Genomic DNA, 288,358 nt, shown 5'->3' with positions numbered 1-288,358 from the left:
GAACCTGGACTGGCGACTCATTCCATATATGATATTATACGTATTTCAATGCCATTCTCCCAAATCATCCCACCCTCTCCCTCTCCCACAGAGTCCATAAGACTGTTCTATGCATCAGTGTATCTTTTGCTGTCTCGTATACAGGGTTATTGTTATCATCTTTCTAAATTCCATATATATGCGTTAGTATACTGTATTGGTGTTTTTCTTTCTGGCTTACTTTACTCTGTATAATAGGCTCCAGTTTCATCCACCTCATTAGAACTGATTCAAATGTATTCTTTTTAATGGCTGAGTAATACTCCATTGTGTATATGTACCACAGCTTTCTTATCCATTCATCTGTTGATGGACATCTAGGTTGCTTCCATGTCCTGGCTATTATAAACAGTGCTGGGATGAACATTGGGGTACATGTGTCTCTTTCAATTCTGGTTTCCTCAGTGTGTATGCCCAGCAGTGGGATTGCTGGATCATAAGGCAGTTCTATTTCCAGTTTTTTAAGGAATCTCCACACTGTTCTCCATAGTGGCTGTACTAGTTTGCATTCCCACCAACAGTGTAAGAGGGTTCTCTTTTCTCCACACCCTCTCCAGCATTTATTGCTTGTAGACTGGGGGAACTTTTACATAAGGCCAATGCCTGGTCTCAGTCCCAAAGATTCTGATTCTGTATGTGTGGGGTGAGGGCTGAACACCAATATTGTTTTCAAAGTTTTTACTGGAATTAAAATTTACTTGCATGTTCAACCCCTACTTTGGTCATATCTGGTCCCTATCGTTCTTCTGTTGTTGTGTTTTTGTTTATTGGCTATGTCTTGTTGTTGTTGTTGTGCTGTCGTTTTTCATTGTTCTGTTTTGTTTGTTATGTCTTTTTTTTGCAAATTAATGCTCTGATAATGTCTTTATTTTTTACCCTGTTTCTCTAACTTTTAATTGGCTATCAGGACTCAAAGCTACCATCACTTTCTTCAGGAAGTTTCCCATGGTCTTTCCTGGCAGAATTGTGAGTCCTTCCCTGTATTTTCATAGCACCTTTTATAATTCTCAGTGATTAGTGTCCAGCTGACTTAGTTTGGATCTTGGGAAGAATACCAAGACTGAGCTATTCCACCCAGACTGATCTGATGGGGGAGGAGAAATTGGGTGCTGATATCAGAAGGGGGACTAGACACTGAGTCTCAAAACAGCAAATATTCTTGTCAATATTGTATAAATTTTATCGTTCCTGAAAGCATTTAAAGTGGCTGTCTTTCTATTATACCTGAGTTTCTTAAGAGCAAATACTACCTGATATTAATCTTTTAATACTTAGCTCCAAGTTAAATTCCTGTGTCAGTGTTTAAGAGAATGGTTCCTCAGTTTTACAGATATGGGCTTATTCTAAAGTCTGTTCTGAATAGCATTTGTCCTTTCTTTCTTTTTTAAGGGAAAACAATCAGAGAACATTTATTATACTGAAGGGTGTACATCTACTATTGCATTTGGCCTTTCTAAAGTGCTTTTACTTTATTTTATCAGGCCCCCTAAGCTTTTGCACAATGGCTTTTCAAACTATCATCCTCCAGAAAACATTTTTGAGAATCTCTGAATTAGCTGCTTTCCATTTGGCCTCCTGAGAAAGGGATGCTGGAACGTAAGGGTCAATGAGGGAGGGAGACAAGCCGTGTGGCTGGGATCCAAACCCACCAGCCCCAGTGGACAGATGCCCTCTATCCCTGCCAGAATGCAGATGGGTAACAATGAGGAAAGGAGGAACTCCCGGACTCCAGGTGAGAGGAGCCCAACTCATGTTTGAATTGATTGGGTTGACAGACTCCCATGCAGGTAGAAAATGCTGCTTTACTTCTGCCCTATCTGCTGAACTTTCTCTCAGGATCTCTTTTATCTTATATTTAAAAATTGAAGGGAGAAAAAGAGCTGACAGTCAAAGAAGTTTACATTTAAGTGCTAGTTTATAAGCAGTTTTCCGGAGTCTTAGGTCATTTCAAAGTTGCTATTTAATGGGTCTTACAGCGACTCCCCAGAGACAGGAAGCATTCCATCAAGCTCACCCCTCCTTTAGGGGCAGACTTGGGTTTGGTTTTATGAACAGTAATTATTTTTTCATAAGGTGCACTTTGCTTCCACACAGGATGGCATGATTCATAAAATAAAGTGTTTATGCTTTAATTCTTTCCAGGAATAAACCCTATTTCCTGCAACTATGAGTCCTACCAGAAACAAGCTGGTCCTCTTACAACTGTTGTGATCTTGTGTAGCCACATTAAGTGCCTCCGAATGCTCTAGAATGGGAGAATAAAGCAAAGAAGGAGAAGGAGAGCAGAGATGGCAGGGTAGCACCTGTTGGGGTTTCCCAAAGAGGATGTCTCCAGCACCCAGATATCCACTAGGGCTCTGGGGAGGCAAACAGAGCTGCCAGCCGAACTTTTTACTGGATTGATCATCCCTATAGCAGTTTGCTCTGATGATCAAATCCTTCTCAGCGCTGAAAGATGAAGGGCCTACCTCAGAGCAACTCTTTTGTCCCCCACCCATCTCCCTCATAGGTTTTAACTTATTTGGATAACTGGATAACTTAATTAATTCACTAGAAATAATGCTTCCCTGATGGTTCAGATGGTAAAGAATCTGTCTGTAATGCGGGAGACCTGGGTTCGATCCCTGGGTTGGGAAAATCCCCTGGAGGAGGGCATGGCAATCCCTATGGACAGAGAAGCCTGGCGGGCTACAGTCCATGGGGTTGCAAAGAGTTGGACACGACTGAGCAACTAAGCACATGGTAGCAATAATGAGTGCTGCAGTGACCTTCCTGACACTCAACCATTCCCCTTCTCTCCTCTGTAGTAGCAGAATCTTTGTTTCCTTTGGAGTAAGGGGTACAGGTGACAAGAACCTGCTTATCTACATCTCTCCCATCTGGAACCTCACAGCTGGCTTACAGGAAAGAGTCCAAACTCTTTGGCATGGGATACATCTAGGCAGTATAATCAGAGTGATATTTTGGGACTAATAATTTGGCAGCAGAAAGTAAAAGCAAGGAGTAAATTAGTTGCCAATTAGAACAGTTTGGCAGGATATGGGCCACACCCAGGAAGACATTGTGCCAGAACAATTATTTAGAGAGGATTTTGGCCAAAGAATATAGTACACTGAAAGCCTTTTAGGAGCCAAGCCTTGTGCTAAGTGCTTTACATATGTTATCTCATTTGTGACAAAAGTAATTCCCTAAGAGCACCCATGCTTTTCTGCTGTGGCACTTTTCACAGCCAGTAACTATATAGTTGGGATTCTGTGGCAGCTCAGACAATAAAGAATCTGCCTGCAATAGTTAGTTGTTTGACGTTTGGATCTACTCTCTAAGTTTCCAACTATGTGCCTGGCAGGTAGTAGATGCTTGAAAAGTTTGTTGAATGAACACATGACTCTGTCTTAGTTAAAACTTGTGGAATGTAGATTTGTGAGAAGAAACCTCATGGAAATTGTAGGAAGCCCTGAATAATTAGTGTTCAGGAAGGGGCTATGCAGGGCAGTTCTGGGGACAGCTCAACATTCACTTGAGAATTGGCCATTAGTATTACAGCTGCTAATCCTTCTTCAGTATGGCTCTCAGATTAAATTCTTGAGGGATAGATTCTGATTAGCCCAGTTTGGGTCAGGTGTCCATCAATGACCCAATCAGTTATGACCAAAAGGGCAGAGTCACACAGTGGGAACTGTCTGCAGGGTGTGCCTTACAGAGATTTGTGTTGGATGTTTCCTTCAGGCTTGAGTTACAGTACTGTTGGGCTATGAGTTCAACATTAATGAATCAAAGTATATATTAAATAAGGTGTCTTTGAACAGAAATACACATAAAATGAGGTTATGCACTGACTGATTGACAAAAACGTTGTGACTAGCAGGGAACATTTATGTCCTCTAGGAACAATGGTTCAACATTTGCTAACTCAGTGTCTGTGGCAAGTGTATAGAATATAACTACTGCAACAAATGGAGTCAACTGTAGTTGGAAATGTATATTTCTACCAGCAATGTGTAAGAGTTTCCAATGAGCTACATTCTTGAAAATATTTATTAAATTTTAAATGTTTTTTAAACAGATGAAAAAATTTTGCCCGTCTGGTAGTGTGTAGTAATACATATGGTGATATTTTTTTCCAGTCCGTGACTTGCCTCTTCATATTTTTAAAAAATTAAAGTATAGTTGATGTACAACATCATGTTAGTTTCAGCTGTATGGCAAAGTGATTCAGTTTTACTTAGTTTTACTCAGTTTTATATATATATATATACATTCTTTTTCGGATTCTTTTCCCTTGTAAGCTATTACAAAATATTGAATATAGTTCCCTGTGCTATGCAGTAGTGTATTCATTAATCCTCAATTCCCAATACCTGTTCATTTTTATCAACTACGTATGTGATTCTCTTTCTCCTCTTCCCCTCCCCCTCCTTCTTTTTTAAGAAGGTCTTGGTTCTCCTACGTCCTTTGCATTTTCATATATGTTTTAGAACACACTTGTCAATTTCCACTAAAAATTCTTATGGAATCATAATTGCCATTGTATTGAATCTATAGTTCAATTTGGAGAAAATTGTCATCTTAACAATTTTGATACCTCATTTTTAAACAATGAAAGAACCCTGTGGAGTTTGGTGTGAGTGACAACAATAAAAAATAAACATTTCAGTCACTGTGATGTTTTTCCACTGAAAACTAGCTCACATCTATTCTCTTCCTCAGGTAGGAAATGTTCCTATGGTAAATGTCCAAACAATATAGAGCCTCTCTTTACCCTCCTATTTGTTCTGAAAAGAACTTCCTTTTTCTTCACTGAGTACATTGTTTACCCAATCAGAAAAACAAAAGAGAAAAGACAAACAGGAAAATAATTAAAAGAACAATTGCTGCAGTTTTGGTATGAATATTATGGGTTAAGATTGAGAAAGTAATTTTTCTCTTAAATAGGTATTTTAGATTTGTCTTACTCATTTAGTAATATCAGCTTCCTCTAATATTCCCTGGCATTCTGAAGGAAGTTTTAAATAAACATTATTTCTTTTATAAACAAATGTCTTCTCTTATGAGGCTGCTATAAAACAGAATACAGAGGGTATAACAGAGGCTATGCATGAATCACTTGCCATAGGTTTCTATACTTCGAAATAAAGATGCATATAAGTCACAAGTTCATCTTAAAGATAGTAAGTTCAGCAAATCTGGAAAACTCAGCAGTGGCCACAGGACTGGAAAAGGTCAGTTTTCATTCCAATCCCAAAGAAAGGCAATGCCAAAGAATGCTCAAACTACCACACAATTGCACTCATCTCACACGCTAGTAAAGTAATGCTCAAAATTCTCCAAGCCAGGCTTCAGCAATATGTGAACTGTGAACTTCCTGATGTTCAAGCTGGTTTTAGAAAAGGCAGAGAAACCAGAGATCAAATTGCCAACATCTGCTGGATCATGGAAAAAGCAAGAGAGTTCCAGAATAGCATCTATTTCTGCTTTATTGACTATGCCAAAGACTTTGACTGTGTGGATCACAATAAACTGTGGAAAATTCTGAAAGAGATGGGAATACCATACCACCTGACCTGCCTCTTGAGAAATTGTATGCAGGTCAGGAAGCAACAGTTAGAACTGGACATGGAACAACAGACTGGTTCCAAATAGGAAAAGGAGTACGCCAAGGCTGTATATTGTCACCCTGCTTATTTAACTTATATGCAGAGTACATCATGAGAAACGCTGGACTGGAAGAAACACAAGCTGGAATCAAGATTGCCGGGAGAAATATCAATAACCTCAGATATGCAGATGACACCACCCTTATGGCAGAAAGTGAAGAGGAACTCAAAAGCCTCTTGATGAAAGTGAAAGTGGAGAGTGAAAAAGTTGGCTTAAAGCTCAACATTCAGAAAACGAAGATCATGGCATCTGGTCCCATCACTTCATGGGAAATAAATGGGGAAACAGTGGAAACAGTGTCAGACTTTATTTTTGGGGGCTCCAAAATCACTGCAGATGGTGATTGCAGCCATGAAATTAAAAAACGCTTACTCCTTGGAAGGAAAGTTATGACCAACCTAATTAGCACATTGGAAAGCAGAGACATTACTTTGCCAACAAAGGTCTCTCTAGTCAAGGCTATGGTTTTTCCTGTGGTCATGTATGGATGTGAGAGTTGGACTGTGAAGAAGGCTGAGCGCCGAAGAATTGGTGCTTTTGAACCGTGGTGTTGGAGAAGACTCTTGAGAGTCCCTTGGACTGCAAGGAGATCCAACCAGTCCATTCTGAAGGAGATGAGCCCTGGGATTTCTTTGGAAGGAATGATGCTAAAGCTGAAACTCCAGTACTTTGGCCACCTCATGGGAAGAGTTGACTCATTGGAAAAGACTCTGATGCTGGGAGGGATTGGGGGCAGGAGGAGAAGGGGACGACAGAGGATGAGATGGCTGGATGGCATCACTGACTTGATGGACCTGAGTCTGAGTGAACTCCGGGAGTTGGTGATGGACAGGGAGGTCTGGCGTGCTGGGATTCATGGGGTCGTAAAGAGTTGGACACGACTGAGCGACTGAACTGAACTGAACTGAACTGAACTGAAGTTCTGATTACCTACTAGAATTATACTGATCTATAGTCTTAGAAGTTTTTTGTTTTGTTTTGTTTTAAATCTGACCTGGTCAGGAGCCAGTCACAGATCTCTGATAAGTTGACAATGAGCATCTTCCATTTTGAGGTTCCTCTCTCTCCATGCCTCTGGACACTTTATAAAGAGATGGGGCTTTGGACTCACAGTAGCAGTAGTGCTTTAAGTTGTTTTTATAACTAATTAACCAGGGAGTAAATGAAATCCTGCTACGCCAGGTGACAAGGGGCAGGAAAAGCATGTACAGGATATGGTTTCTGCTGTTATAATTCTACAACATACTTGGGCAGACAGAACCCAGATGCCCATAACATTCCATGGAGTATCATAGCGCATACGTATTACAGACCCTTAGGGGAGAATTTACATTTTAAAGCATGACAATCTCAATACACACCCAGTAAGAGCACAATACACTAGAAACGGGAGTCTCTCACTCTTTCTTTGGTGATTGCATTAGCCATTTTCTTTTCGGCTCTTATCTGAAAGTATGTGTTTATGTATTTATTTGCTCTCTTACATTTTTGTCTGTCTACTCTCATGTAAGTTTCATGAGGAGCTCAGGTTCAATATCAGGAGAAAAGCTTATAAATGATAGTTACAAATTGTGGAATCCATGATTTATAAAAGGGATGTTCTCTGTGTTACTGGAGTCAGAGGGATCTTCCCAGAAGAGGTGACATTCACCCTGTGTGAGAAGTCCCAAGGGTGCATTTGCAAGAGTGGGTTGATGCGTCAAAAGGAGTACATATTTAACATTTTGTTAGATATTGCTAAATTGCCACCTTTAGTTTTGATGAGTGAGCAGGCGTTTATCTGGCATATAAAGGTGTAACAAAGGGGTGATATTCCTGGCACAGGGAGGAGCAGGAATAAAGACACAGCATGTGCAAGTGATCATGCAGTTTGGTGGGGTATGTGGTAGGGAGTGGGCAGACTAAAATAATTTAGGGCCAGGTCAAGAATTGGGTGAGCTGAGGCATCAGGGCAAATCTCTCAGAAGTAATCTGAGAGAAGTAATAGGATAAATCTCTCAGAAGTAATAGGATAGAAGGCAAAGGTGAGTAGGGGCATGAATCCGTTTCTGTGGATGGTATCTTTACTGCTGCCTCCCTCTCTCCCTGCCTGCTTTCTTGGTTTTCCGAGTGCCTGCCTTGCCCTCCTGCCCTCACACATTTATTGAACACCAGTTGCATGCCAGGCACTACTGTAGGCACTGCAGAGAGCAAGACAAAGTCCTGCTCTCATAGTATCTGCCTTCTAGTGGGGGAGACATAGAATCAACAAGAGAATGAAGGAAGGGAGGAAGAGAGGTAGGGAGGAAGAGAGGAAGGGAGGAAAGGAATCTGGGAGGCAGGAGTGCTGTGAGGGAAATCATGAAAAGAAGGGTAGTGTGGGGTGACAAAGAGGTGGCCCTGGCGACCTGGAAGGTGGATGCTGCTCACTCACTTCCTGCCCAAGTCCCACCCCCGCCCTGTCTGTCCCAGAAGTCACTGCTCACCCAGGGCACTGGAATTTCCCTCCTCTCTGAACTTGACTTCTGATTTCATGGTATCTATTTCTCATGCTTCTTGTTTTCATTTCCCATCTCCCCTCTTTGACTGTAAGCTCCTTGAGGGCAGGGCTGAGTTGTTTTTACATGTTTGGATCTTACGCTAGAGTCCAGTGCCTTGAAGCACAGAAACTTGATTTAAAAAAAAACAAAAAACAAAATCTCCATTGTTGAAAAACTTAGCAAGTTTACATTTTCTGTTTTTTCTTTTTCTCTTGTTTCTGAGGTTGCTTGCATGATACATGGTCACCACTCCTGAAGAATACTTTTGCTCCTGCTGAGTCGTCCTGCCTGCACCTTCCATCCTTGCAGGAACAGCCACGTTGTCCGGCTGGCGATAAATGAAGGGCCTCCCTGGTTGGGCTCCTCAGCTCATAATGAGGATTCCCAGCAGGCCTGGATGGATCCGAAGTAATGTGAGCCTGCTGTCCCACCAATGTCTTTAATAATAAATGACAAAGAAGGCAGAGGGTGTGACATATTCATTTCTTTATTATGAAATGTCCCTGTAAATTTTCAGTGCCCACATTTAAAGTAAAAAAGAAAGCAAATTGAGCTTTGGGGCCTCTGGTTGTATATCATGAAACAGTTTCCGCTTGGAGTGAGAAAATGACTTTTGGGGGTCAGAGAATTTTCTAGAGATTATGGAGGCACCTCATTTGGGGGTTTAATTGCAGACTTTCAGTAAGGGTGATATTAGATTATTCATGACCAGTTGATTTAAATGGGGAATGAATTATGATGAGAAATATGAGTTATAGCCCCCCTGAAGACCTTTGGCTTAAAACTCAACACTCAGAAAACTAAGATCAGGGCATCTGGTCCCATCACTTCAAGGCATATAGATGGGGAAACAGTGGAAACAGTGAGAGACTTTATCTTTTTGGGCTCCAAAATCACTGCAGATAGTGACTGCAGCCATAAAATTAAAAAGACACTTGCTCCTTGAAGAAAAGTTATAACCAACCTAGACAGCATATTAAAAAGAAGAGACATTACTTTGCCAACAAAGGTCTGTCTAGTGAAAGCTATGGTTTTTCCAGTAGTCATATATGGATGGAGAGTTGGACTATAAAGAAAGCTGAGCACTGAAAAATGGATGCTTTTAAACTGTGGTATTGGAGAAAACTCTTGAGAGTCCCTTGGACTGCAAGATCCAACCAGTCCATCCTAAAGGAGATCAGTCCTGGGTGTTCATTGGAAGGACTGATGCTGAAGCTGAAACTCCAATACTTTGGTCATCTGATGCGAAGAACTGACTCATTTGAAAAGACCCTGATGCTGGGAAAGGTTGAAGGCGGGAGGAGAAGGGGATGACAGAGGATGAGATGGTTGGATGGCATCACCAGCTCAATGGACATGAGTTTGAGTAAATTCCAAGAGTTGGTGATGGACAGGGAGGCCTGGCGTGCTGCAGTCCATGGGGGCTCAAAGAGTCGGACATGACTGAGTGACTGAAGTGAACTGACTGAAGACCTTCAGAAAATTGTAACTATCTGTCTTTGTAGGAGAAGTTACCTTTTTCCAGCTTGTCAGTACAGGCTTTGTGGTAACAGATTCTAGAAACATGGTGTCAGAACTGGAAAGAGCACCAGTGATCCAGTCTCTTCCCCTTGTAGATGTGAAAGTGAGATCAGAGCCATAAAAGGACTTACTGAAGATTCCTCGGCCAGGCAGTGGTTAATGCTTATGGATTAGGTCTTGTGACCTGTTCGCATTTTCCTCTATTATGGAGATGTGATGACAAAGAGCTTGGTGGACTGTCAAGTCTTAAGTGAGCTACTGGCTCCCCATCATCTCCATGGGCTGTCTCTGACTTCCCTAGGCCTTAGCTTACTCGGTGACATTAGTTGATGTCCAGGTTCTCTTCTGTATTTAAAATTTAATTCCTTCATGGCTCTGTGTTGTGCTTAATCACGAAATCGTGTCCAACTCTTTGTGACCCCATGGACTGTAGCCCATCAGGCTCCTCTGTCCATGGGATTCTCCAGGCAAGAATACTGGAGTGGGTAGCCATTCCCTCCTCCAGGGGATCGTCCCAACCCAGGGAGAGATAGAGGTTGAAAGAACCTTGGAATTCATCAAGAGACTCTTAAGTTTTGCCTCCACTGACTCCTTCTTCAGTCTCATCTCTCACCACCTTGTGCCCATCCCATTCCCTGACCTACCAGTTCAACTCCCCAGGTGCCCAGCATCCCACCTCTCAGAGCATCTGTCTGATATGCCCTTGGCTATCCTTGCCCTGTTAGGGCCTACTTCTTCTTTAAGGCTCTGTTTGATCATTACCTTCTCAGGAAGACTTTCTTTTTTTTTCAATAATTTTATTTATTTATTGGCTGTACGGGGCATTCATTGCTGTGTGAGCTTTTCTCCAGTTGTGGTGAGCAGGGGCTACTTTCTATTTGTGGTACTCAGGCTTCTTTTTGAGGTGGCCTCTCTTGTTGCTGAGCGCTGTAGGGCAAGCTGGCTTCAGTAGTTGTGGTTCCTGAGCTCTAGAGCCTGAGCTCAGGAGTTGTGGTACACAGGCTTAGTTGCTCTGTGCCATGTGGGATCTTCCACAGTCCAGGGATCAAACCCTTGTCTCCTGCACTGGCAGGTGGATTCTTTACCACTGAGCCACCAGGGAAGCCCCAGGAAGGCTTTCTTGATGTCCTCTTGTAGGCTTCCCCAGCACCCAGTGCCTCTTGCTACCACAGCGTTTATCACAACACTGCATGAAAACTGTCTACTTAGATTTCTCTCTCTTTATACACTGCTAACTCCTCAGCTCTGAATACCAGTACCTGTACTGTGTCTGGAAACGTAGGAGAGGCTCAGTAAATGTTTGTTTAATAATATGTATTGATAGATTGCTGATGGGCTTTCTCTAAAATAACAACAGTTCGACACTTAGGTCCACGCCTTGTCTTTGAAGACTTTGACTTCTGGGCATTGGCTGGTGGGAGTAGCCAATTGGTGGCTTGGATGGAGTAATGACGGTGTTAAGATTTATCCCTTGGTGCCACTTTGCTAATGGAGGAGCTCAAGGTGAATGACTTCTGAGCCTTCATCACAGGACAGCATGGAGCTTAGTCATTTAGCATCTGGCCAAACCGTGTTTCAAGGAGGGCACTCCAGAAAGATACATTGCAGACCCCATAAAAAGCATAGCCTCTCCCAGGTTTACAAGGTCTAGTGTACACTGGCAGCCTCTTTAGAGTTCTGGGGAGATGGGTGTGAGGCTTCTCGCTGCAGCTGGAAGATGGAAAGAGGTCAGCCATTCTTTGAAATTCTCAGAAGTTTTTCTCTCTGAGTTTGCTGAGTGGTTTCTAATGTGTGTGAACGCAGGCTCTTGCTAATTGCTGCTGATTGCTGGGAAACTGCTGGTAATAGCAAGTGACTGTCCTGGCAGCAGCCAAGGCCTATCCCGAGATAGCTGGTGTGGGGATAGAATGGTTTAGGCAGTGCTGGGGTGCCTGCACCCAGGAGCTGAGGACACCCAGGCAGCGGGGAGCCAGAGGGAAAAGCTCTTTGGGAGCCCAAGGCCACCAAAATGTGGGAACAGAGGGCATGATTCCAGCAGGAATTGGAACTGTGCTGTGTTAAATTTTACGTTAAATGATGAGTGGAAGTTGGTCACTAAGCTTGAGGAAAGTTGCTTCTCAATACCTCAGAATGTCAGGATTCTCAAAGGAGTCCAGGATAAAATAAGAGAAGTAATGCCAAAAGGAAACATGGAAATTTAAGATTTTGATAACATAATCAAGATTAATGGAGAGTATGCCCATGACATGGAACAGAAAGGTAGTCCAGACTATCGAGATCATCTAGTCACTGATGGCCCTCTCCCCTCTCTCCAGCAGAGTTATGAGGGGGCTTTTCCCAGCCACTCACTTTCCCTTCTTCTCCAGGGCTGGGGTGGAGATGGGGAGAGAGGCACATGCATTTCTGGAGCTCACCAAATGCCTTGTAGTAGGCTTTAGGGACATAACATGAAACGAGATGGAGTTTAAAGTGTTTTAAACTTTAAATCCTAACCTTTAGTCCTTCCTGATTTTTCTTTATTCATCTGAAAATTTAATCTAGCTAGTGATCCTGCCTAGTTTGAGCAAACTCTGGGAGATAGCAAAGGATAGGGAAGCCTGGCATGCGGCAGTGCATGGTGTTGCAAAGAGTTGTTCATGACTGAGAGACTAAACAACAAAAGTGACCCTGCCTGGATGCCTTTTCCTTTTCTTTGGTTGGGATGGGGTGTGTGTGTGTGTGTGTGTGTGTGTGTGTGTCCCTGAGGCAGGTGCATGATGTTCCACTAGGAAGGTCAGGGTCCTTTCTGGGTAACTGGGGGTCAAAAGCAGACATGAAGGGACAGAAGGCTTGGCTCAGGGGGCCTTTAGATCAAGAGGGCCTCTGGGGCCTGGTTGAACTAGTTACTCTTTGCTGGAGTGAAGTCCCATCCAAGACAAGCATACTTGATCAGTGATTGCATCAGTTGGGATTGTAGCAGGAATAGGTGAAATGGTTAGTTGGAGAGAGTTTAATGAGTGGATTTTTTCCAGAGACATGGATAGGACCAAGGAAATCAGTGAAGGATGAAGCGCCCAGAGAACAGCAACAGTGGAGAGTGCCTTCTGATGACAATTGGCAGTCGCACAGAGCTGCCACCTGAGGACAATGTACCAGCTGAAGACTGAACATCTGACCACCGTGGTACATCTGTCTCTTCTCACTGGAACATCTACAGGCATTATTAAACCCACTTGACAGATGAGGCATGTTAAGGCCTTTACCCAATACCACACCTCCAGTAAGTGGGGAGACAGACTTGAATGCAGATCTGTCTGAATCTAAATGTCATGTCCTTGTAACCATTATATCTCTCATTCAAGGGCGTAGGAGGTGAAGGCAGGGGTGGCATCATCCTTACCTGTCCCTTTTATTATGAAAGCAAAAACTACTGTGTCGCCCCCAGCAGACTTCTGCTTGTTTCTTACCGGCCAGAACTGTGTTTCATGATCCACTGCACGGCCCCTGTACAGGCCTGCCACCCACTCCTCCAGCTGCAAAGCAGCATCTGGCTTTTCCATCCTGTGTACTGGGAAGTGAAAAGGGAATAGGAGTGAGAATGGTTCTTAGATCTACCAACGAGTGACTGACTCCTTGTTTCCACAAGTTTTTTTTTTTTTTTTTTTTGTGACACAGTATTTCTTTAGATAATCTGACACATTCCACCTGGTTTGGGTCCATCATTGCAAGACTCTTCACTTTCTGGGCATGTAAGGTGACAGCATCTTTCTGGTCTATTGTGTATTGCTTTGTCCTTTCTCTGCAGAGCTCCGAGTGAGGCAAGATGGGGAAAAATGAGAACTAGAGCTCAGCTGTAAGAGTTGTGTGTGCCAGGAGGGAGGTAAGAAAACTGGTCCTGGGTGATGAGTACCACAGAGCAGGAGGTGAACAAAACCCAGAGGTCCCAGAGAGTGGGCCAGTGGTTTCCCTGGGGAATGTGAAGGGAGCTGCTAATAAGCCCCAGCATCCCAGGAGCCAAGTCTCCCTAGTATCCAGGGTTCCTCCCAGCTTGCATCTGCCCCCAAGGATCTCATGTACCACTGTCAGGGATCTGGCTGAGGTCTCAACAGCCTATGTTTACCACTGTCCTGTGGGGAACAGGATACTGTTCCCAATCAGTTCCTATCTTGCTTCTTTGAAACTCAGAATCATTGTGACATGAGCCTTTGGGTGGGGACTTTGAAATCTCGTTTTCTCTAAAGAAGTAGTTTTCAAAAACATTTGACCTTGACCACAGTAAGAAATACATTTCACATTAAAATGCAGTTTATATATGTTAATATGCACACATATGTGGAACTGAGATAGGTTTCCATGAAATTTACCCTTACCACATTTGATGAGCTCTAGTGTGGCCCATTCCATTTCACTTAAAATATGTTAATCACAACACAGTAAACTGTTGTATATCCCACGAATGGGTCCTGACCCATAGTAGGAAAAAGTAGTCTTGAAGGATTCAGGCTTGAGTTTTGTTCTTTGGCTGTCAGGGCCTTGTGCCACCTTGGGAGCAAACCTGCCCTCCCTGAGCCGATGAAACCCATTTCCTGACAACAACTGAATGCTTTAATTTCCTCCTCACAGATGGACCAGAAATGAACTGGCATTTCTTGGGGAATCCAAAGACTTACGATGTAAATAACTTGCATGTATTTCTTCATGTAGTTTTCATCCTATCCATTTGATATTTGAATTCTCCTTTCACAAATGAAATTAAAGAAATTGAATGATTCATCAGTGGTCACGAAGGTAATAACTGGGAAAACGGGCACTTCAACCTGAGACTGCAGCTTCGAGACCAAGTACCTTTCTTCTGTATCAATCAGATTCCTATCCCCAGGGCTCTCCTATATAGCAACTCTGGAGCTTGAATTCCTTTTCCATTTTCCCTCCTGAATCCCAAACCCTCTCTTTGCTATATATATTCCGCTGGAATAATTTGAAAGTAAAGATTTTATGTAGCAAACAATGTCCTCTATGTATGTGGCAATCATCCTTAGCCTCATGAGTATATATAACCTTGTCTTATTCTCATGAGTATTTCTCAGTAACATTTTGATGGGTGCAAGAGCTGACATGGCAGAAGCAGTTGTCTGTTGTGTTGTCTCCAATGACACATGACAATCTTCCTCCTTAATTAGGAACAGGATGTATGCATGATTTATATCTGCAAGCTATGACTCTCCAAGAGGTGAAGTCTCAGTTGTTAGTATTTGAAATATCCTCTATAAACTCTAAAGTTAGTACAACAGAATGTGAATGGCATAATGGCAGATACATCAGCTTTTGCCTGACATAATAAAAAAAATAAAAGTTCTTATTACCCTATAACCTGTTTATGTATGAAATAAATGTGCCAATATATGGCATCTAGAGATATCTAGAATCATAGAATTTGAAAGTTTTAATGATCTCTGTTGAAGTTTGAGGTCAGTGTCTTTGTGCTTGAAGGATATTTTCTAATGGATTGGGGGTGGTAGTGCTAAAAGGAACATGAATCATGCATGAATAAGGAAGAAAATCTCCTAGAATTCTTTTGAGGGAATGGAAGCTTGATTACTTAAAAAATATAATAATTATAAAACAAATGCACATTTATTATAGACAATTTTGAAACAAAAAAAGGTATATGGTAGCAAATAATATGCTTTTAATACCCAGAGTTAACTGTTAAAATTTTAGATATATTTCATTTTAGTCTTTTTAATACCTCTCAAATAAACACAAGGGTTCATATGTTTACACAATTAGGATCAAGTTCATCATACTGAAATGTAGTTCCATATCTCTGCTTTTCTTTAAAAAAATTATATTAATGAAGAACTTTCCCCAATGCTGCTATATATTCTCTGGAAATATATATTTTAAAATCTATTCCTTTCCTGGACATTATGGGGTGTTTTAGGATATTAGAAATATACAGTCAACTACTGCTTTGTTTTTACCTGCAAAATTGTAAAATTTCTACGTGTAGGAAAAGCAGTGCAAGAAGTTAGAAAACATTGAGAATATAAACAGTTCTTGTAAAAACAGTTTTAACATTACCATTGCCTGCTTGCAATCATTTTGCTTATGAAGGCTCATTTTTTTTTCTTGCTTTGTTTCTTGATAGCACAGGTATTTGTTTATTCTGCATATATTTGGCCTTATACCACACACTTCTTCCAAACTCCTCCTTTCTGTCCCTGATTGCAGTGCTGCCCCTGTCCCTTTGATGATTGATGTTAGCTTTTGGTGCTGATCAATTAAATCACTCGTGTCAACTTCAGAAAGAACGCCTTTTATTAATGACATTCTTTGACTAATAGATTTTTCTTTAAATGTCATGTTTCCATGTTAAGACATTTCATTAAGACCTAAAGTGTTTCAGTAGGTTGCAATAAAGTTTATTTCAAAAAGAAAGGAATTTGAAAGGAAAAAAGCCCAGTTTTTTTCCCTACATGACCATTTGCCTCATGGCTCAACAAAGCAAACGTCACCAGAAGTTGACCTGAATTTGGTGTTGGGTGGGCAGTGATACTCCTGGTCTGAACCCTAGGACGGCCTGTGGTGGCTGCCCTTTAATTGTTCACCATGACTGGAGCTTTTTTGATCATTTTGTTTATACTCAATATTCCTCATAGAGCTCTAATTTCCTCTCTGTGTTATGTTGCTACTAAACTGATCATTAAAGTGATTTTCCACAAGGCACAAAAACAGAGATCTCCCACGTTACCTGGGAAGTTGTTACAATTGCTGGTCGTGGGCCTTAATTCTGGAGATTCTGACTCAGCAAGTCTAGGATGGGGTCCACGACTGGAGAACCACCCTCCCGCGAGGGGGCTGCGGAGCTTTATCAACTCTTCCCTCTATTCTGCTAGAATAGAAGTTAAAACAACAAAGTCTGAAAACAGCTTTTCAAAAAAATGCTGTGCTTATTCATGCTAATATAAGCTTCAGAAAAGTAATGACTTTCAGAAGCTTACAAGAGGTGACTGTATAACACCGGGTAGTTAACAGCTGCTTCACTTCTGGAAAAACTGTGAGATGTTCTGTCCACTATTTCTGCCTTCCTTCTGTCCTTACTTTGTCCACAATGTCTCAGCAATTGAATCAGCATTCTCTTATGATGTGTTGGGTGATGCCAGTGGATGTTTTCATGAAAAATGAGAAAGGGGGCATAAATACTTAATTAGTTTTACAAGAGCATAAAAATAGTAATGTGCTTCACAATTTTTGGTGTGGAGGGATCATCCTACACTGATATATAAATATGCTATTCCTTCTAAGTGGGTTGTTAGGATAAGTAACGTAAGTTATTTAAAACAATGTGTGCATTATGTTTTTATGTTTCAGATAATTCAGTCTAGACATATAAGTGTGTGTGTATGAATTGTTTGGAATTCATTCCAGTTTGGGCAGTTAACCTAGGCTCCATGCTTGTTTCTAGAATGGTTTGTTGATATACAATGAAACAACACATTTTACAGACAGCCCCTCAACCCTTCCAGCCATCTTGGATCAAAATGGACTAGACATTTTGTTAATGTTACAAATGAGTTCTCCTTGGTGAAATTAATAGTTTGCTATTTTGTACAATGGTTTTAGAATTTTTTGTTGAAATTACTGGTCTTTAAGATACATGGATTGATCAAAATATTTGAGAGAAACTCTCCAATTCTGCATGAAAGGGTACAAGAAACTAGAAAGCCTACCTCCCTCACGTGTGGAGTTGGTGCCTGAGACTTGAATACAATATGTTCTTATGTTCCCACAGTTTAGAAAATTCTGGTTATTTGAGGTTGACTGAGAGGTTAACTGAATTTTGCCTTTAGGTTTTTTTTTTTTTTTGGTTTGGTTTGGTATTAGTTGCTCAGTCATGTCCAAACCTTTGCGACCCCAGGGACTGTAGCTGGCCAGGCTCCTCTGCCAATGGAATTCTCTAGGCAAGAATACCAGACTGGGTTGCCATTGCCTTCTCCAGGGTATCTTCCCAACCCAGGGATCAAACCTGGGTCTTCCCCACTGCAGACAGATTTATGTTTTTTTTTTTTTAATTTTTTTAATGCAAGATGTGGTCAGAGCATTTAAGACAGAGGCTGGACTTCATCTAGCTAAGACAACAGATTGCTTTTGTGCCAAGTGCCAATAAATGCCTGTACTAGTTGTAAAATTTAATCTGAAAACTGCTTTATATATAAGCTGACACAAAATTCAAGCATTTATTAATAATCTGATACAAATGTACTTTCATATAACACTTATAATATCAAGATTTAAATGGAAAATCTTTTGAATTATTAAAAGAACCATTCCACATTACAAAAAAAATTTTTTATTTGCCTTAAATTGAAGCTCAATTTTCTGATGAGAGGAATCAGAATAAATACATGTTCAACTTAAATTTTATGATAGCTATTATATATTAAGAGAATTTCAGAAAGACGTCTACTTCTGCTTCATTGACTATGCTAAAGCCTTTGACTGTGTGGATCAAAACAAACTGTGGAAAATTCTTCAAGTGATGGGAATACCAGACCCCCTTACCTGCCTCCTGAAAAATCTGTATGCAGGTCAAGAAGCAACAGTTAGAACCGGACATGGAATAATGGACTAGATCCAAATTGGGAAAGGAGTATTGTCACCCTCGGAGAAGGCAATGGCACCCCACTCCAGTACTCTTGCCTGGAAAATCCATGGACAGAGGAGCCTGGTAGGCTGCAGTCCATGGGGTCGCTGAGAGTCGGACATGACTGAGCAACTCCACTTTTACTTTTCTCTTTCATGCACTGGAGAAGGCAATGGCAACCCACTCCAGTGTTCTTGCCTGGAGAATCCCAGGGACGGTGGAGCCTGGTGGGCTGCCGTCTATGGGGTCACACAGAGTTGGACACAACTGAAGCGACTTAGCAGCAGCATTAGCATTGTCACCCTGCTTATTAACTTATATGCAGAATACATCATGTGAAATGCTGGGCTGGATGAAGCACAAGCTGGAATTAAGATTGCAGGGAGTAATATCAATAACCTCAGATATGCAGATGATACGACCCTTATGGCAGAAAGTGAAGAGGAACTAAACAGCCTCTTGATGAAAGTGAAAGAGGAGAGTGAAAAAGCTGGCTTAAAACTCAACATTCAAAAAACGAAGATCATGGCATCTGGTCCCATCACTTCATGGCAAATAGATGGGGAAACAATGGAAACAGTGACAGATTTTATTTTCTTGGGCTCCAAAATCACTGCAGATGGTGACTGCAGCCATGAAATTAAAAGACGCTTACTCCTTGGAAGAAAAGCTATGACCAACCTAGACAGCATATTGGAAAGCAGAGACATTACTTGGCCAACAAAGGTCCATCTAGTCAAAGCTATGGTTTTTCTAGTAGTCATGTATGGATGTGAGAGTTGGACCATAAACAAAGCTGAGCACCGAAGAACTGATGCTTTTGAATTGTGGTGTTGGAGGAGACTCTTGAGAGTTGCTTGGACTGCAAGGAGATCCAACCAGTCCATCCTAAAGGAAGTCAGTCCTTAATATTCACTGGAAGGACTGATGCTGAAGCTGAAGCTCCAATACTTTGGCCACCTGATACGAAGAACTGACTCATTAGAACAGACCCTGATGCTGGGAAATATTAAAGGCAGAAGGAGAAGGGGATGACAGAGGACGAGATGGTTGGATAGCATCATATCAATGGATATGAGTTTGAGCAAGCTCTGGGAGTTGGTATGGACAAGGAAGCCTGGAATACTACAGTCCATGGGGTTACAAAGAGCTGGACACAATTGAGCAACTGAACTGAAATGATTGATTATATATTTATCTGATAATAAATGTATTCATCTGACAATATAATGGCTAGCTGATGCTTTGTCTTCTCAAAATGCTTGTGCTGATAGTCTTCCTATTATTTTAAATTCTTCACTAAATAGCTATGGAAAAAACACTTTCACTTCTGAGAAGAAAGAGTAGACATACTTTTCCTCATTTCATCTGCTTAGTACAATCCCATATCCTGGCCAATATATATAAAGCAAACACAATATTTTGAAAGATGAAAAAAAGAAGGCAGACAGCTAGGAACCTCAGAGCCCAGTGAGCAACATAATGGTCAATTTCCTGGGTTTTCTTTTTGTCTCATATATCCCAGACTTGGAACTTAATGAACTGGTAAGCCAGAACCACCACCAAGTTCAGACAAAAAAAAGCCCCAGCATAAATCTGCTCTCTCTAGCCAAATGATCAGGAAAGGGGAAACTTAGAAAGACAGAAAATGTGTAGACAATAACTGCTTCACGCCAGCTAAACACCGCAGAAAACCCATGAGTCACCTTCACCTACTCAAGAAAAAATTCCTACCCTCTCCTCACTGCAGCAAGGAAGTCCCTTGCCTGGAGTGGGTCGGAGGAGACCGAGTGGAGAGTTGGGACTTCCGTCACTGCCCAGTGGCAATGAGACCACCTGCCTGCCCCTCCATAGTGTCAGTAGAAATATAGGTTTTCTATATATAATACAATACCCAGAGAAGTCACCAAAAAAGCTGTACATAGAGATACATTCAAAAATAATACAGATTTATTATAACCTACACGAAGATAGGGAAAAGAAAACAGAAATGAAAAACTGAGAGAACAAACAGAAAACAAAATATAAAATGGCAGGCTTAAGTCATAACATTAATAATTATATTAAATGTAAAGGGTTTAAATATATCAATTATCGGATTGACATTGGCCAAGTTTATTAAAAAAAAACATGACTCAACCATATGCTATTGATAAGAAACTCACTTCAAATATAACACTATAGAAAGATTGAAGGTAAAAAGATATATTACATAAACATTACTCAAAATAAGTCAGGAGTGGCTATATTAATATCATATAAAGTAGGCTTTAGAGCAAAGAAAATGTCAGGAAAAGATATTATATAATGATGAGAGGTCAGTACCTCAAGAAGAGAGAGTAATCCTAAAGATGCATGCATCAAACGATAGAGCTGCAAAATATATGAAGCAAAAACTGATAGAACCAAAAGGAGAAATGGACAAATCCACCATGATGGTTGGAGAGCTTCAATATTCCTCTATTAACACTGATAGAACAACTAAACAGAAAATTAGCAAGGATATAGAACTCAACAACACTATCAGCCAACAAAATTTAATTGACATTTGTAGAAAGCTTCACCCACCCACAGCAGTGTACATAGTCTTTTCAAGTGTTCATGGAACATATACCAAAATAAAACACATCTTAGGCCATAAAACTTTAAGAGAATAGATGTCATATAGTATGTACTCTCTGGACACATTGGAATTAATCTAGAAATCGCTAACAGAAGGATCACAGCAAAATCTCCATGTACCTGGAAACTAGACAATACATTTCTAGGTAATCTGTGGGTATTGATTGTATGGAGGTAAAAAGAAACTGAACGGGATGAAAATGAATCTTCACTATATCAAAATCTGTGGGACTTAGCTAAAGCACTACTGAAAAGAAAATTTATAGCATTAAAATGCTTTCATTAGAAAAGAGGAAAAATCTCAAATCACTACTTTAAGAACTTAGAAAAAGAACAAAATAAGTGGGAAACAAGCATAAGGGAGGAAATAATAAAGACCAGATATCAATGAAATTAAAAACAAAAGTAGAGAAAATCAGTGGAACAAAAATTGGTTCATCATTTTTTTAATTAAAAATAATTTATTTTATATTGGATTATCATTGATTAATAATATTCTGTTAGTTTCAGGTTACAGCAGAGTGATTCAGTTACACATATACAAGTATCTATTCTTTTTCAAATTCCCACAACCTAAATATTCCCATTTAGGTTATTACAGAATATCAGTTCTTTCAAAAGACCAATAAAATGGACAAATATCCAGCAAGATAAACAAAGAAAAAAAAACAAAGAAAATGAAAAATAGCAGGTATGAAACAGGGAATATCACTAAGCACTTTGTGGCTATCAAAAGGGTAATAAGGGAACATTATGACATAAATCGGAGAAGGCAATGGCACCCCACTCCAGTACTCTTACCTGGAAAATCCCATGGACGGAGGAGTCTGGTGGGCTGCAGTCCATGGGGTCGCTAGGAGTCGGACACGACTGAGCAACTTCACTTTCACTTTTCACTTTCATGCATTGGAGAAGGAAATGGCAACCCACTCCAGTGTTCTTGCCTGGAGAATCCCAGGGACTGGGGAGCCTGGTAGGCTGCCGTCTGTGGGGTCGCACAGAGTCAGACACGACTGAATCAACTTAGCAGCAGCAGCATGACATAAATATGACAATTGAAATGAAATGGACCAATTCCTTGAAAAACACAAGCTACTACAACTCACCCAATATGAAATAGACAACTTGAATATTCCTATAACTATTAAGGAATTTTAAATTAATAATTTAAACCCTCCCCAAATTAATCTCCAGGCCCAGAAGTTTTCACTGGAGAATACTAAAAAGTGTTTAAAGAAGAACTAACACCAATCCTATACAATCTCTTCAAAACAGAAAAAAGGAAGCATTTCCAGTCCATTTTATGAAGCCAATATTATCTCGATTCTAAAAACCAGATAAAGACAGTACAAAAAAGAAAAAGAAAATTATAGACCAATATCCACATAAATAGAGACATAAAAGTTTTTGCAAAATATTGGCAAATAGAATTTGGCATTCTCAGTGGTAGAGAATCTGTCTGCCAATGAAGGAGAGATGGGTTCAATCCCTAGGTCAGAAAGATCCCCTGGAGAAGGAAATGGCAACCCACTCCTGTATTCTTGCCTGGGAAATCCCATGGACAGAGAAGCCTGGCAGGCTACAGTCCATGGGGTTGCAAAGAGTCGACATCACTTAGTGACTAAACAACAACAAAAATCATGTTCATGGTTTGAAAGACTGAGCATAGTAAAGATGTCAATTCTCTCTGACTGAAATGTTTAATGCCATTCTTAATAAAATACTAGCAAAAATTTTATGGATATAAAGATTACCCCAAAATTTGTAAGGAAAGGCAAGATGAACATCATTATAACTGTGAAATTTTGACAGTTTTAAAAATTGCTGTTCAGTTCAGTTGCTCAGTTGTGTCCGACTCTTTGCAACCCCATGGCTTGTAGCACACCAGGTTTCCTGTCCATCACCAACTCATGGAGCTTGCTCAAACTCATGTCCATTGAGTCGATGATGCCATCCAACCGTCTCATTCTCTGTCATCCCCTTCTCCTGCCTTCAATCTTTCCCAGCATCAGTTGTTACTATTTTTTCCTAGGACATTGATTTTGAACCTATTTGGGACCCTACTGAGGTTTCCCATGGCTTTCCCTGAATAATGTGGAAAAGTTGATTCTTACTTTCCCATCTGGGCGTCCTGTGCTCTGGCTATGAAGCCAAAGGGAGTGAGCTGTCTAACACGAAAGCACCTGTAATATGAAGTATTTCTGGAAACTCCACTGAGTTCTCAGCCCCAGATCCAGTAAAGAGAACTGGAGTGAACCTCATTGCTCCGTGTGATTTAGACAAGTGGAGTGTGGTCCAAAGAGAACTACTGTTCCTCTGGGGTGTGTTAGAGAGTCTGGGACCAGAAGGTCTGTTAGGTTCTGCCTGGTTGGCTGACCTTCAAATCCAGCAGTGGTTCCAGAGTTTCTTTGTCTATTATAGTGGATACGGAGTGACTTCTCCTTCATGGAACTGACAGTGTCACCTTCATGGGACAAACATCCTTGGGATTTAACCAGATGTTGGTCCAAACCAAGCCCATAGCATCCAAAGTCCAACATGACACTGTCCTGCCCACTAACAGTGCATGTCTAGCAGGAGAAGGATAGTGATTTTGAGGCAAGGGAAGGTATTTAGTACGTGCTTTCCACGTGATTGCTTTCCAACCCTGGGGCTTTGGGCTGTTGCTAATTTGTCTGAATGTCCTCACCTCTTAAGCTACAGGAGTAAGAAGTACTATGTGCTGGGCTGGAAAGGTCAACCTTGCCAGAAAGAGATTCTATCCTTGTTATCATCTTGGTTTCATTAATCTCTGCTGTTTCTTTTTCTCTGCAGTTTTTGTTCACTGGGTATTTGGTTTATTAATTCTTTTATTTACTGACATTTGGGAGGTAGAGACAAAAGAGGAAAAGATTTTATACTTTGAATTCCCATTGTTTGAGGTCCATCATGTGATCGCCCCACCCCCCACCTTTGGATTGGAACTCTTAGGATAAGACTAAATTTTAACTTTTTCTTTAGTGGATTATCCTTGATATTTTGTTTTATCATTATTCAAATCCACCATAAGTTTGTATGTATCAGATTGTTTTGTATTACAGGATTCTTCAGGGACAAGTGGAGTTTATACAGCCAATTTTGTTCAGTGTTTACAATGCACACATAAGATAGTCTGTCATTTTCGATGATAAAACTCCTTAGGATATGGGGTGGCATAGCTGTTCAGAACAAAAAGTTATAGTCAGTGGAAAATTAAACTTCATTTTTGAGTCAATAAAACATCAATGACAAAACCACTAGCAACAACTATTTATAAACTTATAAACTACAGTCCCTTGTAGGATTTCATATTTAAACAACAGTGAAAAGAAAAACAGAAATGAGAACCTGCCCCTCCTGAGAGTACTTTTTTCTCTCTACATTCCCTGGCCGGAAGCCTCAATTTTTCCATTGTAAGTTTTCAGAAGAGCATCGTTTTGCATTTCCTGGACCATCTATCACACAGTGACTCACAGGGCTGGGGTGTGCAGGGCAGGCACATCAGCCTGCTCTAACTGAGAACAGGGTGACATGATGTCGTAGAGTCAGCTCCACGGAATGCGTCATCCACACAGTATCACCAGGCAGCTCTTGCCTTGATCCTGAATCTCAGAAGATGCTGCAAAACGCTGGAGGGAAAAATCTGTCTTATTGTCTACCGCAGGCATAAATAAAAATCAATTTGATCCTTTGGAGCTACCTCTGCTCCCAAAGGATCCCAATGTTCTCAGCTCCTACCTCTGGAGTATTAGTCACACATCTCTGAAACGTCGTCTCCTCTGTACTAGAAAAGGCAGGCCCCTTAAAGGCAGCTCTCTCTACAACAGGTTTTATTTTGAGTGGGATATTAAATAGTGCTTCTAATTAAAATGACAGGGAAAACTGGAGGGAAGGAAAATGTAATTTTCCACACTGGAATTTTAAAATTTTTTATTTATTTTTGGTTGCACTGGGTCTTCGTTGCTGCTCGAAGGCTTTCTCTAGCTGTACAAGCAGGGGCTATTCTTTGTTGCAGCATGCAGGCTTCTCATTGTGGTGGCTTCTCATTGTGGTGGCTTCTCTCGTTGTAGAGCACCGGCTCTAGGAGCACTGGCTCAGTAGTTGTGGTGCATGGGCGTAGTTGCCCTGTGGCATGTGGGATCTTCCCTGACCAGGGGTCAAACCTGTGTCCCTTGCATTGGCAGAATTCTGAAGCAGTGGACCACCAAGGAAGTCCTCATGTTGAATTTGACCAAGACATAGTGGTTAATAGTCCTCCTTTTTCAAGGACTATATGATTTAAGGGGAAGAGAACCCTCTTCATTGCAGAAGACACAGTGTCATTCACAGGGACTTGGATTGAATGAAAGGATGCAAGGAAACAAAACAGTTGGAGGAAGGGTTGAAGGTACTTAATAACTAGGAGATAAAGTCAACCAGTAGGTTTAAGTGGATGAGAAAGCTATCAGGTCATCATCTGTACGAAAATCTGTGTCTGATGTTTTAGAAATGTTTGTTAGAATTGAACTGGCCGTCAAATGACAAGGTACAATTTCCTCCTGTGTTAGTGGCCAATCTCTTGAAGATGGAGAATGCTTAAAAGACCATCCACTCTGTCTTCTGCATTCACGTTGAATTGTTTAAAAGCATCTCAGAAAGAGTGGAAGCTACCCTACTGTATGGCTAAACTCAAGAATCCTATTTCCATAAAGGTTTTTTCCTGTCTCCCCCCACCCCCCACCCAATTCTGATTCTCTGACAGAGTGTATGATTCTAAACGAGAGAGCACTGGAAACCTGCCAGAACTTCACCTATTTAAAGGATTTTTAGTATCATTATTTCATATTTATTCTGAAGAATCAACACAGCCCTTCTTGGAGGAGATAGCAGAAAGCTGAAGAGCTGACAGCATAGAAAATGGTCACTTAAATCTTTGAGCTGTGTAGCCCACAAACTTGCTAGAAAACAATGACGTTGTAAAGCAACTTTGAATTGGGCTTCCAGGTGGTGCCTGTTAGAAGGGCCTAAGAGCAAGGCATCATGGGCAAGTGGGCGCCATGATGGGCTCGCTGTCGGCTGGGAGGGTGCAAAGTGCCTGCTGCTGTTTTCCTTCTAGTCCCGGAACCAGCTGTCTGGCCCACAGGTAGGCTTCTTGGGAGTGGTTCGGGTCTGTTGTCATCATTCCATTTTGGGTTTACAGGGGTGGTGTTCCACAGGTTGTTGCTTCCTTTGCACTCTGTCTGGGATCCACGGAAGTTGCCCTAGATGGATGGTGGCGTCAGCTTCATTCACTTCTGTGTGCAAACCATTGTGTTAAAGATGACAGGACACGTTAATTTGACCAATTCTTAAATAATTAAAATAGTGAATTTGTTTGTCTAAATAACATATAGTCATAGCAAGTTAAAAACCAAATACCACAATATAATTTTTGGTAACCTTGAACTGACTTCAGTTTCTGCCTAGGCTAACCCCGTTTCTAAGAAAAGATAGTATCTTAAAAGCATTCATTCAACAAATATGTTTCCTACCCTTTGGTAGGAAGTACTGTGCTAGGCATTGGATTTGCAATAATAAATAAAGTTGCTTCCTTTCCACAGAGAGGTGGTAAGTGTGCAGGAATGCAATCTTCTAATGGGTTAAAAACCTCTCCTGGAATTATAGTTTTTTTAGGATATTAAAGGGGCCTGAGGTCTGACTCTAAGTTCCTGAGAGTTTCAAATCTGGAAATATCAAAATTAAAAATGCACCGGGGGAAGGCAGCCTTTCAGTGTACAGCTTCTAGTTCTCAGTAGACAAGTGCTGTTTGATCCTTTGTTTCCCTGTGGTAAAGGAGAAAGGCAGCCTGACTCTGCCACCACCGCCCCACGCCCCGCCCCGCCCCGCAGAGGGCTTCCAGCAACGTCTAAGTCACTGCAGGTTTTCCTCATCTTCCATCAGATGAACAGCTTCTAACTCACTTCAGCCTTCCCTCATCTTCCCTTAGATGCACAGGTTGGTTTCATATGGTAATTGTCTTACCTGCGTCTTTTGATTCCCTGGGATCTTTATAGTGCGGCGTTTGAGATGGTTTACTTATATCTTCAACTACATATTTATAACAAAATAAGGTCTTTAAAAGTTGTAATGTTCATTAAATTTGGAAAACAGAGGTATGTAGAAAGAAAAAGAAACTGTAATCCGACCACCTAAATGTATCCACCATTTACATTTTGGTGAACTGTCTCCTAGCCTCTATTTTTCTTTGCATTGTGTTATTTTAAAATGTGAAATCATGACATATATTATGCACACCTTTATTCTCTTTGCCTTTTGATTTAGCATTGTATTCTAAGCATTTTCCTTAATACAACATTCCTTCAAGGATTCCTTCAGAATCCTTGTTTAATTATGTCCTAATAGTCCACTGAGTGGAGTTGTTTTATTTTGCTATGTTGTCTCCTGCATAGACTTCTAGCTTTTCATGATTATAAACAATGCTAATAATAAAATGAATATTGCTATGTAGATTATTTTAATCTAAAACTGAGAAGATATTAGTTTAAATCTAAATTAACTTGTCAAAAGCTCTTGAATAGGACATAAAACCGAGCTTTTCAAGCACCCACTGTGAGGCCCTGTCTAGTCTCCCTGCTTTCCTGTTTGAGGAGGGGAGTCTTGCTGCTCCTGTTAGTTTCCTCCTTCTCCCATCAACAATGGCATTTTCCCCATCCAGCCTTGCCTGAATGGACCCCTCATCTGTAGGGTTTACGAATAACTAGAGTGTCTTGCGGAGAAGGCAATGGCAGCCCACTCCAGTACTCTCGCCTGGAGAATCCCAGGGACGGGGGAGCCTGGTGGGCTGCCGTCTATGGAGTTGCATGGAGTTGGACACGACTGAAGCGACTTAGCAGCAGCAGCAGAATGTCTTGCTGGAAATGGTTCAGTCAGGCCACATGTTGCTGCTTCTGAGTCAAGCACAGACTTTGGCAACCACCTGATAAATTTGCTTCAAGCTTTCTAGAAACAATTTAGGCCAGAAAGATGTCATTTGGTTGGAGTCAGACATGTTATATTTGCTGACAACTCTACATTTTTCAGGAAAAGGGACCAGGCCCTCTCCTTAGCAGACATATTGAGGAGTGGAGTGGGAGGAGAGTGGGTGTGGATGTTCCAAGAGATGTGGCTTGGAAGTGAGGGCAGGCCTAGTAATGGCTCATCTGAAGTCAGCTCACAGTGTGGCCACCAGCATAGGTTTAGACATGCTCATGTGCTTGGTTGGATATCTGGGTGAGGATGCAAATTGAAAAGGGAAGGTCATGCAAAGTATTGTTTCCACTTTGGTTGGTATTTCCTAAGATGGACAGTTGGAACATTAATGATTTTATGGGTCAGTTACATGCTTTTGAGCTATACAGTGGCACATAATTCATATGATATAGTGACATGGAAAGTAAGATGTACATGATCTAGAGAATTTTGCCATTTGATTTTGATATGTAAGTTTTGACCTTGAGAGTTTAGCAGCTACCAAGACCAGTGAGCAAGAGGAGACATCACTGCCATCTCATCCTCCTGTGAGCATCCAGGGCTTCTTTGTACCACAGGCTGGGCAGGGCAGGGCAAGAACAGTGTGTGCGTGTGTGTATGTGGGTGTGACTCTGCAGACCTGTGTTCACCTGTCACTGGAGCTGCCCTGGAGGTACCTGAATTTGGTCAAGGGTGAGGGCATATTGCTTGGCCCTGTGTAAACTGTAATATTATCAGTCAGGGCCACCTGGGAGAAATGTCTTCTCTGAACCACCTGCGTGATTCCTCTCACCCAAGAAGCAGTGGGCAGCAATTGGGGACCAGAGTGGCTGATTCTCAAATGCCAACCCATTCCAACCCACCACGTTTTCAGGAATGATGCTAAGGCCCTGGGAAAGCACGCGCAATTACACCCTGCCTGCTAAGATGGGCAGGTGCCCTGCCCGCCTCCGCTGACTCCCTGCCCCAACCTCCCTCCCTCCACCCCTGCCTGCACCTCTGCTGTAGGCAGGGGATCCACTCCCTGCTGACCTGCTTTCTGGTTCTGTAGGAAGAAGCTCTCCCTTTCCTAATCATTTTCCGCATGCACAACTGTCAAGTTACATAGGGACCAAGAAATAAAAGGGGTTTGAAGAGAGGCGCAGGCAGCTACATGTGTGTATAATTGCAACTTTCTTTGCAGTACATCTCCCCAGAAGGGTTTACTTGTTTAAACCACACAGAGGTCATGAGAGCCTTACAGGAGGAGACTGGGTCACTCCCAACAGCACCCCCATCATCATTCCTGAGGCATCTTCCTATCCTGGCTCTGTACCGTGGGATAGATGGATGATATTGTTCTGTCTTGCCGCTGATCGAATAGAAAGGATTCGGGGGGTTAGTCACAGTGCAAAGTAAGTTCTTGTCTTAGATGCCAAAAGCTGTAATGTCCACTCAGTTCGATTTTAGTGGGGAACTGAGGCACTCCTCCTCCTAAAGCTGACTCTTCTATTTTAGCTGCTTACATGAGCCAAACGCAGCAGGATTGACTCAAGTCCCCTCTTTGTTTAGCATGTCTACTCTCAACCGTACAGTTACCCTCAACTTGACAGTTTAGTTTTTGCCAGGCCATGCCTGAATTTACCCTGAAATGCTTCTGTGAAACCCTGAAGGTATTGCTGGATGGAATCAGACCATGGACTGAAGAGGGCCCATGTTAGGAGGGGGAGAACTTGATTTAAAGAAGGAGGTGGAGATGGGTGGATGACTGTGATGTCAAAGAGGACATGGTTTTTTGTTTGTGCTTTTTGGGTTTACAAGGGAGGAGGAGTGGTGTCTAGAAGCAGCAGCGGGGAATGCTCATGAAGAATTCCCATGGTGTGTGGGAAGCCAGTGAATGAGCAACCTCCCTGAGATGCCTTCAGAGAAGGTAATATCTGTTCACTCAGTGGGTACGTGTCAAGCATGTCTAGGTGCTGGGAACACGAGGTAGTATGTGCCTCATGACCAAGGGCAAGAAGAGTGAAGCTGTGCTGAGATCAGCACCATCCCAGCCAGCACTCAACCAAGTCAGGGAGGGCCGGTCAGGTGGAGGAGAGCTCCGTGGGGTCTGAGTGTCCAGCCATCCATTTATAGTGGACAGGGGTCCAGGGCAGGAGGGGAGAGCGTTGGAGAGAGGGAGCAGAGAGGGTCAGGTGAGGGGACCCAGGAAGCCCCTCCCTTGTCTCTATTTTCTCTTGTCTACAGACACTTCCTGCTCCCTTTCTCTACACTGGCTTTCTCTACTTCTCAGTCCACTTAGCAGAAAATGCCTGTATTCACAGCCCTTGGGTCTTTGTATCTCCTCTGTTCCAGGGGTCAGCCCAGACTGAAACTGGACACTCTTAGCCCTGACTCCAAATTTCCAGCTTTGGCCCAGACTAGGTCACCATAGCCAGGAGGGTGGGTCACAGAGTACAAGCATGTCCAGTATGCCTAGCCTGGCAAGGGGACCTGCTGAGAATTAGGTGAACAGCCTGCAAGATGTCTTCCCCTGGCCACTTTCCAAGGGCCTAAGGGTTGGGGAGGGTGTTGGGTGTGAGTCTTCCTGTCTGGAGTTTGTGTGGGAGCAAAAGCTGAATTTTGCTCCCTGGCTCCCTGGCACATCACTGCTACTGCCTGAAGCCTCCTTCAGATGACCCCAGAGGCAGAAAAGTGCCAAAATATCCTCAGCCTGATCAGATGAACCTTCACAGTAAAGAGACAGCTTTACATCCCTGCTCTAGTACTGAAAGGAGTCTATGTTGGTTTTACTTCTCCTGAGCAGCTCAGCGTTAATTGGCAACATGTTTTTATTCATAAAGAATATGGAGTATATCTTTGATCCATATGACAAATTTAAATCTGAAATGATAAAGTAACACTATTGATCTGATCTCCTCCTCTCCCCAGCACCACCTCTCACCGCAGCAGCTAAGCCTTATAGCTGCACAGTTCTCTTCTTGCAGCATAGGAGTCCCCTTTGTTTTTAGACACGCCCTTTGGTCCTCCAGAGGCAATCCATCAGAGCTGGTGCAGCTGCTGGTGTCCCTGGGTTGCTAGGCCTGCATCACTCTCCTCATTCCCTGGTGTTGACAGCAAGACCAGCCCTGTTACTGATGATGGCAGCTATGGCCTTTGATGTCTGATGAATGGAGCTTGGTCCCAGGTTTATGGATTATATTTTTAATGGGATACAGTCAAAACTCAAAGAACCCTTAGGTCCTTGGCTTGACACACCCTGCTTGGACAGACCTTGTCAACAAGACAAGAGGAATCTGTTCTTAGAGAAGATGGAAGAGGCCTCCCAGGGGCAGAGAAAATAAATCAAGCTTAATACCTTGTAGTCATTTACTCCATTCATTTGTAAGTTCAGGTTTTCAACATGATATCATTGACTTAATGCAAAGTAGTCATCCATCAAATCCCACCCTCAGGGAGCTTTCCATCCACTTGTGAGCCAGCTTCAGTGGGGATTAGAGGCATTAGGAAAGAACTTAGCATATGTACTGACTTGCACCTCTGGGGAGATGAGATATCTCCGGAGAGGCTGGTGAGTAAGCAGAGATGCAAAGATGAACAGGAGACAAGAGAGCAAGGTGTCTGAGAGGCTCTCTGGAAGCTGGAAGCACAGGAGTGGGGGTGGCCTGGGCCTGGAACAGGAGCCGTGCTGTACCGAGCATGATGCCCAGACTTCCTCCCAAAGGGAATGGGAACCGAGGGAACACTCTAAACAGTGGAGAGGGCTGAAGGCTCTTCTCCTCCCTGAGTACTTCCAGTTCCTCCTGCAGGGTCAGCATTAAATAGCACAAGTCCACCTTTGTAAATATTCCCAGAACAGTCTCATTTTATCCATGTGAAGGATTTAGAAGTGAATTAAAATGAAGAAAATACACGTGTTTGATCTTATCTCCAGGCACAGCCAAGGTCCTATCTTAGCTTCCTCTTTTTATTTACTCAGTTCCTGCAAACCCCTGGGACTCAAGACCTGGACTCCAGTCTAGCAGGGCCTCTGGCCTTGGCACAGTGAATGACTTTGAAAGAAGTCTCTGCTCGCCTGGTGAAAGCTGGGTTCCTTGCCTGGGAAGCATGCAGGACCCTGTATCATTCCTGCACAGTCTGTAGGAAGTGTGGGGCAGGAACCCAAGGCATCTCTGTCACGTTGAGGCTGTACGTGGATCCTCACGGGGCCCAATCTGCTGGAGGTTTACTGGGGTACAGGGAGGTTATTTTCATCTCTCTGGAGCTGCTTCATTCTGTGCTTCCACTCAGGTGGCCTCCTTGCGTCATCCCACTGTTTGCATCAGCGGGAAGGCAGCAGGGGGTGGGGGGAATGATTGAGGAAGATTCCAGTTATGTCAGTAAGATGAGTGTATGTGCTCTATGCTAGAAGTGAAAGAGTACAAAGTTAAGGTTCACTCAGTTCACGGTTTTATTTCTAACTTTGATTATCTGAAGACCAGAGGATATTGAAGGTAACTGAGTCAGGAATATGGGTGCCAGAAATGAGATGAGCCAACTGGGGCTGGAATGCCGGATCTGCCATCATTTGAGCATTTGGCAGATAAAGCCTCAGTTTCTTCTCCAATAACGTGGACAAGGTGCCTATTCAGAAGGTGGCTGTGAAAGCCTTGCTTTTCCAGCTTTATTGAGATATAATTGACATATCACACTGTATAAGTTTAAGATGTACAATGTGATGATTTATGCAGTTATATACTGTAAAATGATTACCACAATGAGACTGATTAACCTATCCATCACCTCACATAGTTACAATATATTTGTGTGAGGTGAGAACACTTCAAATTTTCTCTTAGCAGCTTTCAAGTAGATAATACAGTATTATTAACTGTATTCACCATACTATATATTAGATACCTAGAGCTTATTCATCTTATAACAGGAAGTTTGTGTCCTTGGACTACCATATCCTTAATTCCTCCAACCTCCAGCACCTGGCAATGACCATTCTAATCTCTGTTTCTGTGAGTTTGGCTTTTTTTTTTTTTTTTTAAAAAGATCCCACATATCAGTGATACTATTTGGTATTTATCTTTCTTTCTTTGACTCATTTCACTTAACATGATGGCCTCAAAGTCCATCCATGTTGTCACAAATGGCAGGATTTCCTTCTTTTTATGGCTGAATAATATTCCATTGTATATGTGTGTGTGTGCAGAGATGTGTATATGTGTGGGTGTATCTTCTTTATCCGTTCATCTGTTGATGGACACCTAGGTTATTTCCATATCTTACCATTTTGAATAATGCTGCAGTGAGTATGGTGGGGGAGCAAATATCCCTTCAAGATTGTGATTTTATTTCCTTATGATCTATACCCAGAAGTAGGATTGCTAGATAATATGATAGCTCTATTTTTAATTTTTTGAGGAAACTCCATCCTGTTTTCCAAAGTGGCTGCACTAATTTATGTTCCCACCAGCAGTGCACAAGGGTTTCCTTTCTTCCACATCCTTATCACACTTGTTATCTCTTGTCATTTTGATAATAGCCATTTTAATACATGTGAGTTGGTATCTCACTGTGATTTTGATTTGTATCTCCCTGGTGATTAATGATGTTAAACATCTTTTCATGTACCTGTTAGCCCTTTGCATGGTATCTTTGGGAAAAAGGGATATTCAAGTCCATGGTCATTCTTAATAAGATTTGTTTTTGCTATTGGGTTGTATTAGTTCCTTATATATTTTGAATATTGACTCCTATGTGATACATGGTTTTCAGATACTTTCTCCATTTTGTATGTTGTGTCTTCATTTTGTCAATTATTTCTTTTACTGTGCAGAAGCATTTTAGTTTGATCCAGTCTCACTTGTTTGTTTTTGAGTTTGTTGCTTGTGCTTTTGGTATCACATCCCCCAAATTGTTGCCACAACAGATGTCAAGGAACTTTTCCCATATATTTTATTCTAGGAGTTTTTTAATTTCAGACATTTAAGTCTTTAATTCATTTCAAGTGAGTTTTTGAGAGTGGTGTAAGATAGGGGTCTAGTTTCATTTTTTTTTACATGTGACTGTACAATTTTCCCAACACCATTTATTGAAAAGACTGTCCTTTCCCTATTCAGTGTTCTTGGTTCCCTTGTCAAACATTAGTTGGCAATATATGTGTGGACTTATTTCTGGGCTCTTAATTCTGTTCCATTGGTCTATATATCTGCTTTTATGACAGTAATATGCTATTTTGATTACTGTAGCTTTGTACTATAGTTTGAAATCAGGAAGTGAAATGTCTCAGCTTTGTTAGTCTTTCTCAAGGTTGCTTTGGTTATTCTGGATGTTTTGTGTTTCCATATGAATTTTAGGATTGTTTTTTCTATTTCTGTAAATCATGCCATTGAAATTTTCATAGGGATTGCATTGTATCTCTAGATGACTTTGGGTAGTATGGACATTTTAACAGTATTCTTCTGATCCACCAACATGGGATATCTTTCCGTTTGTTGTCTTCTTCAATTTCTTTCATCAATATCATTGTTTTCAGTGCATACATATTTAATTCTCCAGGTTACATTTATTCCCAAGTATTTTATTGTTTTTGATACTATTGTAAATGGGATTGTTTATTTCTTGTTCAGATATTTAGTGTTAATATATAGAAACACAACTAATTTTCATGTGTTACTTTTGTATCCTGGAGTGTTACTGAATTCGTTTATTAGTTTTAACAGTTGTCTTGTAGAGTCTTCGGGTTTTCTATATATACAATTATGTCATCTTCAGAGATAATTTTAGTTCTTTTCCTATGTGCATGCCTTTTCTTTTTCTTGCCTAAGTGCTCCAGCTAAGACTACCCTGAAGGCTTGATGGTACTTAGCAGGTGCTCAATCAGATCAGATCAGATCAGTCGCTCAGTTGTGTCCGACTCTTTGTGACCCCATGAATCGCAGCACGCCAGGCCTCCCTGTCCATCACCAACTCCCAGAGTTCACTCAGACTCACGTCCATCGAGTCAGTGATGCCATCCAGCCATCTCATCCTCTGTCGTCCCCTTCTCCTCCTGCCCCCAATCCCTCCCAGCATCAGGGTCTTTTCCAATGAGTCAACTCTTCACATGAGGTAGCCAAAGTACTGGAGTTTCAGCTTTAGCATCATTCCTTCCAAAGAAATCCCAAGGCTCATCTCCTTCAGAATGGACTGGTTGGATCTCCTTGCAGTTCAAGGGACTCTCAAGAGTCTTCTTCAACACCACACTTCAAAAGCATCAATTCTTCCGCGCTCAGCCTTCTTCACAGTCCAACTCTCACATCCATACATGACCACTGGAAAAACCATAGCCTTGACTAGACGGACCTTTGTTGGCAAAGTAATGTCTCTGCTTTTGAATATGCTATCTAGGTTGGTCATAACTTTCCTTCCAAGGAGTAAGCGTCTTTTAATTTCATGGCTGCAGTCACCATCTGTAGTGATTTTGGAGCCCAGAAAAATAAAGTCTGACACTGTTTCCACTGTTTCCCCATCTATTTCCCATGAAGTGGTGGGACCAGATGCCATGATCTTTGTTTTCTGAATGTTGAGCTTTAAGCCAACTTTTTCACTCTCCACTTTCACATTCATTAAGAGGCTTTTGAGTTCCTCTTCACTTTCTGCCATAAGGGTGGTGTCATCTGCATATCTGAGGTTATTGATATTTCTCCCGGCAATCTTGATTCCAGCTTGTGTTTCTTCCAGTCCAGCGTTTCTCATGATGTACTCTGCATATAAGTTAAATAAACAGGGTGACAATATACAGCCTTGACGAACTCCTTTTCCTATTTGGAACCAGTCTGTTGTTCCATGTCCAGTTCTAACTGTTGCTTCCTGACCTGCATACAGATTTCTCAAGAGGCAGATCAGGTGGTCTGGTATTCCCATCTCTTTCAGGTGCTCAATAAATGACCACAATTATTATTAATGAAATGATACATAATGGAAAACTAGCCTTTTATTACCAAAATGACCAGTGGAAGAAAGCAAAGGCCATAAGGATGGAGAACTCATACCCTCATGAACATTAAAGAATCTCTGCAGAATGGGAGAAGGGGAGATTCTTCCTCAATGGACACCTTTTCACCTTGCTGCATTGTTCCTCTGCACCTGATTATGCACGTTGCTTTCACTGTGAAGGACCTGAGCACATCAGAAGGAAGTGTATGAAACAAATTGGCATTATGCTGCCCAAGCTCATCAGAAACAAAAGAGTGAATCCACCCCAGCTTTCACTAACTGGGCTCCCTTGCGTGAGCAGCTGCATAGAGACAACAGCCCTGTTTCACAGTTCTTTCAGTTGGGGATAAAAAGGTCAATACAGGCGTGCCAGCTACTGAAGGACAGTCGTGGCTTACTTCCAAAGGAACTTTCAACATTATTATCATAGCTCAGGTGGAAGTTGCGGAGAAGGCAGTGGCACCCCACTCCAGTACTCTTGCCTGGAAAATCCCATGGATGGAGGAGCCTGGTAGGCTGCAGTCCATGGGGTCACTATGAGTCAGACACGACTGAACGACTTTACTTTCACTTTTCATTTTCATGGATTGGAGAAGGAAATGGCAACCCACTCCAGTGTTCTTGCCTGGAGAATCCCAGGGACGGGGGAGCCTGGTGGGCTGCCATCTCTGGGGTCACACAGAGTCGGACATGACTGAAGTGACTTAGTAGCAGGTGGAAGTTGAAGTAAAATGTTAGTCGCTCAGTCATGTCCGACTCTTTGCAACTCCGTGGACTGCAGCCCACCAGGCTCCTCTATCTGGATCTTCTGACCCAGGGATCAACCCCGGGTCTCCTGCATTGCAGGCAGATTAGTTAGTGGTGGTATTTTGAAACTTGCTTTGAGAAGGCTAGGTGCTACAGACAGAAGCAAAGGGCCTGCCACCAAGAAATGCTCCTGACTGCTCCAGCCATAACAGGAGTGTCGGGTGGCAGCTCCAAGTGGCCTTTGACATGCAGGAAGTGCGAACGTGGAGAAGCAGTGACAGCGACAGCCTTGCGACTTCCCATCCACATGCTGGAGAAGTGAGGCTGCTGTCCACCTCAGGGATCTTTGTCTAGAAGAAGAGGTTCACAGGGCTTAGAGGAAGGTCACTGAGGAAAACAACCAGAAAAAAATCTTCCTTCATTTTGGCAACTGTTCATGCACTTAGCTTGAAAGATGACATCCAGGGCAAAGGTTTGGAGCCCTGAAGTTTCACCCCGTGGGCCCCCGTCTTTGCTGAAGTTTCCAGCTGTTGGGACCAGGCTGGTGTGAGAGACAAATGGACTACGTCTGCCAGCTCACTTAGTTGTCCTTGAGGCTAGAGTCTGGGCAGAGGTCACTCAAGCCTGCTGACCATGTGTTCCCTTGTAATCCTGCGGTGAAGGCAGGCAGTGGGGCCAGAGGCACAGCTGGCAGAATCCATCACCATCTGCCTTCATTCATCAACAAACGTCTGATGCCTACCATGTGCCCAGCACTGGGCTGAGTAGGATCTGGAGCTCTGGAGATGAAAGTCCTGATTCCTTGATCCACGTGGACAAGTGGACTTGATGATACAGTGTGACGAGGACTTGACAGGACACCAGAGAAGCAGAGGGGAAAGGGCACCCAGCCCAGCTGAGCCAGGAGGAGGGAATCAATTTGCTCCAAAAGATACATGGAAGTCCTAACCTCAGAATGTGGTCTTATTTGGACTAGAGTATTTACGGAGATAATCAGGTTAAAATGAGGTCATTAGGGTGAGGTGGGCCCTAACCCAATATGTGTCCTTATTAAAAGGGGAAGATTTAGACACAAAGGCACACACTCATACAAGGATAATGCCATGAGAAGACTGGAATTACGCTGCCACGAGCCACATAAACCTGGAGAGAGTCTTGGAAGGGGTCCTCCTATCTCATCTCCAGAGGGGACATAGCCCTGCAGACACCTTACTTCAGACTTCACCTCCACGATGTGAGACAGTGAATTTCCATTCTCAGCCAACCAGCTTGTAGCACATTGTTGTGGCAGGAACTGGGAAACTAATACAAGGACTGAGGGGTTATACAGGTGGAGAAGAGGGGAAGGGAGCCCCCAGCCCAGGAGAGGAGGTAGGGACACCAGGCCATGTTTGTTGCTACAGTCGGAGGTGCACAAGAACAGGCAGGGTGGGGCTGTTGGGGGAGGACTGCCCTGACCAAGATGTATCTCAGTTTCAGTCCCACTGTTCTGCTGGCTAATGCTGTGTGATGTCAAGAAAGTTTCTTAACCTTTCTGAGCCTCCTTTCTGGTCCTCAGTTTCTGCATCATAAAATGGGGCTAATAATGCTTTCCTTATGAGGACTGAACGATCTATGGAAACTCATAGAATATACTCCAAGAGTAAAGCTGTTAACATTACCACCGCCAAGTTGAACGTGTTGATTGACAGTAGGCAAATGTTTATGGAAAGCACCCTATGTGAATATCTATGCTGCCTTACTTATCCCCACCACAACCCTGGAAGGAAGGCATTATTACTCTTGTTTTAAGGTAAGGAACTATAGACTTAGAGAATTTAAGGAATTTGCCTAGGATACCCAGCCCCCATCTAGTTGCCTTTAAGAGTTTTTTTTTTTTTTTTTAAGTGTTTTAAGGAGAACTATAGTAATAGTTCCTTTGGTATCTCTGATTTTTTTGAAGAGATCCCTAGGAACTAAAAAGCCTCTTGATGAAAGTGAAAGTGGAGAGTGAAAAAGTTGGCTTAAAGCTCAACATTCAGAAAACAAAGATCATGGCATCCGGTCCCACCACTTCATGGGAAATAGATGGGGAAACAGTGGAAACAGTGTCAGACTTTATTTTTCTGGGCTCCAAAATCACTACAGATGGTGACTGCAGCCATGAAATTAAAAGACGCTTACTCCTTGGAAGGAGAGTTATGACCAACCTAGATAGCATATTCAAAAGCAGAGACATTACTTTGCCAACAAAGGTCCATCTAGTCAAGGCTATGGTTTTTCCAGTGGTCATGTATGGATGTGAGAGTTGGACTGTGAAGAAGGCTGAGCGCAGAAGAATTGATGCTTTTGAAGTGTGGTGTTGGAGAAGACTCTTGAGAGTCCCTTGGACTGCAAGGAGATCCAACCAGTCCATTCTGAAGGAGATGAGCCCTGGGATTTCTTTCGAAGGAATGATGCTAAAGCTGAAACTCCAGTACTTTGGCCACCTCATGCAAAGAGTTGATTCATTGGAAAAGACCCTGATGCTGGGAGGGATTGGGGGCAGGAGGAGAAGGGGACGACAGAGGATGAGATGGCTGGATGGCATCACTGACTCGATGGACGTGAGTCTGAGTGAACTCTGGGAGTTGGTGATGGACAGGGAGGCCTGGCGTGCTGCGATTCATGGGGTCGCAAAGAGTCAGACACGACTGAGTATCTGATCTGATCTGATAGTAATAGTAACTGTAAAAGTAATAGATACCCCATACTGGATAGCTTTTTGTGTTAGGCATTGGCCCACTCCAGTATTCTTGCCTGGAAAATTTCATGGACAGAGGAGCCTGGTGGGCTACAGTCCATGGAGTTGCAAAGAGTTGGACACGACTGAGCATTTTACATGAATGATCTGGCATTCTTTAAAACAGTCAACAAGAGAGGTATTCTAATTATGTTTATTCTATCAGTGAGGATGCTAAAGCTTAGAGAGTTCCTTTAGCAAGGTAAGGATCCAGAATTCCCCAGACAAGGACAGGAAACTGTTTATTGTTTGATATACAAGTGGGCATTGAATGGCTGCCATCTCCCAGTGCTGTGTGAGACCCTGAGGATTCCATGATGTACAGACAGGGTTGCTGCCATCCTGAGCCCAGGAATCTTGCAAGAGAGGCAGTCACACACACCAGAATGCAACTTGGATCTTGGTCTATTGTCTCTAACTAGGATTCTTTCTCCTACATGAGACTGAGGAGGAGCTACAGGTTACCTCCCAGCCTGCTAGGCCAGTCTTAGGCCGTTCTTATTTTTGTAAAAGCCAGATGGAATTTCATCAGTGCAATGGCCTCGTTTTCTGGACTGGAGTTGTTTATTTTTGTTTTAGCTATAGAACTGTGCCTTGAAACAGAATCTTACGTAGGAGCCCAACTTTGAAACAGAACAAAGCTGGCACTTTCTGGTTGAAGGTGGGGGGTGGGTATTCCTTCTCATCTCTGATGCTGCTGGGGCATGGGGGGTGCCTGTCCAGACTGAGGGGAGCCTGCTTTGAAGGTGCTACTGAAGATCATACATGAGGCTTAGGAGTGGAGAACAAGCATTCAGGCATTTTCATTCAAGGAAGTGATCCAATTTGGGGAAATTTTTGTTCTTTTGATTGATTCTCTCTCCCTTGGGTTTCATCTCTTTTACATTATTAATGAAGGAGTCTTTGGGCCTAGAAAAAGAAAACAACAGTCTCAAAGGCCCTTGCTGAATCACCTAACTTCGGAGAAAACAAAACAGAACTTTAGGTCCCACCCTGATGCTCCAGGCCAGTTGTATCTATCTGGGACTTATCATCCCCTGCCCAGAAACCTTCCACTCCCTACACCTGCCCAGAAGACTTATCATCCCCTTCACAACTACAAATGCAATCTCAACTAAAGAATACCCAAAACATCCTGCCTGATTAACATTTCTCTTATCGCTTCCACAAACCTCCCTATAAATATGGACCCTCCCTGATCCCTCTCAGCCTGGTCCTTAGGCTGACTGTCGCCCCTCCTTGCCTGAATAAAGGTAACCTACTTCCGTTGAGGTCATTTCTCCTTTTCTGCCTTGGCTGGAACTATACCTTACAATTATTGCTTACTAGCATCTTTACCTGGAGAAGGCAATGGAACCCCAATCCAGTACTCTTGCCTGGAAAATCCCATGGATGGAGGAGCCTGGTAGGCTGCAGTCCATGGGGTCGCTACGAGTCGGACACGACTGAGCGAATTCACTTTCCCTTTTCACTTTCATGCATTGGAGAAGGAAATGGCAACCCACTGCAGTGTTCTTGCCTGGAGAATCCCAGGGACGGAGGAGCCAGGTGGGCTGCTGTCTATGGGGTTGCACAGAGTCGGACATGACTGAAGTGACTTAGCAGCAGCAGCAGCATCTTTACATGAAGGTTGACAGGGAAGGTCAATATTGTTAGTTAACAGCTGAAAAAAGGCTTATTTGGGAGGAGGCTGGAAATGGGAATAAGACATGGGGATTTTCCATTGACTGGGTTTATCTGAGCTCTGCCAGTGCATTGACCACAGAGAACCTGGGGCTGTTGCAAAGTTGAGGGCATTTTTTCCCCCATTCAGTCATTTGCTGTTGTTGTATTTTTTCCCCCTGTTTTTAATTTTAAATCCCCTCACCCTAAGATGTGGGGCTTCCCAGGTGGCTCAGCAGTAAAGAATCCACCTGCCAATGAAGGAGATGTGGGTTTGATCCCTGGGTTGAGAAGATCCCCTGGAGAAGGAAATGGCGGCCCACTCCAATATTCTTGCCTGGGATACAGGAGCTGGCAAGCTGTAGTCCACGGAGTCGCAGAGTCGGACACGACTTAGTGACTAAACAACAACACCCTAAGGTGCAGCCAACTGGAAATCACAAAGGTAATGGAGAAAGAATTTATTCTTTGCCTTATTCTGTAGACATGAGCCGTTGTCCATGTGGTTATGTGTATATAGGCACATAAGTATAGATACACACAAATACAGGCATGTGTATGTGCATGCATAGGAGACAAAAAGCTTTTCCCTCTGTGCTCTTAGGTTCAGTGTTTGGAGGCCTGTGAATTAAACTGACAAAAGATAAATAAGCAAGAGAAAAAACAGCTTTTTATTCATGTGAGTATATAGGTAGGAGTACACAGAAAATTGTGACTCAAGGGGCTAGTTAGAATTTGGGGTAAATAGAATTTATTTACCATCTTAATTGGGTAAGGTAAGAGGGAGAAGGGCACTTATAGAAACATAAATGACTTCTTAATAGGAAAGGGCAGGGAGCAGAGGGCATTAAAAAAAAAAAAAAACATTTTGGGAAAGATAAATGGACCCTTAGGAGGATAGGAGATATGAGAGGGTTGTTCTGTTTTTGTTTTTGATGATGAATCTATTTGGTTGTGGTGGTAAGAGTCAGTCTTCCTTGGTTACCTCTGGAGAGAGTATTTATAGATTCTTTTGAGTTCTTTCAGGAAGCTCTGCTTTTAGGCAGATCAAAGGGTTCAGGAATTCAAGTGCCTTCAGATAAAAATGATTTTTATGCCACAGTGGTCTGTTCTGGGCCCTTTCATGGACTATATGCCCCCATGCTTCATGCTCATGTCCTGTTAGGTGTAGAGATGACAGGAGAGGGCAGCTGCGAACAATAGTGTTATTTCTAGGTTTCTTGAGTGGGGATTTAGGCCCCCTCTGAGCAATGGTCATCCATTTCTGCAGTGTGGGATTCATGTGTTTCCAGGGGCCTGGGAGAGCTGGCAAGTCCACACTTCTCACATTTGTGTGTATCACCTTCTGTTCATCCCATGAAGACTTTTTCATTACTTGCCAGATGTTGGGTTCTAGCAGCTGGGAATATAAAGATGAAAAAAATTTTTTTTCACTTTTAAGGAGCTCATAGCCTACTGGGGAGATAGTTATGAAGCTCATAATTAAATATTGTGGATAAATACTAGGATAAAGAAAGACCTGTGATGCTTTTAGGAGTAAGGGAGAGAAGTCTCAACCCAGCCCAGGATGGGGAGGGCAGTGAGAGATGGCTTCACAGGGGAGGTAGCTTCTCAACAGAGTTTGGAAGGCTGGGAGGGCAATCCCCAGAGCTCCAGGGACACTGCAGGCAGAGGGAATGTGTGCACTGGCATAGGGGGCACACAACCCCGTGGTGTGTTTGGGGATTGTTGGTGATGCCATGATTAGAGTGTAGGCTGGGTACCGGGGTTAGATGTTAAGGGGAATGCAGATGATGAACCTGGAAGGCTCTCTAGGGCAGGCTGGGAAGTGCCCCAGAGCACCTAATGAGACAGTGGAGAGTAGGTGGGAGGCAGGGGTACTGTGGACAGGGAGCCCAACAGCAGAAGTGGAATTAGAGTCATGAGAACAGATTAAGATGAACAGGCATACCTGCAGAGGCACTTTCACTATCCACCTGACTGGGCCAAGGGGAGGCTGAAAGCTCAAGGGCCAGCAGTGGCAGGTTGGAGGAAGCTGATGTGCCCTGGAGTATCTTCTTCCATAATTGTGACAGTTCATGTGTAGCCAGGAAGGAATTATATGTGCGTATTTCCCAGTGGCTACTGCTAAGCCAAAGGGAAAAGGACATTTGCATTTTTTAAAGAATCGATTGAGATTCTAAAGCCACCCTGGAAGGTTAAGAGTAAAAATGCACAGCTTGAAAGACTTGGCTTTTTGGCATCAAGAGTGCTGACCAGATTGACTCTAACCGAGACACAGTTTTTAATTAAGTGTTTATAATGAGACATTTATAGCCACTCAAGAGGCCGTTTTAGTCCTTTGGGAAGAAGAGTTGATGGAGGAGACGTCTGTGATTCTAGTAGAAATTAATATATAAACAGACCTCAATGTGCGTTTGGAAAGAAGCAAATAGGAGGGAAGCACTTTGTGAGGTGAAACTCGTCACACAAATTAAAACTGAATACAGTGGGGGAAACTTAGGAAAAATGCATAGATGAGTGTTTTTCACTCCAAAGCATTTGCTACTGGAAAACCAGCATTAATACTGATGAGGAAATTAGACAACACTCTGAAGTTAATTAATTTATATTGATTTTGATTTAACAGGCATCATGTTAAGTCAATACCAGATGTTTCCTTAAAGCAATACAACTGGATGTGAACTGCACTGAAATAGATGAATTCTTATTTCATATGGAATCGTTAAGCTCAATCAGTGGCTTGATACTGAGTCCATATGACAGACCAGGCCAGCAAGACAGGGATTTGGCTAAAACTAGACTCAGTGATGGACTTCCCTGGTAGCTCAGCTGGTAAAGAATCTGCCTGCAATGAAGGAGACCCTGGTACTATTCCTGGGTCAGAAAGATCCCCTGGAGAAGGGATAGGCTACCCACTCCAGTATTCTTGCCTGGAGAATTCCATGGACAGAGGAGCCTGGCAGGCTACAGTCCATGGAGTCACAAAGAGTTGGACACAACTGAGTAGCTCAGCACAGCACAGACTCAGTGATGTTTTTAGTAGCAGGGATGAACTATTATATGGTAGCTGAATTTCCTCTTCCTTGCTTCCTGTCTGTATGAACACTCCATGACTGCTGGGACTTCTAGTTGTGTCTCTCTGAGAGGAGGACTTGGTGTCTAATACTTGTGCCTTCTTTTGTATTGGGCATTTATATCTAACTGTTTAGGAATCCATGGAGTAATTTAGTGTTGACTCCATTCTTTCCAACTAAAGTTTGTTTGTCTTTATGGAGACTGGACTAACATTCCTACAATAGGAATTTTACTTCATAATTTTAGAGTTTCTACTAACACTATAAAACTGAGCTCACATATTTATGTTGCCCTCCATGATTTCCCTGGGCTTCCCTGGTGGTTTAGATGGTAAAGAATCTGCCTGCAATGCAAGAGACCTAGGTTCAATCCCTGGGTCAGGAAGATCCTCTGGAGAAGGGAGAGGCTACCCACTCCAGTATTCTGGCCTGGAGAATCCCATGGACAGAGGAGCCTGGTGGTCTGCAATCCATGGGGTTGCAAAGAGATACACACACACACACGCAACATAATTTCCCAAAACGTAGAGTCTTCCTTTCTCTAAGTCCCCTCATAGTTCTTCACATATCCCTGATATACAACAGTAACTGTATTGCCTTGTAATTATTTATCTGTCTCTCTCATTAGCCTGTGTTCTTGAGGGGCTGGGCCTTCCTCATCTTTGCATTCCCAGAACTGTACTTAGTACCCCCATATGCCCTTTGATGAATATATGAAGAGATGAAAGTCAAAGCTTAACAGGCAAAAATATTCCCACCTTTCCATTTGTGTTGTAAATGTGTTCCTTCGCTTTCTGATGATCCCCGTGTGAGTGTGTGCAGGCCCACCTCTACCCTTGAAGTTATTTCCTAAATTTCTTGGAAGAAAGGGATCTCTGTAGAAAAGAGTGACCGTTTCTTATAGGTGGGGACAAGGGAATAGGCCCAAATTTGCTATCTCACTGAAATAGAAGAAGTATTTATTCAAAATTCAGTTTGCTGCTCTTTTCATTGTTATAGAGTGTCATGTGATATTTATGTTTACTTTAAAATGAACTGCACTGAAGAATATCCTCTAGAGTTAGGACACACGTTGCATTTGGAGTCCAAGTGACCAGGTAGCTTATAAAGGTAGAACTCCACTGATGAATCTATGTCTTGTTTTTTCTTGTGTTTACTACCAAGATAGCAATGATCTGAGGAAGGTGCTGGGTGAATTATTCAGGCAGTTTAACATGAGAATACTTTTCCTGCTCAAATGGTGTCTTTTTACTTTTGTCTCTATCCCTTGAAGAATTGAGAATGTTATTTTCTTAAAGATTTCAGATGCAAAAACTTTGTTTTCTAGCTTAAACTCTCTCTACTTCCTCAGAAGGAGAGCTTGGTCTTTCCTTATGGAAATTTTATATTAAGTCATTTCTTTTCCCAGATTTAAAGAACAGATGAGAGAAAGAGTTTAGGAAAGTCAAATTAGCCATATTTTTTCCCAGCTAGAACAATTGGGTAATTTGCATCCTGTGTTTCCTTATAGCATTCATTGACTATGTAGCAGTACTGGTAAGATAAAGAACTAAACTCTACATTATTTGAAATATCAAAGGAAGTAACCACACTCATGGCAGACAAATTTGGTTACTAATGCAAAATGTAATTATTTATTACACTGGTAGCATGCCTGTAACATTGTTAAGTACACATTAAAAATAAAGCACAAAAAAAAACCAGATATAAATAGATCACAATAGTGTCATATTGTTTAATAATCCTATATCTTGCCGTTCCACCTTCTCATTATAATTTGTGATTTTTCTTTTTTCACCTCTACCTAGATGGCATATTCTTTGAGAGAGCAACTTACTTTTCTAATTGGAGGATAATTGCTTTACAATGTTATGTTGATTTCTGCCATACATCAACATGAATCAGCCATAGGTATACATATGTCCTCTCTCTTGAACCTCCCTCCCATCCCCTACACCATCCCACCCCTCTAGATTGTGACAGAGCACCAGGGTGAGCTCCCTGTGTCATACAGAAAATTCCCACTGGCTATTTACTTTACATGTGGTAATGTGTATGTTTCAATGCTGTTCTCTCCACTCATGCCACCCTATCCTTCCCCTGTTGTGTCTGCAAGTCTTTTCTCTATGTCTGCGTCTCTATTGCTGCCCTGCAAATAGGATCATTAGTGCTATTTTTCTAGATTCTATAAATGTGTTAATATATGATATTTTTCTATTTTTGACTTCACTGTGTATAGCAGGCTCTAGGTTCATCCACCTCACTGAACTGACTCAGATTTATTCCTTTTGATGGTTGAGTAATATTTCATTGTACATATGTACCATAACTTCTTTATCTGCTCATCTGTTGATGGATATCTAGGTTGCTTCCATGTCCTAGCTGTTGTAAATAGTGCTGCAATGAACATTGGGGTACATGTGTCTTTTAGAATTGTGGTTTTCTCAAGGTATATGCCCAGTAGTGGGATTGCTGGGTCATATGGTAGTTTTATCTTTTTTTTTTTTTTCTTTAAAGAGATCTCCACACTGTTCTCCATAGTGGCTGTGTCACTTTGCATTCCCACCAACAGTGCAAGATGGTTGCCTTTCTCCACATCCTCTCCAGCATTTATTATTTGTATATTTATTGATGATGACCATTCTGACCAGTGTGATGTGATACCTCATTGTAGATTTGATTTGCAGATCTCTAATAATAAGTGATGTTGAGCATTTTTTCATGTGTTTATTAGCCATCTGTATGTCTTCTTTGGAGAAATGTCTGTTTAGGTCTTTTGCCCATTTTTCAGTTGAGTTGTTTTTCTTATATTGAACTGCATGAGCTGCTTGTATATTTGGAGATTAATCCTTAGTCAATTGCTTCATTTGCAAATATCTTCTCCCATTCTGAGGATTGTCTTTTTCATCTTGTTTATGGTTTCCTTTGCTCTGCAAAACCTTACAAGTTTTAACTAGGTCCCATTTGTTTACTTTTGTTTTTATCCATCACTCTAGGAGGCAGGTCATAGAGGATCGCTGTGATGTATGTCAAAGTGTTCTGCCTTTGTTTTCCTCTAAGAGTTTTATAGTTTCTGGTCTTACATTTAGATCTTTGATCCATTTTGAGTTTATTTTCATGTTTGGTGTTAGGAAGTGTTCTAATTTCATTCTTTTACATGTAGCTGTCTAGTTTTCCCAGCACCGCTTATCGAAGAGACTGTCTTTTCTCCATTGTATATTCTTGCCTCCTTTGTCAAAGATAAGGAGTCCATAGTTGCGTGGATTTGTCTCTGGTCCTTCTCTTTTGTGCCATTGGTCTATATTTCTGTCTTTGTGCCAGTAACATACAGCCTTGGTGTCTGAAGTCAGGAAGGTTGATTCCTCCAGGTCCATTTTTCTTTCTTAAGATTGCTTTGGCTATTTGGGTTTTTGTGTGTTTCTATACAAATTATGAAATCTTTTGTTCTAGTTCTGTGAAAAATGTCATTGGTAACTTAATAGTAATTGCACTGAATATTGCTTTTGGTAGTATAGCCATTTTCATAATGTTGATTCTTCCAATGCAAGAACATAGTATTTCCAACCCAAGAGCCATCTGTCTATCTCATCTTTGCTTTCTTTCATCTTATAGTTTTCTGTATACAGGTCTTTTGTCTCCCTAGGTTGCTTTCATTTTGCTAATTTTTATATTTTATCTTTCACTTAATTCATAATGCAATCATATTAGCTCAAATAAATAAATGTTCTTTATTATTTATTAAAAATGAGAAGCTAGTATGTGGCATAGCATTTATTATAAAGTGAAAGTGTTAGTTGGTCAGTAATGTCTGATTTTATGCGACCCCTTTAATTGTAGCCCGACAGGCTCCCTTGTCCATGGGATTGTCCAGGCAAGAATACTGGAGTGGGTTGCAATTTCCTTCTCCAGGGGATCTTCCTGACTCAGGGATCAAACCTGGGTCTCCTCATTGCAGGCAGATTCTTTACCATCTAAACCACCAGGGGTTGCTTTTTTTTTTTTTTTTTTTTACTATAAGCTCTTCTCTAATTAATATTTAGTGACTTTTATTGAAGTTGTTGTTTAGTGACTGTCATGTCCAACTCTTTGAAACCCTGTGGAGTGTAGCACACCAGGCTCCTCTGTCCCCTGTTATCTCCTGGAGTTTGTTCAAATTTATATCTATTGAGTCAGTGATTCTATCTAACCATCTCATCCTCTGAAGCCCCTTTCTCCTCTTGCCTTCAATTTTTCTCAGCATCAGGGTCTTTTCCAATGAGTTGGCTCTTCATACATATCAGGTGGCCAGGTGGCTTCAGCAGCAGTCCTTCCAATGAATATTCAGGGTTGATTTCCTTTAGGGTTGATCTCCTTGCAGTCCACAGGATTCTTGAGAGTCTTCTCCAGCACCACAATTCGAAAGCATCAGTTCTTCAGCACTCAGTCTTCTTTATGGTCCAACTTTCACATCTGTACATGACTACTAGAAAAACAATAGCTTTGACTACATGTACGTTTGTTGGCAAAGTGATATCTCTGCTTTTTAATATGCTATCCAGATTTGTCATAGCTCTCCTTCCAAGGAGCAAGCATCTTTTAATTCCATGACTGCAGTCACTGTCCATAGTGATTTTGGACGTTAAGAAACTAAAATCTGTCACTGCTTCTATTTTTCCTCTTCTATTTGCCATGAAGTGATGGGACCAGATGCCGTGATCTTAGTTTTTGAATGTTGAATTTCAAGCCAAATTTTTCACTCTCCTCTTCTTTCACCTTCATCAAGAGACTCGTTAGTTCCTCTTCACTTTCTGCCATTAGAGTGGTATCATCTGCATTTCTGAGGTTGTTGATATTTCTCCCAGCAGTCTTGATTCCAGCTTGAGATTCATCCAGCCTGGCATTTCACATTATATACTCTGCATATAAGTTAAATAAGCAGGATGACAGTATACAGCCTTTACATACTCCTTTCCCAATTTGGAACCAGTTGTTGTTCCATGTCTGGTTCTAACTACTGCTTCTTGACCTGCATACAGGTTTCTTAGGAGATAGGTAAAGTGGTCTGGTATTCCCATCTTTTTAAGAATTCTCCACTGTTTGTTGTAATCCATGCATTCAAAGGCTTTAGCATAGTCAATGAAGCAGAAGTAGATATTTTTCTGGAGTTCCCTTGTTTTTTCTATGATGCAGTGAATGTTGGCAATTTGATCTCCGTTTCCTCTGCCTTTTCTAAGTCTAACTAGAACATCTGGAAGTTCTCAGTTCACGTACTGTTGAAGCCTATCTTGAAGGATTTTGAGCATTACCTTCCTAGCATGTGAAATGAGTGCAGTCGTGTGGTAGTTTGAACATTCTTTGGTATTGCACTTCTTTGGGATTGGAATGAAAACTGACCTTTTCCAGTCCTGTGGCCACTGATGAGTTTTCCCAATTTGCTGGCATATTGAGTGCAGCACTTTAACAGCATCATCTTTTAGGGTTTGAAATAGCTCAACTGGAATTCCATCACCTCCACTAGCTTTGTTTGTAGTGATGCTTCCTAAGGCCCACCTGACTTCACACTCAAGGATGTCTGGCTCTAGGTGGGTGACCACACCATCGTGGTTATCTGGGTCATTAAGATCATTCTTATATAGTTCTACTGTGTATTCTTGCCACCTCTTCTTAATATCTTCGCTTCTATTAGGTCCTTCCTGTTTCTGTCCTTTATTGTGCCCATCCTTGCATAAGATGTTACCTTGATATCTCCACTTTTCTTGAAGGGATGTCTAGTCTTATTCTATTGTTTTCCTCTATTTCTTTGCATTGTTCATTTAAGAAGGCCTTCTTATCTCTCCTTGCTAGTCTCTGGAACTCTGAATTCAGTTGGCAATATCTTTTCCTTTCTCCCTTGCCTTTTGCTTCTGTCTTTTTCTAAGCTATTTGTAAAGCCTCCTCAGACAAACATTTTGCCTTCTTGCATTTCTTTTTCTTGGTTATTGCCTCCATTGTATGGTTTTGATCACTGTCTCCATACAATGTTATGAACCTCTGTATTGTGTGATACAAACTACCATTTAAGACAGTTCTTGTATAAAGATTACTTTGTATTTCTCAAATTAAGGTAGTTTATATTCTTATAAAAGTGATTACTGTGAAATAAAAACTTGGATAAGATTTAAACATTAATTCCTTGTTTGCCCCCATAAATCACACTTTCATCACATTCTTTCTGACTTGAGAATTTACAATCAGGGTAGAACTCAATTTTGAAGGGTGTAAAGCTTACATAGTTTTGATATTTCTCATTAAGTAAAAGAATACAAAATCTAAAAACACAAAATTAGGTACAGAATTAGTTATACCAAGAGATCACAGCTAAGTACAGATTTTATAAGAGCTGTTGAGAACAAATATCACAGAATCAATTGCCTGACACATTGACACAGAAATTTCCCCCTTCATTCGTGGCTGTAAATTCTTCACCATCTCTTCTGTGATGACAGTTTTACAGTATTTTCTATAGGGAGAATTGAAAGACAATTCACTCTTCTCTTTATAATGGTTGGTTATAACATGTCATTATTACTGATAGTTTAGAAAAGTTTTTTAAGCTTCACAGTTGAGTGCCATATCATGTAGATTTTTAGAACTGTTGACAAACCTGGGGAGCCTTTATCAGTTTTCTTTCTACGAGCTGTCAGATGTGCTTGCTCTTTGCAGTACATCTTTCTGCTCTGCACCATAAATGTAGGGGTTTCACATCCTGTTTTAAGGAAGCTGGACATGAGTGAGATGGGGGAACTATTTAGACCATGGACGTGGTATTGATGATTGTGAATACAGCACTACCATTTACTGGGTATTCTCAACTCTTGGTCATTAAATGTTCAGGTAGAGATTAGGCTACTCAAGGGCTCCCAAGTCAGGTTTTAAAAATTTAAATAAAAATTTAATCTTAGAATAGCTTGATTTACAGTTTCAAGCCCCTTTCCACATGTGTTGTCTCATTTAGTTCTCTTAATTTTGTGGGATGGGCATTTTGAGATTTAAAGGGATATGAGGATCTTACCTAAAGTGACAGAACACGACTGTTACGGGCTCCACACTAAAGACAAAACATCTGTGCAAACAGCTTTTATACATTACTAGGGGGCAGTAGCAATAGTTATAAGATCATTGTGTAATTATCTTAAAATCCCTTTTCTTTTTTATCAGTCCATTATATTTGGGTCAAATTCTCTTTATGAGTTGAGCAAGTTTTCTTGGTGATTCATTTCTCTGTCAGGACTTTAAAGTGTTTACTAAAGTCATCGCAGGACAGTTAACCCCAGTTTTCCTAGAAAGACTGTCTTTGGACACAGCATGGCACTGAGGGGCTATGTTGACCTCTTAAAAATCGGTTCCAGTAAGTGACCACTAAAGATAAGGTGGTACCTTTGCAACTGACTATGAAGTTGATCATCTATAACTTTCTCTTGATAGATCTACCATAACTAGTTAGTGAAGGCAAATCAGTTAAAAAAGAGGGAAGTAGATTATTAGAGTGAATCATCACATACAGAGAATGGCGAATGTCTGTTCTGTTACCTAAACTGGTGTTAAATGCTGATGTAATAAACAGTGAGAGTGAAGAAAAGTTGCTGCTAAGTCACTTCAGTCATGTCCGACTCTGTGCGACCCCTCGAACTGCAGCCCAGCAGGCTCCTTTGTCCATGGGATTCTCCAGGCAAATATACTGGCTGCTGCTGCTAAGTCACTTCAGTCATGTCCGACTCTGTGCGACCCCAGAGATGGCAGCCCACCAGGCTCCCCCATCCCTGGGATTCTCCAGGCAAGAACACTGGAGTGGGTTGCCATTTCCTTCTCCAATGCATGAAAGTGAAAAGTGAAAGTGAAGTCGCTCAGTCGTGTCCGACTCTTAGTAACCCCATGGACTGCAGCCTACCAGGCTCCTCCGTCCCTGGGATTTTCCAGGCAAGAGTTAGCAGAACCATTTGTTCCAGCTTTAAAAAAAGCATCATAAAAAAATCACTGTATTAAGATATCTTTGCCATCAGCAATACAACACATTGGAATGAGCAAAGGCTTTGGGTTAATATAGAACTTGATTCAGATGCTCACTTATTGCAGCTCACCATTGCAACTCAATGCAGTCATTGCAACAATGCAAGAGTGACAGATTTTATTTTCTTGGGCTCCAAAATCACTGCAGACGGTGACTGAAGCCATGAAATTAAAATATCCTTGCTCCTTGAAAGAAAAACTATGACCAACCTAGACAGCATATTAAAAAGCAGAGACATTACTTTGCTGACAAAGGTTTGTCTAGTCAAAGCTATGGTTTTTCCAGTAGTCACGTATGGATGTGAGAGTTGGACCATAAAGAAAGCTGAGCACTGAAGAATTGATGCTTTTGAACTGTGGTGCTGGAGAAGACTCTTGAGAGTCCCTTGGACTGCAGGGATATTCAACCAGTCCATCCTAAAGGAAATCAGTTCTGAATATTCATTGGAAAGACTGATGCTAACGCCCCAATACTTGTGGCCACCTGATGTGAAGAACTGACTCACTGGAAAAGACCCTGATGCTGGGAAAGATTGAAGGCAGGAGCAGTGGGGGATGACAGAGGATGAGATGGTTGGATGGCATCACGGACTCAATGGACATGAGTTTGAGCAAGTTCTGGGAGTTGGTGATGGACAGGGAAGCCTGGCGTGCATCCATGGGGTCACAAAGAGTCGGACACGACTGAGCAACTGAACTGAACTGATTGCAGCTCACTTATGATATTGGGTGAAGTATTACAACTGTTAGAAACCTTTGTGTCTCATCAGTGAAGTAGCCAATCGTTGCAAATGTTTAGAATTGAGGGTTGTTATTGTGGAGAATGTGTGCAAATTGCCTGGTACATCACATTCATGTGACAAAATTTGCTGTTATAATTCACATAAAGTTGGAAGACTTCTTTCTTTCTTGTCTGAAAGCAATCTATTGCTTTTTCTGATAAAATAAGAGGTCTGTTGAGCAAGAAGGCAAGGATATAACAAAAGCTGTGTGGAGCAGGTTTTTGCCTAAAACAGTGTGATGGTTAATTTCATATATCAACTCAGCTAGGCCACAGTAACTGGATACTTTGTCAAACACCAGTCAGGCTGTCGCTATGAGAGTATTTTTTTTAGATGAGCTTTTCATTCAGATCACATGGACCACATCCTTGTCTAACTCAGTGAAACTATGAGCCATGCCATGTAGGGCCACCCAAGACGGACGGATCATGGTAGAGAGTTCTGACGAAATGTTGTCCACTGGAGAAGGGAATGGCAAGCCACTTCTGTATTCTTGCCTTGAGAACCCCGTGAACAGTATAAAAAGGCAAAAAGATAGGACACTGAAAGATGAACTCTCCAGGTCAGTAGGTGCCCAGTATGCTTCTGGAGATCAGTGGAGAAATAACTCCAGAAAGAATGAAGAGATGGAGCCAAGGCAAAAACAACACCCAGTTGTGGATGTGACTGGTGACGGAAGTAAATTCCGATGCTGTAAAGAACAATGTTGCATAGGAACCTGAAATGTTAGGTCCAAGAATCAAGGCAAATTGAAATAGGAGATGGCAAGATTGAACATCAACGTTTTAGGAATCAATGAACTAAAATGGACTGGAATGGGTGAATTTAACTCAGATGACCATTATATCTACTACTATGGGCAAGAATCCCTTAGAAGAAATGAAGCAGCCCTGATAGTCAGCAAAACAGTCCAAAATACAGTACTTGGATGCAGTCTCAAAAACAACAGAATGGTCTGTTTGTTTCCAAGGCAAACCATTCAATATCACAGTAATCCAAGTCTATGCCCCAGCCAGTAATGCTGAAGAAGCTGTTGAACAGTTCTATGAAGACCTATAAGACCTTCTAGAACTAATAGCCAAAAAAGATGTCCTTTTCATTATAGGGGACTGGAATGCAAAAGTAGGAAGTCAAGAGATAACTGAAGTAACAGGCAAATTTGGCCTTGGAGTAAAAAACGAAGCAGGGCAAAGGCTGACAGAGCTTTGTCAAGAGAACGCTTTGGTCATAGCAAACACCCTGTTTCAGAAATAGAAGACTCTACACATGGACATCACCAGATGGTCAATACCGAAATCAGATGGATTACATCTTTGTAGCCAAAGATGGAGAAGCTCTATATAGTCAGCAAAAATAAGACTGGAAGCTGACTGTGGCACAGACCATGAACTCTTATTGCAAAATTCAGACTTAAATTGAAGAAAGTAGGGAAAACCACTAGACCGTTCAGGTATGACCTAAACCAAATCCGTTGTGATTATAGAGTAGAGGTGACAAATAGATTCAAGGGATTAGATCTGATAGAGTACCTGAAGAATTATGGACAGAGGTTTGTGACATTGTACAGGAGGCAGTGGTCAAGACCATCCCCAAGAAAAAGAAATACAAAAAGGCAAAATGGTTGTCTGAGGAGGCCTTACAAATGGCTAAGAAAAGAGGAGAAGCAAACAGCAAGGAGGAAAGGAAAGATCTACTTATTTGAATGCAGAGTTCCAAAGAATACCAAGGATAGATAGAAGGCCTTCCTCAGTGATCAGTGCAAAGAAATAGAGGAAAACAATAGAATGAGAAAGACGAGAGATCTCTTCAAGAAAATTAGAGATACCAAGGGAACATTTCATGCAAAGATGGGCACAGTAAAGGACAGAAATGGTATGGACCTAACAGAAGCAGAAGATTTTAAGAAGAAGTGGCAAGAATACACAGAAGGACCATACAAAAAAGATCTTCATGACCCAGATAATCATGAGGGTGTGATCACTCACCTAGAGCCAGACATCCTGGAATGCAAAGTCAAGTGGACCTTAGGAAGCATCACTATGAACAAAGCTAGTGGAGGTGATGGAATTCCAGTTGAGCTATTTCAAATCCTAAAAGATGATGCTGTGAAAGTGCTGCACTCAATATGCCAGCAAATTTGGAAAACTCAGCAGTGGCCATAGGCCTGGAAAAGGTCAGTTTTCATTCCAATCCCAAAGAAAGGCGATGCCAAAGAATGTTCAAATTGCCACACAATTGCACTCATCTCACACACTAGCAAAGTAATGCTCAAAATTGTCCAAGCCAGGCTTTAACAGTACATGAATCGTGAACTTCAGATGTGCAAGCTGGTTTTAGAAAAGGCAGAGGAACCAGAGATCAAATTGCTAACATCTGTTGGATCCAAAAAAGCAAGAGAGTTCCAGAAAAACATCTACATCTGTTTTATTGACTATGCCAAAACCTTTGGCTATATGGATCACAACAAACTGTGGAAAAGTCTTTAAGGAGATGGGAATACCAGACCACCTGACCTGCCTGAGAAACCTGTATGCAGGTCAGGAAGCAACAGTTAGAACTGGACATGGAACAACAGACTGGTTCCAAATCAGGAAAGGAGTATGTCAAGGCTGTATATTGTCACCTTGCTTATTTACTTATATGCAGAGTACATCATGTGAAATGCCAGGCTGGATGAACACAAGCTGGAATCAAGATTGCCAGGAATAATATCAATAACCTCAGATATGCAGATGATACCACCCTTATGGCAGAAAGCAAAGAACTATAGAGCCTCCTGATGAAAGTGAAAGAGCAGAGTGAAAAAATTGACTTAAAACTCAACATTCAGAAAACTCAGATCATGGCATCTGGTCCCATCACTTCATGGCAAATAGATGGGGAAACAGTGGAAACAGTGAGAGACTTTATTTTGGGGGGCTCCAAAATCACTGCAGATGGTGACTGCAGCCACGAAATTAAAAGTGCTTGCTCCTTGGAAGAAAATCTATGACCTACCTAGACAGCATATTAAAAAGCAGAGATATTTCTTTGCCAACAAAGGTCCATCTAGTCAAAGCTATGGTTTTTCCAGTAGTCATGTATGGATGTGAGAGTTGGACTGTGAAGAAAGCTGAGCACCAAAGAATTGATACTTTTGAACTGTGGTGTTGGAGAAGACTCTTGAGAGTCCCTTGGACTGCAAGGAGATTTAACCAGTCCATCCTGAAGGAAATCAGTCCTGAATATGCATTGGAAGGACTGATGGTGAAGCTCCTGTACTTTTATCTAATACTTGACGTAAAGAACTGACTCACTGGAAAAGACCCTGATGCTGGGAAAGATTGAAGGCGTGAGGAGTAGGGGACGACAGAGGATACAGTGGTTGGATGGCATCACCGACTCAATGGACGAGTTTGAGCAAGTTACCTGAATTGCTGATGGACAGGGAAACCTGGCATGCTGCAGTCCATGGAGTCTCAAAGAGTCAGACACAACTGAGCAACTGAACTGACTGACTTTCATTCAGATTGGTAGACTTTGTAAAGCAGATTACCCTATAATGTGGGTGGGCCTCATCAGCTCAGTCGAAAGCCTTCAGAGAAAAGGACTGAGGTCCCCAGAGGATGCAGAAATTCTGTGTTCAGAGTGATGCTGGTCAAGCTGCAATGTCAGCTCTTCCCTGGGTCTAGAGTATACCAACCTCCACTGTAGATTTGGTACTTAATTGGCTTCCAAAATTGCATTAAGCAATTCCTTAAAATAAATCTTTATTTTTCTCATTCTTTTTCATTTATTGTCTCTACCCCTACCCCTGGTCTCTCTCTATCTTATATTGGTTCTGTTTGTCTCTAGAATCCTAACTAATATGCTCAGATGAAATATTGACTTGATTTGTAGTAGTAACCTTATGGGTGACAAGTTCAAGTGGAGCCCTGCCTCTCTCTGGCTTATTTCTCTTCTCCTTTTAGCTTCCTTTTGATTTTCAGGTGACAGACACCTATACAGCTTTGCTCAGTAATTGTTTTCTATGTTATAGATGATCAAAAAAGTCAGCAAATAACAAGTGTTGGGTAATTTATAACCGTTTACAGTGTGTATTTGTACACATCATTTAGTACATACACCAGCTCCGTGGAATAATTAAAAGCATCCCTGTCTTAGAGATAAAACAATAACAGTGAAAACAATACTGAGTGTTTATCAAGTTCTTCTGGACTAAGCATGTCACAGAAATAATCTCATGTACACCTCACAGCAAAAAAAAACTACCCCTAATTTACAGATGAGCACCCTGGCTAGAACTTGAACTCTCATCAACTGATTCAGAAGGAGCCTTTTTACTCCCATGGAAAGATGAGAACATTCCTTATCCCCAGACAGACAAGACACCCTCAGAGCCCATTTGTGGCATAGGTCTCTGTGCTACTGCCATATTTCTGGAACTTAGTTAAGTCTGGTATTCAATTAGGACAGAGATCAAATGACTCAAGGCAGCGAAATCAGCCCCTTGCGTCTCTAGAGCTAAAGATTCTCATTTACAGCTATTAATATTGAAAGGGATGAGACATATCTTTATATCAGTCATCAATTTTCCCTTGTCTTCATGGTGCAATGTCAGGATGATTCTGGGAACAAGTTCATGGCACCTTAGGAAGTAAGAGGAAGCAGAGGATTACAGGACTTAGGTGCTGTTGGGGCACTTCGCTTCTTACCCTTCTCCCTTTTTGGATAGATGAGGAAGCTGAGTGAAGTCACTTGCTCAGGGTGCAAGTGAGCAGCTATGATTTGATGTGCATGCAAAATCACCTGAAATCTTGTTAAAGTGCAGGTTCTCATTCTGTTAAACTGGGATGGGCCTGATGCTTCTGATCCAGGGGCTGTGCCATGAGTCAGAAAGGAGAGGGAAGCATTATGACAGAGAGGAGAAGTGGAAGGAAGGAATGGGGTCTTACCAGGTCCCATAAATAGGTGGCGGTGAGACAGGTTGGTCTCTACAGTGTTCGTTATTACTCAGATGCTCTTTCATAGCCACTGCTTTATGGACAATGACATGATTTCACATGGTACCATAGGGGTTAAGAATTTTAGCAGGCTAGAACAGTGGACTAGTTCTTAATATGCTTAAAGTTAAGGGGAATAAATACAGTCCAAAAAACACATGCCAATACAGGATAGGGGAGATACAATTTAATAGCTGCCTGTGTGGAAAAAACCTAGAGGCTTTAGTTGCTTATAAGTCTGTTGACTTAATAACGTGGTGTGTGCTTTCATCAACAGGAGTATGGTCTGCGGGGAAAGGGAGGTGATGGGTTCCTGCCACATTGCATGCATGGTAACACGTCTAGAGGATTGCTCAGCTTAGTGGACATCACATCGAGAGGGGTATGAGAATCCTGAGTGCATCTGAGTGAGCATGTCTGGTGAAGCATCTGTGGACGATGCAGTTGAGGAATAGTTGAAGAATCGGGGTTTGTAACCTGGATATTAAAATAATGTAAGGCCTGACTCAAGTAATATTTCAGTGGTCATCGTGTGTGTGCTAATATCTGGCTTGTCCTGTGTGAACCACAATCAGTAAAAGTTGAAACTAGAGACAGATTCTTCATATTCTAAGGCACTTGTGACTGAGTAAGGGAACACAGCTTGAAGTTGAATTCCAAGTAAATCACTTACCACTCTGCCTCAGGCTCCCTAGAAATATGGGAACAAAATCTTCCTCCCTGGTGGTAATGAATCAGTGATAATGACTTATAACACAATGAGATAACATGTGAAAAACCATGGCCACGTATGGCAAAGAGTGCTGACTCAATCACTTTTAAAAAATGAACTACCTCAGGAAGTAGTGAGTTCTCTGTTGCTGGAGGTATGCAAACCAAGGACAATGAGCCTCTTGGCAATTTGGGATGAGAACATTGCACAGAGGTTTGCTGCGGACAGGAGATTGATGTACAATGAACATGATTTATAGGACCCTTCCAATTTTAAGAGTCCATGCAGGTTGGCATCACTTTTCCTGGTTATAAAAATGCAGGTGGAAAAATTGCTTTATTCAGTTGTAATATTGATATTAAATACTATTCACCTCACAACCCAAGATAGGGAGGCAGAAATGGACTTTATTTTGAGCATTTCATTTCCTACTCCCAAACTGAATCATTTTCTTTTGAGTTCTAAAATGGTACTGTTTCATTTTATGAGGCTATCTAGGGCATACATACCATACAGAAGAGTTTCCTATGTAGTATGATTTGAGGAGAGCAAGTTCAGTTCAGTTCAGTCGCTCAGTCGTGTCTGACTCTTTGCAACCCCATGAATCACAGCACGCCAGGCCTCCCTGTCCATCACCAACTCCCGGAGTTCACTCAGACTCACATCCACTGAGTCGGTGATGCCATCCAGCCATCTCATCCTCTGTCGTCCCCTTCTCCTCCTGCCCCCAATCCTTCCCAGCATTAGGGTCTTTTCCAATGAGTCAACTCTTTGCATGAGGTGGCCGAAGTATTGGAGTTTCAGCTTTAGCATCATTCCTTCCAAAGAAATCCCAGGGTTGATCTCCTTCAGAATGGACTGGTTGGATCTCCTTGCAGTTCAAGGGACTCTCAAGAGTCTTCTCCAACACCACACTTCAAAAGCATCAATTCTTTGGCGCTCAGCCTTCTTCACAGTCCAACTCTCACATCCATACATGGCCACTGGAAAAACCACAGCCTTGACTAGACCTTTGTTGGCAAAGCAATGTCTCTGCTTTTGAATATGCTATCTAGGTTGGTCATAACTTTCCTTCCAAGGAGTAAGCGTCTTTTAATTTCATGGCTGCAGTCATCACCATCTGCAGTGATTTTGGAGCCCAAGAAAATAAAGTCTCTCACTGTTTCCCCATCTATTTGCCATGAAATGATGGGACCAGATGCCATGATCTTTGTTTTCTGAATGTTGAGCTTTAAGCCAACTTTTTCACTCTCCACTTTCACTTTCATCAAGAGGCTTTTGAGTTCCTCTTCACTTTCTGCCATAAGGGTGGTGTCATTTGCATATCTGAGGTTATTGATATTTCTCCCGGCAATCTTAATTCCAGCTTGTGCTTCTTCCAGCCCAGCGTTTCTCATGATGTACTCTGCATATAAGTTAAATAAGCAGGGTGACAATATACAGCTTGACATACTCCTTTTCCTATTTGGAACCAGTCTGTTGTTCCATGTCCAGTTCTAACTGTTGCTTCCTGACCTGCATATAGGTTTCTCAAGAGGCAGGTCAGGTGGTCTGGTATGCCCATCTCTTTCAGAATTTTCCACAGTTTATTGTGATCCACACAGTCAAAGGCTTTGGCATAGTCAATAAAGCAGAAATAGATGTTTTTCTGGAACTCTCTTGCTTTTTCCATGATCCAGCAGATGTTGGCCATTTGATCTCTGGTTCCTCCGCCTTTTCTAAAACCAACTTGAACATCTGGAAGTCCACGGTTCACGTATTGCTGAAGCCTGGCTTGGAGAATTTTGAGCATTACTTTACTAGCGTGTGAGATGAGTGCAGTTGTGCGGTAGTTTGAGCATTCTTTGGCATTGCCTTTCTTTGGGATTGGAATGAAAACTGACCTTTTCCAGGCCTGTGGCCACTGCTGAGTTTTCCAAATGTGCTGGCACATTGAGTGCAGCACTTTCACAGCATCATCTTTCAGGATTTGAAATAGATCACCTGGAATTCCATCACCTCCACTAGCTTTGTTGGTAGTGATGCTTTCTAAGGCCCACTTGACTTCACAGTCCAGGATGTCTGGCTCTAGGTGAGTAATTACACCATCGTGATTATCTGGGTCATGAAGATCTTTTTTGTACAGTTCTTCTGTGTATTCCTGCCACCTCTTCTTAATATCTTCTGTTTCTGTTAGGTCCATACCATTTCTGTCCTTTACTGTGCCCATCTTTGCATGAAATGTTCCCTTGGTATCTCTAATTTTCTTGAAGAGATCTCTAGCCTTTCCCATTCTGTTGTTTTCCTGTTTCTTTGCATTGATCGCTGAGGAAGGCTTTCTTATCTCTTCTGCAAAGGGAGATTCAATTACAGCAAATTATTTTTCCATCGGTCCTGCTATTATGCTGTGTGTTGTATATAGTAACTAAGTTGTGTCTGACTCTTTGTGGCCCCATAGACTGTAGCCCACCAGTATCCTCTGTCCAAGGGATTTCCCAGGCAAGAATACTGGAGTGGGTTGCCATTTCCTTCTCCAGGGGATCTTCCACACCCAGGGATCAATCCTGCATTGCAAGTGGATTCTTTACCACTGAGCCACCAGGGAAGCCCATATTGGTCCTGCTGTGTATCTTAAAATTATTCTGTCATTCCTTTGTGCAGAGCTATCAAAAGGTGAATGTTATTTAAGGCTTAATGCCTTAAGCCATTATCAGTCATTAACATCATGGTCAGACACAGTTTGTTCCTTAGTGTGTTACTGTGCACTTGTGAAAGTGAACTGTTCAGTCGTGCTGGAGAAAGCCGTGTCACCTGGCAGCCCCAGCTGCTTGCTCGCTCGAACCCCCACCGTATTAGCAGCAGGCCAAGAAATGTGGGCCACACCCAGCCACTGGCCGATCAGAGTGAGGGTAGTAATGCAGGTCTGTCCTTGAGAGATGGCAGGTCCTCTCCAACCAGGACTCCCCAGTCAGCCCAGCTGACCTTACCCAGTCCCAGATTTTACCTGCCCAGTCCCCTCCCTTCCCCTCTCATTCTCAAGTACAGACCTGCTCTGTGGTCTAAGGCCCTTCCTGCCTTCTGCTTCTCCCCTTCACCTTCACAGGCATTTCTCTCTACAGTTCTCCTGCATATCCAGCCTTAGAGGACCCAAACCAGCGCAAGTGATAAACCAGAGCAGTCTGAGAAAGTGGGGTGTCAGATGGGGTTGTGAAATAGGCTTGAAGTCAGAGAGGGCTGAGAAATATCCTGAAACTCACAAACATTCTGAGTGATGTTTAGGGCATGGGTGATCCCCGGCACAGGGTGGGGCCCAAGCGCTAACCTTCAGCAGTTTAGGTGACTTGGGCAAACCCCCAGTGAGGGAGACCCCCTTGTGGAAGCAGTGGCTCAGCATTTGAAAATTAGGGGCGAAACAGAGTTGTCTGTAGAGGCAGTGGAGTCAACTGGTTACTATTTATTTGTTCCAGTGCCCTGCTGAGAAGGCCGTGGGAACCCTTCTGTGAGAAACCAGGGCCTCTGACGAGCAGTTAAAGGCTAACCTGAGAGCCAGAGGCTGTCCTTGAAAGCTTACAAAGAGACCTGGCTGAGCAGCATCTTTAGAGAGAATTGCAGAGTTCAGAGATTTTGAATGCTCTGCTGAGCCAGGTCTGTCAGACCAAGGTCAGGCAGGGCCCTGGTTGAGGAAACCTGGACCCAGAAACACGGCAGGAAGATGTCTGGGTGGATGTCTCTGAAGACTTCCCTGAATCCACCAAGTCTCCCTAGTACAAGCCAGCACTTGCCCAGTGCTGGGAGATGCTATGGGTCTCATCTCCACAAGAAACAGGAGCTGCCCCCCTTACCCCTACTTGGCTGCCAGGTATAATGAGCTGTCTTCTTCTTCCCGCCTCGCTTCTTGCTTGAAGTCTTCCTGACTTGGTCCAGGTCACACGCACATGCTCTTTTGCTTCAATGCCATTAGAACTTGCATGTCTGCTCTCACCGGGCTCTGGCATTTTGCCTTGTGTTCTGCTCTGGGCGCGTAACTTACCTCACTTGAGGAGAAATGTAAGGCAGTCGAGGTGGTGGATAGAGCATGAGATGAGGGACCAGGATGACTGGGGTCCATTATTCACTAGCTATGTGAGCAAACGACTTCGTTCTTCTAAGCCCCATTTCCCTTACCTGTAAAATGGAAATGTACAATTTACCTCATATATTATGAATAGTTAGAGGTGAATATGCAGAGCACCTGATACATAGGAAAAAATATTTTGTCATGTATTATCTTTTTTTCCTCTTGGTGTCTGTCAGAGAATCTAGCAGGAAGGACACAAAATTTTCTTCATAAATATTTGACATAAAATTGAATTGTGTTTTTGTGATCATCTTTTAAGATAAAGGCTGTGATGAAACTGGTGCTTCTTGTACTTTCCTGGGTGTGTGCATCCCTTGGAAAATCTGATTTGATGGATCTGAAGAGTGAATTTTAACATGTCCTCAGGGCATACTGATATTCATACCACTTGGGAAAATTGCTGTAATCTCAGAGGATGCTGTAAACCCTTAACTATTATGTCAGGGTATCTGTTTCATAAAAATAAAGGACTTATTACACTATCCTCTTAATAATTGATTCATATTGCTGTGCAACTGATTTGGGCCAAGTGACCAGCATTGACAGGTGGGTGTATGTGGAGAAGTAACAGCACCATTTAGCTACCATTGGGGCAGAGCCATCAGCTGCATGAGTGGGTGCTCAGTTTCCAAGTGGGCTCCAGATATATTTTCTTAATTGAATAAAATCCAAGATTTCAATTCATTTCAAAGCTGCATAATGTGGTAATTAGAAGCCTAGTTACTTCTAATGCCCTGAAGAGAGACTCAGGATTGTCTCAGAAGTCCTGCGGCCTGAGCAGATAATTACAAGCACTTCTTGGTGATAATTGCAAACCTGAGAGCTCCACGGAGAGAATGCCTGTGAAACCCAGGGCTTCGAAAAGCTAGAGCCCTGCTCTAACTCAGGCATTGTTATCAATAAAGAGATTTTTGCCTTTTATGAAGCTGAAATTGTCAAAAAGAGGTTCTTTCACATGTCATTTGTTTCATTCATCAGTCCACAATGAAATGGTTTTAATGAGGCATGGGCTGGGCTGAGACAGAGATGAAAATAGAGCAAAGGCCAACGGGGAAGAGAAAAGAACATTCTTCCATTGTGGAAGTCTTGAAGGAGATTTCCTAATGGGAGGATTTGCAGTTTTAATAGCACACTTGAAATTTAAACTCAATCTATTTCCAGGCAACAAAGGAAGTATCTTTAGAGATAATCAATATATCTTTTTAAAAAATTAATTTATTTATTTTAATTGTAGGCAAATTACTTTACAATATTGTAGTGGGTTTTGCCATACGTTGACATGAATCAGCCATGGGTGTGCCTGTGTTCCCCATCCTGAACCCCCCTCCCACTTCCTTCCCCATCCCATCCCTCAGGGTCATCCAGGTACACTGGCCCTGAGCACCCTGTCTCGTGGATTGAACCTGGACTGATGATCTATTTCACGTATGGTAATATACATGTTTCAATGCTATTCTCTCAAATCATCCCACCCTCACCTTCTCCCACAGAGTCCAAAAGTCTCTTCTTTACATCTGTGTCTCTTTTGCTGTCTCGCGTATAGGGTCCTCATTACCATCCTTCTAAATTCCATATATATGCATTAATATACTGTATTGTGTTTTCCTTTCTGACTTACTTCACTCTGTATAACAGGATCCAGTTTCATCCACCCCATTAGAACTGATTCAAATGCATTCTTTTTAATAGCTGAATAATATTCCATTGTGTATATGTACCACAGCTTTCTTATCCATTTGTCTGCCAATGGACATCTAGGTTGCTCCCATCTTCTAGCTATTGTAAATGGCATTTGGATAGATTCAAAACTAGTGGGAGAAGGTGAGGGTGGGATGATTTGAGAGAATAGCATTAAAACATGTATATTACCATATGTGAAATAGATCGTCAGTCCAGGTCAGTCCATGAGACAGGGTGCTCAGAGCCTTAGGAAGCATCACTATGAACAAAGCTAGTGGAGGTGAGGGAATTCCAGGTGATCTATTTCAAATCCTGAAAGATGATGCTGTGAAAGTGCTGCACTCAATGTGCCAGCACATTTGGAAAACTCAGCAGTGGCCACAGGACTGGAAAAGGTCAGTTTTCATTCCAATCCCAAAGAAAGGCAATGCCAAAGAATGCTCAAACTACCGCACAATTGCACTCATCTCACACGCTAGTAAAGTAATGCTCAAAATTCTCCAAGCCAGGCTTCAGCAATACGTGAACCGTGGACTTCCAGATGTTCAAGCTGGTTTTAGAAAAGGCGGAGGAACCAGAGATCAAATGGCCAACATCTGCTGGATCATGGAAAAAGCAAGAGAGTTCCAGAAAAACATCTATTTCTGCTTTATTGACTATGCCAAAGCCTTTGACTGTGTGGATCACAATAAACTGTGGAAAATTCTGAAAGAGATGGGCATACCAGACCACCTGACCTGCCTCTTGAGAAACCTATATGCAGATCAGGAAGCAACAGTTAGAACTGGACATGGAACAACAGACTGGTTCCAAATAGGAAAAGGAGTACGTCAAGGCTGTATATTGTCACCCTGCTTATTTAACTTATATGCAGAGTACATCATGAGAAACGCTGGGCTGGAAGAAGCACAAGCTGGAATTAAGATTGCCGGGAGAAATATCAATAACTTCAGATATGCAGATGACACCATGCTTATGGCAGAAAGTGAAGAGGAACGCAAAAGCCTCTTGATGAAAGTGAAAGTGGAGAGTGAAAAAGTTGGCTTAAAGCTCAACATTCAGAAAACGAAGATCATGGAATCTGGTCCCATCACTTCATGGCAAATAGATGGGGAAACAGTGGCTGACTTTATTTTCTTGGGCTCCAAAATCACTGCAGATGGTGATTGCAGCCATGAAATTAAAAGATGCTTACTCCTTAGAAGGAAAGTTATGACCAAGCTAGACAGCATATTGAAAAGCAGAGACATTACTTTGCCAACAAAGGTCCATCTAGTCAAGGCTATGGTTTTTCCAGTGGTCATGTATGGATGTGAGAGTTGGACTGTGAAGAAAGCTGAGCACCGAAGAATTGATGCTTTTGAACTGTGGTGTTGGAGAAGACTCTTGAGAGTCTCTGGGACTGCAAGGAGATCCAACCATTCTATCCTAAAGGAGGTCAGTCCTGGGTGTTCATTGGAAGGACTGATGTTGAAAGTACTCCAGTACTTTGGCCACCTGATGCGAAGAGCTGAGTCATTGGAAAAGACCCTGATGCTGGGAAAGATTGAGGGCAGGAGAAGGGGACGACAGAGGATGAGATGGTTGGATGGCTTCATTGACTCAATGGACATGGGTTTGGGTGGACTCTGGGAGTTGGTGATGTTCAGGGAGGCCTGGCGTGCTGCAGTTCATGGGGTCGTAAAGAGTTGGACACGACTGAGCCACTGAACTAAACTGAGAAAACTAGTTGACAGTAACACCTGGAATATTTCCCAGGGTGTAACCCAAGCAAAGTAAGTCCAGAAAAGCAAGTGGTGCTTTATCTGCTCACATCTCAAAGTTAAGTCCAGAAATCCAAGGGATTGGTTTTCGAACCTTCTTGGAATAGGAGCTGAAAGAGAAGCCCACAGAACAGGGATGTACGTATGTGAGTTGCACATATTACATCATAGCAGACACTATTTGACATCACTCTTTACCAAAAATCTGCCTTCATTTCAGTCTTAAAGTAATCTATATTGTCTCCAATTGACATTATATTATACTTCCTGAGGAAACATAGGGCCTCTCGCAACCACTGAATAAATGTTGGAGTACAAACCCCCCCAGAACTGTTCACTGTCTTACTTTATAGAAAGTAATTTGAAATATTGATGATATTGATGTCACACTCTTCAGATAATTGTACATGTGAGATTTGTTATTAATGTGGTGTCTTGTTCATGGTGAGAAAAATCACACAAATGTGAATGGAGGTGGTCTGCAAGTTGAGCTATTACATCAGGGGCCTCAGGCGGGGAGCAAGTTCTAGGATGTGTCACATTTCCAGAGTGGTATGTGTGGTTAAGACTCTCAGGTGTTGAGATCACCTAACCACCTACCCAGACTGCCATATATCATGGTGTGTTCATGAAATAAAAGAATTAGATTTTTCTGTGTGTGTGTGTTTTAAAGATTTGAAAATAAGGGTAACCCAGTGTTGCTGATAGAAGGAAAGAGAAAGTTGAGGTTGAAGACAGTTCTAGTTCTTAACTAGAAAACAGAAGTTTGGGGTAAATCAAGCAGTGAAATGTGAAATTCAGCAGTGACCCGGTTCTATGAATATAAGCAATTCACCATATATTTTCCACAAAAAGAAGAAAAAAGTACTTTGTGAAACAGTTTCAGCTGGTGTCTCAGCTAGTACAAAAATTGCTCATCAAGTGAGAGATAAAATTTTAGTGGAAATTGAAAAGACAATTTGTGGTATAATGATATGCACAAGAAGTCTGTGTCTGTAGAGAAAAGTGATTTGGGTGAAATCTAGAAGTTTCCATAATTAAGATCTTGGGGACTTGAGAAAAACTAAATAGTTATTTTTCAAATGGATTAGGTATCTGAAGAATTTTGACATCCTTCTATCTATCTAGTATATCATGCATGTATCCATCCAGTCATTCTTTTTTAAAGAAAAAAAAAGTGCTGTGTGTCAGGCATTGTGCTAGGAGGACGGTTATAGACTTTAAGGGATGTATAATCCTAAAGGCAGAGGTCTAAGACATCACCATGGAAGAACACTTACAGTGGATTAGGGGCCCATCTGGTACAGGATTAGAGAGACGTAACCCTTATGGTTCACCTTTTCTTACTCATTTTCCACTCACCCTACTTTTCTACATCAAGCAGTTTGACTGGGGGGCAAGTCCATTCAATCTTACCAGTCCCTTGACTTTTTTTTTTTATTCCCAAGTGGTTTTGAAAGAATCCTTGATTAATTGGCCCTACAAAGTATACCTCATAGAGAGTCTTGCCAACACAATATACAATACCTATACAGGAATGAAAGCAGGTCTCCCCTTTGTTTTCCATGACTTCCCATGGTTTATGGTGACTTGAGAACAAGTATTAAGGGCACTTCCTTGTTGCTGAGTGTGCTTCCACAGGGGGAGAACCACCCCAGGTGCTGACGGCCACGGTGATTTCTGGAGGAGGACCCAGCCTAGGAGCTGGCTCTGGCTTTCTCTCGTTCACGGTCTCAGTGGTTTCACATTATCCTGCTCTTCTGTTTCCTTTTCTGCATGAACACAATAATAGCAAACCCATTGTGTCTTGTTTGTTAAAGGGCCTTTCCTGTATTAACCCATTTTTTGGTAACAACTCCCCTAGGAGGAAGATGCTATTATTATCATCTCCATTTTACAAATGAGGGAAGTGGGTCCAGGGAGATTGGGTAATTGTTCTAAATTGCCTGTATCCCAGATTCAAACCCACAAGGTCTGGCTCTGAAGATGCTAACCATCCTACCTCTGACACCATATCCCTCATCTGTCATGTCCTTGCTTGCTGTTGTCTGTGATAGGAGACTCAGAGGTCTTCCTCCTAGTGGATTTCTATTGACTGTCCTCCTCTATCTCGTTCAATTAATTCATACACAGAAAGGGCAAAAATCAGTAAGCATTTTAGAGAACATCTAGTGGGAACTGGGAAAATTCTAAAGCCATTTCCAAGTGTGATCTGGTTGTGGTACTGGATTTATGTTGGGTGGACACAATAAAAGTAATTAAGTTAATAAAAGGTCCTCAAAAGCAGACACTAAGTGTTCTTTCAGAAATATGACTCCCTCACTCTGCAACCTGTAGGGAATGAGTTGAATTGCGTCTCGTGAGCAGAAGCAAAGAATGCTTTGACTTTTAGGGACTCAGTCTCCCCATTCCTCACAGACAGATAGTGGGAGGATGTGATGGAGGGTCTGTGGAAATCCTGGACTTGTGCCAGACCCCTTCTCCCCTGACCAAACATCCCCAAATGCCTTTCACTCTCTCCCTTTAAAGCAGTAATATATCAGAAATAAAAATCAAAGTTCTTATCTTAGTTCACAAAATGGATGAGCCAACACTGTGTAACCTTGGCCTTTTCTTTTCTCTGTGAAACATTTTTTGAAACTATTTTAAGTTGCTGAAGAAACATTCCACTCGATGCAAAGGTTAAAACAGTCATGACTGGACTGAGGGGACAAAATCCAGTAAATTGAGCTCAGGTTCCAGGGCCTTCGTTGTACCTATTTCTGCCAGGTTCCCGAACCAGGGCAGCATCCTCACCCTTCAAGTGGCTGGATGACAGTCAGGGCAGATGACAGTCAGGGCCACCCATGACAGGCATCCTCCCAGGTCTGGACATTGTCTCTCTGCCCATCTACCCAGGTGACCACTGTGAGGGAGTGTGGGGGCCAGGCTGCCCTGAGCATCGGGAGAGTAGAAGGCCTTGCCCCTGAATGTATTATTTCTGTCTGTCCCTCCTTTCCCCTTTCCTCTGGAACCTCAAAGGGCTCATTTGATTGCAGGGGGTAGGGGAGAATGCAGTCCCAAAGGAGATTCATCTAGATGGGCTTGTGAGCATTTCTGTCCCAGCTGTGCTGGGTCTGATCTAATCACATGCCCAAGGCCACTGAGAGTATACGATGCACAGCTCAGATCTGTAGAACCAGGTCACAGCTGAATCTCATATTCCCAAGCTTGCTTTCCCCCAGACTTCTGTCTTCTAGTGAAGAACTTTAACTTCCTTTGATCTCAGGGTTCTTTCTATCAGTCAGAAAAATCCATTGTTTCCTTTTTCTTATTTGCTTTCTTTTCTCTCATTTTCCTAATTACAACAATTTCTTTTGAAGTAATTCAGCTTTGGGCTGATCTTAAAAAAAAAAAAAGATCTATTTGCATGTCTGTATCTTCCATTAGACTGTGCTTTCCCTAGCTAACATAGCGACACATTGCGGAACCCAAGAAATATCCATTAAGTAAGCAAATGAACATTCAAGTCACTGTGCCCTGGAAGCCAGCTAGGTCACGCCCATTTCTCCAGTGACTGTAGTAACTGGATTCTTGGTGCCGTCTCCCTAAGTGTCCCAAGTCTCTACAGTATGGACTTAGGGCATGTTGCCTGTGCCCTCAGTTGTCAAAATGGCTCTAATGACAGGACTACTTCACTGAACTGTTGGAGGATTAAATGAGATAATCTGTGGAATTTTACAGCATTGCCCAGCTTACAGTACCTGTTGTTTCTAACTGAGTGCCCCTGCTTCCTGTGGGAAGCAGGGGACGGGCACTCTGCTGCTTAGCACACTTGGAGAGCAGAAATGACTGGTCTGTCCTTTGTGCAGAGTATACTGAGGCCTCGGGTTGCCGTATCTGAAACCCCAATGGCTCCTGCTCCACTGACTATTAGCATGTGACAAAATACTCCAAACTTCAAAGCATAAAATGACAACCGCTTATTTATGGCTGCATTTGCTATGGGGGAGAAATTCAGAGTGCAGTGGGATGGCGTATCTGTTCTATGAGCCTGGGGCCCCAGCCAAAGACTTGATCGGCTGGTGGACAGCATCACCAAAGGCTTTGCCACTCACATGTTTGGCACCCTAGCTGTGTGTGTGTGTTTCTGAGGGCTGCTGTAACAAGGTGCTACAAATGGGGCGGCTCAAAACAACAGAAATGTAATCTCTCACATCTCTGGAGTCTAGAAATCTGAAATCAAGGTGTTGACAGGGCCGTGTTCCCTCCAAAGCCTCCAGGGGTGGAGCCTTCTTTGTATTTTCCAGCTTCTGGAAGCTGCCAGGTGTTTGCTGGCCTGTGGCAGCATAGTGCCAGTCTCAGCCTCTGTCTTCACACGGCCATCTTCCTTGTGTGTTCGTCTTTGCATGGTGTTCTCATCTCTGATGAGGACATGCTAAGGGCCCTCCTACTCTGATATGAAAGTGGAAGAGTCACTCAGTCATATCCACTCTTTGCGACCCCTGTAGCCCACCAGGCTCTTCTGTCCATGGGATTTCTCAGGCAAGAATACTGCAGTGGGTTGCCATTCTCTTCTTCAGGGGATCTTCCTGATCCAGGGATTGAACCTGGGTCTCCTGCATCACAGGCCGATTCTTTACCATCTGAGCCACTCTAATATGACCTCATCCTAACTCATTACATCTGCAATGACTCTTTTTTTTTCAAATAAGGTCACATTCTGAGGTATATTTGAGGTTAGATTTCAACATATCTTTTGGGGAGACATAATTAAACCCCAGAGCAACTGGGATGACTCAAAGCCTGGGCTCACTGGCACTGTTGACTAAAGCACCTACTATGTGGACCCTCCACTTGGCTCAGGCGTCTCATGGCATGGTGGCTAGATTTTGAAAGTGGACATTCCAAGAGAACCAGGTGGGGACCACATGGCCACTTATGACCCAGCCCTGAGGTTACATAGCATCATTTGTGTTGTGCTCAGTTGTCAAACCAGTCACAGTCCACCCAGACTGTACCTCTTGCTGGGATGATGGCAAAGAATTTGGGGGTGGGGGGTGTTTTGCCCCACCCCCTCCAGCACACACATAGCCTGGGAGTAGTTTTTCTGAACTTGCTCGTTTTGATTTCCATTTTACATTACAGAGCACAGGGTCTCCTTTGAGGAGAAAGAAACACTAATTTCCCCTACATCCCCATAAAACATTGTTACTGTTGTTTTGAAGATGGGCCACTAGGCTGAACTAGTGGAGCTATATATGTCTTAATTTAAAAATCACTGAAGAATTTTAAAGAAGAAAAAAACCAGGCTGGGGAAAAGGATCTTTGAAAAAAATTTTTTATATGAGCTGAAAATAGACAACATGACTGAGGTGATTACAAGCTGTTGTCAGGAGGAGGAAGAGGCTGTCAGGGGAGAATGCCAGGATCCCACAGAAACCAAGACCATGGCGTAAGTTGAGTTGTTGCTGCTTGATTTTCGAGAACAAACTGCCAAAATATTATGGAGAGATGATGTGACTGTCAAACCATCCTATTTTTTTTTTTCCTAATGGATTCCTAAATACACACAGCAAATACTTTCTTACTGAGATTTCTAGAATGGAGCCTGGAAAAATGTATAAATACATGACCACCTACTGTGCTGCCAGACATTACTAAAAAATATGACTTGCTATGTGTGTTTACCATAAAAAAGGAACAAGATGTTTAGAGAAGTACTATTTGAAATAGCCTCCAACTTGTTGTTCATTGTTGAGTCACTCAGTCATGTCCAACTCTTTGTGACCCCATGGACTGCAACACACCAACCTTTCCTGTCCTTCACCATCTCCCGGAGTTGGCTCAAACTCATGTGCATTGAGTCGGTGATGCTATCCAACCATCATTTTCTCTGTCGCCCCCTTCTCCTCCAACTGAAAACCACCAAAATGCCCAGCAGCAGAATGGATCCAGGGTGGTGTATTCACAGTGGGTGCTCTTCTGTATAGTGGTGAGAATAGTGGCTGCTGTGCACAGCAGTGCAGATGCGGCTCCCGAACAGAGGTGAGAGAACTGACACAGATATAAAAAAAGAACATACTGTGTGATTTCAGCTGTATAAAGTACACACCCAGCAAAACTAACCTATGCCAGGAATTGACAGGAAGGATGAGGGGGAGAGCTTCTGGTGATGATTTTTATTTCTTGATCTGGGGGCTGATTCCGTGGTGGTTCAGTTGTGAGGTTCTGGGCTTCTCATATGTGCACTTTTCTGGATGTATATTTTGCTGCAGTAAAAAAAAATTAAAAATGAAGCACTTAACACAAATAGTTACCAGGCTATGACAGAAGAATATTATTTTTTTTTTATTTAAAATTTCTATTTTATTGTGAAAAGAAATATAAGATCTACCCTTGATAAATTTTTAAGTATACAATGCAGTATTTTTCATTGAGGTATAGTTAAAGTATTTTAGTTTCAGGAGTACATCATAGTGGTTCAGTATTTTTACTGAATATAATTCAGCAATATAATTTTTCAGATTATTTTCCATTAAAAGTTATTACAAGATAATGGCTGTATTTCCCTGTGCTGTATAATATATCCTTACTACTTATCTATTTTGTACATAGTAGTTTGTATCTCCTGGCCCCATACCCCTCTCTTGTCCCTCCCTTCTTCTCTCTCCCCACTGGTAACCACTAGTTTGTTTTCTGTATCCATCAGTCTGTTTCTCTTTTTTTGCTGTATGCATTCATTTGCTTTGTTTTTTAGATCTGTATATAAGTGATATCATATAGTGTTTGTCTTTCTGTGTCTGACTGACTTCACTCAGCATAGTATTTTGTAGGCCCACCCACATTGCTGCAAATGGCAATATTTTATTCTTTTTATGGCTGAGTAATATTCCCTTTGTGTGTGTGTATTTGTATATATACCACATCTTCTTTATTTATTTGTCTGTTGATGGACACTTAGATTGCTTCCATAAGTTGGCTATGGTAAATACTGCTGCTGTGAGCATTGGGATTGGATGTATCTTTTCAAATTAATGTTTTTGTTTTTTCTGGATATATACCCGGGAGGGAAATTGCTAGATCATATGTTGTAATATTGTAGTATTAGTATAGTTGTAGTATTCGTTTTTTAAGGCTCCTCTCCTACTGTTTTCCACAGTGGGAGCACCAATTTACATTCCCATCAATAGTGTACAAGTGTTCCCTTTTATCCACATCCCCATGAGTATTTGTTATTTGTAGATTTTTTGATGATACCTCTTCTGACAGGTGTAAGGTAATAACTCACTGTTTTGTTTTACATTTTTCTAATAATTAGTGATGTTGAGCATCTTTTCATGTGCCAGTTAGCCATATATATGTCTTCTTTGAGAAAATGTCTATTCAGGTCTTCTGTATGGCAACCCACTCCAGTACTCTTGCCTGGAAAATCCCATGGGCGCAGAAGCCTGGTGGGCTGCAGTCCATGGGGTCGCACACAGTCAGACACGACTGAAGTGACTTAGCAGCAGCAGCAGCCCATTTTTTGGTAAGATTGTTTTTTTGATTTTGAATTGTATGAGCTGTTTGAGTATTTTAGATATTAACCCCTCATTAGTTGCATCATTTTCAGACATTTTCTCCCATTCCGTAGGTTTCCTTTTTCTACCCTCTGTCTTCCCCCGCTGTCCACACATCTGTTCTCTGTGTCTGTGTCTGTATTCCTGCCCTGCAAATAGGTTCATTTTCCAAGATTCCGTATATATGTGATAATATATGACACTTGTTTTCCTCTTTCTGACTTACTTCACTCTGTAAAACAGGCTCTAGGTTCATCTACCTCAGTTCAACTGACTCAAATTCATTCCTTTTTATGGCTGACTAGTATTTCATTATATATATGTACCACGACTTCCTTATCCATTTGTTTGTTGATGGACATCTAGGTTGCTTCCATGTCCTGGCTACTGTAAATAGCACTGCAGTGAATATTGGGGTACATAAGTCTGGTGACATGTTTTAACTCATCAGTATATTTTTATTAACAGTAAAACAGGTACTGTCACTTAAATATCCAAAAATGTTGTTTGACTCTGGTTCTCATGTAAAGGGACAATCAAGGAATATAGGGTCCTTTGGAGACTGGAAATCACTTACCTGGCCCTTTGAAGAGATCCAAGACTGCAGAAAGTGAAGAGGAACTAAAAAGCCTCTTGATGAAAGTGAAAGAAGAGAGTGAAAAAGTTGGCTTAAAGCTCAACATTCAGAAAACGAAGATCATGGCATCTGGTCCCATCACTTCATGGCAAATAGATGGGGAAACAGTGGAACAGTGTCAGACTTTATTTTTTGGGGCTCCAAAATCACTGCAGATGGTGATTGCGCCATGAAACTAAAAGACGCTTAACTCCTTGGAAGGAAAGTTATGATCAACCTAGATAGCATATTGAAAAGCAGAGACATTACTTTGCCAACAAAGGTCCGTCTAGTCAAGGCTATGGTTTTTCCTGTGGTCATGTATGGATGTGAGAGTTGGACTGTGAAGAAAGCTGAGCACCAAAGAATTGATGCTTTTGAACTGTGGTGTTGGAGAAGACTCTTGAGAGTCCCTTGGACTGCAAGAAGATCCAACCAGTCCATTCTGAAGGAGATCAGCCCTGGGATTTCTTTGGAAGGAATGATGCTAAGGCTGAAACTCCAGTACTTTGGCCACCTCATGTGACGAGTTGACTCATTGGAAAAGACTCTGATGCTGGGAGGGATTGGGGGCAGGAGGAGAAGGGGACGACAGAGGATGAGATGGCTGGATGGCATCACCGACTCGATGAACGTGAGTCTGAGTGAACTCTGGGAGTTGGTGATGGACAGGGAGGCCTGGCATGCTGCGATTCATGGGGTCGCAAAGAGTTGGACACGACTGAGTGACTGAACTGAACTGAAGACCGCAGAACAAGGGACCCATTGCTAGGGAGGAAAGGGAGTTAAGGAGGATGCCAAAAACGCCCAGATGAAATACAGGCTTTGCTGAAGGCCCCATTTACTTCCTTGCCCTTCAGATCCAGGGCTCTCTCTGACCAGATCCCAGGTTTCATTCCCCCTTCTTTACTTCATTTCCATTACTGTGTCCTGTGTCTCCAGGATGTTCACATGGAATTCTGTGAAAACTGTCTTTTGTGTGTCTTTCTTGCTTTACGTCCTCTTCTGGGACTGACGGCCACCTGTCCAGGGTTCTTGGTCTTTTCACGACAAACGACCCTCAGCAGGTTTCTCTGAGGCCTGTTTACTTACAGGCTTCCGAGTCTTTGCGGGGATGCAGACCAGACTCTCCTGCTCTGCAACACACCAGTCATACTGATACATTGGAATGCTCTTGGTACCTGGTGTGTTTCCCATGTGGTGGCAGGGAAGAACAGGGTTCTTTGGTTATTTTGTGAACCTGGAGCCAGCGCCCTTGGAGAAGATTCTGTCACTTGTGCTGATTCAAAAAGAGAGTTGCCTAACGAAGGGGGAAAACAGTTATGGACTAAGGCTTGAGCTGGGCAGTTCCAAGATGCAGCCTTAGAAAATGTCCCCCAAGGGCACCGTGTGTACATCACCAGTCAGGAAAGTTTCCTCTTCCCCTGTCTTGGTGAGGTGAGCAGCACATTCGATTTCAGCTGCTGGGGCCTCTGCTCTACTCCATTCCTCAGCTGTGTTTGCTCCTCTGCTCTCAGAGCATTTGCACTTGGTATAAACTGTGAGGCACGGTCTGAGCAGACATACTGGTTACTAATAAGGAAACTGGCACTGACAGCTTTTTAGTCTCTGATGAGAGAAAAGAGATGTCTTCACATCAGAACAGTTTAACTCTCAGTGTAGCATATCCATTGGTTGAAATTTAAAGAGAAAGAGAGAAATTTAATTGTCAGGCTGCGGTGCACAGTGTCAGAGTTACTTAGAGGATGAGAAGTAGGTCTTTTCAACAGCTTAAAGGCCACAGTGCTCATCTTTTTTTTTTTTTTTTTTTTTATGGGAAGCCCAGACAGAATTCAGAAACCCCAGCCTGTAACTCATAGTTCCATCAAATACTCAACAGAGAAACAAGAAGTATTTGATTGTAATATTAGCATGGACTGTTCCCTACAAGTCATTTGATTCTGTTAGCTCAGCTTATTCCTGTCAGGATAATAGATAATATCAGATATATTTAGAATTAGAAGGGTCCAGAGAGAAAACCCAGGCCTATGTTCTCATTTTTAAAAAATTTTTTAAATTTTAAATTAAAAACAAACCAACATAGTCCTAAAGAAATTAAGCAGCTTGTCTGAAGCATTCCGTCAGTGACGGAGCTGAGACTGTAGTTCACTCCTTTAGCCCCCAGCCTGCAAGGACCCTGTTCACTGAACCACTCTGCAGCCCCACTTCCTATAGAAACCTTTCAAAGTCTGAATGGCTTCTTGCCAGAGAGGTACATGTCTCTAGGATAAGCTCCATCTGGGAAACAATCAGAAAAGCAATGAATCAAATCCCTTTTGCCCCAGGCCTTCCTTTCTTCACAAACATGTGACTGTTATTTTCAGCCTCTACTGTGGGACTGAGATCAAACACCAAGGACCTCTAAGGGGTAGTGTGCTGAGCCTTTCCTGGTTTAAGGGTCCCTTGTGGGATATTGGGAGAAGGCAATGGCACCCCACTCCAGTACTCTTGCCTGGAAAATCCCAGGGACAGAGGAGCCTGGTAGGCAGCAGTCCATGGGGTCACTAAGTCAGACACAACTGAGCAGCTTCACTTTCAGTTTTCACTTTCATGCATTGGAGAAGGAAATGGCAACCCACTCCAGTGTTCTTGCCTGGAGAATCCCAGGGACGGGGCAGCCTGGTGGGCTGTCGTCTATGGGGTTGCACAGAGTCGGATATGACTGAAGCGACTTAGCAGCAGCAGCAGCAGCAGTGGGATATTAGCAAGATCTGTTGATGGGAGCTGTTATGATTTGAACCCAGGCATTCAGTTCCTTGTGGGACTCCCAATGCCATCCCAAATCTGGATCATGGTTCCCAAATACCCAGAAGAGTAAAAATGTATCCCTTAAGTCCTTCTGATGTTGGAAGACCTTGTACAGGGGCAGAGCTTCCCGAGGCTTTCTCCTAGGGTTTAAATGTCTAGAACATTTTGGGTGTTAGGAGACTAGTGTTCACGTAGATAAACTGCCTTCCCCATGGCAGGATTTATTCTTGGAACACATTCATAGTGAGTCCCAGAGAAAATTCTGCTATCTTATGTTCTTGCCAGGCAAGGTTTGCAGCAATAGTGGTGGAGATGAAGGAAGTCACGGGCAACACTGTGCCACACTCAACATTGCAGATCACAGCACAATTAAATGAACCGACAGTTCCGAGTTTCTGAGCCTGTCTCCTTGACTAGTGCAACTGTCAGAACTAGTGGGGCCATCCCCAGGCATCCTAGGGATGCTTTAGAAAGATGTGAGATTTCAGACACTGGGCTCTTCCCTTTGCTTAGCCACATTCCCATTGTCTGTCTCCTGTTGGTATTCAACAAGTATTTCTTACACACTTGTTGAAGACTCTTGAAACAAGACTGATGAGTAAGCGTTTATTAAAATGGAAACAGTGGGAGACTTTATTTTCTTGGGCTCCAAAACTCACTGCAGATGGTGACTGCAGCCATGAAATTAAGACACTTGCTTCTTGGAAGAAAAGTTATGACCAACCTAGACAGCATACTAAAAAGCAGAGACATTACTTTGCCAACAAAGGTTCATCTAGGCAAAGCTATGGTTTTTCCAGTAGTCATGTATGGATGTGAGAGTTGGACCATAAAGAAAGCTGAGCATGGAAGAATTGATGCCTTTGAACTGCGGTGCTGTAGAAAACTCTTGAGAATCCCTTGGACTGCAAGAAGATTCAACCAGTCAATCCTGAAGGAAATCAGTCCTGAATATTCTTTGGAAGGACTGATGTTGAAGCTCCAGTACTTGTGGCCACCTGATGTGAAGAAATGACTCATTGGAAAAGACCCTGATGCTGGGAAGGATTGAAGGCAGGAGGAGAAGGGGCCGACAGAGGATGAGATGTTAGATGGCATCACTGACTCAATGGACGTGAATTTGAGCAAGTTCTGAGAGTTGGTGATGGACAGGGAAACCTGGCTAGCTGTAGTCCATGGGATCATAAATAGTCAGACACGACTGAGCGACTGAACTGAACTGAAACCCCTCCTCTGTGTCAAGCACTTGTGCGTACACTGTCTCAGCTGCACTCAAAATACTGTTTTGTGTTAGGTTCTCTTATACATCCTGAAACTGTGGTCTAGAGAGCTTAGGTGAAATATAGAGACATACTCTGGAGTTGGAATGCTAGAGCTCAATTCCTGACTCTCCTGTTCAATACCTGCCTGATTCACCAAGATTATTAACACTCCAGGGCTTCACTTTTCTTATCAGAATAGTGGTAATTATAGGACTCATCTAAAGGTTTCTACAAAAACAAAAATAGTATTTATATAAAGTGCTTAATATAGTATCTGGCTTATAAAAGACATTCAATAAATTTATTTTATTACTTATCACTATCAGTAAAAAAAAAAAAAAAAAAAGACACAGAGCTGCATTTCAGTTCTCGGGCTTCTGATTTGGGTTCTGGGTAGTTTCTACTATATCTACCCATTCCAGTAATGTGCCCTCAGCCACTGAAATTATTGACAGGAAAAATGTGTGGTTATTTTCCTCAAAAGAACTCATCCAAGTCAAAATGTTTGGTTCAGTCAGTATTCTAATTTAACTATACTGAGCATGTAAATGATAGTGACTTGATATAATGGGTGATAACTGTAGTGCCACGGATAGTTTACCTTGAAGTGTATCTATCACACTTCTTGTTAATAACAGATTTATTTCATTGTTTGGTCCAAATTGATTTTGAAAGTATCTTTTTTATTTCCTGGGCTCATTTCAATTTAAAGGAAGTCATCTAGATAGCATATCAGAGTCAGCCTGGGACCACTGAGGGTCATAACCCTTCGGACCCAAATGCAGGCAACAGCAAGAAAGCACAACAGCAGTGGCAGAAACTGCCAGTGGGAAAAGGAGAAAGCACACGCCAGCCACCCTGCAGAAGCAATTAAGCTCCTTACGAGTTACCCAGTCCCAAATCTGGGAACCAGCACAGCTAAGAGGATAAGCTTTGGAATCTGAGAAAGCTGGTTCAAAACCAGGCTCTGCCTGTCATGTGCAAGCTGTATATTGGGAAATGAGTGAAACCTAAGCTACATCTCAGTTTCCTTCTCTGAAAAATGGTGTGTGTGTGTGGTGGGGGGGTGGATACAATGGAGTGTAATACCTCCTTCATTGGATCATTGGGAGGCATAAATGCCCCTTAGCACAAAGTGGGGCATGTGGAAAGTGTACTGTGAGTGCCAGCTATTGTTACTAAATATGATGCATGATGATAAGCAAATAACATAGCTTTATGCTGTTTCACTCAGTAAAGTAAATTTTTTTCAGGCAAGTGAAGGACTTCCCTGGATTAAATATCTGACAAGAGCTTAGATAGGTTGACCTTTATAATAGTTCATTCCATGCCTGAGGGTCTCAATTTTATAAGTCCTTTTGGGGAGCTGAGTGAGTACTAATTCTAAGCAAGATGCAAGGTCATATTATTTTCAATTAGGTGGAATATTAATGAATAGATAAATAAAGTATAACCGAGAAAGAAACCCATAGATTGAACACTTGCACTCATCTTCAGTCCTGTGCAAATCCTCATAGTAAAACCCTTAAAATACATGAACCTATATATAAGAACAAGAGAAAGGGAAAGGTGATGAGAGATGGGGAAAAAATGGCAATTAAAAAGCAAATAGAAGGGCAGTAACATGCTTAGTGGATTAGGAACAGTTGAAAACCTCATGTCTATGGAGGGGAGAAGCCAACAAGAAGGAAGAGAAAAGGAAGCAAATTTTGAAATGGAATTTTGGGAAGGCTTAGAACAGGAAACCCCTTGAACCACTGAAAGCAGGAGCATTGAGCAGGGGTGAAAACAGTAGGCTTGCTTCAGATTTTTTCAAAAGGAGAACTGGTACCCAAGGTCTCCCCCTTGCCACTCGGCCAGGCAGCTACCCGAGTTCCACCTCTCTCCCAGCTTCTCCACAATCACATCTGCTAAAAATTTTTTTGATCTTGCAACAGCCTTAAGTTCACTTTACCCCAGAGAATAGATATAGAACCTTCTCTTCATTCTCCAGTGCTTATTAACACAAAACGAGGTAGTGGCATTCAACAAATGTTCCTACAGAGAAAGAAAAATCTAAAATAAGATAGTATCGGTCTTCCTAGATTCTACTGTCATGGCCCTGTGAGCACGGAAGACAGTCCCCTGCTGTTTCTCCAGCTCCTCTGGCCCTAGCCTCCTGCCACTGGAACAAGACCTGTTCTTCCCCATGCTTGAAAGGATCTCCTTTATATCTTGTCTTCCTGTAGTCAAAGTAAGGGAAAACATGTTGACAGCGGAATGAGAGTTGCTTAGTTGTGTCCGACTCTTTGCGACCCCATGGACTACAAAGTCCATGGAATTCTCCAGGCCAGAATACTGGAGTGGGTGGCCTTTCCCTTCTCCAGGGGATCTTCCCAACCCAGGCCTCGAACCCAGGTCTCCCGCATTGCAGATGAATTCTTTACCAGCTGAGCCACAAGGGAAGCCCAATAGATGCTGTCATAGTCAACAATATCACTGATGCATCTCTGCCTAATCTGAAGATAGCTTTTGTCATTGTTAGAATAATGAACATCCTCCACGGGAAGTTATCTGCGATTGAAATACTCCTGCTGTTCAGGGCTTCTGCAAGACCAGTGAGTAGGTGCTTCTCTCTAAGCAGGACTAAAGACTCACCAGAATGAATCAAGAACAAATGGAAGAGGATCTACCTCCAAGAATATATTCTAAATTCTACCCAAAAAGCAGGTGGGGCTAACAACTCTTTAAGAGATGATGTTTTTTTCAGCTCCAGATATATCAAGATTGAGACACATTTCCAAGCACCAAGAGACTGCTGGGCTCTCTCTCTGAAATATCCTTTGGTTTCGCATTACATTTCCTTTCTGATTTCCCTCAGTACTATTTGCTGCTCCCTTACAGGTGTTCTCATATGTTTACACAGACAGCAGTGTGCAGTGTGATTTATTGCCCTGTCACGGCTTGCTGTTATTACTTGTTACTGGGATTGTCTATCCTGGTAAGCTGTGAGCTACTTGAGGGCAAAGAGTATTTTATTCATCTTTACATTCCTAGTACATAGTAGGTGCTTGATAAATGTTGCTGCTGAATTGAATTGGCTGCAGTGAAAAAACAAGTTCCTCCTCAGTCAGCATTTGTTTTCCAGGATCCTTTCCAATACACTTCCAACTCAAACACGTGATTTAAGAGATAGGCAGAAAGCGAACTGAACTGAATGTTTTGCAAAAACACCTTGTCTTTAAAGGTGGGGAAAAAAAATCAGCCACCTTCCCAAGATAGCTATTCTGTCCCACATCTTGAAGCAGTGAAATGACGAGTGCTGTGATCAGAGAGGGCTCTCAGGAAATACATAAAAACTCAACGCTAGTAATGAAGGCACAAGCTAGGAGGGAAGTGATGAAGGATATCATTATAATCCTGATATTTTTAGAAGTTCTCTGGTGACAGGTCAGATTTGTGAGATTCGGAAAATGGTAAAAATAATCGTGTTATTCCACAAAGGAGGCTCTATATGTATCAGGGTGGTTTTTGAGCACTGTTGGACAGTGTTAAGAAAATATTTTCAAGTGTTCGTGAAATGATAGTCTTAGGGTTCTTTATAAAAGATTTATCTTGGAGGGGGGTGTTGAGGGATTTTAGAGATGTTGGCACAATTAAAAAGACAGCAGTGGATAAAGGTTTCTATTTTTAAAATTTTTAAGAGAAAGGTCCACATGGTAGAATTTCATGAGATGCACAGAAAACAGTGAAAGTTGCTTCTAAAGTTATTAAGTGGAGAGTCCTCCTGGCCCTGCCACCAAGGTGACCATGCCACTTACATTTTAAGGCACCTCCTTTTTTCCTTATATTGAGACTGCAGCATTCTGGAGATTCCTTTTGCAGTTTCCATTTGCAGCTCTTCCTGAGTTGTCCCATAAACATATACCTACAGGGGCTCAGGTCTCCAGCTTTCAGTAGAAATTACCCTTTGTTTGTTTGGAATGTTTGGCTGCTTTAAATACTCAGCCATCTGACTCTCTAATTGTTTAGGATTAGTCATAAGTTAAGTAGGACAGAGAAAATGTTATAAATAGATTTATTGCATATCCATTCAAGAAATTTAGGCTAAGTTTACATATCCCAACCACTGAAAGACAGAGCCTATGTGTTTATTTTAAACATGTTATTTTTGTTTGGAGTATATGAGTCTAATGTGACCATTCTTTAAGACTTATAATGTAAGTGGTTCTTTTCCTCATACTTATCTCCCTGCCTCCTTGTTTCTTGTTTTAAATCTTGAATTCGAGCCTTTGAATGTATTCCCTTTATGAATTTTTTATTTATTTATTTTTGGACAAATTCATTTTATCATAAACTAATTAGGGAAAAAAAAATTTTAAGGCATTGAATATACACAATCACATGTTAGATGATAGATACATAGATATGTAAACAAATTCTGAAGACTATCCAATTTTAAAATAAAAAAGATCCAACTAATTTTAATATTTTTCTCATTACTGTATTCCCTTCTCAAGATTCACCTTCTTCGGGACTATAGAAAGTGTTACCATAATATTGGTATCTCCTAAGGTCTGTTCTCCAAATTTTACATTTTGTTTCTTTAAAAGAAATATGAACCAGTGCTAGCTTGCTTTTAAATTATCTTTCACATGAGTATTTTCTTCTTGTTTTGTATCACATCTTTGAAAAAAAATTATCACTATTTAACTTCCTCATCAATTTACTTGGTACCTAAGTGTATCTTTTCCTGTGTTTTATCCATATACTGAAGGAGTAGACCTATTTTCTATTGATGGAGTAATGTATCCAATGCTTATAACAATATGAATTTTTTAAATGTTTCTAAAAACTAAAAATGTAAGTCCACATGTCAAGGTAGCTTTATACACTTGTTTCCTTGGACTGAAGAGGTGATCACTATCAACACCAAGTATGTTTTGCTAAATAATGTAATTTTGGTAAATTTTTGGTAAATCAGGTCTCACTATAGCCCAAGAAAACCCGAGTACAAAACTGAGATAATATTAAAATATAATATTAAGAAATATGTAGCGGCCAAAAGAAAAATATTCTAATATTACTGCAGTAAGCACAGTTGACAGTTGGACTTTTAAGGGGCTAAGGTCTTTCCTCATGAGCCCCAGGACAGCTCTGGCACCGTGCGAGGACAGCCTTTAGGTGTTGCTGCTTTGGGAGGATTTGAGGAGTTCTGAGTTACTTGCTTCAAAGTGACGAGCACATCAGTATACCTGCCACGGAGCCCACATGTTCTCCATCTGTCAAGCACTTAGACGTAGGCACTGAAGGCCTCCTGGAGAATGCAGACATGCTATTGGGAGGGAAAGTACAGGAGTACATAGCATCTGGTATTATTAGTTATCCAGTTCACTGGCCCATCTCCTAAGTGAAGCTCAGAGACAAAGGGGAAGGGAAGGGGCAACTTGTTTTGGCCCAAGGGGGTGGACCCTGTGAAGCCCATCTCTGGGAAGCCAGGATTGGGAGAGGAGAAAGGAGCAAAGGGAAGAGGAGGGATCAGAGGGACCATAATGAGTTTACAAAGTTGCTGTGAGGTTGCAGTTTCCAATTTGGCAGAGCCACTTAGATTGTCAAATTCTCAGTGGAAATTTACACCAGCTCTCTCCAGTTTCCCGTGGTGTTTCTGTAGGTCAAGGACTCTGTTGCTGTTAACCTGAAATGTACCCTCTTTAGAAGTTCGGCAGCCTTGTGGCACTGAGCAGGAGTCTGAGACAGGTAACGTGAGTGGCTCAGCACTCCCTGGGAAGACAGGTACTGGGAAGTTCTCTCTGGCAAGCATGAGAAGCATCCCAGCCAGCATCTTCCTGGGGTCCTCCCCTCCCGAGAGCCACTTGTCCTGGAAGCAGTCTCCTCACTGCAACATCAGAAGGAAGTGCAGGAATACCTCATCATGACTGGGACTTGCAAAAGATGTCAGGAAAATGCTGCAGTTGGGGGTCCAAAGGATCATAGCCTGTGCCCTGTGAATGCAGTATACTACGTTGGTGCCAGTCACTCAAGAAAGTGTTGGTTGCTCAGTTGTCTGACTGTTCGCAACCCCATGGACTGTAGGCCTTCAGGCTCCTCTGTCTGTGGAATTCTCCAGGCAAGAATACTGGCGTGGATTGCCATTCCCTTCTCCAGGGGATGTTCTCGACCCAGGGATTGAATCCATGTCTCCTGCATTGCGGGAAGATTACTGTCTGAGCCAGTCACTTAGGATGGATGTTTCCAGGTCCTTTAATGAGCCCTTGAAGCCTTAGTGAAGTGTGCTCATGGATCACCTATGTTCATGAGCCCAAATAGAGAAGGAGCTTCCCCCATCAGATTCCCGAAGGAGCTAACTGCAGGGCAGTGCATTTATATAAACATCTCACTGGGGGATTGGCTCTTGGACAGAGAATTTTTCTTAGTCTTCTCTTTCTGCACAAGAAGTATAATACAGTGGGAAAGACAAGAATTTTGAGTAATGAGGCCATGTATCCAACAGCAGTCTACCAATTTAAAGCTCATGCCATTCAGGACAATTAATTTTGTCTCATTGCATCTCATCTCTAAAATGCAGATGGTTTTAATAATTGCTTCCTAGAGCTGTTGAGAAGATAAAGTCAGGAGTGGAAAATTTGACCTTTATCAAAACAGCGTTTATGAGATTCCCAGTGGCGTGGACTGGCTCCTGATCAGGTAGTCAGCCTTTCTGAAGGGAAAAATCCCAGGGCTCTTCCTGAGTGGACTAAGCTTTGAGAGCTTGTTCCCTTGGATTTTAGATATGAAAAGAACCTTAGAAATCATCTTGTTCAGTCATCAAAACATTTAAAATTTACTTTTTATCAATGAAATGCCTGCCTTTAGTTTTAAAATAAAATATTTATAATGAAAAACAAATTTCCTGCCCCTACAGCACCTCTGATCCATTCTCTAAAAAGTATTGTCTTGATGAATTCAATTCTAGACATTATCTTGCATCTGCTGCTCTGATGTATGAGTATTTAGTTCATTATACCTACCATGTCCTTCCCCATCCTCCCAATATAGTCTTATTACTTCTTTGTTTTAGTTTCTTCATGGGATAACTTTGTAACTTCAAAAATATACTCCTTCATTTCCAAGTTTATCATAAGGCCATAATCCTTGACTTTACACTTGGAAAGATGAGGCCACTGGCACCTGCCCCTCCCCCTTCACTGCTTTGAGCTTCCCAGTTTCTATCATTTGAATTTTTATGTCTGTGTTACTAAAGTCGATGACATTTCCATTCTGTTTTATGATCATAATTGTCTCATGCCTTATTTATAGGTTGTTTATAAAAGCTTAAAATCAATAAATTCTTCACCTAAGTGTGGTTAAGTAACAGTGATTGACTATAGAGCCAGGAGGAAAACCGTGATCGCGTCACCTTTCTTATACGGCATTTTGTTTTTCCAGGAGTTTCTCCCTTTTCTCCAGGAACCCTCTATTCTCTCCTGAGCCACACTGATTGATTTCTAGATTTGTGCTCATGTTTGTTATTCTGAGACTTGTCTTTGCTTTTCTGGATCGAATCTCCTGTTTCCTGGATCCCAGGACTTCTGTTTTTGTTTGTTTTAATGTACTTAATAGGCTAAAGTCAACCCTCAGATAATTTCCTCAAAACTGCTCCTAGATATGGGAGGTCTCAGACAAGTCATTTTGGGGGGACCTCTTTCTGCATAAATAATCGAATTTTTAAAGTTTTACAAAGACCACGTGGAGTACAGTGTTTTGTTGGATGTAATTTAGAATGTTAGGTAGAGGTGAGATATTTACATATTTGATGTTCAGTCAGTGTATGCTCAGGTTCTTCTTTGTCTCTGTATTCTTTATTGCCAAATGCACTATTCCTAGCTACCTTCCACTATAAGCAAAAACTAGCAAGACTTATTATTCACAGTGCCAAGCTCTCGAGAACCTATTTGCATTGAAACAATATAGATCTGTATTTGTGCATTAATATAACACCATTTATTGAATGCTGGTTATAGCATTACTTATAATGCTGTAATCATTACTTATGAGTGGCGTCCATCATGCCACTCATGAATATTGCTGTATTTTATTGATGACCACAAGTTTCAAGTCTTACCCAGAGTATGCAGGAAAATGTGAATAATAATTTGTTTCCTGGTTATGCTGAATTTACCACTTGGAATTTTATAACATAAATATAGAACAATATGTCTTCCAACTCTTCTCTTGAATTCCTTCTGCAGTAGTCACTGCATTCCTAGAAAGTGATTATTTTAATGTTAACTGCACCCTGCCTTCTATTCTCTGCCATCAAAGGAGAGGACTATAGGAGAAATGAGGAGTGGCCTCACTGGGTAGAGGAATGTTTGTCCCTCATCTGGAAGGCTTCAGCTGACTGGAAGAACATGACGTCCTCACATCAGTGGAGGCAGGAGAGAACATCACTGGGGTCACACCGAATAAAGAATGCCTGTTGTCACTCTCGGTTGCCTTTGGGTGCTAAATTCAGAGGCAGAACCGCAAAACAAAGCCAGGCAAGTGCTGAGACATGGGACCCCCATGCAGCTCAGGCTGAAGGTCCTTGGTCCTGACCCTCTAGCTTGTCCTGTGTGTGATGTTGGAGAGTCACTTAAAATCATCGTCAGTGCCATTCTCACATGGCCCAATCTGACGTGGTTCTGTGAAAGAAACAGAACACCAGGTAGCAGGCTCAATCCACTTGCCAGGATGCCCTCCTGGAACCAAGGTCCGCCCAGAGCCTCAAGAAACCCCACGGCATGAGTCCTTAGGGCATCTTGGTGAACTCATGTGCAGGGCAGATGGTCGGAGAGCACAGGGGGTGGGGATCAAAAGGAACTGGGGCCCACGTGGACCCTGGTCCAAGCTAGGATGCCCCACCAAGGGGCTCTGCTGGCTCTCGGCGACCCCAGGCACTAGAGGAGGCCGTAGGAAATTTCAAAGAAGATACCCTGGAGGCCAGAACCCATGCAGAACCAGGTCTGAGCTTGGTTTGTCCTGTGCAGCACTGCTACATCCCAGACCCTGGAGGGGACTTAGAGCTTCAGAGAGGGCGCTCTCAAGGACCAGGGCTCTCCAGGCGGTACTGCTTGCAGGTGTGAAATGTAGTGTTTTCAGTTTATGCGTTTCTAGAAATGGCTTTTTGCTCCCTCATCCTTATTTGTTGGATTGAATATGACATTCAAGGTTGACATCCATTTCCACACAGAATTCTGAAGGCCTTTGCTCTACTGTCTTCAGATCCATTGTAGCCGACGATGAGGTCTCCTGCTGGTCGGACTTGTATTTTAGAGGTACCTTTAAAATTTCTCTTTCCTTCTGAATCATCTGATTATCTTCTCTTTATTACTGATGTACTAGGCTCTCGTAACACTGGGTCTAGAGGCATCTGTGTATGCACGTACATGACTTAGGGACCTCCTTGCCTTGGGTGCTTGATTGGCATTTTAACTTGTATCCTGATGTCCTTTGACTCTTGGAAAAGCCTCTGTGATATTTCTTTGATTTCTTCCTCTTGGTTTTCTCTTTGTGTCAGTCTGTAGATTAGATGTGAGGCCTCATGGATTCATCCTCTATATATCTTTCCTTTTCTCTCTCTCTCTTTTTTTTTTTTTAAATCTCTTTGTTCTGCTATCTGGTCGTTTATTAGACTTCATGATCTATTTGAATTACAGAGTCATATTTTTATTTTATAATAGCTCGTCTTTGTTAGCTGTTTGTATTTTGTTGACACAATGACATTTTTACTCTTTTTAGTAATATTAAGAGAACTTTTAAAAGTTAAATTGTGTTTCCAAACTATGTCTGTTCCTTTCAGAGTTGTGTGTTCTGCTTGTTTGTCTTGGTCTCTCTCTCTCGTGTTGTAGAGTTTCCTCAGAAGCTCAGTGCTCTTTGGCTGCTCCATCATGTATAAGAACCAGTCGATAAGCTGACCCTGAGCTCTGTATGTGGCAGGGAGGAGCAGGTAAAAGGAAAGGAGGTAGTGCTTGCAGGCTGGCAGTTCCTCTTCATGTCATCTGAGGAAGTAGGCAACAGTCCTAGGGACCTGTAGTTGGCAGATTGAAGGTCTTTTCCCTATGGGCATTCCATTTCTTTGGAAAAGAATTCTCATTACTTGTATATTGGGTATATTAGTTTGCTAGGGCTGCCATAACAAAATACCACAGACCATGAGGCTTAAACAACAGACATCTACTTTCTGACAGTTTAGGAGGCTGGAAATTCCAGATCAGAGTGTGGGCAGGTTTGGTTTCTCCGTTTCTCTCTCCTTGGCTAGCACATGACCATCTTCTCACAGCATCCTCTCATGGCTTTTCCTCTATGCGTGTGTATCCCTGCTGTCCCTTGTTCTTCTATAAGGGCAATAGTCCTATTGGATTAGGGCCCGCCCTAATGGTCTCACCTTAAGTTTTGCCTCTTTTAGGGTCCTATCTCTAAATACAGTCACATACTAGATTAGAACTTCAGCATATGAACTTTGGAAGGACACAGTGCAGTCCATAGATGGATGTCTGTCAGTCTGCCAGTAAGGCGAGCATTTGGAAGTCTGATGTTAACTCTTGAGTCTAGAGTAGAGTCTCTTAACTTTGGAAGTTTTGACATTGGGGCTTCACCATTTTTTGTGTGATACCTGTATAGGACATCAAAGGGTGTTCATCATCTACCCACTAGATGCCAGTGATGACAATCAAAAATGTCTTTAAACATTGACAGATGTCCCCTGAGTGTAAACCAAGATCCCCCCGTAGCTGAGAATCAGTCTGTGGATTTCTCCAACCTTTATTAGCAACTGATGTTCCAGAACCCCAGGTTTAATAGACAGATGGGTGTATGTCTTTCTTTCTTTGCTCTAGCCTGTGGCTTCCTCTACTTGTTTGATTAGTCACCACTCCAACCTCTTTTCTCCATCCCCTGGAAGTTTGTTGATGTCCTGTCTCCACAATGGGTTTTCATGTTAAAGTGTCTAGTATTTTTCCTTCTTTAATATTTTAGGAACTGTTAGGACAGAATGTAGATGTGCATGGAGGATCAGTGTATTATATTTAAGTAAAGACTCTCCACCACACCTCCCAGATTATAAATGAGAAAATCAAGACTCTGAGGGAAGAACTAATTTGCAGACAGCTGCATCTAATAATTGTAAAAAGACAGGATTGGAATCCTGTTCACTCCCAGTCCAGTGTAATTTCCATTAACTCAACTCTGTTGTTTCAGCATACTTTATTAGTAAACATACTACCATTCTTCTCAGAGAGCTCTTTCTTTAAAGGAATAGGTCCTCAACAAATCATTTGATTTTTTAAAAATAATAAATGGTAGTAACAGCAAAAGTGTTGGGAGGAACCCTTTACTCCAGACTTTTGAATTTCTCTTAAGAGAAATTAAACTCCAGTATCAGTAAATAAGTGTTTAAAACTGGAAGGGTTGATAGTAGGTGGCTGTTATGCTCCATCCTCTGTTAAATGATTACAGATAAAACATCCGTGTCACTCATTCATTCATTCTGTTAGTTATTTCCCGAAACTCTCTGGCTGAGAATAAGCCCTGTGGGTGTGTGTGTGTGATTCGAGTGCCTTGCTTGTGTCTGTGTGTTGTGAGGGGTGTGATGTCTGTGCATTTCCATGTGGTGCATGTATGTGTGCACTTGCATTGGGCACACTAAATCTGGGTTTGTTCAGAAAGGAAGAAGCAGAATTGTATGGGACTAGTCTAGGGAGAGCACATGCTCATTCGGTGACGTGGGTTTTCATCCCCTGCATCCATAAAACTGTCTGAGGTCTCTTCTAACACCTTGACAGGTGGTGATTTGACCCCCGTCCCCCATCACCCCAGTGGGGCTGACAGTCCTGGCAGCCTGCTGCCTGCAGGGCTTCTGCTGCCCGTCAAAGTCAGCTCTGATGAGGCTTTCAAAACACCCACAGGTGTCAGGTGCGTGTGAGCTGCATGGCTGGGCCCAGACCCTCTAATCCCGCTCCCAGGAGGGGCTGAGAACTCGGCCCCATGGAACCATGACCTTGACCAGCTAAAGACAGTGAACCCTGGGCTGTGGAGCAGAAAGACTGCTGAGGACTGTGAGTCTTCAGGGGTCCAAGGAAGAGACAGATGATTGGAGACCGATCTGCAGGGGAGAGTGCAGCCTGGGAGGACAGCGGGCAGAGTTCAGTCATTCTTTTGTCACTGTGTGGGCTAAGTTGCTTCATTTTTTTCAAACATAACTTCTGTCATAGAAGGGACTCCTCCATACCCTTTCTCAGTATCCTGCTAGGGCCCAGCAGATAGTGGCTGAATCCTGGTTGATTGATGGGAGGGTTATGTTTTGTTTCAGTAGTGCTTGCTTGGGGATTTCATCCATTCGTGTATTTAACACATATTTATCAAGTGGCTATTTTGTGTCAAGCATTGTTTTCACTTTAGGTTATTATGACAGTGAACAAAACTGTGTTCGCCACAGTGTCTCTTGTGGAGAGACAACAATAAACCCAATAATTACGGTAGATGGAATGTGAGTGCTCAGGAGGACAGGCAGAAAGGGAATTTCAAGTGTGTGAGGAGAGCAGGTGAAAAGTTTAGACAGATAGGGTGGTTAGAGAAGGCCTGCGTGAGGATCCAGGCAGACACCAGAAAGATTCTGCGCACTATGAGATGAGGGCACCTTCTGTTGGGATCACTTAGTAGTAGACTCAGCACATCACTTACAAAGCGGGTATTTTGGTTTGTCTGGTTTTGGCACAACATCTTTCTTCACCTCTCAGAGAAGTTCATGTTCTTTGGCTTCTCTCTCGGCCAGTCCCCTCACTCCCCACTTCTCCCCCACTCCAGTTCTATGTCGAGAGCCACCTCCCATCTCCTCAGATGCTTTGAGTCACCAGCATGGGCGCTCACCTTTCTGCAAGCTTGCTTTAGGGCCAAGTAGTTAAACAGCCATCCTGAACATTGCATCTACTTCTTCCTACCACTTTATCCTCTTTTCTCTTTTACTGCAAAATGTTTTGGAAAACTGGTCCTGATTTACTGTCTTGATTTCTGCTTCTCAACCCATGCTAGATGGCTTTCCTGTAAACACTAGCTTACCCTTGGGAGGATTTCTGTGCAAATTATAATTCTGATTGCTTAGCCTCAAACCACCTCTGTAGATGCTGCTTTGGGAACCTCGGGCCAGGAGTCGGCCAACTCTTTCTTCTCTGTAATCTGAGTCTTGCTGAGAGGGAACAGTAGAGGGAGACCAGCAGATAGGGGGACAGGAAGGGCTTGCTCTTCCCTGCTGCTTGCTGTTTTAGTTAGTACCTCCACAGCAGCAACCCCACAGGCCAGACGTGGCAGTTGGGTCCAGTGTCCTGCTTCTGCCAGCACCCCAGAGCCCCCTCTTGACTTCGTCCTCAGAGGTCCCAGCTCCTGCTCTTCTGGGTCCACCCTCCAGGTTCTAAGGCACCAGCCAAATGGGACCCTTCCCCTGAGTCCAGCTCCCTGAGATCCCTCTGAACTGCAGAGGGGGCAGCACCCAGCTCTGGGGGCGCCGCTTCTCCAAGACTCGGGATCCCAGTGACTCCCATATTTGCCCTTGGTTCCCTGGTGCTCAGGGAGGTCATTGCTCCTGTAGTTAACAGTCTCTGTGTTTTCTCCATGTTCCCTTTCGCCTTTTCAGCTCTAACTCCTGTTAACCTGATTCTTTATATTACATTTTCTCTGTTGAAATACTAGTGTGGTTTCTCTTCTGCTAACTAGACCCTGACTGACACAGCCACCAAAAGGCTGTCAAACCGATTGGATTTCTCTCAGTCCTTACACCGTGGCACTCCTGTGCAGCGTTTTGCTTTTCTGACTTCCTCTCCTTCGAGAGCTCAGCTCTACCCCTCATCTGGCCTCGTGGTACCTTTTTTTTCTGGATGCTCCTTCTTGCTCTTGAACTAGCTCTTGTCAGCCTCCCCTGTGATCTCCAGCTGCCCCTTATCCTGGTTTTCTCGGGTGCCTCGTCTCGTCCTGCTCCCCCTGGGCCGTTCCAAGCCACAGTTTCTACCTCTTACTGAAGATTCCAGTTCTCCAGCCTTGCCCATTCTCCCCGTAGGCTCATATCCCACATGCATATTCCTACCTGAACATCCCCTGGCTCTTCAATATCAATATTTCCCAAGTTAATCTTGCCATCCTCTCATCCCAGACTATCCTGCTGAGTTTACCATCTGCCTCATCGCCCAGAACAAAATGATGAGATTCATTTGGACTTCCCCCTCTGTCCCACACCCCGCCTTTTCTCACATTTAATGTCTCTCCAGGCCACGGCTTCCACCTCGAGCCCCTGTCATAGTTGACAGTGAGAACAAATCCTACGCACTTCCTGTTTCAGAGCCATGCTGAGGACTTTGCATACAACTCAATTAATCCTCACAGTATAACTCTATGAGGTGAGTTCTACTAGTAGCCCCATTTCACAGATGAAGAAACTGAGGCATGAAAAGTTACATGACCTACCCAGTGACACAACTAGGAAGTCATAGGGCTGGGATTTGAATTGGAGAAGACTTTCTGACAGGCTGTCTGACAGCTTCTGAGGCGCTGTGGACAGATCCAAGCTTGCCAGCATTGATTATAGGATTTCTCACTGGTGTCTTCTCCAGCGCTGGGCCTAGCACACAGCAGGCACCCAAAGCATTCATTATCATAATCATTTTACATGATATCCATCAGGTCCAGGTAGCCTGAATGTATTCTCTGAAATACACATCTTTCCTTGTCATCTCCCTGTTAAAATCTCACCGACTCGCCATTAGCCCAGGATCTCATGTCCAGTTGAGAGTCCTTTGGAGCTCGCCCTTATCGACTGGCCTCTCTCACGTTGCCTTGGGGCTCTTTCCTCTCTGCACACTTTCGCTCAGTACAGGAAACCACTTGTCATTCCTGGAATACTGAATCATCCTTCCAGCTCTGCTTCTTTTCTCTGAGGCTGTCTTGTCTGCAGTGACCATCCTTCCTCTGCTTGTTGGCCATTCCTGTTCTTCCTTCCAGTCTCATTTCAGGTATTGCCTGCTCTGGGGAGCTCTTCTTGAACCCTCCCTGCCCCCTCCCCCCATCAGAGTGGACTCCCTTCTTCGTATGCACAGAGCACTCACCGTACATGTCATTGTTACTAACATGTCTTCCTTGGTGGGCAGTGAATATCTCAAGGGCAGCAGGGGTTTTCACTGTTCATTCTTATCTCTAGCACCAACCACAGGGGTGGGACATAGTAGACGCTCAGGAAATATTCTAGGGACTAGTGAGAACTGTTCTCAGTCCTCTCTGGCCAGTTGAGTTCAGTGGTTAGAAACCTGAATGGGGGCCTCACTCGGAGCACACGTGTATCAGCTGCAGGACACAACCCCAGGGTAGTCACAGAGTAAGAAGTCTGCGTTAGGCTGAAGTTGGCAGGGTGGTCTTGACTGCCCAGCAGACCCCAGGATAATATTGGAAAACTCTGACCAAGAAGTGTGACCTGCTCTTGGCTCTGAGAATCCTACCACATGGTGGGGAAAGAAGAAGCAAGACTCGCAGCAAAGGCAGCGTGCTAATCAGCTGCCGTGTCTTGTCTCATGTTGTGAGAAAAAAGAATCATGCAAATGTTGTATAATTGTTTGTCTTCATTATGGGAGCTTGTTCCTTACTTCATTATGCACAGAATTTGCAAGTTGATTTCTGCCTTCCTCCCACTTCAAAAAGCTGATTTGAAATTTCAGTAAAGGTACATATCAATTAGCAGGATGATATAGCAAATATTAATTTAGAAATTGATGTGAAGCATAAACATCAACCTGTAACTTCCATTACAGAATGAGAAACTACACAAATGTTTTCAAGGCCCACAGACATGGAGAGGTTGGAACCTATTTTGAGGACCTGGGTAAGCACATTTTTTAGTGTGTGCATGGGTGCTCAGTCATATCTGACTCTTTGTGACCCCATGGACTGTAGCCTGCCAGGCTTCTGTATCTATGGGATTTCCCAGGTGAGAATACCGGAGTGGGTTGCCATTTATTAGTAGATTGTCTGAATTGCTCTGGGGATGGCAGCAAAGGATGGACAAAAGGGAATATTTGGCATAGTTTATAAAGAAGAGGTGTGAGGATTAAAATTAAGGAGAAAAACCAAAGCAAACAGCAGAATGACTGTGTGTAATGCCTTGGGTAAGTTTCCAAGGCTGTTCGCACTGAGCTTAGGCATTTTGGGGAGTGTTCTCGTTTGTGTGATATGTACCTTAACAGTGTGATATTCCTCAGTCACATCTGGCGCTTAGTGCTGAGGAAGGAGACAGCTAAGGAACAGGGCGTAAATATGGTGCTTCAGAAGCATGTGTCGACACCCCACCCCTTCCCAGAGCTCCTGGGCATCCTAAGCGAGAGGAATGGGATAGAGAGGAGGAGCTCTTCAGGATCCCAGGATCCCTCCACATATCAGCTGGGGGACATCAGCCAAGTTACCAAGTTCTGAGGTTCTGCTTCTGCATCTATGGAATGTGGTAATAACATCTCCTTCCCCGTAGGGTTCCAGTGAGGATTAGAGATGAAGAGGGCAATGCTTCTAGAAGTGTAAACAAGAGAAACCATGGTTAGGGATGGAGGTCCCTGTGGCACTGTGCTGTCAGGAGCCACCCCCCGGGATTAGACAGGGAAGTAGGACAGGAGGGAAACAGCAACCCTAGAGAGAAACCCAGACAACCCAGCTTCAGGGGTTTGCTGAAGAGCCTCCTCATTCCTTATCTCCACAGAAAAAGCCCTATGAAAAGTTCAAGTGCCCAGGGAGATGGCTTTTAAGAAAGCACTGAAAGATCCAAATAGATTTGTGCATTTTCTAAATTTAGACCAGTGGAGAGACATACTGTTTGTGTTTGAAAGGTGTAAACATTAAGAAAAGGTAAAAGGCAACTGAAAGGCTTCTCAAGTATCTGTGGAACAGGCTGGTCTGACGCTGGCCATGCCTGTGCTGGTGCCACTCCCATCCTCTCTCCCATCTGGGAAAAGGGGGAACCCTCCAGGGCTTGATCAGGGAGAGAGGTAAGATGAAGAAAAGATTTTTAAATGTATTATGAGTGACTATTTGCTGTTGCCTGATCTTAGAGCAGAGACTACAAATGGAATGATAGTAAGGTTCCCCAGAAGCAATTAGGGTGTAGAGAGAAGAGAAAGTGAATGAATCCTCCGTCATTGTGCCTTGTTATCCAGATCTCATCTGGAGACCCTGACAGGTCCATAGCCACTTGTGGGGTAATGGAGGCTCCCACCAGGAAGAGAGGGACTTACTGATCTTGGAATGGAAAAGAGAAGTATATATGTCCTTGTATTTTTATATTAGTTATCGATGTTAATGGTTGTTTTTAACCCCTTTTTAAGATGCAGAGTCCCCCTGTGAGTGCGCCTACTTTCAGTTAAATCAGTAAATGATTAGGTTAAGAATAGTAGTTTCAACACGGAAATAATCCTTAAGAGTCCTCAGCCAAGGAATATTGCTATTCCTAAGTAAAAAATGTACCTTTGTTTGAAAAGACTGAGAGGAAGCTGAAATGCATATTGCAAAGTGAAAGAAAGGGTTTCTTTTTGAAAGGGTTTCAGTTTGAAAAGGGTACATGTTGTATGATTCCAGCTTTATGTTGTTCTGGAATAGGCAAAACTATAGGGACAGGGGATTTTTAGGACAGTGAAATGATTCTGTGTGATGTAGTCCTGTGGACATGTGCCATTGTGCATTGGTCAAAATTCACAGAATGTATGATACAAAGTGAGCCCAAAGTAGACTGTGGACTTCAGTTACAAATAGTGTATCAATATTGGTTCATCAGTTGTAACATATGTTCCACATAGGACTTGTGAACACAGAGGAGGAGGAGAGGGTGGGTAAACTCCGGGAGTTGGTGATGGACAGGGAGGCCTGGTGTGCTGTGGTCCATGGGGTCACAAAGTCAGACACAACTGAGCAACTGAACTGAACAGGAGGAGAGTTGAGGGGAGAAAGAGTATATGGGAATTCCTTGTACTTTCTGCTCAATTTTTCTATAAACCTGAAACTGCTCTTAGGAAATGAAGTCTATTAATGAAAAATTTTTTTAGATCAGCTGGACATCAAAAAGCCTCCAGTATTAGAAGAAGAAAAACTTGGTGATTACACTTATTTTATTTTGTTAATAGATCTGTGTCAAGCCTAATAAATACCGGACATAGTTCTAGGTCCTGAGGAGCTGAGACTGGATGGAAGCACCTTCTTCAACTGAAATAGCAGCCAGGTCATTAGCCTAGCAACAGATGTGCAGTGTTCATTGAATGCTTCTTATATTCTATCTCATTTCATTCCACAACCCTAAGAGGAGAAAATAGAGAAACTGGCATTTTAGAATGATTTGACAGATACGTTTGGAAATTTTAAATACAGGTCCAAGATCACCCAGCTTGGAAGTAATAGAGTAAAAGCTGTATTGAGGTAATGTGACAGCTACCATGCTCAGAAATCTAGTGTATCTCCTTAGGAAGGGAGAGTCAGGTGAATGCTTTATTCTATTTGCAAGGCTTATTTCTTAGTGAAATCTTCATATAAAGACACTAGAATGAATAACTTTATAAAAAGGAATCAGATATAGTATTCTGCCTCAAAAGTCTGCATAACTTTTTATAAAAGAAATCTATCAGATTATATAATTTACTTCTCTTTGAAAATTAAAAAAAAATTCCTTCATTGCAATTATTGTTGTTGCTGGGAAGATAAAAGTACATTAGCACAAGGCAGAACTTCACAGCTATTAAGAATTAAAGTACAAAGAAAACAAGTTGGAAAATGAAATGGAGCTCAAGTATGTATCTATATTTAACTTTATATGAATAGGAACATTAAACTTCACTGCAGCTTGAGGCTGTTAAATCTTTTCCATTATCCTGAGAATGCTGTTGTTCAGATCATTTCCAAATTTTATGCAAAAGAGAACAGTGAATGTGGCAAATCAGACAGATCCTTTCTTTCCCACACATAGGTTTCATACAACCCTCCTTTCAAGGGCTCGTTGACTTAGAGTTATGAGACCACCCTGAACTGAGGTAGCCTTTCTCTCTTTTTTAAAATGTTTATTTTAAACATTGTGACGGGTCTGTGATGGGTCTCAGTTGCAGCACACGGGATTTTCATTGCAGCATTTGGGATCTTAAGTTGCAGTGTGTGAGATCTCGTTCCCTGACCAGGGTTTGAACCTAGGCCCCCTGCATTGGGATCGTGGCATCTTAGCCACTGGACCACTGGGGAAGTCTCAGCCTTTCTCTTAGGTAGGATATACATAGTCAGTCTCTGAGAACCAACACACACCCTGTGTGAGCAGTGTACTAGAAGTTATAAAGAAGTGGGAAGTGAGCTCACAACAAGCTGCAAGACAGATTAACAAGCACACACACACACACGAAAAATTAACTGTAGATTTCATATTGAAAGCTAACATCACGTTTCCCACAGATGGTTGACAAAAGCCTTGGGAGAGGAATAGAGCCTGTAGCAGGGTTCACAAAGGGTCTGAAACCAGAGCCAGTAACATCTTTGAGATCCACAGCTCCTGAGTACTGGCTGCCTGTCTCTGTCTACCCCTGCAGCTCTTGTTGCCTACTGCCCCTTGAGTAATCAAATTTCCTTTTGGAAGAAACTTGACATCTCCAACTGCAATTTGTCTAGGAAACTTCTGCCTTTTCACACCTGAAGAAGGTCGTCCTTTGCAAGGTGGGCTCACAGATTTCCCTGGGCTAAATTACTGTAGAGACCAACTCCTTCCCCTGACCAGGAAGTGTGCGAACAGTCTGTTTCATGAGTAGCAAGGGAGGGCTCAGCAGCTCCTTTCTATAAAGTGACCCCTCCCCTGGCAGGTGATCCTCAGAAATACTGGAAATAGACTTGTGTCCATACCCTGAAACACTCTCTTCAAGGGTGAAATGTGTCATTTGAAATTATCCCCCTGGAAGAAGTAAAATATTAGCAGCTTTAATCATGGAAATTTAAAGAATTTCTTTCTTTAAAGAAAGAAAGTGTAGCTGAACTCATAAAATGTCTTCGCTTATTGCATCTCCCAACTTGTCTCACAATGAATGAACATGCTCTGTGGTCAAATACACCTGGCAGAGGCTGAAGACTTGGGGATTTACACTTCAGAATAAAAATTTTTTTAAACACTAGAAAATTTTGCAGTAAAAAATGTGTTTAACTTTTATTTAACCTGTAAATAGGGGCTTCCTGGTGGTCCAGTGGCTAAAGAGTCCAAGCTCCCAATGCAGGGGCCCGGGTTCCATCCCTGGTCAGTTCCCACAGGACAGAACTAAGATTTCACATGCCACAGCTAAAATCCCAGTGACACAACTAAGACCGGGCACAGCCAAGTCAATGAAAACAAATGTTAAAAAAACCCACAAAACTTTAAACAGCCCCTCATTTTTCTCCCATTGTAACACTGGTAACATTCCTAGGAGGGTTCTTTGGCAAAAATTTCCTTAGAGTCAAGAAATGTTCATGAATATAAATACCTAATTAGGATGCTGAGTTGATGGATTTCTTTCTTATGACCAACTATTGTAAGATGATTAGTTCCTGCAAATTGCCCTTCATGACAGAAAGTTCACACACATCCTCTCACTGCCCTCCATCCATTATCGGAAGCCTAAAACAGAGAATCTGATGTATTACGATGTAAATAGAAAGGTCAGTCATGTCTATCAAGACAAGGGCTTGTTAGAGAAGCAGAAACCTGTCTCCTTTCCAGTGCTCTGAGTCATCTCCCCAGGGTCAGTTAATACCTAACTTCTGGAAAAATAAAGGGACAGGCAACAAACATTGGGAATGGTAACATTCCGTTTTCTGAGGGGAGGAGGTAAGGCACCCAGGGACAATTTCTGGCTGCTGAGAGATCTGTTGACTTATGGGAAAATGAAAGGAAGCCTTACCATCACCAGCCTTGGGACGGGAGTGTGGTTGCCCGTGGTTAGTATCCTGGGCTCCTGGAACGATCCACAGGAGACCCTGCCACTGTCCTGTACAGCTCCCGCCACCACTGGCGTGTGAGGCTCACTCTGTAGGGGCCCAGTGGTAATGACCCAAAGACCATAACTCATTTGCCCACTTCCTTGCCCCTCCAGCTTACTCTCCACACTGCATTTCGAGAGGTCTTCTGAAATGCACTCATGTTTACCAACACCCCCCCCTCCCCGCCCAGACACTGCCCTGAGACTTCATTTAAGTGGTAGCATAAACCCCAGATGAAGAGAACAGGGTAAAGACTGTAAGCAGGTGGGAGGGATTAATGATCTTCTGAAATGAGGAGAGCAGGAAAGATGAAGTGGTGTCTGAAGAAGCATGGAAGAGGAAGTGGCTGCAAAAGGTCGGCTGAGGAAGGGGAGCCGAGGATATGGAGTGGTTGCTGAGGAAACAGGGGTGGGAAGATTTCTCTGGCCAGTTAACTTTTAAGTTTCTAAGAGGAGGAGGAAGAATTGTTGTTAGGCAGAAATTCACAATTAGGAACAGAGTCTTAATCCAATTACATAAAATGTATGCACTCAGAGAAAAGTCTCAAAGAAAACAAAATATTAATGGAGACTATATATTCTGGAATGTGAGGGATTTTGTATTCTACTTTACACTTTTCCAGTTTTTTAAGTCTTCTGTAAGGAGGATGAATGGCTTTGATCATCAGAAGAGATTAATAAAGGTTACAGTTACTGGTGAAGCAGTTAGATACTTGTGCTGTTTGAGGTCCTTTCCCTAGTGCTACCTATGGAAGGTACAATGACCAAACTACCTATCCACCTATTGGCATTTTTAAAGGCTGTCATTGGAGATGGTAGATTCATTTCAGCAAATGTTTCAGTTAACAAATCTGGAGACTGTCTTCATTTGCTATGAACTTTGCTAATAGAAGCATGTGTTGGGATCTCCTCAAAGTCAGGGAGATGCAGATGGCAGAAATATGCCCAGCAGGTATCTATTATTCCTAATATTTCATTACTCATTGAACTGCTGTGCCATGCCTTTTAAAATTTAACTATACCCTTCCAATATGTTCTTATTGAAAAATATGGTTGTAAGGATGAAGTAATCCCTATTTCGTGCCCATGTTTCTTGGCTTGTTTTTAGGCTCTGAAAGCATTTAAATTCGTTCTCCAGTGACTCCTTTGAAGAATTTATTCCTGCATGTAACATTAAATTTGTCAGTGGTAATTTTTACAGACTTGGCTATTTAGTTTTCTGTATATGTAAGTCCTCTTGCAGTATGTTATTTCTGCAATCACACATTTGTGTCATTAATTTGAGAACTACATAAGCTCTATACTTTCTCAAAAGATCTCTTTTTTCCAAGGTAAACTAAGGTGGAAAAATCAATGCATCTTAAGTTGGCAGTGTATTTGAAAACCTCATGTTACAGTGATGAGATTCAGCTAACGGTACACTGCAGCGCGTGCACAGAGGTTGGGGCCCGGGCATCAACATGCTCAGGGCATCTTTGTGCTGTCTTGCCTTAGGTGATTTATTAATATACGGAAAGTCTGAGAAAAGGTAACTCAGGATTAGTGTGTGAACATATTGCTTCACTTAGATTCATCTTCTCATTTTAATTTATTCTTGCGTCTCTACTGGAAAAGGAAGTTCAAAGGGTATTGTGATATTATGGAGATAATACAGGTGGGTAGTCAAGGGAATGGAGTTCTGATTCTGACTTTTATCACAAGCTGAGTGACTTCACGTAAGTCACTTAACCTTTCTGGCTCTTGTTAAAACCAAATGATTTCTTCCAGTCATTTCTGATGTGAATGCTCAGTGATTTGGTGAGATCTAACTTTTGGTTAAATTGTGGTGAGTAGGGATTACTCTGTACAACTCCTCCACTGAGATCTAGGCCTTCTATTCCTCACCCCTAGTGAGAGCCACTGTTCCCAACCAACTATCTGCTCAAGGAAAATCTCACAGCAAGGATTCAACAGTGTTGAGGGAGCTATACTAAAACAGCATCCTCCATATGGCCAAAGAGGAGAGAGATCTCAAAAGGTTTGGGGCCAGTCAAAGCCTGGAATAAGCTGGGTCTTCAATGGGGCTTCCCTGGTGGCTCTGATGGTAAAGAATCCACCTGCAGTGCAGGAGACATGGGTTCAATCCCTGGGTTGGGAAGATCCCCTGGAGAAGGAAATGGTAATCTACTCCGGTATTCTTACCTGGGAAATCCCCTGGCGGGCTTCAGTCCATGGGGTCACAAAGAACCAAACGTAACTGAGCAGCCAACACTTTCACTCTCTCTGGAGGAACCTCCCAGGTCTTCCCAGCTAAACCTGTTGTCTTTCCCTTTCCTAGTTCTACTTCTGTATTCGTTTACCTCAACTTCCCCTTCCAAACCTATTTTCACCTCCAGATTGATACCCAAGCTGAAATATGTCAGTGGGGACAGAGAATGATTATTTTCTTACCAACATAAAACACAGTTTTCTTCTAAAAGCTCAACTAGTTTTTATGATTATGATCTTCTGTAACAACTCACATCTTCCCCTGAAGACATATTTCTTTCTCTGTTCTCTTATGTCAAAAGTCCATTCGGTAGTACAGTGATCCAACTATGCACTGACTTCTCTGGAAACAGCCAGAATTTTTATTTTTACCTTCCTTTTATTTCTTGGAGCAATTGTGAATTAGTATAGACTCAAAAATGGGAGTTGAAATATGCATTGTATCATTTGTCAGGTTAGCTACAAAGGAATAAGCAGAGGTAACCAGAAATGAGGAACAGGAAATTTCTGATAAACAACTTTGATGGTTATCTAGAAGCTGAATTGAATCATAGACACTAGAGTTTGGAATTGCATTTTGAATTGCAGAATATATTGGGCTTCCCAGGTGGTTCAGTGGTAAAGAACCTGCCTGCCAATGCAAGAGATATAAGGGATGCAGATTCAATCCCTGGGTTGGGACGATCACCCGGAGAAGGAAATGGCAACCCCCTCCAGTATTCTTACCCGGAAAATCCCATGGACAGAGGAACCTGGCAGGCTACAGTCCACAAGGTTACCAAAGAGTCAGACACAACTTAGCAACTAAACAACAAACAAAATTTGCACAATTACAGGTTAACAACCTCCCACCTATATGATATCAGTTTATTTTGAAATATTAGTGTGGTTTTATAGGCATTCAATTCTGTGTTAGTGCCAGAGAGCATTTATGTATTTATCAGGTTCCCATGCAGCATATTTGAATTTAGAAAAAGAAATAATTAAAACAACAACCTGGGTACTCCTGATATGGGCACTGTCATGGATGTTAATAGTATTTGGAAGTAAAATGAATGAGGTTATCATTTTTACAGGCTCAACATTCATCAGTGAAAACATGTAACTGATAAATTCAGCCCTATAATCAAGCAGTTTAAGTCTTTCCCAGTATAGAATGGGAAGTTAGAATGGATGCTTCTGTCATTGGGCTTGCATTAAGGAGACTAGATAAAGATTGTTTACCTCAGTTACCTCTTACTGGCCCTTTCTCTAATTTAGGAACAGAAAAGTCCACAGTTAATTTCAGATTCTGAAGAAGAGAACAAGGAGGAACAGTGAGATTCTGGGAAACCTTAAAATCTTTGCTGCACCCCTCGCTGATTCTGGTTTGTGCCTCTTCCTCATGGGAGTAGCTCTTGCATCATTTAAAAAACTTGAGCAGTGTTTCAAGAGACTTCTTGATCTTACCTCTGCAGACTCATAATTTCTTTATCTGTTCTTGGGAGGATAAAGCATCTAGAGCTTTAAAAGCTGGATGTCCCTGCAATCCCATCTCCTTGTTCTTCATTCTTTTCCAGGCAGAAAGTTAATGGGACATTTTGTCTCTAGCAGAGGGATATTTTCAGATGCTGAGGAGTTGCCTGACACAGCAGGTCAGAGGAGTTAGGTGGGAGAATGGAAGGAAATGTCCAGAGTTACCCCCTATCACAGGACTGTGTGTTGATAGACTTCCCTTCCCCTTCTCTCCCCTCCCATTCACTCTCTTTTCTGACCTTCCCTTTGGCCTTTCCTAGTAAGAGGCCAGTATGTTTTCACACTTGGGAAATCTCATTCAAGAATTTTTGTCAATGGACAAGTCATAAGAAGCCCTTCCATTTTAGGGCTCGTTGACGTCATCAAGGAGGCGATAAATATCTGTTGATATAATTGGATGTGAGATTCAGTGTTGAGATAGCAAAAATTCTGCCCCTCGTTCCCGGGCAGGGCCCTATGATTTATGCAGGAGCAGAGGCAGCGCGCAATCCAGCTGTCAAGAGAGCGTCAGCTTATTAGGCAAATGCTGCGTGGTTTCTGAAGAGGGTCGACACTATAAAATCCCCTTCCAGGCTCTGGTGTGGAGAAACTCAGAGCCCACGTCCGTGGAGAGACAGAAGAGGAAGAGAAGAGGAAAAGAACAGAGTGGGAAGAGAAAGGAGAAGGGAAGAGAACCGCTGAAAAAAAAGCCCCAGAGACTTTCTCTGCAGAGAAGCGCTGCGCCCCGCTCACCTGCAGAAGCACCTCGGAAGGTAGGGAGCGCCTAGACAGAACTGCGCCTCCAACTTTGCACTGCCTGAGCTGCCAGGGTGTGCGCAGCGCTGCCGGCTGTTCCTAGGCGTGTGTGTATATGTGTGTGTGTGTTTGTGTGTGAACGCGCGCGCGCGAGCACGCGTTTGTGCGCGCCCGTGCCACAAGATTCCAATAGATAGTAGCTGAGATGCTACTAAAAGCAAACTTAGACGGCTGCTCAGCGTTACCTGAACTGGCCGTTAATCCTCGCTGTGTAAACGAGCCCCCATCCATCCCGACCACCACCGAGAGAACCGAGGGCAGGGATGGGAAAAGAGGAAGGAGAGGCAGCAGTTCTGTTTGGAGGAAAAGCTGAAACATCCGGAAAGGGTGGTGGTGGGGTCGCGGGGAGGGGGGAATGTTTAGAGTCCTTGAGACCACGAATTTGCAGGTCTTCTTTAGAGCCCGGGGAATTGATCTGGGGGAATCGTTAGACAGGGGACTCGGGGACCCTCCCTAAGTGAGTCTTGTAAGGAGAGTCGCTCCAGCCTGGAGCGGGACTGAGCCTTGTTGCTGCGCCCTGCCCTTCCAAGCTGCTCCCCTTGGTCTCACTCCATCTCTGGAAGTCCTAATTCGGGCGCTTCAGCACTACGGACAGCGCCCCACCCGCGCCGGGAGCTGGGTCTGTGGGTGTCGTCCTGCGGGAAGACTCCCAGTGGAGCTCAACTCTGATAACTCTCTCTTTTTTTCTCTCTCATTCCGCCCCCTGCCCACCTCTGTACCGCAATTAGCGCCCGCTAAAATGCGACTGCGGCTGCTCGTGTCCGTGGGCGTCCTGCTGGTGGCTCTGCTGCCCTCCCCGCCATGCAGGGCCCTCCTCAGCCGGGGGCCCATCCCGGGTGCCCGGCAGGCATCACAGCACCCCCAGCCCCTGAGTTTCTTCCAGCCGCCGCCGCAGCCCCAGGAACCCCAGGCTCTGCCCACCCTACTCCGTGTTGGGGAGGAATACTTCCTCCGCCTGGGTAACCTCGATGAGACCCGGGCTGCTCCGCTCTCTCCCGCCGCCTCGCCTCTCGCCAGCAGAAGCAGCAGTCGCCTTTCTCCGGACAAGGTGGCCGCCAACTTTTTCCGAGCGCTGCTGCAGCCCCGGCGCCCATTCGACAGCCCAGCGGGTCCCGCGGAACGCGGCACGGAGAACGCCCTCGGCAGCCGCCAGGAGGCGCCGGCCGCCAGGAAGAGGCGATCCCAGGAACCTCCCATCTCCCTGGATCTCACCTTCCACCTCCTCCGAGAAGTCTTGGAAATGACCAAGGCCGATCAGTTAGCACAGCAAGCTCATAACAACAGGAAACTGTTGGACATTGCTGGGAAATGAAACGGTGCGTTTGGCTAAAAAGATTCTGTATTTAGCACAAAAGTGAATTTAAAAATCTAAAAATTGAAAAATAAAAATACAATATTCTATACCATAGCATTGCTCTGATACCATGTTTATTTTTATATAGATTGAGATGTAGAGGATGTACAGCAAGAGCGCCCAGACTCCTTAATTAGCATGCACACAGTGTATTCACATGCAGTAACAGCGACAATATGTAATTTGCGTCCTATACTTCTAGTTTCTACTTCCAGGTGTCTTAAACAGTGTTTTATAGAGAGTATAGACCCAGGGGAAAATGTTTTGAAGTAGTAGACATAAGTCACCATACTGATTTTACTGTGTTTTGAGCCAAAAAGAATATCATTCTCTAGGTGGGTGAGACAAAAATATGTAAGCTCTTTGAACCAACTTTTCCTTGTAAACGTTTCAGTAATAAAACATATTTCCAATCCTTGATCAATTTGGCTCTGTAAGGGAATGCTGAATATTTATATTTCTAATAAAAGCTGCAAAGGTAATCACGACTTTATTTTTCCTCTCCAATGCTCACAGGGGAAAACGGAGCTCCTTACTTCCTCCAAATTGACATCAACACAAGAATAAACAAAACTGGCATTTTTATTTTCTGCTAAAACCATAAACATATGTCAATGGCTCACACAAATCCTGCAACTACCTTGGACTCATCTCTGCACCTCAGATTACCCCTCTGAGATTGAGTTCAAGAATTTAGTAAGTTTGCAGTTCTGAGGCTTGGTAATTCTATAAATGAAATATTGATTCATAACAGAAATAACATTCAACCCTGATTAACTATAGAAAGTATTAGTCACTCATGACGGAGAAGGCAATGGCACCCCACTCCAGTACTCTTGCCTGGAAAATCCCATGGATGGAGGAGCCTGGTAGGCTGTAGTCCATGGGGTCGCTAAGAGTCGGACACGACTGAGCGACTTCCCTTTCACTTTTCACTTTCATGCATTGGAGAAGGAAATGGCAACCCACTCCAGTGTTCTTGCCTGGAGAATCCCAGGGACAGGGGAGCCTGGTGGGCTTCTGTCTATGGGGTCGCACAGAGTCAGACACGACTGAAGCGACTTAGCAGTAGCAGTAGCAGCAGTCACTCATGAAAGTGTTAGTCGCTCAGTTGTGTCCGACTCTTTGCAATCCCATGGATGGTAGCCTGCTAGGCTCCTCTGTCCACAGACTTCTCCAGGCAAGAATACTGGAGTGGGTTGCCATTCCCTTCTCCAGGGGTTCTTCCCAACCCAGGGATCAAACTCGGGTCTCCTGAGTTGCAGGCAGATTCTTTACCACAGGGAAACCCCCTGATTTGTCATAAGATGTGACATAATTGGGGAGGACAGGAAAGGAAGAAAGGAAAAAGAGGTTAATGGTTGTGGCAAGGCTTCCCTCCAGTTAAAGGGCCAAAATGCTGTGTTGTTTTTTCTTTACTTTACCAAACTATTATTTTGGTACCATTATTTTTTTTCTATTTTCCATTGCTGTCTTCTAATAGAAACAATAACCTCTCCACTTAAAACAACTAAATGTAGTTGCTACAAAGTGCCCCTTGGGAACATTTTTCTTATAAAGCACATTTTGACTTTCATAACTTTACAAACACCTCATTTATGTCTATGCCAACACTAATCTCTTTAATTCTTAGGAATATAAACTATCTCTATGCACTTCTAAAATCAAACAGTACCCCTAATACAGTTTATAATGCACTTGCCTTTGGTAGTTTAATTATAACTTTAAAATTTCAATTGAGTGTTTAATATTTCAAAATCAATTTGGATGTATGAAGATGCTTATTCCCTTGAGACCCTTTAGATTCACTTGACTAATGGATTAATACAATGATATGAACACAATAAATCACTGTAAGACTAAGTTGTTAAAAACAGCATTTATTTAAGAGTTCATACAGAGTGAAGTTAAAACTTAACTTTACAAAACTTATGTTTTGAATGAGGTGTTATGGGGGGACAACACATGATTTAAATACATATATATGTACATGTGTAATGTGTATTGTGTGTGTGTGTATATATATATTTAAATACATGCAGTTGCTCTATAGTTCAGATTGGTGCCTCAGTGGATACATGAGACAGTAGACAGTTCCTGTTGAAAAGTCTTTTTCAGGTAAAGTATGTGATATCTGCATATTTGAAACTAAGATTAGAAAAATGTCACAAGAAATGTCCTTGGCCTTTGCCTTCTGGACTAGGAAAGTGTCACCAGAGACAAAGAACATTTCTGGATATCCATCCAGCGACATCTGTTGTGGAAAAGAGAAAAGCTTTGTGAAGCATCTCATATCTTTGGTCAATGATTTACCTTTTGTCCATATATTGATAAATCGGTCACTTCTGAATTAACACTGAATTTCACTGACCACCTGCACTGTTAAAGAGGAAAGAGAGTAAGAGCTACTATGACATCAGAACAACAGCCAGTGCCTATTAGAGACGAGTGTAGTGCCCACTTTTTTCAACACTTGCCACTTGTTACTGATGTACACACACACATACCACACCTACACACCCTTCATAACATTTCCCACACAATAAAAAATTTGCGTAAGATCAAGTTCCTTTTTTCCCCAGTGCTTTTCTGCAACTTTCTTCTCAGAGCATTGTTCTCCCTCAATGTGTTAGCTAAGTCATCTGGAATTAAAGGGTATTTTTGGTAGAAATGCCATTCAGAGGTCCCTTTATATGATTCTAGTTTCATCTGGGTCCCTGCTGCCTGTGAATATCTCAGCCAGGCAGGCAGAGGCGCAGCAGTTGGAATGAGTGTCATTCGCTGAGGGAGTTCAACCAGGAAAAGGAGAAGACATGGCGAGCTGGCTCAGAATCAGCTCCATTCCCGCTCCCTGAGGCAGCAGCCTGTCTCTGGAGGGGAGGGTTCTCAAATCCAGCCTGCAACAGAAGAGAACCTTCGTCAGAGGCAAAAGAGGCCAGTCCTTTCCAAGTTGGTCCAGTCCCTCTTCTACCGAGGAGAAAAGGTAATAATAATTATATAGGACATAATTATTATTAGGGATGGAGAGCAAGCTCAGGTTATCTTGGCTGTGGCCAAGAGCCATGAAAGGATTTCACACGCAGGGATAAAAGTATGCATGCAGTGGAGGAAAGTTCTAGGGAAAGAGTATAGGCTATTCTACTTTTTTTTAAGTCGACCTGTATATCATTTACTGAGATGAAAATCACATTAAAACTAACAGGAGTTTGGATTTAGAAAAGTCTAAGATAAAATCCTAAATGACTTTGCTACATCACATGACATAATCTCTCCACTGCTAAATTAAGAATTTCTAAAAGCATGTGAAAAATATATAAGCAAATTTTGCAAAACTGTAGGTTTTGAGAAAGGATTCATTTCTCTAGGCAATAAAATCTAGTAACATAAACATTTCTAGTGAGGTATCTTTTATAGATACCAGACAAATCATAGGTTATGATTTTGAATCTAATCTCAAAAGTGAAATGTATTTATGATGCTTTGAGTTTAAAAAATAAAAGTTTAGTAGAATCAGGGACACTCATAAAGAAGTCTTGCTGAAATGCAATGTGTTGTAAAAACACAAACTCCTTACGTGGAAGGTATGACACACACAGTTCTTCCTAGGAGAAACACCGAACATAGACTAACATATTCTGATGACGTCACTGGTAAAGTTATCCTGTGAGATTAGAAGGCTGCTGATACCAAAGCAATGAAGTAGGCACATGCATTCAACCCAGACGCCCAGGGTGATTTTTTGAAGCTGCTATATGATTGGATAACAACCGGCACAGGCAAAGCAGGACTTCAGTGAGTGTGTAGTTTTGTTGCCACTCAAAACAGTTTCAAGTGAAAAATGAGCACTTGTCCTACACTTTACCCGATTTCGCCCTAAGTATGTATTTGGGGGTAATGTTTCAAGTTCAGTAAAATTATCCCAAGTCCTTATGGCCTTAGGATTACCCTTCCCCCTGCCATGTTACTCCCTGATAAAAAGTTAAGAGGGGCCATGAAATCATATTAGCCATGGAATCATATTATTTTTATTAGAATAAAACTGAAGCAGGTAGTTTTCTGTAAAGGAATAGCTGAGACATCAAGTGTGACTGGGCTTCTTTTTAAAAAGGCTGTTATTAGATTCTGTTGGTAACAGGCTAGCTACCTGAATGTCCTTGAAGTTAAGGTGGAATAAACATCATCTTGACAGAGGTCCATCTAGTCAAAGCTATGGTTTTTCCAGTAGTCATATATGGATGTCAGAGTTGGACTATAAAGAACGCTGAGCACCGAAGAATTGCTGCTTTTGAACTGTGGACTGCAAGGAGATCCAACCAGTCAATCCTAAAGGAAATCAGTCCTGAATATTCACTGGAAGGACTGATACAGAAGCTGAAACTCCAATACTTTGGCCACCTGATGTGAAGAACTGACTCATTGGAGAAGACCCTGATGCTGGGAAAGATTGAGGGCAGGAGGAGGAGGGGACAACAGAGGATGAGATGGTTGGATGGCATCGCTGATGCGATGGACATGAGTTTGAGTAAACTCCAGGAGTTGGTGATGGACAGGGAGGCCCGGTGTGCTGCAGTCCATGGGGTCGAAAAGAGTCAGACACAACTGAGCCACTGAACTGACAGAGCCTGTTTATGCACACCAAACTCTTCTCGTCCCCATCAGAGTCACCTTACTCTCATGAATCCTAACAAAAAACCCAAGTGATCTGAGCACATCATTGATATGTAAAGAAAGCACTTTTCCTAGCCATTTTGTATGCGCAAACAGTGAATTCTACATAGATGAACAGACCATCAGGCTTCACTGTGTAGCCTCTTTTTTTGAAGACAACTTCTAATCTAGAGGAAACTTCTGTGACAGTTTTCCTGAAATATCTAAAGGGTGAAACTAGTTCCGTAAGGTATAGTCTGTGTGGGATAGAATCTTTGTGACACTGCTGGAGGTGTGCAAGCTATTTCAATGGCTTTTGGAATTTGTATTTCTGTGCTTTTTTATATTCAAGATTAAAATCTGTGTGTTAGTCGTGTCCAACTCTGCAATCCCATGGACTTTAGTCCACCAGGCTCCTCTGTCCATGGAATTTCCCAGGCAAGAATACTGGAGTGGGTTGCCATGTCCTTCTCCAGGGGATCTTCCTGACCCATGGATTGAACCAGGCAGGTTCACACCTGATCTGAACTCAGGTCTCCTGCATTGCAGGCAGATTCTTTACCATTTGAGCTACCCGGGAAGCCCAATGGAAAACCTATCTTCCATTTAAAATGTTTTGGCAGTTAATAGCCTACAGCCTTCAAAACTTAGTATCAAATAGTTTGGGTTTTCTGCTTTAACACCCTCACATTTCAGTCAGTTATTAGATTTTTCCTTCTAACAATATGGACAAATGCTATCTTTCAGAGAAGAAAGGCTGGTGCCAGAGTGGGGGCCAAGAGCAGAGATTATTCTGAGTATCTGTAGGTGACTACACTGTCTCCTTGGTCTTATTTATGTGAACTTGAGGATCCCTAACCATCTCAGCAAGGAAGTTTTATGCAAAGAGGCTGAGTCTGGTTTCGAATCCCAGAATAACAATTCATTAGCAGTATGACTCAGGCAAGACACTTAACCTCTCTGAGCCTTTTTTCTTCTCTTCTGTAAAACAGAGATGACACCCTATAACCTGCCTGCAAATGCAGGAGACATAAGAGACATGGGTTCAATCCCTGGGTCAGGAAATCCCCTAGAGGAGGGCATGGCAACCCACTCCAGTATTCTTGCTTGGAGAATCTCTATGGACAGAGGAGCCTGGCAGGCCACGGTCCATACATCACAAAGAGTTGGACATGACTGAAGTGACTTAGCACTCATGCACCCTATCCCACAAGGCTGTCATAAGGACTGAATAAATAATGTACCTAAAGCACTTGCCGGAGAAGGCAATGGCACCCCACTCCAGTACTCTTGCCTGGAAAATCCCATGGACGGAGGAGCCTGGTAGGCTGCAGTCCATGGGGTCGCTAAGAGTTGGACTCGATAAGAGCGACTTCACTTTCACTTTTCACTTTCATGCATTGGAGAAGGAAATGGCAACGCACTCCAGTGTTCTTGCCTGGAGAATCCCAGGGACGGGCGAGCCTGGTGGGCTGCCGTCTACAGGGTCACACAGAGTCGGACACGACTGAAGTGACTTAGCAGCAGCACTTGTATGTGACTTACTTATATTAAGTGCTTCATAAATGTCCATTTCCTTCCTTCCTTCCTTTCTTCTTTTTCATATTAGTGAAGAGGCTCCTCTGCCAGGCAGAATCACCTGGGGACTATTTGTGAGGAATGATATACAACAGCCAGGACCCTCAGTAAAGAAAGACAGTTGTATTGGGGATGTTCATCTTTTCAGAACTGGACATCATGTATGTTTCAATTCTTTTAGCATGTTGTAATCATGACTATCCATCACCCAGTCCAGTGTATCTCCATGTGGCCCGACTTTAAATATGCCTCTCTCATAAAGGAAGAATGAGTTAAAATTTTAGAAATCTTTCTATAAGCACAGTCTATTCAATCAGAGGTTCTTCCCGGGTGACGCCAGTGGTAAAAGAACCTGTGTGCCAATGCAGGAGATGGAAGAGACACAGGTTTGATCCCTGTGTTGGGAAGATCTCCTGGAGGAGGGCACCGCAACCCACTCCAATATTCTTGCCTGGAAAATCCCATGGACAGAAGGGCCTGGCAGGCTACAGTCCATGGAGTCACAGAGAGTTGGACATGACTGAGCACACATGCACGCATTCAATCATAAGCAGACATTTTCCCTACAGCCTTCCCCAAGAGAACTTTATATATGCATTCTTTTCAATAGTTTTCCAAATGCTGGCTCTCCTTCATCACAGGAAGTGCTATTTCTTAGGAATACTGATGTCCCATGAATCTGAACAAAGGACAGAGAATGATAAGCACTGATCTTCTCTACCTGCTTTTGAGTTTGTCCGAGTTGGAGTTTGGTCCAAGGGGCATGACCAAGGGAAGAAAGGATTGTTCATCCCGTATTATTTCTAAATTTCACACATTTTCCTCAGGTAACAAATGAACAAACCTACAACCATCATTTAACACTGCTCTGTCAGCACAGGGCTTCAGATAAGTTAAGAAGTGTGAGTTTTAGTAATAAAATAAAACCAGGAGATAGAATAGGGAGGCAGACTTTGCCATCTCAACTGTGAGACCAGTTCAGTCAAGATCCATAGAAGACCAGCAGAAGGGGGTGACACACCTTTGCTCAAAGGAAAGACTATTTTTGTCAGATGAACTTGACCAGAAATTCTGGGTATTCATGAAGCAGACTCAGTCAGAAACATAAAACCTTTTATTTGCCTTTGATTTCGTTGCTGCTGCTACCAAATGTCCTTTAAAAGGGAATGAATGCAATGTCAGATTATGGTACTAGAGTGTCTTTTCCCTGCACAGAAGGGGAGGGTCATGAGAGGCGCTTTTACTCAGGGCTGAGTGATGTGTGGGCAGCATCCTTCTCATGTTATCATCTAGCGCCATTTCTTGCTGATGGAGATTGAGGAGCATGCATTCTGCCAGAGGCTTGTGGCCAATCTGTTCCCGAGTGCAGAACAGTTCCAGGCTCTGGCCAGTGTTGGCTTGGCCTGAACTGTGCATGGTACTTTGACAAAGACTTTAATTAGTTGCAGACATCAAGAATCAGGTGCAAGAACATGGAGAAAAAGAATCTCTTGTCACTGTTGGTGGGAATGTAAAATGGTATAACAGAGCATCGCAGTTCCTCAAAATTTGAACATGGAATTGCTATACAATCCAGCAATTCCATGTTTGGGTATATACCCCAAAGATCTGAAGGCAAGAACTCACACAGATATTTGTACACTTATGTTTACAGTGGCACTATCAGAACATCTAAGAGGAAGCAACTTGAGTGTCCATCAATGGGTAAATAAACAAAATGTGGCATATACACAGAATGGGATAGTGTTGTTCTTGTTCAGTCTCTCAGTCATGTCTGACTCTTTGCAACCCCACAGACTGCAGCATGCCAGGCTTCCCTGTCCTTCATCATCTTCCGGAGCTTGCTCAAACTCATGTCCATTGAGTCGGTGATGCTATCCAACCATCTCATCCTCTGTCACCTCCTTCTCCTCCTGCCCTCAATCCTTCCCAGAATCAGGGTCTTTTCCAATGAGTTGGTTCTTTGCATCAGGTGACCAAAGTATTGGCGCTTCAGCATCAGGCCTTCCAATGAATATTCAGGGTTGATTTCCTTTAGGATTGACTGTTTTGATCTCCTTGCAGTCCAAGGGACTCTCAAGAGTCTTCTCCAACACTACTCAATCTTAAAGGAAATTCTGACACCTGCTGCAACAGGGGTGAACCTTGAGGATGTTATGCTAAGTGAAATAAGCAAGTCACTAAAAGATACAGTACCATCCCACTATCTAGAGTCAACAAATTCATACAAACAGAAAGTAGAATGGTGCTTGCCAAGGGCTGCACCAATGGAAAGAGGTTGTTTAATGAGTGTAGAGTTTCAGTTGCAAGTGAAAAAGTTCTGGAGATTGGTTGCCTAATAGTGGGAGTTTACTTAGTGATACTGGGCTTCCCAGGTGGTTCAGTGGTAAAGAATCTGTCTGCCAATGCAGGAGATGCAGATTCGATGCCTGGGTTGGGAAGATCCCCAGGAGAAGCCAATGGCAATCCATCCAGTATTCTTGCCTGAGAAATCCCATGGACAGAGGAGCCTGGTGAGCTACAGTCCATGGGGTCACAGAAAAGACAGACACGACTTAGTGACTGAGCATGAGTGCCTTTACCTACAGGCAGCTTGGCCCACTTGATTGAACAAAACCAGACAGATGCTTTCCTGATATTTACGCTGGCATAAGTCAGGGTAGCCATGTTAATAAGAGGAATTACTTTTTGCTGGCCTAAAACAAAAGAGTGAGCTGTGCCAGGTCACGTAACGAGCGACCAGTGCCCTCAGGCTGCCTCTCAGCTTCCCAGGGCCTCTGTAAGGTACCAGCCTCGGCCCTTCTCCAAATGGCCAGCTTCTGTAGCACCCACGATTCTGATCCGTTACCTTGTACCTGTCCCGGGTTCCATTCCCTCAGGCATATCCAAGTGATACTAACTGATCAGATGAACTGAATTGCAACCAAGAGATTAATGGATGCTGACAGCTTCAGGCCCAGTCCTGCCATTTACCACTTTACCTAGAAATTGTCCTGCCTAACCCTGCGGGCTGGCTGCTGTATGTATGTCAGTCACATGCCTGGCTAGGAAGGGGAGGGGGGCTGGCAGTGAGGAAACTGTGTCCAGACCCCACCCTTGGACCACCCCCTCCACTCAGCCGCTTTGAATGGCAATCACAGATTCTACCTGACGAAAGGGTCTGGTTACCACTGCATGTTAAAAGCCAGTCTTTCTGGGCCAATCCAAAGGAAGCTTTGGCCTTCTACAGTGAAAGCCACTTGCCTTAAAACAATGAGGGTGGGAAGGGTAAGGCTTGACTGGAGGCTGCTGGGTGGGTGACCACTAGGGTCTGTCCTGCACCTGCTGGGCTGAGTCAGAGAGTCAGTGCCAGATGCTGGAAACAGGTGTAAGGGGGAATGCTGAGGGCAGGGTCAGAATGTTTATTCAGAAAGACTAAACCCAAGCACTGGCTGCTCCCTACTCAGCATTCCTGAACCTCGGGCCTCAGATAGCTTAAGCATCATGGATTCCAGGACAGCCAAGAGCCTGGGCCAGTCATCAAGGCCTGGGCAGTGCTTGGGGCCTGGTCTCTGACTCACAGCCAAGAGCCTGAGCCCCAGAAACTCAGTTGGGCAGGTCTATCCTGGGCATTTCCATCACAGGGATACAGTCTGTACTGCTCAGTGGCAGAGCAACTGAGGTATGTCAGGACTGCAGCACAGAGTTGTGAAAATACAGCACATTCTCAGTGGATGCTTGAGGAAGGGTGAAGAAGACACCCTCCCCTCCAACACAAGGAGCCGTGGAAAGAAAACATTCACTAAAGGGCATTTTCCCCCGTAGGAGAATTTACAGCTGTGAGCACTGAGGGATGGAAGGGAGGGATGGAGCTGATCTGGGGGCTTCACCGCCTGTAGCTGCCTCCCTCTTGCTCAGTTAGGGAAGATCAGAAACCAGGCCTACGAAACAAGAAGAAATTAAATTCACTCCTTTTTCTTAACCTGGAAGAAGACATCTGGTGTACTGACTTTGTAGGGCCTCTAGGAATAGAAGGAGTTGGGCTGGGGAGCAGGAAGGAGAAGTGAAAATGTCGATGTCACAGTTTTGCAGACATTATCAGCAGCCTTCTTCTCAGGCATGGACCTGCCATTATGTGTCCAGCAGAGTGTGGGTGCATGTTCTCAGCCTTTCTGAAAGGAGAGCTTTATTACAAAGGATGCTAATTAGATTATCAATTCCTCACTGATAGGACTTCTTTGCCTTGTGTGAGGGAAACAATAGGTTTTCCTCAAGAGCAGAGCCATGGGAGGTCGATGGTATTGTTATGCCCAGTTCATGGAGGAGAAAACAGGATGGTTGAGGAACTGGCTCAGAGTAACTCTAAAGTGCTGAGATCAGAACCCCAAAGGGAAAAGAGGCAGCCAGAGCTGCTGAGCATGTGAGACAGGCTGACTCCACCCCCACAAGTCAGAGACAGGGTGGGGGGTGGGGTCAGCAAATGAAGGACTGGTGTTTTCTCGCAGGGGGTGGAAGCCTAGAACTGACCTCTCTGTGCCAGTGTGTCACCAGGGGTGAGTCAATGCAGAGAACCCTCGGTCACACTGTTATATCTTCAATCATATCAACCCTGATAAAGTGGGGATTCACCCACTTTCCCTAGATGTGGGTGTGACCTCCATTCTATCGCAGGCACACACTCCGTGGTGGTGGACAAGGGGTCACTGGGCACCAGGCTCCCAGCTGCTCCATAATTTGGAATAAGTCACTCATCCTCTGTGATCCTCTACTTAAAAATGAGGAAGTTTTATAATAACTAAATCACTTTGCTGTACAGCAGACATTAACACCACTGTAAATCACTTCAATAAAACTAATTTTATGAAAAAATAACAATAACAATATCAAATTTTAAAAATGAGGAAGTTAAAAAATTCCTTCTGTGCGGGGTTGTCGTGAGGTTTAAATGAGAGAATCTCTGTGAAAGACCTTGCACAGGATGGAGCAAGGTGCACCTTAGTTACAGCCTTTGCCACACAGCACTGGTTTTTCAGATGAACAGTGGTGGATTTGTTCTTTGCTTTGTGAGTTCTAGTGGGGAAAAGGCATTTCATGGAAATCACTGAGATGCATAAATAAAGGGAGAAAAATCCACAGGGTGTACAGCACTAGTAAGGGCCTTAGGTTAAATCAGAATGACAAACATTAAAAAAACTGCAGAAGTAAAACTCAAGTAGCTTTGTCATGACAACTCCCGCAGAAAGCTCTCCCCGGTGCCTATGTTACTGTTTTCATGGAATTGTAGGACTGCAGGCACATGTTGCCAGGGGAAGTGAATTCATTACACTGCTGCTGCTGCTGCTAAGTCGCTTCAGTCGTGTCCGACTCTGTGCAACCCTATAGACGGCAGCCCACCAGGCTCCCCTGTCCCTGGGATTCTCCAGGCAAGAACACTGGAGTGGGTTGCCATTTCCTTCTCCAATGCATGAAAGTGAAGAGTGAAATTGAAGTCGCTCAGTCGTGTCCGACTCGTAGCGACCCCATGGACTGCAGCCCACCAGGCTCCTCCATCCACGGGATTTTCCAGGCAAGAGTACTGGAGTGGGGTGCTATTGCCTTCTTCATTCATTACACTGCTCACACATAATTTACATTACATTTCCCTCTTTAAAACAGATACATCCATTTCAGCTTCCTATTAAAGTGACTTTTAGGAAGGAAGCTATTTGATCTTGAGAAATATAGCCTACAGTTTTATTACAGATTTTTTCTTTTCTCTTCTAGTGTTAGTGGCTCAGTCATGTCTCACTCTTTGCGACCCCATGGACTGTAGCCCACCAGACTACTGTGTTCATGAGATCCTCCAGGCAAGAATACTGGAGTCAGTAGCCATTCCCTTCTCCAGGAGATCTTCCCGACTCAAGGACTGATCCCAGGTCTCCCGCATTGGAGACAGATTCTTTACTGTCTAAGTCACCAGGGAAGCCCCTTCTAGAAAAGCCCCCAAACTGACACTTACTAGGATATCACTTTCCCAGCAGGGGGAAAAAAAAAGAGAAAACTGCAGTTGCAGGATACAAATGAAAAAGCAATAATAAATAGTCTCATTAAAAACTTACTTCTTTAAATAAAATCCTTCCTCTCTCCAAAATTTTTTCTATGTAAAAATGCTTGCATTTCATTATCAGAACTTCTTATAATTTCCAGGACTATTAAGTCCTGGATAATATTATGCAGTAAATGTAGGCCTGAGTGCTGATCATTTTTTCCTCTATTTGTACCAAGTGAAATTCCAGCATAGTCAGGGTGCCTGGCTTAAAAGTAATTTGATTCATAAGCTTGAATCTCCTAATTTGTATAACACAAGCAGTGCTCTCAGTAGAGATTTCTGTTTGAAAATAATTTGACACCCTGAATCCCTCAATTAAATTTAGAGAACATAGTTAAATTTTCATTCATTTCAGTTTGTTTTGGAAAATTAAATAGATCATTTCAAAGAACATAGGACCTGTAGTGAAACTCATGGGAAATCATATTCTTGGTCTACTGGTTTATTTTTTTTAAACATTCTCTGATACCTTGTGAAATTAATCTCACGAAGGATAGAAGCTTTTGCCTCAGGCATCGCTCACCACCGAGTCCCTAGTGGCAGGTGGACTTGATATTTACCCTTAAAATTGGACTGAATGATTTGGTCTCAAAGGTTATTTGCATGAAAATTATTTTATCTTTTTGCATGTGATATGTTGTGGGGACCCAGGGCTCCACATACCTGCTTTTCTTTGGAACACTGGCTACTGTTCATCCCAGTTTAAGAAAATATGGATATTTTCAAGGAGATTAAATCTTAGGTAGGGAAATTTGATAAGATCTCAGGTCTGGGGACACATGTATTGGTTTTTGAGAGTCTAGGAAATAAACCCTGGGCTTCAAGAAGAGAAGAGAATCTTGGCTAGTACCATGTATCTTTCTTTCCCCCCTTCCTTTCTTCCTTCTTTACTTTCTTTCTTTCTTCTTTCCTTCCTTCTTCTAAGAAATGTTTTTTATTTTTCCCTGGAGGAGCACCTTTATAATCTCAAAGGACAACATTTATGGAACGTGGGCTGGGAACTAAGATGGCCACGGGCTGGTTTTCCTTGGAGACACTTCCTGCACTGGACTTGCCCTCCACACACTGCTTCTGCTGTTTTAGGGTAGAGAATCCAAAGGTGTGGGTCACCCACATTGTCCCCGATGCTCTGTCTCTGAAATCATGATATATTCTATTGGAAGCATCTGGCAATCCTCAGGACAGGAGGAAGGACCATCTGCACCTTCTTGTCAGTCTTTGGGTGGGGAACCTTGTCAGCCAAGAGGATAAGCCCAGGGTTGGAAGGCCCTGGCCCAAGCTGGGGGGGCCTCTGCAGTCCTGTGGAAACTGGTGTAGACAGCACAAGGAGTGAACTGGGACAGAAGCATGTCATTAAAATGTACAGACATCTTAGCTCATAAAGCAATTTACATCTACACTAAAAATAGGGCCCCAAAGACCTTAATCATCAGATTGTAAAGTTGAGCCTAGTCACTTAAAAGCAGCAGGCGCCTCGGCTGTCAAGACCTTGCTCTGCTAGGCCTTGTTGGTGGCTGTGGGAGGAAGGGGAGACAGGTGTGCTGGATTTAGGCGGTGAGTCTTCCCGTGGCCAGCTGTTTGGAACAGGTGAAGCTTTGTCCTCCTCCAGGCTACCCCCATCTGCCCTCTAACTTTTCTACCCTACCTTAAAGAACAGTATATGTGAACCCATTCAAGCAGGCAGACACAGAGAGTTATTTTTTTAACACTTTCCTTGGGATAAACTCTTCGAGAAAATATAACAATGCTAATTTAGGTACCTAAACAGAGTTTCAAAACACATAAGGCAAAACTGATAGAACTGCAAAGATAAATAGACAAATCCACAATTATAGTCAGATCTCTCAAAATTCCTCTTTTAGCAGTTGATAACAGAGAAGGCAATGGCACTCCACTCCAGTACTCTTGCCTGGAAAATCCCATGGACGGAGGAGCCTGGTAGGCTGCAGTCCATGGGGTTGCTACGAGTCGGACACGACTGAGTGACTTCACTTTCACTTTTTCCTTTCATGCATTGGAGAAGGAAATGGCAACCCACTCCAGTGTTCTTGCCTGGAGAATCCCAGGGACGGGGGAGCCTGGTGGGCTTCTGTCTATGGGGCTGCACAGAGTCGGACACGACTGAAGCAACTCAGCAGCAGCAGCAATTGATAAAACAAGTACACAGGAAATCAATGAGGATATAATGAACCTGAACAACACTCACTGACCTGATGGACATTCATAGAACATTCCACCAGCAACAACAGAAAATACCCGGTTTTCAACTGCACATGGAACATTCACCAAGTTAGCTTAGTACATTTTAAAGATCTGGAAGCATATAGACAATATTCTCTCTCCACAATGAAATCAAACCAAAAATCAAACAGAAAGAAATCTGGAAAATCGTAATTACGGCTGATTCATGTCGTATGGCAGAAACAAGGCAACACTGTAAAGCAATTATCCTCCAATTAAAAAAGAAATCTGGAAAACCTCCATACAATGGAATACTACTCGGGAATATAAAGAAATGAGCTACTGATACATGTAACCAAATGGATGACTCAAGAATGATATGCCAAGTGAGAAAACCAGTCACAAAAGCCTATATATTGGATGTTTTCACCTATATGATCTTCTAGAACTGGTGAAACTATAACGACCAGCAAAATAGCAGCTGGGATGCCAGAAGGAGATTACCCGCAAAGGTACATGAGGATAGAGATACTCTATAGCTTCACTGTGGCCTGTAGCCACATAATGCTACATACCTGTCAAAACCTACTGAACCTTACAATCAAAATAGGTAAATTTTTAAAAATCACACTATTTTTCATCTCTTCATTCATCTAATCTTCTATGACTACATTTACTGTGTACATTCTAAGTCCTTTGTTCTACTGGGCAATGAGGTCTAAGCACCAGTAGGTAGACTTCAGACCTGGATTTTATGGGGTTTATGGAATCTGAAAGGGTAATCACAGCTGTGTAAACATTCAGCCAAATTGGTGTCCAGGAGATGTGGAGATAGTCTGGGAATTAGGGATTTGTGTAATAGCTTCAAGGCAAGAAATACATTTGGGGAAATGCAGTGGGCTATGTGAATCTATTATTACAGTTGCCAGAATGATTTGTCAGGCCTAAATTCATAACCCTCCCAATGAAAACATCCTGAAACAATTTACAAGATTCTTAGTACCAGATTTTTCGCTCTCTAATGTTGTGCAAATAGATGAATCCTTTCATCAAGTAGTTGTTTCATTTTCTTCATGAGAAAACTGAGGCTCAAAGAAATTAAGTGCCCAGAGTTGCGACTGAACTGAAGTTCTTCCTCTTGATTTCACAGATCTTTCCTGAGCCCCAGGCCATAGCACAGTTTCTACCCAACTTGCTCTTCTATTTTCAGACTTGAGGAATGCGCGGTGGAAAGTGGATATTCTAATCTTGCAACTACAAATAGCTATGATATGGTAAAAGCTTTCAGGGTCCCTGACAACTACAGCTTCGTGCTCTGGTGAAATATGTGAGCTGTGGTTCTTTACAGAGGCAGAAATGGCAGAGATTTTAATGTCAAAAACCCCATCTTCACAGCGGCTGGCTCTCTGAATGCATGTGTATGTGTGTGGTGGCAGCGGGGCTGGGGTCCTCTGACCTTGAGGCAGCTGCCAGGGTCCAGCTCAAGTGTCAGCCAGAGCAGCTGCCAAGTTAATCTACCAAGCAGGGAGACATTTCTCTGGACATCCCTGTTCCCATCAAGTGGTTTGGACAAATTTCTCCAACCACAGTCACTAAGCCTCACTGGGAAGGGCGAAGGGGAATGTGGAGGGGCTTTCATTGCTGCTGCTCCTGCTTCTGGGAAAATCTAATTGCCACACATTCCCGATATAAAACCCAGTTGTCCTGGTGGGTGTGGGGGTGGAACCTGTGCTAACCCTCAGGTGTAGTTAGCATATAAGCAGTGTAGGAAGAGGAGGACAATGGAGGAAGCAGAGAGGACCAGGAAATCTCCCTGGAGATGAGGCTCACAGAAGCTGCTTTTCAAGCGCAGCCGCCTGATCACAGTGCACTCCCCACTTATTATTGCCCTGTCTTCTGAGGTTGACTGGGGCATGGTGCAGTTTCTTAAAAAAATATTTAAAAATTAACACAGGAAGTAGATCAGATATAACTGCCACCAAACTCTTTGTGTTGACTGAGTGTACAACAGGCAGGGTCTAAAAGGGTGGGAACTTTAAGGGTTGATTTTGCAGCTGAAGACCAGCTAATGTATAGGACCTTTGCACAGTGTGACACAGCCCTGAATTCAAACCTTGCTGAGCAGTTAGTTTTCTTGGAGAACCAAGGTGGAGAAGGCAACAGTGTGCCTCTGATCTAACAAAGAGCAGAATCCCGGGTCACCACCAATGCAGAGAGCCAGCGTCTGGTTTTTGCCATCACCAGTTTCTAACACATAATCTTCCCATGTCATTAGGTGAAGAGAGAATGTACATGCTACGGCATCAGAAATCACAGACAGCAAGAACAGGGTAGTTTTCACTGTGTGAATGGCCCCGAGGCAAGCATCAGGAAACATCTTCCTTCTTAAATGGATTATGGTTCTGCTGATGGGGCTCAAGTGAGTTTACAGATTAGCAAGTGAGCCTGAGATGCTTCTGTCATTCTAAGGCCACCTCATTTCCCAGGATGGGTTAAGAGAGGTAAGACCACCAGTGAATCAAGGAGAACCTGCGTGTCACATCCTAAATGTTCACGGAAAGACTAACCAAGTGTGAAATTCTACAAGCTAACCTTGCATTGCATGCCTGGTCACTCAGTCATATCTGACTCTTTGTGACCCCATGGACTGTAGCCTGCCAGGCTCCTCTGTCCAAGCAATTTTCCAGGCAAGAATACTGGAGCGCGTTGCCATTTCCTACTCCAGGGGAACTTCCCAACCCAGGGATCGAACCTGGGTCTCCTGCATTGCAGGCAGATTCTTTACCCTCTGAGCCACCAAGGAAGCCTCGTTTATCCCACAATATAATTAAATAAGAGCTGTAACCACCTTATATAGAGCCTGTTTAAATATACCAATTTATATACCTTTATCTAAATTCCGCCAACTTCTATATCTTTAAGTTTAGTTTCAATAAGGAAATTGCATTAGACAAATATCTAGTGAGTTGAGTTCTGAGGCAGTGAAGGTGAATCAGGCCTGCAAAACCTTCAGAGGGATGGGGAATCTGATGCTGTGGTGAGGTCTCTATTAATCTGTCCATACCTCCTTTCAGGCAGGGATCAAAGAGTGGTCCTCCATCATAAACAGGTGTCCTTCTCTAAGTGAAAGGCTCTTTCTCAAACACCAAGAACTACCCAAGGTTCTTGGCAGTAGTGAAAGTCAATTCACCATACCCTCCACCCACAACCCCACCCCCCTGCCTCACCCTCACGACAGGCATGTGAATGACAGCATCCATGACAGGGGCTCCAATGGACAGCAGACAAGAAGCATGACTTCCCCCGCAGCCTCAGAGAAGCGTTACAAGGACATATGGCAACAAAATCCCAAACCTGAACTCTCAGAATATAAACTTAACTCTTCAGACAATTATTCAGATCCACAATTATTCAGGACATCCCAATTATGCACGGACTATTCTCTCCCTCCTCATTTGCCCCACTGAGCCCATCGCTGATAACTTCCTCCCCCTGTTGTTCATCACAAATGACAGGAGGAGGAGTTATGCCCTTGAGCTGACCAAGACACTCAGAACATTCTAGAATACACAGGTTATGGCTGACTATTAGACACTGGGGTAGGTGCCACTCACACCCAGTTATAGACATAGCAGGGACCCATGGGGAGCCTACTGCCATTGCTGAGTAGACAGCTAATGAGGCAGAAAGGAGCTATGAGGGGAACTTCCAAGAGAGTCAGTGTCAACCCGGAAAAGTCAGCGAGCCAGAAATAGCTGAGCCCTTTCGGCTCTAGTCACCCTGGATCACTTCTGAGCCACAGGCACAGGGAGCTGGGTCTCAGGTCCAGCAGCGTCATTTACTCAAAACTATGTGGGGTTTAAATCTTTAAATATGATTCATGAAGCTGATAATATTCAAAAGGTTATGAAAGGAGTAAGATGATTAGTCCCTAAACCCCTTAACAGTCATCAAGAAAAGGCTTGACTATGAGACAACATACCAAAAATAATATACTGTTGGCTTTATGACTTTTCTTTGGTTCTAATTTGTTATAGCCAGTAGATTGAACATTGGCCCTCTGGCTCCTTATTCATTCAGATCTCACTTGGCCAAAATGCCCCCTTTGTGACTGCGCCTGGGCTCCCCTCTCTTAGGAGAGACACTGTGGACTCTGAGGGTGCAGAGAGAACCAGAAGTCACCTGGTCCACCTGCCCACCAAAGCAGTTACCTGCCCACCTGGGCACCTCTCTGGTGAGGCAGATGATAGGCTGCTACTGAACTGATGGAAACCTGCATAGTCCTGTATGAGGCCTTAGCTGGTCATCCATCTAAGAGCAGACTACTCATAGCATTCTGGACACCTTTGGAAAATGGCCTCCTCAAATGGCTATTCTGCCTGGAGAATCCCATGGACAGAGGAGCCTGGTGGGCTACAGTCCATGGGGTCGCAAAGAGTCGGACAGGACTGAGTGACTAACACTTTCAGTGGCTATTATGGAGGGTCCACTCCCACTGGATTACTGAATAATTGCCCAATGAGTCTCGTTCTGAGTCAGGATCCCCTTCCATGCAGGATTAGATGACGGAGTGATTCTCTTCAGGAAGGGGCTGTGAGGCCACGAGTAGTGCTTGGAAACTTGGGTCTTTTTAGATTGGCAGAGCCTCAGAATTGGGGGAGAAATTCATCTCTGGGCCTACAGAAGAGAAACATTATTGAAGAGCTACATGAGATGTTAGTCAAGGGAAAAGAAAAGATTTCCTACCCATTAAAGTAAAAATCAAGCATTGAATCTGACGCCAGATGTAGTGAAGTATAAGAAAAGCCAAAAGTGCTAGGCAGATTCCTAACTCCTGTGAGAAAACAAGAAGAAAGCTTCACTGATATTATCACAAATAATATTTTCATCTTCATTCAGATGGATTTTTCATTTTCATTTCGATTGTGCTCCTATCTTGGGTTATTGTATTACTGTCTTTCTGCCTGACTCAATGTCCACTAAGTATGTAAGGAATCCCATAAACTTTCTAGAAATAAACTTTCCATCCGTCTTTTAGAAAACTTTCTACTCCACTTTTTTACAACCTAAAATAACCTTCAAAGATTTCCTCACACAAACATATCTTTTTTGTCATTTTTCATTCATGAAAATAAATACATGGCACGAAAGCAGTCCATCTTTGAATTTTCCAAAAATCATTTCCATTTATTACCTCATGGAAATCGAGGTTCACTTGAGCAGATAGTTAAAACAGTAAGAATTTTATGATTTTTGAAAAAATGCTGTTTGTTGTTGAAATCACCTGATAACCCAGGAGCACGGAACTCGAGCATATTTTTTCCGCCAGCCCCTGTCTGGGCAACACCCACACGTCATTTAAGAATACTCATGGGTATGGAGTAACCATGAACATTCTTCTTTGTGAAGAAATTGTAGAAGATTTCTTCTATGGAATCTTTGAGCCATGCAAACATCTAGCCCAGTGTTAGGAAGAACTTCAAACTTGTATTTTGATAAGAAAAAAAAAAAAAAAGTATTAAATGACCCCTTAAAAAATTCCAAAGGAGGGAAGTCTGTGCTTTTCTGCTCCCAGCAGCACATGCGTAGGAAGCACTGGTTTAATAAAGCCAACACTATCTTTGTCCAGCCTTCACCAGCACGCTCCCAAAACCAAAACCCAAGAATCAGAGGTTATTTTCCAGAGCCGACATAGAACTTGACTCAAACGTGCCTGCTAGGTGTTGGGAACGACACAGAAGCAAGTGATTAGTCTTTGGAAGCTCAGAGAGGACGCAGAAAAGGCCCAACAAGGGCCAGTGGCCAGTGCAGAGGAGGACCAGGGATGCCAGGCAGTCACTGCAGACAAGCAGCTTTCACCTGCATGCCTAGGGGCCAGGCCCGCTTGCACTCCCGCCCCTGGGCAACCAGGTGTGAAGTCTCCACGCATGGGCAGAGTAAAGTCAAATTGGTGTCTCTTTCACTTCATGTCAGGCTTAGAAAAACAAGCCAACTTGGGACAGATGAGTCGTTCCCCTTATCCCCCAGGCCCCAGGTTCTGTCCGCCCCTTCAGAAGCCCTTCCTCCTTGCTGTCATCCCAGCAGGACCAGGCGGCGCAGGGCGCATTCAGACCCCAGAGCATTCATTGACACTAACCTGAGAAGTAGCTGCAGGTGAGCTAGCATCCTTACCACTCACTGCTGCCCTCTCCCTGGCTGCGGCTTCCGCCCCTTCAGCCTTCCGCGCATGAACATCCTTGGAACCTGAAGGCCCTACGCGCGCGAGACTTCCGCTCCCTGGGGCGGAAGGTGGGTTGGCGGTGGATTTCCGGGTCTGGCCTTTATACCAACTAGGGTAAAGCAAGGGCTCCGCAGTGTCCGTTGCTGCTGGGACTGGAGTTTCAGACTCTGTGGTCTGCTGGGAGCCAGTGGGCACCACCTCCCCCTTCACAGGATGGATAAATTCAAAAGCAAAAAAAGAGAAAAGCAGTGGATTTTAGTTCCCTTCAGGTTTGCAAAGTAATAGCTCTCTGTGTGTGGGCCCGATCTAGTGCGTGTTTCAGCTCAGCCCACCCTCCACAAGGGCTCAGGCCAAGGAATGCAGCCAGCATTCTTGTCTCAGCGTCTATTTGTGCCCCCTCGTCTTTCCTGGGCTTGTCTCACTAGACTGTGGCCTTGGTCAGGTAGATAGCAGAAGCCTAAAACAAAGTTTGCTTATAAAGTAGCAGATAATGGAAGAAAGGGCAAACTATTGGCCAGAATTAATTTTGTATATTATACGTGGGTCCCCCAAAACCTCTTTTCTCAACCCCCAAATTGAAATCTAATTGATCAAACCCAACTGTCATTTAATTATCATACCCATTTCGATTTCAGTGCAATTGGTACACCCAGAATTTCAAGATTCCAGGAATTATAGTCTTTTAGCTTAGTTTCCTATGGAGACAGAGCATAAGATATAATTCCATCTCTTGAGTTCCCTCTTTGCAGTTTTGTTTCTATTGATAATTCCAATCCACATTGAAACCAGGACTTTTTTTTTTTTTGATAAGTCTTCATTGCCCACAAACTCAAGGGGTTGGGACTGTCAAAGGTGTCGTGAAGTCAATACAGACGCTTGAGAACCAAACAGTGACATCTTAGAAAACATAAAGTCAGCCACAGGACAACCACAGACAGTGTCTGGGATGAGCTAATTTCCTAAGAAATTTTTAAAAACAATTCTATCAACACATTATCTCATCAAATAACAGAGACATAGGAAACCTCAGCTTCCTTTATTTGCCCATTGACCAAAAGCTATAGTTCTGTTTCAGGGTAAGCAACAGGGACATAAACTAGCATGGTTTATCTATTTAGTTTCATATTACCTACAGAAAATCCAAAATTCTGAAAATATAACCATTTTTATCTCTCAGCCTATACCCTGTATCTATACTAAGTCAATGCCATGCTCTCAGCTCTCTATGAATTCACATGTTAACACACACATACACAATTGCCATAGATTGCCTCAGATTTGAGGGTGGGAAAATTATGTGAAACTGAGTCTTGCCAACCGGTTATAACCACAAAGACCCTGCTGAGTGCCCTAGAAGACTTTCTCCCTGACACTGTGACGGCCCTAAAATCTCGTGTCCTCCATATACAAACGCCTGGCGTGGCGTTTCCTTTACTTGAGGTAGAATAAATGGTTTGAGCTGCTCAGCAAGGAGGCACACCTGCGTGTCCTGCAAGAGGGAACTCATAACTGAGTTACCTGTGTCACCGGGGCTTCCATAGCAGGTAGCAGGGCTGGAGGGGGGTCCGGAGAGGGAACTGGGGGTGCCTCAGGGGCAGCCTGGAGCTCCAAGGTCGGTGGAGAGGGCTCCAAGCCTTTCTCTGGACTTTGATCTCCCCCTGATGACTCAGTCTGGACGTCTTCCGCCTCTTCCACTTCTACTCCCTCTTCTTCACCTTCTCCTTCTCCCTCTTCTCCCTCTTCTTCTTCGTCTTCATCCTCTGATAAGGTAATGCGTTTTCATATTGTTATAATTACCATTGCGGCCATGAAAAACATGACTGGCCAATATTTGTAGCTCAGATTAAGGTCAGGGCTACGGAAATCCTCTCCATCAGACACTCGACAACAGCAGGGGGCTTGCACTTCCAGTTAAATGTGGACATGATGCTGTGCAAGTGGTCCCAGTCATCACCACCCTGCTTGCTCCCCTCCCCAGTACAAAGTGTGGTCCTCTCAACCACCGTGCACCATCCGCCTCACCCCCAGAGCCTGTTCCCATATCCATCATGCTCTGTCACATCTGCCAGTTCCTGGAGGGCTGGGACTGTCACTTACTTTTTTCTGTCAAATTAAATGGAAAAGCAAATCTCTTCCTTATGTCAGAAGACACACAAAACCCTGGTCCTATTTAATTTCTCACCTCCTTTGTTCAGTGAAGGATGATTTTTGCCACAGTTAATGCCATGACTCTTTGAAACCCACTGATCTGATTTTTTTTTTGGGGGGGGGGTGCTGTCTTCAATGTGGTTTATTTAAAATTAATTTTTATTGGAGTATAGCTGCTTTATAATGTTGTATTAATTTCTGCTGTACAGCAAAGTGAATCAGCCATAAGTATACATCTATCCCCTCTTGTTTGGATTTCCTTCCCATTTAGGTCACCACAGAGTGCTGAGTTGAGCTCCCTGCATACAGTAGGTTCTCAGCTACCTATCTTATACATAGTATCAATACTATAACCCACTGATTTTAATATTTCCTCAGGCAATATTAATGATAGACAATATTAAGTAATTTTTAAAGAACATCCATCCTGAAGATTTACTTCTAAAGTTATGTCTGTGGACACTGATATAAATCCATGGCATTACAGTGGTCTAGCCAAGGAGCCCTATCATCTAACTGAGCTTCTCTTTTCAACTATCTCATCTGGATCAGTTTCCAAGAATGGGATTTCTGGGCCAGATGAGAGGGATGTGTTTATAACTCATTGAGTACATCTGATCACATAGCCTCAGTTTTATTTCCAGGTGTGACTTACTCTATGACTCACTCTATGACTCACTCACTTTTCTTGTCCTCTAATATTTAAGTGAAAGTGCTAATGGTACAGTATCTAAATCCAAGTGTCTTCCATGTTTTATTTTTATCTCATCCTTAACCGTACAGCTGATGACACTTTACATCATTATCATAATGGCTAACACATTGTGTACGGTTGAAGTTGAGATATTAGCATCACCATCAATTATTAAATATTTGATGAACCAGAGTTAATGCTCTATAACTGAATGATAACAAGCACTGTGATGGGCAAAGCTAAATAAACAACATCCACAAACTGTTTGATTCTGTCAAGAAATAGAGCTTCATGTTGGATTATGATCCTTGTGAAGTTGTCAACATCCATTATGGAGATGATCCTGAATCCCCCTTTCCTCCCACCAAAACCTTCTTCCACGGTCACACACCTGCAGTTTTGGGCAAATGGTCACAAGAATAACAAACCTCTGTAAAAATCAATTTCACGTATTATTTTTTCTTCTCTATTGAGGTTGACTGTGAAGTGGTTCATGTTCTCATAATCATGTTCTATTTTCTCCATCTGAAATGCCTTTGATGCTTCAGAAATTCTGCAAAAAGACAAGTTCCCACTTTCTGTTACTGTGTAAAGTTTGATGGCATTGGGTAAAAATGAAAGATATACTTTTTTTCAAAAAATGAAAATTACTTACTTTTGTAACAGGGTTTTGGCATTCTGTGGAAGCAAACAAAAGACAAGCCTACTTAAATTGTTTTCATTAAAGATGTGTTGAAATTGAATTCTTTCCTTTGCTGTCTCTTAAACATCTCATAGCTTAGTTTTTAAATGCTGTAAATAACTACCGTTTTCTATACCAGATCCCTCTTATATTTAAGCAACTCCATGGTTCCTTAAATATATGCTTATGAAATAGTTTAAACAGATGGAGAGATAAACACATATATTTTAGTTGAGAAGATAGATCTAAGTGAGATGTACAGAAAATATTGAAAATTCAATGACAGTCCTTCAGCACCCACCGTCTTGGTTTGTTTCCTCTGGGGCCAGAGATACTTACCTGCAGAAACACTGCCATTTCTGGCTCATCCATGAACTGTATCCCTGATTCAACCAACTTTGACACATTCTCCAAATGGTCAGAATACTTTTTGATGAGAGCACGGACATGTTCCAACTTCTCCTCTTGAGTTCGGGTGATGACTTGGGTCATTTCATTCTTCCTCTCCTCCAAGATGCCATACAGGTAATCAAACTTCTCACAGAGTTCCTGTTTCTGTTTTCTGCAGCATTCCTGTTGGGTTAGCTAATGTTAGTGTTCAAAGAGTGTCTGGAGAAATTACATGGGCATTTCAGGAGAAAAGAAACTTTACTTATGTAGGATACTTTTTTTCTTTCCCCTCAGGCTATCCTTTCGGTATACATACCTACTGTGTTCACGTGTTGAAAATCCCATTTTTATTATACTTGCTGCTTAAGACTCTCCCCAGTCAATCAAATTGGCCAAGTGGATGGATGATTTTGTTTTCCTTTTGATGAGTCATACAGCTTGCAGGATCTGAGTTCCCTGAGCAGGAACTGGACCCCGGGTAGGGCAGTGAAAATGCTGAATCCTAACCACTAGACTGCCAGGAAACCCCCTGGATTATTTTTCAATCTTGTGTTTTGTAAGTGGAGAATTTCATAGACATGGTTTTAAATGTGGACAGGACTGAGTTTAAGTGTTGTAGTGGTGGTGGTTTATATAATAGTTTTATATCTTGCTTTGGAATGAGTTTAAGTATGGTAGTGGTGGTGGATTAGTTGCTCAGTCGTGTCCAACTCTTTGTGACCCCATGGAGTGTAGTCCACCAGGCTTCTCTGTCCATGGGATTCTCCAGGTAAGAAGATTGGCGTGGATTGCCATGCTCTTCTCTGGGGGATCTTCCCAGCCCAGAGATCAAATCCGTGTCTCCTGCATTATAGGCAGATTCTTTACCACTAAGCCACCTGAAAATCCCAGTCAGGTGGGATTCTCTTAGTCAAATAAGTGACTAAGTATTCTCTTAGCCAGATAAAAATTAGATAGCTTATGTCAGCCATCTAACATTGAGTGGTTTAAATGGAACAACTACTTTATTCCTATATCATATTATTTCTGTTAATATCCTGCTCTTTAAAAAATATTAAATAATTTTATTTATTTATTTTTGGCTGTGCTGGGTCGTCGTTGGCGAGCAGGCTTTTCTGTAGTTGTGGCAAGCAGGGGCCACTCTCTGGTTGCCGTGCATGGGTTTCTCATCGTGGTGGCTTCTCTACTTGTGGTCCGGGGCTCTAGGTGCACGGGCTCAGTAGCTGTGGCTCATGGACTTAGTTGCTCCACAGCATGGGGAATCTTCCTGGACCAGGGATCAACCCGTGTCTCCTGCATTGACAAGTGGATTCTTTACCACTGAGACACTGGGGAAGCCCTTTAGTCTGCTTTTAAAAAATGATTTGTGTTATATTGACCCTTAATAAAATTGCTGTCATTTTAACAGCAACTATCATTTGCTTGTACTTTACAGTATCCAAAACGCTACCCCATGCACAGCGTGTACTTTTTTATTATTATATGACTATATATGGTGTAAAGCACTCATAATATTGCCTAGCATACAATAGGCACTGTGTCAATGTTTGTGAAATTTAGATTCCATTTTCTTTAATTTGAGTCATTCAGTTGTAGAATTTTGAAGCTATGTGGACGATCAGAAGTGAGTGCATGTGTGCTAAGTCGCTTCAGTTGTGTCCAACCCTATGGACTGCAGGCTGCCAGGCTCCTCTGTCCATGGGGTTCTCCAGGCAAGGATACTGGAGGGAGTTGCCATGCCCTCCCCTCCAGGGGAATCTTCCTGACCGAGGGACCAAACCCACATCTCATGTCTACCTGCATTAGCAGGTGGGTTCTTTACCACTAGCGCCACCTGGGAAGCCCGGACTCTCAGAAGTAACCTGCTCCAAACCAATCATTTCACTCATGTGGAAACTGAAACCTAGCTGAGTTAAGTCACTTTCTCAAGTCATTTGCCATTTAGCATTGATGCCTCACATATAGCCAAGGTTTCTGAGCTCTTGGGTCTTTGCTACTCCAACCAAATAGCTGTGATTTGCTTTAATTTGAAAAAAATGTATGTGAACCACTTATGAACTAAATATATGCCTCTTCACAAAGCTACCGTGCTGAAAGCTGAAGGTAGGCTTTTACAGGCAAGAAACCTCAAATTGTTTCAGAAGCACATTCATTATAATTCTTTTAACAAGATTCCCTAAGTGCTTACTGGGTATCAAGCGTTGTAAGATCAAAACACTTGTCATACTTTCCCAGCGTTCAGGTGGATGGGAGGGAAATTATTGTGCTTTCTACTTTCTAAGAGGAAAACCTCACTTGTTTTTTTTTTTTTTTCTTTTTCCTCTTGCTGAATGTGCCTTTATATAATTCTATGTAAAATATGTAAGAATTAGACAACTCTGTTTCTGAAATGGGAAAAACACATGCTTATTTTTTGGAATTATGAAAATGGTACTTACAAAGTTTTAGAAATTCACTTAAGATGTTCAGGTTAACCTAATGTCATATTCAAATGAGAAACAGAAACACTCCATGAAGTTGAAATTCTATTTTTCACACATACTCTGAGGTAGAAGAAACACATGAGATATTAGCATGGTCAACCGTCCATCTTTCTGGGCTATGAGACTTTCAAAGTGCCGTGAAAGTCAGTGAACACCAAACACTTCAGTTTATCAACTTGCCCCCTGAGGCAATTAGGGAACAGGTGTATATGCTATGGGGAAAAAAAAAAAAAAAAAAAACACTCTCAGAGGCCACCTTGCTACTGATAGTGATTGCTCTGATGTCACATCCACTGTGCCTTTGTAAATGTGGACCTGGAACGCTTTCAGCGGAGTCTTTCTAGCAACCTAAAAATGGAATGCAGAACATGTGAACCTCTGCATTATCAAAATGCTGGCAGACAGCACACTGTAAAGGACAGCTGTCACATGCAAAAGCATGACTGCAACCGTGTTTCTCTCTTCTGCACACGAAATAAAGGTCCCCACCTCAAAGATTTCTCCTTGTTTTTGTCATAGCTTTTCATTTATTTGAGGAAAAAGACGTGTATCTTTAAGCCCAGTTCCAGGCTGAGTACCTCCCCCATTTTTCTGTGTACTAACTGAATCAAGACGTATACTTTCCAAACTTTCAAGATTACTTTTACAAATATTTTGGACTTCCCTGGTGGCTCAGATGGTGAAGAATCTGCCTGCAATGTGGGGCACCCAGGCTCAATCCCTGGGTCAGGAAGATGCCCTAGAGAAAGGAAGGGCTACCCACTCCAGTATTCCTGCCTGAAGAATGCTATTGACAGAGGAGCCTGGCGGAGGAGTCCATGGGGTTGCATAAAGTGACACAACTGGGCAACTGACACTTTCACTTTTTCAAATATGATGCCTGTGGTTCCTAAGAGTATAGTGTAGTGTGGTGTGGTGTGTGTGTGCATGCACGCCCACACATATGTGTTTCTGCATGAGTGTGTTTAACAATTGAAGTAACTTCCATCATAAATACACTAGGTGTTGGCCTTCAAGCATTTTCTGATGCAAAGCCTCTGACTGCAGCTTGACCTTCCTCCTGGTTCTGCCAGAGACAGTAACATTTATATTTATTTATATAGAAGAACAAATTAAAGATATTTGTAATACCTTAATGAAAGTAAAAATTCATCCCAGGACTTCCTTGGTGGTCCAGTGGTTAAGACTCTGTGCTTCCACTGCTTTTTGCACAGGTTTGATCCCTGGTCTGGGAACTAAGATCTCACATGCAATGTGGGGCAGCCACAAAAAAAAAAAAAAAAAAAAAATCCATCCCGTCTTTAGAGAGAAGTCAGTATGGGTAAAATATACCAAAAAGGGGTGAGGATATAAAGGGAATACTATTTTGCTCACATGGAAATGATAAAATGATAGGTAGACTATTTCTAACCAATGCCATAACATCTAGATGAAAAGAAAAAAAAATCAAGTCATTTGGTTTCTTCTTTAGAAGCAAGTAGGTAACCTACAAATTTTATCTTAAAAACATTGTTTAGATGTTGCCTTTATAGACATATTAAAATTGACAGGCTCTAATTTTTAGCCATTCTTATATTTTAGTGCAAATAAAAAATAAGATGTGTGACTGCAAGGGGGTGCTTTTTCATGGAAAAAAAAATCAACAATAGATGATCATATACTAAAGAGTAAGTAGATAGCCTGTCAATCAAAGCAGAATTATTAGGTTTTATCATTAACTTTTCATTCAGTCAGTCAGTTCAGTTCAGCTGCTCCGTTGTGTCTGACTCTTTGTAACCCCATAGACTGCAGCATGCCAGGCCTCCCTGTCCATCACCAACTCCCGGAGTTTACTCAAACTCATGTCCATTGAGTTGGTGATGCCATCCAACCATCTCATCCTCTGTCGTCCCCTTCTCCTCCCACCTTCAATCCTTCCCAGCATCCGGGTCTTTTCCAGTGAGTCAGTTCTTCGCATCAGCTGGCCAAAGTATTGGATTTTCAGCTTTAGCATCAGTCCTTCCAATGAATATTCAGGACTGATTTCCTTTAGAATGGACTTTGCAGTCCAAGGGACTCTCAAGAGTATTCTCCAACACCACAGTTCAAAAGCATCCATTCTTCAGCACCCAGCTCTCTTTATAGTCCAACTCTCACATCCATACATGACTACTGGAAAATTTACTGAAGATTTACTGAGCCCAGCCCTGCCCATCAGAACAAGACCCAGTTTCCCCCTCAGTCAGTTTCTCCCACCTGGAAGCTTCCATAAGCCTCTTATCCATATTCATCAGAGGGCAGACAGACGGAAACCACAATCACAGAAAACTAACCAATCTGATCACATGAACTACAGCCTTATTGAACACAATGAAACTATGAGCCAAGCCGTGTGCCTTGAGGGTCCCGTGAACAGTATGAAAAGGCAAAAAGATAGGACACTGAAAGATGAACTCCCCAGATTGGTAGGTGCCCAGTATGCTACTGGAGAACAGTGGAGAAATAACTCCAGAAAGAATGAAGAGACAGAGCCAAATCAAAAACAACACCCAGTTGTGGATGTGACTGGTGATGGAAGTAAACTCTGATGCTGTAAAGAGCAATATTGCATAGGAACCTGGAATGCTAGGTCCATGAATCAAGGCAAATTGGAAGTGGTCAAACAGGAGATGGCAAGAGTGAATGTCGACATTCTAGGAATCAGCGAACTAAAATGGACTGGAATGGGTGAATTTAACTCAGATGACCATTATATCTACTACTGTGGGCAAGAATCCCTTAGAAGCATTGGAGTAGCCATCATAGTCAACAAGAGTCAGAAATGCAGTACTTGGATGTAGTCTCAAAAATGACAGAATGATCTCTGTTCATTTCCAAGGCAAACCATTCAATATCACAGTAATCCAAGTCTATGCCCCAACCAGTAATACTGAAGAAGCTGAAGTTGAAAGGTTCTACGAAGACCTACAAGACCTTCTAGAACTCACACCCAATAAAGATGTCCTTTTCATCATAGGGGACTGGAATGCAAATGTAGGAAGTCAAGAGATACCTGGAGTAACAGGCAAATTTGGCCTTGGAATACAGAATGAAGCAGGGCAAAGGCTAATAGAGTTTTGCCGTGAGAACACACTGGTCATAGCAAACACCCTTTTCCAACGACACAAGAGAAGATGCTACACATGGACATCACCTGATGGTCAAACACTGAAATCAGATTGATTATATTCTTTGTAGCCAAAAATGGAGAAGCTCTGTACACTCAGCAAAAACAAGACTGGGAGCTGACTGTGGCTCAGATCATGAACCCCTTATTGCCAAATTCAGACTTAAGTCGAAGAAAGTAGGGAAAACCACTAGACCATTCAAGTATGACCTAAATCAAATCCCTTACAATTATACAGTGGAAGTGAGAAATAGATTAAAGGGATTAGATCTGATAGAGTGCCTAAAGAACTATGGATGGAGGTTTGTGACATTGTACAGGAGGTAGGGATCAAGACCATCCCCAAGAAAAGAAAATGCAAAAAGGCAAAATAGCTGTCTGAAGGGGCCTTATAATTTTTCCATTGGCTCACCTTTTCCCCTGGCATTTATTCCTCTCTGAAAACAATCTTATTTGTTTGTCTTACTGTCTAAACTCCTCCTCTGGAATAAACCCTTCTTGAGAGCAGGAACATTTTTTCTGTTTATCTCATCACTATTTCAACGCATTGTGTGTCAGAATATGGTATACAATGTACACGTGAGGAACATGGTCTGAACAACTGGATGAATGAAATATGACTTGTATTTAGGAGTCCTCAGCCCTCACAAGTTTCTATTAATACCGTGTTCTCTTCCACAGGCATGTATTTAAGTGGATGCTCAAAATCTCTTCTTCATTCAACACTCAAAAGAAAATAGCAAAAAATAGCTAGGAAAAAAAATAGCTAGGCAATTACAGGGACAACATTTAACTCAGGACAGGTTTGCTTTTTTAATTTGTACAATAAGAGATGGGCTTAGATGATTGCTAAGGTCCCTTCTGACTCTGCAGTTCCAAAGGCTCTACAACTTTAGGTAAATGTGGAGATATTTGGAGTCTTCAGACTGTGAAGTGCCTCTTTATACATAGAACACTTTTTTCCACATGGGGCAAGTTTCAGAATGATCATCAACACCACTGAAATGTGAATTATACATTCTAGCCCAGTGACGTCAGTCCCAGCTTGGGACTGTGCCATGGCCATGACAGAAAAGCCTAAGACCATTGTGTCTACTGCTCTTGCCATGTAAGGCGCATGACTCTGTGACCAAAATAGAGCTGAAGATAAGCTCTGAGCCCTCCACTTGTCACTGAGCAACTGTGACTCAACCCAGCCCATTCATATCTCCACCACATTCCTCAACTTTCTAGACACCTTTGTTCAAAACAGCGGCTCTGGGTCTGGAAGGGTCCACCTAGCCTCATTTGACATACAGTACCTCCAAATTACCTTCATTAAGCCAAACAGGATTTCATTCCTTCTCCCCTCGACACCTGCCCCAAATCAGACAGTAGGTTAATCATGCTCAAGAAAAACTATATTAAAGTAGGATGATTCTCCTGAAGAATTCAAGGCCAACCCCTCATGGGTAAAGCCCAGTTCTGGTCATGAGCACATGAGAAGCCCCATAAATGCAGACTATAGGATGATAACCCTGGTCTCTGAAAGGCTTCCCTAGAAAAGGGGCAGACAAATTAGAAAACCACGACCCCTCGAGGGACATAAACTGGTGTTCAGCCTCTCCCCCACCAGCTCAGCACCTCTGTGAAGTATTAGCAGAAGAACTCTGTTCAATGGCCAGGGGTCTCAGGACACCACATGGTGTTGCCACCCACTTCATGTCGGAAGAATAATTATGCTATAACTTAAGGTGTTCCTGGCATTAGAGGTTTTCTGGGCTAGGCCAGATCATTTAGAAGATCTTTGAGAAACCCTCCAAAGGCTGAGGGTCAGGTGTACCAGCCCTGACTTGAGCCCCTCAAGTCACTGAAACCACAAGACCAGCTCAAGCCCAGCCAAGCAGCTGTTTGACTCACTCTAGTCTGCTGTGGAGAGTTGGCACCTTTCCTGGAAGGGGCCCAGCCTCCCTCTGTCGCCAATATTTCAAGTTATCACAAAGCCGCAAAGCATAGAGCTAATATCTACTTCCATTCATTTTCAGTTTTTCCCACTGCAGGGAGTTGCTTCACCCTGCCATGGTAATTGGTCAAGATCTTGAAGCCTTATTTGAACACCATTTAAAAGATGCTCAAATGATTATTAGCATGATTAGGTGAAGTGTGCTCTTTCCAAGCAGAGTGTGAGAACAATACAAGGTAACACTTTGGGAGCCCCCAGCATGTGCCTCTTATCCCACTTAGTGATCACAGCAACACTGTAAAGAGTTTATTAACCCTCCTGTACCAATGAGGCAGGTGAAGGACTGGAAGCAGAAGTAACTGCCCAAGGTTATATCATTAAGTGGCACAGTTAAAATTCAAACCTCTGAAATATGTTCTTCAAGTATCTGTTAGGCTGCTTTAAAAATTCTGGCCTGCTTATTAAAATGATTGTTATTATATTCATTACTTCATATTTGTAACTGCATGGACATTGTCTCAAAGCTGTTCAGGTAAAACCACTGTTTTGTAGGGACTTCTCTGGCAGTCCAGTGGATAAGACTTTGTACTTCCAATGAAGTGGACATGGGTTCAGTCCCTGGTCAGGAAACTAAGATCCCACATGCTTGTGTGGTGCGGCCAAAAAAAGAAAAAAAAAATCACTGTTTTGGAAATATAATGGATTTGTTGTCATTGTAAAATCATTGGAGGATTTTATTAAAGGTGGTAGTTTTCAGATACCGGAAAAGCTCAAGATCAAATATTTTTAGCTGTTTCCCCTAGATGGGCATCCACATAGAACAAGATTATTTCTAGCCTGGCTGCCTGAGGAGGGCTAGTGCAAATAGTCTGCTCTCTTGGTTTTCTGGTGACCCTTCCAGTAGTCATGTATGGATGTGACAGTTGGACCATAAAGAAGGCCAAGTGCCGAAGAATTGATGCTTTTGAATTGTGGTTCTGGAGAAGACTCTTGAGAGTCCCTTGGACAGCAAGGAGATCAAACCAGTCAATCCTAAATGAAATCAACTCTGAATATTCATTGGAAGGACTGATGCTGCAGCTGAAGCTCCAATACTATGGCCACCTGATCCAAAGAGCTTACTTATTAAAAAAGACCCTGATGCTGGGAAAGATTGAGGTTAAGAGGAGAAGGGCATGACAGAGGACAAGATGGTTGGATGGCATCATCAAATCAATGGACATGAGTTTCAGCAAACTCTGGTATATGGTGAAGGACAGGGAAGCCTGGTGTGTCCATGGGGTCGAAAAGAGTCAGACACAACTGAACATCAAAGAACAACAGGATAGATGCCTTTTGTAAAGACAAGGGGGAAGGAACATTTTCCAGGAATAAGGACTGAAAACCAAGCACATGTTTCTGGAAGCAGAGAGCTCCTGAGGCAGTACAATTCTCCACCCCCCACCAGCAGCCCCCTCCCCTGTCCCAGTCCGTCCCAGAAGAGCTCCAGATCTGGAGAGGTAAATACAGCTTTAGATCATGCTGGCTTGTCTAGAACAGCCCAGAAGGCCCTCCAACAACCTGCCATCACGAGCTCTGAGAATGTCTCAGAGCCAGGAGGACTAAAAAGACCATAGTTCCTCCATCTACCTTCAGCCCACAGCAAAAAGGGAACGCCACTCCCCACAATGAAGTTCAGACTGCCCTTCATGACTGCGATCCATCTGAAAGCCACTCCTGTGTCCACTCAAGCTCACATCAGTGGCACACGTGATTTGTAAAGCAAGAATCCCAAGTGGGTCTGACTGTAAGCTCAGCATCTCAGGGGCTGGTCCTAGGCCGGGTGCTTGCCCAGCCTAACCCTGCAAGACATTACAAGATTAGGGACAAAATTAGACATCACAAGGAACCTGCTCAAAGGGCAGGTGTCGTGGCCCCACAGGGAGAGGGCGTGTAATTAGGGAAGGATGGTGCCCACCCCCTCCAGGAGGAAAACCTGCCGTCAAGTCTCTCCCTGCCCTCAGTGTCCTCTGACGCTGTCTGAATAGAGCGAAGACCTTTGAACTTGCTCAAGGGCAGTGTGTCACCCAGGGCTTTTCTTGTTTTTGTTTTCCAGCCTCAACATCCAGACAGAAAGCCCATTCCCCTGATGGAGGTCTCTGATGAAGGTCTGAGTAGAGATGGGTATAGAGATGAACTCACTGCCCACAAGCAACACACTCCTGTTTATAGACTCAAGACTCAGGGTGGTACCATACTAAGTGCTGATTCATGGCCTAATGATAAAGTCATATTTGGCCTTTTCTGGGAATAAGGAAAAAGGGAAAAAAAAAAGTTTGTCCATTTTAGAATCTCTGAGCTCTTCAACAAGAGGAAACTTTCCTTCTATAAACCAGTTCCAAATCCATCATGAGTCTTTTCAGGAATATGAGTATGGAGAAGAGAGGATCCTGATTTCAGTGATGTGTAAATCTAAAATGAGATGATGTCCTGGAGTTATCTAGGAATAGGCCTTTATCTTTTGATAGAATTCACCTTTCAAGCAATAAAATGGTCAGATTAGGGTATTTATCAGGCGCTCTCTATATGCCAGGCACTGTGATAAGCACTATGCTTATGCTTATTTAACTTTTCATGGTTAAACTCTATAAAATGGATACTTTGTTCTGTTTTCCCAGGAGAAAACTGAAGGAATGAATGTACATGTGAATGGATCTTAAAGCATAATGTTTAGTTTTAAAAAAATTAAGCAGAATGAGAAGTACAAAAAATACCATTTATAAAATTAAAAGACATGCATACAGCAATACACATTTTGTAAGAATACAGGTGAATGGAACACTGGGCTTCACTGGTGGCTCAGCAGTAAAGAATCTGTCTGCCAATGCAGGAGATGCAGGTTCAGTACCTGGGTCAGGAAGATTCCCTGGAGCAGGAAATGGCAACCCACTCTAGCATTCTTGCCTGGGAAATCCCATGGACAGAGAAGCCCAGTGGGCTACAGTCAATGGGGTTGCAAACACTGGATACGACTTAGAGACTGAACAACACCACCATGCAGCTCAAATCTGCACGCGACTTTTCTTAAGTACCAAACAGCATTTCTTAAGACCATTTGGATCCCCACAAAAAATTTTTGCTTTAACAATACTCATTGTCATTACCTGGAAATTGACTTTTTATTTTAAATTTGGCCATGCCATGTGGCAGGTGAAATTTTAGTTCTTGGACAGGGATTGAACTCAGAACCCCTGCATTGGAAGTTCAGAGTCTTAACCACTGGACTACCAGGGAAGCCCCCAAATTGATATTTCTGTAGCTAACCCTTTAAAATGGGGTTTCCCAAGAAACACAACATGTAACCACCACATTGATGAATGTGGTAAAATCTGCTTTGTTGCCTCATGGGGTATCTTCTCTTCCTGTGCCAGGAGGTGAATATTTTAGAGACACATCAGGAAGGAGGTTGGGCTGCCCAGGTGGCTTTAGTGATAAAGAACCCACCTGCAATGCAGGAGACATGAGACATGGGATCAATCCATGGGTCAGGAAGATCCCATGGAAGAGAGCAAAGCAACCACTGCCTAGAAAATCCCATGGACAAAGGAGCCTGGTGAGCTATCGTCATAGGGTTGCAAAGAGTTGAACATGACTGAAGCAACTTAGCATGCACGCATGCAGAAGGGAGGTCATTCTATACCTCCCTTCTGAAAGACTGAAATGTTGGAGCAGGGATTTCTAGGATTGTGTCTGCTGCTGCTGCTGCTAAGTCGCATCAGTCGTGTCCGACTCTGTGGGGAACCACAAAACCCCAGGAGCTTAGGCGTGGCTTACCCTCCCTTGAAGCCACTTGACTCACCTCAATCGTCTTACAGGTGCTCTCCAGCTGGCTGATCACCCCCTGGACCCGATCGTTGCTTCCCACTAGGACAGCAATGCCATCACTGAGCTCGGACTATTGGAGAGAAAAGAGGGATTCAAGATTTTAGGGGCTTTCTAGTCCTCCACTGATTATGGGTTCATCTTAGTACTATTCTCATGAGTTCTCAATCTAGGGTCCACGGAACCCCCTAATGAGGAACAGTGAGGCTGAGAGGTCTGAGAACCTCCTAATCTTATAAATAAAATCCTGGAAGGATGGGTGTAGAAATGCATTTGTCTGGGAAGAAGCTTCACAGTTTTCCTCAAATTCTTAATGAAGACGGTGACCCTGCCAAAAAACATTAAGAACACTGAATTATAGGCCATAGACAGCGAATAGCACATTCAAGCTAAATAATTCTAAGAACTGTTTATAAATTGAATGGAGACCGATATGTGACATCAGGGGTCCAACATGAATTATTTGGACCTTTAATTATTTGAATTATAGTGCAGCTCAGAATCAGTTTTCAGATTTACATATTTATTTTTGGCTATGCTGGGTCTTTGTTGCTGCATGCAGGCTTCCTCGAGTTGCCACGAGTGCAGGCTACTCTTTGTTGTGGTGCACAGGCTTCTCATTGCAGTGGCTTTTCTTGCTGCAGAGCATGAGAAGTAGTTGTGGCACATGGGCTTAGTAGCTCCACAGCATGTGGGATCTTCTCCAACCAGGGATCGAACCCATGTTCCCTGCACTGGCAGGTGGATTCTTAACCACTGGACCACCAGGAAGCCTTCAGGATTAGTTTTACTAGGGAAATATTTCATTATTCACCAAATACCTGTGATGCACCCTTCTCTGTGCTAGATGCAAACAAATACTCATATACTAAACTCAGTCATTACAGATTTGAAACTAACATTGCACTGTTTCTAGGGGAAAACATTTTTTTAGCTTAAAATTCCTCTCAGGCTCTTTTGACCTGAAGCGATTCCACTATTCATACTTAGGGAATGATGGGACTCAGGAATCCTACATGCTTGGTCCAACTCTGCCTGTAGCTTCTCTGTGATGTTGGGCAAACCATGTAATCAGTTTGGACCCTACTTGTCTCACACATAATGTGAGAAGACTGGACCGGAACAGTGGTTGTAAAACATTTTAAAGCTGCAGAACCCTTTTTCCAAATGGGAGCTAATATATAATCCCAATGGATCAAATAATGCTGCTCTGGCCAAACAGGAGCAGAACGGAAGTCCTGTCAGCCTGCCTCCGTCCATCCCTTGTGGTCTCAGGGCTCTGAGGGGAATGGTGTGACCCAGGTACCATTCAATTCTAATAGGCTGTGACTTTGGGGAGGAGCAGGTAAAAGGAAAAGGCGTGTAAGTCATAAGTGGATAGAACAATATAATTGTATAGCTATTTTGCTAAATCCTGCTTCTTTAGCAGTTAGTACTCACTGGTTGTCACCCAACTGGTGTCACCCAAAGGTTTGACTTCCAAATTTGATTCCCGTTCTATATTTGGTCAGTAAAACACTAACTGTGTAATCTGTGATTCTTAGAGGAAGAAGCTGAGATATGGAGCTGCTCAAATCCTAGATGCTAAGACTCAGCCACAGCTCGCTGAGCCCACAACCCCTCATTCACTTGCATCAAATGGGTAAGTTCCTACCTGCCTGTGTGCTGTAGGCTGGCAGGTTAGAGATAAGCTGGGACACCCCATATTTGCTCATAATGAGGGCGTGATGCTGAGGCCCTGGAGTAGGGGGTGCAAGGGTGGCATGTGTCAGACCCAAAGGAGGCCTTCTGGGCTGACCTAGGGGGTCAGTTTAACCCAGGCATGAGGACTAGCCTAAGGAAACATTTAACAAAATGCCAGTCATTGTAACTCCACCATCTAGGAATGAGGGAGAAGAGGCCTTGAGGAGGGCCAAAGGAATCTTTGGTTGATGAACAAAGAAAAATATTCTGAGACTGGAGTAAGAAGTTATCCTTTTATTTCCTATGGGCTAAACCTCAGTGTTTGAGCAGCTTGAGCTGGGACTGGGCCCCATAATAGTATTCATCTTAAACCTGTAATGGTGGAAAAATAGCAACCTTTCCCCTCCACACCCCTTCCTGACCTCCTGCACCCTTCCCTCTCTCACCTTCCCCTCCGTTCTCCGGGGCATGCAGCAGTCCTTCCGGCTCTGCCAACACCCCCCTCTCCCCCGCAGCCTCGGGGCCCTATGGTCCTGCCTGTGGGCCTCTCTCCTTCAATCGCACTTGGAAGGCGCTTTGGAGGAGGGACAGGAGGGCGTGTTACCTTCTGCCTCTGGAACACGTGAGTGAGGGGAGCCACCTGGCAGTCCTTGTGCGCCCCGAAGACCTTGCACAGAGAGCAGGTGGGCACTTCGCAGTTGAGACAGTAGATGTTGATGCGCTCGTCTTCATGCTCCTCACACATGGGCTGGTCGGACTTCTTTTCTGGTCTGGGAGGAGGTAAGGTGGATGAATCAGCTCAGGTTGCAGCATAGCTGAGCGTGGTTGGCTGAACTTCCCTCCCCACCCCCAATGCCCATACCCCCAGCAACCCTACACCAGCGACTACCAGGGCCCCTCTCACGTGCTCAGAACCCTCCAAATTCCCTATGGGTTTAGCAGCAGCGTCCTGACTAATTAACCAACTTAACCAGCCTTGGGGTGAGGACATGGAAACTCGGACTTGTAGCTTTTGCCAGTTTCTGTGGTGTGAGGGCTTCCCCATGGCTGATTTCAAGATTTAAAAACCAGCTAGTGCAACTCCTGCAAGTTGAGCACTGGATTCTTTTTTTTTTTTTTTTGACTGGCGACTCGTTTCATATATATTATACATGTTTCAATGACATTCTCCCAAATCATCCCACCCTCTCCCTCTCCCACAGAGTCCAAAAGACTGTTCTATACATCAGTGTCTCTTTTGCTGTCTCATATACAGGGTTATTGTTACCATCTTTCTAAATTCCATATGTATGCGTTAGTATACTGTATTGGTTTTCTTTGTGGCTTACTTCACTCTGTATAATAGGCTCCAGTTTCATCCACCTCATTAGAACTGATTCAGATGTATTCTTTTTAATGGCTGAGTACTGGATTCTTAGGCGCCGCTTCAGCACCAAATTCACGAGTCTCTCAAAAGACATTTTACAAATCCAGGTAAAGAGGAGGCAGCTGAAAACGAAATCTTAAGTGTGTACTAGCTCTGAGGCCCATCTCCCCACCCTTGTGGCCTCTGGCCCCTGCAGAAGAAATGAGAGGTCTAGGTTGGGGAAGCCCAGATCTCTGATCATTCACCTCCGTGCTGGTTGGAAGTAGTTGTATGTAAGAGGGGAAAGGTCAGCGAGTGCTTTGTTAATTTGTTTGGGTCCCCTCCTACCATTAGCCCAAAAAATTAAATTTATTTAACTTCCTGAGGACTCAGCAGTGGTTAAGAGTAGGTAGTCTGTTCTTAGTGGATGTGAACAATTATACTGGATACTTGAGGCAAAAAGGAAAATGTAAAATGCTGTTCTGGGATGTGGTGGTAAACTGGAAGTGCAAATTTCACAGATAATTCCCAACTTTCAGTTTTCCCAATAGGTCAGCACCAACCAAAACTTTTCAGAGCTGCCAAGGTAATAATGGGGCATTGGATTTGTATGTACTAGTGAGAAAATGACCAAGCTATGAAGAGGCAGAGAAGGGTAGTGACAAGCCATTGGTGCTTAAGGATAAACTGTTGGCTGCAGAATCACCTGGAGGAGCCCAGGTTCATACAGCCGTATGCTCTCCTGACCATCAGGGAGGCTTAGGTGTTACATCAAATCAAAATTGCATCATCTATGGTGTTTTAGCGGAGAAGGCGATGGCACCCTACTCCAATACTCTTGCCTGGAAAATCCCATGGTTGGAGGAGCCTGGTAGGCTGCAGTCCGTGGGGTCGCTAAGAGTTGGATACGACTGAGTGACTTCACTTTCACTTTTCACTTTCATGCATTGGAGAAGGAAATGGCAACCCACTCCAGTATTCTTGCCTGGAGAATCCCAGGGACAGAGGAGCCTAGTGGGCTGCTGTCTATGGGGTCACACAGAGTCAGACACGACTGAAGCGACTTAGCAGCAGCAGCAGCAGCATGGTGTTTTAGGCTCCCTCTGGAGACCATGGTGGGGAGTCCAGCCTACTGGAAGTAGAGGTGTAGCCTACTTATACAAAATCTGGAATTTGGATATGACCTATCCAAAGCCTGAGGCTGTTAATAGTTTTCACAAGTGTTTGAAAAATTTAAATACAAGTTCACAAGCTTTCCTCATTTTCCCTAACACATGATTATTTAGAAGCATCTCAGATTTGGGACAGAATTTTTATCTTATTGAAGTATATTTGATTTACAATATTGTTTTAGTTTCAGGTATGTACAGCAGAGTGATTCAGTTTTATATGCATTTTTTCCAGATTATTTTCCATTATAGGTTATTACAAGATGCTGAATATATTCCCTGTGGTTTTCAGTAAATGTTTGTTGCTGATCTATTTTTTGTATCACAGTTTGTATCTGTTCATCTCATACTCCTGATTTATTCCTCCCCCTTTCCCTTCCCCTCTGGTAACCATTAGTTTGTTTTCTATGTCTGGTGTGAATCTCCTTCTGGTTTGTAAAGGTGTGGTTTATATGTAGATTCATTTATATTATTTTTTTAGATACCACATATGTGATAACATAAAATGTCTTGCTCTGTCTGACTTACTTCACTAAGTACAGTATTTTCTATGTTCATCCATGTTGCTGCAGATGGCAATATTTCATTCTTTTTTATGACTTGAGTACTGTCCCATTATGGGGCTTCCCAGGTGGCTCAGTGGTAAAGAGTTTGCCTGCAATGCAGGAGACGTGTAGGTTAATCCCTTGGTTGGGAAGATACCCTGGAGAAGAGAATGACAACCCATTCCAATATTCTTGTCTGGGAAATCCTATGGACAGAGGAGACTGGCAGGCTATAGTCTATGGGGTCACAAAAGAGTCGGATATGACTTAAGCGACTGAGCACGTATGCGCTATCCCATTATATATATTATTGTCTGTTTCCTCCAATGGGATGTGAGCTCCAAGAAGGCAGAGGTCATGGGTTGTCTTCTTTTGCTGGGTTCCCAGTGCCCAAAACAGTGCCTTGCATAGAGTGGGTGCTCAGTAAATATTTGCTGGATGTATGAGTGAGAGGTGGAAGGGAATTTGCCAGTATTCCCCATGCTCTAAAGTAAAACGGCTCCTCTAGAGAAGGCATGTGAACAATGGGGAGAGCTTGGTCACTTGACTCTCCTTACTGACCAAGGAAGAGACCAGACAACATCTTGAAGACTCCATTTCTAAATAACAAAGGTGGGACTTCCCTTGTGGTTCAGTGGCTAAGACTCTGTGCTCCCAATGTAAGGAGCCCAAGTTCAATCCCTGGTCAGGGAACTAGATCCCACGTGCCTCAACTAAGAGCCTCCATGCTGCAACTAAAGATCCTGAGTGCCACAACTCACACTTGGTGCAGCCAAATAAATAAATATCTTAAGACTAGATGACAAAGGCCTCCAGGGGTTAGCTAGAGACTAGGAGTGGTGATTTGGTCTTTGCATCATCAAAGGCCTCACCACCTCTAAAACCTTCCCTTCTGTGTCTCTCCACCTCAGAATAAATGTCAGCGAGAGTCTGGAGCACATTTCCTGGGAGATGGTACTGCTGATGCCCTTCCCCTGAGACATTCCCCAAAAGTGGCCTTTGTCCCATGTGCTGTTCCGAAGTCAGCAGCTGTGATCACAGATAATGTTGTAGAGCTCAGACATTTGCAGTGTGTGCAATATTGTGGAAACAGCCACAGCCTCTTTATGTAGTTGTTGATTGAGATGACTTTTTCATTATGCAATACAGACCAAGGACTGCCTACAATATTCCTTATTAGGCTTTTCTTGTTCAGAGTGGCTACACAGCCTGAGGGGCATCCCCCACTTACACCTGGGTGTGGAAGGAAAACATTCAGACACCTCACAACACGTGACAGACTTGGGACCAACATGGCGCATAGAATAAAGATATAAAGGCAACTTCATGAGGTGAGCGTGGCCAAGCACTTAGCTGTGGTTTGGGACTCAGAGCCAAATGCCGGCTGTGGGCCCCCTACTGTTCCATACAAACTGGTCTCTGAGAGTCTGTAGCCTTCTCCCTCTGCTCTCTGGGACTTCTGGGACCATCCTGGAGTTTCCTGAAGGATATGCATCTGGTGCTGACATTTCAGGCATCACCTTTGGAGTCAAACTGATCTCAAAGCTTAATTAATCCCAGTTCAGTTTCACCATGTGGTGGCTTTGGGGCCTTAGGCAAGTTCCTTCAGCTCTTTCAGGCTCAGCCTTTCCTCATATCTGAAAATTGGACTAAGGATCTTCTAATTAAATATGCCAGGATAACATAGGCATTTACTTATTTACATTTCCTGCTGAAATCCCACTACAATGAGAGTAAGGGAATAAAAAGGTAGAAATCAATAAGGACAAAAAAAATGAGCAAGGTGACAGCAAAGAAGAAATGGCAGGCAAGTGCTGGAAATTGTGAACATCTGACAAAGAGAAGTCACCTGCTTGAACTGCATCTTAGTTCTGCCGATAGCCTTCTTCTCATTTTTTTAATTTTTTTTAAATTTTTTTTTTATTTTTTGCCAATAGCCTTCTTGAGAGAAGCAAGCAGGAAGCAACCTGCCTCAGTTTTACAGGTTTCCCTGTAAAGGCCCTGGGACTGCAGAGTCCTGGTACCCAGAAGGTGAGAGTGTGGGGAGGGCTGAAAGGGGGACTTTTTGCACACTTTAGGGGATTACTTGAGGATGTGCTCCACAAAAACAATAGAGTAAACCAATAAAGGAGATGACAAAGGATCCAGGAAACAAGGGATTCATCCCAGGGGAAAGTAAAAGTATCATAGAAAGTGAAGCCCAACCACGAAAGGGTTTAGCCCTCGTTGTCTTCAGTGAAGTCAGTAAGTAATGTCTAAAACTGAAAAATCCAGGGAGAGGAGCTACTAGCAGTGGACACAGGGCTCTAGGTGATAAACAGCAGAAGAAAAACGGAAAGAATTAAACATGGCTGACTCTGGGAGGTGAGGCTTAGCAGCCAAGAGACCGTAGGGCCAGGAATGCTGCTTTCTTCAGAGGCTTTGTAGTGCTACTGGAATGTTTAAAATTATGCATATGCACAGAAATTGCTTTGAGTTGTCCTTGTTGTTGTTTAGTCGCTAAGTCGTGTCCAACTCTTTTGTAATCCCATGGACTGTAGCCCACCAAGCTTCTCTGTCCACGGGATTCTCCAGGCAAGAATACTGGAGTGGGTTGTCATTTCCTTCTCCAGGGGATCTTCCCGACCCAGAGATCAACCTATGTCTCCTGTGTAGGAGGCATCTCTGGCATTGCAGGCAGATTCTTTACCATTAAGCCACCAGGATAAAATATTTAAAAATTTTAATAAGGTGATAATAATAATCACTACAACCTTAGGAAGCATCACTATGAACAAAGCTAGAGGAGGTGATAGAATTCCAGCTGAGCTATTTCACATCCTAAAAGATGATGCTGTTAAAGTGCTGCAGTCAATGTGCCAGCAAATTTAGAAAACTCAGCAGTGGCCTCAGGACTGGAAAAGATCACTTTTCATTCCAATCCCAAAGAAAGACAGTGCCAAAGAATATTCCAATGTCAATAAATGTTCAAACTACTGCACAATTGCACTTAATTCACATCCTAGCAAAGTAATGCTCAAAATTCTCCAAGCTAGGCTTCAACAGTATGGGAACCGTGAACTCCCAGATGTTCAAGCTGGATTTAGAAAAGGCAGAGGAATGATAGATCAAATTGCCAACATTTGTAGAATCATCAAAAAAGCAAGAGAATTCCAGAAAAACATCTACTTCTGCTTTATTAACTGTGCTAAAGCCTTTGACTATGTGGATCACAACAAACTGGAAAACTCTTCAAGAGATGGAAATACCAGACCACCTCACCTGCTTTCTGTGAAACCTGTACGCAGATCAACAAGCAACAATTAGAACCAGACATGGAACAATGGACTGGTTCAAAATTGAGAAAGGAGTACATCAAGGCTGTATATTGTCACCCTGCTTATTTAACTTATACTCAGAGTACATAATGTGAAATGCTGGGCTGGAAGAAGCACAAGCTGGAATCAAGATTGCTGGGAGAAATATCAATAACCTCAGATATGCAGATGACACTACCTTTATGGCAGAAAGTGAAGGGGAACTAAACAGCCTCTTGATGAAAGAGGAGAGTAAAAAAGTTAGCTTAAAACTCAACATTCAAAAAACTGAGATCATGGCATCTGGTCCCATCACTTCATGGCAAATGATGGGGAAACAGTGAGAGACTTTATTTTCTTGGGCTCCAAAATCACTACAGATGGTGATGACTACAGCCATGAAATTAAAAGACGCTTGCTCCTTGGAAGAAAAGTTATGACCAACCTAGACAGCATATTAAAAAGCAGAGACATTATTTTGCCAACAAAGGTCTATATAGCCAAAGCTATGATTTTTGCAGTAGTCATGTATGGATATGAGAGTTGGACCATAAAGAATGCTGAGTGCTGAAGAATGGATGCTTTTGAACTGTGGTGTTTGAGAAGACTCTTGAGAATCTCTTGGATAGCAAGGAGATCCAACCAGTCAATCCTAAAGGAAAGCAGTCCTGAATATTCATCAGAAGGAGTGATGCTACCGCTGAAGCTCCAATATTTCAGCCACCTGATGCGAAGAGCCGACTCATTAGAAAAGACCCTGATGCTGGGAAAGATGGAAAGCAGGGGGAGAAGGGGACAACAGATGATGAGATGGTTGGATGGCATCACTGCCTTAATGGACATGAGTTTGAGCAAACTCTGGGAGATGGTGAAGGACAGGGAAGCCTGGTGTGCAGCAGTCCATGGGGTCACAAAGAGTTGGACAGGACTGAGCCACTGAACAACAACAATAATAATCACAACCTCACAAGACTGTAAAAATTAAAGAATTATACATGATTCATGTGTATAGCACCCTGAACAGTGGCTGATACATATTCAACACATATTAGTTTGGCTTATTGTATTTTAAAGTTAATTATCGTATTCATTGGCTTCTCTGGTGGCTCAGATGGTAAAGAATCTGCCTCCAATGCAGGAGACCTGGTTTGATCCCTGGGTTGAGAAGATCCCCCAGAAAACGAAATGGCAACCCACTCCAGTATTCTTGCCTGGGAAATCCCATGGACAGAGGAGCCTGGCAGGCTACAGTCCACAAGGTCACAAAGACCCAGACAGGACTGAGCCACTAACACTTTCACTTTCATCATGTTTATTATTAATGTTGGTGAAATTAGTTCTTTCTCGCATCACCTCACCTCCACCCCGAACTGTGGCTAGTTTAGCACCCGGCAGAAGGCTCGATAAGAAAGCCAGGTTGGGAATTCCCTGATGGTCCAGCATTGAAGACTCCATGCTTCACCGCAGGGGGCATGAGTTCGATCCCTGGTCAGGGAACTAAGATCCCACATGCTGCATTTCACGGAGGGCCTCCCATCCCCAGAAAAGAAGGCCAGGCTTTGTCGAGATCTACAATTTCTAGCCATTCTGTGGGAGGTCAGAGTTGACCAGCACCTGCCCTTTCTGCCTCCACCCCAATGTGGGCCAGGGTTTATCTCACTGTGTATATCCAAGTGATTTCAGAGTCTTCTCTTGTACCCTGAGGCTTAGGGTTCTGGGCTGGTAAAGCTGCCAGCCCTCAGGAAACAACTGTGTTTGTATCCAAACATGTGCCCAAGCCCTGAGCACAATTGGTGGTTCTGCTACCAATTAAAAGTGCCCCAAAAGCAAGTCTGAGGTTCAAGAAGAATTTGATAATCACAAAAACTAGTCTACTCAGCTCTGAGCTTCGATGTTGGAAATTTGGTTCCTTGTTTTTATACGGTTTGCTCACCTGTACATTATTTGTTGGCAGATGTGCTTCACTGACTTTAAAGTTAAAACCAGCCTATGTCTCGTTTTACTCATGCTACAAATGCTAACATCTCCTCTTCTCTGGATTACGTAACAGTTATGGTTATTATTCCACATCATTCAAGCTCTCACTGTGGCAAATAGCAAAACAGAAAACTGTTGCAATAAGTAGAATGTGTAGGAAGATCTATGGTGTTGCTTGTTCATCTGGCACTTCAGGAGCAACTATTCTGTGCAAGGCACTGTCTCGGACACTGAATCAGATGGTATATAAACAGCCATAATAATCAGCTGGTTATTAATTGGCCAATTCACTTCTTTAAGAGACAGTGTACCTTTTTTAAGAGACAGGTACACCGTCTCTTAAAAAAAAAGTAGATAGATGTGTGTATCTTAAAGTAATGAAATAAAAGGAGATCAGATCTTAATTATAACAGTGGTGCTTTCCTTCTCAAGAGATTTTGGAAGCCAGGGAAATTGCTGACTCAGTCTGTCATTGGCAACTCTTCCTCCCAGTGCCATCTATACCGTGGCGCTATCTAATTTAGTTTTGAATCTTAAGCAGAAATGAATAACCATAGCGATTATAATAATTATATGTTCTATTTATGGAACAGCTTTCCTTCTAAGAGCCCCAGGCTCTTTGAGCCTGGCAGATGTTCCATGAATCTGTGTCTCCTACTAGGAAGCACAGTGAGGTCATTTCTAGATGGTCCCAGTATCGCTATCAAGCGTTGTGGACCAGACTAACTTGTGTACAGTTGAAAAAGGGCCCTTCACACCAGGCCTTCTAGGAATGGACTCCCGCAGTGTTGTCTCTAGGAAAGGAATTCTATAGCCAGTGTGATTCGATGAGTAAAAATGCCCTTTTCAAAAAAAATAAAATGACTGATGCAGATGCTGCATGTCAATAAGCAGGTACCTGCCAAGCATATACAATAAGAACAATCTAGAGAATAGGGAAACATAACCTGAGCTCCATTTTTTTTTTCCTCCCGTGTCTCTAAATTCTTAAGTTGCTAAAGCCCAGAATTCTGCCTTGCTTTGCTACTTCCCAGAGTCAATACCATGACTAACTCTGTTAGAGGGTTTTGTTTTTATTATTATCCTCTAGGTAGTTCAAAATGAGACTGTCTGAACTAATAACGGCTGACTTTGGAAGATGCCATTTCTGTTTCATTTTCTGTAGAGTTTTGTACTCTAGTTTGTTGGCTGTGTAGACTCTGGAGCTGTAAAGGACCTGTGACATGCAGAAACATGTACAAGGGACAGTAGTACAAGGTGTACTCCCCTGGTGGCTCAGATGGTAAAGAATCTACCTACAGTGCAAGAGACCTGGGTTCGATCCCTGGATCAGGAAGATTCCCTGGTGAAGGGAATGGCAACCCACTCCAGCACTCTTGCCTGGAGAATGCCATGGACAGAGGAGCCTGGTGGGCTACAGCCCATGGAGTCACAAAGACTCGGACACGACTGAGCAACTAACACACAGTACAAGGCTGGGGTGGGGGCAGTATTATGCCTCTTTCAATAATACCGTCTGAACTAGATTAGTGTTAATGAGTTACTTCAGTCTTAAATCGATACAAAGGCAGGGGCATCAGTTTCCTCCTCTCCTCCCAAGAGGAACTCTCACTCCCACTGGGAAAGACTGACTTGGAAAAACATTTCCCCATAAACCAATTAGCTCATGATTGGTGAATAAGCATTCAGTATCTGCTGCTGCTGCTGCTAAGTCGCTTCAGTCGTGTCCGACTCTGTGCGACCCCATAGACGGCAGCCCACCAGGCTCCCCCATCCCTGGGATTCTCCAGGCAAGAACACTGGAGTGGGTTGCCATTTCCTCCTTCTGTAGAGTGACCCACTAAAACAAACAATAAAAACAAGCGTCGAGCGTGTCTGACACACGATGAACCATACCTGGTGGACTCCTGCTTGTAGATGTCGATGATGTTTTCCACCAGCAGGTTCCTCTGAAGCCCATAGATCCCGTGTCTGTCCAAAACCACTTCGTGTCTACAGGATGGGCAGCGGAACCGGCCCCCGGAGGCCACAGTGGTGCCTCCTCTTGTGGGCAGGTATGGGTTAGAGGCCTGTTCTTGCCAAGCAAGAAAAGAGGGATTGAGTAGTGCCGTAGGTAGCTTTCCTCAGGTTTTCTCTCCCTCTCTGTCACTACAAACAATATCAACTCTCTTGCTAAAGATCACCCCACAGGGCTTTATGAGCAAGTGGTTGGCAAGTGGCCACCAGTGCGGTGGACCATTTTCAGCATAAGTTGCTTTTCCACCCAGCATTTTCATAACCAAAAGTTCCAGCTAGAAACTCCAGTAATTCATTTACTGCCCAAGATTTTGAAACAGAATCCATTTTTTAAAACAAATATGATTCTTAGTATTGAAATAAAATTAGATTTGAGAGCAGAAGGCTGACACCAAAGCACAAAGCAAATCACTTTAAAAACTTTTTTTTTTTTTAAACAAATGCAACGTTATAAAGCTTTCTAAAGAAATTCACCTCAAAGTGAAGCACTGGGTTTGGAGAAGAGGGAAACCTTTTCTACCATCTGCATTCCCAACAAACCTACCTGGAAAATGTCACTGGCACATTTCCTACACAGGTTGTGCTGGCAAGGGAGGATGACCACAGGCTTGGTGAACATCTCTAAGCAAATGGGACAAATGAGTTGCTTCTCCAAGTTATCCATGGTCTGCTGCTCTTTGGAAAAAGACTTGTAATTCAAAGATGCGCTCATCTCCTGGCCGTCCCTGTGTGCTCTGCCAGGGAAAGGCTGCTCCGAACAGCTTCTGCAAGTGATACCTGGAAATAATTCCAAGGATTGGGTGATCAAGTGTCCTTTGCGTTTCTTTCGGCGGAGGACATTGTTTCAGACCCAGATTCACAGTGGCCCTCGAGCTGTTTTTAGCAGCCGTGGGTCACGTGATAGCAGACTGACTTGTCCATATAAGCCAGTGACAGCAGGATAGATTCTGACAGGTGACAGAGAACAGGGGCCAGCATTCCCTCCCCAGGGAGTGAAGGGAGTGGGTGGGAGGGAGTGTTACAAACCCCATTTAGACGGGGTTATAAGAAGAGGTGAAGCCGACAGTTGTCAACAACAAATGCAAATGCCCTCTGTGAGCGCTCAGGAAGGACTTGGTGATGGGCTTCCAGGACTGGGGAGAATGTAGTCCAGGAGTCTCACTGTGAAACCAGTGCCCTTTCTGCAGTGAGACTTTAGGAAGCAAGTCACCAAAAGTAGCATGATCACACTGTCTTCGGTGAAAGCAAACAGAACAGGCCTTGAATATCATTATCCTGGCTTCACAAGGGTAAGCGACTAAAAAGACTTGCTTAGTGGTAAATATTTCATTTTTGTTAGGGTTGTGAAATGGGAAAAGTTCCAACTTAAAAGCTGATTTCAAATCTTTTCACCATATAACTATTCACAAAATTCTAAAAGATCTAAACACCAGTTGATGATTCAATTTTTTTGTTGTTGTTTTAAGTTGTATAATAAAGCTTTAGGGACTTCCCTGGCAGCTATTGGTTAAGACTTCAACTTCCAATGCAGTGGGTGTGGGTTCGATCCCTGGTCAGGGAGCTAAGATCCTACAGGCCTCATGGCCAGCAAACCAAAACGTAAAACAGAAGCAATATAGTAAAAAATTCAGTAAAGACTAAAAATGGTCCCCATCCAAAAAAAAAATCTTTAGAGAAACCCAAAAAACAAAAACACCTAGTATGCTCCTTTCTCTCCCCTTTTCCTATTCCTCTTTAATCACATACCCATCACCCATACACATGCCCCAAAACACAAAGAAACTGACAGTCTTTAAAAATGTAAATTTAGTTTGCTCCCAGAACCAGTAACGAGGTAGTAAGTGGCACATGGGGTAGCAGACTCATTATTTTATTTTATTTTCCATATAATGGGGGATAGATACCAGCACCATTTTCAATGGAAGTGAAGATAGAGTCCTGCTTCCATACCTGGGTTTTGTCTGGTCTGAAGTACCTACACCCTTTTGCACTGGTCTTATTTGCCAAGTTGATTTTTTTTTTAATGATAGTTTCCCTGGTCATTTCTGATCATTCTTGGTTTGCTCTTAACTCATCAATATCAGTTCTGATATTTGCCAGGATTTTGTTAAACAACAGTTTCTCCTATGTGGTTTATTTGAATATTTAAAATCAGATCAAAAATGAAATAAGAAATACATGTCTATTTTTTTATGTAATGAATTTGCTGCTTTATTTCTGTTTGATTTTAAAAATCACATACAATGAATACATTTGTTAACACAGCCCCAGTGTGCACTTAATTACCAGTAAGGAGTAGGTTGTTGTGACTGGTTCTGTGTGCCCTTAGTGCTGTGTGCACCAAAAGCTTATTGAGAATCTAATAAGCTCTATTAGCTAGTAATAAGTTATATGGATTCACAAATGCTTCAGGGATCTTTGGAGAATTTTGTTACTCCTTTTAATTTCTATTCAGCAACTATAGTGAAGAAGGAGATTGGTGACATATTTTTAACTGAGCTAATTCAGTTCACCTAGCCTAGGCAGTTAACTGCGTTTATTATTACATGGGCTGTGGTGTTCTGAGCATAACATAAGAGCTGTTTTCTAAGAAAGATGAAGTTTATACTGTAAAAGTCCTTGCAACTCTAGGAAAAGCACTTTAACAATATACACTCTAGCCAAGCCTATCTCTTTAAGAGGAATTCATTCTTTTGAAAAATATTCGTTGAGTGTTTATCATGTGTCTTGAAAGACAAACAAGATACCAGTCATTGTCTTCAAGGAGCTCAGTTTAACAACTAATAGAGATAAGATGAATATATACAGAACCACAGTACAAAACAAAATGTGACAAAGAAGTACAGAATTTCAGGGGAGTCAGGAGGGTTTCATGGGTGGGGTGGATCCACTGAGGCACCAGGACACCAGTGGGTGTGTCACTCTCCATGGGGCGTAGGTGGGGCTTCCAAGCAAAGGCACAGCCAGGGGAGCCGGGACTGTTCAGAGCCTGCGATGCTTTGGGCTGGAGTGCAAACATGCTGCCAGCGCACTGGCAGCTCATGAATAGTGAGCTGGAGAGTTTTTAACACGTAATAAATTAGGCACCAGGAAGTCATTGAGAGCGCCTCACAGGGACGGTTCCCCAAGAGAGCTATGCTTTGGTTAGGTTCATCTCACAGTAGTAGCTGGAGTATCTCATGCAGCCAGGTCAGCATGAAGGTAACCCTGCTAAAGACCAGACAGAACATTGTTGCCAGTAGCCTAGGTGAGAGGTCACGACACCGGCACCAGGCAACGGACTGCAGTGGGGAAGAGGAAATGGACTTTGGTGGCTGCAAGAGTAGAATCCATGGGGGTGACTCAGACGCCGGAGCCAGAGCCACCATGAGGATTCGGAAAGAGGCTGCACAGTGAGTCAGGAGGGCCAGCGCCCACGTCCACCTGGCCTGGTGATCCTAGAAAAGTGATCTCACCCTGGCTGGATTTCAGTTGTTTTATCTTTTTCATAACCCAACTTAGCATCGTGTGTAGGAAAAAACACTCTGAAACTGCATGGACTTTGAGAATCCCCAGTTGCATTCTCTGATGGAGAGTTGAGCTCCATTCCCTGCTTTCACTCTCCACCTTCTTGCTCTCTGCCTTTCGTCCTAGAACGGCCCCTGAAAGCTACAGAGGAAAACTAGCAAGAGGCCTGCAGGAATAGGAGCTAAGTTGATGGATAAGAACTGCCTTCCCCTCCTCATCGTCTTTTCTCCACGCCTGGTCCTCCCCACTTAGAGACCAGCCATGCATGGTGTAGGCATGTAAGCAGCGCATGGGACACTCTGCTCCAGGGAGGAGCCAGAAAGTTTCAGTGTCCTCCCATATCATTCAGAGTCTGACAGATGGGGAAAATTCTGGAACTGAATCAGAATTGAAGTCAGCTTCAGGACTCTGGGACTTAGAGTGGGCCCGGGCCTCCACAGAGAGGTGAGAACCAGCTTAATCTCCTGATGGTATCCTGGGCTGTAGAGAGATGGTGCATGGCTTCACCCCTCTCCTACCCCTACCCCATTCCACCACCCACCTACACACACTAGCATAGGGGGTTCAAACCAGTCAGGGGTAATGACACAGGAAGTTGCCATAGTTTGAAGCGCCAATGACCCCCATTCTTAAGTCCTGCCACATTGCAGCAAGGGTTAGACACATTGAGAAGCTGAAGCAGAACCACTATGGGCTCTCAGCTCCTCCAGAAGTTTCCCAAATCCCCCAAATAAATCAAAGGAAGTAAGATGAGTCCCTAAAAACCTGAGTTTACACCCAGCAGTGCACTTGGCACTGAGGGGTGATGACTGAAAGGGAAGACTCTTGACTGCTAGCTACCAGGCCAGATGAACTCAGACTTCAGAATCCAGTCAAATGCAGATCTCAGTGTGTTCTTCATCTTAGGAAGGGAGAAAATAAGATTAAAAAATCTCTTAGTGCTACACCATCCCAACAAATAAAGTATTTGCAGGATACCAATTGCTCCAAAACTTTGGCCACCTGATGCAAAGAGCTGACTCATTGGAAAAGACTCTGACGCTGGGAAAGACTGAGGGCAGGAGGAAAAGGGGACGATGGAGGATGAGATGGTTGGATGGCATCACTGACTCAATGGACATGAGTTTGAGCAAAACTCATGACTCAGCAAAGTGAGTCAACTCTGGGAAATGGTGAAAGACAGGGAAACCTGCACCCTGCAGTCCATGGGGTCGCAGAGAATTTTTAATCTTTTTTTTTTTTTTTTAATGTATTTTTGACTGCAGTGGGTCTTTGTGGTGCACAGGCTCTTCATTGCTGCATGTGGGCTTTCTCTAGTGGCAGAGGCTACCCTCTAGTTGAGTGCATGGGCTTCTCTTGTTGTGGCTCATGGGCTTCATGGCCCCAGGGCATGTGGGATCTTAGTTCCCAAACCAGGGATCAAACCCATGTCCATGTTAGTTTAAACTTATGTTCAAATAACCACATGGGGCTGGAGGTTGTCATACTGGACACCAGCCCTAGAACATGGGATACTAAAATCTCTGGGGAAAATTGAAACGTATATGAAGACTTCTCTGGCAGGAACCGAGTCTCCCTTTTTTGGTGGATTTTGTACTTTCTGGTTAGGGTGATATGAAATTCCTCTAACTAGAATAGTTAGAAAAACAATATCAACTCTTTTTGTTTTTGCATTTTTTTTATTGGGATATAATAGTTTTACAATGTTGTATTACTTTCTGCTATACAAGGAAGTGAGTCAGCTCTGTGTATACATATGTCCCCTCCCTCTTGGGACTCCTTCCCGATGCCTACCTCTGTAGGTCATCACAGAGCACGGAGCTGAGCTCCCTGTGCTCTGTAACAGGTTCTCTCTAGCTATCTGTTTTACACATGGTAGTGTATATATGTCAATCTTAATCTCCCAATTTGTCCCACCCTCCCCTTCTGTGTCAGTGGAATGTTAGTTAATACAACCTCTATGAAAAACAGTATGGAGGTTTCTTAAAAAAACTAAAATAGAACTACCATATGACCCAGCAATCCCACTACTGGGCATATACCCTGAGGAAATCATAATGCAAAAAGACACATGTACCCCACTGTTCATTGCAACATCAACTCTTGATTCCAACTTGCAAAATAAGACAGAGCACTCTGGTGTTCTGTGTTAGGTGTTAGTTACCAGAGATTCGGTATCAGGAATGCTACCCTTCCCGAGGATTCCAGAATGCCTTCAGCATTTTATTTACCCTTTCATTTCATTCATTCATGAAATGAATTCAGTTCATTCATTTCATGTGTTCTTTTTGTCTCTTTAACATAGATGATTGCAAGTACTTGAAAATGATCTAGGCTTAGCTCAAGGAACTTATTCATCAAACAAAACAGATGGAAGGTGGAGCTACAGGGAAGTAAAAAACAGATGTAGTTTGAAGCAAAGCAGTGAGGTGGGGTGCAGCCCCAGTGGAAAAGAAAACAAGAGCAACTAGATGGCTGATCTTGCTTCCAGCTCCTCCTCTAAGGTAAAGGAAGAAGAATTTTTCCTTCTTTTACCCACTGGAAATAAGAAAGTTGGTGGCTGACTAAATCATTAAAACGGGGAGAGAAACACCAGACAGGGTAGATATGGAGGCAGAGAGTAGGGGATTGCTAAAGAAAAGTTTCATTAAATTGGAACACTAGGTCATAAGTGGACTGAGACTTTCAGGTCCAAGTACAGCACCAGGTAAGTCTCCTGAAAATCACTTTAATCCCATGCCAGAACAAAGGCCAATGCTTAATATTTTGCAAACCAAAAAACTAAGATTGTTAACTCTTCCCTGCAGTATTGAGCTATCCATTCATCCATCTATCTATCCATCCATCCATTCCTCTCTCTCTCTTCTTACACTAAGGACTCAACTCATTACATCTAAAAAATAGTTAACATTTTCTTTCTGTCTATATTGTCAACCTTTTCAATTTAGCTGTTTTTCTGGCAATAGGCAGCTTGGATATGTCATTTAAAATTTTTTAATGAAAAGAAATATTTTATAAAATCTAAAATGAAAAAAAATTAACTCACTTGAAAAGTACTTAACAGAAGTTAACACTATGGCATTTCTTTCATTGACAGTTTGCAAACTTTTGGCTGAAAGTGTTTTTTTCTTCTTGATAATTACTCCTTTTCCAAATCTGTTGTTTATGATTTTACTTCATCATAAATATCTCTGAGGAGATGTTAGAAAACTAACATATTGTACTTTCCTCTGAACATTTCTTGGCATACTTCACCTCCCAGAAATAAACAGTAACAGTCCCAACAAGTAACAAATACTTTAGCCTGAGGCCTTCCCAGTGGCCACATCTGAAAACCTCACCTTGGCTCCAAGATCACGGACAGTTGGCTCCGCTCTCAGTGCACACAGTCTCGTCTTACCTCCCCTGTACCCTAGCCTGCCAGTTGGTTTCTCTGAATTCACTCTTGCCTTCTGCAGTTTGTTTCTCATGTGTCATTCTCTATTTAAATCCCATTAATGATCATATTCTTGCCTGGAGAATCCCAGGGACGGGGGAGCCTGGTGGGCTGCTGTCTATGGGGTCGCACAGAGTCGGACACGACTGAAGCGACTTAGCAGCAATGATCATATTACCTCTAGGATAAAGACATTAATCCTCACTGTGATCCCTAAGGCCTGATATGATTTGGCCCCTACCTACATTTCTGACCTGTCAGTAGAAATAAGATTCAAGTGGCACTTCACTGGTGGTCCAGTGGTTAAGACTTCAAGACTTTCACAGTGGGTGTGGGTTCAATCCCTGATTGGGTAACCAAGATTCTACATGCCGTGTGGCCGAAAAAGAAAAAAAGAAAGATTTGAGTGATAAATATGAACCATTTATATGATTTTAAATTTTAGTAGCCACATTAAAAAACACAAACCAATGAAATTAATTTTATTAATATATTTTATTTAAACCCAAACCATATAAACTATTATCATTTTTACTTATAATCAGTATTTTAAATAATTAATTACCTGTGAATAGAGATAGTTTTACTTCTTCCCTTCCAATCTGGAGGATTTTGTTTCATTTTTCTTGCTATATTGCACTGGCTAGAGACCTCAGAATAGACTTCCTTGTTTTTTTTCCTGGTCTTAAGAGGAAAGCATTCATATTACTGTTATTTTTAATGTGTTTTTTAATGATGCCCTTTACCAGGTTAGAGAAGTTCTCTTCTCCCTCCCTTCCAAGTTTGCTGACAGTTTGAAAAATCAGGACTGGATGTTGAATTTTGTCAAATGCTTTTTCTACATCTACTGAAATGACCATGTAGTTTTTCTTCTTTAGTATTATGATGAGTTACATTGAATTTTGAATGTTGAACTAGTTTTGTATTCTTGGAAAAAACCCACTTGGTTATGATGTATCTTCCCTTTTATATATTGTTGGATTTAATTGGCTAAAATGTTGAAAAAATTTGCATCTATATTCATGTAGGATATTGGTCTGTAGTTTTCTTGTAATATCTTTGCCTGGTTTGGGGATAGATAATGCTGGCTTCATGGAATAAGTTAGACAAACACCCCCTCTTCTTCAGTTTTCTGGAAGTCTGTGTATCATTAGTATTTCTTCCTTAAATGCCTGATAGAATCACTGCTAAAGGCATCTGGGCCTGGTGTTTTCTTTATGAGAGAAGTAAATGAGTTAACACATGTGAAGTAATTAGAACTGTGCTTGGCTTGTAGGAGGTGCTCAATAAATGCTAGCTCTTATTTTTGTTTAATTCATCATATTTTCAATTAAAATAATAAATGTTTAGTATAGAACTTAGAAAATATTTTTAAATTTTAAGGAAGAAAAAGTCATAGTAATCCTACTAGTCAAAGATCTCTAGTGTTAACATTTTAGTGCATTCTTTAGTGCTTTCTGCAGATAATTTATGCTTGTTTATATTGCTCTGTACATTCTTTATTCACTTAACATTCGATTATTAACATTTCCTAAGTCAATTCCTAAGCCATAAAATTAAAAGACGCTTACTCCTTGGAAGAAAAGCTATGACCAACCTAGACAGCATATTAAAAAGCAGAGACTTTACTTTGCCAATAAAGGTCCATCTAGTCAAGGCTATGGTTTTTCCAGTAGTCATGTATGGATGTAAGAGTTGGACTAGAAAGAAAGCTGAGCACCAAAGAATTGATGCTTTTGAACTGTGGTGTTGGAGAAGACTCTTGAGAGCCCCTTGGACTACAAGGAGATCAATCCGTCGGTCCTAAGGGAGATCAGTCCTGGGTGTTCATTGGAAGAACTGATGCTGGAGCTGAAGCTCCAATACTTTGGTCACCTGATGTGCAGATCTGACTCACTGGAAAAGATCCTGATGCTGGGAAAGATTGAAGGCAGGAGGAAAAGGGGATGACAGAGAATGAGATGGTTGGATGGCATCGCCGACTCAATGGACATGAGTTTGAGTAAGCTCCAGGAGTTGGTGATGGACAGGGAAACCTAGCATGCTGCAGTCCACGGGGTCACAAAGAGTCAGACATGACTGAGCAACTGAACTGAAAGTCAATAGACATTCTTAATAAATATAATTTCAAAGGCTGTACTATTACATGGTCATAACTCATTTAACCATAATTAACCATAATTTTGTATTTTTAGAATTGTTTACTTTTCCTGCACCAGAGATCAAGCATTTCTTTACTTCACTTCCATATATATTTAGATAAACACACATAGAAACCTTCAGAATATCCCCTCCAGTCCTTCCCTCTATGGTGTGCAGATAACATACACTGATAACAGTTCATGTTCATTGTGTGATTACTACGTGCCAGGCACTGCAGTAAGGACTTTATAAGTTATATCTTAATTAAGAGTAGTTCCATTATTATTATCCCTGTTTTACCAATGAGGAAACTCAAGCACCAGGATGTCAAGCAACTTGCCCAAGGTCACCCAGCGAGGGATTGACAAAGACAAGAAAGTCTGTCCTGTTTCACAGCCCATGTGATTAACCACTCAGCAGTAGTGCCTCTCAGCTTATACTTTCAGACTTTTTATATGACTTCCATCCTACACCTGATTTGCTGATCCTAAGACTTTGAGTTCTCACCCCGCTCACTTGCCCCAAATGTGTGTTCTCCACCTGGCTTTGCGGTGCATTCCTTCCTATTCCTTATTACCCATTTCTTGCTCTTGTAGTTATTTACAGTTTCACTGCCAGCTCCTCTAGTCAGCCAGCCAAAACCCCTATCATCCCATCCAGAAATTGGGACATATATCTGATAAAAGGATTCTTTTTCCTACTTTGTAAATTTGTTTTCACAAAAATAATGATAGAGTTTAAGTCAATCATTATACATCCAACTAAGAGACTTTATTGAAAACAATTTAAAATGGAGGCTGCCCTAGAAAATGAAAGATATGCCAATAAAAAATGGCAGGTTGTACCCACTGATAACAAAAATATACAGGTTGTCTAGAATCCTAAAATGGACATAAATAAAAGCATTTTCATTTCTTAATTGTTAACCCTCACAAAAGGTATTATTTCTGCCTTTGTCTAGAAGGTTTATATTTTGTGTTGACAACCGGCAGTATGGTTTGCGCAGCTTTTTCATGGCTATCGTATGGGAAATTATGATGAAAAGACTTTATTACCAGGAAAGGCTTTGTGTGTGTTCTGCTAAATTTCTGAATCTTTCAGTGACTGTGTGTATCTGTGTTTGTTTTTGTCACATCTTTGTTTAACCAAACAGGCTACACTCTAGGGCAGCCCAGTTGAGTCCTTCCTGGTGGTGGTCTCTAGTTAATTCTCCAAAGTTACTTCCCAGGTGGGAAATGACGTTAGAATCCTCAAACAAGAAGCCTCTGGGTCCAGGGATTTTCCCACTTCCTTATCTGTCCTCAGGTACCCCTTCCTTTATTGTATCTGTCTTGGATCTGCCAAGAGCCAGGCATCCCACTATATGCAGTTGAGATGGACAAGAACAGTCCTCTCCTCCCAGGCTCAACATTAAGTTTAAAGTAGCCAGCGTCCTTTTCCAAGTTCTGGGTTTTGTTTTGTTTTGTTTTTCTGTTTGTTTCTCTGTCGGTTCCCCCTAACGATGGGCAGTTTAGGCTCATATGGGTCCCTTTAAGTGCAGCCATCGATCCGGCAGACGTGACTGCAGTCTGTCGACAATTTTGGAAAGAAAAAGAACCAATTTCGTGGGTCTAAAACTTTTAAAATTTTAAATATACCCCTGCAAGCACCCGTTAGCCCTTGCCTGGGAAGTTTTAGTAGCGGTAACCTCAAGAGCTCGCCTAGCTTCTCACTTGCCCTACGGCTAACTTTCAGCTCTACTTAGATTCGAATGAGAATCTAAAGAAAAACTACCACCCGGAGACCAAGAGAAAAACTGGAGGATGCGGGCATCGATCCCGCTACCTCTCGCATGCTAAGCGAGCGCTCTACCATTTGAGCTAATCCCCCACCGCTGGCCACGGCTGGTTATCTCTTCCTCTAGAGAGAGATCAGAGCTTTTACAAGAGAAGATAAATATTCGTGACCACATTTTTGACCTTTCTTCATAGTTTAAGGCCAAAGCAACAAAATTAAGACCCTCTCCTTCGAGCCGGAATCGAACCAGCGACCTAAGGATGGCCGGCGACATACGTCTACAGTCCTCCGCTCTACCAGCTGAGCTATCGAAGGGAGCGGAAGAACACCCTCTCAACTTATCCTGGTAACTTTGACTCGGGTTTCTACGCTTCGTGTACTTTCGTTTCCTGGGCACAGGATCCCCCTTGCCGATCTCCCACCTCCTCACGGCCGCCGCCATGAGCACTCGCATCGCCGACCTCGCCTGTGCTCTGAAGCCAAGGTTGGGGGGCTGTCCCCGGGGACGCGGCGTGGCTGTTTTGTGACTCAGGGGTTCGGAAACGCCACAGACGCTTTAGAAACGAGCAGAAAACCTTGACCCGGCAGCCGCCCCGCGAAGAGTTGACTCTGCTCCTCTGGGAACTTGGACTTCATGTCCCTGATTCTGGGATTCGCAAAAGATTTCACACCCAGGAGGCTGCCATAGACCAAAGCTGCCGCGAAAGAGCTCTCACCTGTTTTCTGGAACGTAATGGATTATCAGGGAAACCCCTGCGTGGAAAGGATGATAAATCATAGGAGGCTCGACAAAAGTACATTTGTCTCCTTCGAGCCGGAGTCGAACCAGCGACCTAAGGATGTCTTTCGGCTAGAGTATCAACTACAGTCCTCCGCTCTACCAACTGAGCTATCGAAGGGACAGCCGAGATGTGGACCCCGCCCGCTGAGATTCAATACAGAAAAACCGGAGCGCGTTTGCCTAAGAGATCACACTGAGCATGCGCAATGGAGAGAGCCAGACAAGAAGGCGGTCGTTGGCGGAGCTTTGTTTTACGCAAGCGCACAAAGACCGGCCGGCTATGGCTCTCTGGACGCCGTCTGACTCCTAACTTGGGGAAAAACTCCCAACTCGTGTGTTAAAACTGAGACACCCCCCTTCCTCTTCATCCCCTGCGTGCCTGCTGCCCTTTTTCTTTACTCCCTTTTCTTAGGGTAGTTACTGTCGGGTGTGGCTTCACTATTATGTAACCTTCATGTCCCCTGAGCCCCTCCCCAAGTGAGGGGCAGTGGTGCAGGGTGGCCCCAGATTCCTATGTTGAAAACCTTATGCCCAGTTGATGGTATTAGGAGGTGGAGCTTATGGGAGGTGATTAAGTCGTGAGGGCTGAGCCCTTATGAATAGAATTAGTGTCCTTATAAAAGAGGCCACAGAGACATGCCTCTCTTCCAGTCATGAGAGGATACAATGAGAAAGGTTGGCTACATACGATTACGTCCTTCCTTCGTAGGGTCCCAGTGAAAGATAATAAAGATATGCAAGAAGAAAAACTCACACATGGAAAACAAAGCAGGTGCAATGAGCAAACTTCAGGTTTTAAATAATTTCTGGGATTGTGGAAAGCAAATGAGTCTGAATGGATGCATGTCCCAAGATGGAGAAAAATCACAGTTCAGAATATACACAATCTAGAAGCTTGCAGAAACAGAACCATTCTCCCCACGGGTCTCCCCAAGAGGTTTCAGGCACAGAGGCAGGTGCTCAAAGTTCAGAGGCCCACAAATCCCAGGTTGACAATGATGCAGCAAGTCAATAAAGCAATCAGACAACTTAGGAAAAACGAAAGAGGTCAGGGGGGTTCTAGGAAGATGATCTTTGATGAAGGAATGGATTATTTCACAGTAAGAACTTGCAGATACGATAAAGGCATGTCACTTTTCTCAAAAAGAAAACCAAAACTAATTAGAAATTTCTAAAAAACAAAACATGTACATAGAGCTTTATAAAGAACTCACCATCTAAATATATGGGAAACTGAAATCTGGGATGATTTTGAGAAACTAATGACCTGTGTTGTGGGCTAACTTGTGTCTCCCCTTCTTATATTGAACCTCTGGCTTTCAAAATGTGGCTTTATTTGAAGATAGGCCCTTTAAAGAGATAATTAAAATGATGTTGTTAGGGTGGGCCCTCATCGAATATGACTAATGTCCTTATAAGGATTTAGGAAGAGAGAGAAACACCAGACATAGACAATCATGTGAACACATGACAAGAAGCAAGCATCTGCAAGCCCAGGAGAGAGGCCTCTGAAGAAATCAAACCTGCTGACTTCTTGATCTTGATCTTCTAGCCACCACAACTGAGAAAATAAACTGTTGTTCAAGCCAGCCAGCCTGTGATATTTTGTTATGGGAGCCCCAGCGAACCGATACAGAGATAGTGAGGAAAGAGAAACATGCTTTCTTTCCTGTACTGTTTGGTATTGTTTTGTTTGACCACATCCAAATACGTGTGGTGCAGTCAGTCCCATGAGCTCAGTTCAGTCCCTAAGTCATGTCTGACTCTGCATCCCCCAGGGACTGCAGCACCCCAGGCTTCCCTGTCCTTCAGCATTTCCCAGAGTTTGCTCAAATTCATGTCCATTGAGTCGATGATGCCATTCAACCATCTCATCCTCTATCAGCCCCTTCCCATAGTTGTCATCTAGGACAGCATTTAATGAAAATTACTTTTAAATGAAGGAACTGGTGCCCAAAGCTGTGAAATAACTTACCTTCAGTAACAAAGTTGAACAATGGCAGATAAGATCTCAGCTTTCCAGAGTCACCAGCCAGGACTCCTTCCTTGGCACTACTTGTCACCAGATGGACACTTGAATTAGAGTGACTGGATGCTGGACTGCTCCCTGGGAGGAGGGAGGTTGAAAGGCAGTTTCTGACGTCAGGCAAGAACAAATGACGACCAGGAAGTTCTGGGAGTAACAAAGTGTTCCATTTACTAAAGGGAGCGCTCTTCTTATCTCTCAAACACAATGATCAAGTTTCTAAAATTTGTTAACAGTGATGCTCCATGAAAATCATGCCAAGGTATCCTGAGATCTGAAAAGCCCTTGTTCAACTTGGAAAAATACCTTACACATATCCGCTTGAAAGTACTTTCACATTCTTCCTTTTTAATTAAGGAAACCGTTCTACAGATCACAAGGCCCTACAAAGAAAGGTTAAATAATTTCCTCAGGATGACCCTCCAGACTCGGGAAGCAGAGTTGAATTTGGGTTTACTGAGTCCTCATCCATGGCTTCCTGTAAATATTTACTGTCTCCAAGAAGGTTGTTTGTGAGAAACCACAGAGGTGCTATTTCCAAGGTCAGAAAGGGAACTGTTCCAGGGGAGCTACAGTTGATTCTTGTTATTCATGGTAGTTAGGGTCTATGAAGACACCACAAACACTGATTTAGTAAATACTGAACCATTGCTCCTGGGGAAATATAGGGCTAAGTTCCTGTGAGCCTCTGTTCACAACATTTTCATCATTAAGTGATCGATACACAACCTTGTTTTATTCATGCTTCTGTTAAGACACCTTATTTAATACGCAACCTTGTTTTATTTATGCTTCTGTTAAGATACCTGCATATTTTTGATGCAGTAACATTGAACTCATGCCCAATAGCACTATTACTCATACCTGGAAGAAGCTTATCTAACATACATATTTTCTCTATAAGGCACAATATAACCTCTTGTGCTTAGAAACAGTAGACAGCTCTGTGCTTTTAAGAATTTTAAACAATGAGATTCAAATAGAAAGCACACACCAAAAAAAGTGATACTTGTTTACAGTAAGAGGGCTGAAACAAAAAGAATGTTATCTTGTTATTCTCTGCTGGGAGCATGTACCCTGGGCAGCTGGGATCTTTTGCTGTTCTGTGTGTCTCTGCAAGTGACCACGAAAGCACTGTGAGTACTGATATGGGGGGTTATAAATGAATAATAGGGAAAGGAATACATCAAGGCTGTATATTGTCACACTGCTTATGTAACTTATATGCAGAGTACATCATGAGAAACACTGGGCTGGATGAAGCACAAGCTGGAATCAAGATTGCTGGGAGAAACATCAGTAACCTCAGATATGCAGATGACACCACCCTTATGGCAGAAAGCGAAGAAGAACTAAAGAGCCTCTTGATGAAAGTGAGAGAGGAGAGTGAAAAAGTTGGCTTAAAGCTCAACATGCAGAAAACTAAGATCATGGCATCTGGTCCCATCACTTCATGGCAAATAGATGGGTAAACAGTGGAAACAGTGTCAGACTTTATTTTTTTGTGCTCCAAAATTACTGCAGATGGTGATGACTGCAGCCGTGAAATTAAAAGACGCTTGCTCCTTGAAAGAAAAGTTATGACCAACCTAGACAGCATATTAAAAAACAGAGACATTACTTTGCCAACAAAGGTCTGTATAGTCAAAGCTATGGTTTATCCAGTAGTCATGTATGGATGTGAGAGTTGGACTATAAAGAAAGCTGATAACTGAAGAATTGATGCTTTTGAACTGTGATGTTGGAGAAGACTCTTGAGAGTCCCTTGGACTGCAAGGAGATCCAACCAGTCCATCCTAAAGGAAATCAGTCCTGAATATTCATTGGAAGGACTGATGCTGAAACTCAAATACATTGGCCACCTGATGGGAAGTACTGACTCATTGGAAAAGATCCTGATGCTGAAAAAGATTGAAGGCAGGAGGAGAAGGGGACGACAGAGGATGAGATGGTTGGATGGCATCACTAACTTGATGGACATGAGTTTGAATAAACTCTGGGAGTTGGCAATGGACAGGGAGGCCTGGTGTGCTGCAGTCCATGGGGTCGAAAAGAGTCAGACATGACTGAGCGGCTGAACTGAACTGCAAACCTGGAATCTGTGATAATGAGAATTGATTGTATTATTAAGCCACACTAAACCCTGAATTATATGCCAGATCACTACGTCTAAAGATCTTAATGAGACTAGTCCACAGCTCCCCACCTCCATTAAGGTGGTTAACAGGAGCCACTTGTACTACAGGGAGATGGCAAGACCAACCCAGCCACATCCCAAGGCTCCACAAGCCTCTGCAAACTCGTTTAGTCTTTCACGCTCAGGGAGAGGAGGGCTCTCATCTTGTTCACACAGTGTCTTTCCCAAAGGCATGATTTGAAGGGTGGGAGTCTGGGAGGATGTTGCAGGGAGATTTCCTTTAGAGATTCATATTCCTTTAACAAACATTTATTTAATCTCTACTGCTGCTGCTGCTAAGCCACTTCAGTCGTGTCCGACTCTGTGCGACCCCAGAGACGGCAGTCCACCAGGCTCCCCCGTCCCTGGGATTCTCCAGGCAAGAACACTGGAGTGGGTTGCCATTTCCTTCTCCAATGCATGAAAGTGAAAAGTGAAAGAGAAGTCGCTCAGTCGTGTCCGACTCTTAGCGACCCCATAGACTGCAGCCCACCAGGCTCTTCCATCTATGGGATTTTCCAGGCAAGAGTACTGGAGTGGGGTGCCATTGCCTTCTCCGTTAGTCTCTACTATGTGTTAGGTATTGTATTGCTCTAGTGCTGGAGATGCAGCAGTAAACAAAACAGGCACAAATCCCTGCTCTGATGGAGCACACATTCTGAAGGCAGACAGACAGTATATTGATTATATATAACATGTAGAGTAGGTTCAGCAGTTGTGAGTACCAGAGGGAAAAAACAAAGCACAGGTTGATCCAGTGTGTGGAGCATAAAATGGAAAATTGGCATAGGGCAAAAAGTAAAACAAATTATTACAGAATATATATACTCACACAAGACACACACATATTTATTTTAAATGGTTGCAGGTAAAGTTCCTTTAGAAAAAGTCAGTTTGCTAAGTTGTATGTCCTTTGTACTACGGAGAAATAATAAAGGATTGCTAATTCTTAGGAATTTGAGGATTTTGAGGCTTTGAGGATTTACTTGAGGAAGTCACTGGAATTTCAGTAAGGCTATTCACTAGTCCAGTGGTCCCCACCCTTTTTAGCACCAGGGACTGGTTTCATGGAAGACGATTTTTCCATGGTCTGGGGCGGGAGGTGGGTGTTTCAGGATGATTCAAGTGCATTTCATTTATTGTGTACATTATTTCTATTATTGTTGCATCAGCTTTACCTCAGATCATCAGGCATTAGATCCCAGAGGTTGGGGACCCCTGTTCTGTAGGAATCTTCTTGAACAGCAAAGGGCAGTTGAAGAGAAAGGTAGATAATAAAAGAAGTGACAGGAGAGAATGTTCTTTTGAAAACAAAAGGACTCTGGGAAGGAGGTGGATAGGGAGGTATAGAGGGTTTGTTTTGAAGGACAAATGTAGTAGTAAATAATGTAGTGTGGCATTAAGATCATGGACTCAATGACCAGCCTGCTGTACCCCTCACTAACTGGGTGATCTTGGCCAAGGTACTTAACCTGTTTTAGTTTCTTTGTCTGAAAAATGGGGAGTGATAATGCTGATTGTACTTGTCCCATAGGTTGTTGAGAGCATTAAGTTACTATATAAATATAAAATATATAAAGCTAATATAGGACAGTGTCAGGTACTGAGGACAATGTTGTTGTTGTTCAGTTGCTAAGTCATATCTGCCTCTTGAGACTCCATGAACTGTAGCCCATGAGGCTCCTCTGCCCATGGGATTTCCCAGGCAAGAACACTGGAGGGATTTGCCATTTCCTTCTCTACAGGATCTTCCCAGCCCAGGGACTGAAGCCACGTCTCCTGCATCAGCAGGCAGGTTCTTTACCACTGAGCCACCAGGGAGCACAATGACTACTGGTTATTATTGTTAATTTATAATTTTAATTTATGAAAGAACGAACCATCTTTCTTCAAACACACCTGTGATCCTAAAAGCCAACACAGTCCACCTCCTTTCAAATCCGTTAGTTTGGGGGATGGGATGGGTTAAGAAGAAGTAAGCAATGAAACTAAGAAAAGCAGGAGATAAGCAGGGAAGTGAATCATTTTTATTTTCTATTAAGACTTTATCCTCTTATTCAGAATAACATGTACCTTTCAGATTTTGGTATCTAAAAATTAAATTTCCTAGTTTGCTGTGTATCGAGTTAGAAAATAAATTCCTTGCTAAATACATTAAAGAAATTTTGAAGGCACTTTACAGAAAATTATTAGCCATTAATAATAAGTTAATCAATATATGGGCTTCCCTGATGGCTCAGATGGTAAAGAATCTTCCTGCAGTGCAGGAGACCCAGGTTTGATCCCTGGGTTGGGAAGATCCCGTGGAGAAGGAAATGGCAACCCACTTCAGTATTCTTGCCTGGAGATCTCCGAGGACAGAGGAGCCTGGTGGGCCACAATCCATGAGGTCACAAAGAGTTGGAAAGGACTGAGTAACTAGCACTTAATACACAGGCAGTAATTTTCATTGCTTAACGGCTTTCATTTGTTGCTTTTATAAAGCTTCCTAGGTTAGCTTTAAAATATTGTTTTTTTGTGATTATAATTCTGAAAATATCAGTTTAGTAAATGGTTAATGTATATACATGCCCAAATAGATCATTCTAAAGATAATTAAGAAAATGTTGAAATCTCGTTCCCAGAGTGAATATTTGTACTAAAAATTTCCCCCAACAATTCTTCACCAGAAAAGAAAGTATATTATAGATGAAACCTTGAGATTCATCAATCTGGACAGCATCTCAGGAATGGAGAAATTTGGGTACCAGAGCAGATTACTCAGAAGTAAAAAGAAAAAACCCTCATAGGTAAGATCCATCTTCCTGGACCTGGGAACAAGGATGTGCCTGGGGGCTTTCAGGCATGGGAAAAATTGATAGGTTTTTCAGCGATTAGAAAGCTCAGTTGGCAGCCTAGAAATGAGCAGAATGTGTTAACAACTGTCCGGTAACTGCTTATTTGATTCTAGGAATTCAGTTTTGCTTGAGGACAGCCCTGGAATAGCATCAAAATTCCAGAAAGTTGTACCACACTTACCCCTTCATCTGGCACTGAGCATGTTTAGGTCTCCTTTTGGAGAAAGGCTTTTCTCAGAAATGGTCTATGTTATGAGAATTGATCAGTTAGTCAACAAGTATTTAGTAGCCTCTTCATATTTTAGTGCGGTGCAGAATACAGATGTAAAGGCTCACTCTAAGATGTAGTTCTGAAATCACTGCTAATGTGAACCACCTACAATGTGGAAATAACTTTATTTTACAGAAGCTTGTTTTTCATGACTTAATCTAAATTTCTGGCCCTTTGTGGTCTAGAACTGCTCAGGAATAATATGAAGATGACTATTACTTAGGTTCTCAGGAGGGCTTCAGGGCAGAAGAAGAGGAATTTTGGAGAGGAGGACCTGTGATTGTCAAATAAAGGTCTTTTTTTGCTTTGAGGACTGTTGCCCTGGAAGCGGACATTTGCCTTCTCACCCATGAGAAGGGGTGGCAGGCTGCTGAAATTTAAAAAAATAAATAAATTCTAAAATTGGGTCAGAGGTTTGAGTGCCAAACAGAGAAATCCCATGGACAGAAGGGCTTCCTTTGTGGTTCATCTGGTAAAGAATCTGCCTGCAATGCAATCCCTGGGTTGGGAAGATCCCCTGGAGAAGGGAAAGGCTACCTCCTCCAGTATTCTGACCTGGAGAATTCCATGGACTGTATGACATCCATGGGGGTCACAAAGAGTCGAACATGACTGAGCGACTTTCACTTCACTTCACTTCGCTTCATGGACAGAGAAGCCTGGCGGGCTACAGTCCATGGGGGTCACAAGAGTCGGACACGACTCTGCCACTGAACAACAACAAATTCAAGACAGCAAAAAAGTAAATAGTTGATTCATGAAACCCTCTACTCTTATAGCCTGGAGGCCAGGATTAGGTAGTGAGCCACTGAAGTGGGCAGTTCATTCAACCCTTCATGAACTGGGATCATTGTTGAGCATCACAGTCAGCAAGTCCCTTCTTTCCTTGATGCTTGTCTGCTAAGATGTTTGTGGATTCATAATAATAGCAGGCAATTCCAGATGGCAACTCCACAAGATGCTTATGTGGCCCCTCCTCAGATGGAGAGTTGGTCCTTGTTCCTGTGTAGCTAAGGGGCATTCTGTAGAACTCATTCCCTCACTCACAGACATCCATGTGCTTACACTTGCCATGCAGCACTGTAACTAAAACTAGCCCTATGTAGGAAACCTTGGCCGGAACACCTCCAGGAATTTAATTCCACATCTGATTGGGATTCTAATTCATGACCTATTTTCATCAAAACCACTCTTGTACTGGCTCTGTGGGAAAGCTGGGGGTGGAAGTAGAAAGTTTTCTGTGAGAAAGAAAAGTGAGGTCGAGGGGAGAAAGAGAAGATGAGTTTTGTGACTTGTAGGTTACTATTCAACAGCAGGACTGCTGTTTTGCTTAGAGACCTCAGGAAGGAAAAGTAGTGGCTCCAAGTACTCAGAGGTGGGGCTGTTCATCTCATTGTTCCCTTCAAATGGAAAGTTACTCATGTGTTGAGTACAGTTCTGAGCACCTGCTGGTCACTGGGCTATTAGTATTGGGTATTTTCATGGGTCTTGTTGGGAGAGAGTTTATATACAGAAGTCTCATCACATTTGTCTCTGTGTATCAACATATACAAACTCATATAAAACCATCTTAAACTTGTTAAGTACTTAACTTTTTGGAGTTCTTTCAGCTATTTTACTTGGTCCTGCAACAGTTTGGAAGGTAAACAGAGAAGATATGAAAACAGAGTCATAGAGAGATTAGCCATATCATTCTTATCTCACTTGGTCACAGGGCTAGTTTGTGAGTGCTTAGTTAGAACCAGGTTCTTAAATTTCAAACCGGGGCCCTTTGTACTTAATTATGCTGATTAAAAAAAAATTCCAGTAACACACGAGTTAGATTTTTAATTATGTCAGAACTGTCAGAGCTATAATACCAATTCTCACTTACAATGTATATTTAACTTTAATTAACTGTAATGGGGGGGGGGGTAGAATAAGAAACAAAGAAAAAAGGCAATGGCATTTCATGCAATATTATGTAAAAACATAAGATCTTGAAAAATCTAACCTTACATTAAGAACTAGGGAAGACCTGGAAAAAATAAACACTTGCTGCTTACTGTTTTAGAAATAGCATATGGCTTCTACCACCTTATGAATGTAAGAATCAAGTAAATGCAGAGATGACCTGTGAGCATAGATGTTCAACACGGGCAGTATTTCTGATCACTGTCATGGCTGAAAATGGGATAAGTGATATGCCTTTAAATTTAAATTATAGAATTTAGAATTCTGTCCTTTACCTCATGTGTTTCTTTGTCTTAGTGTGGCTAATCTAAGCCTGTTAGACAAAAAATAGTTTAACTTACAATTGTCAGACACATTGTTGGGGGCTGTTTTGTGCCCAGAATGATTTTTTTGGGATCATTTATAACATTTCACAGGGCTGAAGTTCTGTTTTTATTTTTATGCCCATCTAAAAGTACACAGAAAACTTCTTTCTTCCTGGTTTGTTAGTTTTCAGTAAGTGATAATTTGTAATCTTTCAAAACTATACTTTAATATGATTTGTCTTTACCTAATAATTTCTTCCTGCCTCTTGAAATATTTCTGTGGCCATATTGTATATGACAGGAAAAAAATCTCTACACACACAAGAAATTCCTCCTAAATTCTCATGTATGTTTTGCTGATGATATTTAAAGGCAGATGTTAATACTGCATTTAGTTAAATAGATGAAAAGTGGCTTTGGTTTCAGAATACAACTGTAGTCTTGAGGACTGAGGTCTGGCTCACATAAAGGGAAGGCTTAAAAAGCCTGTCCAATGCCACTGTCTTACCTCAGGCAAGGAGCATAAAACAACTCTTCAGGCCTTTATTCATCAAAATGGAATGTGTTTCCATTAGGAATTCTACTCAAAGAGTGACTCTGCATACTGAGAAAATTATGTAGCAGTCATCTTTCCTTAACCTAAAGATAAAATACAAATGTGGAAAAGTTCACAGCATTTCATGTCCCCTCCCCTCCCCCAGCAAGACCACCTGGAGACATGGCTGAACCAAGAGGAGGTACTGTGGACCCCCAGTGGGCTCAATATTAAGAGTCTGTACAATAACTTCGAGGTTCTTCTCTGATTAGCTGTGTTTTCTCATTTGCATTTGTGGGCTGGAGAACAACTGGAAAGTCCATATCTAAAAATAAACAAAGAAAACCAATAAGCACCCTCGTAGCATGTTATGTTTCCTTTAACGGGGGCAAGTGGTAGATATTTTTGTTGAAGTGATGATTGGCAAGCCAATTCAATTCCTAAAATATTGAGGATCCTACCTTTTAAAGGCCTTCAAAAGGGAGGATTTATAGTCTTTATTCTTCACTTAAGTTCTTTCAGTTATAAAATTTTAAAACCAAAGCACTAAAGGCAACTTTCACCCCAAGGCAATTTTCTAAAACCAATAAACTTAAGCTTTAGTTACCATTTTGTGGGTATGAGGACAGGGCTACCACCCGTGTCATATAGACTACCTGTTAAGTCTGCATGAAAAGTACCTCCTAGAGTTGTGCAGTGGACAATTGCAAATATGGCCCTGGTTGGTAGAGAGGTCAAAACCCAGAGCTTGCTTAGGTGAGGAGTCTAATAGAAGTTGTCCACAAAAGTAAAAGTGAAGTGTTACTTGCTCAGTTGTGTCTGACTCTGCGACCTCATGGACTGTAGCTCACCAGGCTTCTCTGTCCATGGGAATTTCCAGGCAAGAATACAGGAGTGGGTTGCCATTTCCTACTCCAGGGGATCTTTCCAACCCAGGGATAAAATCTAGGTCTCTTGCATTGGCAAGTGGATTCTTTACTTTCTGGGCCAACAGAGAAGCCACAAGTCCACAAAAAGCTAGTACCCTGGATGATTATGTGGTGTCTAAAGCACCATACTCCTAAATCTACAAGGAAATGTGCTGGTCTTGAGTTTTTGTGAAGCAGGGAAGAGCCTTTTTAAAAATGTTTCTTGGCAAGTCAATGAGCAGACAATTTGGCAGGCCAAATTTATAATACCTATGTGTTCCAAGAAACTTCAGGCTGAAAATTTAGTTTAAAATGGTCCAGTGCAAAAGCACTGAGCAGAAGTGGATGACCCCAACCTTCAACCCAAGCCTTAAAGAATACCCCACAAATTGCAAGAAATAAACTCATAGTTAAAACAGGTAGGAGAGATAAGGAGAAAGAGAAGGAGAGAGACTGAGAGAAGGGGGTGAGAGTGAGTGGAAGTTAGAAACAGTGAAGACTGGGTAAGAGCCAGTAGAAACAACAAAAGGCTTAATCAGACCCCGAAAGGCTTCAAATCCTGCACTGACACTTCAAACTCATACAGTGTTATATGTCAAGTAAACATCTCAATAAGATTGAGATTTAAAAAGGAAAATGATCAAACACGATTTAAGATAAGAGTTACCTCTGAAGAGGGAACAGCAAGCAAAGAACTTAAAGGTAATGGCAATAATCAGGTCGTAATATTTGCTTGTATATGCTGGATAAGTAGAAACAATAACAGATAAAATAAGTGAATTACCCCCCAAATCTCTACCAGTAACTAACAGAGTTGGGGCTTGAAATGGAACTGTGTAATTCAAAGCCCTTTCCTGTCTTAGCCACTAACAGTGTACTGTTCTTGAGGTAGCTGGCATAAAGGCTGATGATCAACTTTCCTGTTTCCCCACACTTGTGAATATTGATGCTTTGTGGTATCCTCTGCTCCTTGCCTCATGAGTGAATTTGCAGGAAACAAAGAACCTTCTCCTTTTCTGAAGAAAGGGTGTTTAGCTTCTTTCTGTAGTCAACTCTTGGTATACCCCTCTCCTCTACTACAGATATTTTTTAATTGAAGTGAGATTCACATAACATAAAACTAACCATTTTAATGTGAACAAGTTAGTACATTCATAATATACTAAATATATAATTCACTGCTTCTATCTAGTTGCAAAACAGTTCCCCAAAGGAAACCCAGTACATATTAGGCAGTTGTTACCTGTTCCTCCTCCCCTCCTCTCCCCCACCCCCCAACCCAGGCCCTGGCAACCACCAATATGCTTTCTGCCTCCATGAGTTTACCAGTCTGGATATTTCATGTAGATGGGGTTATACTGTATTTGTCCTTTTGCGTCTGGCTTCTTTCACTTAGCATAATGTTTCCAGGTTCTTTCATCCTATAGTATTTTTCAGTACTTCATTCCTTTTTAAGGTTGAATAATATTTCACCTCCAGGTTCGATCCCTGGTTTGGGACGATCCCCTGGAAAAGGGAATGACTACCCACTCCAGTATTCTTGCCTGGAGAATTCCATGGACAAAGGAGCCTGGTGGGGTTCAAAGAGTACAGTTCATGGGGTCATAAAGAGTCGGACATGACTGAGCGACTGATACCACCTTTTTGCTTTTCTTCCCCAGAACCTTCTGGGTTTTCTCTCAACTCCCTCTCCCCTCTTCCTAGTTAAATCCTACGGCTCTTGCTCTTGTCTAGCAAACTTTCCGGGATTCCAGCTGTTTTCTGCTTTTCACATTTTGCTTTGATGGTATGAGCCCTTGTCTGGATGTAGCCCAGTTTGGGGTTATTTGCAAATATGATCTCTGCATAACTTCTACTTCATTCTATTTCTTGATAAAAACTATGCAATAGAACAGCCTAATAAGACTATCCCCGCCTTGCCCAGCATCTACAGCTCCATTTACCCTCTTGTCCACAGGATAAAGAGAGATTGTGCTGTGCCAGTTATCAAGATTCCTCCCTTCTGGGACTTCCCTGGTGATCCAGTAGCTAAGAATCCACCTTCCATTGCAGGGGATGCGGGAAACTAGGATCCCACATGCCTGGCGGCAACTAAGCCTGTGTGCTGCAACTAGAAGACCCACAGGCAAATAAATAAAATTTTAAAATAAAATACTTAAAAAAAAAAAAAAAAAAAAAGGATTCCTCTCTTCTAGGATTCTCCATCCCCATAATCTCCTACCCCTTAACTTCTCCTCCTTAAAGTTTTCAGCTTTAAGTGTCACTCCCTCTGGGAAGCGGTCCTTACCTGCTTCCGGGTCAGGCCCCCTAGTGTTCACTGTCACAGCCCCCGTGCTTCTCCTCTGGCACACTTACTGTACCTCTAAGTTAACTAGCTTGTTGTGTGATTATTTCTTTACTATTTGTCTTCCCATCTCCTCTGCTAGACGGTCAGGTCTAAGACCACAGGGACGGCATCTTTGCTCTAGCCCCTAGCAAAAAGTGCTCAATAATTGTTTGTGGTTGAAAGACTATCTTGATAAACCTGTTGAGTAAATTTGTTCACTGAACCTTAGCAGGCAAACTTTGAAGAAGCCTTGGGTCCACTTTGAACTGCTTCTAGGGCAGTATTCTGAGCTGACTCACTCGTCCTGCTCCCCAGGCCTGGGCCTCGGTGATGCTTACTTGATATTTTCATACAGAAAGTGAGGGGGATTCAGGATGGGGAACACGTGAACACCCATGGCAGATTCATGTTGATGTGTGGCAGAACCAATACAATATTGTAAAGTAAAAAAAAAATTAAAAATTAAAAAAAAAATGGCATAGTGTCAGAAATGACAACATTAAAAAAAAAAAAAAAAAAAGGAAAGTGGAACTGTCAGCTATTCAGTTGTATCCTACTCTTTGCAACCCTGTGGACAATAGTCAGCCAGGCTCCTCTGTTCATGGGATTCTCCAGGCAAGAACTGGAGAGGGTAGCTATTCCCTCTCCAGGGGATCTTCCTGACCCAGAGATCGAACCTGGGTCTTCCTCATTGCAGGCGCAGTCTTTATCAGCAAAGGGCTTTGGACTAGTTACCACAGTTATTTTCCATAAATTATTTTTAGAAATCAGACCCTTTGGATTGGGGGATGGTTAGGAAGGGGATTGAGTGGCATTGGTGAAAAGAGGAAGGATGAATTTAATCTCTTCCTTGGTGCCCTTTCACTGGCCAGTAAAGTGCGATGAATGCTGAATAGTAATAAATGTCTCAATATCTTGGCTGAGGGTGAGTCTAATTACAAGCCATATGGCCTCTTCAGCTCAGTGACTGTGAATTTACTTGGGCTTCATCCAGGTGACTGGCAGGAGCAGCTAAGCAGTCAACAGATTTTTCTCTGCACTGACTCTCACGTTTTTAGATCCAAGGTCAGCACGCTATAACATCTTCTCCCTTAAATACTGTATTCCCTTGCCTTCAAAGAAAAATAGGGAAATTATGACTCCACAAGGAAATTTTAGGGTTTTAATTGGTCGTTTGAGGACCAGTGCTTGGAAAAAAAAAAACAACGGAATTTATCTTTTGTATTTCGGTTCTCTTTGCCAGGGTATTCAGTGAAGCTAGGCTTCCATTTACACTCTTGTTTCTATACCTCCTTCCTCTTTTCTTTCCTTTCTTCCTTCCTTCCTATCTCTGTCTGTCTGTCTGTCTCTCTCTCACACACACACACATACACACAGGCCTAGGGAAAGGTGTTCTGTCTCAGGTAGTAGAATTTTGACTTCATTGTATCCTTCATCTAACAGAAGAGTATAGGGTCTAGATGAGCTTGTTTTACATATAGTGCTCGAAATTTCACAAAATAGAACTTCTGATTTGTGATATCCATTACCTTTATCTTTCAAGCTTTAAATTTTCCAAGACAAAAGGGAGGGATGGGCAACCTGCCAAGATACTGTCTTCTCTTTGCTCCTAGTTGATTAATAATAGAATTCCCCTGTGTTCCTAGAAACCCACTGGGATTTTATTTTTATTTTGAGAAAGAGATGAGCATAAGTCTACAAGTTCTAAAGTTTGCAGAGACTATTGAAGATGCCACTGTTTTGAACTTCCTTCCTTTATTTCTTAAGGGTAGAAGTTGGGTTACACCCTTTTGCATGGATGAAACAGACCCAATAACCCAAGTAAATCTGCAAATGCCACCCTGTACCACGACTCTTAACCAGAAACTGTGGGGTATGTTTTTGTGGTTTGTAGCAATTCTGTGTATAATTACTGCTAGCCATACTCGTGTAGAAGTGGCCTTAGAGATAACTTCTGTAACTCAACATCCCAATTTAATTGCTTAAGAGACTTGAAGATCCACACCAGACATGGTGTCACACTCTATGAATGTGTCCAGTGTGCTCTGATCCTGGAAGCACTGGGTGATGGAGGGGCAACAGGGTTTCAAATGTGTATTCAAACTTAGTCTGTAGAAAAATTCTTCCAAATTTTACATCTTATATATGAAATAAGTTGGATAGGAGTTTTCTTAAATTTGATAACATCCCTAAAAAGTTAGACAACTTTATCAATAATGAGATGTAAAATTGAAATTTTTCTAATCTACCAATAATAAAAAACAAATTTTGAACAGACATGCTAGAGGAAAGACAATTATTTTTCTATTGCCCCTACAGTAAATGATGTTAATGAAATTGCTATTAAAGAAAGAGGCAATGAAAGAAGATGTACCCAGAAAGTATGGCAGGGAGTACTATAAAGATGTGCCAGGCAGTTAATTAAACTATTGCTATTTTTCAAAATTTGTGACATTTAAGATGTTTATGAGTTTTTAAGCCTTGCAATTTTTTGTAATTTCTTTTTTTCATGATAGATATTCGCTTTCAGATATAATTTTGTATTTGTAATTTTATGGTTTTTTTTTTCTCCAAAAGGACTGTACAGATTGTGTTATGTTTCTGGCCCTCAAAAACCTAGAATAATTGTGCATTAAAATACTTCAGAATAGGATAGAGCTTTTCCTTTTGGTTAAGGCTTATAGTAACACAGTCAAATGGGTTCATGATTTACTTAGTCTGTAATCTGACCTTTGCAATGGAACTGGTAGCTCTGGAGTGTCAGAACTGAGGACAGGGAGTGGCACATAAGTTCATCACCAACAACTCTGTAGGAAGGAAACCTGGGTGGCATTTGGCACTGAGTATGTGTTTCTGTTCCAGAAAGGAAATCTTCTACAGAGAAGGTCTGCTGAAATGACTGGGTGGAGCTTTTGTCTAATTTAAAAAGGAAAGACTCTGTGGCTCTTCAGAGAAGAGTGAAACACTGGATTTGTGACATCTAGATTTAATTCACCCAGTTTTGGTTTCCACGCTGTAAGGAAAGATAAGGACAACACACGGGCTGACAGTGACGGTGCTCTCCTGTGTCACTGCTCCTTTCTGTTCTCTGCCTGTGATGGACTGGGTTGATGGATATTATAGGAGATCCCAGTGACCCCTGACATGACCTAATGTCAGTTTTCAGAACTTTTCAGTCACTCAGCTGTGTCCGAATCTTTGCAACCCCATGGACTGTAGCACGCCAGGCCTCCCTGACTATCACCAGCTCCCAGAGCTTACTCAAACTCATGTCCACTGAGTCGGTGATGCCACCCAACCATCTCATCCTCTGTCCTCTCCTTCTGTCTTCAATTTTTTGCAGCATCAGGGTCTTTTCCAATGAGTCAGTTATTCACATCGGGTGGCCAAAGTATTGGAGTTTCAGCTTCAACATCAGTCCTTCCAATGAATATTCAGGACTAATTTCCTTTAGGATGGACTGGTTGGATCTCCTTGCAGTCCAAGGGACTCTCAAGAGTCTTTTCCATCACCACAGTTCAAAAGTATCAATTCTTCAGTGCTCAGCTTTCTTTATGGTCCAACTCTCACATCCACACACGACTATTGGAAAAACCATAGCTTTGACTATATGGACATTTGTTGGCAAAGTAATGTCTCTGCTTTTTAATATGCTGTCTAGATTGGTCATAGCTTTTCTTCCAAGGAGCAAGCATCTTTTAATTTCATGGCTGCAGTCACCATCTGCAGTGATTTTGGAGCCCAAAAAATGAAGTCTCTCACTGTTTCCATTGTTTCCCCACCTATTTGCCATAAAGTGATGGGACCAGATGCCATGATCTTAGTTTTCTGAATGTTGAGTTTTAAGTCAACTTTGTCACTCTGGTCTTTCACTTTCATCAAGAGGCTATTTAGTTCCTCTTTGCTTGCCATTAGGGTGGTGTCATCTGCGTATCTGAGGTTATTGATATTTCTCCCGGCACTCTTGATTCTAGCTTGTGCTTCATCCAGCCCAGCATTTCACATGATCTACCCTGCATATAAGTTAAATAAGCAGCATGACAATATACAGCCTTGATGTACTCCTTTCCTGATTTGGAACCAGTCTGTTGTTCGGTGTCCAGTTCTAACTGTTGCTTCTAGACCTGTATACAGGTTTCTCAGGAAGCAGGTCAGGTGGTCTGGTATTCCCATCTCTTTCAGAATTTTCCACAGTTTGTTGTGATTCACACAGTCAAAGGCTTTGGCATAGTCAATAAAACAGAAGTAGATGTTTTTTCTGGAATTCTTTTGCTTTTTCAATGATCTAACAGATATTGGCAATTTGATCTCTGGTTCCTCTGCCTTTTCTAAATCCAGCTTGAACATCTGGAAGTTCACAGTTCACGTATTGCTGAAACCTGGCTTGGAGAATTTTGAGCATTACTTTGCTAGCATGTGAGATGAGTACAATTGTGTGGTAGTTTGGGCATTTTTTGGCAGTGCCTTTCTTTGGGATTGGAATGAAAACTGACCTCTTCCAGGCCTGTGGCCACTGCTGAGTTTTCCAAATTTGCTGGCATATTGAGTGCAGCACTTTCACAGCATCATCTTTTAAGATTTGAAATAGCTCAACTGGAATTCCATTACCTCTACTAGCTTTGTTCGTAGTGATACTTCCTAAGGCCCACTTGACTTCACACTCAAGGATGTCTGACTCTAGAAGAGTGATCACACCATTGTAGTTATCTGGGTTATGAAGATGTTTTTTGTACAGTTCTTCTGTGTATTCTTGCCACCTCTTCTTAATATCTTCTGCTTCTGTTAGGTCCATACCATTTCTGTCCTTTATTGCGCCCATCTTTGCCTGAAACGTTCCTTTGGTATCTCTAATTTTCTTGAAGAAGACTCTAGTCTTTCTCATTCTATTGTTTTCCCCTATTTCTTTGCACTGATCACTGAAGAAGGCTTTCTTATCTCTCCTTGCTATTTTTTGGAACTCTGTGTTCAGATAGATGTATCTTTCCTTTTCTCCTTTGCCTTTAGCTTCTCTTCTTTTCTCAGCTATTTGTAAGGCCTCCTCAGACAACCATGTTGCCTTTTTGCATTTCTTTTTCTTGGGGCTGGTCTTGACCACTGCCTCCAGTACAATGTCATGAACCTCTGTCCACAGTTCTTCAGGCATTCTGTCTGTCAGATCTAATCCCTTGAATCTATTTCTCACATCCACATTATAATTGTAAGGGATTTGATTTAGGTCATACCTGAATGGTCCAGTGGTTTTCCCTACTTTCTTCAATTTAAGTCTGAATTTTGCAATAAGGAGTTCATGATCTGAGCCACAGTCAGCTCCCAATCTTATTTTTGCTGGCTGTATAGAACTTCTCAATCTTTGGCTACAAAGAATATAATCAATCTGATTTCAGTATTGACCATCTGGTAATGTCCATGTGTAGAGTCTTCTCTTGTTCTTGTTGTAAGAGGGTGTTTGCTATGCCCAAAGTATTCTCTTGACAAAACTCTGTTAGCCTTTGCCCCAATTCGTTTTGTACTCCAAGGCCAAATTTGCCTGTTACTCCAGGTATCTCTTGACTTCCTACTTTTGCATTCCAGTCCCCTATGATGAAAAGGACATCTCTTTTGGGTGTTAGTTCTAGAAGGTCTTGTAGGTCTTCTAGAACCGTTCAACTTCGGCTTCTTCAGCATTAGTATATGGGGCATAGACTTGCATTACTCTGATAGTGAATGGTTTGCCTTGGAAATGAACAGAGATCATTCTGTCATTTTTGATACTGCATCCAAGTACTGCATTTCAGACTCTTTTGTTGACTATGATGGCTACTCCATTTCTTCTAAGGGATTATTTCCCACAGTAGTAGATATAATGGTCATCTGAGTTAAATTCACCCATTCCAGTCCATTTTAGTTCGCTGATTCCTAGAATGAATTCACTCTTGCCATCTCCTGTTTGACCACTTCCAATTTGCCTTGATTCATGGACCTGACATTCCAGGTTCCTATGCAACATTGTTCTTTACAGCATCAGAATTTACTTCCATCACTGGTCACATACACAACTGGGTGTTTTTGCTTTGGCTCCGTCTCTTCTTTCTTTCCGGAGTTATTTCTCCACTGTTCTCCAGTAGCATATTGGGCACCTACTGACCTGGGGGCTTCATCATTCAGTGTCCTATCTTTTTGCCTTTTCATACTGTTCATGGGGTTCTCAAGGCAAGGATATGGAAGTGGTTTGCCATTCCCTTCTCCAGTGGACCACATTTTGTCAGAACTCTCCACCATGACCCATCCATCTTGGGTGGCCCTACATGGCATGGCTTATAGTTTCTTTGAGTTAGGCAAGGCTGTGGTCCATTTGATCAGTTTGGTTAGTTTTCTATGATTATGGTTTTCATTCTGTTGGCCCTCTGATGGATAAGAGGCCTATGGAAACTTCCTCATCGGAGAGACTGACTGTGGGATAAACTGGGTCTTGTTCTGATGGGTGGGGTCATGCTCAGTAATTCTTTAATCCAATTTTCTGTTGATGGGCAGGGCTGAATGTCAATTTGAAAGTGAAAGTGAAGTCACTCAATCGTGTCCAACTCTTTGGGACCCTGTGGACTGTAGCCCACCAGGCTCCTCTGTCCATGGGATTCTCCAGGCAAGGATACTGGAGTGGGTTGCCATCTCCCTCCAAAGAGAAGATGCAAAAAACGCATTGGTCTCATCATCTTTACCCATGGAGGATCTTAGTTCCCTAACCAGGGATCAAACCTGTGTCCCATGGACTGGGGGCATGGAGTCTTAACCACTGGACCGGCAAGGAAGTGCACTGGGCCCATCATTCTTAAGCAAGTTATGCCAAAGTCCCTGGCTCTTTCCTGAAGAAGAGTTTACACATATATTTTTCTGTTTCACCTACTCACAAGTAATATAGTTTGCTTGCTTTTTTTGGTATGTATGCCCCATTAAATATGTGTCCTTTGTATCCCAAATTAAGCAAAAGAAAGTTGTAATTGTATTTGACCATGGGCCTACAATTTGGCCGCAGGGGCAGTAATAAAAAATGGTAGGAGCAAATCCCATCTGCCACACTGGCCACCTGCTGGTCCCCATAGGAAGGAGTCACAGCTGGCATAGACATCCCTTCTGATATCCCAACCCTGAAATGGTCTGAGACCAAGCCAGGTTCACATGACTCCTTTAAGCTGGAGTCATCGCTCTGTCGCTCAATCGCTCAGTCATGTCCGACTCTTTGCAACTCCATGGACTGTAGCCTCCCACGCTCCTCCGTCCTTGGGATTTTCCAGGGAAGAGTACTGGAGTGGGTTGCCATTTCAGGGTGGGCAATTATTGGATATTACTTAGCATCATATTTGATAGGGAATTAAAAGTACCTCGAAACCTTTAAACAGTCTCTGCTCTGTCTCATGTCATGGAATTTATGCTTCATTGTCATCAAAAGAATCAGTCCACAGAAGTGCATCCTGCATCACTGTCTGAGTACTTGCTCAGTTGCTTCAGTCATGTTTGATTCTCTGCAACCCCATGGACCGTAGCCCACCAGGCTCTTCTGTCCATGGAATTCTCCAGGCAAGAATACTGGAGTGGGTTGCCATGCCCTTATCCAGGGATCACTGCCTGAATTATCAAGTAATTCTTTTATTTCCAGACTTCTCTGTGACTTAGTGATAAAGCCTATTATCTAGAATAATGATCCATTCTGCAGGAGAAAATGACAGTGGCATTATGGCTGCAAGACAGAGAGGACAATGGCAGGTTTGCCTCCAGTTTGTTTAAACAAAGGCATTTCCCAGGGAGTATGGAGTATTCCTGATGTTGTGAATTCTATGAGATTTTACCTTTCTTTACATTTTTTTGTTCAGTGAGTGAACAAGGAATATACCATGGCCATGCATACACACTGATAAATACATGGAGGTTGTTTAGCAAACAGTCCCATTTGTAGGATGACATTCTTTATGCTAGCATGGTTCGAAGCTAGCTCTGAATGTGTGGATATGAAGGAAGCCGAATTTCCAGGAAAGGCTGCTGCCCACCAGTTTTACCCAAATGCATTTTCAAAGTAATCAAAAAGAAGAAAAGTCAAGGGTTGCTGACTTCTCTTGATGTTCGTTCCCTTCTATTTGAATAGAGATCCTAACATAAGAGAAGTGAAAAGCAAAGGAGAAAAGGAAAGATATAAACATCTGAATACAGAGTTCCAAAGAATAGCAAGAAGAGATAAGAAAGCCTTCATCAGCGATCAATGCAAAGAAATAGAGGAAAACAACAGAATGGGAAAGACTAGAGATCTCTTCAAGAAAATCAGAGATACCAAAGGAACATTTCATGCAAAGATGGGCTTGATAAAGGACAAAAATGGTATGGACCTAACAGAAGCAAAAGGTATTAAGAAGAGATGGCAAGAATACACAGAAGAACTGTACAAAAAAGATCTTCATGACCCAGATAATCATGATGGTGTGATCGCTAACCTAGAGCCAGACATCCTGGAATGTGAAGTCAAGTGGGCCTTAGGAAGCATCACTACAAACAAAGCTAGTGGAGGCGATGGAATTCCAGTGGAGCTATTTCAAATCCTGAAAGATGATGCTGTGAAAGTGCTGCACTCAATATGCCAGCACATTTGGAAAACTCAGCAGTGGCCACAGGACTGGAAAAGGCCAGTTTTCATTCCAATCCCAAAGAAAGGCAATGCCAAAGAATGCTCAAACTACCACACAATTGCACTCATCTCACATGCTAGTAAAGTAATGCTCAAAATTCTCCAAGCCAGGCTTCAGCAATACGTGAACCATGAACTTCCAGATGTTCAAGCTGGTTTTAGAAAAGGCAGAGAAACCAGAGATCAAATTGCCAACATCCACTGGATCATGGAAAAAGCAAGAGAGTTCCAGAAAAGCATCTATTTCTGCTTTATTGACTATGCCAAAGCCTTTGACTGTGTGGATCACAATAAACTGTGGAAGATTCTGAAAGAGATGGGAATACCAGACCACATGATCTGCTTCTTGAGAAATTTGTATGCAGATCAGGAAGCAACAGTTAGAACTGGACATGGAACAACAGACTGGTTCCAAATAGGAAAAGGAGTTCGTCAAGGCTGTATATTGTCACCCTGTTTATTTAACTTATATGCAGAGTACATCATGAGAAACGCTGGACTGGAAGAAACACAAGCTGGAATCAAGATTGCCAGGAGAAATATCAATAACCTCAGATATGCAGATGACACCACCCTTATGGCAGAAAGTGAAGAGGAACTCAAAAGCCTCTTGATGAAAGTGAAAGTGGAGAGTGAAAAAGTTGACTTAAAGCTCAATATTCAGAAAATGAAGATCATGTCATCCGGTCCCATCACTTCATGGGAAATAGATGGGGAAACAGTGGAAACAGTGTCAGACTTTATTTTTGGGGGCTCCAAAATCACTACAGATGGTGACTGCAGCCATGAAATTAAAAGACGCTTACTCCTTGGAAGGAAAGTTACAACCAACCTAGATAGCATATTCAAAAGCAGAGACATTACTTTGCCAACTAAGGTTCGTCTAGTCAAGGCTATGGTTTTTCCTGTGGTCATGTATGGATGTGAGAGTTGGACTGTGAAGAAGGCTGAGTGCCGAAGAATTGACACTTTTGAGCTGTGGTTTTGGAGAAGGCTCTTGAGAGTCCCTTGGACTGCAAGGAGATCCAGCCAGTCCATTCTGAAGGAGATCAGCCCTGGGATTTCTTTGGAAGGAATGATGGTAAAGCTAAAACTCCAGTCCTTTGGCCACCTCATGCGAAGAGTTGACTCATTGGAAAAGACTCTGATGCTGGGAGGGATTGGGGGCAGGAGAAGGGGACGCCAGAGGATGAGATGGCTGGATGGCATCACTGACTCGATGGATGTGAGTCTGAGTGAACTCGGGGAGTTGATGAGGGACAGGGAGGCCTCGCGTGCTGCAATTCATGGGGTCACAAAGAGTCGGACACGACTGAGTGACTGATCTGATCTGATCTGAACATAATAGGGCTTCCCTGATGGCTCAGCAGTAAAGAATCTGCCTGTGACACAGGAGATATGGGTTTGACCCCTGGGTCAGGAAGATACCTTGGAGGAGGGCATGGCAACCTGCTCCAGTGTTCCTGCTTGGAGAATCCCATGGACAGAGGAGCCTGGTGGCCTATAGTCCAAGCCAGACACAACTGAGCACAGCATGAACCTAAACTAACAGACTGAAGTGCTTTTCCTGGGATAAATATCTACTTTGGCTGTCCTACCCCTGGGATTCCCACCCAACCTCCCTGGATCCATGGTTCACTCTCTCATAATGTGACTATGAACCTTTGCTCTGTGATCAGCATATCTCATGGCTTCTTTCAGTGTCAGTTTGTGCTTTTTTTCTGTGACTGGTAAAGATAAATTCCTCTTATCTTCCTTAAAACAAGTACCAAGGGAAAAAGTCTGTGGGATTCTTCCCCCGGTTTGGTTGTTGCATCTCTCTCACTTTGGCAATGACCATCACCATGGGACTTGGTGCTTGGCCAGGCACGTGAAGGGACACCCACTACTCTATTCTCATCTCACTCCACCTTTTGCTATGTCTGTCTTGATCTGCTCCTCAAGATCCTCTGGAGACACGTAGAAGTCCTCTTCTGGCATCGATGACTTAGTCCAGCAGCGTCCACAGCAGCAGTTGCAACAACAGCACAGACAGCAGCAAAAATAGCAGCCGGTCAAGAGGCCAATGATGACAAACAGAGTCTAGAGGAAAGAGAGGCAAAGCAAAACAGGGGTGAGGGGTACAGGGGTGTAGGAGATCCCAGAAATCAAGTGTTCTGCCCATGTACCTCCAAAGACCTGGAGGCATCACAGTTTTCATCCCACAAACTACATAGTCACCCTCATTCCTTATTCCATGGAGGACTATCTTTTCTGTTTCCTTGGAAACAAATTTCTCATAAAGTTTTGCCTAACGAGCCAGGAACAAGTGACTTGCAGTCAAAGTCATGAGGTATGACATTTTCTTCTTTATTCTTAAGTCACAGCGATCATTATTAAGAGCAGAGCAAACAAAACAAACCGGAAAACATACCCTCTACAGGTCAGACAAGCTGACCACGGGCACTGAGCCACTCTCACCAAAGAAGAGCCACGGATAGCCAGCCCTGCCACCACCTTATTCTCTCGGTCACCAAGTCCTGCAGTCTCTCTCTTCGGGACCTTTGTCTTGCGCCACCCCACCCTCCCCCACCCCTATCATCTGTATCCTGAGTGGTTGGGCTTTAGAACGGAGCCCCTTATCCTGAAAGGCTACCCAATCCAGTATTCTGGCCTGGAGGATTCCATGGGGTTGCAAAAAGTCGGAAACAACTGAGCGACTTTCTCTTTCCCTTTCCCTTATCTGCTCTGGACACTTCAGTAGCCTCAAAACTGACCTACCTGTGGCCACTCTTGCCTCTAACCCAGCCTACACATCACTGCTGGAGTTTTCTGATGTGCGTGTTCTCATGAACCCATGCAGCAACACTTCTTGCCTTTTAGAAGAAGCTGGAGCTCCTTATTAGTGGTCGTCTGGCCTCTCCCAATGCCTCCCCTGCACCAGCATGGCTCCCCTCCTGCCGTATTTACCGTAGCTCTGCTCTCCCTGTGGACTCATCTGCCTGGACGTCCCCTGCCCCACTCCCTAGTCATCTTAACAGATACCCATTCCGTGTGTAAGTTTATCTCAGCGATCCTCTCTGTCATCTTTCTGGAAAGCCCACCTCCCCCAGAACAGTTCCCCCTGGAGAAGGGCATGGCAAACCAGTCCAGAATTCTTGCCTGGAGAATCCCATGGACAGAGGAGCCTGGTGGGCTACATCCATGGGGTCTCAAAGAGTCAGACATGACCAAAGTGACTTAGCACTCATGCACCAGAACAATTACTCCCTCCTTTGTGCCCCAACCATACTCCATACAAATGTCCACCGTAGTCTTGTTTTGTTGACAAGACAAAACTTTTCAATTATTCTGAAAAGTTTAAGACAGTGATCAGTTTATAATTCTGTCTCAGACCATGAGCCTCTTGAAGGCTAGAACTATATATTAGTCATCTTTCAATCCCTCCTCTACTTCAGGGTTTAGTATTTGGCGTGTGGTAGACAAGAAATACCTACTGAATGAATGAATGTATTGATTGATTAGTAGATAAACAAATGATTTTTTTCCTCCTAGTGCACAACACCAGGATTTCCCCATGAGCATATAAAAAGTTTCCTCACTAAATTCACCATAGTTAAAGATTAAAAGATTATACTCTCCTAATCTAATCTGCAGTGAAAACAAGGCAATGTTTGTTAACTGAGCAAAATAAGTTTATGATTTTATTAAAAATATGTTATTTGAAAGTGGAAGTGATTTTATACACCCTCACACCTACAGTTTTTTTGCTGTGGATTCTCTGCATTTTCATAGAGTTGTAAATTTCTTAAATTAGTCTGAAAAGTACAAAAAAGCTTCCTCCTCACCAACAGCCTCTAAGACCCTCCTGTGCAGTGTTCTGGATCTGTTTCTCCAACATGCTACTCCTTTCTTTACCTACTGTTGTCCTTTTTGCTTTTCCTATTCCATTCCCAAATTTTTTCTCCTCTCTGAAAATTTCCTTTAATACATGTTTTGTTCTTTAGTTATTCCAGCTGGATTGCTTGCCTATTTCAGAAATAACCTTGCCTTATCCTCACAGAGCTTAGTGTAGTATAAGATACAAGTAGGTGTTCATTGTTTTTAAAATACACATTTTCAAATTGGTACACTAATTCATACATGTAGTGCATACTTAAAACATGATCATCATGTGCTGGGGCACTCTGATTGATACTGTGCAATGAGGCTTTGGCACAAGCAGAAGGGAAGGTAGATTTTTTTTGTAGTCTTATTTTTAAAGAACCACATCAGGAATTATTTTATGTATATCTCTTACACTGTTCTTCCCAAGTGGTGCTAGTAGTAAAGAACCTGCCTGCCAAGGCAGGAGACATAAATGATAGGGGTTCAGTCCCTGGGTTGGGGAGATACCCTGGAGGAGGAAATGGTAACCCATTCTAGTATTCTTGCCTGGAGAATCCCATGGACAGAGGGGCCTGGTGGGCTTCAGTCTATGAGGTTGCAAAGGGTTGGACAAGACTGAAGCAACTTAGCACACATATCTCTTATACTACTTACAGCTTCTGCTTAACTCTATGAATTTTGATCAATTTTGTCAACTTCCTGGACAAGGGAATTGATTCTACTTTTTATCCATGTAGGCTCCAATATGCAATCAGGTACTAGTGTGTAATTACATAGAACTCTGGACATACCTTCCCATGGACATTATGTCATATCTGAAGGTTAGGTTCCCAGGTAAGCCCACAAAAACCTGTATTTTACATAAATGTTCAATCTATCATCATAAGTGACATTGACAATATTTACATTCTCATTCCAAGTCCCACATCCTCTGGGCAGAAATTTATCTCCCTCCCAAGTCCTCAACAGTAAAGAAAGGGGGTTTCAGTGGGAACCCCACTTATCCACAAGAAAAGGAATTCTGAGGACTGTAGAAGGCGAAGGAGGCTTTAGTCTGCAGACTTGCTCTCCCCATGAAAGTGAAAATGTTAGTCATTCAGTCATGTCTGACTCTTTGTGATCCCATGGACTGTAGCCTGTCAGGCCCCTCTGTCCATGGGATTCTCCAGCCAAGGACACTGGAGTGGGTTGCTATGCCCTTCTCCAGTGGATCTTCCTGACCCAGAGATCAAACCCAGGTATCTTGCATTGCAGGCAGATTCTTTACTGTCTGAACCACCAGGGATATCCTCTCTCATCCTGCATATGTACAACCACTCAATTTAGCAAGATTTATTTTTGTGGAAGAAGGTGGCAATCAGAATACTACTGAACATGACTCCTGACTCTGGAGATCTGCAGTTTCTTAAATTATTTGTTACAACGCATGTGAATTGAGTTGTAACGTGTCATGTTACATGGGAGTTCATGTGATTTCATAAGATGTATGAACCGTAAACTTACTACATGCACATGAAGTGTCCAAAAAGAGATGCCAATGGACTATATGTATGATTCAAATGTAAATATACTGTAATCAGAAGGTAAGGATATGAATAGTCGTGTGTGTGTGTGCTCAGTTGTGTCTGACTCTTTATGGCCCCATGGACTGTAGCCCACAAGGCTCCTCTGTCCATGGGATTCTCCAGGCAAGAATACTGGGGTAGCGGGTTGCCACTTCCTACTCCAGAGGATCTTCCTGACCCAGGGATCAAACCCAGGTCTCCCTGGCTCCTGCACTGGCAGGCAGATTCTTTACCACTAGCGCCACTTGGGAAGCCTGAATACTAGTAAACAAATACGAAATTATCATCAAACATGCCTATATGAGGAATTCCTAGGAAATCACACTACTGTCAAAAGTCAATTCTGATTGCACTAAGTCCTAGCAATGCTGCCTTTCTCTTGACTAGCTATCATTTTTCTCCCTCTCTCTCCCTCTCTGTCTCTCTAACTCAGTGTCCTCCACCACTTAATTCTCACCTTTCCCCTTCATTTCCTTCTCCGGTACCTCACATCAGGCTTCACATGAACCTATGACATAATTTCCATGCATTCTCCCTAGCATTGTGTTCACTGATGTAGCCTGTGCTATAGATAGGAAAGTACATAGCTAAATTTGTCCCATAATAATTTTTAAACAGTTGTCACACTAATTAATTATTTTTGGTTTTCAGCAATGAGTCAGTTCTTAATTAGTCATTATGGGAGTAGGGAGGGCAGTCAGAATTAACCTGAAGCTTCAAATTCAAACATAATTAATGTCTAGAAGTATTTTAAGTCATGCTGTATTTTATAATCATTTGGTAAGCTAAAGCAAAAATGATCCTTAAATATCATAACAGCTTTCAGTCCAAGTGATAGCTCTTTTATTAATAAGAGTTTAGTAATAGGAGTTGGTGATGGACAGGGAGGCCTGGCGTGCTGCGATTCATGGGGTCACAAAGAGTCGGACACGACTGAGCGACTGAACTGAACTGAACTGACCTGAAGGTTAGGCTTTCTTTAAGATGGAGTCAGAGTGAACAATATCATGACCTTTCAGGAAATTTTTTTCAAGGGAAACAAAAAATCCGATTCACCTTTGCCCACCAACTTGACAGCATGAAGTAGGTATTAACGTTTTCATCTCCAAATTGCTCGGCCACATAGAGTCCCAGTGATCCGTATTTGTCATAAATGTTTCTTTTTGACATGTCAGTAAGAATTGTGTGGGCGTTGTTGATTTCCTTAAACTTTTCAGCAGCCCCTGGATCATCTGGATTCTTGTCTGGATGGTGTTTTAAGGCCAATTTTCTTTTAAAATTAAAAAGAAGTGAGGAAAAGTGTTATTCAACAGGAATTACAATGACATTCTAGAAGGGCATTATTCATTTGTTCATCTTTTATATATGTAAATACCCGACATGATAAGTTTCACAATAATATTGATTTAACTAAGCAAGGTTTCTTTTAAAATTAAAAAGAAGTGAGGAAAAGTGTTATTCAACAGGAATTACAATGACGGTCTAGAAAGGCATTATTCATTTGTCCATCTTTTACACATGTAAATACGACATGATAAATTTCACAATAATATTGATTTAAGCAACGTTTTGTTGTCAACTCGTGTTTCTAACGTATAGGCTCAGTAGTACTGTTTTCCCCCTCACATCCTCAAAGGAATTCTCCATAGCTGCACAGTTGTTGAGTCGGAGAGATTTTGCTGTTGGTAAATATGTGACGTTTATTTTTGCCCAGAAGCTCACGTGTAGTCCACCTCAGTGTGCAGAGGCCTTTAAGAGTTCCAGCAATAGGACCCGTTTACACCACAATTTCGTTTAGAACCGCAAGACTTTTCCAGAATTAACAAAACGTCACACCACATATTCTAAAAGTTAAACTCAGCTGTCAAAAAAAGAGATCTTACTCTGCTCAATGTCATGTGGCAGGCTCCACAGGAGGGGAGTTTGGGGGAGGATGGATACATGAAGGGCTGATTCCCTTCACTGTTCACCTGAAACTATCCACAGCATTGTTAATCGGCTATATATACCTCAATACAAAATAAAAAGTTTTTTTAAAAAAAGATCTCTCATTTATACACCCTTGAATAAATTTCATGACCTATTCACAATTTTTTCACAAATCCTAACTCCCTTTTGTTTTTATGGGCAAACACTGTGACTTACCTTGTATTCAAATGTGTATTTGACCTCTTTTCAAAGAGGTCTTCCCACTTGAAATAATCTGTAGACGTTTTCTTGTGAGTCCAAGGCCTTCTCTCCTCTGTGGATCACAAGGCAGTTCCAGAAGGGTATGAATATATGTTGTGTTGCTGTGTGTGTGTGTTGTGCAGAGGGGGGTGGTTTGTGAGTATTCTTTATTCTTCAGTTATAATGAAGTATTAAAAGTGTAAAATGGATGTAAGAACTGTGCTATGATGATCAGGCTCTGGCTAGGGACTCTTTCCCCCCTCCCTCCACAGACAGATTTAAATTGATAAAACCTTGTTCAATATTGAGTCTGTAGTGTTTTTTCCTCTACAAAATCAATTAATTGTATGACTCTCTATGGAAATTCCATGTGACTTACTCTGCCTATTGTACCCATGATATTTAATAGGTATATGTAGGAATGCACTTTAAGCTTTTGTTTATTTTATCAGTGTAGATTGAATTGTTTCACTTCAATGCATTAATAAAAGGCATAAGTAGAGCAAAAAAAAAAAATAAAGTGTATCTTAGAAACCAATCTATACAATAAACTAAAAAAAAAAAAACCACCTATTTTAGGAATTAAAGCATTGCTGGTTAGGAAGTAGGTGAATGAATAAGCAATTTAGCATCAGGATGCTTAAAAAGCACCAAAATGTTTAAAAACATAAATCATGGTGTATAATAAATTCTAACTCTGAACTCAGAATAAACAAGAAGAATAAAACAATGATGTGTGCATTCGTGCTAAGTCACTTCAGTCATGTTTGACTCTTTGTGACCCTATAGTTCATTTTAAATTTGTTTAACCAAACATATTTCATCCTTATTTTTTGAGAGATGTTTGGGGTATCTGTAAATGCTTACTGGAGACATTTTTTTATGTGCAGAATTTATGATAAAATCTTCTGCTAATAGCACAAAAATGCCAATTTTGTCATTTAAAAAAATGTATAATGTTTGCTACACGCCAGCATTATTGTAAGCATGTTATAAATATTAATTCATTAATCTTCACCACCGTTCTATGAAATTAATATTATAGTAATCCCATTTTATAGTGAGGAAATTTAGCCACTGAGGTGAGAGGCTAAGTAACTTGCCCAACATCATGTTTTTGTTGTTTAGTCCCTAAGTCCTGTCCAACTATTTTGCATCCTCATGAGCTGTGCACGGGACTTCTCAGGCAAGAACACTGGAGTAGGTTGCCATTTCCTTCAGCAGGCGATCTTCCTGACCCAGGGATTGAACCTGCAGCTCCTGCATTGCAGGCAGGTTCTTTACTCCTGAGCCACCAGGGAAGCCCAGCATCATACAGCTAATAATTAGAGCCAGGCTTTGAACACAGGCACTCTAACCCCGAGCACTGTGCTGCCTCCCACATATTCTTAAATTTAAAAAGTAAGACACAGAAAATGTTAATAAGACATTGCAAGGACTTTGGCATTTGGTCTGGGTGATATGGGAAGCCCCAGAGTGTTTTGAGAAGAAAAGTGGTTATGATCCGAATTTAAGTTTAGAAGAACCACTCAAGTCTTGGAGAGGACAAGTGCAAAAGCAGGAGACTCTTTCAGGGGAAGTTCATGGTGGTTTGGACCAGTCTGGTAGTGGATTAGTCAGAAGTGGTCAGACCCTGGATACCCCTTGGGGGCTAGCTGATGGATTGGGTGTGGGATGTGAAGAAAAGAAGAATCAAGGATAGCATCGAAGTTTCAGCTCAGGTAACTGGCAGTTCGGAGTTACTATTTAAAAAGTTGGCAAGAGATTTTTTTTTCAGTAGTAGGAAATGGTTTGCTAGGATTTAGAGTTCTATTTGAACACCTTTGAGATGCCTGTTAGACTTCCAAGTGTGATGGAGTAGAGATATATGAGCCTGAAGTTCAAATGAGAATTACTCTGGGGGATGTACATTTGGGAGTTCTCAGCAGGTAGATGGTATTTAGAGCCATGAAACTGGAAAAGATTCCCAAGAGAGTTGGATCCAAGATAAGTCCAAGGACTGAGTTTTGGGAAGGAAGAAACACAAAAGAGAAGAGGAAAGAAAGACCAATGATACAGAAGGGAAAATTTGGAGAATATGGGATCTTGGGATCCAAGGGAACAAAGTATTTCAAGGAAGAGAGTGGTCACTTGTGTCAAGTACCATTGACAGGTCATGTGCAATGACGACTGTGATTGCTGGATTTAGTGATATAGAGATCTTTGGTGACCTTGACATGTGCACACACATATACACATTATACATGTACACATGCACACATGTGCATATGCACACAGACTGTTGTAAATATGCCTTTTATAGGGAAAATATAGCAGAAAAATAAGTAAAGAGAATAATGGAAGGTTATAACCACACTTAACTGGGATTATAGGTAATTTTTTTTGTTATTAAAAAATTATACATACTACTCATGTAGTTTCTTTCCCTAAGCATTTTTAAGCTCCAGCTAAAAAATTTTATGGTCTTTTAATAGTTAAGAGTTTAGAGTTTGCTCTCTTAATTAAATGACCCACTGCCAAATTAGAACAGGAGGAAGGAAGAAAGAAGTCCTCAAACTTCAATAATACAACAATCATTATCAAAAAGCCTCAAGTGGATTCTTGAAGCACATTCATTTTAATGGCTCAGTATTCCTGGAATTCTCACTCCGTGCCCTGGAACACAATTGCAGCATTTCCCCCTACCAGTTCCAGAGATCATGTTCAGGACAACCAAATGCAAAGGGCTAAAAGAAAAAAGAAAAAAACCTGGAAAATGTCTCTTTATATACACTTCTTATTTCTAGGGTTCAGTTGTAGATGGATGGCCCACTGCCCAAGACTTAGCCAGTGGAGCCTATCATTTTAAGCTGCTTGGATCTTTGTCAGCTTACAAGGGCAGAAGCACACAACCATTTATCACATTCTTCTAACAATGAAGTTGGCAAATTCAGAGGCTGGAGCACTTCCATCTGTAACAAATCCAGTTCCTTGTCATCAGCAGCATTTTGACTCCTCTTGGCAGATGCTCTTGGCTCCGAGGAATCCTCAGAAAGCATGGCTAACAGAGGCAGCTACCAAAGTCACACAACTGCTCACACAATTGCCAAAGTCACACAGTCAAGTTAATCGATCAATGACTCACCTCCTTGTCCATACATCAGGAAAACACATATGGAATTTAGGGTAAAAAGAGGGATGCTTGAAGTACATTTAAATATGAAGTGAAGTGATGTAAAAGTCACTCAGTCGTGTGGACTCTTTGCTACCCCATGAACTATACAGTCCACGGAATTCTCCAGGCCAGAATACTGGAGTGGGTAGGCATTCCCTTCTCCAGGGGATCTTTCCAACCCAGATATCAAACCCAGGTCTTCCGCATTTTAGGCAGATTCTTTACCAGTTGAGTCACCAGGGAAGCCAACATTGCCTATTCATCTTAAAGATCTTTCTTGTAATTTCTCATTTTATACTTAAAGCTGATAATAATGTTCAATCAGAATGTGTACCTTTAATTCCAAATCTTTCTATACTCCTATCACTGTTAATCTGAGATGGCTATAACTAATATTACTGATTACTGATATATATATAACTAATACTGATATATATATGTGTGTGTGTGTATATATACACATACATATATAACTGTGGTGTTGGAGAAAACTGATGAGACACCCTTGAACTGCAAGGGTATCAAACCAGTCAATCCTAAAGGAAATCAACCCTGAATATTCATTGGAAGGACTGATGCTGAAGCTGACACTCCAATACTTTGGCCACCTGATGTGAAGAGCTGACTCACTGGAAAAGACCGTGATGCTGGGAAAGATTGAAGGGCAGGAGGAGAAGGGACAACAGAGGATAAGATGGTTGGATGACATCACAGACTCAATGGACATGAGTTTGAGCAAACTCTGGGAGGTAAAGGACAGGGAAGCCTGGTGTGCTGCAGTCCATGTGGTCACAAAGAACTGGACATGACTTAGCGACTGAGTAATAACTAATATTAGAAATAGCATCAATACCTGTACTTTCCACTTCAAAATCCAATAACAGCTTTCAACTGAAAAGCATAATGAATTCAGTGAGTGGCAGATAAGATCAATATGGATTTATAGTTTTACTTACCAAAGGCTCCTAAGATCTACCTATTTTGAGGCAGTGGAATAATTCCAAGAATTGTAGTGCCCAATTCTCTCCCTTATACCATATACTACTCTGGTGAGATCTACTTACTACTCTCTACCAGTCTGGTTTTTTTTAATTTATTGGCATGTAGGTGATTTATAAAGTTGTATTAGTTTCAGATGTACAGCAAAGTGATTCAGTTATATCTAAACATATATTCATTATTTTTTAGATTCTTTTCTCATATAGGTTATCACAGAATACTGAGTAGAGTTCTCTGTACTATAAAGTAGGTCCTTCCTGGTTATCTGTCTTATACATAGTAGTGAAGTGAAGTGAAGTGAATTCGCTCAGTCATGTCCAACTCTTTGTGACCCCATGGACTGTAGCCTACCACGCTCCTCCGTCCATGGGATTTTCCAGGCAAGAGTACTGGAATGGGTTGCCATTTCCTTCCCCAGGGGATCTTCCCGACCCAGGGATCGAACCCAGGTCTCCCACATTGTAGGCAGATGCTTTACCATCTGAGCCACCAGGGAAGTCAGTACTATCTATAGGAATATGTATATGTTAATACCAAACTCCTGACTTATGCTTCTCCACTCTGTTTCCCCTTTGGTAACCATAAGTTTGTTTTCAAACAAAGTCAGTCAGTCAGTAAATCTGTTTCTATTTTGTAAATAAGTTCATTTGTATCATTTTAAAATTAGATTCCACATATCAGATCAGATCACATCAGTTGCTCAGTCATGTCCGACTCTTTACGACCCCATGAATCGCAGCACGCCAGGCCTCCCTGTCCATCACCAACTCCCGGAGTTCACTCAGACTCATGTCCATCGAGTCAGTGATGCCATCCAGCCATCTCATCCTCTGTCGTCCCCTTCTCCTCCTGCCCCCAATCCCTCCCAGCATCAGAGTCTTTTCCAATGAGTCAACTCTTCGCATGAGGTGGCCAAAGGACTGGAGTTTCAGCTTTAGCATCATTCCTTCCAAAGAAATCCCAGGGCTGATCTCCTTCAGAATGGACTGGTTGGATCTCCTTGCAGTCCAAGGGACTCTCAAGAGTCTTCTCCAACACCACAGTTCAAAAGCGTCAATTCTTCGGCGCTCAGCCTTCTTCACAGTCCAACTCTCACATCCATACATGACCACAGGAAAAACCATAGCCTTGACTAGACGAACCTTTGTTGGCAAAGTAATGTCTCTGCTTTTGAATATGCTATCTACGTTGGTCATAACTTTCCTTCCAAGGAGTAAGCGTCTTTTAATTTCATGGCTGCAGTCACCATCTGCAGTGATTTTGGAGCCCACATATAAGTGATATCAAATATTTGTCTGTCTGACTTCACTTAGTATGGTTTCAACTGAAGATGATGTAGTACCAGCTACAAATGACATCATTTCATTTTTTATGGCTGAATAGTATTTCATTTTATATATGCACCACATCTTCATTACCCACTTGTCTGTTGTTGGACACTGAGGTTGCTTCCATGCCTTGGTTATTGTAAATAGTGCTGTGGTGAGCGTTGGAGTGCATGTATCTTCTCAAATGACCATTTTCTCTGGATATATGCCCAGGAGTGGGATTGCAGGATCATATGGTGACTAGTTTTAGTTTTTTAATGAACCTTCATACTGTTCTCTGTAGTGGCTGAACCAATTTACCTTCCCACCAACAGAGTAGAAGGCTTCCCTTTTCTCCACAGCCTCTAAAGCATTTATTATTTGTAGACTTTTTGATGATGGCCTTTCTGACCTATGTGAGGGGATACCTGATTGTAGTTTTGATTTACATTTTTCTGATAATTAGTAATGTTCAGCATCTTTTCATGTGCGTTTTGGCCACCTGTATGTCCAGAAATTCTTAACTTTAATTAGTTGAATTAATCAGTCTTTTCCTGAATTAGGGAATATATTGTCCTATAAACTCTTCAACTCTAAACTTTTTATAGATTGGACTTCCACATAGAATTCATTGATGCATTTATAGTTGATTTTCAAATAGTAGAAAGTAAGCATACAATTTCATTTTAAAAATCTAGATATGCAATTGCCCTAGCATCATTTATTAAAAAATATAAATTCCTTTTCCTATATTTTAGGATCTCTATTCTGCTACATTAGTATGTTTGGCTATTTCTGAGCTAACAACAGTCTTAGGTATGGTGTTTTTTAAATATGTCTTGATATATTTAAGAACAAATTCTTCCATATTGCTGTTTTTCAAGAGTTCTGTGGCTATGCTGGTCCTTCTATATTTCCACAAAAATTTTAGAATTGGCTTGTCAGTTTACACACACACACACACACACACACACACACACACTCTGTTGGGATTTTTATTACAATTACGTTTGACTCTGCAGAGTAATTTAGGAGTTGATATTTATATGGTATGTCTACTTATTTGGAACTTAAACTTTATCATTTTACCATTTAAGCTCTGCATATATTTTATTAGCTTTATTTCTAGGAACTTAATTTTTTGTGTATTTTTTTTGATTGTTTTTTTGTTGGAAGTTTTACTTTCATTTTTGGTTTGAAGAGTTTGTTAACAAAAGAAACCACTCTTTACACACACATAAACAATTTCAATTTTTTATAGAAGATTAGTTGACAATTTCAATACACAGTCTATTCTATTAAAAGAAATAGAAAAAAAAAAAAAAAAAGTAGCAGTGTTTATGGTCTTCCCTGGTGGCTTAGTGGCAAAAATTCTTCCTGCCAATCATGAGATGTGGCTTCAGTCCCTAGGTTGAGAAGATCCCCTGGAGGAAGAAATAGCAACCCAGTCCAGTATTCTTGCTTGGGAAATTCCTTGAACAGAGGGGCCTGGTGGGCCATACTCCATGAGATCATGAAAGAGTAGGACACAACTTAGCAACTCAACAACAACAGAGTATACTTTACCAAATTAGACTGACCTCCACCCAGACTTCCATCATTGACAGCAATCTGGAATCCCACCTGGGAAGTGGTCCTGGGCAGTACATCCCCCCACAGGTAAGACTTCAAATTGCAGTTTTGTGGGGTCCTGCTTATAATCCCAGGCCACAAACTGATATCATTGTCAGTTTGCATACAAAAATGCAGCTCTGGTTTTTATGACTTTTACAATGCTGTTTGTTTCACACTGTGAGTCACAGAATTTCGTTAGACCCTGAGGGAGGGTAGGGGGTGGTGTGGAGGGGTGACCAGACCCTCAGGAGCTCAGGAATTCCAAGAATTCCTTTCTTATCTAAAGTGCCACCAGACTTGCTGTGCTTGCAGACAAGGAATCTGAGCTGTGTCCAGGCAGGTCAGAAGCAGGTCAAAACCCTCTTCTGCTTCTGAAGCCCTAACAAGACTTCCTCCATTTTAATTTCCCTAACAGTGGGCCTCAGGATTGTTTAGTTTGAACAGCATAGGAATAAGGCAAAATCACACGAGTAGTTTTCTTAACCCTACAAGTCAGACCACAAATCCAAATAGTCAAACAAAAATAATCAAAGAAACAAGGGATTAAACAAGTAGGCAATAATTTTTTGAACATAGGGGATTTAGTAAAGAAAAAGTCCCACCATGAATGATTAGTATGTTTTTGTACATCAATTCCTATATCTATTAACTTTTTGGCAGCAATAGTAATAACAGCAGAATGTTCTATCAAGGTATGATTACATTTATCTATGAAATTTTGTAGCACTTTGGTTCCTTGCAAAATCTTACATAAAGGTTTTCAGGGGAAGCTAATATTAGGAACAGACAAAGTAGGAAATAACATTTGGTTCCATAATACCTGAGTTCTCATGAGGGGATAGTAATAGGTGGTCCCCTTCCAATATAAATGATCAACATGTACCAGGCATCCAGAAAAAAGGGGTTCCTAACTGATATGTAGAAACAGTTTCTACACCATTGGTTACAATACAGAAAATTGAGCATCCATTTTTAAAAAAAAAAAAAAACAGGATTTAGGGAAGACAGTCCTTTCATAATAGTTAATGGAGGTCCCCAATAAGCAGGATTCCCAAATGAGAAGTTGGTCCACAGAGCAGGACCTCAGTAGCCTCATCACAATCCGTCAGTCACTGGGTATGGTTATCAAAGTCCAAATATTTCCCAGTGAAACGAGGCAACCAATATTCTTCTCCAAATACAATAGGTAACGCATGAAACCGGCCCTTGACACTTGTGTTCACTACACTATAAGGTGAGCTTTCCTTGGTGCCTGGTGTCACTGCACTTTGTAATGCCATTGGGGATAAGAGCCCAGTGGTTGTTAAGAATCCATGCTGTAAATAATGTTTTCCATTATGCATTAATAGACATTAAAATTCCTTGGGCCTTATCCTTTTGAGCCAGGTACTATAATAACTGGATAGAACAAACTGTCTAATCAAATATGTCAGTTAAGGATTAAGTTCGGTGTAGTTGAAATATCACTGAGCCTTTAAACAACTGTAAAATGTCTGTCATGTATTAAGCTAAGTTCCTGTCCTGTGAAAGTCACTCAGTCATGTCTGACTCTTTGCAACCCCATGGACTGTAGCCTGCCAGGCTCCCCTGTCCATGGAATTCTCCAGGCAAGAATACTGGATTGGGTTGCCATTCCCTTCTCCAGGGGATCTTCCTGACCCAGGGATCAAATCCAGGTCTCCCCCATTCTTTACCATCTGAGCCACTGAAATACTGCCAAGCCTTTAAACAACGGCAAAAAAAGCAAAATGGCTGTCTGAGGAGGGCTTACAAACAGCTGTGAAAAGAAGAGAAGCCAAAAGCAAAGGAGAAAACGAAAGATATACCCATCTGAATGCAGAGTTCCAAAGAATACCAAGGAGAGATAAGAAAGCTTTCCTCAGTGATCAGTGCAAAGAAATAGAGGAAAACAATAGAATGGGAAAGACTAGAGATCTCTTCAAGAAAATTAGAGATACCAGAAGAACATTTCAAGCAAAGATGGGCTCAATAAAGGACAGAAATGGTATGGACCTAACAGAAGCAGAAGATATTAAGAAGAGGTGGCAAGAATACACAGAAGAACTGTACAGAAAAGATCTTCATGACCCAGATAATCACGATGGTGTGATCACTCACCTAGAGCCAGACATCCTGGAATGCAAAGTCAACTGGGCCTTAGGAAGCATCACTATGAACAAAACTAGCGGAGGTGATGGAATTCCAGTTGAGCTATTTCAAATCCTAAAAGATGATGCTGTGAAAGTGCTGCACTCAATATGCCAGCAAATTTGGAAAATTTAGCAGTGGACACAGGACTGGAAAAGGTCAGTTTTCATTCCAATCCCTAAGAAAGACAACGCCAAAGAATGTTCAAACTACTGCACAATTGCACTCATCTCACACACTAGCAAAGTAATGCTCAAAATTCTCCAAGCCAGGCTTCAATAATATGTGAACCGTGAACTTCCAGATGTTGCAGCTGGATTTAGAAAAGGCAGAGGAACCAGAGGTCAAATTGCCAGCATCCACTGGATCATGGAAAAAGCAAGAGAGTTCCAGAAAAACATCTATTTCTGCTTTATTGACTATGCCAAAGCCTTTGACTGTGTGGGTCACGATAAGCTGTGGAAAATTCTGAAAGAGATGAGAGTACCAGACCACCTGACCTGCCTCTTGAGAAACCTGTATACAGGTGAGGAAGCAACAGTTAGAACTGGACATGGAACAACAAACTGGTTCCAAATAGGAAAAGGAGTACGTCAAGGGTGTATATTGTCACCCTGCTTATTTAACTTATATGCAGAGTACATCATGAGAAACGCTGGGCTGGAAGAAGCATAAGCTGGAATCAAGATTGCTGGGAGAAAGATCAATAACCTCAGATATGCAGATGACACCACCCTGATGGCAGAAAGTGAATTAGAGCTAAAGAGCCTCTTGATGAAAGTGAAAGAGGAGAGTGAAAAAGTTGGCTTAAAGTTCAACATTCAGAAAAAAAGATCATGGCATCCGGTCCCATTACTTCATAGCAAATAGATGGACAAACAGTGGAAACAGTGTCAGACTTTATTATTTTGGGCTCCAAAATCACTGCAGATGGTGACTGCAGCCATGAAATTAAAAGATGCTTACTTCGTGGAAGGGAAGTTATGACCAACCTAGACAGCATATTAAAAAGCAGAGACATTACTTTGCCAACAAATGTCCATCTAGTCAAGGCTATGGTTTTTCCAGTAGTCATGTATGGATGTGAGAGTTGGACTATAAAGAAAGCTGAGTGCCCAAGAATTGATGCTTTTGAACTGTGGTGTTGGAGAAGACTCTTGAGAGTCCCTTGGACTGCAAGGAGATCCAACCAGTCCATTTTAAGGGAAATCAGTCCTGAATATTCATTGGAAGGACTGATGTTGAAGCTGAAACTCCAGTACTTTTGCCACCTGATGTGAAGAACTGACTTATTTGAAAAGATGGGAAAGATTGAAGACAGGAGAAGGGGATAACAGAGGATGAGATGGTTGGATAACTCAATGGACATGAGTCTGAGTGAACTCCGGGAGTTGGTGATGGACAGGGAGGCCTGACGTGCTGCAGTCCATGGGGTTGCAAAGAGTCGGACATGACTAAGTGACTGAACTGAACTAAACAACTGTAAAAGGTCCTTGTTGTATGTTAAGCTAAGTTCATAAAGTTTTAATGTTGTAGGGATTCACTTAGCGTTAGTGGTCAAGGCTTGAACTATATCTTTACTAGTGCTATGTAATCTAGCAGACAGATAAATTTTGTCCATAAAAAGTCAAAGTTAAGAGAGGACAGGACTTGTTTGTTGGGCAGATGATATTATCCTGAATTTGGTCACGTTTCTCCAGCTGAAGATTCTTCAGTAGATTTCTTCATATTTCTCTTTTAACTGTAGCATATCCTTGAATGTTGAGGCTTGAATGACAATCCACACTACAGTCAGGCTTCCAAGAAGAGTCTGTATGTTGCTTTTTCTCCCAAATGGCCACATTTTTGGTGTGCCCACAAAGTCAAACCCTGTAAATTGCTTGAGTTCGGATCAATGTCCACTGCTTGGATTTCCGTTTACTCATTTGTAATAGTTACAGCATTGTTTCATAGAATCTGGGACACTGTGAGAATCTCCATGAAAGACTGAAACATCAGTAGTGTGAACAGTTTCTGAAATGTTCTTTGGCATGAACTTGTCAGTTATGCTTCCCTGGTGGCTCAGACAGTAAAGAATATGCCTGCAATGCAGGAGACCTGGGTTCGGTCCCTGGATCAGGAAGATCCCTTGGAGAAAGGAATGGCAGTCCTCTCCAGTGTTCTTGTCTGGAGAATTCCATGGACAGAGAAGCCTGGAGGGCTATAGTCCATAGGGTCACAAAGAATCGGACAGGACTGAGTGACTTTCACTTTCTTTACCCATAGGGGAAGTCAAGTGGTCAATCCATTGGCTACCAACCAAGAATCTGTATTAATATGGCATGCTGTTAAATGTTCTTATTTTAGAGCCTGATATACTGTGTGTAAATCAGCGAACTGACTTGTTCAGTTGCTGAATCCTTTCTGACTCTTTGTGACCCAGGGACTGCAGCATGCCAGGCTTCCCTGTCCTTCACTATCTCCCGGAGTTTGCTCAAACTCCTGTCCATTGAGTTGATGATGCAAATTGACTGTTCTTGGTATAATTCTTTTCTGCTTCTGGAAATTTCCTATTCCAGAAACTAAGGTCACTTTTTTGTAGTTTTCACCATAAGCTCCAATTAGCATACAGTTCAGTGATATATACATGTAATTTTGTTTCTCCTACTTGTAGCTTATAGGGTGTTTAATCTCTATCCTAAAATAGATTACTGAGATAAGCTTTAGAATAATTCACTTCAACTTTTCAGCAATAAAACATAATAGCAAGAAACTATCACTATCTGGGAAATGGGTCTTGGTCAATATGGATTTCAATTAACAAAACTAGAATTTAATACTCGTCAACACATAAAAGTTTTTTTTGTGAGGGCATTAACCTTGCAGCCAGAGAAGGCTTTATTCCTTCAAATAAGAAATGAGGTTTGTCAGGGAGCCTAGAAAAGCCAACTGGCTACCTCAGATTTACCATTGCCCTGAGTTTTTTATTTACATCTATTGTTTGTGTGGGTATTGCTCAGTCATTCACTTGTGTCAGACTCTTTACAAACCCATGGACTGTAGCCTGCCAGGCTTCTCTGTCCTTGGAATTTCCCAGGCAAGTATAGTGGAGTGGGCTGCCATTTCCTTCTCTAGGGCACCTTCCTGACCCAGAGATCAAACCCGTTTCTCTTGTTTCTCCTGCACTGGCAGGCGGGTTCTTTATCACTGCACTACTCCAGTGCTCTTGCCTGGAGAATCCCAGGGACAGGGGAGCTTGGTGGGCTGCCGTCTATGGCGTCGCACAGAGTCGGACACGACTGAGGTGACTTACCTTACCTTACCTATTGTTTACCCATTTTAAATTCCTTGACTTTCGGGTTGACTGTTTGGGGGTTGATTACTGCCTTGTCCTAAGTGATCTCTGGTGGCCTTGACTTGCAGTGGCTGGAAGCAGGGCTTTGGTCCAGGCCAGAGATTGAGGTCAGGTCATGGTGGTGAGAGCAACGAATCCTAACTACTAGTCCAGTGGTCAGTGACAAGGCCCTGGCTTCTTGGCTTTGCAGAAAAGAATTTCCATAAAGAAGGGAAAGTAGTGAAACAAGCAAAGTGTTAGGAGAAAAAGAGTAATGTACATGTGAATAGGCACATGGGCAGGCTCAGAGAGAAAGTTGCTGAGTCACTTGTATGGTTTTGATAATAAAATATTTTTCTTAATTTATTACAGATGTAAAAGATTTTTATATACTGATTTTTTCCTATAAACTTTTTAAGCTCATTTATTAATTTTAAGAAATAATAGGGGTTTTTGTATTTTCTACATATACAATCATATAATTAGAAAATAATGATTTTTTTTCACTTCAATTCTTATATCATTTACATTTTTCCTTATCTTATTTTCCTGTATAATTTCCTGTATAATTCAGTATAAATTCCAGTATAATATCAAGTAAGAGTGACTAAAGCAGGGGTTCTTTCCTTCTTTAACTAATTCACTAAGAATGAATGAATATTGAATTTTAATCAAATCTTTCTTCTGCATCTGTTGAGAAGATACATGTTTTCTTTTTCAATCTATTAATATAACTGATTTCTTAGTGTTAAATGAAACTGATGTTCCTGGGATAAACTTAATCATGTGTTATTTTATTTATTGCTGAACTCAGTTTTCTAATATGTGCATTTAATTCTGTCACTTTCCCTCTACTGCTTTAACTACATTCCACAAGTTTTAATATGAAGCATTAACTTCTGTATCTTTTCTACTTTCAATTGTCATATAATTTTACCCATGAATTATTTTAAATTATGCCTCCAAATTTTCAAACATAGGGGAATTTTCCAGCTATCTTTTTATTTTTGCTTTCCAACTTGATTTCCCTGCAGTGGGAGAACATATTCTATATGATTTAAATCCTTCAAAATTTGAGATTTGCTTTATGTCTCATTACATGTTCAATTTTTATGTGTTTCATGTGTACTTTAAAGAATATGTATTCTGTACTTGTTCAGTGCTTTTTTCATATAAAGACAATACATTTTCTTTCTAATTCTTTTTGTTCTAATCTTCTGTATTCTTTGCCATTTTATTCTACAAGCAAGGTATAGTGAAATCTCCCACTATTTCTGTAGGTTTGCAAATTTTTCCTTATAGTTCACTTTTTGCTTTATATAGTCTAGGCCATGTTCTTTAGAAGCATACAGATTCACAACTGTTATATATTCCTGGTGAACTGAACTTTTATCATTATGAAATATACATCTTTTCTCCCTAGTAATACTTTTTGTCTTTGATATTATTAAGCTATACCAGCTTTCTTTGGGTATGTTTATACGTGGAATATACTTCTCTATTATTTTCAGGTTTCAAATTGGAATACTAATAAGATGTTGTTTTTTAGGTTCTACTTTCAGATGTCTGGAGGATCTTACAAAACTGGGATCATCTTGATCCAACATTAGGACTTGAGGCTTTCTCAGTCACCCCGATGGCTCAAAGTGCAGTTACAGTCCATATAAGGGTGGTGTTGCCATTGTCTGTTTCTGTGTAATAAGCTACAGTAAAATTTAGTAGCTTAAACCAGTATTTTATTTTTCTGCCTATAATGTTGTCAATTGGGTTGGACTGTGTGAGAACAGTTTTTTCTTTGCTCTTTTTGGCTTTGACTGGAACTGAAGGATCTGCTTCCAGGATGGCTTCCCTGACCTGCTGGTAAGTTGGTGCTTCCGTGGTGGAAGCTCAGTGAGGGCTGTTGGCTGGGAACTCTGCTCCCCTCCATGTGGCTTCTCCACATGGCTGGGTAAGATGCCTCACAGCAAGATAATGTCATGGTAGTAGTCATACTTCTCAAATGTTGTCAAAAGTAGAAGTTGCTAGGCCTTGTAGTGATTTAGGTAATCCTCACTTCCATTACTTTCTATTAGTTAAATCAGGTCAGAAAGCCAGCCCAAATTCAAGAACACTACTCAAGGATAGAATGCCAAGGGGATATGGTTTATGGAGGACTACCAGAGTAATTGTCAACCACAGATGGTTTCCTTCCATTTTGCCGTTTCCCCTGGGCTGCAGTACTTTGGCATCTAAATAGAACTGCAGGATTTCCATTCATGTAGGGCCAGTGTCCAGGTTTGTTCTCCCTTCTCTGAAGATTAAGTCCCGCTCAGCCTCTCAGCTTCTCTTCTCCTATATTGTGACCTAGTCAGCAGCAATATTCCCTTCTTTCAACTGTATGTTAGCTCCACAAAGAGCTTTTGACCACTGTTATATGAATGAGTCTCTGTGTAATAATTTATTGTTTATTTCTTTGCTGTAGACTGACACCCATTAGCTCAAAAGCCTGTCAGTGCCATACTCAAATTTCTACACAATCAGTTATTTTTTTATTAACTTTTTTGGCCATACTGCGAGACTTGTGGGATCTTAGTTGCCTGACCAGGGATTGAAGCCAGGGCTTCGGTGGTGAGAGCACAGAGTCCTAATCACTGTACCGCCAAGGAATTCCCTCAGTTAATTTTAAAATAACCCCAACAAGTATATTGTTAGCCATTTAGAGCCTATATGCTTTACATATCTGCAAGACTCACCCCACGTCTGCCAGTCATTGGTAAGAGAGTCTTGTGGTTGTGAGACTTCAAACTGGTGTGGCCCTTGGAACTCTCTGACTCAGAAACTCCCCACTCTGGTCCTGAGTGACATCACTTAGATACGTAACCCCCTTTCCAACCTTCTTCTCGCCTGGGTGTTCCCTTGGCCTCCTGCCTTTCAGCGGTAACCTCCATGTCATACACCTCTGGATGGTCTCATGCTGTCAGAGACTTCCCCTCTCGTGCAGCCCTGCTTAGGCACCACCCAGTGAAACCTGTTGTGTTACTAGCTCTCATGATTGTATTTTTCCCCTTGATCAGCCCCCGAGTCTCTCAAACCGCCAGTTTTCCTCCTCACAAGGCACTTTAGTATAATAAGCTGCTGAGAGAAAGCTGAAACAAGAGTGTAAGTGGGACTCAAGGAAGCTGGAGCCACTGGGCCAGGATTGGTGTGTAGAGTCAAGGAAGTGAAGTGAAGTGAAAACCGCTCAGTCATGTCTGACTCTTTGCGACCCCATGGACTATACAGGCCATGGAATTCTCCAGGCCGGAATACTGGAGTGGGTAGCCTTGCCCTTCTCCAGGGGATCTTCCCAACCCAGGAATCGAACCTAGGTCTTCCAATGCAGGACGGATTGCAGACAGATTGTTTACCAGCTGAGCCTCAAAAGTCAAGGAACAGAATAGCAAAGAACGATGCCAATACCACCCCTACTGTGTAATTGTTTCCGAAACACCGGCTGCCATATGATTCAAGTGTATGATTCAAGTACTTTGACTACCCAGGCAGGCTTCACCCAGGGCCCTCTGAAGGCCACATTACACAGTGCTACGATTTCCTCACATTTACAGACGGAGTATCTGAGCAGCTCACCCCAGCAATGGTTCATGTTTTCTCCAGTTTTCTGGGATCTACAGTCACATTCACGATTCAAGACAAGTTGCATGAGATAAGACTGGTTATCTCATTGTGATGATCTATTTTCTCATTGTGATTATCTGCTAGTGATATCTGTTTGAGAGAATCAGTCTTTTCTCTCATAACAGAATCACATTGAGAGTCCAGTGCTGACCCCTAGTGGCGGTTGAGACAGCGATCCCGTACTTAAAATGATCCTTTGCGGGATTTTTACTTGACTCCGTGAGGCATTATGCTTGTCATTTCTCATTGTGAGACTTAAAAGTTTTTAAAGTTCAAATGCCAATTGATAGAGTCTTGTTTTAGATAGTTTTCTGATCATTACAATTCTTTTCTATGACTAATTTTAAGAGCAGCTCTTTACCCTCCTTAATAAAATAGAATAGACCGTAATATTTGTGCAAACACAGTAGATAAAATGTGGCCAATATTAGAAGTATTTATCTATACCAATCATAAAAATACTACTTTAGGGACTTGAAGTTCAGACACCAGTGGGCCTCTGACAGCCTTCAGTGGGCCACCAGGATTGTGTGCTATATTTAATCCTTTTCCTCCATAGCCCACCATCTCACCTAGGACTTGAGAGCTACATATAATACAGGATGTATCTGTATCTGGCTCAGATACAGAAAATTTCAGGGCCTTGGGCTGCCGTCTATGGGGTCGCACAGAGTTGGACACGACTTAGTGGAAGTGACTTAGCAGCAGCAGCAAGAGGCTTTCCAGGTGCACAGTGGTAAAGAATCTGCTTGCCAGTGTGGACACAGAAGACGTGGATTTGATCCCTGGGTTGGGAAGATCCCCTGGAGAAGGAAATGGCAACCCACTCCAGTATTCTTGTCTGGAGAATTCCATGGACAGAGGAGCCTGGCAGGCTACAGGCCATGGGGTCACAAAGAGTCAGACTCAACTAAGCGATTAACACTTATTCTTTTAGACTGTCCATTTCACTGAGTCAGTTTCCTTGACTAGACAAACTCAACCTCATGCATGGTCATACTCTTGTAGTGCTACTCAATCATTTACATACAATTTCTTAAAAGCTCTGATTTCCTGACATACCTCCAGGAAGATATGACACTCTAGCCATCCACTACTTCCATTCCTATTTCTGGGAGACCAGTATTGCTGGAGAGGATTGCAAAAACATGCAAACCAGGGACAGTAAAGGTACAGGGCTTCCCACCTCACTGGCCTTTCATGCTGCTTGCCAGTCCTGTTGCTTGACCTCAGTAAGTTCCCTTTCAAGTCTCCCGTGGCAGGTGTTCAAGTTTTGCCACTTCTTGATTCCTCTTCCTCATTCTCTCACCCCTTTCCACAAGAAACCTCATTTCCTCTTCAAAGGCATTAAGAGGTCATTAGAAAGAAACTCCTTCACACACTTTTATTTCTATACTTATGCATAATTGCACTCATCTTTCCCTCCTCCTTTTATTTAGAGAAAAGAAGACCCTCTCCTTTTTAAAATTAAAATTTCCAGTGTATTCTAGAATCTGTTTAACTGTGCACCTTCCTAAATCCTGGTCCATCAGTCATCAATCCCTACCCCCAACTCCAGTATCTTCAATAATGTCTCCATTAGCTCCTGCTCAGCAAGCAAACACACTCATCATTTTTTATAAAAGGAAACTATTTTTTTTTGTCCTCACCTCCCCTTCAAACTATTGGACTGTTAATTATCTCCTCTTTCTCTTCCCCATGTGTATACATGCTAAGTTGTTGCAGTCATATCCGACTCTTTGCAACTCTATGGACTGTAGCCTGCCAGGCTCCTCTGTCCATGGAATTTTCCAAGCAAGAATACTGGAATGGATTGCCATTTCCTTCTCCAGGGGATCTTCCTGACCCAGAGATCTAACCCAGGTTTCCTGCATTGCAAGTGGATTCTTTACCACTGAGCCACTAAGCCACTGGGGAAGCCCCTTTTCTCCTCTGCCCACCCGTTAAATCAGTGGTTTTCAACATCTGGTATTAACAGTCATCTGTGAAGGGGTTTTCTTTTTAAAAACTCACATGTCATGTCATAGATCTTTCTTTCTTTTTCTTTGTCTAGAGGTTTTTTTTTTTTTAACCTTGCAAAACTGAAATTCTGTATGTATTAAACAACTTCCCAATACCTCCTCCCTGGAAACCACAATTCTGTGTTGTTTCTGTGAGCTTGACTGCTTTAGACAGAAATGTGTTTTTGTTTTGTTTAACATATAGATGAATTACTAGCTTCAAAGCTATCTAACACTTTCTCAACAGCTTTGTTGGAATGTTATCATGCTACTAATTATTTGATGCTTTTTCCCCCTATGGTAAATAGTTAAGCGCATCGTACAACATTAATGGCAAAGCATTATACACATACAACATAAAGTTATGGCAATTTGATCTCTATTAAAACATTTAAGCCTGTTCTTTTCGTTTTTTTATTTTGTATTTTTCTTCAGGACTTATTTCATTTTATAACTGGAAGTTTGTAACTTTGGACCATCTCAACCCACTTCACCCAGCCCCAGCGTCCACTCTTACAACCACCAGTCTGCTGTCTGTATCTATGACTTTGGGGGGTTTTTTAGATTCTACGTTTAAGTGAGATCACACATTTTTTTGTCTTTGAGTTTTTCACTTAGCATAATGCCCTCGAGGTCTATTCATGTTGTCAGAAACGGCAAGCTTTCTCTCTTTTTCATGCCTGAATAATATTCTCTTGAATATATACCACATTTTCTTTATCCATTTATCCATTGAAGGACACTTGGGTTGTTTCCATGTCTTGACTACTATAAATAGTGCTGCAGTTAACATGGGTACAGATATCCTTTCAAGTTAGTGTTTTTGCTTTCTTTAGATAAATATTGAGAAGTAGAATTGCTGGATCAGATGGTAGTTCTATTTTTAATTTTTTTAAGAACCACTATACTGTTTTCCCTAGTGGCTACACCAAATTTTATTCCCACTGCATAAGAATTCCCTTTTCTCCACGTCCTCGCCAACAGTTGTTATTTCTTATCTTTTTGAAAACAGTCCTCCTAACAGGTGTGAGGTGGTATTTCCTTATGGTTTTGATTTGCATTTCCGTGATGACCGGTGATGCTGAGCACCCTTTCATGTGCCTGTTGGCCATCTGCACTTCCTCCTTGCAACAAAGTCTATTCAGTTCTTCTGCCCACTTTTCAATCAGGTTGTTTATTTCTTTGATGTTGAGTTGTATGATATATGCAGTTGTTTTTTAAATCAGGTGGGAAAAAATAGGAATTGCAAACAGATTAATTTGTTTTCTATATTTACCTATGAAGTTACTTTTACTGGTGTCCACTAAGTCTTCATGTGGATTCAAGTTACTGACTAGTGTATTTGCATTTCAGCCTGAAGGACTCCTTTTAGGATTTCTTATAGGCGAAGTCTACTAATGACACAGTTATTTATTTATCTAGAAACATCTTGATTTCTCTTTCATTTTTGAGGGATTATTTTGGTAAATATAGAATTATTGGTTGACATATATATTTTTTCAGCCTTTGAATATATTGGTCTACTGCCTTCTGGCCTCATAGTTTATAGTGAGAAATCAGTTGTTGATCTCATTGAGGACTGTTTATAAATGATTCATTTTTCTCTCATTGCTTTCAACATACTATTTGGCTTTGAATAGTGGTTTATGAGGTATCTCAGTGAGGATTTTCTTGAGTTTATCTAATTAGAAATTATGGAATTTCTTGGATATGTAGATTAATTTTTTTTTAATTTGGAAATTTTTAGCCATTATTTCTTCAAATATTCTTCTTTCCCCTTTCTCTTTCTTCTCTTCTCTGGGACTCATGTGTATATGTTGGTGTGCATGATGGTATATGTGGAGAAATTGATCTATCTTCAACTTCATTGGTTCTTTCTTCTGCCTGCTCATATCTACTATTAAATTCTCTAGTGAATTTTTCATTTTAGTTATTGTAATTTTCAGCTAACTCTGGAATTTCTATTTTTGTTCATTTATATAATTTTTGTTATTAATATTCAGTATGTGATGAGATACCATTTTCATCTTTCCTTTAGTTCTTCAGATAAGATTTTCTTTATCCTTTGACATATTAGCTTATTTAAAGTCTTTGTCTAACATGTCCAAATTTGGAGCTTTCTCGGGGACAGTTGCTATTGATTATTTTTCACCCTGCATATGGGCCTTATTATCTTGCTTTTTGTTTTTGCATGGCTCATAATATTTTGTTTTGAAAACTGGACATTTTGAATAGTATAATCTGGCAACTGTACATATCAGATTCTGTTCTTTCTCTATGGTTTTCAGTTGTTAACCTGTGGTAGTTATTGTTTAGTAACATTTCCCACCTAGTTTTATCAAGTCTGTATTCTTAGTCATGTATGGCCACTGAAGTCTCTATTCCATTAGCTTGATGGTCAGATAAGGATTAAACCAATTTTCTTACACATTTGGAACCAAAGATCACTCAGTCTTTGCAGATGGGCTCTGTGTGTGTCTCTTAGGACACACCTTAAGCACTCAGCTAGGCAGTTTACAACTGTGCCTTATAACAGCCTTCACTTCCTGCTTGCACATCTCTTCAAGGTCAGCCAGAAGTGGGACCCTAGGGCTTTCTTGGGTCTTTTCTGAACATATGCAGAGCCCTGAGCATGAGAGTAGCTTATAGATTCCCAGAAATATGTCAAAGCTTTCCAAAGCCCTTTTTCCCCAAAGCATCTCATTCCCCAGCCTTTCCTCCCAAGTTTCTTTAGTGAGTCTACTGTTACCCCAACTGTTAGCCTTACTTCAGGCAGCAATGACTACAAATTTGCCCATAAATGTTTTCAACAAATCCCCCCCCTCCCACTCCTTTTCATGGCAACTTTAGCACTGGATGAGTTTTGATTTAGGTGAGATGAAACAAACCTCTTAAATAGGTCTTCCTGAAAGCCACCAGACAGATCATCCACTGACAGTTATTTGCAAATGAAGTCCTTCCTGCTTCTTGTAGTACCAGGACTACCATGAATGCAGGCAGTTTATTTTCAAGGTTACAACTGAGCATAGGAGCAAGTTGTGGGACTAGGATAATTTAAAATGCCATGAAATTCACTGTTCTTCCCATGATTCAACTTAGTTAAAAATAAGTACACCCCAGTTGCCACAAGCTTTTGTACACTTTCCAGATTCTGAAAAGGTTGATTCTAATAGTTTTGATAGTTGAAAAATCTTTCAGATTTTTAGTTGTTTTTATGGTGAAGCAGACTTTAGGAGTCCCTTATTCAACTATTTCCAGTGATATCATCACTTATAAATAGTTTTAATACATATACGAATTTCAGTAAAATGTATTTTTAAAGTTTATAGAAAACACTTCTTTGAAAGTATACTTTTATACTTTACGCTTCTGTTTCAAGAATACTGATAGACATAAAGCAGATTTAAGGAACATTTTGGTACCTAAAAGATGTAGCAACGTCCAATGAGGAAAACAATGTTAGTTTTGTACCATCATACTCTTGCTTTTGTAGCTCAGTCGGTAAAAGAATCTGCCTGCAATGCAGGAGACCTGGGTTCGATTCCTGGGTCAGGAAGATCCCCTGGAGAAGGAAATAGCAATCCACTCCAGTATCCTTGCCTGGAAAATCCCATAGACAGAGGAGCCTGGCAGGCTACAGTCCATGGGGTTGCAAGAGTCGGACATGACTTAGCGACTAAACCACCAAACCACACCACTCTTGCTTTCACATTTACATCTACATAATTTCTTTCACAGAGAAGGCAATGGCACCTCACTCCAGTACTCTTGCCTGGAAAATCCCATGGACGGAGGAGCCTGGTGGGCTGCAGTCCATGGGGTCGCTGAGTTGGACATGACTGAGCGACTTCACTTTCACTTTTCACTTTCATGCATTGGAGAAGGAAATGGCAACCCACTCCAGTGTTCTTGCCTGGAGAATCCCAGGGACAGGGGAGCCTGGTGGGCTGCCGTCTATGGGATCACACAGAGTCGGACACGACTGAAGTTACTTAGCAGTAATTTCTTTCAATTGCTATATTGTGTTTTTTGGCTTGAGGGCCATTGCTCAAGCCGCCAGGAAAACAAGCATTGCTTTGTCATACTGATTTACTCATTTATACTTTTCATGCATGTATTTATTTGTACTTAGTCACTCAATCGTGTCGTATGCTTTATGGCCCCATGGACCATAGCCTGCCACGCTCCTCTGTCCATGGAGTTTTCCAGAAGAATACTGACGTGGATTACCACTTCCTATTCCAGGGCATCTTCCCCACCTGGGGATAGAACCAGCATCTCCTGCATTGCAGGCGGCTTCTTTTACTGCTGACCAACAGGGAAGCCAGTGTAAATTGTTCTAAAATTGGTGTAATTTGTCCTAAAATTAAGTCTGCATTAAGTTTCTTGTGGAAGACTTCTCTAATCCTTGGTCCACATCAGCCTTGTTATATACTCTCATGGAACCATCCTTTTTTCCTTTAGATCTCCTTATCTTATCAGTAATTACACACTCATTTTTGTCACCATTTGATTAATTCTTGTCTCCTCCATTAGGTTACATGAGATCAGTGACTATGGTTTGCTTAGAATTGTACCCCCAGAACCTACCATAATGCCTGGAACAGAAATGAATAATGGCATGAAGCATTCACTTTCATTAAATGATTGATATGAATTCTATGCTCAAATTAATCTATTCCCCTGCACCACAATTTCCCTTGTTTTGCTGTTGTTTAATATGTATCTTTTAAACCTTACTAAATCTAACTCTTTATAAGTTAACCTCTTTAAATGGCACAAAATTTGTATTTATAGATATGTATCAATTAGAGAAAGCAATGGCATTAGAGAAAAAGACATTAGAGAAAGAAATGGCAACCCACCCCAGTATTCTTGCCTGGAAATCCCATGGACACAAGAGTCAGACACAACTTAGTGACTAAACCACTACCACCATCAGTAGACATAGATACAGAAATCAGTTCAGTTCAGTCACTCAGTCATGTCCAACTCTTTGAGACCCCATGGACTGCAGCACGACAGGCTACCCTGTCCATCACCAACTCCCGGAGTTCATTTCCATTGAGTTGGTGATGCCATCCAACCATCTCATCCTCTATTGTGCCCTTCTCCTCCCACCTTCATCTTTCCCAGCATCAGGGTCTTTTCCAATGAGTCAGTTCTTCACAGCAGGTGGTCAAAGTATTAAAGCTTCAGCATCAGTCCTTCCAATGAATATACAGGACTGATTTCCTTTAGGGCTAGCTGGTTTGATCTCCTTGCTGTCCAAGGGACTCTCAAGAGTCTTCTCCAACACTACAGTTCAAAAGCATCAGTTCTTTGGTGCTCAGCTTTCTTTATGGTCCAACTCTCACATCCATACTTGACTACTGGATTACTACCATATGGACTACTACTATAGCTTTGATTATACAGAACTTGTCAGTGAAGTAATGTCTCTGCTTTTTAATATGCTATAGGTTGATCATAGCTTTTCTTCCAGGGAGCAAGCGTCTTTTAATTTCATGGCTGCGGTCATCATCTGCAGTGATTTTGGAGACCAAGAAAATAAAGTCTCTCACTGTTTCCATTGTTTCCCCATCTATTTGCCATGAAGTGATGGGACCAGATACCATGATCTTAGTTTTTTTTTGTTTGTTTGTTTTTTGTTTTTTTACTTTGATTTTATTTTATTTTTAAACTTTACATAATTGTATTAGTTTTGCCAAATATCAAAATGAATCCGCCACAGGTATACATGTGTTCCCCATCCTGAACCCTCCTCCCTCCTCCCTCCCCATACCATCCCTCTGGGTCGTCCTAGTGCACTAGCCCCAAGCATCCAGTATCATGATCTTAGTTTTTTGAATGTTGAATTTTAAGCCAACTTTTTCACTCTCCTCTTTCACTTTCATCAGGAGGTTCTTTAGTTCCTCTTTGCTTTCTACCATAAGGGTGGTGTCATCTGCATATCTGCGGTTATTGATATTTCTCCCTGCAATCTTGATTCTAGCTTGTACTTCATCCAACCCAGCATTTCACATGGTGTACTCTGCATACAAGTGAAATAAGCAAGGTGACAATATACAGCCTTAACATATTCCTTTCCCTATTTGGAACCAGTCTGTTGTTCCATATTCAGTTCTAACTGTTGCTTCTTGACCTGCATACAGATTTCTCAGGAGGCAGGTCAGGTGGTCTGGTATTCCCATCTCTTTCAGAATTTTCCACAGTTTGTTTGGATCCATACAATCAAAGGTGTTAGTGTAGTCAATGAAGCAGAAATAGGTGTTTCTCTGGAACTCTTTTGCTTTTTCTATGATCCAATAGATGATGGAAATTTGATCTCTGGTTCCTCTGCCTTTTCTAAATCCAGTTTAAACACTTGGAAGTTCTCATTTCCAGTACTTTTGAAGGCTGGCGTGGAGAATTTTGAGCATTACTTTACTAGCATGTGAGATGAGTGCAATTGTGCAGTAGTTTGAGCATTCTTTGGCATTGCCTTTCTTTGGGATTGGAATGAAAACTGACCTTTTCCAGTCCTGAGGCCACTGCTGAGTTTTCCAAATTTGCTGGCATATTGAGTGCAACATTTTCACAGCATCATCTTTTAGGATCTGAAATAGCTCAGCTGGTATTCCATCATGGGGAGAGATGAATATACATACCTAGATATAGAAATAGATATGTATATTCATCTCTCACAGTGTAATATAATAAGTATTCAAAAGTAAACAGGTATTGAGTGAATGAGTGAGTGGGGAAAAAAATCATTGATCATAATGATTCTAGAGCCCAAGAATAATCAAAATAGATGCTGCATGAAGAATGAAGAGAATCAAGTTAGTTCAACTTGATCAAGTTATATCAAGTTCAACTAAGAGGAAGAACCAAGAGGATCTGCTACAGGAGAAGGGAAGTTCTTACTGACCTGGAGGATCACTCTGGCATAGCCTCATCTACTCTTCTTTTCAGTGGAAGGTTTTAGAATTCAGGAAGCAAATTAGTGCTTGATAGAGATTAATTTCAATTTATTTTGTGAGCTTGAATCATCACTTTGCCTTGTAAATATTTACAATTCTTCTATTAGCTATGCACTCCCCTGACATTTAAACTTTATTCATAAGCACCTCTATTATGACCTGTAATTGCTGATAAAGATGGGTAAAAGCACCACATATTGGGGTTACCACAGATCTCTATGGAAATGACAATCTTTCTTGCCTCTTGTGAAAACACCATTTGCCTCACTTCGGTCTTGGCTGAGGCAACTCACCTCTTCAGAGGTGGAAGACAATTTCCAGAAAGTTCCAGGTGAAGTTGAATGAAACAGAAGAATCAACTGAGTCCCTGCTACCTTGGGAACCAAGATTTTGGTACCTTGTCTACAAGGAGAAATTAAGCTCATCCATGGACAAAGAGACCCAGGTGCTAACGTACAAATGATTCATTCTGATTCTGTGGTTCTCTGAGGACTTAAGAAAGAGCTCAGTCTTTGATTTCTCCTCTAGTTGGCCAACCATGTGTTAGGCTCTTGTGCCATAAACACCATGGAGACCAAGCAGCCTTCTTTTCGACCATCTTAAGTTTGTTTTTATCTAACTTCACATGAGTGAAGTTAGTACACATGTAGTAACTTCACATCAGTGTACGCATCAGTGTAAATAAAAACTACCATGTAAGTTACAGATGAGACTGTGACTACTCAAGACTTAGATTCTCTAAATTGCACAGCTGGCTCTATTTTCTAGTTTTCCATTCACTATTGTCTGTCTCCTCCTTCACCAGCTTCCTAACTAAAAAATGTTGTTGGTTCAGAAGTGCTGCTTAAATTAGGCAAGAGGGAAAAGCATGTCTGTTTAAAGCTGCAGCAAATATGAGAAAGATGGGTAAATACTTAACCATTCCGGGTGTATCCGAACTTTAAAAGATTAACTCAAGTAAGTCTTCTTCAGACAGCTTGAAAAAGAGGGAGTAAAGACTTTTAGGCAGTGGGAGAATGGGGGGAAATCTTCCTTCATCTTATGAAACCCTGTTGGGATCAAGTGACATGACCCAGTTATGGGAAAATTGGATTAAATAAGGCTTAGACTTCAAACTCCCAGGAATTATGGTGGCTGAGATGGTAAAGAATCTACCTGCAATGATCTGAGTTTTATCCCTGGGTTGGGAAGATCCCCTGGAGAAGGAAATGGCAACCCACTCCAGTATTCTTGCCTGGAGAATCCGATGGACAGAGGAGCTATAGTCCATAGGGTCACAAAGAGTCAGACACGACTGAGTGACTAACACTTTTTTTCACTTTTTCAGACTTCAGACTCTTAAGAGTTATTACACTCCATGATACCAAAAGCAGATTTATTTCATAAGGAAGGCCCTGGATAAGACTCATGGCACAAACCTGAAACTACCACAACATTGTTAATTGGCTATACCCCCAATATAAAATAAAAAGTTCAACGTTTGAAAAAAAAAAAAAGACTCATAGCATAATCTCATTCCATGATGTGGCACTTTTTACATGGTACAGAAACTCACCTTATGCTAGATAAATGGTTTTTGAACAGTAGCACCAAATAGCAGGATAATTTCAGACTTTTAAGGATAATGAGAGTATCTGTCCATTCATAATAGTACCTGGTGCATTAATTGTGCTTTTCCACAAAGGGCTCCATGCACTCTGAAAAAATGATCTCTTCACAAAATCTCAGTGAGGCAAGAGCTTTTGGTACATTGTGGATTGATGCAGTAGAAACCTTCCTCTTGTCATACTCCTTGATGTCCTTTGAGAAAGCTGGGGGCTCCAATTTATCAGGTGACTAATGAACCATGATTGTACTCATAATGCAGGAAAAACAATGATATGGGGGAAAGAGATGGTTTATTCACAGAAAAGTTCTAGGACAAAGATTTCTAAATAGACCCAGAAAGGGACTGAGAGAGATCTGTGAGGCTTCTGTCTATGATACTCTCTTAAAAATAAAGAGCTAAAGATATTGATAATTTCCCATCCAACTCTGTACCCCCTCTCTTTGAGAACATTACCACTTCTCCTTCCCATAGAGTTGGATCCCACAGTCCTTGCTAAGTGGTAGTGGGGATTTGTGATTCCAGATCTCTAGTCTGAGCCAGGCATACGTGGGTGAGCATCTGATCTAGCTGAGTCCATTAGCTACTTGCTCAGGAATTGAGAATTGGGACCTAGCAAAGCTGAAAAGTGGATAAGAACCAAAATAGTTCTCCTCTTCCCACCTCTGTCTACCTTTATGGGACTATGGAAAACATTCTGTTTCCTTCTCTGAGAAGCTCTAAGTTGGTTTAAAAAGGAAGCCTTGATGGAAAACAACCTAAATATCCATTGACAGAGAAAGGATTCATTCACCGTTTGGCTATACAGCACTGTGAAAACAATGAAACTGCCTTATGAACTGATCATTTCTTAGAATGATCTCCAAGATATATTAGAAAAGAATGCAACACACAAGATAGGAATGATAGTACATCACCATTTGTATAACAAGAAAGGGAAAATTTAACATACTTAGACTATTTACATTTAATTACTAATACGTAAGTCTGTCATTTTACTAGTTGATTTCTGCTTGTTTCCTCTATTTCTCATTTCCCCATTTCCCTTTTCTTGTCTTCCTGGGCGTTATTTGAACATTTTTAAGGATTCCATCTTGATTTACTTGTAGTACTTTTTGGAGTCTATTAATTTGTCCACTCTTTTTAGTGATTGGGTATATATTTATCACAGTCTACTGATAGCAGTGTTTTACCAATTTGAGTGATGTGCAGAAGCTTTACTCCCATTTAGATCCCATTATCCTCTCCACTGTAAATGTCATTGTCTTGAATATCAAATGGTGCTAAAAGATTTTTATGGGTTTTTCAGGTAGCTCAGATGGTAAAGAATCTGGCTGCAATTCAGGAGACCTGGGTTTGATCCCTGGGTTGGGAAGATCTCCTGTAGGAGGGCATGGCAACCCACTCCAGTATTCTTGCCTGGAGAATCACATGTAGAGAGGAGCCCGACAAACTATAGTCCATGGGGTCGCAAAGAGTTGGACACAACTGAATGACTAAGCACACATAATTTTTATACCAATCATAATACATAATTTTAAAAACTTATGAGAAGGTAGTCAATTGTATTTACCCATATTTCTGTAGTCCCTGGGGTTGCAAACAGTCGGACTGAGCAACTGAACAACAACAGTATTTCCGTGTCCTTCATGTTCTTTCTTCCTTTCAGATCCAAGATTCCTTCTTTTATCATTTTTTTTCTTTTGAAGAACACCCTTTAGCCATTCTTTGAGTAGATCTGCTAGTGATTAATTGTTTTAGTTTTCCTTAATCTGAGAATGTCTTCAATTCCTGAAGTATATAATGGGAAAGACTAGAGATCTCTTCAAGAAAATTAGAGATACCAAGGGAACATTTCATGCAAAAATGGGCACAATAAAGGACAGAAATGATATGGACCTAACAGAAGCAGAAGATCTCAAAGGAGGTGGCAAGAATATACAGAAATAGCCAAAAAATATTTTCATAACCCAGATAATCACAATGGTATGATCACTCACCTAGAGCCAGACATCTTGGAATGTAAAGTCAAGTGGGCCTTAGGAAGCATCACCACAAACAAAGCCAGTGGAGGTGATGGAATTCCATTTGAGCTATTTCAAATAAAAGATGATGCTGTGAAAGTGCTGCACTCAATATGCCAGCAAATTTGGAAAACTCAGCAGTGGCCACAGGACTGGAAAAGGTCAATTTTCATTCCAATCCCAAAGAAAGGCAATGCCAAAGAATACTCAAACTACCACACAGTTGCATTCATCTCATACACTAGTAAAATAATGTCAAAATTCTCCAAGCCAGTCTTTAACAGCACATGAACCATGAACTTCCAGATGTTCAAGCTGGATTTAGAAAAGGCAGAGGAACCAGAAATCAAATTGCCAACATCCATTGGATCATAGAAAAAGCAAGAGAGTTCCAGAAAAACATCTATTTCTGCTTTACTGATTATGCCAAACAAACTGTGGAAAATTCTTCAAGAGATGGGATAGCCAGACCACCTGACCTGCCTCTTGAGAAATCTGTATGCAGGTCAGGAAGCAATAGTTAGATCTGAACATGGAACAACAGACTGGTTCCAAATAGGGAAAGGAGTACGTCAAGGCTGTATATTGCCACCCTGCTTATTTAACTTATATGCAGAGTACATCATGAGAAACGCTGGGCTGGATGAAGCACAAGCTGGAATCAAGATTCCCAGGAGAAATATCAATAATCTCAGATGTGCAGATGACACTACCCTTATGGCAGAAAGTGAAGAAGAACTAAAGACCCTCTTGATGAAAGTGAAAGAGGAGAGTGAAAAGGTTGGCTTAAAAGTCAACATTCAGAAAACTAAGATCATGGCATCTGGTCCCATCACTTCATGGCAAATCAATGGGAAAACAGTGGAAACAGTGTCAGACTTTATTTTCTTGGGCTCCAAAATCACTGCAGATGGTGATGACTGCAGCCATGAAATTAAAAGACACTTACTCCCTGGAAGAAAATCTATGACCAACCTAGACAGCATATTAAAAAGCAGAGACATTACTTTGCCAACAAAGGTCCGTCTAGTCAAGGCTATGGTTTTTCCTGTGGTCATGTATGGATGTGAGAGTTGGACTGTAAAGAATGCTGAGCACTGAAGAATTGATGCTTTTGAACTGTGGTGTTGGAGAAGACTCTTGAGAGTCCCTTGGACTGCAAGGAGATCCAACCAGCCCATCCTAAAGGAAATCAGTCCTGAATATTCATTGGAAGGATTGATGCTGAAGCTGAGACTCCAGTGCTTTGGCCACCTGATTCAAAGATCTGATTCACCAAAAAAAAAAACAAAAAAACAAAGATCTGATTCATTTGAAAAGACCCTGATGCTGGGAAAGATTGAAGGAGGGAGGAGAAGGGGACGACAGAGGATAAGATGGCTGGATGGCATCACTGACTCGATGGACATGAGTTTGAGTAAACTCTGGGAGTTGTTGATGGACAGGGAAGCCTTGAGAACCGCAGTCCATGGGGTCGCAAAGAGTTGGACACGACTGAGCGACTGAACTGACTGACTGACTGATAGTTTCACCAGACATAGAATTCACAGTTCTTTAAGCATTTGAAAACTATCGTATCACTTCTTTCTGGTCATTATTATTTCAGATGAGAAATCTGCTGTCATTTGAATTACTGTTCCCATACAGGTATTATGTCATTTCTCTGTCTGCTTTTAAGATAGTTTCTTTGTCTTTAGTTTTCAAAGGTTTAATTATGATGTATCTTGGCATGAATTTGTTTAGATTTATTCTACTTGAGATGCACTTAACCTCTTGAATTATAGGTTTGTATATTTTGCCAAATTTGGGGAATTTTCAGTCATTATTTCTTTGAATACTCATTCCGTGCCACTCTTTCTCCTCCCCTTCTAGGACACCAGTGCTGTAAAAGTTGGGTCTTTTGTTAATGGCCTCACAGTTTCCTGTGACTGTCTGTTTTCAGTTTATTTTCTTTCTGCTGTTCAGATTGCATATATTCTGTTGATCCATCCTCCATTGATTCTGTTCTCTGTTATCCCACTCTACTACTAAGCTCATCCAGTTAGTTGTATTATTTCTATGGTTTTTCAGTTCTTTAATTTCCGTTTGGTTCTTTTTTATTACTTCTATTTCTTTGCTGAAATTTCTTTTTTTTTTTTTTCACTTGGTTCAAGAGATTTGCAATTGCTTATTGAATCTTTTTTGATGGTTACTCTAGGATGCCTAGATAATTCCAATAACTGGTTCATCTCTGTGTGGGAGTAAAGTGGTTATCTTTTCTCATGCAAGTTGGGATTTCCTTCTTTCCTTGTGTACAATGAGTGATTTTAATCTAGACACTTTGGCTATTATGTTATGAGACTCTGGTTTCTATTTTTTTTTAAATAAAACACTATAGTTTAAAAAACATTTATTTATTTATCATTTTTGCCTATGCTGGGTCTTTGTTGCTGTCCGGGCTTTTTTTCTAGTTGCCGTGTGCGGGCTTCTCAGTGCTGTGGCTTCTCTTGTGGAGCACCAACTCTGCCGTAGTTGCCATGCACTGACTCAGCAGCTGTGGCTCATGGTCGTGCCCTGTGGCATGTGGGATCTTCCCACCCCAGGGATCAAACCAGAGTCCCCTGCACTGCAAGGCAGATTCTTAACCACGGGACCACCAGGGAAGCCCCTCTGGGTCCTATTTAAATGTTTTACTTGAACAGTCAGTCACTTTGTTAGAGTTTAGCTTGCAGGTCCTAGCCTACTTTTGTGGTTAGTGGTTCCAATGACAGTCTAATTTTCAGACCCTAATGGTGTTGTTTTGGTCAGCTTGGTCTGTCTCCTGCCTCTGGGGACCCTACTGGTGCTCATTGGTTCTAGATGAAGAAGTGAAAGGAGCCTCCCCAGTCTGGGTGCCTTGGTGCCTCTAGGTGGGGAAAGAGAATCTCCCCGGGCAGGGACAAAAACACTTCCTGGGCTGGGTGTTTGTTGTGGCAGAATCCCTCGTTGTTAATTTCCCCTGTAAAGTGGGGTCTCTGGTGAGAGAGGGGAGTCTCAGGCTGGGGAAAGCCCTCTGTCTGGCTGTTGTTAGGGAGACATTCACTGGGTCCCCTGGCTGTTTCTGTGGGGATTGCCTCGAGCTGCTGGCAGGGCTCCCGTTCAGTCTGGAGGATGTGTAGGACCACCTGGCTGCCTTGCATTGCTACGGCGGGTGTCGGGAAAGGCCAGGCCTGGCTTACCTTCCCTTAGATGTGGAGTCGTCAGAGGCCTTGTCACAGTGTTGTTCCTTTGCTCCTGTGGTCCCTAACTAATTTGCCTTTTCTTCTTCCTTCTACCTTTCGAAGGTTCTCTTTTTTTGTCTGAGTTATTTCCAAAGCTTTTTGTCATGTTTCGCGTGAGGAACTGGGAGAGACAGGCCTATAACCATCTTGCCTAGACCAGAAGGTCTCTATATATGCTTATATAGGCATAAGATCTCTCTGTAGAAGGGTACACAAGGAATTGTTTTCCTGGGGAGGGAACCTGGGGGCTATGAGGTAGGAAGGAGACTTTTCTTGCATACCTGTTTATGTGTTCTTCCCTGATGGCTCAGACAGTAAAGCATCTGCCTGCAATGTAGGGGACCTAGGTTTGATCCCTGGGTCAGGGAGATCCTCTGGAGAAGGGCATGGAAACCCACTCCTGTATTCTTGCCTAGAGAATTCTACGGACAGAGGAGCCTGATGGGCTACAGTTCATGAAGTCACAAAGAGTCTGACACGACTGAGCAACTAACACTTTCATTTTATGTGATCTCATGTTAATCAGGTGAATATATTATGTATTCAAAAACAAAATAAAATTTCTAGCTCAACCTTATTCAAGAGCACAACCAAGGATTACAACAGCGGTCAAGCGGCGTATAGATTCAACAGTTGGTAATTTTATTAAACTTCAGTGACTTTTAATTTCACTGTATTGTCACTGCTTTGATCCAGATCCCTGAATATAAGAATAATATTCTCAGTGGATTTTTCAGCCTGCTCATACATTTTGAATAACTAGCAGAATACAAATGTGTAATTTAGTTAGAAGGAGAGACTTTTGGCAGCATACTAGTATCCTAATCAGCTGAAAAAATAATATTTGTATGACATTAAAACAAAATTAATAGGAAGACACTGATTACATGAAGAGACTTTAGGTTGTAATGATTAAACTTGCAAACTACTCAGCATAATTAGTGCCTTAATTAGGATATGACCTGAAATTTCAGTTTACAAAATAAAGGCAATTAAAAGTCACATTTGTAAAGTGGGCTCTAGAACTTACAGTTAGACATCACTTTTTTTCTCATTTTGGGAAGCATCTTTGTAGGTATTATGCTTATTGTGTATTTGCTTTGATTCCTAGTCTCACCCCCAGCACAATGTCTCAGCCCAGAGCCTTAAAAGTCAAGTTTAATGACCTTTCACCAAGGACATCTACGCACAGGAAGCCGAACAGCTTCTAGCCACACTCCAGGGTAACTCTAGGGTGCAATGAAACAGCAAAGACTTTTCTAGCACATTAAGTTAAGTAAACTAGAAGTTTGATATTGACTTTGATCGAAATATACCATTTCACAGAACTATTTGGGTCCAAATGGCAGTTTTCACAGCTGTCATTTATTTTTCAACATGTGCTTCTTGAAGGCATTTCAGGGCCCAGAGCTTACCACATGGTGAAGGTTCTAATCCAAAGTCAAAGAATTTTCCATCAGTAGATAAAAATGGAGAAGTCAATAAATTTTGGTGGGCTAGTGATTTAGGAAAAAAATAATTTGGAATCCTACCTTCATTTCTCATGTCAAAATAAACTCCAAATGGATCAAAGATTGAATATAAAAGCAAAATTATAAATGTACTATAAGAAGATAATGGTTAAATATTTTTATAATATTATAATCAAGAGAGGCTTTTTAATCACAACAGATTAAGCAAAAGCCATAAAGGAAATGACTAACAAATTTGCCTACTTAAAGATTTTAAACTTCCATACAGCAAAAAAAAAAAAAAAAGTTTTCCTAATTCAAGACCAAATCAAGAAGTAACTGATTAAAATCTGAAACTTTCATTTGTCTTTTGATTCATTTTTCTTCTAAAGGCACAGTTTTATTTTTCAGTAAGTTAGGAAATAATTGGAAATATGCATTACCATTTATGTACAAGGATATTAACTATAGGGTAAAGTAAAAGAATTTACATGTTGAAAAATAGCTCGTGGGACTTCTCCAGTGGTCCAGTGGCTGTCTGCACTCCCAGTGCAGGGAGCCCAGGTTCGATCCCTGGTCAGGGAACTAGATCCCACATGCCACAACTAAGACCCATTGCAGCCAAATAAGTAAGTTAAAATGTTTTTTTAATGGCTTACCTTAAATTAATTAAGTTACAGAATAGCCTAGGTTACAGGCATTAAAAATCACAATATTAAATGGCACCTGTATTCACGATAGATCCTCTTTAAAAAGAAAGCTAATTAGTTGGTGGGAATATCAATTGGTATAGCCACTGTGAAAAACAGTATGGAGATTTCTTAGAAAACTAAAAATAGAACCGCCATATGACCCTGTAATTTCACTCCTAGGTATATATCCGAAAAAAAGCAATATTTCTGATTCAAAAAGATACTTGCGCCCGGTATAGGGGTGGGAGAGTGGGAGGTGCAAACCACTGAATGTAAGTTAGGCTCAAGGATGTGTTGTACAACACAGGGAATAGCACCAATATTAGTAAGTGTAAATGGAAAGTAACCTTTAAAAACTGTATAAAAATAAAAAATTAAATAAAACAGAGAAAAAAATTATGTTTTCCTAAAATATAAAAGGCACGGATCTGGAAAAAAATAGAAGAATGAAAAAATACAATAAACTAGTGACTATAACACAAAAGAAGCAGACTCACAGATATAGAGAACAAACTGGTGGTTATCAGAGGCTGAGATGGGGACAATGTAGGGGTTGTATTATCTAGATATTTTTTTAAAGACTGGAAGAAAAATTTCAGTGATTGTCAGTAGAGGTAAAATTATGGATAAATGTTATTATCTTCATTTTTAGTAATTTCCAAATTTTGCAAAATAATTATACTTAATCCTTTTTTAAATTCCTTGATGCTTTTAAGAAAAAGTTATTTCAGTTTTTCCCAAAAAGAGCTAAGTTGGAACTAGATCAGATATGAAAGATCAAAATGGAAGACTTGAAAAGCATAGCACAATACAGCAATTGCAAGAAACCCCCCTTTATTTTTTAAAACCCTCTGCCATATTTGGTGGTGCTATCATGTCAGTTAACCACAATTCCTGGTCATTTGCAGTGTCTGTCTGTCTGCCTGTCTCTCTAACAACATAGGCCTAGAACCCAAGACTACCTTTCCAGCATAAAAGGTATGCTGGAAAGGTATTCTTTCATAAAACCAGCGTCATGCTTTCTGTTCCCACCTGCTCAGCTGTAGAATAGGGAATGGAACAAGAGTTCTAAAGCTCTGATTAGCAGGCAGCAGGAAGCTTATGTCTCTGAGCCTCGCCAATTACAACATAGCTATCACTAGTAGTACAAGGAATGCCATCATTGAACTTCCTCTGTACCTGTAGGTCTTCTTAATTTCTTCATTTGATGCTCCCTTATGCAGACCAAGAATTTCATACAGAGCTTTTCCAGAGGTTGACATTGTCCGCTGTCGTTGGTTAGGTATGTTACATGCCATTTTCTCAAACTGCAAAACCAAAGAGGGAGATGGCTGTGAAGGTTATGCATGCCAGATCTCTGAAGGGAAGATAGTTTGTTTCTGAGTGTTTGTAAAATGTTGACCTGAAGTACATCTTTGTGTCAGCTGCAAAAGGAGGGGAGAAAAGGATTAGGAAAGCCAACACTAGAGCTCCAGGTCAGGGTCCTAAGAGCTACACGCAGTCATGCAAATGGAATATGGCTTTGTCCACATGGCTAAATAGAAGCAAGATGTTATCTAAATAGCCAGCTAACTTACAGTTGTTAAAAACTGATCCTCTCAGGTCAGGCATATGTAGATTTTTTTCTGTCAGGATTTTTTTGGTTAGAATTTGTCCTTTTTAAAATATCTTTTCCAAATGTAGCCAACAACGGAAATAATCATCTATTTTACTTTGACTCTATTGGCATAGCCATTGTTAGAGTATGAGTTCTTATAGACAAACAAAAAACTAAAACCCAACATTTTGTAAGTATCAAAAACAAAACAGAACACAACGTTCCTAGTCTCATCTGAGAGCCTGGTTAGACCATCTCTGCAGCTATGGGGTACCGACTCCCCCCACAGTGCTCATGAGCTCTATATCCAAGATAGCTCCTCTCGCTGTGGTCTATACAGAAGGGGTTGTGCTGCCCCATGTCCCATGGAGCTGCCTTTTGCTGTTTTCTGGCTGTGGGGGGAAGCACGGAGAAGCAAACACACTGGGGCATTCCTGCATCCATCATGTAGTCTTGCCAAGCCTAATGTCTTCACTCGGAATACAAGGATAATAAAGCCCACATCATAAGGGTATCTTAAGGATTTAGAAATAATGCAGATAATGTACCAAGGACATATTGACTTTAAAGAACTATTTCTATTAGCGGAGGCACAGTGTACAATTCAGAGTGTGCACGGCATTCTGCCTATAGGTCTGAATATAGGCCTTGCCATGACCAGCTACATGACTATCCCTATCTATAAATTGGAGACCAAAAAAGTACTTAAATTTATAGAGCTGTCATAAGAATTAAACGAGTTAATATATTTAAAAGATACCAATGTTCATAGCAACATTATTCATAAAAGTCAGATAAATGAAAATGTGATATATATATACAATGCAATATTATTCGGTTATAAAAAGAAATAAAATTCTGACATATGCTATAATAAAATGAACCTTGAAAACATTAAGTGAAATAAGCCAGTCACAAAAGGACAAACATTGTATATGATTCCTCTTATATGAGTACCTAGAACAGGCGATGGTGATGGTTAAATATCACAGAGATTTTACTTCGTGTCATTGAATTGTGCACTTTAAAACAAAATAGTAAACTTTGTTATATTTCATCACAAAAACAAAACAAGATAAAAAACAAAACTACTTAGATTGCAAGCTCCTCTGACCAGAAGTTCCTTGAAAATTATCATCTGTCTTCCAGCTTTGGGCTTTGCGCATCAGGTGCTGTAAGAGTGAATAAATGTGGATGAACGAACGTGCCAGGGCTCAGGAGATGGTGTCAGGGCTGGGGAGACTCTCATGTTCCACACAAGGAGCCCCTGGTGACAAGAGTGAAGCTGCAGACCCAAACGGCATATCCCAGGGACGCGTGGGCTTGGTTGAAGCCAACCTTCAAGCTCTGCTCCCACCAGACTAGACTGAACCAACACAGATAAGAACAGAGCCTTCTGGATGTGCCTGGTGGGTTCCAGTGGTCTTAGAGGCCCTTGAGATTCCAGCATGGCACAGCGAGCACTTGTGGTCCTAAGTAATTCAATTAAGAACAGAGTGAAGAACTTCGAAATGTTTTTGTGAGCATCTAGCTCCTTGAGAGGAGAAAAGGAAGCTGGTGCTGAAGAAAGTCAGACCTCAGTCAAAAATCCTGTAGACCCCAAGGCTCTGCGGCACGAACTGACTTAACAAGGACAGCACCCCGAGGACAAAGCCTCGTCTGGCGGCATGACTATGTTGTCTCCTTTCGGTTAGCTGGCCACGCAAGTCGCGCTTCCAGAGGCCAGAGAGGCCCTAGTCCCTAGTGTCTGGTACACACCAGGACAAGAGGAGGAATTCTCATTCTGCCTGCCACTAAACAAAATCTGGTCTTCCCAGGTGGCACGGGTGGTAAAGAATCCACCCACCACTGCAGGAGAGGCAGGTTTGATCCCCGGATCAGGAAGATTCCCTGGAGGAGGAAATGGCAACCCACTCCAGTATTCTTGTCTAGAGAATTCTGTGGACAGAGGAGCCTGGCAGGCTACAGTCCAAGGGTTCTCAAAGAATCAGACATGACTGAGCACACCCACACAAACAAAATCTAGCAGATATTCAAACTGACTGGCAGCCACGCAGTAAATCATAGCACATATTCTAGTTACTGCTCCACCTTACCTTTCTCACCTTCCATCACAATTTCCCTAGCAGATAAATAATTCAGGACTGGGGGCTGGGTCATTCACCCCTGTGTTCCAGGTCTGCAGCTCAGCCCTCTCTTGGAACCACAGCCCAGCTGAGTATTCACAATTGAAGGAAAAATTGCCTGACACCTTCCCTACTTCCTTTCCTGTCCCCTCTTTCCTGCTGCCACCTCACATATAAACTCAGAACACTGAAACTCTGCCCTACACTTCACCTAAGGGCTCCCAGAAATGAAGACAACTGGCAGACTACTTGCCATGAATGAATGGGATTTGGAAAGTAGAGATTTCTGTGTGACTTGGTGGGCAAGGAATAAACCACAGTAATTATACTTGTCTCTGAGATTGTAAGGTCTCAGTGGGTAGCAAGATTCCTAAGTCACTAAGACTATGATTCAAATCCTAAGACCATAGAGTATGAAGTTATAGGTGATCTAAGCCAACTTGGATGATCTTAGATGGTCATCTAATACAAGAGATGCAAGTTTGATCTCTGTGTCAGGAAGATCCCCTGGGAGGAGGAAATAGCAACCCACTCCAGTATTCTTGCCTGGAGAATCCCCATGGACAGAGCAGCCTGGTGGGCTACAGTCCATGGGGTCACAGAGTCGGACATGACTGAGCGACTGAGCACAACACAGGACAGGCCAACTTAACAAAGGCCTGCTGGGGCCTTCTGACCAGAGATCATTGTAGTCGACTAGACCAGGAGTAGGTACCTTACCCAAACCAAGTCAGAGTCCTTCCCTAAGTTTCTTTATTTTTTTGGATGTAGAACAATCTCTCATGGTAAAAACCTGTCAAATGTAAATTTTTGGTATTGTTGGCTGGCCTGAAAGGAGAGAGATTGAAACAGACCTGCAGAGGACGAGCAGTGGCAAGAGACGGAGACAGAACCTAGATGGGGTTCGGGTACACTTGCAAGTCCTTGTCTCCCACAGTTTGTCAATTAATTCTTCCTTGGATTGAGCCAGCGAAATTCCTCCCTATACACAAATTTATATACATTGTTTTCTTTTGAGTATATTTTCGCTAGATTACTGGTCAACCAACATTGCTTAGTGTCATGTACCTCAATTAAAAGATCAAGCTATTTCCTTTTAGACAACATCTAAGAAAAGATAGTTGGTCAATAGTTGGTCAGAGTTGTTAGTAGTTGGCTTATTCTACAAACGGAAACATAAAGGAACACAAAGACCGCAAGTTTGCTTTTTTGTGTGTCAAGCAACAACCTGTTATTTTTCTGTGCCTTCGGTGAGCTAGAAACCAGACTCTTCATATATTATTAATGTAGATAACATTTAGTGTCAAATTCAATAGAGCCATACATTGAAACCCTCACTTGTTTCAATTTGTGGAAATAAACACATTATGCTAAGAACCTACTAACTATAGGGCAATAGTCCAAATATCTGCTAAAAACTCTCCTTAAACTTAAATAATGGAGCTATACCCTTGTTTAATGCCTTATATAAAATATACTTTTTATGAGTTCTTTCTCATAGCCTTTTGAATGCTCATATTCCTATGCAAAATTCAAGTCTTTATTCATAGTTTCTCATCTATACCACCCAATGAAGAAAAAATTGTTATGCAAAGTTATTAAGTAATTTAATTTTGATCGTGAAAGGTACATGATGCTTAGTCTTCTGAACTTAAATTACTTTCTAGCTGCATTTGTGTTAGTCGCTCAGTCGTGTCTGACTCTTCCAAGGACTGTAGTCCGCCAGGCTCTTCTGTCCATGGAATTCTCCAGGCAAGAATACTGGAGTGGGTTGCCATTCCCTTCTCCAGGGGATCTTCCCACCCAGGGGGTTGAACCTGGGTCTCCTGCATTGCAGCCAGATTCTTTACCATCTGAGTCACCTAGCTGCATTACAATCCATGAATATCATAATTTCTTAAAGCACTGACCACTGAACAGTCACTACCAAACCACATTCACCTGTCTCTTGATAAAGATACAATTGAAAGAAGGCTCAGTGCTCCAGTGGTGACAAACATCCAATTCAAAATAAGCACATATTTTAAAGGTACTAACTCGAGGAGTCCTACAAATGCTGTGCTAAAATTTTCATGTTGACATGAAATGTTTCCTTCAGAATAAAAGAAGTTTCACCTCTATCTACTATGTGAATTCTGAAAATGGAAAAAAAAGAAATCAGACTCTTCCTTTCTTGGCAGGGTCCCTTCACTGCTGAGAAAGTAAAATATGAGCAGAGGAGATTAGATCATTAAACAGTAAAAACACTTTTGATGGCTGTGATTGAAGAAACCAACACGTTTTACCATTTTTTATTACATCTGTAAACTCTCTATAGAAATCTATTTACTGGAGCAAGATCTTATTCAGAGAGCATTGTATCTTAAAGCTAAACACACATCCAAAATGCTAAGCCTATATTTTAAAGTATTAAGTCTCCCTAGAGTGATTACAATTTGTTATTGAAAAATAATTACCTCTTGACTGTACTGGTACTTATATAAACAGCATCCTGAAGACAAGACAACTTGGAATGTCACAAATAATCCCCAGTACCTGTTCGTATAACTCCGATCCTGTGTTTTCAAACAGGAACCACTTGCTGTTTTCAACTGGTCTGGAAATAGGTGTGCAAAGAGATAAAGAAAGGCAGCAACAAAAGGAACTATTTCATACCTGTTCCACTCTTTCAGAGTAAATGGCTGCCTCTTTCCATTGTTTCCACACGAGCTTAAGCGAATCAATGGCGTCGAGTTACTTTTGATTTGCTACTCTATTAGCCAATAGATTATCCCTCTGGAAAACACAACAAAGAGAAAATAAAATATGCATGAACTTGAAGGTTGCCATTACAAGGCATATCCAGTGATACCAAAATACATGCTATATCTGTGTATCTAATCGGATCATTGGTCAGCTGGTGCTGGGCTCAACCAAATGCTGGTATGAAACTGCCTCCAGGTTTCCACCAGAACTTTCAATCAAGAAAATGGGCTATCCCCTGACATGCAAACTGGGTTCTTTTAATTTTTTTTATTGAGATATAGTTGACATATTTAATTCATTTTGGGTGTACAATGTAATGAATCAATATTTGTATATATTGCTAAGAGATCACCAAGTCTAATTAACATCCATCACCATACATAGTTACAAATTTTTTTTCTTGTGATGAAAACTTTTAAAATCTTCTCTCTTAGCAACTTTCAATAGGCAATACAGTATTATTAACTATAGTCACCATGCTGTACATCTTTATCACTCATGTTTATTTTGTAGCTAGAATTTTGTACCTTTTGACCACCTTCAACTGTCACCACCGCTACATTACCCATCCCCCCACGGCCCCCACTTTGCTTAAGGCAGCCACTAACCTGATCTCTATATCTGTGAGCTCAGGTTATTTTCAAGTTCCACATGTAAGTGAGATTACATGGTATTTGTCTCAATTATTTCACATAGCATGATACCCTCAAGATCCATCCATTGTCACAAATGGCAGGATTTCCTTTTTTTATGATTAAGTGCTATCTACCATATTTTCTTTATCCACTGATACACACTTAGGTTGTCTCCATATCTTGGCTATTGTAAATAATGCCGCTATGAACATGGAGGTGCAGGTGTCTTTTTGAGTTAATGCTTTTATTTTCTTCAGATAAATACCCAGAAGTGAAACTGCTGAATCACGTGGTAGTTTTTTAAATTTTCTGAGGTACTGTTTCCCGTAGGCGCTGCACCAGTTTGCATTCTTATCAACAGTGCACCAAGGGCTCCCTTTTCTCCACATTTTCATCAACATTCGTTACAGACATTTTGATGATAGCCAGTTTGACAGGGGTGAGGTGACAGCTTACCGTGGTTGTGACTCGCATTTCCCTGATGATTAGTTATGCTGCACACCTTTTCGTGTACCACCTGTGTGCCTTCTTTGAAAAAATACCTGTTCAGATCTTCTACCCACTTTTAATTGGATTGCTTGCTTGCTGTTTTGCTGTTGATTTGTATGAATTCTTTATATATTCTAGATATTAACCCATTGTCAACTATATGATTTGCAAATACTTTCTCCCATTTGGTAGGTTGCTTTTTCATTTTGTTGATGGTGTCCTTTGCTGCGTAGAACATTTTTAGCTTGATGTATTCTCACTTGCTTGTTTTTGTTTTAGTCTTTGCTTTTGATATCAAATCCAAAATATTGTCACCCACACCAATGTCAAAAGGTACTTCCAAACCTACATTTTCTTCTAAGAGTTTGGTTGTTTCAGGTCTTACATTCAGCTTTTTAATCCATTTTGAGTTGATTTTTTGCATATGGTGTAATATAGTGATCCAGTTTCATTCTTTTGCATGTGGCTGTCCGGTTTTCCCAACACCATTTATTGAAGAAACTGTCCTTTCCCCAGTGTATATTCTTAGCTCCTTTGTCATAGATTAATTGACCATATGAGCCTGGCTTTATTTCTGGGCTCTGTATTCTATCCCACTTATCTGTATGTCTGTTTTTATGCCAGTACCATACTATTTTGATTACTATAGCATTATAATATAGTTTGAAATCAGGGAGTGTGATACCTGCAGCTTGGTGGTTCTTTCTGAAGGTTGCTTTGGATATTCAGGGTCAAGTTGAGTTCTTTTAAATTTTACTTTCCTTTGGTCTAAGGCTAATACTAATCAATTGCTTTAAAATTACTGGAAGGACCATATAACATTAGTAAGGGGAAAACTACAATTTTTCACTACATTAATTCAACAATTTTCATATCTGAACATTTTGCTCTAATCTTAGTTAATAGGCATTGAGGTGACTGAAGTGGTTTTAAGAATTAGAGACTTCTTGTTAAAACTCTTATGTAACATAAAAAGATCCCATGAGAGAATAGTTCCCTGTGATTTTGAGTAAGGTCATAAAGATTGAAAAAGGGTTAAATGAGACAGGTGTTACTCTTAAATTTTGCAAAATGGGATCTTGCTCCTGAAGTTGACAGTAGAGTTTAAGTTTGCTTCTTAGCATGACACACAACAAATTCTAGTGCTATTTTGTGCAAATAGTTCAGAGCGCTCTCGCTTCTAGATAGCATTGTTTATTTTTTTTTTTCAGATACAATGGTTATTTCTCATAGATCCTGATTTCCAGCCAGAGTTTAGGAAGCAGCCCATCATCATGCAAAGAAATGGGGTAAGGATGTGGGGGAGGGGCGGTGTGGAACTAAAGACATTTAGAAATAAATACCGAAGTTCCAGCATCACTTCAGCTTAAGAACAATGTCCTTAAAAAAAAATGAAGTGTAGTTAATTTACAGTATTGCATTAGTTTCAAGTGTATAGCATAGTGATTCTGCTATATATGTGTGTGTGGATATTGAGATATATATGTATATATATGTGGGAAGCCCATATAGATATACATATGTACATATGTATCCTTCTTCAGATTCTTTTCCATTATAGGTTATTAGAAGATACTGAGTATAATTCCCTGTGTTATAATGTAGGTTCTTGTTGTCTATTTTTTATATATTAGTGTATACACATTAATCCCAAACTCCTAATTTATCTCTCTCTCACACACCCCACTATTCCCTGTGGGTAATTATACATTTGTTTTCTATGGGAGTCTATTTCTGTTTCATAAGTGAGTTTGTATCACTTTTTTAGATTACACATTTAAATGATGTCATATGATATTTGTCTTTTGCTGTCTGACTTACTTCACTTAATATGATAATCTCTAAATCCATCTATGTTGCTGCAAATGATATTACTTCATTCCTTTTTTATGGCTGAGATATTCATATGTATATATATGATATGTCACGTCTTTATCTATTCATCTGTCAGTGGACATTTAGGTTGCTTCCATGTCTTGGCTGTTGTAAATAGTGCTGCTATGAACTTTGGGGTGCTTGTATCTTTTTCAGTTAGAATTTTCTCTGGATATATGCCCAGGAGTGGGATTACAGGATCATATGGTAACTCTATTTTTATTTTTTTAAGGAACCTCCTTACTGTTCTCCATACTGGCTGTACCAATTTACATTCCCACCAACATTGTAGAAAGGTTCCCTTTTCTCCACACCCTCTCCAGCATTTATTATTTGGAGACTTTTTAATGATGGCCATTCTGACTGCTTTGAGGTGATACTTCATTGTAGCTTTAATTTGGATTTCTCTAGTAATTAGCAATATGAACATCTTTTCAGACTCCTGTTATCATCTGAATGTCTTCTTTGGAGAAATGTCTATTTAGGTCTTCTGCCCATTTTTTGATTGGGTTGTTTGTTTTTTGACATTAAGCTATATGAGCTTTTTGTATATTTTGGAAATTAAGCCCTTGTCAGTAGCACTGTTTGTAAACATTTTCTCCCAGTCTATAGATTGCCTTTTTTCTTTTGCTTATGGTTTCCTTTGCTGTCCAGAAACGTTTAAGTTTAATTACAAGGACAAAAGCTCTAAGTTGATCATTTTTTAAGTGTTGCAAAACTCTTAGGTGAAGTAGAACTGTACTGTTTTTCAGAGAGAAAACATAGTTTCTTATTCATCTAGTCATTCACCATTTGGTTACCTACTAGATCCCATCATTGCTTAAATGCTAGAAATACCCTGGTAAACAAAAATACAGACTCTGGGTTTGTGGTTTACAGAGTTGCAACCTACTAACAGAGATAGATATTATTCAAATGATTGCTCAAATAAATATAAGAATTTGGAGAGGTGTTACAAGACCATGTAAATGTTAAGACCATACAAAGGAAGATCAGGAAAAGCTTCCCTGAACTAAAATAGCCAAGCAGATATCTGAAAAGAACCAAATGACTGGGTTTGTGTACTTCTCAAGTATACTTGAGAAGCAAGTATACTCTAGGCAGGAGGAAGAGCATATTCAATGGGCCTAGGCACGTAAATTGAAGAAGTAAAACATTCATCCTGAGGTGCGCTCTAACACATAGAACGTCCGCACATGCCTATATATGTATGGCTTCTGATATATAATCTGAAGATATAGCAGGAAATTCTGCTTAAACAAGTGAGGCTTTCTAGAAATGGTGACGTTTAAATGATGTTTGTTAAAGGACATAACTCATGGGAAGAACATCAATAACTCCTTGATGCAAAATGCACTAAATGTACTGTAAAAGCAGTATAATCATTGAAGTTTGAAGAGGAGAATTTAGAAAATATTCCAAGATGAAGCAATGTGGCCTTTCTGTAAGTTAAAAAATTGGAGAGAGAAGTCTATGTGTGTGTGTTTGTATTGGGGGATGGGACACTACATACTAATTTTCCCTGTGTATTCTATTTATGGGCTTCCGAGGAGGCGCTAGTGCAGGAGACGAAAGAGATGTGGGTTCAATCCCTGGGTGGGGAAGATCCCCTGGAGGAGGGCATGGCAACCCACTCCAGAATTCTTGCCTGGAGAATCCCATGGACAGAGGAGCCTGGCAGTATACAGTCCATGGGGTCACAAAGAGTGGGCCACAACTGAAGCAACTTAGCCCTCGTAGATGCGCATTCTGTTTATGGGGTCTTCACTATTCCCTTAGGAGCTCCTGGAGGCCTTTTATATACCTCTCTCAATTGCCACATAGGGTTAGGGCTATTATAATAAATGGCTAGTATCAATACATCAGCACAGAATCTGCAACAGGTACTAGATGAATTTTAATATTCAAACAAAACAACCTAAGAATCATAAATATTAGGGTACATAGTGTTTAATGTAAGCTACGTACATCAGCAGATGCAAACATGACTCTTTTTGAACATGTGATGTACAAGGGCACGTAGTTCCAACAAATAGTGTTAGTTGCTCAGTCATGTCTGACTCTTTGTGACTCCATAGACTGTAGCCCGCCAGCTCCTCTGTCCATGGAATTCTCCAGGCAAGAATACTGGAGTGGGTTGCCATTTCCTTCTCCAGGAGATCTTCCCTACCCAGGGATCAAACCCAGGTCTCCTGCATTGCAGGCGGATTCTTTACCATCTGAGCCACCAGGGAAGGCCTATTCTAAAATAAATCTGAAGAACCCAATGCAATGAACAAAGGCATTATATTATTGCTATCTCTGTTACTATTATTACCCCACTACATTGTTGTTGTTATTATTGCTATTATATGGAATTCAGGTCACTTTTCAAAGGGACGAGTTATCTGGGTAAAATTCATTCTGTTAAGTGAATTTAGAAAGGGAAAAGATACAATATTCCTTTGACTGTGTAAAATTAAGAGGTTATTGGCTACCAGTCCAGCAGCGCCTCAAACAAAATTACAGAACAATTCTGGCATTTCGGTAAAACCAAATGTTCATGTTTCAGAATGCAAATTGGTTAATTCCTATTACATTTCATAATTTTTCAAAGTTAAAAAATGTCCCTTTTAAAAAGAGGTTACAAAGAGGGTGGAAATTTTAAAGTGCCTAAATCTATAAATATGAAGAAAGCATAGAATCATAGAAGGCTAAGGGGGATGGTAACCACAAATCAAAAACCTACAACAGATATACAATTAAAGAGAAAGGAAAACAAGCACATCACCAAAAAAAAAATTATTAAACCACAAGGAAAGAAACTAAATGAAAAAAATAACAGAGAACTACAAAAACAACCAGAAAGAAATATCAAAATGGCAATAAGTACACACCTAGCTATAACAATTCTGAATGTCAATGGACTAGATGTTTTAATAAGATAATACAGGGTGGCTGTTTAGAAAAAAAGAAAAAGCCAGAATCTGTCTTATCAGAGACTCACTTCAGAAATAAAAACACACAGAGATTGAAAATGAGAGGATGGGAAAAGATATTTCAATATTTAATAAATGGATATTTAAACAATGGAAATGGCAAGAAACTGGGGATAGCAATACTCATAGCATAAAAAAACAGACTTTAAAACAAAGTCTAACAAAAGATAAAGAAGAGCATTATATAATGATAAAGGGATCAATATAAGAAAAGAATATAGCACTTATCAATACATATGTACCTAATATAGAAACACCTTAATGTATAAAGCAAATATTAATAGACATAAAGGGAGAAACTAACAAAACCACAATAGTAATAGAGGACTTTAACACCCCATTTGCATCAATGGACAGATTATCCAGACAGAAAATCAATAAGGAAATGGTGGTCTTAAATGATATTAGACTAACTAGATTTAATAGATATCTACAAGGCATTCCATCTAAAAACAGAATATACATTTTTTTCAAGTACATGTGGAACATTCTCTATGATTGGTCACATACTAGGCCACCAAATAAGTCTCAACAAATATTAAAGGATAGAAATTATAAGAAGCATTTTTTCTGATAACAGTAGTATGAAACTTGAAATCAATTGCAGAAAGAAAACCAGGGTGAAAATGGAGACTAAACAACATGCTACCATAAAAACAATGAGTCAATGAAGAAATTACAGAGGAAATAAATCAGAAAATACCTCCAGACAAATGAAAATGGAAGCACAACTTCCCAAACCTATGGAATGCAGCAAAATGCAGTTCTAAGAAGGAAGTTTATAGTGATAGTCCTTGCCTATCTCAAGGACAAGAAACATTTCAAATAAACAACCTAACTTAATATCTAAAGGAATTAGAAAAAGAAAAACAAAGTCAGCAGAAGGAAGGAAATAATAAAGATCAGAGAGAAAATAAAGTAGATACCAAAATAAAAGAAAGTATCTGTGAAACCAACAGTAGTCTTTTTTAAAAGACAAATAAAATTGATAAACTTTTAGCCAGGCTTATAAAAAAGAAACAGGACCCGAATAAACAAAATAAGAAATGATAGAGGAAAACATAACAACCAATAATATAACAAGGATACAAAATATCATAGAACACTATGAACAGTGAGTCCAATACATTGGATAACCTAGAAGAAATGGGCAAATTTCTAGAAACATACAACTCTCTAAGACTGAATCAGAAAGAAATAGACAATCTGAACAGACTGATCACTGGTAGTGAAATTGAATTTATAATTTAAAAACTCCCAGGAAACAAAAGTCCAGGACCAGACAGCTTCACGGGGGAATTTTACAAAACATATAAAGAAGAGCTAATACCTGTCCTGCTCAAATTATTCTAAAGAAATAAAAAAGAAGAGAAGAAAGCACTCCCAAATTCATTCTACTATTACCCTGATCCCAAAACCAGACAAAGACACTACAAAAAAGGAAATTAAAGCCAGTATCTCTGATGAATATAGATGCAAAAATCCTCAACAAAATATTAATAAGTTGAATTCAACAGTATGTTAAAAGAATCATACTTATACACCATGATCAAGTGGGATTTATTCCAGGGATACAAGGATGGTCCAGTATTTGCAGATCAAACAGTGTGATACACCACATTAAGACCTGGCTAATAGAAATTACATAATCATCTCAATAGATGCAGAAAAAGCATTTGACAAAATTCAACATCCATTCATGATAAAAATTCTCATCAAAGTTGTGGGTATAGACGAAGATATCCAGTTCCATCACTTTATGGCAAATAGATGAGGAAACAATGGAAACAGACACAGATTTTATTTTCTTGGCTCCAAAATCACTGCAGATGGTGACTGCAGCCATGAAATTAAAAGACATTTGCTCCTTGGAAGAAAGGCTATGACCAACCTAGACAGCGTATTAAAAAGCAGAGGCATCACTTTGCCAGCAAAAGTCCGTATAGTCAAAGCTATGGTTTTTCCTGTAGTCAGGTAAGGATGTGAGCGTTGGACTATAAAGAAGGCTGAGCACCAAAGAATTGATGCTTTCAAATTGTAGTGCTGGATAAGACTCTTGAGAGTCCCTTGGAAAGCATGGAGATTAAACCAGTCAATCCTAAAGTAAATCAACCCTGAATACTCATTGGAAGGACTGATGCTGAAGCTGAAGCTCCAATACTTTGGCCACCTGATGGAAAGAGCTGATTCACTGGAAAAGACTCTGATGCCAGGAAAGATTGAGGACAAGAGGAGAAGGGGGTGGCAGAGGATGAGATAGTTAGATAGCATCACTGACTCAATGACTTTGAGCAAACTCCAGGAGATAATGAAGGACAGCAAAGCCTGGCATGCTGCAGTTCATGGGGTCCAAAGAGTTGGACGTGACTTAGTGACTGAACAACAAAACTTCAAACAGAATAAAGAGCATTTACATAAAAAAGACCAATAACGCAATTAGCATCATACTCACTGTGAACATTTGACAGCCTTTCCTCTAGAGTCAGGAACAAGACAAGGATGCCTACTATCACCATTTCTATTTAACATAGTATTGGAAATGCTAGCCACAGCAATCAGACAAGGAAAAGAAATTAAAGGCATCCAGATCGGAAGAGGACTAAATCTGTGACTATTTGCAGATTCTATGGTACTATTTCTAGAAAACCCTAAAGTCTCCAACAACAACAACAAAAAAACTGTTGAAACTAAATAACTTTGTAAATTTACAGGATACAAGATTGATATATAGAAATCTATTCCTTTTTGAAATAGTAATAATGAACTATCAGAAAGACAAATTAAAAAAAAATCCGTTTTAAAATCACATCATAAAGACTAAAATATGTAAGAATAAACTTAACCAAGGAGATGAAAGATCTATATTCTGAAAACTGTAAAATATTAATGAAGGAAATTGAAGATGATACAAAGAAAATGGAAAGATATTCCATGTTCTTGGATTGGAAGAATTAATATTGTTAAAATGGGCATACCACCTAAAGCAATCTACAGATGAAATGTACTCTCTATCAAAATACCCATGACATTTTTCACAGAAGTTGAACAAGTAATTCTAAGATTTACATGAAACTACAAATGACACTGAATTGCCAAAGCAATCTTTAGAAAAAAGGGCACAGCTGGAGGTATCAAGCTCCCTTTCTTCAGGCTATACTCTGAAACTACAGTAAGCAAAACAGCATGGTACTGGCACAAAAACAGATATATTGATCAATGGGACAGAACAGAGAGCCCAGAAATAAACCCACAAGCTTATGGTCATTTAATCTACAACAAAGGAGGCAAGAATATACAAAGGAGAAAAGACAGTCTCTTCAGTAAGTGGTGCTGGAAAACCTGTACAACTACATGTAAAAGAATGAAATTAGAACATTCTCTAACACCGTACACAAAAATAAACTCAAAATGGACTAAAGACCTAAATGTAAGACCAAATACTAGAAAACTCCTAAAGGAAAACATAGGCAGAACATTTTTTGACATAAATAGCAGCAATATCTTTTTGGATCTGCCTCTTAAGGCAAAACAAACAGAAGCAAAAATAAACAAATGGAACATAATTAAACTTAAAAAAGTTTGCACAGCAAAGGAAACCATTGACAAATGAAAAGACTACCTATGGAATGGGAGAAAATATTTCTAAATGGTGTGACTGACAAGAAGTTAATATCCAAAATATATATATTCAGCTTATACAACTGAACATCAAAAGACAAACACTTGATGAAAACTATGGGCAGAAGAACTGAATAGATGTTTTTCCAAAGAAGATATACAGATGACCTACAGACTTGAAAAAATACTCAATATCCCTAATCATCAGAGAAATGAAAATTGAAACCACGATGAGATGTCACCTCACACATGTCTAAATGGCTGTCGACAAATAACATTTTGTTAAGGACGTGGAGAAAAGGGAACCCTCCTGCATGGTTGGTGGGAATGAAAATTGGTGCAGTCCCTATGAAAAATAGTACAGAGTTTGCTAAAAAAAATAAGAAGAATAGAACTACCATCACTTTAACTGAGTTCAGTTCAGTCACTCAGTAGTGTCTGACTCTTTGCAACCCCATAAACTGCAGCATGCCAGGCTTCCCTGTCCATCAAAAACTCTGGGAACTTACTCAAACTCATGTCCATTGAGTTAGTGATGTTATCCAACCATCTCAATCTCTGTTGTCCCCTTCTCCTCCTGCCCTCAATCTTTCCCAGCATCAGGGTCTTTTCAAATGAGTCAGTTCTTTGCATCAGGTGGCCAAAATATTGGAGTTTCTCTTTCCAATGAATATTCAGGACTGATTTCCTTTAGAATGGACTGGTTGGATCTCCTTGCAGTCCAAGGGACTCTCAAGAATCTTCTCCAACACCACAATTCAAAAGCATCAATTCTTGGGCACTCAGCTTTCTTTATAGTCCAACTCTCACATCCATACATGACTACTGGAAAAACCAAAGCTTTGACTAGATGGACCTTTGCTGGCAAAGTAATGTCTGTTTTTTAATATGCTGTTTAGGTTGGTCATAAATTTTCTTCCAAGGAGCAAGTGTCTTTTAATTTCATGGCTGCAGTCACCATCTGCAGTGATTTTGGACCCCAAGAAAATAAAGTCTCCAACTGTTTCCAGTGTTTCTCCATCTACTTGCCATGAAGTGATGGGACCAGATACCATGATATTAGTTTTTTGAATGTTGAGTTTTAAGCCAACTTTTTCACTCACCTCTTTCATTTTCATCAAGAGGTTCTTTAGTTCCTCTTCACTTTCTGCCATAAGGGTGGTGTCATCTACATATCTGAGGTTATTAATATTTCTCCTGGCAATCTTGATTCCAGCTTGTGCTTCATCCAGCTCAGCGTTTCTCACGATGTACTCTGCATATAAGTTAGATAAGCAGGGTGACAATATACAGCCTTGACATACTCCTTTCTCTATTTAGAACCAGTCTGTTGTTCCATGTTCAGTTCTAACTGTTGCTTCTTGACCTGCATACAGATTTCTCATGAGGCAGGTCAGGTGGTCTGGTATTCCCATCTCTTTAAGAATTTTTCACAGTTTGTTGTGATCCACACAGTCAAAGGCTTTGGCACAGTCAATAAAGCAGAAGTAGATGTTTTTTTCTGGAACTTTCTTGCTTTTTTCCGATGATCCAGTGGATGTTGGCAATTTGACCTCTGGTTCCTCTGCCTTTTCTAAATCTAGTTTGAACATCTGGAGTTTATAGTTCACATACTGTTGAAGCCTGGCTTGGAGAATTTTGAGCATCACTTTGCTAGCGTGTGAGATGAGTGCAATTGTGCAGTAGTTTGAACATTCTTTGGCATTGCCTTTCTTTGGGATTGGAATGAAAACTGACCTTTTCCAGTCCTGTGGCCACTGCTGAGTTTTCCAAATTTGCTGGCATATTGAGTGCAGCACTTTCACAGCATCATCTTTTAGGATTTGGAATAGCTCAACTGAAATTCCATCACCTCCACTAGCTTTGTTCATAGTGATGCTTCCTAAGGCCCACTTGACTTCACAGTCCAGGATGTCTGGCTCTAGGTGAGTGATCACATCATCGTGGTTATCTGGGTCATGAAGGTCTTTTTTGTATAGTTCTTCTGTGTATTCTTGCCACCTCTTCTTAATATATAAGAAGAGCCACAGCCTTGGCTCTTCTAAGGCTGAATATCTAAGAGTATAGATATTTAAGAAGGTATCTTAATATCTTAAGGCTTCTTAATATCTAAGAAGGACCACAGCCTTGTCTAACAATGAAACTATGAGCCATGCCAGGTAGAGCCACCAAAGATGGACCATGGTGTAGAGTTCTGACGAAACGTGGTCCACCGAAGAAGGGAATGACACACTGCTTCAGTATTCTTGCTTTGAGAACCCCATGAACAGTATGAGAAGAACTACCATATGACCTAGCAATTCCACTGCTAGGCAAAGAAAACAAGAACACTAATTCCAAGAAATACGTTCTCCCCAGTGTTCATAGTAGCATTATTTATAATAGCCAAGATATGGAAGCAATCTATGTGGCCATAAACAGATAAATGGATAAAGATGTAGTGTGTGTACACACACACACACACAATGGAATATTACTCAGCTGTAAAAAGAATAAAATTCTGCCATTTGCAACAACGTGGATGAACCTAGAGAGTGTTATGCTTAGTGAAATAAGCCAGATAAAGACAATTACTCTGTGTGATCATTTGTATGTGGAATCTAAAAAATGAAACAAACAAATGAATATAACAATAGAGGGATAGACTCACAGATAGAGAGGACAAACTAGTGGTTACCAGGTGGGGGGGAGAAGGGGAGGGGCAAGATGGGGTATGGGATTCAGACATGCATACTACTATGTAGAAAATAAATAAGCAACAAGGATATATTGTACAGTACAGGGAAATATATATGTTATTTGTAGTAACGTTTAAATGGAATATAGTCTATAAAAATACTTAATCATCTAAATTAATATAACATTGTAAATCAACTGTACTTCAGTTTTAAAAAGAACCATAGAAGACCCAAAGAGGGAAGAACTAGAGAGGAACTCTTTCTAGAATCATTGGTAAAGGTTTTAAGAATTCTGATGTCTAGGTGCCACCCATGGTGTCCCAAAGCAAAAATCTCTTGGATTTAACCCAACACAAAATCGTGCACAGTGGACGCAGCTCAGGCACTTTTAAGGGCTCCAGATGGTTCTGTAGAGCTGCCTGCCTTAAGAGCCAGTGCTGACTGGTCCCCAGATTCACGGACCTGACAACTTTAGTGAAGTAACATGAGAAGCACTTGTTGACCAAGCAGCTGTCTGGAGGAACTTTCCTTGGCCTGGGTTTCCTAAGAAAACACTTAGGTGAAATAATGGCATCTGTGTGATTCAACAGGAAATAAAATTTGGCTTCTCATAGTTTAAATCAAGAAAAAGTATCCAAAAACATTCCTGTAGACTCTGGGCAAGTCACTTTAAGCCACTTTTCTTCTCTGCAAACAGTCATAAAATATGAACTTTTTATCTCTTAGACCTTTTATCAAATGTCTAGTATAGATGTGCCAAGAATGACACTTTCATAAACACAAATCTAATGATTATTTTCTAGGGTTGGGGTTTGAGCAATTGTTAAGACAATCATTGCTCTCTCTCTGCCCCCTAAAATTGAAACAGAGTATGCTGAAAGTGCTTTATTAATTTGCATGTGTAATCCTGGTAGATTTCACCCCAAATCTCTAATTCATCAGTAAGCAGAATGAGCTATGCGATGCATATAGTGCAAGACATTGTTCTGGGGGTTGTGGTAATGATGGTCCTGGTGATGATGGTAACTTACATGTTAATTAGATTTTTTATTGGAACCCTACAAAAGTATGAGGAGGGTATACTCCTATCCTTATTTTACAGAGGAGCAATATAAGATTGGAGAAGCTGATGAACTGCCCAAATTCACTAGCTAGTAAGCTGTGGACCCGGGCTTTGATGTCACACCCCAGGCTCTAACTCACCAGAGAGCTTTGCTTCAGGAGTTCACGGCCTATTAATATATTCCCTTGCTTATCAATCTGTGAATGAGCCAGATGGTGTATGTTTTAAAGTCCATGAAAAAAAAATTGGAGTAATGGCTTTAAACAAGGAAGTATCAATAAGCCCGTTCCTTAGTGAGAGTCAATATGTAGTTCAATGTCAAGGACAGTATCTGTTTGGTTAAATAAAGCTCTGAATCTGAGACCTGTATTACTGAAAAAATATTGATCGTGTCTTGTCCCCTGCTAGGAAACATAACATGGACTTCACAGATGTGAAATTTAAGCACCTTGTCGCTTACTTACAGTAAGCACTTGCTGTGATAAACCAAGGAGAAGTCAAGTCCAACAGAAGTGTTTATTTGACAGAATGTCTCTAAGCAGAACGTTGATCCTTGATGTTGCCTGTAGTTGTTCCCCATTCACATTAGCTCAAGATGTCTCTTTTGTTAATTAGCTAAAAGAGATAGAGGACAAAAACAAAGATAAAAACCTTTACTCAAGGCAAAATTTCCTTCAATATGGTTTCCAGTATAGTGATTATTCTGCACATTGTCATATAAATGTGGCCAAACAGACTACAAAACCAACAGAGTACACAGCTACCAGAATAGGAGTCATTTCTTTCTTTTTTTTTTTGCATTTAAGTAGTAGTTTAATAGCACTGGCCTATAGATATGTATCTTTAACTCTAATAAACCCACTAATTGCTCAGTCGTGTCCAACCCTTTGCAGCCCCATGGACTGTAGCCCGCCAGGCTTCTCTGTCCATGGGCTTCTCCAGGTAAGAATACTGGAGTGAATTGCCATTTCCTCCTCCAGGGGTCATTCCATCTCAGGGATCCACTCCTCGTCTCTTGCATCTCCTGCATTGGCTGGTGGATTCCTTACCACTAGCGCCATAAGGTCCACTTTCAAATGAAGCCTCACCCAGCATGGGTAACAGACATGTATTTGAAAGAGAAAGAAATACTAAAGCATTCCTTCTAGAGATTAATAACTGCCTTATATCATACTTGGTAATTTCCTAAGGTTTTTCACATGTCAGATACATTATCTGACACTCAGTGTCTGTTTTAAGGAAGAGCTGACTGACTACTTGTGGTCATGTCACTTTCCCCAGGGATGAACATCAATCCTGAGGGGCAGGAAGCTGGAACCAGGGCCCCACCTAAGTACTCTACTTCCAAATCTGTCCTTATGTATCCTTGTTAATTTAAAAGGCTCAATTGAAAAACAGAATCATAAATAGCCGAGAATCCTCTCTAATTAGTGCACGTGGTCAAGCAGCTCCTGCGAAAACCCCAGGCCTGGCAGCAGGGCAGTCCTCTGAACTTGCACCAGTTTCTAGCGTCCACAGTGGATTTTCCAGGGGAACATTTCAACTTACTCATCGTTGGGATAATGGCAATGACTTTGTGCCCTCTGTTGTAGGTACAGGGCTTCCCAGGTGGCACCAATGGTAAAGAATGCCAATGCAGGAGACATAAGAGACACAGGTTCAATCCCTGGGTCAGGAAGATCCCCTGGAGGAGGGCATGGCAACCTACTCCAGTATTCTTGCCTGGAGAATCCCATGGACAGAGAAGCCTGGCGGGCCACGGTCCATGGGGTCACACAGAGTCGGACACGACTGAAATGACTTTGGAGCAGCAGCAGCATTGTAAATACACATTTCTCCCTCAGTTTTCTAAAGGTTTGTCTTTCAGATGAACAGCTAGGGCCCACTAACTTGTAATCAATTCATTGGCACAGCTTTTTGGTCTGCACGACCTTCTTCTGTCTTGTGGAGTAAGTGGTACTTTACAACTGACAACATGTCACTGCTAAGCACAGTTTCACTGTCTGCTGAATGCCTTTGGAAGGTGCACAGACTGAATAGCTAGAGCTGAGATGCCTCTCCCAGTAGGTGAAAGTAGACAGGTCCCTTTCTTTTTCTTCTTTTTATATTTATTTGGCTTCAATGGGTCTTAGTTGCGGCACACGAACTCGTAGTTGAGGCATGTGGTATCTAGTTCCCTAATCAGGGATCAAACCCCGATCCCCTGCATTGCACCAGTAGACAGTCTCCTTTCTGAGTGAGTTATGTAGTCAGGGGCACACACACACACATCTATGACTTCTAAGCCTGCAGGATTAGATAGGCTCTGATGCTGTCTCCCTCCTGTCTACCTAGGTGGGCACTTGTGCAGCCCGGGCTCTCCTCAAAGGCTCAAAGATCCAAAGCTGAGCCCTGTCACCCCTTCCAGGGCCCTCACCACCCCTGTCAAGCCTCCCCTAGGCATTCCCAACTGCTCTACTCCTGCTTCTCCCAGACTCTTCCATGAGTCCTCACCACTGTCCAGAGTGCTCCAGAAGCCATGAACATTCTGTCAGAACGTCCTCCCAGCCAGAGACCATTGGTGAGAGCTGATCCAGGGCCACACACACACAGACTGGTCAGCTGGCCACCACCAAAGCCCCACCAGCTGTCAGGGCAACAACCAATAAAGTGAAACTAGTGAGGGCGTTAGTCACTCAGTTGTGTCCAACTCTGTGTGACCCTGTGGACTGTGTAGACTGCCAGGCTGCTCTGTCCATGGGATTTCCCAGGCAAGAATACTGGGGTGGGTAGCCATTCCCTTTCTCCAGGGGATCTTCCCGACCCAGGGATCGAACCTGGGTCTCCCACGTTGCAGGCAGATTCTTTACTGTCTGAGCCTCCAGGGGAGCCACAGGACCCCTGCAGTCCTTTAGCTCTCCTTGCGGGGTCTTCTCTCTCGGGCTTCTCCATTCTATCAGGGCCAGACACTAAGTATAGAACTCAGGAAACCAGTTAAATGACTAGCCCTGGAAGTAACAAGCTGGGTCCCCACTCGAAGTAGCTCTTACCTGGGACACAATCCACACCCTCCCAAAGAGCCGAGCATGGACAGTCTCAGCATGGGGTGGGAGGGTCAGTGACAAGGGCTTCCCCACAAAGGAAGCTGTGACCCTGCACAGCACCCTCTGGTGGGTGTCCCAGGACCAGGTGTCAGGACTTGGACATCCAGAAAGTGGTCTCAAAAGCCTTTGCTGTATCTTTCTTAGAGACAGAGCGAAACAGTCAAAAGAACAATTTTCAACATTTGATCTCACGTTAGGAAAATGAAGCCGAGCAGCTCTTCCCTGTGACTGTATCGCCCTCTGGTGTTCAAAATGTAATGAACTGTAAACAGGAATTGCAGCTGCTAAATAGTCCTCACCCCAAATCACCCATTCTGTTTAATATCCCTGGACTTCTCAGGTAGCACACTGGTAAAGAATCTGCTTGCCAATGCAGGAGACACAGGAGACCGGGGTTCAATCCTTGGATGGGCGAGATCCCTGGAGTTGGGAATGACAATTCACTCCAGAATTCTTGCCTGGAAAATTCTATGGACAGAGGAGTCTGGCATGCTACAGTGGGGTCACAAAGAGTTGGACATGACTGAACACACGCACAGACAGATAACTCATCGCTGACGCAGCTCCCTCAGCCACCTGAGATTCTGAGAATCACCAAGAAAAACACTCATGGAAATATCAGGGTGGGGCAAGACATGGCTAGAGGGGACACCGCCCTTTTGCTGCATTCTTCTGAAGCTGAAGTTTTGCAATAGTGTCAAGTAGCTAGGCAGTTGGGGGGTTTAAAACATAACCTTATAAAAATCTGTTCTGGAATTTGTCTGAAGGGGGAAACTTAGGGGCAGTTGCTGCAATTCAGAGGTCTCACACCCATTGACTGGGCCAGAGCAGAAGACCCAAGAGCTCCAGGCAGCAAATCTATAACCAGCACATCAGTGCCTGCTGGCTGCTGCTGGGGGAGGCAGAGGCCAGGAGCCATTCCTGCTCTCGCTCGCTCGCTCGCTCACTCTCTCTTTCTCTGGCACATTACAGAGGTCCCGAAACACCAGATCTTAGGTGTTCCTCAACCAGCAAGGTGGGGTAAGTTTTTTAAAGGCAGGAGTATACTGCAGTCTGAAATGGCTGCACTGGCCTCACCCTCAGCTACCTTGAATTTACAGCTTCACGTTACCAGTTAGAAGAGGAGACAACTCATCTACACTTAAAAGCACACTCCAGGGTATATGCCCCGTAGTGGGATTGCTGGGTCATATGCTAGTTTTATTCCTAGTTTTTTAAGGACTCTCCATACTCTTCTCCATAGTGGGTGTATCCATTTGCACTCGCACCAATAGTGTAAGAAGGTTCCCTTTTCTGCACACCCTCTCCAGCATTTATTGTCTGTAGACTTTTTGATAGTGGCCATTCTGACTAGTGTGAGGTGATACTTCACTGTGGTTTTGATTTGCATTTCTCTAATAATAAGTGGTGTTGAGCAGTATGTGTTTATTATGCACCTGTATGTTTTCTTTGGAGAAATATCTGTTTAGATCTTCTGCCCACTTTTTGATTGGGTTGTTAATTTTTCTGGTATTGAGCTGCATGAGCTGCTTGTGTTTTGGAAATTAATTATTTGTCAGTTGTTTTTGTTTGCTATTATTTTCTCCCATTCTGAGGGCTGTCTTTTCATCTTGCTTGAAAAAGACACCTGTACCCCATTGTTCACTGCAGCACTATTTACAATAATAGCTAGGACATGGAAGCAACCTAGATGTCCATCGGCAGATGAATGGATAAGGAAGTTGTACATATACACAATGGAATGTTACTCAGCCATAGAAAGGAATGCATTTGAGTCAGTTCTAATGAGGTGGATGAACCTAGAGCCTATTATACAGAGTGAAGTAAGTCAGAAAGAGAAAGACAAATGTCATATATTAACATGTATATATGGAATCTGGAAAGATGATACTGATGATCCTACATACAGGGCAGCAAAGAAGCCACAGACATAAAGAACAGACTTTTGGATTCAATGGAAGGAGGAGAGGGTGAGATGGTTTGCAAGAATAGCATTGAAACATATACATTACCATATGTAAAATAGATGACCAGTGTGAGTTTGATGTATAAAGCAGGGCACCCAAAGCAGGTGCTGTGTGACAATCTGGAGGGATAGGATATGGAGGGAGGTGGGAGGGGGGTTCAGGATGAGGGGGACACATGTACTTATGGCCAATTCATACTGACGTACGGCACAAAACCATCACAATAATGTAAAGCAATTATCCTCCAGTTAAAATAAATAATTTTTTTAAAAAAGCACACTCCACAATCCGAGGCAGCTGACAAGGAGGAGCAGATGACAGTGCAGGACAGGCAGGCTGGGGAGGGGAGAGGAGGGGTTCCCTGGGAGCCAGAGCACAGGAACAAGGACCTTCCCTCCGCAGTTCTCACTGGGGAACTCCCACCAGTCTGGTGCCCAGACGGGATGGCATGGCAGGTGTGTCAGTTTCTGGCCATGCTGAACAAGCTAGTACAAAGTGGATGCCTTAGAACATCGGAAGCATATCATCTCACGGTCCTGGGAGGCTGAAGTCTGCAATCGAGGTGTTGTGGACCAGGTTGGCTCGTTCCGGCGGCTCCGAGGGAACAAAGCTCGCGGCACTCTCCTGGCTTCTGGCGTTGGGTCATCCTTGGCGCGCCTCAGTCTCTGCCTCCATAGCCACAGTGTCCTTCCCGCTCCGTCTTCACATGGTGCTCCTCTCTGTGTGTGTCTGTCTCTGCGGCTCCTCTTACAGACTACAGTCATGTGGGATTAAGGACCTACCCTGCCCATTCCAATATCCTTGCCTGGGAAGTCCATGGACAGAGGAGCCTGAGGGGGCTACGGTCCATGGGGTCACCAAAGAGTCATATGACTGAGCGACTAAACAAAGCTCCTACTCCAGGGTGTCCTCATCGTAACTGACATCTTAATTCCATGGGCAGAACCATACTTTCAGGAAGGTCATATCCATACACACTGGGATTACGACGTTTCTCCTTTAGTAACACAGTTAAACCCACAACAGGACTGTAAGGCTGGGCAGACTGGAGGTTCTCATTAGGCCTCTTCAGTGGTGTGCTAGAAAATATTCAACAACCAGATTTCCAGGGGAGATAAAGCTCTAGTGGTGAAGTGTTTGCAAATTTTCTTGGCATAACTATTCCCTCACAGGCCTGCTTCAAGCTACCAACATAACACCAAGCTTGCCAAAATTCCAGAAAATTTAACAATGTGCATCCCTCATCCACTGGTGCAAACCAACTCCCACGTGCTGTTGAGCCTACAATATTTTAAAATGTCAGTGGCTAAAAGGAGTTGTCCAAAACAGTTTGTTCTATATGTTTACATGGGCTTCTCTTGTGGCACAGTGGTGAAGTGTCTTCCTGCCAGTACAGGAAATGCAGGTTTGATCTCTGGAGGAGGGCATGGCAACCCACTCCAGTATTCTTGCCTGGAAAATTCCATGGGCAGAGGAGCCTGGAGGGCTACAGTCCAAAGGGTTGCAAAGAGTTTGACATGACTGACCATACACACGTATAGGTTTACCTGTTGAGGCCAGGGTGCCCCTACAACTTTTGATTATCTGTACATAAAGTGACCAGTTCTGTATACTGTATATCAACTTTTAAATCTGAGCACGCCTTGGGGCCATTCTATTTTCTGGGCCTCCCTAACCCTGAAGCAGCAGCAGCAGCATTCTCCTTCCAACCTCCCAGACACTCTGCCCACCACCTCTGATGTCCTTACCATCCACGAGTGGGTCCCGTTTGCCCCATGGCCGTCCCCAGGCCTATCAACTCACCCACGCTCCTCGGGATCTTGGCACTCGGCTCTCACTCTCTCCACCCCAAGTCCTGTCACTGACCTTTGACCGCGGGGCCTTCAGCTCCCATGTAGGCCTCCCAGCCAGCACACCCTCCCTTGTGACTCCTTGTTCAGATACCTGGATGTTCTCCAGGTCACAAACCTTGAACTCCAGCCTCACCCACTACTGCCTACCTCACCAGCTAACCTCCCTGTGCTCTTGGTACTACCATCTCACTAGTACCCCCCTAGCTCCCCAAATCTGTCAGTTGTTCCTTTCTTCCGCCCTCTCCCTGTTCAGCCTAGATACTGTAACTATAATATTCCCTTGTCCATGCTCCCAATTCCTTTCACCACCCCAGCCAACATCCAGTTGTGGATCCATGGCTGAGGCAGATGCCAGAACCACAGACCCATGGTCTCTGTTAGCAGCTGCAACCCTGCCTCATACCCTCTGTGTGTCTTGTGGCTGAGTCCTGGCCGACTCTTTGAGACCCCATGGAAGGCAGCACGCCAGGCCTCCCTCTCCCTCACTATCTCCCAGAGTTTGCCTTTGTGTCCTAGGGGAACCCTAATCCTTTCACCATTCTCCATCACTCTCATCCCAAACTCTTTCTTCACTTCCGTCAAAAGACATTATGTGCCACTCGGGAAAAAAACATAGAGTACTCGATGGTTAAATGTATTTTCACATATGTTCATTTGACCTCCACAGAAGCTGGGTCAGGCAGGCAGGGAAAGGGTTCTTATTCCCATTTCATAAGCCAAGAGACTCCTCTGAGGCTCAGAGGAGTTTCATGTTAACACCGGACAAAGTACTAGCAAAGCCTCGGTTGGTGCACAGGTCTCCCAGGTCCAAGAACCCCGAGTCAGGCAGTGAAGTGGATATTTGTCCAAGCGCATGAGTGAGTCCTTAGCAGCCAGGACAAGCAACCATGTCTCTGCATACCTTCCAGATTCTTTATCCACCTCTAGGGTGTGCTGCCTTCACAACAATGGCTCTATTGCTCTCAAAGCGCCTGAAGTCCATTTATCCTTTATGTTTGTGTATGTGTGTTAGTTGCTCGTGCATGCGAGAGTGTGTGCTAAGTCATTTCAGTCATATCCGACTCTTTGTGACCCCATGGACTGTAGCCCATCAGGCTTCTCTGTCCGTGGGATTCTCCAGGCAAGAAAACTGGAGTGGTAGCCATTCCCTTCTCCAGGAGATCTTCCCCACCCAGGGATCAAACCTGCACCTCCTGCATTTCAGGCAGATTCTTTACTGTCTGTGTCACCAGGGCAGCCCCCCTTTTAGGTTTAAAAATTTTTTAAGTAGAATGATCTTGAAAACAATAAGCGATGTTATTTTACTTTTTTTTCTGTGTTGTTCCCACCAAGGACTGTTTCTCTGTGTAAATACCTGACAATGTCCTCAGAGCCTTGCCTGACGCAAGCACAGCTGCCCTCGGCTCTTGTCATCAGGTTTGCAGGCTCTGGAAGCAAGACCAACAACAAAACAAAGGGAGCCAGACCAGGGATCTAATCTAGAAATGTCGTCCCATGCAGCCCAAATGCATGCCTGTTTGGCCTGCCATGGAGAATCCTCTGGGTGGATCCCTGCAAACTAACAGTCAAGCTGAGTTTCTGTGAATACATGATATAAGCCAAAGCCACCTCCGTTGGGAATGGGGTCCATAGTGAGTCATTCACTTCAATTCCAGACAGATGGGAATCTTAGCCCTTTCCAGGCCCTTCCAGCAAAACATGAAGACTAAAGGGAATCGGCTTCTGTTCATAAGGTCCATCCCATCCCAGCATCTCTAGCGATACTTGCTTTGTTTGTGCTGTTGTTGTCGTTCAGTCACTCAGTCATGTCCAGTTCTTTGCGATCCCACGAACTGCAGCACACCAGGCTTCCCTGTCCATCACAAAAATCCCAGAGCTTGCTCAAACTCATGTCCATTCAGTCGAAGGTGCCATCCAATCATCTCATCCTCTGTCTCCCGCTTCTCCTCCTGCCTTCAATCCTTCCCAGCATCAGGGTCTTTTCCAGTGGGTCTGCTCTTCGAATCAGGTGGCCAAAGTTTTGGAGCTTCAGCATCAGTCCTTCCAATGAATATTCAGGGTTGATTTCCTTTAGGACTGACTGGTTTGATCTCCTTGCCGTCCAAGGGACTCTCAGGAGTCCTCTCCAACACCACAGTTTGAAAGCATCAATTCTTTGGCACTCAGCCTTCTTTATGGTCCAGTTATCATACATCAGTGTACATGCAGGCAGACACGCAAGAGGGGTGCTGACGTCCCTTGTTGTCTGTCGGAGCCTGCATGTCTTTCTGCCCCTCAGCTGCTGCCTTGGAGATAAACTGTTCTTCACTTGCCCCGCAGCCCTGCGCCTACACCCTCAGAACTGATATCTCTGGGGAACACTGGCCTGGGGGACAGATGACTCAGCCCGTGACTGTAAACTTGGGTAAGACATAAGAGGAACCTCTGATTCCTCCTCTCTAGAAACCGAGGTTTGCTGTGACCTACCCAACTCAGCTGCACTGTTAGGACTGCCTATGTTGTCCCAACGAAGGGGACTCGCAGGAAGCAGCCCTGAGAGGGGACAGAGGAGTCCCCTTTATATAAGGTTGGTTTAGGGGCTCCCAGTACAGTGTTTCCTGACAGTGCTGGTGGAGGTAGAAAGTAAGGAGCAGCAACTTGTAAGCTGAGGAGCAGACCCAACAAAGGGAAAGCCCAGGCCTGTCCCATGGGTGAATCAGCAGGTGGCACCCCTGTAGAATTTTTGATTCATGTGCATTTTATCCTGGCTTTATGGGCAGATTTTGGGGATGGGTAGAACAGGATGAAGGGCTTCTCATATGGCGCTAGTGGTAAAGAATCCGCCTGCCAATGAAGGAGATATGGGTTCAATCCCTGGGTTGAGAAGATCCCTTGGAGGAGGGCATAGCAACGCACTCCAGCATTCTTGCCTGGAGATCCCATGGACAGAGGAACCTGGTGGGCTACAGTCCATGGGGTCGCAAAGAATTGAACATAACTGAAGCAACTTAGCACACACACCCCGAAATCCAAGTTGGGGAGGAAAAAGGGTCTGGTTACTGTTTACACTATGAAGGGCAATAGAGGATAAAATGCCCACCAAGTCTTTGAAAAGCAAAATAACAGGAAGACCATCAGGAATAATACTTATAGGCATAGATGTCTATTCACCAAGATTCATTGAATACCTATGAGCCCTGGGGACTCTAGCAAACAAATGAAAGAGATCCAGAGCCTGTATCAACTACAGTGTCCTCTAAAAGCTAAGTGCCTGGAGAGTCCTTGGCCAGCCTTATTGAAAGCATCATCTCTGAGAAGAAAAATATCTGCTACTCTGAGCTTAACTTTGATTGGCAGTGGGGCTCTGACATTTTAGAGTTTAGAGATAACCCGCCTTGTGGCACCTGTATAAGTACAGTTCGAAGCACATTTCATAGATTTAGAGAAAAGACTAATCTTTTTGCCCAAGAAATATGATCTGATAAGCCAGGTTGGCCAGTTGACTCCATGATGGAAGAAAATTTAGCTTGTGCTAAATTCGTGTGGCTGCAGAGGGAGTTCTCTTACTTTAGATTTGAAAAGAGGTACATGGAAGGAGAGAGTGCCCCCAGAGTGGAGCCAGGAAGAGTTTAAAGCAGCCACCGCGTGAGGAGCTGAGGATGGGGTACAAGGAAAAGGACACTTCAAAACCAAGTTTGACTTCGATGTTAATCAACAGGGGGTTTGTGAGATCACCATAGGAGCATAGCCATAGTAGACATTGAAGAGAATGAAGCTGACATAAAAATGGTATAACAAAACACAGTTTCCCGTTTTTTTAAAAAAAGGAAGGCCTATGTTTGGGCTTCTCTGGTGGCTCAGATGCTAAAGAATCTGTCTGCAGTACAGGAGACCTGCAGTACAGAGTTCAATCCCTGGGTCAGAAAGATCCCCTGGAGAAGAGAATGGCAACCCACTCCAATAATCTTGCCTGGAGAATTCCATGGACAGGGAAGCCTGGAGGGCTACAGTCCATGGGTCTCAAAGAGCAATTAACACACACAAGGCTTCTGTATAGTAATCTCATTTTTAAAAGTAGATCTATGCATCTGTGTATAGACATACGTACACAGAGATGCAGCATGCACATAATACATACTCAGACACATTTGTATATGCACAAAACCTTTCTGGACAGTATGTAAAACTTGCAAAATCTCCATGGAGGAAAAGGACTGGGGCCTGGAGGGGGCGGGGAGAATTGTTTTTCATTGCGTAGCCACTGTTTAATTTTTTTTTTTTTAACAACATGCACATATAACTTTTCAATTAAAACACTATTTTTTTTTTTCATTAAACTATGTTTGAGGAAGAATTACCAGCACCAAGAAGGGTCCCCTGCTTTGAGCAGCTGTGCGCTGTCAGCATTTAACACCCCACCTCAATAGCTCTGCCGTCTAGTCTCGTCTGTGGCCAGTCTTCTCCTTTCTGGCCATGCTCCATGCCACTTCCAGTTTTCTCTTTCAGAAACGTAGGTGGGATGGGGTGGGAGGTGGGAGGGAGGTTCTAGAGGGAGGGGGCATATGTATACCTAGAGCTGATTCATATTGATGTATGTCAGAGTCCACCACCATATTGTAAACAAATTATCCTCCAATTAAAAATAAGTTTAAATTAAAAAAAAAAAAAGTAGGGTTACCTAAGCCAAGAAATCCTCCTTGCCTCCTGTTTCTTTTGGGATAATATGAAGTCTCCCTGGTGTGAGGCATTATCAGGAAGTGATACCGCAGCTAGGACAGTGTCTGCTGGGCCTTTTCTGGCTGTCTCCCTTCACTTCTCCTCCAAGTAATCCAGGCGTGGTCGATCAACAAGGCCTCATTAGTCCTCCTTTCTAAAGCTCCTGGAAGCCCACTGTCTTCCTCTCTTGCCACTCTCACTAATCTAGACCCAGTTCATCACCTCCTTGGTTTATCCTGCCAGCATCCTAATTGAGACGCCTTTCTCCAGTCTCTCTTCGTTCCCATCTTTTCTCTGAACACTACATTCTTTTAGAATGCTAGTAGTATCCTGTCCCTCCCCTGCTTATAACCCTTTAGGGTGGCCCACTGATGTCAAGCTAAAGTCCCAGCTCCTTAGCAAGGCTAGCCTCTGCATCTTTATCCAGAGCCATCTCCTCCCAGCTCCTTCCCCTCAACTCAGACTTGACTTCCACCAACTCCTGTGAACTGGTCAGAAGAGACAGAATGTCTCCTCTGAGTCTTTGACGTGCTGTGTGCTCAGTTGCTCAGTCATGTCCAACTCTGTGACCTCATGGACTGTAGCCCTCCAGGCTCCTCTGTCCATGGGATTCTCCAGGCAAGAATGCTGGAGTGGGTTGCTATGAGAACCCATATGAGATCCTCCAAGGGATCTTCTCAACCCAGGATTGAACCCATATCTCCTTCATTGGCAGACAAGATTCTTTACCACTAGCGCCACCTGGGAATCATCACTGACATGTTAATCCCTATCTTAAAACATTCTTCTCCCTTCTCCCTGGTGTTCCAACCACACCCAGGTTAATCCTTCAGCATAAAGGGTCATACATAATAAGAATGTCATGAGAAGATCATAAATAATGGGGGAAGAAAGTGGTCACCACTTTGAGGAGGACTCATGCAGGAGTTTAGCTGTCAGAAGAGACCTGCATAAGAAAGAACACAGTGGCAGGAAAGTTCTGGGCAAGCTGGAGAAAGGGAAGCAAAGGGATCCATCCAGTGCACGGGGGAGGGAGGACCAGGTGAACAGGTGGCCGAGGAGAGGTGCGGCCCAGGGAGGCTACAGAAAGTGAAGGACCTCTTGAAAGCCAAGATGAGTTTATATATGCATGCTAAGTCACTTTAGCCATGTCCAACTCTGTGTGACCCCATGGACTGTAGCCCGCCAGGCGCCTCTGTCCATGGGATTCTCCAGGCAAGAACACTGGAGTGGGTTGCCGTGCCCTCCTCTAGGGGATCTTCCCAAACCAGAGATTGGACATGCCTCCTTTACGTCTCTTGCATTGGTCAGTGGGTTCTTTACCACTTGGCCACTTGGGAACCTCAAGATGAGTTCAGTCCTCATTTTTTTAAACAGTGGGAAACCTGAACTGTTTTAAAACTGGCAAGTGACAAACTCTAGTGTTTGTTTTAGAAAGATGTGACTGGCAGAGTGCAGAGGAATGAAGCTGGGGAGATGACTTACCCTGGGAAACACGATGGACCAGGAAACAGCCTGGTCCAAGGCAGCAGCCAGCAGAACCAGCAGGAAGTGATGGATTCCAGAGAGATGTGGAGCCATAACCTCCTGGGCCTGGTGGCCAAGTGCCAGGGAGGACTCACGGTTCTAGCTAGAATAGCTGGGAATGTGCTGAGGTCATGGGCCGAGATGGGAGTCACAAAAGGAGATCAGATTTGGAGGAAGATAATGAATCAGATTTAGAGCATGTTGACTTGGAGTGTAAAGTCAGGAAGCCCAGGTCCATAATTAAAGTCCAACACAACTCTGGTTACGGCAGGTAGGCCCTTTCACAGAGAGCACCTGTCAGGGTGGGTTTCATCCTTCCTGGAGTGTCATGTTTCCATGACTCCAGTTTCCTTGTCCCAAAGCAACCTTGTGAACTGTTTGTATCACATGCAAAGAAGGAGTTGTGAAAGCACAGGGAGAGGGTGGAGATGAGGGCTGAGCGGGACAAGACCCACTGTGCTGGGGCCAAAATTCGTGCCAGAAAATTGTCTTCCTCCCCAAGCTTGCATCAGTCACTGTTCTGTTTCTCTTCAAAGTTCTCTCAAGTCCTAACTGTGCTGTAATGAGCAACCTGAACACTGGAGACAACTTTGCGTCTGCCCTGGGCACTCTGAAGTCCTGGGCACTCTGAAGTCCTGGGCACACTGAAGTCCTGGGCACTCTGAAGTCCTGGGCACACTGAAGTCCGTAAAATCACTTCTCATGTGGTTATGCAGTTCTTTCTTTGCTTTTGAACTCTTCACAGGTGTATATCTCATCTCCTCACCTAAATCCTTCATTGTTAAAAGAACCCAATTTATGGCAAACATTGCATTTTGTTATTGCCACTGTGCCTGGTATACTGATACATCGTCCCTTGTCAAAAACTACAGATTTGATTGACACTGAATTCATTTGGGGTAGAAAGAAGAAAGGATAATAACCACCTTGGAAGGACAGGATACAAGAAATTATATGCTGGTAAGAGGAGTAAGATAGTGTCAGTTCCTAGCATACAAAGAACTGATTCTAACATGAAAGGAAAGCTTTCACCTCTGCTGATAGAAATGGCTTTGCATTCTAAACATGCTTGAAAGGAGCAGAAGAATACTGACATTCTAGTTGTCAAGTGAGTGGTCTTCTCAACTGGCTAACAAGTCTGTTTTTCTTGGACCACCTTTTGTTTATAAGCAGTATTGGTAAAATAATAAAATAGTTAACTATACTACATGGTGTGGCTTTCCTGATGGCTCAGTGGATAAAGAATCCTCCTGCAGTGCAGGAGACATAGGAGATGTGGGTTTGATCCCTGCACTAGGAAGATCCCCTGGAGGAGGAAATGGCTATACACTCCAGTATTCTTGCCTGGGAAATCCCATGGCAGGAGCCTGGTGGGTTACAGTCCATGGGTTTGCAAAGAGCTGGACACAATTGAGTGACTGACACACACACACACACACACACACAAGCATTACAATCACCCTTCATCCTACACTGGGGAACTGGAGGAATGGGCCCTACCACTCACAACGTTCAGCAGAGGCACAACCGGATGAAGTGGAATGACTCAAAACTGATTCAGAGTCTTCTCCTGAGAGCAGCCCAAAGCTCTCCTCTGGAGGTTGGCAGAGAAGAGGGCAGAAGGCCCTAGGGTGTCTGCTTCTCACTCCTGCCAAGGGCTCCATTCCCCTTCCTTTTAGAGCACATCTTGCACTTTCTGTGATTCCCCCAAGGGCAAGGTAAACAGCAGGAGAGTTCCTTCTTGGCCCTGGTGGCAGCAGCGCCTGTTGGCTCCGGGTCACATTCCTTTCCAGACTTCACAAACCTTGGGTTACAAAGGGCTTGTTGCACAATTCTTGGGAGAGTGGGTATGGGGGCTGGGCTAAGTTGAAGGGGGGTGTCTGGTATGTGTCAACCATCCAGGTGTGGCTGTTTGCCAAGGCTCCCCAGGTGGCGGCATTGAGACAGGGAGGAGAGGAGGCGGGTGCAGAGAGAGGGAGAGAGTCAAATGTCTCAGGATCTCTGGTGAGGCAGATTTCCTTTCTCTTTTTTCTCTCCCACAGCTGTTAATAACACTTGTCAGGATGCATTTCTCAGGTGGAAAGCTTTTCAAAAGTACAGTTGGCATACCTGTGTTTCAGCTTACTGGAGGCATTTGAAAGTTCAGAACCCACAATGGAGAATCTGAAACGAAAGCTCCTCTTATCTCTCCATTTTTCATAGTCAAGCTTTCTCCTGCCATTTTATGCGATAAGATGTATAAAATTACTCAATCTATTACACAACTTTTGAAATGAATATGGAAGCTGAAAGATATTGCCACAGCTTTGTTTCAACCCCATACCATGATGGAATCTTCTTTCCTGTTGGTAATCATTTCATAATTCTCCTTTATTAAAGACAATCTGTCTGAAAAACCAGGAAACTATGGAAGATCCTTATAGGATAAATGCATTTCAGTGAGTTAAAAAACAAGCTAGTGACCTAGAAAATATTAATCAGATCTTTGGAGCTGGTGGCTATACAAATGAGGTCTGTGCTTATATTGAACAATTCTTCATTTCATTTTCTTTCAGATTTGGGGACTTTAGGCTGATGTTAATATACTTGCAATGAATTCCGTTGGAGAAAACTCTGAGTATCTGTATCGGGGTGTGCCTGGACTCAAACTTACAGATTAATTAGCGCTGCAAGACATAGACAACTGTACATAAAATGGACTCTGGACATGCTAAGATTGCTCCTGAATTATCAGTAACTCTAAACAAGATGTTAATTCATGGTTTAAGTCAGGAAAGGCTCATTTAGGAGACAAACTAGGTAATAAAGATAGGTCAGTTACCATGGATGGTGTAAAGCTCCATGCCTGCCAGATTAAGTTTACTCACATATGCATTTCCAGAGTACACACATACATACCACAGAGTATACACAAGCACACACATAAGCAAAGTCTTCCCTGGTGGCTCAGACAGTGAAGAATCTGCCTGCAACACAGGAGACACAGGTTCAATCCCTGGGTCAGGAAGATCCCCTAGAGAAGGGAATAGTAAATAGCAACCAATTCTGGTATTCTTGCCAGGAGGATTCCAGTAACAGAGGAGCCTGGCAGACATGACTGAACAACTATTACTACTACACATAAGAAAAGTGATCTACCTAAACTGGAAAAGGCCACAGAAAGTTTGTATATTTATTATAAAGCAAAATGCTCATTAACTGTATAAATTCCTTTTTTTTTTTTTTAATAGACTACTTCTAATCAGGCCTGATGCTGGGAAAGATTGAAGACAGGAGGAGAAGGGGAAAACAGAGGATGAGATGGCTAGGTGGCATCACCGTCTTGATGGACATGTGTTTGAGCAGGCTCCAGGAGTTGGTGATGGACTGGGAAGCCTGGTGTGCTGCGGTGCATGGGGTCACAGTGTTGGACATGACTGAGCAACTGAAATGAACTAAGATGAACTGAATCAGGTCAGAAGGCAGAGTAGGCAATCTGTTTCCCTGGATTCATTTTCATTGTATTCTCAGCCTTTTGAATGAGGTCTCAGGTGCTTTCTGTTGACCTTGGTCAAAGCTTGTTTTGTTTGGAGCTGAAGGCTGGGAGAACTCTGGTGAAGAGTGTCACCTACCTAGAGTACCAGAGTTTACCAATAACTACACTAAGGAAATAAAAGGAGATTTCCTTATCTTAGAATATTCTGACTTAGAAATTAAAATAGTCCAAGTATGAACCAGTAAATTCCTTCAGGATGAATTGGGGCAGGGAGTACTGAAGAGGCCACCAGGCTGAGAGTGAGAAGATTTAAGCCTTAGTCTCAAGATAGCACTAACAAGCTCAATGGCCTAAGTCAAGATATTTAACCTCTCTCTGCTGGTTTCCTTTTCTGGAAATTAGGACGTTGGAATGGATGATCTTTTAGTTACCCCCGCCCCCCGCTGCCCCCCACAACTCTAAAAGTCTGTGGTGTGTGACTAACACAAGGGTCAGAGAACATTACAGTCAATAAATGTAAATGTAGACAAGTTAGAATATTCTGTGTTTTGTGGATGTTATTTTAGGTTAAACTTAAACATAGTTTTCAGGGCTTCCCAGATGGCACCAGTGGTAAAGAACTGCCAATTCAAGAGACGTAAGACTTGCAGGTTCGAAACCTGCATTGGGAAGATACCCTGGAGGAGGGCATGGAAACCCAGTCTAGTATTCTCGCCTGGAGAATCCCAAGAACAGAAGCCTGGTGGGCTATGGTCCATAGGGTCACAAAGAGTGGGACATGACTGAAGCAACTTAGCACAGCACAAATGTAGTTTTCAATGACTATAAAATGAATAAAGTCTAAACACTGGACCAATGAGCTTTTACTTTCCAAGGACTTGAGGTGGGGTCATAATCTAATTGTGAAAATCATAGCGGCTTCTCTAGATGGAAGTTGAATATGTGCTAGAGTCAATGTGCAAACACATTTTGTTTTTGACTGAGCCTCTGGATTTATTTACATGCTTTGGATTATTACTACTTTTATAGAGCAAGTGAATATTAGCTTTGCAGCTGAGATATATTTATTCCCAGGGTGTTGGAGGTCAGAGTGTTAAAATTGTGTGCTGTGGGTAGAGACTGGGTCTCCCCGCCTTGTCTGTTCCTCTTGGGGTCCCTGGCAGGCAACTAATCTACCTGTCAGAACACTGGACTGCTGCTTCCACTTGGGAAAGGAACATGGCAATAAACCTGGATCTCGAAGGCCAATCTCAGTGTGCCTGCCCGAGCAGTCCTGCACTTGGCTCTGGGGTCGTGGTGTGCCGAGGGCAGCCAGTGTGGATGAGTCAGAGACTGGCACCCACCCCACCCTCCGCCCTCCTGGTAAACAGAGCAGCTATTTGCCGTCACTCAGAGCCTCCCAGGGCCTCGAGACTCCAGGAAGAAACAAATAAGTTAGAAGCCAAAACCCCAAGGCAAGGTAAAGAAAACAGAACTGTCTGCCTCCCCAGCGATGATTTCACTAGTGGGAGTTCTTTAGGAGGAGGAGTGGTAGACAGTCTCAACTGAACTGTTTTACTTTCTTCTCAACCAGAAGGCCCTTCTCTTTCACTGTTTCTAGGGGTGACCTTCTGCCTTTTAAGCCTTGAAACTTCAAAAGCAGACCTGAGAATCAATATTGGTTGCTAATCCATAATATTTTTTCCCTCCCTTTTATTTTGTTTGCATCTTTTTTATACAACCTTCTATTAAAATACTTCTTTCAGTTAACTTGGTTTTCATTTAGTTTATTCTTCCCCATAGAATTCCATGGACAGAGGAGCCTGGTGGGCTATAGTCCATGGGGTCACAAAGAGTAGCTTACTCATTTGAGGCTTCCCAGGTGGCACTAACGGAGGAGGCAATGGCACCCCACTCCAGTACTCTTGCTTGGAAAATCCCATGGACGGAGGAGCCTGGTGGGCTGCAGTCCATGGGGTCACTAAGAGTCGGACACGACTGAGCGACTTCACTTTCACCTTTCTCTTTCGTGCATTGGAGAAGGAAATGGCAACCCACTCCGGTGTTCTTGCCTGGAGAATCCCAGGGATAGAGGAGCCTGGCGGGCTGCCTTCTATGGGGTCGCACAGAGTCGGACACGACTGAAGCGACTTAGCAGCAGCAGGTGGCACTAATGGTAAAGAACCTGCCTGACAATGCAGGAGAAATAAGAGACTCAGGTTCGATCCCTGGATTGGGAAAATCCCCTGGAGGAGGGCACGGTAACCCACTTCAGTATTCTTTCCTGGAGAATCCCAAGGACAGAGGAACCTGGAAGGCTACAGTCCATAGGGTCACACAGAGTCGGGCATAACTGAAGCAACTTAGCACTCACTCACATCGTTCTGGGAAGAAGCTATTAAAAGAAGAATACCTGGATAAAATAAAAGAATAGACATCACCAGGCACTAACTGAAGACTGTTTTAGAAAGTAATTTTACACTGACCTGTTGAGGTTCCCTTACCTCTTTTGCACCCTTCAGTGGATGGGGAGAGGACTAGGCACCAACTGTCTTGGAAATGTTCCTGTGGTCTGTCTTCACAGTAGGAAGTCTGGCTGTTTGGAGAAGATGCCACAGCTGTGTTTCTGCTGGGAGCTCCTTTGTCATTTGGTCTGTTCATTTGGATCCTTTACATTGCCCGAAAGCAACTGGTGCATCATCTCTGTGCTTACACTGTTACTCCTAAGCCTGGAGACACACCTATCTTGTAGTCCTGTCCTCTGGATAGCCATTCCCTTCTCCAGGGGATCTTCCTAACCCAGAGGTTGAATCCAGGCCTACTACATTGCAGGCTGATTCTTTACTGTCTGAGCCATCAGGGAAGCCCCTTGTTCCTTTAGACACAGTAAATTTGTTCTGAGTTTAGCAAATGTCAACGTACCTGAACCGGAGTCATGGCTGGCTGATTCCTTCTAGCTCCATCAGGTAGCGTCTCACCTTTAATATATCAGATAACTTCTCCTTCTCAGTAGCCAGGGTTGAGCCTGGGCTGGACATTGTGATGTCACAGAGTGGAATCCTTACTCCTCCCAAAGGCCCATCTGGGACCCTCCAGTGGAGCACTTCCTCTCCTGTCCATGGTAGGAGGTTGGGAAGGTACACCCCCTAATCTCTAAACTGACCCACGGAATGATAGAATCTTAAATGTGGGCAGAGATGTAGGAGACCTCATGACTCAGTTTTGGTCTAACTGCCTGACTTTGAAGCTGGGAAATCAAGGCCCAGGGTGGTTAAGTGTCAGAGATACATCTCAAAGCTGGGTGCTTTCAGGGTTGTCCCCTACCCTTCTGGACATGCCATTTTCACTCTAGGCTGTACTCTCTGGATCTTGTCAGCATCGCCATTTTCTGATAAGCACCTCATGGGGCTAATTCTTACCCGAATCCACTCACAGAAAGAGACCATTCGAACAATTTGAAATATAGAAAGAACAGAGTCTCAGTGAAAATCATTCGTTTTTCCAACAATGTATAGGCTGCCAGAAATAACAAATTCTCATCCTAGCCTGAACTCAGAAATCCTGAGCTAGCAGACCAATCCTAGATTAACCAGTAATGTGACTTCTGGGTGACCCGACGTTGCCCATGAGATCTGATGATAAGGAGAAAAGCTCAAAAGCCCGGGATTAGTGTTGCTGCAGTGCCAAATCAGGCCCCAGTGTTTGCTGAGGCGGGCACAGGAAGGAATGAGCTATAAAGAGGGAGGCTCTCACTGGAATTTACTTCTTTCCTTTCATACTCTTCACTTTCTCTAGATAGTGTCCCCATATGGTATTCAAAAATTACCTGCATTCATTGCACGAAACGACTTGTATCTGTGAAGCTAGAGAATTGTGCTTTCGAAATCTCTCAAGGTGGGACGAGATATTGCACTCTTCTAATACCAACAACTAACGTTTTATATCACGCTTTAGCATTTACAAGCCACCTTCACATACATCATTTCATTTCATCTTCACAGCTCGGTGAGGCAGTGTATTTTTAGTACATTTTTATGGGTGAGAAAATTATAGCTTACAGAGGTTGTGACTTGCACAACATCACAAAGCTAATTACGTGAAAAGGGTAACATTAACTACAAACCAGATCTTCCAACCAAACTTTTCCCCAACATAGGGCTTCCGTGGGGATGGGAGGAATTGTCCTTTGGTCCATGAACACACTTGAGGGCAATTCCATTAAGCAGTCCTTTGAGAAATTAAGAAGAAATTATTCCCATGGATCATAAATACTTCTTTGCTAACCTCCTAAATGTCTTCATAAAAACTTAGAGAAATGATTGAAAAAGAAAGTGACAGTGTTAGTCACTCAGTTGTATCTGACTCTTGGTGACCCCGTGGACTGTAGCCCACCAGGCTTCTCTGTCCATGGGATTCTCCAGGCAAGAATACTGGAGTGGGTTGCCATCTCCTCCTCTAGAGGATCTTCCTAAACCAGAGATCAAACCTGGGTCTCCCGCATTACAGGCAGATTCTTTACCAGCTAAGCCACCAGGGAAGCCCAAGAGAGTCTGGAGGGCTTGTGAAAACACAGATCACCAGCCCTGCCCTCAAGAACCCCAGTTCTGAGGCCTCAGGACATCGCTTTGAGAATCCTGCCCAGAAACTGGAAGTTCTACAGGAACAGGAAGTTCTACAGTTCTACAGTAGAACAGGAAGTTCTACTATCACAGAACCAGGAAACACAGTTTGGGACCCTGACTCTTTACCTATTAAAGACTCAGCAAAGCATTTGTACATTAAGGAATTTTGTTCTTTCTTTGCCTTTCCATTTTCTTTAATTAGGATTTCTTCCCACAGATAATGTTTATTTTTCCACGAAAATGCTTGTTTTTGTCCACCCCTTCACAGTTCTCCAAGGTTAAAAAATATCCCTTTTCCTTTATTTTGTACTTTTTAAACATGAAAATGTTGTAGATGAACATAATATCTGACTTTAAAGATGCCTGCATTAATTTGATTTCGATGACCTATTGAATACCAGTGTTAGCATATAATTACCAGGAGGTAAAACTCCAACATAGGTAAGGGATATTAACACACTGTGTGCTAGAGATTTTAATTAAGCCTTAGTGACCCTGAAGCCGGACTTTTCTTTAAGGGATGTTGTGAGAATCAACATGATCTTGAAAAAAATAAATCTAACTCCAGGCCTTTTTCCAAGCCAAACTACTTGTGCTTCTTAGAAATGTAAGCATGCCTGAAGAATCAGAAAGATATATGTTGCTAATGTTTACTCCCACGAGACCCACCTCATGTGCTCATAAAAATTGTAAGATTTTCTCAAAACAAAGGTAGTACTGTACACCCCTACATAATTCATTTTTAAGTAGTGCTAATGACATTAGTAAGGGAAAATGTCAGCCAAGCTGCAATAAAACATTTCCAGGCCAATAAAAGTACTGTAGCTGAGTCGAATGCTTTAAAATTACTGGGTTTGAAAGGTTAAAATAATAAATGATCACAGATCCAAGAAATAAAACGCTCAAGTCATTAGCAGAGACATTTTCTACTGTGTCATAACTCAAATTGTAGGGACTCCTCAGTGTAGATCCTGTAAGGTGATCCTTTGAGGATCCCCTTTGCTATATGACTCCTCTCTTTTTGAAGAACAGAAAGTTATATACAGGACCAATAACACAGACATCTTAGGAAATTTCTAAAAACTATATTTTGTTTTGTAATGTATTTGTGTAATCCCATTTTGGCATAACAACCTGTTCTTTCAGAAATGCTTTAAGCCAAATATAAAGGCACACTGTGAAGATCTACATCTCCAAAAACTAAGGCTGATATTGATCTAATTTTCTCACCAAGGCACCTTTTCTGAAAATTTTTCCAATTTTTTTTCAGTTCTACCTGTATACTGCCAGCGCATTATTTCCAACACATCTTCCTCCACCCTCCTCACGCGTGTGTGCTCAGTCATGTGACCCCATGAACTGCAGCCCTACCAGGCTCCTCTGTTCATGGGATTTCCCAGGCAAGAATACTGAAGTGGATTGCCATTTCCTTCTTCACTACTGCTTACACCCGTGGAAGAAGCAGACACAATCATGGCTCAGGAGTTAAGGAATATATCATTTATTGAGCTTTGTGATTAGGTACTTAACATATACTTTCTTCTCACCACTCACTTGTGAGCTGCTGCTGCCAGGCAAGAACACTGGAGCAGGTTGCCATTTCCTTCTCCACACTTGTGAGCTAGATGTGTTGTTATTGCCATTAATTTGTAAGGACATAGTTCAGAGAAGTAAAATTTTCCTTGAACTCCGTGGTAGTGAGTGAAGACGAGACAACCTGAGGAATACCTGACTCCAGAGGTTGTGCTCTCTCGCCCAGACTGAATCATCCTAAAATGAGGTCTATTGCTTACACCTTCTCCTACTTTGGAGAATTATGCTTGGCCTTAAAAGCTGAGCTAGAGTTTCCAAGAGAAGCACAAATAACCAAGAGAAAGTGAAAAGTCTGAACAAAGACCTTTAGTTTCAACAATTTCTGTTAACGAAAACATGAGACCTAGCAAATAATCCTGGAGAAGGCAATGGCACCCCACTCCAGTACCCTTGCCTGGAAAATCCCATGGACGGAGGAGCCTGGTAGGCGGCAGTCCATGGGGTCGCATGGAGTCGGACACGACTGAGCAATTTCACTTTCACTTTTCACTTTCATGCATTGGAGAAGGAAATGGCAACCCACTCCAGTATTCTTGCCTGGAGAATCCCAGGGGTCGGGGAGCCTGGTGGACTGCCGTCTATGGGGTCGCACGGAGTCAGACATGACTGAAGTGACTTAGCAGCAGCAGCAGCAAATAATCCAAAGTTAGTGGTTTCCTACATGTACTTTGTACAAAGAAATTGTTTCTAGGTCAGTTAAAATTTTGAAACTGAAGTGTTTCTAGTGCAATTGAAATTTTGTAAATTATATATTAAATGCATTGTATGTGCATGCGTCCTAAGTCGCATCCGTCATATCTGGCTCTTTTGCAACGCTATGGGACTGTAGCCCACCAGGCTCCTCTGTCCATGGGATTCTCCAGGCAACAATGGTGGGTTGGGTTGCCATGCCCTCCTCCAGGGGATCTTCCCAACCCAGGGATTGAACCCGAATCTTTTATGTCCCCTTCATTGGCAAGGGAGTTCTTTACCACTAGTGCCACTAGGGAAGCCCATTAAATGCTTTACAAGAACTAATTATTTAGCAAAAACATGAAGCTTTGTTGAAAAAAAGAATATTCACATCCTAGCTTAGTTCCTTTGTAAAGTTGGGATCTCCTCTTCATAATCCATCCACTTCCTCAAGTGTTAATGTCAAACCTATGGTGCATGAGGCACCATGCCAGATGCTACAGGGATGCATTGAATACAGTGTCCTCAGAGAGCTTAGAGCCTAATGGTGCAGGAGTTAAATAGCAAAAACAAAAACAAAAACTCTACTACAGAAAGCAGTGTATAAGTATGGTGAGAGAATTATCATCAAAGTGCCATGACATGTTAAAGCAGAGAGAACTGACATCTAGGTCTGGCAGTCAAGGAAAGCTTCATGAAGTGGAAGACATGAAATGAGTGAAAGGATGGGTACTTTATTCATTCGTTTATTTTATTCCTTTGTTTATTCGTCATTTATTTTTTATTGCGCTGGGTCTTTGTTGCTGCTCGAGGGCTTTCTCTAGCTGCGGTGAGCAGGAGCTACTCTCTATTGCAGTGTTCAGGCTTCTCATGGCAGTGTCTTCTCGTGTTGCAGAGCACAGGCGCTCGGTCATGCAGGTTTTGGTAGTTATGGCATGTGGGCTCAGTAGTTGCGGCACACAGGCTTAGTTGCCCTGTGGCATGTGGGATCTTTTTGGACCAGGGATCAGATCTGTGTCCCCTGCATTGGCAGGTGGATTCTTAACCATTGGACCACCAGGATGAGTAAGATGAGAGTGACGGGTGAGAAGGAATTTCTGGACACAGCTGAGTTAGAGCTTGTCTTATCAATAATTAATCAAGTGAAAGTCTTAGTGCTACAAAATGCAATTCAGGATATTCATTTATTTGTATCCACCCAAAGTCTTTGAGAGAAAATATGATTAACCCACACATATAACAGGATTGTTAAAAATAAAAGTTATGTAGGAATGCCTATGCGTGCATGTGTGCTGAGTCACTTCAGTCATGTCCAGTTCTGTGTGACACTATGGACTGTAGCCTGCCAGGCTCCTCTGTCCATGGGATTCTCCAGGCAAGAATACTGGAGTGGATTGCCATGCCCTTCTCCAGAGGATCTTCCCGACCCAGGGATTGAACCCACATCACTTACATCTCCTGCACTGGCAAGCAGGATCTTTACCACTAGCTCTACCTGGGAAGCCAGCAATGGCTCAGGTCTTGGTAAATCTGCCTCTTCTCCCCTTTCTTTACCACAAATAGTTACCCCAGGTAAAGAAAATCCTAACACCATACAGACTGCTCACACTACAAGTGGTCTGCAACCTCAGTCATGCCCTCAACACAAGGCAGCTCTTCTGTTGTCCATTTCACAGTTATTGTTAACCTTCCCCAATCTCCAGAAGCCCTCTGCCTTACCTATTTCCCTCTCACTCTAGGCAATGAACCTTATCTCCTTTGTAAAGAACTCAGATGTCATTGTGTTATCTCTCCCAACTCAAACCCCACACCTCTCTGAACACACCCATATCTGCACCCTCTCTTCAGTCATTCCTTCAGCTCAGTTGTAAACCCATCCCTCCTCCAGATCAATGCTGATACCTCTGTGCCCTGACCATTCAGGCTAAAATGATTATTTAGCAAAAACTTGATTATATTCTTTGTAGCCAAAGATGGAGAAGCTCTCTACAGTCAGCAAAAACAAGACCGGGAGCTGACTGTGGCTCAGATCATGAACTCCTTATTGCCAAATTCAGACTTAAATTGAAGAAAGTAGGGAAAACCACTAGACCATTCAGGTATGACCTAAATCAAATTCCTTATGATTATACAGTGGAAATGAGAAATAGATTTAAGGGACTAGAACTGATAAACAGAGTGCCTGATGAACTATGGACTGAGGTTCCTGACACTGTACAGGAGACAGGGATCAAGACCATCCCCATGGAAAAGAAATGCAAAAAAGTAAAATGGCTGTCTGGGGAGGCCTTACAAATAGCTGTGAAAAAAAGAGAAGTGAAAAGCAAAGGAGAAAAGGAAAGATATAAGCATCTGAATGCAGAGTTCCAAAGAACAGCAAGGAGAGATAAGAAAGCCTTCCTCAGCGATCAATGCAAAGAAGTAGAGGAAAACAACAGAATGGGAAAGGCTAGAGATCTCTTCAAGAAAATCAGAGATACCAAGGGAAGAGTTCATGCAAAGATGGGCTTGATAAAGGACAGAAATGGTATGGACCTAACAGAAGCAGAAGATATTAAGATGAGGTGGCAAGAATACACAGAAGCACTGTACAAAAAAGATCTTCACGACCAAGATAATCACCATGCTGTGATCACTGACCTAGAGCCAGTCATCCTGGAATGTGAAGTCAAGTGGGCCTTAGAAAGCATCACTACAAAAAAAGCTAGTGGAAGTGATGGAATTCCAGTTGAGATATTTCAAATCCTGGAAGATGATGCTGTAAAAGTGCTGCACTCAATATGCCAGCAATTTTGGGAAACTCAGCAGTGGCCACAGGACTGGAAAAGGTCAGTTTTCATTCCGATCCCAAAGAAAGGCAATGCCAAAGAATGCATTGCACTCATCTCATACACTAGTAAAGTAATGCTCAAAATTCTCCAACCCAGGCTTCAGCAATACGTGAACCGTGAACTTCCAGATGTTCAAGCTGGTTTTAGAAAAGGCAGAGGAATCAGAGGTCAAATTGCCAACATCCACTGGATCATGGGAAAAGGAAGAGAGTCCAGAAGAACATCTATTTCTGCTTTATTGACTATGCCAAAGCCTTTGACTGTGTGGATCACAATAAAGTGTGGAAAATTCTGAAGAGATGGGAATACCAGACCACCTGACCTGCCTCTTGAGAAACCTGTATGCAGGTCAGGAAGCAACAGTTAAAACTGGACATGGAACAACAGACTGGTTCCAAATAGGAAAAGGAGTCTGTCAAGGCTGTATATTGTCACCCTGCTTATTTAACTTCTATGCAGAGTACATCATGAGAAACGCTGGGCTGGAAGAACAAGCTGGGATCAAGATTGCCAGGAGAAAGATCAATAACCTCAGATATGCAGATGACACCACCCTTATGGCAGAAAGTGAAGAAGAACTAAAAAGCCTCTTGATGAAAGTGAAAGAGGAGAGTGAAAAAGTTGGCTTAAAGCTCAACATTCAGAAAACTAAGATCATGGCATCTGGTCCCATCACTTCATGGCAAATAGATGGGGAAACAATGGAAACAGTGTCAGACTTTATTTTGGGGGGCTCCAAAATCACTGCAGATGGTGATTGCAGCCACGAAATTAAAAGACACTTACTCCTTGGAAGGAAAGTTATGACCAACCTAGATAGCATATTGAAAAGCAGAGACATTACTTTGCCAACAAAGGTCCATCTAGTCAAGGCTATGGTTTTTCCTGTGGTCATGTATGGATGTGAGAGTTGGACTGTGAAGAAAGCTGAGCGCCAAAGAATTGATGCTTTTGAACTGTGGTGTTGGAGAAGACTCTTGGGAGTCCCTTGGACTGCAAGGAGATCCAACCAGTCCATCCTAAAGGAGATCAGTCCTGGGTGTTCACTGGAAGGACTGATGCTAAAGCTGAAACTCCGGTACTTTGGCCACCTCATGTGAAGAGTTGACTCATTGGAAAAGACTCTGATGCTGGGAGGGATTGAGGGCAGGAGGAGAAGGGGGCGTCAGAGGATGAGATGGCTGGATGGCATCACCGACTCGATGGACATGATTCTGAGTGAACTCTGGGAGTTGGTGATGGACAGGGAGACAGACCTGGAGTGCTGCAATTCATGGGGTCACAAAGAGTCGGACTGAGTTGGACGACTGAGCAACTGAACTGAACTGAACTGGTATAGCACTCAGGGGCTACTTCAAGGAACTTACTCCTTAAATTACCCCTGTAGTTAATTTCTAACATTGTTATCTCTCTCTGCTGACTCCCCCTTATCAACATAAAAACATCCTCCTTTCTTCTCTCTCTCTATGCTGACTCTCTCTTCCCAGCATAGAAACATTCTTAAGTCTCTTCTATTTATAAAAATACAAACCCTCTCTTAAACTCAGACCCCTTTCCCCAACACAGCTACTTTCAGTTCTCTTTCCTCCTTTGCCAAGCCAAGCTAATGGAAAGAATAATCTGCAGAGTCACCTTTCAGGCCACCACTCCAATGTCCAAAGCAAAACAGAGAGGATGCAAAAGTGCCCAGGCTTGATATCATTTTATACATAACAACTCCCTTCACGCCATCACTCCCAAACTCTCCTAGGACTTCCTTCAAGCTACAGCTGGTAGCCAGGCTACTCATGTCCTGCCTGAAAGACTGTTTATAGTGTTTTCACATGATTTTTCTCATTCTTCTGCCATTGCCAGGACATGTGGTGATGGAGTATGTACAGAGTCAGGAGGAGCTGGACTCCTGGTTGGCCACTGTCTGTGTTTCTGTCTTATCTCAGTGTGGGAATCACAAAGATGTAGGCATTCAGCAGTTTCCCTTCCTCATAAGATCTTAGTATAATCCGCATGTTGCCTTGAAATCCATTGAACTCATGATGTTTTATTTCTAATATGCTATTAATTATCTCTGTTTGCCTTCCCCTTCACTTTCAGATGGTTTCTCCTCTGAATTTCTGCTCTGATTAATACTCAGATGGGATTTAAAAGTCTGAAGACATTTACCTCTACAGTGACCTAGTCTTTTCTCTGAGTAGTTAAACTTCTTGTTATTGTTTAGTTGCTAAGTCATGTCCAACTCTCTGCAACCCCATGGACTGCAGCACACCAGGCTTCCCTGTCCTTCACTGTCTTCCCAAGTTTGCTCAAACTCATGTCCATTGAGTCGGTGATGCCATTCAACCATCACATTCTCTTATTGTCCCCTTCTCCTCCTGCCTTCAATCTTTCCCAGCATCGGGGTCCTTTCCAATGAGTTGGCTCATCGCATCAGGTGTCCAAAGTAGTGGAGCTTCAGCATCAGTCCTTCCAATGAACATTTAGGGTCTATTTCCTTTAGGATTGACTAGTTTGATCTCTTTGCTGTCCGAGAGTCCTTTGCTGTCTCTTAAGAGTCCTTTCTGCATCACAATTCGAAAGCATCTGCAGTAGTTAAGCTTCTACCCAAGTTTAATTACTAATTGATCCTAAGAGAACATTGGTAGGAAACACCCAAGGGCTAATAACAGCTTTTTAGGAAAAGAATTAAGAAAGAGATCACCATGTAAATCAGGGCACCAATTGGGCATATGTTCCAATTTAAGAGACAAATGTGGAAAGAATAGCTGCTTTTTAGAATACAGAGAATTTTTTTTTAATTTTAATTTTTTTTAACTGTGTAAGACACTGTGAAGATATATAAAGTGATACCGAGATGGTCACATGCGGTACCTGCCCAAAGAACTCCCCAACTGAGGGGGGAAACAGCAATCACATACAATTCAAATGCAGACCAAGTGTTCCCAGCAGAGTTGTTAAGATCACTATTTTTGGAGTTAAATCCTAAGCTCAAATCTTTGCCCAGTTTCCTCATCTATAAAGTGGAAATAACAGTACTTACCTTGCAGGAGCCTGCAAGGAAGAAATGAGATGGATAGGGAATGTAAGTTTAGCATGGATGAAGCATATTTGAAGTTCCCAAGGATAAGTCAGTGTGATTTGGGCTGTTATTAGCTTTATTTAGCTTTATCGTTATTATGGAAGGATAAACCAGATATTGTATGGATTTAAAGGAAGAAGAGATCACATATGCTTGGGAGATTCAAGAAAGACTTATTTTGTAGGCAGCCTTTTGGAAAAACCTTGGGGAGTGTGTAATATTTCTTCAGGGCAAGGTGAAGGAGCTGTATCTCTCTGCGGTCCTGGCATAGGACCCAGAGCCTGCCTGTGTAATCACCTTAAGGGTCATGGGTAAAAATGAAACTTGATATGTGTTAAAATTTACAATACTTGTTTATGACTGTACCTGGTCAATTCATTTATTTAATTAATTCCTATTTATATTTTTTATTTGAAACAGGCAATACTTGTTAAAATTCTATAATATCCATAGTAGTCCAAAAAGCAAGTAAAGGGTATTTTCAATAAGTGCTATTGTAAAATAATTTCAAAAGAGCACACTTGTTATTAATGACAGGCAGTGTATTATGTACCTCTTGCCTTGTCATCCTGTCTACGGAGTATGTGTTGTAAAGGAAGAAAAGTGGGTAATTATATTTCACATGAACATCAAATTGAGTGTTCCTTTCTTGTAGTTTTATAAAGTAGAATTGTGGCAAGATTGTCCCTGGCTAATGCCAGGAAAAAAGAAAAATAAATGTCTTTTTAAAAATGTCTCTTATATAAACAAGTAAAATCTGTTGAAGTGGTTTGTGGTCATTGAACACAAGTCTGTTCCCATTAAAACAAACTCCATGGATAAGTCTGAATTATTTTATGTTGGTATTTTGTTGTATCAAATATTGCTTAACATGAAATTAAATATATAAAGTTTACATCAGAGCAAAATAAATATCATTATTATTACTAATTTAGGCATTGCTAGCAATTATTCAAATAATTTTGCAATAAGAGTCTTAACTTTTCCTGTATTTATCTTAATGGGTGCAAGTTGATAGCTCAAAAAATGGACAAGTGATTTTTTAAATCTTTTTATATAAATAGAGAAGTTAATTTTTGTCTCTGATGTCTATTTTAATAATTGCCTTCAAGATACTTATTGGAAAAATGCTGTTGAGATTTGATTATTAAGATTTGTGTGTTTTGCATAAAAATTATTTAAGAGGTTTTGAAAGTAAAAAATAGAACAAAAACAAAATTATTTAAGAGGTTCTAATATTCCTTGGCATTCTATACCTCAAGCTCATTCCCAAGGAATTTTTAATAACAGGACCTTATTTGGGACTATAATTATTGTCTGAGTTTTAATATTATCACTAATCTTAGAACTTTGATGTAAAATTCTGGACATTAGTCATTTGAGAACATTTCTGGTATGTGTTGTGGGTGTGATATTTGGAATACTCTAACCTGATTTTGGAAATAGAGCTGATCATTATCTAGAGGGTCATTCCAACTTTCTCCTCCACCTACTCTCTCGTCTTTGCTGCATGCTGTGCTCAGTCACTCAGTCGTGTCCGACTCTTTTCGACCCCCATGGACTGTATCCTGCTAGGCTCCTCTGTCCATGGAATTCTCCAGGCAAGAATACTGGAGTGGGTTGCCATGCCCTCCTCCAGGGGATCTTCCTGACCCAGGGATCGAACCTGGGTCCTTGCATTGCAGGCAGATTCTTTACCATCTGAGCCACTAGGGAAGCCCCAAGAATACTGGCGTGGGTAGCCATTCCCTCCTCCAGTGGACCTTCCTTACGAGGGATGGAACCCTGGTCTTCTGCATCGCAGGCAGTTTTTTAACCATATGAGCCACAGGGAAGCCCTGATCAGCTTTTGCTGTGTACAAAAAATTCTCAGTAGTTTGCAATAACGAAATTTTTACATCTTGCCTACAGGTTGGCTGAGCAGCTGTGGCAGTGATGCTCTGAGCTGTGAGTCAGGTTCAGGTATGTTCCCTGGGCGTTCATTCTGGGATACTATGATCCTAGATTATTTGGGGTTCAGGTCAGTTCAGTTCAGTTCAGTTTAGTTGCTCAGTCGTGTCCGACTCTTTGCGATCCCATGAATTGCAGCACACCAGGTCTCCCTGTCCATCACCAGCTCCCGGAGTTCACTCAGACTCACGTCCATTGAGTCAGTGATACCATCCAGCCATCTCATCCTCTGTCGTCCCCTTCTCCTCCTGCCCCCAATCCCTCCCAGCATCAGAGTCTTTTCCAATGAGTCAGCTCTTCGCATGAGGTGGCCAAAGTACTGGAGTTTCAGCTTTAGCATCATTCCTTCCAAAGAACACCCAGGACTGATCTCCTTTAGAATGGACTGGTTGGATCTCCTTGCAGTCCAAGGGACTCTCAAGAGTCTTCTCCAACACCACAGTTCAAAAGCATCAATTCTTCACATATCATAGTAGAACAGAGACAGACAACCAAAATTGATTGCCCATTGCAGAAGAGGAAGCAGTCACCAGTATGTAGCAATTCTAAAATCTCACTGGACATACGTTGCCAAGCTCCCAACCTGAATGTGGGGATTGTTCCTGGATCAGGCTCCAGCTCTGTTCCCTGGGAATTAATGCTTCTACCCATTGTTTTCAGGACTATTGGCTCCACCTTCTGGGACTAGTTTTCCATCATCCTTTTTGGTCATATCTGAAGAAGTATATATCCTTCCTGGCAGCTGAGCAGCTTCTTCTTCCTACTATTTGCCTGTAGAATGTTGAAGATCCTAAGGTCTTTTTTTAAAAAAAATCAAATCTTAACCAAGAATATAAGTGTATGTGTTCTCAGTCATGTTTGACTCTTTGCAGCCCCCGTGGACTGTAGCCCTCCAGGCTCCTCTGTGCATGAAATTCTCCAGCCAAGAATACTAGAGTGGGTTTCCATGCCCTCCTCCAGGGGATATTCCCAACCCAGGGATTGAACCTGCATCTCTTTCATCTCCTGCATTGGCAGGCGGATTCTTTACCACTGGCACCATCTGGGAAGCCCAACTGAGAATAGTTTTAGATTTACACCAAAGTTGCTGAGCTAGTACAGAGAGTTCCCATTTACTCAATACCATGTTTCTCCTATGTGGTAACATCTTACATTAGTATGGTCCATTTTCCACAATTAATGAATCTATGTTGATATTTTATTGTTATCCTAAGATATTTTATTATGGCTCAGAAAGTCATAGTATCATTTAAGGGGAAAAAAAAGTCACAGTGTCTTTTAATCCAGGCAAGTCTGCTTTGGCACTTAAATCTCTCTTGAAGCCTATTAAAACTCTGAGTGTGTGACTTGAGTCAGCTCCATGGACAGCAGCCACATCCATATCCACATCCACATCCACATTCAAGGCTTCTTCTCCCTAGAATTAACCACAGATGGTTTATCAAATTTGTGAAACCTACTCCCTATTTCTTTCTTATGAGCTCTTTTGTTCAGATGAAAGAATTTATTGGGGGCCACCTTAATCCATTCAGAGGTTTTACAGAGAGTATCATGGTGAGTTTTTGTTTTATGTTTGTCATGAGACTGGGTCTTTATTAGCATCTCAACCAGCCTTTGTGACTTTTAACATTTCTCAGTTTTTCCTCTTCTATTGGAAAATGAGAAACAGTTCTGTTTTCAAAGTTGCAAGTTTTGAAATTTATGGAGTCACTCTTCACTCTCTCATTCTTGCTTGCAGGCAGGTCAGTTTCTTCTTAGAACTGACTTAACAAAAGAAGAAACCAACTCATGCTAGTAACAGGCTATCTTGAAATCTCTTCAGCCCAAAACCATGCATTCATGAGATATACTTTCTGTCTTCAAGTTATCTTGGTTGACAGTTTAATCAAATATTTACTGCCTCATAAGATGGGTCATTTTTCCAGTTTCCAACACTTTCTTGCTTCCTGGTTCAGTCCCAAGACCAAAGACACCTATTTTAGGTTTGTTTGGGTTTTTTTTTAATCTGTTATTATTTACTTGTTTATCCCCTATATATCCAGTTTTTATCTCAGTAGCATCACATTTTTAAGGACTAATTTCTGTGTTAGTCAGTTTTTACTGCAATAATGCTGTGTAGTAAATATCCCCCAGAGGTCCGTGATTTCTAAAACAAAGGCCTCTGGCTCATGGATCTTTGGCTTTGTTGCCCTCAGCCTGCAGATTGTTCAGATCTGCTTCTCTGTCCTTATCTAGGACCCAGGCAGGAGAGGGCTCTTTACATGGCAAAGAGCAGAAATGCAAAAGGCCGAACCAAGCCATACATGCAGAATTTAAGCCTTTGCTCACATTTTATTGACCAAAATAAGTCACACTGTCAGACCTAATATCAATGGAGGGAGGAGTTGTTTTTGTTCAGTTGCTCGGTCATGTCCGAAGGACAACATTCTATTTTAATTATTCTGTTTTATGTGTGTTTGCAACCCCGTGGACTGCAGCACGCCAGACTTCCCTGTCCTTCACTATCTCTTGGAGTTTGCTCAAACTCAGGTCCATTGAGTTGATGATGCCATCCAACCATTTCATCCTCTGTCACCCCCCTTCTCCGCCTGTCTTCAATCTTTCCCAGCATCAGGGACTTTTCCAATGAGTCAGCTCTTCGCACCATGTGGCCGAAGTATTGGAGAGGAGAAGTCAAATCCTTACATGCCAATAATACATTTTACCTCACCAGACATAAGTCTGGCCTCCAGAATTCATCATTCAGATGATCCCTAAAATGGAAGGGAGCAGGAAAGGGAGGGGTAAAAATATAGTTAGGAAAATTTTTTGTATATATCAGTTCAGTTCAGTCGCTCAGTAGTGTCCAACTGTTTGCAACCCCTTGGACTGCAGCATGCCAGGGTTGCCTATCCTCCACTGTCTCCTGGAGTTTGCTCAAACTCATGTCCATTGAGTCAGTGATGCCATTCAACCACCTCATCCTCTGTCATCCCTTTCTCCTTTGCCTTCCAGCATCAGGGTCTTTTCCAAAGAGGTAGTTTTTGCATCAGGTGTCCAAAGTATTGGAGCTTCAGTATCAATCCTTCCAATGAATACTCAGGATTGATTTCCTTCAGGATTGACTGGTTTGATCTCCCATCCCTTCATACCAAAACCAAGGATCCTGGCCCCACTGATGCACTTCAGCACGCACACTCCTCCTGGGATGTTGGACAGCAGACCTAGCCACACTTGGAATAGCTACATTTTTCTCAGGGCCTTCCTGTCTTCATCCCCATGGACTGCAGTTCTTTGGGGTCATCATCACCTCTAGCCTGGCTTCCTACAACAACCTTTGAGCCTGGCTCTTTCTCTAGCCTGCCCATCTCCAAACCACTCTCCATTCATAGTAATCCAAAGTAATCTTTCTCGGGTGGACATTTCATCTTGTGGCTCTCTCAGCATAAGTCTCCCAAGGTTTTTACTTTTTGTCTCTAGTAAATAAAACATAGCTTTGCACATGTGCCCGCCCCCACCCCTGCCAGTTGGTCCCAGAATATTGGGCTTCGGTAAAGGGTCAAGTTTCTCTCATCCTCTCAGACTCCCACACTTTGGCTCCTGGATACAAGGGAATGGTGTCCTTTCTGCTGGGTGGGCCTCCTGGGCAGCAAAGGGGGTGCTGAGAGCCTGAGTGCCCCGAAAGCTTTGCCTACTCCCCGCCCAGCCCCCATACAGCACTTCTGACCTCCCCAGAGAGGGAAATGACTACTGACAGAAATGTGATCACGCTGCCAGACACATGGTGTCAGCTCCACAAATTGTGAAACTGAAGTCTGTGGCCCTTTGATCTTGTCCCTGTGGTGTCAGGAAGTGAGTAAAGACAGCTGCTGAGAAGCTGGTGGAGAAGGGGGAAAAGTTAGCCTCTCAGGAAATTGGGGAAGAATTTTCTTCAGGCACCCAGAAACTAGAAGAAAACAGTTCCTGTCTGAGGTGGATGTAGACGGCCTCATGAGGTCAGTTCAGTTCTGTTCAGTCACTTGGACGTGTCCAGCTCTTTGCTGGGGGTCCCATGGACTGCAGCATGCCAGCCTTCCCTGTCCATCACTAACTCCTGGAGTTTGCTCAAACTCATGTCCATTGAGTCCATGATTCCATCCAACCATCTCATCCTCTGTCATCCCCTTCTCCTCCTGCCTTAATCTTTCTCAGCATCAGGGTCTTTTCCTCATGAGATACCTTCTTATGATTCTCCAGCAGCAAGACTAGGAGGTAGGAGCTGTCCTTCAGTATCCTTTCCTGTTCTTGTATAGAGCAGTGAAGAGACCCAGGCATAGTTACAGAGTAGATAGGCTGTCAGGATCTGTAAAAGTCAAATTTACTCTTTAACAGATCCCTCTTACCCAAACAGAATTACTGTTCTCTTTGGAAATTATTTTAATCAAGTCTTTTTTTTTTTTTATGTTCAAGTCAAAAACACATCAAACTAGCTCATGCAAAGCAGCATGGTTATTAAATAATGATTCTGGGATATCTTATAAAGCTGACAGTCAAGAAAGTGAGTCTTGTGAGTAACCAAAATGAGGAATTGGCTATTACAGTAAAAACTGAAGCCAAATCTAAGCAGTATGTGTTCGTATTGATGTTTTCCTATAATTGTTAATTAATTATCAGTAGTCCAGGAGACCAAATTCTAGACTTGTCAAATACCAGCTATATCCAGCTTCTCTTTCTCCCTGAAACTGACCTTCCCACCACTTTCTATGTGGGAAACCAACGTGTACTTGTCCCCTACACATGGCAGCTGCTGGCAGAACTGGATGAGGATATATGATACAGGAGCAGTTTACCCATTGCTGGCCAGAAACCCATGAGATGGGTCACCGCAAAGGTCTCATCCCAGTAGTATCAATGGTAGTTGTTGTTTAGTTGCTAAGTCAGGTCCGACTCTTTTGAGACCCCATGGACTGCAGCCCACCAGCTTCCTCTGTCCATGGGATTCTCCAGGCAAGAATACTGGAGTGGGTTGCCATTCCCTTCTCCAGGGCATCTTCCCCACCCAGGAATCGAACCTGCATCTCCTGCATTGCAGGCAGATTCTTTACTGTTGAGCCACCAGAGAAACCCTCAATGGTAGTTAGTCAATCCAGTTAATTTAGGTTCCTCTGGATGGCGGAAAATATGGAAAGATTGGCCAGTGAGTGATAAAGGTAAATGGAACCAGTTTACAGAGGGACACAGATACCTTAGCTAAGAGACCATGTTGGCTCAGAGAGGTGGAGAGAGTCACTGGCCTCTAGAAACGTCTTGCCTCATTCTAGTTTACAGGCGCCTGTGTTAGTTTGCTAGGGGTGCTATAAGAAAGCACCACAGACTGAGTGGCTTAAACATCAGATATTTATTTTGTCTCAATTCTGGAGGCTAGAAGTCTCATAGCAAAGTTTTGGCAAGTTTGGCCTCTCCTTGGCTCATAGATGACTGTCTTCTCCCTGTATCTCCACAGAACTCTCCCTCTGTGCATGTCTGTGTTCTAATCTCTTCTTATCATGATACCAGTTAGATTGAATTGGGGCTCATGTAATGACTTCATTTTAACCTACTTACCTCTTTAAAGATCTGTCTCCAAATGCAGTCACATTCTGAGGTATTGGGGTTAGGACTTCAACATATAAATGCGAGGAGACCCAATTCAGTCCATACCAATGCCACCTCCCTTTTTTTGCAGAGTCCAGAATAAGTCTATACAATGAAAAGAACCTAACAAACTGTATCAGCACTCTCTGTTGTAATCAGCAGAAAACCCAATTCAAACAGTTTTTAGGAAAAAGGGCTCAAGCAACTGAGAAGTCAGAAGTGTCACTAACTTTAAGTACCTCTGAATCCAGAACTCAGATAACATCCTTTGATTGGTTAGGATCCTGGCAGGAAATACATGGCTCCATCCATTCAGGTTTTATCCACTGGACAGGGCTGCAGCTTCCTTCTACTCCCGACTCTCTATCTCTGCCACTGTCAATGATTCTGACACCCCATCTCTGACAGAAAGCAAAGTGATCTGGACCCCACAGAAAGTAAAGTTATCAGATGAACCATAGAAACAAAAGAAGATTACACTAAGTTTAACTCTAAAGATTTGAATTCCAATCCCAAAGAAAGGTAATGCCAAACAATGTTCAAACTACCACACAATTGCACTCATCTTACACGCTAGCAAAGTAATGCTCAAAATTCTCCAAGCCAGGCTTCAACAGTACGTGAACTATGAAATTCCAGAGGTTCAAGCTGGATTTAGAAAAGGCAGAGGAACCAGAGATCAAATTGCCAACATCCGCTGGATCATGGGAAAAGGAAGAGAATTCCATAAAAACATCTACTTCTGCTTTATTGACTACGCCAAAGCCTTTGACTATGTGGATCACAACAAACTGTGGAAAATTCTTAAAAACATGGGAATACCAGGCCACCTTACCTGCCCCCTGAGAAATTTGTATGCAGGTCAAGAAGCAACAGTTAGAACTGGACATAGAATGACAGACTGGTTCCAACTCAGCAAAGGAGTATGTCAAGGCTGTATATCGTCACCCTGCTTATTTAACATATGCAGAGTACATCATGAGAAATGCTGGGCTGGATGAAGCACAAGCTGGAATCAAGATTGTCAGAAGAAATATCAATAACCTTAGATATGCAGAGGACACCACCCTTATGGTAGAAAGCAAAGAGGAACTAAAGAACCTCCTGATGAAAGTGAAAGAGGAGAGTGAAAAAGTTGGCTTAAAACTCAACATTCAAAAAATTAAGATCATGGAATCTGGTCCCATCACTTCATGGCAAATAGGTGGGGAAACAATGGAAACAGTGAGAGACTATTTTCTTGGGCTCCAAAATCACTGAAGATGGTGACTTGCAGCCATGAAATTAAAAGATGCTTGCTCCTTGGAAGAAAAGCTATGACCAACCTAGACAGCATATTCAAAAGCAGAGACATTACTTTGCCAACAAATGTCCATATAGTCAAAGCTATGGTTTTTTTAGTAGTCATGTATGGATGTGAGAGTTGGACTATAAAAAAAAGCTGAGCACTGAAGAATTGATGCTTCTGAACTGTGGTGTTGGAGAAGACTCTTGAGAGTCCCTTGGACTGCAAGGAAATCCAACCAGTCCATCCTAAAGGAAATCAGTCCTGAATATTCATTGGAAGGACTGATGCTGAAACTCCAATGCTTTGGCCACCTGATGGGAAGAACTGACTCACTGGAAAAGACCCTGATGCTGGGAAGGATTGAAGGCAGGAGGAGAAGGGGACTGACAGAGGATGAGATGGTTGGATGGCATCACCGACTCAATGGACATGAGTTTAAGTAAGCTCTAGGAGTTGGTGATGGACAGGGAAGCCTGGCATGCTGCAGTCCATGGAGTTACAAAGAGTTGGACATGACTGAGCAACTGAACTGAACTAAACTGAAAGTTTTGAAGACTCTAAAGAAAAATAGCAAAATGACCACAGTTCCGAAGGCTTTGACTCACATTAACAAGAGTGGAATGAAAAGTATTGATTCCTTTTTTGGTACAAAACATTTTTTAAAAAATTGGAAAGATTTGAATCTTTGAAAATGAAATTGAGCAAGAAAGAAAAAAAGGGTATTTAATCACAAGGTATATTGAAGTAGCAGAGCAAGTAACAATTAACAGTGGGACTTCGTTACCATCTCTAGGCCTACAGGAGTGAAGCAAGTACAGATACTGGAACCTGAAGCCACTAAGCTGTAGGAACACGTCCCTTGACAGGGCCATAGCCTTCAGTAGAGATAGCCAACCTGAGAGGATCCTACATAAAGAGACTGGGAAATAACCTAACCTCTGATCTCCTGACTACACTCCCATCTTGAAGCCAGAGGGGAAGAGAGCTGGATGGAGTCCATTTAGTCAGCTGGTGGAGAGAAGGAAAGAGATCTAGGGGCAAGTGGAAGAAAACTAACAGGACTTGGTCTCCTTCTTCATCTCTGTTGGTGTCTTTCTGGACAGGGTCTCAACTCAACACCCTTACAGCTTTCGATCTGTGGGAAGAAAGCTTCTTGCACAAGTTTTCCAGAAGCCCAGAATTTAGTCTCATTAGCCTGCTTGTTGGAGAAGGTAATGGCACCCCACTCCAGTACTCTTGCCTGGAAAATCCCATGGATGGAGGAGCCTGGTAGGCTGCAGTTCATGGGGTCACTAAGAGTCAGACACGAATGAGCGACTTCACTTTGACTTTTCACTATCATGCATTGAAGAAGGAAATGGCAACCCACTCCAGTGTTCTTGCCTGGAGAATCGCAGGGACTGGGGAGTCTAGTGGACTGCCGTCTATGGGGTCGCACAGAGTCAGACACAACTGAAGCGACTTAGCAGCAGCAGCAGCAGCAGCAGCAGCCTGCTTGTATCACCCAATTCATATCTAATTCAATCACTGTGGCCAAAGGACAGCTGAGCAG

At 42.1% G+C, this 288,358-nt stretch overlaps 3 protein-coding genes and 3 non-coding genes across 10 annotated transcripts; 1 reads left to right on the top strand and 5 right to left on the bottom strand.

Annotated features, from left to right (window-relative positions):
- Positions 1-103,632: 103,632 nt before the first annotated feature.
- CRH (corticotropin releasing hormone) lies at positions 103,633-105,391 on the top strand. Its single transcript, XM_027561091.1, has 2 exons — positions 103,633-103,943; positions 104,715-105,391. Exon 2 carries the CDS (start codon positions 104,726-104,728, stop codon positions 105,296-105,298), a length of 573 nt encoding a protein of 190 aa, XP_027416892.1. The 5' UTR covers positions 103,633-103,943; positions 104,715-104,725; the 3' UTR covers positions 105,299-105,391.
- Positions 105,392-107,200: 1,809 nt separating this feature from the next.
- Positions 107,201-167,155, bottom strand: TRIM55 (tripartite motif containing 55). 5 transcript variants are annotated; one of them, XM_027561085.1, is made up of 11 exons: positions 167,027-167,155; positions 153,954-154,186; positions 153,290-153,462; positions 143,666-143,831; positions 141,356-141,451; positions 129,897-130,130; positions 129,531-129,553; positions 129,304-129,428; positions 127,552-127,793; positions 125,950-126,237; positions 107,201-108,237 (listed from the first exon to the last, which is right to left on the bottom strand). In XM_027561085.1, exons 2-11 carry the CDS (start codon positions 154,119-154,121, stop codon positions 108,115-108,117), a joined length of 1,638 nt encoding a protein of 545 aa, XP_027416886.1. In that variant the 5' UTR covers positions 154,122-154,186; positions 167,027-167,155; the 3' UTR covers positions 107,201-108,114. The 5 variants fall into 5 exon arrangements, with proteins under 5 accessions (XP_027416886.1, XP_027416889.1, XP_027416887.1 ...); XM_027561086.1 differs by lacking the exon at positions 167,027-167,155 and adding an exon at positions 124,560-124,647 and having other exon boundaries at positions 108,144-108,237; positions 153,954-154,297; XM_027561087.1 differs by lacking the exons at positions 107,201-108,237; positions 167,027-167,155 and adding an exon at positions 122,579-124,490 and having other exon boundaries at positions 153,954-154,296.
- On the bottom strand, positions 164,291-164,363 carry TRNAA-AGC. Its single transcript has one exon. It is a non-coding gene; the product is annotated as a tRNA-Ala (tRNA).
- TRNAY-GUA lies at positions 164,497-164,585 on the bottom strand. The gene is given in 2 exon segments: positions 164,497-164,532; positions 164,549-164,585. It is a non-coding gene; the product is annotated as a tRNA-Tyr (tRNA).
- TRNAY-GUA lies at positions 165,076-165,169 on the bottom strand. Its single transcript has 2 exons — positions 165,133-165,169; positions 165,076-165,111 (listed from the first exon to the last, which is right to left on the bottom strand). It is a non-coding gene; the product is annotated as a tRNA-Tyr (tRNA).
- Positions 167,156-175,148: 7,993 nt separating the features above from the next.
- DNAJC5B (DnaJ heat shock protein family (Hsp40) member C5 beta) lies at positions 175,149-268,161 on the bottom strand. Its single transcript, XM_027561084.1, has 7 exons — positions 268,108-268,161; positions 249,071-249,221; positions 235,181-235,300; positions 229,982-230,109; positions 193,524-193,737; positions 188,946-189,117; positions 175,149-175,479 (listed from the first exon to the last, which is right to left on the bottom strand). Exons 4-7 carry the CDS (start codon positions 230,098-230,100, stop codon positions 175,385-175,387), a joined length of 600 nt encoding a protein of 199 aa, XP_027416885.1. The 5' UTR covers positions 230,101-230,109; positions 235,181-235,300; positions 249,071-249,221; positions 268,108-268,161; the 3' UTR covers positions 175,149-175,384.
- Between the last annotated feature and the right edge of the window lie 20,197 nt (positions 268,162-288,358).

Source organism: Bos indicus x Bos taurus, chromosome 14, assembly GCF_003369695.1.
Source record: "Bos indicus x Bos taurus breed Angus x Brahman F1 hybrid chromosome 14, Bos_hybrid_MaternalHap_v2.0, whole genome shotgun sequence".
In the NCBI taxonomy this organism is placed as follows: domain Eukaryota; kingdom Metazoa; phylum Chordata; class Mammalia; order Artiodactyla; family Bovidae; genus Bos; species Bos indicus x Bos taurus.
The sequence above is the reverse complement of the archived record's forward strand: the minus strand, read 5'-3'. Positions and strand labels throughout refer to the sequence as shown.

Coding starts and splice junctions, on each gene's coding strand:
- CRH (XM_027561091.1), top strand. CDS start 104,726: ATGCGACTGCGGCTGCTCGTGTCCGTGGGCGTCCTGCTGGTGGCTCTG.
- TRIM55 (XM_027561085.1), bottom strand. CDS start 154,121: ATGAGCGCATCTTTGAATTACAAGTCTTTTTCCAAAGAGCAGCAGACC. Junction 130,131..141,355: donor GCACCTGTAAGACGATTGAG/GTGAGTCAAGTG, acceptor CTAACCCAACAG/GAATGCTGCAGAAAACAGAA. Junction 108,238..125,949: donor CACCTGCAGCTACTTCTCAG/GTTAGTGTCAAT, acceptor CTTCTGTTGCAG/GCTGGATTTGAGAACCCTCC.
- DNAJC5B (XM_027561084.1), bottom strand. CDS start 230,100: ATGGCATGTAACATACCTAACCAACGACAGCGGACAATGTCAACCTCT. Junction 193,738..229,981: donor GAAATTAAGAAGACCTACAG/GTACAGAGGAAG, acceptor TAATTTTAAAAG/AAAATTGGCCTTAAAACACC. Junction 175,480..188,945: donor CAAGACAGACATAGCAAAAG/GTGGAGTGAGAT, acceptor GTTTATTTTTAG/ATATGGACTTTCCAGTTGTT.